A 244,681-nucleotide genomic window follows, 5' to 3' on the forward strand; every position below is an offset into this window, starting at 1 on the left:
GTTTATTTTGTGTACAGCAGACAGTTACTAGTGACGTGCAGCCCTCCACATTGCAACGACACAAACATTCGTCTTCTGTTTTTCCTCTATCCCTTTCATAAGGGATAACTATTTCACTGGCTCTCGCACCATTTGTTTACCATCTGTTTTTGTCCTGAGCATCATCCTTTTACATCCCACCAATGTCATCTATTCACATCTCTGAATTCTCTATGAGCGCAATTTGTGTGTGTGTGTGTGTACAGCTTTGTGTGTGTATCACGGCTGTAGGCTCCATATGGCGTGGGGATGTTAGAGCCTACTGTTACAGCCTGCTGGTCCAGTATGGTAGATTACCACTGCTGCCTGTGACCCAGGTTAACACACACACATACAAACACACACTAACAAAACATGCCCACACAACAGTGTTTGCAGCCAGAGGTAGTGCCAGCGGACAGGCAGTGCCAGCACACAGCCGCTGCCGAGGCCAGGGTGTAGGGGAGAGAGAGAGGGAGATAAAATGAGACATAAACAAGTAGATGGATGCTCACTCTTCAGTGCCCTGGCTTCAGCTGTCAGTCTGAATCTCTATCACACCCTCTGTGCCCCACACTGCCTTCAACACACACACACACACGCAAACACACTGCCCTGAAGAAATTGGTGACACGAGCAAGCCCTATTACAGAGACATGTATGTATGCACATATACTCGGTCACACTTTACTCAGTGAGTCAGGGAGATGAAGGAGACATCTGCTGAGAGCAGTGATGGCAACCGTATGAGTCATTATGCTCACTCGCACAACAGGAATGCACACACCAACACACAAACAAACAAACTAGGTTAGAAGATAATAAAAAAGCTCCAGGCTTCAAGACTTGACGTAACACCCAGGCACTCAAAATGGAAAAAATAAAACACTTTTAATTATCCCAGCCTTCTGTTTTTTCTTTTATTATTTGTTTTTTTTATTTCATCTCATAGTGATTATATTGTTTTGTACGAAGGGAATTGTCTGTGTCTGGAAGGCGAATTGGGGATATTAGGGAGAAGAGCTGCAGAGTGTATGAAGGACATTTCTGTCCTTATCTCAAATGCGCTGCCACAGGGCTCGCCTTTGTTTGGCAATTGTTTTTTGTTTTTGTTTATTGTTGTCGTTTTTGTTGCATATGTGTGCCTGTGCATGTTGTGTGTCCTTGTGCATGTTCGTTGTCACTATTTAGTTTGTGTGCATCCCCTTTTTAAACATCCTTCAGTGTGTTAACATTTGTGTCTATTGCAGGGAGTACATGGCGTCCTACATCATTCCTACAGGCCTGGTGTTGGTGGAGGAGATGCCGAGGAATCAGATGGGCAAAGTCAACAAGAAGGACCTCATGCGACACTTTTTTCCATGACTTGACAACTTTGGGGTGCTTAAAGTTAAAGAACTGCAGGTGTTCATCACCTCTTAGATGTTGCTTCTGGACTTTTCCGACAAAGATTACAGACTAAAAAATTTGTAATCCCCTAATCACAACTGCACAATGCTTACACTGAAAGAGAATTATCACTGCTGTTTTATTGATTATCATGTGCACATTATTGTGCACATGATGAGGTTCATAAAAAAGAATAGAAATGGAATACAATATTGATTATTATGTTTTCATCATTGAGGTACATAATCACCTGTACTTGTGGTATCTTTTTGGTAGCTTTAAATAAGGCTTTAATATCTGTGTGGACCTTTGAGTTTTAGAGAGCATGCACATACTGTGGCAGGCTAGTTGGCTAGTCTGCTGTCTGTGTCCAAAAATATAGTTTCTTAGCGAGAGGCGCTCATTTTGTGCATATTGAGACAAATACAGGTCAGGACACTAATAATTCAGCTGCAACTGAGTGAAAGTCTACTAAATATGTTAAAAACAGCTCAATTCAGTCATAATATTGCTAAACTGAGCTGAAACACAACGAAATATGTTGATGTGTATCTGCTGTCTGTGTCATAGACCCACCTGAAGCCAGTGAAGAGATTCAAATCATTGTAGCCAGACATATTGCAGTGAAGCTGTAAATAAGAGTTTGTTGTGTAACATTTTCAGCATTTTATCAAAGAGCCAGTTCAGCCTAGTTTTTGCTCGCTAAATTGTATTCACCATTATCAGATTCAGTACTGATCCAGAGTAAAAAATACACTTAATCACACTGTGGCTGTGTTGTAAAAAAAATGCCTTATTGCGTTATTTTGATATTTTATTAATGTAAATGGTGGGACAAGAGGATTCAAATACTATACAGAATATTGGGTGATGAAACTTGATCAGTAAGAAAACACTGCAGGTTATATTAACACACACACAGATGCAGTTGAAATGGCGCACAGTGTTAATCTGAAAAGTGCGTGTGTGAGTGTCTGTGCAGCTGTGGTTACACAGGTGTGATGAGAGCCTGAAGGCGCATTCTCTAGTAAGGCATAACACCACAGCTGGATGCCCCGCACTCCATCTGACTTACCCTCTCACTCCGCTCGCTCTTCTCAGCTCTCATCCTTTCTCATCTCCATTTCTCCAATACTTCGCCTCTTCTGTCTTCATCACAAGTCACAACAGATTGCAGTGGCATCGGGACCAACTTGACTTTTGAATGAGCCCTGGCATGCTGCCAGAAATGGCAAAGAGTGTGTGAAGAGATGAAAGAGAAAAGGCACAGAGAGGAGAGAAAATATAAAGTAGGACTGTCAGAGAGCCCTAACAAGAACTGGCTAGAGAAAGTTGATATGAAAGAAATGAAAAAAACAGCATAAGCTTTTCAATAGTGATATGGAAAGGATTTAGTAAGGAAGAAGGGCAGAGGGAGGAGTCACTAAAATAGGGTTGAGATAAACAGTCATGATGAACAGCCAAAGAACTGAAGATGGAAAGAAATACAAGTGCATCCCCCAGCCGATACAACCTCCTGTCCACACACACACACACACTCGTCCGCCCACAGTCACCAGAGACCTGATTAAGAGAGCAGAGCTATCGATCTGTGGGCTGGCAGGCTAGGATGGATGAGCAGGCAGGGCTGTAGGAGCACCAGAGGACAGCTTCAGTGCCCCCAAATCCCCCTGCTACCCCACCCAACCACCCACTCCAGAGCTGGTAGTCGGCCAGGGCCACGGGCAAGAAGTCTAGGGCTGCCACACCAAGGCTGCAGCCAGCAGCAGAGGGTCAGCATCAAAACTGAAGAGTGTGAAGGTGGTGCGCTGTAATAGGTGCACTCTACTGTACAGGACGGGTTTCAGTGCTCGCCTGGTGCACACAGGGGGGAGGGGAAGCTAGTGGTTATTCCCTGGACTCGAGCTCGATGTAGTACTCGTGCCCTTGAACTGTCTCCACCTCCTCTTTTTGTCTCTCTCTCTTCCAACACACACACTCAGACATAGTCCGTCTATGTTTGCTGGAGCATGGTGGAAGAGGTTGTCTGCAGATGGCTGCTTATTGGGCCCCAGGGTCCTGGAGGGCGGGTTATTGTGGACACCGGTGAGGTTGTTTATGTGTCTGAGACACAGAAAGTGAAAGTGGTAAAGGTTAAAAAAGCAGGTGATAAGTTTATGTTGTGTTTTTTTTTTCTTTTGTCACTGTTTCACTTTTTATGTAAACCTCTCTGCAGGGTGGTATTTATGTTTGTGGACAAATTTAGCTTCCTGTTCATAAGTTGTTACAGGAGGCAGGTGGCATCACAGGCTAACAGACAATTGGAACAGTATTGCATTTCAAAGAGTTTTCCTTCATTGCACCAGGCACGCTGATCACATGCCACTTCATTTAATCATTGATTCATTTTCTCTTCCTGCTTTTCAGAATCATATCCCAGCATTTGTCTGAAGGCTGAAGGCAGGCAGTTTGCAGGTTTGTCAAAGAGAGGACAGAGATATGTGAGCAGTCAGTTAAGTAAACAGAATAGAAGACACGACACAAGTGCAATATACTGTATATTTAATCTAGAGTACTATGTATTTTAAAGACTTTAAACTTTAAACAGAGAGTGAAATACTATTTCTCAGAATGGTATTACATAATCTGGTCTTCAGAATGTGTTAGACCAGCCTGCAGCAATGTAACTTAGCCTGACAACAACATAGCATAAAAGTGCGACAACTTTGCGACTTTAATAGTCATTTTTACATTTTGGATTGTAATGATTAACACTATACAGTATAGTCAGTGATGGAGACTATTCCAGCTATCTATGGAAGAGAGTACACCCTGGACAGTCCATCGCAGGGCAAACAGATTCTCTTCTGCGTGGACTGTGGTTTTTCAGTAGCTACTAAGGCATCGATTTCTCTAGTACAGATCTCATAGATTTGGACTTTTGCATGTTACTAATGTGAATCTATTGGTCTATGTGTGGTGTAATGTTTAGTTGTTGTAAGTTGTGTTGTTATATACATATTTTTGTGCAGTGTACCTGTGTGAGGGCACTGGGTACTGCACAAAAGCGTAAAACCTAATACAAAGTGTTTTCATTGCTACTTATATTTGTGATATAATTTTCTGATTTACCCATGGTCCCCCTGCATTCTCTTGTAATATTCTGCTCTCTAAGGGTTTGCATTTGGACTTTGTTACTTTGACATTCAATCTCTGTCAGTCTGACTCCACAGAAGTCTCAGCCTGTCATTCTGCTCTGAACATGAAAGACGGCCATCATGAATGATTCTGGAGGAAAAAAAAAGTTCCTCCCTCTTCTCTTTGAACTCTGACTGCATAATAAACAGCTCAGACTGAAGAAGTCAGTCACAATAGCTGCTGTATTCACGGCGGAGACGTCATAAGCTCCTGCTCTGTCGTATGTTGCATACACAGACAGAAAATCAGGGTATAGTTATACAGTCAAACGTTCACATGCACACTTTTGACAATCACAAAAGGCTTCGGGCCTGCGGCTACTTGATCAACATGACAGGCTTTATGGATGTAAGTGGGTAGAGACGAGTGATGGAAGGATGACAGGCAAGGCTCTTCAGCCTCAGGGACACCCAAGTATACAGTACACACACACACTCATACAAACACACATCAGTGAATTCAGAACCCCACCAGGCCTGTGTGGGTGTGTAACCGATGCTTGTAGTGGCAGGCTGTTGTTTACATGGAGCTCATGTTTATTCTAAAGCTGCTTACACCTCACTGGCTCGGCCTCGGGCTTCTTTCCTCTGAAACTCCTGCTGACTCGCTCTCAGTTTTTGCCTTTTTCTCTGTTGACATTTTCCCTGTTTCTTATTCTATTACCATCTCTTCCTTTCTGCCTTCCTTTACTATCTGTTAATTATGTGAGTGTCAGTGTGAGGTTGCACCATATGTCTGTCAGGTCGATGTGTCTCTTCAATTCAGGCTGAGTTATTTCAACAAATACAGGATGGACTGCCATGACATCTTCTACTGACTTTTGTGAAGATATATCTGACTGTTTTTTCCTTGCAGAGGGAGAAAAAGTTCACCGATTCACTGAGAGATATCTCCACACCTACCAGATGATCGCTATCAAATCATATCCATAAATTTACTAAACAACAAATCCCACTTATAATAAATATTATATATATATACAGTTTGTAGTTGTAGCTAAAATTTCCCAGCATTTCCCAATTGGCTGCATGATGTGCAAGTTGGTTGCTAGCTAGATACTGCCTCTCTGTTATGACATGTGGCCACCAACATAATGCAAGGAACAATTAGTAGTTTCTGGAATGTTCTAGGTATTGTTACTAGAGCACTAACTGGTTGAAAGTAGCCCATGATGGATGTTTTCGAGAATGATTTCTATGTAGGAAACCATCTTGCACATCGGATAATTTAATCACAAAATACCCTTAGATGGCTGAGCTTTTCTCTGTTTGTTCCTAAAAAGCCAAATACCAAATACGCCATCATATTAAACTGTGATAATACGGGTGATTATAAGCATTGCATTTGTGTATGTAGCATAGGTATTAATGTGGAAAATGGACGTGAGGAAAAGTCAGACTATTTGTAGTTTAAACCACTTCTGTGAATTTGCAGCTTAAACTTTTTGGAAAAAAAACAATCAATAGTGAATTATCATGTTCTAGCGCTCATAACTCGGCCCACTCAACAATGGAGAGAGACAAGGTCATGAGAGAATAAATAGCAGGCAGACTAGCTAATGATCTATCATTCTGGACAAGCGGCTGCACCCGAGAGCGGGCTGGCTGACAAGATCATTAATAAAAGCTGCTGGGAGAGTGATCGATCGGCTTGATGGATGATCAGAGCCACAAATACTATAAAACACCTGGATGTCAAGCCTCGTCTCTTTGAGGAGAAGGAGGGAGGGGGAGGGGGGGGCAGCATAAAAAAAAGATAAAATAAAAAATCCAGACCCCAACAGGGAGTCGTCAGAGAGGATCAAACCCTGACGCGCAACCTGGAAAATGAATTCAGTGTTGCAATCCCACGTGGGATTTTATGCATGTATCTGTGCATAGCCGTGTTGTGTAGCTGTCTGTGTTTGATGCAGCCAGTGTGTGCTGTTAGTCCACAGAAGCTCAGTGTGAGAGCATCAGTGTAATTTCAGGTAGATCAGGGAGTCAGCAGGTGTCGTGCTGTACAGGCTGCTGCAGCAGTCCACCATGGTGTAATGGGAGGTATTTATTATTGACGTGCTCCCCTCACACCATTACTGAGCTCTGTGGTTGTAATCTGTGTCTTTTCTACGTATCTCCACTCCATTCTTCTCTCCTCTCTCTCCTGGCTCTATCTGTGGTATCTGCCAGCATGTTACAGTGTCTCTTTTGTCATCTACACACACAAATACACTCACACACCTTACTCAGCAGTTCATCTCGATTTCTAATCTTTTTAGAGAGAGGGAGAATGAGTTCAGAAGCACTAGAGTCTCCTTGCATGGCTGCGTGTATCAATATCTGTACATTGATCTGGCCTTGCCTCTCCTCCTCCATTCATCCAGATATAGATTGGTTTTCCCAGCAGGTATCTGTGCCTAGAATCTGACTGATGGGCGGAGTGCGCAAGGGGAGGGTGTATTGAACCACGGTGTCCCACATGCCACTAGAGTGTGTTAGACTGCTGAGCAAAAAACACCGGGAGCAGATGCTCGTACTCTGTGCTGGATGCTGTGCAGAGAAGTTGGTGCTCTTATCAGTTTGTGATTCAATACAGTGGCAAACATTAACGTGTGTGGGGCTGCGACAATCATCAGTTAGTCCGTTGACTACCTTCAGATTTATTGATTAATTGTTTAGTCTTTAAAATGTCAGAAATTAGTTTAAAATGCCCATCACGATTCCCCTGGGTGGGGATGATGTATTCACATTGCTTGTTTTGTCCAAAAAAACAGTGCAAATAGAAGAAAGTCATGTGTTTAAACAAAGAAAGTATTAATGTATGCACTAACAATAATTAATAGATGGACTATACTCATAATACTGTGTTTAATATAATATATATATTAATATACAAAAAACATAAACCTAAAACGAAAAGTCTATACATTAAAGTGTGTGAGGCATTTTGTCTGTATGTGTCTGTGCGGTTGCCATCAGTGCCTGACCATAAATCAGAGGCCCTCTGGCCGTGGGATTGCCCAGCTCGTGGTTCCATGTGTAATTACAAAGCTGACATTTAAACAGCAGCAGCCATATTTCACTCTCGGCAGGGCTGGACGCTGAGTGGTCTATGGATGGAGTAAAAGTTTTCAACCAAAAAAAAAAAAAAAGACAGAAGAAAATCAATAAGAGATAGAATGCATTCTAATGTCGTGTTAATGGACCCACATATTAATTATTCAACAGTGGCCATTTTGTCTGCTCATTAAAGTGGCAGCTGAGAGGAGAAATGTGCAGCATTACTCTGCCCCGCTCTGCTCTGGCAGCACTAATACCACATTTTCTGCTTCTCATAAAAACACAACACATGTCTTTGTGTGTTTGTGCGGCGTGTGTTTTCATAACACTGGTGTTGTGTGTGTTGGTTTACGTATCAGTGACGTATCTATTTTACTCTTTATCAATGGGATGTTTACTTCTTGCATGTACACCAGTAACTATGGGAGATTGCTGTTGTCCTCACTGACTGTGACAATTTTTCTCCGTGTCACGTTTGCATTACAGTGCTTTGTTATCTTTTACTTGTCAGAAAAAGAGGCAATTTCACACATCTTGACCCTGTTTTGAGTTACTTGCATGTTTATATAAAAGTTGATTTGAATATACACGATACATATAGTTTGCATTTTCGGTCAGAAAGTGTGTAATTGCGAGGTAGTTGTAAATGGTTTTTAATGCAGGACGGGCTGCCAATAATGGAAAAGTTTGAATGCTACCATTGGCAGGGTGGGTGACTGTAGGAAATGTATCTGAGGTGGGAGTCTGAGTCAGGGGGTGAAATTAAAATTCCTCTTTGGCCTGCTGTCAACCTGCGTCTGCTGACTGCTCAGAGAAGCTGCTGCGTGACGGGACTCCTAATGACGCTGCAGCAGCCATTGCTACGAATTGCTCTGACTTGATTTATTTCTCCTTTTTACAACCCCACCCCACCTCCATCACTGCCCATCCCAACGCTACTCCTCCCTCCTCTTTTCAACATCATCGTTCAAGCAGTTTCTCTCTCTGTCTTCATAGACACATATATGCTGTGTGCATGGGAAACCATCTCCTCTTCAGCACCATGCCAGTGGCAGGGAACATCTGTCTCTCGGTCCCCCTGCCACACAGAGTTAGAATCAGTGGTAGGTCGCTCACTCGACTGGCCAGGCTAGAAAGGCCTGTGGGCAGAGGAGGGGAGGCCTGGCTGGGAGATGAGGGCGTCCAGGCGGAAACTTGTCCCCAGGTCCATCCTGCTTTGCCTGCCTCGTGCCATTTGTATCTGTTTTTGTGTGTCAGACTTTGCAAGAATGGACAGTGATTTTGTAGGTCAGAGGCCACCAAGGCATCAAAAACAACTAAAGGCTGTGCGTCTTTTTTGTGCTTTTGTCTTTCTCTTTGACTTTTGGAAATGTGTGTATCTGTGTGTGTGCGCCATATGTGTGTTTTTCATTCTTGCAGCAGTGCAGCAGCGACGCATCCCTGTGCTCAACCACTGTTTGACCTGTTTTAATCTCCTTACATTTAGACTGTTTAAATTGTCTCAGTTCAGTTAAGTTCCTATTTACCTAACCAAAGTGGAATGCTATCAGCGGCAGCAGGCAGCAGTCTGCCAGTCACACAGCAGATAGCTCCTTCATGCAGCGACAGCTCAGATAAGGGGGGAAAGTACTGTTTAATCAAACAGTGGAGGGAATGGAGAATGAGCACAGGGAGCCTGGAATGGGTTGCACCAGCTATTCATAAATCCATCACTCGGTTTGTGTGTAAAAGCTTTCTCATGTTCTTTAGTAACTACTACCTAAGCTTAAAACTAGTGATTTACTAAATTGGGTTCCACCTTTGACACTTAAGAAACCTGTGTAATTTAGTTGCTAGGAAACATTTGTTCTGTTGTCCAGTCAAACTTTCTGCAAAAGGTCACAATAACATAAGAGGAAAAAATAATAACAGTAGGCTATAGAGATGGGAGTGAAAGAAAAAATGATTGTTATACCAAACTGATCAAATTATTCAGCAGTTATTTTGCCTAAAATTGTAAAATTTGTGGTATATGTGTTCATTTTGAGATAACAGTTCACATGCCTGTTAGTCAAGCATTTTTATATGTGATTGATATGAAATTCTATATCAGGAACTTGAAAATCAAGAGTCCTCAGCACATCCATAGTAGAAAAAACACTTTACATGTTGCAGTTTGTGGCTTGAGTAATAGCAGTGGTTATGTTGGGATGACACACTGAGGTTGTTGCAGCTACCATCATTTTTGTTTCTTTCATCTTAAATTTCCTCTCATTTTATCTCTTCAACTTTTTCTCCCTCAATCACTCCATTTCGATATCTGATGCTTCTTGTCTCTCCCTTTCCATATCCATCCATCTTTTCCCTGTGCCCTTTTCAGGAGGTGGGGGGTATTTATCATCTTTATACCTGGAGGTTTGAGGGCTGTGCATTGGCCTGATAGATGGGCTAGCCATTGATGTGCAACCATCTCGGGAGACACAAACCAGACAGCTATTTAGTAGTTGAACAAGACACATTGCTTTTCTTTTATTGTTTTCAAACTGCAAGGGTGTGTGTGTGTGTGTGGGTGGGAGGAGTGGAGGATGCTGAAGAGGAGGAGGAGGAAGGAAAGGCACAACAACAGATGCTTCTTGGCTGTCCAGAAAAAAATGCAGCAACTGTGCACAAGATGGACCATTATCCATCTATAGTGTATCACTATGTTGTTGACAAATCAATGGCTCTGTCGGCGATGACTCCGTGTTACAGCAAACATAAAGCACTCAGACTGTCTCCCTGCCTGCTATGGAGACTGCAGCAAGGGAGCACTTGGGGCAAGGGTACTCATAGCCAGAAGGGGGTGTGTGAGTGTGTGTGCAGATGTGTGTTTTTGTGTCAGTGTTAAGATTTCACTGAGCACATTTGTGTTTTCTGTGTCTGCAGGTGTGGGTGTGAAATTTTAATGTATATATGCACAGGAGTCGCTCATGAAATCTTCATGTCATTGATCACATTTTATGAATCATACATACTATTGCTAAGGCAAAATAGTATCATTAATTAGGAATGTCACTCAGGCAGACATTTCTGTGAAGAACTGAATCGAGGGCTTTTTCTCAAATCCCTCTTTTCATACTGCCTGCAGAGGTTTTATGTGGGACCTGACCTGTTCCTAGTTAAAGCCGCTCTGCATTATTATCCTACTTCAGACATGGTGGTAACTCATCACAGTAAGGAATCACAATCGTAACCTGTAGTACAATAATCCATTCATGCAGACATACAGTTTCAATGGGATTTATGGTTAACATGCAACATGCATGCTGACACATGGAGGTGGTGTGCTCCAGTGGGCACATATAGAGATATCATTTTGCAGTAGCTGGGGGTCAGAGATGAGGTGGAGTATGGGATATAATAAGTTAGCCAAGACTTGAATCGTGATTCTGAAGAAAAGCAAAGGGGGGGCTCGGGTTTGATTGACAGGTAGTCTTAAAGCCCCCTGTGGCAGGTGCCAGGGGCAGGTCAGTGGGGCGTGAGCACAGTTACCCATATAGATATAAACGCCTGACTGATGTTTTTATATCAGTCTCTCGTTGTTCAGGACACATGAGCTCAATAGTCCTTCATCTGAAAGAAGATAAGAGAATTGACTCAGTAGTGCTGCTTTATTCCCTTATTGTAGGACACAGTCTGTGGCTGATAAAGGAAATGTTTTTCATCTGCTGTTTCTATTCAGTTGTTAAAATGTTCCATAGAACTAAATATATTACTTCAAAAGATCAATAAATGAATAAATCAGTAAATTAATGCATATGTAAATAAATGTACAAAGTACAGCAGATTTAAGAAAGAAAAATTAAAATATTAAATTCCTGTATCCCGTGAATACTGTAGGACAGTAATCATCCTAAAGGAGTTCAACCTAATTACAAACAATATACAGTGGCTAGTTGTGTTATGTAATTGGTTCGATTTAGTGGAGTTTTCTGTCTTTTCTTGCATTTGTGGTAAGTTACAGTGAAACTGTCCATTTTATTTAATCATAATAATAATAATGATAGTAATCATAATATATTAAGCCTAAATTCAATATAATAAACATGAGGGTTTGACCAAGTGTACTCTCACTATTGCCATGATCAGTGAAAAGGCTGCACACTATTTATTTGTGTGGTAAATGTGTGTCCTTGAGTGTAAAAGGAGATTGACTAGCCTCTGAAACCAGCCTTAAATGGTGATTTAAGAACTTTTGTTTGTTTGGTGTAAATTGTGATAATTGTTTTCAGAGAATTACAAAATACCTCTTAGAACATATGACTTTTGTTTTTGCCATATGAAAACACTATTTTATTGGCTCTTTTATAATGGAGGTGAATTTGTGGTGCTGAATAATACGAGAAAATCAAAGAGCTAAAAATCTAATTTTCTGTAACTACAGAACAGCCATCACTGTTAGGAAGGAAAGCGTTTTACTTGAACACACCACCCTGCTGCCAAAATTAAAGAGGCAAAAAGTGTTTTGTGTTGCTAAGTGAACCGAAAGCAGCAGGGAGACAAAATAATGCCAGAAGTCAAAGTCCTGCGAATGTAATTCTCCAGTTATCCATCCATGACACACACAGAGAGGACAGGGGGAGCTGAAGGGGTTAAAGGGAACAACATCAGTGGCACACAGGCAAGAAGACAAGTGTCAACAGCGACAGGAAAAAGACGGAGGCTGCCCATGTGCCTATTTCTCCTCCACCCATCCACCCCTCCTCCACTCCACTGCAGACAAGCATATGTGGGCTGACAACATGACATTGCCAGTGAAGAGAGGGAGGGACAGACAGAGAGCGAGAGAAAGAGAGAAAGAGGGAGGACCAGCAGCCTCGGGTAGGCCTGACATCCAGAACTCTGACAGCTGATGGAGGCAGACTAGGCTCATGCACGCACACAACTGTCACCCATCCACCCCTCTCCTTACTTCCGCCCCCCCCTTCTAAAAAGCTACACAGGAGCCTTCCGCTACTCTTCTCTATCTCTCAACTTCTTTCCTCTTTCCACCCCTCCTCTGCCTTCTCCCCATGGTTCATTCAGAGAGCAGCACCGGCTCCCAAACTCTCTTCCTTTTATTTCTTTCAGTATGCACACACACTGAAAATACACAAATAGAACCCCACACTCTCACACACATTTTTCTTCCAGAGAAAATGAGCAATACCCAGACAGCACGGTGGGGATGATGTTACACAGACAGGTTTGCATCACTCGGAGCTTTGTGTGAATTTGCACTGATGCAATGTTTGTGCTTTTGCTTAGCCAGCTATGACCCAGGCAGGCTGTACTGATAGCTGAGGTCTAACATCCAAATCAAGTGAGAAACAACACAATGTGGAGACGTGACTTATAAGCGCAAGTTCACACAAGCCATCTGCCTATTATATATCCATTACCGTAATGTCTTTAATCCCCTTGACTCAGGTGCCCTCATGCAGCTCAGATACCTCCTGTGGGGTTAGCTAGACATATGAACACACTTAGCTGATGCATTAGCTATATGTACGCTTGCATAAAGGTTTTCTGTCATAGAGTCTGATCTCTCTGTGGAGATTCTGTTCCATTTTTCTGGTCGGAAGTTTATTGTTTGAAAACAGGGGAAACGTGTATGTGTGTATGTTTGTGTGTATTTCTGTGCAAGAAATAGAAAGCTGACATTTTATTCTCTGACAGATAAGAGGTACAGAAAGTGTGTGTGTGTGCACGTGTGTTGCCTGTATGTGTGTGTAGCGAGTCAGACATCCACCCTGGGACAGTATGTCATCGATTCAGCTGCAGGAAGAGGCCTATTATCTCCAGCCATGGTTCAAGCGGGGGAGTCAAGTGTGTCATATGTGTTGGCTCTAATTGGCAACCCACCCTGGTTGGATGGGAGCTGACTGGGGTGAAGGGAGAGCAGTACAGTAACCCATCCACCTCCCGCTCTCACTCTCACACTCTCACCTCTGCTCGCTGCTGCCTGTGGAAATGTTTCATTGTGCAGTACACAATTTCTATTGTTGTCTACACTGGCAAAGAAACAACAGATTTGTAGGTGACATTAATGTACATTAGTTCAACGCACTGGTGCGCATTATAAGGCTTTTGTGTCTGTTTTTGTGTTATTTTTATTAGCAGACCTCACTGCTGTTACATTGTGATGTTGTCTTCACTTTATATTTGCTCTCTATCTTCAGGATCATTATTTTTTTTCTACTCTTCTGATAGATCTTAGGTCTTTCAAGTTTTCGACCTCTTCTCTCCAGCTTCATGTTAATGTGGTCTAACACTGCCCTCTGCTGGAGCACACAGAAAGAACTTGCTCCACAAAGAAAGAAGCTGCCAAAACTAACAAAATAAGTGGTTTGGCTAATCAAAGAAAAATCTTTGGGAGTATAAAAAGGGCCAAAAATGTCAGCAGGTAGACACTGAAAAACTATGCAAAATATAAACTGTCTAATTTGGCCCATTGGCTAACTTAGGAAAATGTTTTTACATTTTATGAATTTGTTTATTACTTTCACCTTTAAATGTCATATCGCTTTCTCTGTTTGTGAGCAATGGAAAAAAGTTATAGAATAATAATACATAGAGTTTTTTTTCAAACCAAAACTCACTGGCAGGTAATTTTACACTCACATTATGTATGCAGAATAATCATTTTAGTGCTTTGCAGTGCACTTCAAAAGGTGCCTAATTGGCCACTTACTGAGAAGCATGTTATACTTTGGTGGTTTTTAAATTGACTTCCAGTCAAGAAGGCAAGCAAGCTGAAATGATCATAATTATATCACAGTCCCCAATTTTGAGTAATTATAAGTCTGGTGTCATAGCATTATTGCAAAGATGGAGATCCAATTTTTGTTCTGATTGAACAAAATAAGAAGCATAAACTAATGGTTTATCAACAACAAAATTGTTGCATTACTCAGCTGTCTGACCTGAACAAAGATCAAGTCATGCAAACAGGCAACTTGTGCTGAAGAAAACAACAAACTATAGAAAAGGATGATTGAAGTTGATTGAAGGCGTAGAATCAATTTAGTCCAATTTTCTGAATCTTAAATTCACTTTAATTTTCCCCTTTTAACTCCAAATAAACTATGCTACCTTTTCATAGTTATTGTCTACATATGACATATGGCGCTTTATCTAAATATAATGCAGGAACCATCAAGAGTGGATTTCCAGATGTTCCACCCTGGTGTTTCTTTCAGCGAGAGACAGACAACTACTAAGTCAGGATCCTATTTCCTGATCAGCAGGGCTCCAAGCCACATGTGTATTCAGGAGAATATTGTATCATTACCTGGCTCCAGCTTCCAGAGCACCACAGGTCTTCTTTGCTATTATCGCCTCAGTGGGACCCCACAGGAACAAGCCTTTGAAACTTGTATTGTCATTTTATCAAGCTCTACTTGGTCTGATAGTCTGCAGTAATTCAAAGCTGCCATGTGGTGAACAAATGCTCCTTCTGCATGTTGTCTCTGCAAATTGGTCCCTTGATGTGATCACTTATTTCTGCCAGCAGAGGGCAGCAAAGGGCTATGTCTAATTCTGAAAATGTTTTAATTGGCTGTGTGTGTGTGGGTTGAAGGAAGTCAAACATCAGTGTGGCTCCTGCCAACTGCCTCTGCCTCAAATGACAGGGACAGGTGCTGTAAAATCACCCCTTTATGCCAGAACTAAAACACGCACACTCATGAACACACTGACACATGAAAGCACGCAGACACCCACTCAGCACGCACACTCACCCTGCCAAAACACTCAAATTATTTCCCTGCTCTACTTTCTAGCATGGGTTATGCAGTATGGTGTCAACCGTATCTCTGTCCCAACTGTAACCTCTACTGTTCATCTTTGTGTTGTGTTTAATGTCCATTTTCATTTTTGTTTCAGGCATCTGAAGTGCATATAGAAGAGTCTTTGTGATGAAGTCAATGTGGTGTGAAGGTGTTTACCTTTTAAAGATCCATGTCGACCTTTGACCGGTGAGCAGACTTGCTGAGAGGGTGTTGATGAGTGTTGGAAATAGCGTGAAGAGATCTGGACCCCAACTCACCATCCCATAATGTGCATAACCCCTCTCCCCTTCTGCTAACTCCCCAGAGATTTTTGAACCAGCAAAACAAACTCTCTCGCACTTTTTTCTCTAATGGAGGGCAACAGCATCTCACGCAGACATGGTTGCCTCACACACCTTGGACTAAAATCGATCATGGCAACCTTTCATTCAGATACTAAGCATCACAGCAATGGAAATCCATACTTTGACATCACCCATAGATCTTCATCTTCTGCTTTGACATACTGTTCAAAATAGCAGGAGATCAAAGGGTTGTGGCTGAATGTTCTGAATGTGCGAGGGCACAACACACTGGACAGAGAGGTTACGTATGCGCTCTCACAACATGGAGATAGAGCTGGACAAGGAGAAGAGGTTTAAAGAACAGAGCAATTAACTATTTTCAGATTTAAAGATGGGTCTGTTGCTGTCAGTGGAAATAATAAGCTTAGGGTTTTTTTTAGTTTTTACAATAACAAAAATTACAAAACGTTCTAGAAAGTTTCCTGCAGAACACAAACAGCAGTGAAAATCATGTTCTTCTGTGGCTGTTTATTATAAGGAGTCAGTAGCTTCGAAACAAATCGAATGTGCTAAGATTAAGAAACCTTTATTAGTCCCTTTATTAGTAATGGGGAAATTAATAAAAATATATATAATATATGTTGTATCTACCCTGCTAAGAAATCTGACATTGTCCTCTAAAGTCATTATAAATGTACTTTCTTTTTTCATTTTGAGTTGGATACTTTGTATAGGTGACAGGGAATCACCCCATCTGATACATCCATCCATCCATTTTCTGAACCTGCTTGTCCTGAACAGATTGGGGCTGGTGGCTATCCCAGGGTATCTACAGGCGAGAGGCGGGGTAAAACCTGGATGGGTCACCTGTCCATCATAGGGCTCCATCTAATACATGAACTTTTTTAATCTAATTTTTTGTGAGTAATCATCAAGTTTTTTAATTTATTTTTTGACTTTCTGATTCCTGTTATATTATTACCACAATAGGGTAATCAGTTTTATACCTAGGGACAGGCTGTCTGTTTCCTATTCTCACACATAGTTAAACTGCCGGGTGTAGCTTCACATTGAACAGATATTTGGCAGGTCTTAGCAAGAAATCCAACTGGCTGTTTCATTTTACATCTTGTGTGTTGTACAATAATAGAATATGATTCAGTGATTATTTTCTAAAAATGTAGATTCAGCTATTGAGCCAATAAAATGACTTTAGGAGTAGATTTAGGCAAGGGAGAGATTTCTAGAGATATCTGATTGCTCTCACAGCTCAGCCTTTATTAGTGTTTTGAACAAAAATAAAAAACATTTAAAACATGCTTTTATGTTGGCTCACATTCTGTCCCCTGTGTGTGTTTGTAAAGCACCACTGTTGTCATAAGTGTTTAAAAAGTTTATGTACTCACTGGTGAAAATGCTGTTTCTGTCTACACCACTAACAGCTGCCCTGTTTCTCTCTTCATCTCTCTCTCTCTCTCCCTCTTATTGGCCTTGTGAGTGACAGCACATGTGCAGGGGTACATGGGAGGCCCGCTGCTGAAATTCTAACCCCTTACCCCAGGACTGTGAGACATACCCCAGCAATGGTCAGGGTGGAGCTGTGAAAGACAGATGCTAGGAGTGGAGAAGAGGGAGAGGGACACGCAGAGACAGCGGGACTGCAGGAGCAGAGAGAGAGAGAGAGAGGGGCAAGTTTCAGAGGGGAAAGAGTGTTGGGCCCTTTTGCTCAGTAGAGCCACTCACTGGCCCAATTCATAGTGCGGATCCTCAGATCTTCCACGGATCTGTCCATACTGACTTTCTATCTGGACAGGTACTACTGAGGATGGCGGGACGGATGTTGATGGTGTGTGTGCTGGGTGCTCTGCTTTGTCAGGTAAGAAGAATCGATGCCTCTGTAGCTATTGTCAGATAAAAATAAGCTAAGACATGGATTTATTGGGGCTTTGAAACATGCATTGTTTGTAGTCTGTTAGATTCTCTGTATGTTGTCTGTCACAGACTGCCTTCATAGATGAGAAGACAATTATATTTACAAAAATATGAAACAGTCTACTTTTTGTACCATGTGATCTGTTGAACTGTTTTATGAATCTATACTTAGCCATATGCCTTTAGTTTCCTGCTTCTTCAGGGTGCAAACCTGTTTAGAGAATGACCTTTACCTGCCCTGCTCTTTCAAAATAAACTGAGTATGTTTCTACCTGAGTGATTTCCACATCTAAACATTGACTAATTATCATCCTCAGAGGTTCCACACCAGCTCTGCAATCAGAGGATGTGGATGATCTAAACATTTCATTCTATCTACAGAGAAGCTGATGGAGTATTTCACGGAGGACTAGACTCCAGATGTGTATAAAGGGCTCAGGGCATCATTAGTAGCCCCTGTCAGGAGACGCCATCATGGGATCTAAAATGGATGACAATGTAAACTGAATTATTATCAACATCACTTTCAACCACCATCAGTCTTTCTCTCTGTTTGGAATGGTAATGCACCCCAGGTTGTGCTGGTGAGTGAGTTGGCCTCAAGTGTTTCTTAAGGAAAGTCTGGCTATGATGTGCAGAATCTGTAGACACAGATCTTTATGTGGAACATCTCTGATCTGTTTATTGTTAAATGTTTTGGTGTGGTTGAATTTATGTTGCTTTTGTGGTTTGTTCCATATCCTAAAGTTAACTCGTGATAAAATGCATTCAAGCATGTGGGTGATAGATTACTGACGCAGCCGTGAGGAAAACCAGATCATTCACAGAGAGGGCTTGGCCCCTGTAATATTTCAGTCAAATCTTCAGGACCTCAGTAATAACCCTATTTATAACCTTTCATATAAACATAGATAAATAATCCCATAAACGTTTTGAAATTCCTTTGAACCCTGAAGCATGGCCTTTAAGGTGCAGGAACCCAGCCTTCTCAGGTCTGATGCAGATATCAGACAACTACTGAAGCCCCATGTGGTGAGGCTGATATGGGGTCGCATTGCTCCTTCAAATGCCAGAGGTGTTGCAAGTCCCAGGGGGGTGATAACCAAACCAAACAGCAAAAAAAAAGCAAAAAAGCATCTCTTTCAGTTTATTTGTTGTGTACTAATTTGAAACAAATGGAGACAATCTGATTTGACATGCAAATACTGACCTTTAAGTTCACATTCAGAAATGAGCTTAACTTGAATGTTTAGAATGTTAAATGTACACAACAATCATGAAGAAAACATTTATTTTGCTGCTCCTCCATAAAGCACACAGCATTGTACGGAAATTCTATTAATAATGTTCGCTCACTCTAAAAAATAGGCTTTTCTATTAAGTTTGGGTCTTTTGGTGATTTTGGCCAGATACGACACATGCTTATGTTTACACTAATGAAATATATGTCATCAAATACCACCAATACAGCTGCTAAAGTATCTGATAGGAGGCAACACAGCAAGCTTTCACTCAGTAGTCCAGGGTTCAAGTCCCCCACACACCACAAGCTGTTTTGTTTTCATGTGCTGTTTAGTTAAATTTTCGCCAATAGCCAAGTTTTGTTTTTAACCACAGTTAGATCTGGAAAAACATGGTTAAAGGTAGGGTAGGAGATTTTGAAAACTCAGTGAGAGTCAGCCAGATTTCAAAAGTAAACACGCGCCCCGTTCTCTCGGAGCTCACCCCGAAGCCACGCCTCCCAATAACATGGACAAGCATTTACCTGAAGACGAGCTGCGGTCTGTGACTTCGGCCATCATGCACGTACCTCTCTGGTGCGCGCAGAGCAGGAAGAGAGTGACAACCAGCCAATACTCCGTGCAGGGTCCACCCAGATGATTGGGTGATGTTTTTTTGTGTTTTATAGCTTCCACAGATGATTAATATTCTTCATTTTAATGCAAAACTACCGAACTAATTGGTTGCTATCGGATTGTAAAGCGAAGTTTACACTAATTTAACAAAAAGTGCATCAGAATGAAATCTCCCATTTTCGACTGTCATCGTTGTGAGTCCCTGCACCCATGAACACGTAGAGATGTAGCCGGAGAATTATGTACACGTTTATTTTCAACAACTGATACATCAACCTTACATTTTCCTGGTGAGGACAGGCTGGACATTACATATTTGGATATAAACTGGGTTAGAAGAGGACAAACTTAGACATGGCCTCTTTTCTGTTATGTGTAAACAAACGGAAAATTGTCTCTAGTTTAATTAAATAAATAATCAAAGAAAATTATTAGCAGCTGTCGATCCAATCCAAAGGCTTTTATCTGTGCCACCTGATAGCTTTCAGTTGTGCTCCCTTAATTTCCATTAAGCTGCTGTTTGAGCTGAAGTGGGCCCTGTGGGGTGTATGTTGTGGTGAGGAGTGGGCAGTGGCCACAGCTGTTCCCAGATGCATACGTGATGCCATTTGTCCCGCTCTGTAATCCCCACGACAGAAAGAGGAGTGGGTCGCTTCTGGACCATGAAATCGGGTACAATTTAAGAGTCTGTAGCAGCGTACAGCTGGCGCTGAAGTCTCACTCATCGGAAACAATCAGTCAGAGGATTTAGAGACGGAGTCAGGGGTCCTGCTGGGTGTGGATACCTGCAGGCAGTTTTTCACTACTGACTAGAGTTTCAGAAGGAGCAAAAAGGTAGAGATCACTTCCTGGTAATAAAATACAGCCAAGCGAACAGCGAAGCCAATTTCCTGTCCTGTGTGTTGCCTCGTTATTTTTTACAGACTGAGACATGGGAGACCAAGTGGTGACAGTTGTTGATGTAGTCATACACAAGAGAGAAGTCAGCAGCAGTGTTAGGATGAGTTCGTGCCTTGAGAGTATAGGGAATAAGAAAATGAAAAAAAAAAATGATGTCAACACAATTCAAGTATTTTTAAAGCCTCACATTTACCCCAACAGTTCAGCTTTTCCATTGTTATACTCTATTGATTTCTACTTTGGGCCCAGTGTTACAAACTTGCTCAGCATTCCTAAAGCTCAGACATCTGCTGAAAGGGAGAGACACACTTGCAGTGGTCCCATAAATAGGGTGTCCATGCCCATGCCAGGCAGTCAGTCATGACTTAGCAAAGAGCAGGAGGTGTGGATACAGTGCTGCTGCTGTCTGAGGGCCAGTGACTGAAGTGACCAGAGGGACACCTGTGCGACCTCTAGCCTGTGGCCAAAGAGGATGTCTGGCATGCTGTTAGTGTTACCACTTGGCTGCTCATTTTCTAGAGCTGTCTGCACAACTGTTGCACACACACACACACACACACACCTGTGAAAAGAAAACACTCCTCCAAGTAGAACTTTGAGTGGAGATACACAGAACTATTGTAGTTGTAATGTTCCTCATATCATTAAACAACCAAAATGTCAAACAATCTTCTGTAACATGAGCAGTAGGATAGTCACCAAGCATGCTGTGAAAGACATTTGTAAGGGCTTATGAATGCGTGTCCAACATAATTTGTGCCAGTTAAAAAATTTGGAAGGTGGACAGCTCAGAATGGATTTGCTGCAGTGGCAAGCTTGAAGTAAATTTACAGTTATCACATCAACTTTAACTCAGATGGTCATTTTCCTCAAGTGCGTTCAGCACATGTGTTTCAAAAAGAGCCAGAATGCTAATTCCAGCGTGTTTTTTGAAGCCAACATGTGGGAATATAGAATAATTTTTCTTTCGTTTGTTGAGGACTTCCCAAGCAGCAGAGTGCTTGTGGTTCTTAATGTGAGGGCATATCATCCCCAAACAAGCTGTCCATGCTTCAGTGAGGGTCTGAGGTGAAAGGGCAAAGCTGTAAAAGTATCTGGGAAAAGCCTCTAAAACAGTTAATCTGTGTGTGGTGTCATCGCTCAGCCTGTCAAAAAAGCTACTCATGGGTCTAATTGGTAACATGACACCTTGGATGTTACTGCAGCTAAACCTGGTAAAAACATTATAACAGAGCAGAAATACTTCCTGGAGACACTGTTCAAAGCACAGTGTCGTCTTCAACTTAGATAGGACGAGTGGGATATTGATCATCATCTGACTGTTTTTCTGTGATTTATATTCTGTTATACACAAAAATAGAACCTTTTGTTAACTGTCGAGCCAGTATAGTAACTTACACACACTGCCTTATGCTTTATTCATCAGTTCGCCAGGAGTCTTCCTCAAGCTTAGGTTTTGTTACCCTGCTCATTTATAGTTCAATGAAATTGTTTATATTCGCTTTCACATGTCCCATGCATACTTTAAACAATACATGTCTGTAGGTGTTGTGTGCACCATACAGCATGGATGTTAACAAGGAAGTAGACAGACATCTCTTTGGAATTTTGTTCAAACTCTGAATAATAGTACACTATTAGTGTACAACTGATTGTTGTTCTTAAGTCTAAAAAATGGTTTGGAAGGATTAAGATGAAGATTTAGCCAAACATTCAGAATCCCTGGGGAATCGTTGTACTCACAGAGGTGAGTCAGTGCAGTGTTACTTTTCCTGTTCTGTCTCTTGATGTTTATAGAAATGATAGATTTTAACAAAAATGTGGTATTCTGGGACACATTTGTGACCCACTGAATGAATTGCACTAATACGTTTTTTTGTCAAAATGGTCCCATCAATGATCATTAAGATTATGAAAGATTTTTGACCCACAATGGGGAAAATGCGTTATTGCAAAAGCACAGACACAGTGTCAGTAAAAACAGGATAAGATTAAAAAAAATAAACAGTATAAAATAAAACTACCAATAAAAGATACAATAGAGTAAAATATGATAACATATTAACATATACAGCACAGATGAGTGGAGGTCGGAGTGGTTTGTAGATTTAACTGTACAAATTCATTATTTTGGAATTAAAGTAGGCATGGGTGCCTCTGTTTAAAAAAGAAAAAACAAAACAAAGTACAACTCTTTCTGTTCAAATTAAATTATCCACACAACACAAGCATCTCTTCTTTCAAACTGCATTGTCTGCTAAAGTAAAGTTGTTTTAATTTTATTAAACTTAAATTACCACCGGATCTAACTTGCTGTGTGTGCATTCTCAAAGTTAGACAAATGTGGTCATGTTGACCTGAATGTGCACAATTAGAGGCAAACCTAGAAGGTGCTATATTTGGAAATACAACTGTGATGCAGCTGTTATTGATTTTGAGGTTAGGTAACAATGTAGAATATGTGCTGTGAGGTTCATGGGTGATATGTAGGTGTCTTCAGTTGTAGAAGATAGTAACTATCCACATGCATAACTGGAATGTGAGTGTAAACAGCTCAGTGAGTGTGTGGATGACGATGGCAACAAAAAGTTAAATAGGAAGAGGTCATCAATATAGCACAGTCTAAGATTAGCCTGCCCTCTGAGTCTGCCTGCAGATGCCAGCCATGGCTGCCATTCCTCCCTGCACTGTCCAGCAGTGTGCCAGAAGATCAGTATAACAGACCAGCAACTTTAGAGACAGCAGGGTTCACAGGTCATTCACAAAGTTTTCTTGATGCCTTAGATAAAACTCTAATGGATGAGTTCAAACACATATATTCATTTTTATGTTCGGGAAAACACAAAGAAAGTCAAATTCATCCACATTTATTTCTGGCTATGCCTTTGAGCTGCTAAACACATAAGAAGTATTGCTGAATCCGGTGAAATCCCAAAGAGAAGCAGGAAGCAAATCACGGAAATGCTATAAGCTCATGTGTGGGTGGGTGTTTTGGCGATGTACATGCATGTATGTCAGCCTGTGTGTGAGAAAGTCTGTGTACATGAGTCTGTCGCTGGAATTCCTTCAGCGGAGCAGATCCGTAAGGTGACCCCAAACTCCCAGTCAGGTGCAGAGCTGAGCATAAAGGGGAATTTGTGAGTGTGAGCGGGAATGCGGGTGGGAAAGCACAGGATCTAAATCCATAGTCGACAGCTGTTGTGTGAGTGTGTTTCTCACATGTGGTATGTGTGTGTTTGTGCGCATGTGTGTGCGTATCAGTGTGAAGAAGGAGGGCTTGTGAAATGAGTGTGAATGTTTGTGTTTCCTTGTCCTGCGATGAATTTTGTACCCAGATCAAACAGAGCTGACAAAGACGTGTATTAGTGAGTGTAACCTGAAGCTGTGGCACCGGACAAATCCATGGTCTCCACATTACTGCCCCAGCTCTACAGCAAACATACAGCCATTCCATCAGGCCACAGGGAGTGTTAGAGCACAGAGGGAGACTCTTGTTTTAAACAGCTGCAAATATATAAAATGATATTATGTGTTTCTTCCATGAAGGTGACCTAAAAAAGTAATCCATGTGCTCTGATACTGGCATACATTATGCCGTGTGTTAATATTCAGCTATATATATATATATATTTTTATATATATATATATATCATATTTAATTTCTCCCTCTATCAGGTGTGGTGCACTGCAGAACCTCACCACAAAGAAGAAGAAGAGGTGCCTCCACAGACTCTGTACCTGTGGAAAAATCATGGCAAGGGCCTGGTCAGAATAAGGAGGGACTGGATCATCCCTCCTATCAGGGTCTCAGAAAATAGCAAGCAGGTTCCTGAAGACCTTGTTCAGGTAAAAATGTCAAATCAAACAGCATCTGATCAAAGAATAATGCCCTAACTGAGTTTTATAATATTTCAGTGGTACTTAAAAAAACAACTAATTTTAGAAATGGGGATACAAAACAAGAAAATACCTCTATGTGGCTAAGGACCCCTCATGAGGGGCCATTTGAATTGCTTGTTCAGATGCACTGTTTTTGTCGTTTAATCAAAAGTGGACTGAAAAAATGAGGATATTGTTTTTCTCATATTTTACAGGTCTCTAGACACAGTAAGTGTACAAACCCTGTGACCTAAGGAGAATTATTGAGCTGCTTTTATAAAGTGATGTCATGTACATCCTATACAAGCAATTTGTCAAAGGAAGTGAACACAAAACACATGAAATATAGTCTCCCTGCTATTATTAGTCCAGGAGAGTTTAACTGTTCAAGTCTCAAGGTCCCTAACTGTCATCATACTCACATCTGGTATTACAACATGTGTTTTACAATCCTTTGACTTTCCACTCTATCTCTTTCCAGATCAAATCGGACAAAATCTTCACAGGTGAAGTGATCTACAAGTTAGAGGGACCGGGGGTAGACCAGGAACCCAAGAATCTGTTTGAGATTGATGATAAAACAGGAGTAATCAGGAGCAAGCGGCCTCTGGACCGAGAGAAATACAGCAGCTTCACGGTACGTAGGGGAGTCAAATTTTAAATTGCTTGAAATCGCAGCACAGTAGTAGCACTTAACACAAGTAGCTACAAAACACTCAGTAAGAACTTGCACGTGTTTGCAACCACGAGTTCACGTTTCTGTCTGAGAGCATATATTAACATGACAGCCAGAGGTCAGTTTCCAGGGCCCTTTATGGGCATCCTGGGAGAGACTTCTGAATGTTTCAGACCAGATGACTTGTGATGTAAGCTACAAGGCTGCACCAAACATCCTGCACATTTCTTTCTGCCAATACATGTCCAGTCCACACATACCTGGATTGGTCCATGTTTTCTATGTTGAAACCTTTTTCATAATGAGAACTATCAACTTCATTGATATTATTTTAAATGACCTGTTTTTGGTGTGTCTGTTTGTGTTTGCAGCTTAAAGCGTTTGCACTGTCCCCTAGTGGAGAGAGACTAGAAAATCCAACTACCATTGAGATAGTGGTTCTGGATCAGAATGACAACAGACCTGCCTTTACTAAGAGCCAGTTTGTTGGCAGTGTCCCTGAGTTCTCAATCCCAGGTACAGCCATGTGTGAGACATTTTACACTCCCATTCTTCTGTTACAAACCACAACAAAGCAGCCTAAAACCAAGTAAATGATTTAAAAGCACACGGTTCTGCCAATGTGTTTTTTCAATTATTCCTGACAGGCACATCAGTGATGTCAGTGTCAGCCACTGATGCTGATGACCCAATGACAGAAAACGCTGCTCTGAGCTACTCTATCGTTGGCCAGGAGAGTGTTCCTGCCAACGCTGTTACCAAGACTATGTTTGGTATCAACAACGAGACAGGGGCCATCTACACAAGAGACGTAGGCCTGGACCGAGAGGTAAAAAGGATGTGGATATTTGCACATCATTATGCATACTTTGTGTTACTATAATGCACTCTGCTGTCTTTTAGGTGGTAAAAAGTTTCAGGTTAAAACTTCAGGTTGCTGATATGGCTGGCATGGGACTAACAAGTGAAGGTGTAGCAATCATACATGTAGCGGACATCAACAACCATGCACCGCAGTTCAGTCCTGCCTCAGTGAGTCTCAGACAACAGCAAAGCAAAAACATTAGTCTTGTTCATAGTCTATAGAGTTTTAATACAGTGTGTTTTATGTGTGTGGTAAATGTAGTACAGCATGACAGTGGTGGAGAACAGAGGTGGCAATGAGATTGGTCGAGTGAACGTGACAGACAGAGATGACCGTGGAACAAGAAACTGGGAAGCCAAATACACCATTTCCAATGACCCTAAAGGCCACTTCACCATCAGTACGGATCCTGCTACCAACGAGGGGGTCCTGACTGTGGTGAAGGTACAGTAAGCAATGTGGAGTGTGAAAGAATTCCTTGCAGTGTTTTTTTTGTTTGTTTTTTTGTTTTTGCAAGATATAAAATGAAATTTTACAGAACAAGTAACAGAAATCAGATGAAACCATAAATTGGACGCATTTTTAAGCTTTGTGTGTCTTTACGTGTTTTAATCTTCAGTTACTGACATTTCTTTTCTGGAGCAGAGGGAAATATATATCTTTAAAAATGAAAGCCCTTTTTTTTAAAAAAAACAGTATAATAGAGTCAACACCACCATCTAGCAGTCCACTTGTAAACTACAGTTTATATGCTTTAACATGCTTATTTGCCTTTTTCTGTATTTAATGTCATATTGTAGATTTGGTTTGTTGTGACATGAAATAACTGAGTTCTGTGACCTTCCTTATTCATCTTACCAGTCACGTCTGTCTTGTATTGTAGCCCTTGGATTATGAAGCACAGAGTGTGCACACACTCCTTCTGACTGTGGAAAATCTCAATCCTCTGAGCAACAAGGCTCCTAACCTACCTCTGAGCACAGCAACAGTGGTGGTCACTGTAGTGAATGAGAATGAGGCTCCACATTTCAGAGAGGACCCCATACAGATTGTAGTTCCAGAGTCTGTGCTTCCTGGGACTCTGCTAAAAAGCAACATTGCCTTTGACCCTGATCATTCTGACCTGAGGTAGGACAATACAAAACATGAGATGAGTGTATTTTTTTTCTTTCTAAAATGGTTTACTCACTCTGTCTGTGTGGTAGGTATGAGATAATCAGAGATCCTGAGAGGTGGCTGGATATCAACAGAGAAACAGGAGACATTACTGCAAAGAGACCCTTCAACATGCGATCACCACATGTTAAAAACAATATTTACAGTGCTGTTGTCAAGGTTACAGGTCAGTTGAGGCATGTTTTATTTATAAGACAATATAATACCTTCAGTATCAACAGAATTAGCTGATTATATAACATAAATATAGACAAGGGTCCTATGAAACATCGTTTTATTTTAGTTGGATATTTAAATTGTTGTGTGTTTATGTTTACTTAGATGCTGGTGGTGTGTCAGTCACTGCCACAGTGGCCATCACACTGAAGGAGACCAATGACTTCCCCCCTCAGCTCATTCCTCTCAGTGGTTTTGTATGTAGGGGAAACAACCAGAAGAGGTCTGGTCTGGTTGTGACTGCTGTGGATGAAGACCTTCCTCCCCATGCTGCACCCTTCTTCTTTGAAATACCTGAAGATCTGTCAATCAACTGGACTATTGTTCAGGTCAATGGTAAGACAGCAAAACGAGATATATAGGTGGATATAAGTTTACGTATGGATGTTCTAGGCTCTTACTCCATGTCTTCTCTGTTATAGGTACTCATGCTGTGCTTCAGCCCCTTGTAGAGCTTGAGGTTGGAGAGTACGTCATCACAGTGCTGGTGACAGACTCTGGCAGCCCACCTCTGGGAGCTTACGCTCAGATCAACGTCACAGTGTGTCTCTGTGACTCCTTTGGTGACTGTAGGTCAGAGGCAGGTGCCATCTTAGGCTCCAGCGTGGGTATCAGCTTCATTGCCCTCATTATCATCATGGCCTGTATTGCACTTCTACTGTGTAAGTGTGACCAGACCTGAAAAAAAAGAAATAGCTTTGCTCTTATTTATCAATATTGTACATAATAAGATCACTTATTTCATGCAGTGCTTCTTCTCGTGGCTGTGACGGCAACCACCTGTGGGAGACGCCACCATATCAAGAAGGGAACAGGTCTGCTTGTCGGAGAGTCAGAAGATGATATACGTGACAATGTCTTCAACTATGATGAGCAAGGAGGTGGTGAGGAAGATGAAGTGAGTCTTGCATTTGTAAGGGTATCCTTTAATGTATTACTGTATATGTAAGTATACAGAATCACTTTTCCCTGTCCCTTTTGCAGAATGCCTTTAACATTGACTTGCTGTGGAATCCACATGATGCACCTTCCACCCCGGGGCCCTTCTATCCAGGTGTTCCTCGAGGCAAGCAGCCCCTCAGGAGAGATGCCCCACACAACCTGCCCTCCCCTACCTACCCACGGAGACCTCCTGCAGATCCTACTGACATCGAGGACTATATCAATGACGTGAGCGGCTCCTGCCATGATTCTTTTTTTTAATAAACACAAAATAATGCTTTCGGCTGCAATTTTTTAAAACATGAACATAGTCAATTGTGCTTGCACATAGCTATAAACACTCATTAACTACTTGAAACTGTTCCTCTGTTAGGGCCTGGAAGCTGCAGACAACGACCCTAACGTCCCTCCATACGACACAGCCCTGATTTATGACTATGAAGGAGATGGCTCGCTGGCAGGCAGCCTCAGCTCCATTGCTTCAGGAAGCTCTGATGGAGATCAGGATTACGACTACCTCAATGACTGGGGACCACGATTTCAGAAACTGGCCAATATGTATGACCCACGTTAAGGGTAACGGCACAGAAAAGAGAACTGCGGGATGCACCAGCAGCGGATAGGGACACAGTCAGATTATTTGGACACATTTGGTAAGAGTTGTAGTCCAGGACAAGATTTTAAGTGTACCAACAGGAAAAAGAAATGCTGCACAAAATTGTGAGCCTTAAATCTAATGTGCCTTAGGTTTTTATTGAGAATCATTTGGACACAGCTGACAAAATGGCTCAATGCAAAGTGTTGTGATTTGCTCAGGAAAAGTGAGATGGAAACGATAAGGAGCTGTTTGTGTGTTAAAATGTGTGTCTGTGTAGTTTATCCTCAGACCTGTATAGCTCAGTAAGGATGCATACACCAAGCCTGAGATAAAAAAATCTTTTAAATGTATTTTTTTTTATATAAGTGATAATTTTATAAGATGAATTTGCTTTGATAATGCTTTAGTTTTCATTCTTTTTTAATCAAAAATCCTCCATTCCATTATCTATTGGGAAAAACTGCCATATACAAAACATACAGTATTTACTATTTGGAGGTACATTCTTTTCTTTTTTTTTAATATGTTTATTGGATGTTACTGGTGTCCACAGAATAAAGAAAAATGTTTTATCTGTATGTTGACTGTATGTTGACCTTCTCCACATGTTGCTACAATGAACATCTGCAAAAACCTAGCAGCACAGTATTTAAATAAAACTTTATTCAGATTTTTCTCACGCTGTTAAGTTAGCAATATTACTCTATCATAATGCAGTTATTCACAAAAAACTGCATCTATTCTGGGGTCGTTTTTTTAAGCCCATACAGTAAATGGTGACTCTAAAACAACCATTCATATTTCAGGTTATCCTTTAGTTTAGCACGATAGACTAGCTAAATGAAATCAAGTGCATTCTGAATTCCTGATGACTATAGCAGCTTAGAGAGAGACATGTACTGTGAGTTCAGACTAACTGAGGATTTATGTCCTCATCTTGGTGTTTGCGTGGAGGTGGTTGAGGTTCATCATCCCCTGTGTCTTGTTTGTCCTTCTCAGCCTCTACCCAGCTCTGTGGGACAATCATCTTCTTGGGTCCGTGGGGTGGGGGACCCAGCAAGGCCTCGATGTCATCGTAGTTCACCACTTCACGCTCTAACAGCGCATTGGCCAACTGGAAGGACAAACCAAACAAGTTATGACAAATAATACCAATGTATTCAAGGAGCAAAAAGTTTAGTAAAATAACCGACCAGTATCAGCTTGTCTCTGTTATCCAAGAGCAGCTTCTCTGTGTGTCTGTATGCACGAGCAATCAGCATCTTAGCCTCCTGAAGGAACAGAAGAAGTATGCATATTTATACTTGAACAGTAGCGAAATATACAAATGAATGCTTCTAAAGTTCCTTAGGTTAGCATTCACAATGTCAGTTTAGGAACCCACATGGTCCATCTGCTGCTGCAGGCTCTGGCTGAAAGGACGGCGTCCAATGACACCTTGCTCCTCTGTGTCTGGGAAAGACACCTGTCCAACACTGTCACACATGCCATACTGCTTCACCATCGAGTAGGCCACACGCGTCACCTTGCGCAAGTCATCTTGAGCTCCTTGGGGAAAAAAAGAAGAGGTCAGTCTGTGTTTAAATGTATCCCTTGCTCTATGTTAAACCCAAGTTAACAGACAGTAGTTATATTTGGACTTTTAGTAGTAGAAGTAGGAAGGTACCTGTAGTAACCTTGTTGAAGGTGACTGCCTCAGCAACTCTGCCTCCCAGAGCCATACACATCCGCTCAAACAGCTGCTCTTTGGTTAACAGGTACTGGTCACGGGGTAAAATCTGAGCAAATCCAAGAGCTGCATTTGTCCGTGGAGCAATGGACACCTGATAAACAGTAAAAAGCATTTTAAGATGTGATTTAAGCAGAACTAAAGCTGAAAACTGGCTTCTACCTTAGGAACACTATTGTAAATTTCACAACTACAGGCCTAAATGAACATGGCAGGCATAAAATTTCACCTTACACAGAGCATGTCATTTTAAATACAAGCCTATGATATACAAGAGTATGGTTACCTTCATGACTGCTTCTGTGTGCTCAAGAAGCCATCCAACTAAAGCATGTCCAGACTCATGGAAGGCAACCACCCTCTGCTCTTCTTTAGAAAGGATCTTACTCTTCTTTACACTTCCTAAAAACACACACACACACATTGGTCATGAATTTTACCAAAGTGGAAACTGAGACCTGAGATGTTGTGTGTGCATGATTGTACCTGCTATCACTCTCTCCACTGCATACTCAAAGTTAAACGTATCAATGGACTTGTACCCCTCCCTGGCAGCGTGCAGGGCAGCTTCATTACAAATGTTTGCAATGTCTGCACCTGCAGATACACAGCAACAAAGATTCCATATTGTGACATTAGGTTCAGTCATGGATGTTAGATTTACATAGAATACATGAGGCATTGTGCATGTACCACTGAAGCCTGGTGTAAGTTCAGCAAGACGCAGAGAATAGAAATCAGCTGGCTGGGTCAGCTTCAAGATCTTCAGGTGCTGCTCAAAAATCTCCTTCCTCTCCTGACAGTGAAACAGTGAAAACGGAATTATACTTATTTGACAAACAAGGGTGTAGCTGTGATAAAGTGTTTGAGGATGTTTTTATAGCCCTGATGGTGATACCTCAAGCTTAAGTGCAGTAGATAACTGATAAATTGAACAGCACTGCTTAAAGCTACCTGGAGTGTGGGCAGATCTATAAAGATGTGTCTGTCCAGTCTTCCTGGTCTCATAAGAGCATTGTCTAAAATATCTGCTCTGTTGGTGGATGCAAGGACAATCACATGGTCTGTTGTTCCCATTCCTACCAAGAAAGAGGAGTTCAAAATTTAATTATTCTGTCTGTCAAGTGAGAAATCTACTCTGAATCTTGTGTTTTCCTCACCATCCATTTCTACCAGCAGCTGGTTGAGAGTCTGCTCCTCTTCGGTATTGGAGAAACCTGATACATTGGTGGAGCGCCTCTTTCCCACAGCATCAATCTCATCAATGTAGACAATGCAAGGTGCTCGAGCACGCGCCTCTTTGAAAAGACTTCGCACTCTAGCAGCACCCAAGCCTAAACAGAAACACAAGTTGCATCAAAACCTAAAGAAATGTGTGAGTATGTTTGCTTTTAGACATCTACGAAAGTCAAATTGCACAAAAGCTTCATAACTAATGATATTTGTATTATGTAAATGCAGTCTCAGGGACTATATGTAGTATTTGTGCATACCTCCAATGACCTCCACAAACTCACAGCCAGCCATAGCCAGGAAGGGCACCTGGGCCTCTGTAGCTACAGCCTTAGCCAGCAGGGTCTTTCCACATCCTGGAGGCCCCAGAAGCAATGAACCCTTAGGAACCTTAGCTCCCAGCTGCAGATATCGTTCTGGGTTCTGTCAATAAATAACACCAGCAAACACCCCAGTATTAAAGCCAAATTAAGTGCTATACAAAAAGAGGACATATTTATTTGTGTCTAGATTCTTACCTTGAGGTAGTCAACAAATTCCTTTACTTCCATCTTGGCCTCATGCAAGCCTGCTACATCTTTGAAACTCACGCCTTTACCTGATTTGCCATCTACAATGGTAAACTTGGCCATCTTCAGCTGATTCTGTTGAGTAGTTTTAATATATAATCAGTAGTTGCAGTTATAGTAACTAAAGTGAATAATGAGTGTCACTCACAAAAGCACTGAAGCCATCTCTGCCACCCATGCCTGCTAATCGAAAGACATACCAGAGAATACCCACACCGATGGCAGCCATCCCCAGAGCATAGACTGCACTGCAATACAAAAACATTTATTTCAGATAAGATAACACTTTTTTGTTAATTTGGAGGAAATTCTTAGGATTTTGATTTTATATGTAATGTAACAGTCTTTCAAATTAAAAGTTGTGGAAACCTCATAAATTGTGGTGCTTTTATAGTATTTTCAGAGAAAAGTCATGTTCTTACTTCCCAAAGAATCCGGTGCGTTTGTAGGACACTGGCACTCTGTCCTTAGTGTCGATATTCAGCTCTTCCTCTGCAGCTCTTAGCTTCTCTTCAAATTTATCAATGTTGGCAACCTGCATTCTGTACATGAGTGCCAACCTCTGCAAAACAAGACATGACAGCATACACATTTCACCCTTTAAAAATGTGGATCTACCTGCATGTCTGTTTAAAATCTTGCACAACATACAGGCCTCCCAAAGATAACTGCTCCAGGATGAAGGTAGATTTCAACAATGTCACTCTCAGGGACGACTTGCACACGCGACACCTCTCCCTTGGCTAACATCTCATTGACAAAGTCATTCCAGGAGATATTACCACCACTAGAAGTGATGGAGTTCAGCAAGGTAATGATGGCCGCGATGATAAAGAGGGTCCGCAGGCGCTCCCGGTAAACCTGATCCTCCTGCTCGCGACGTCTCTTCTCCTCTAAGAGGAGAAAGGAGAAAATAAATTAAAGCCACAATGAGTATATATATCAGCCATGTTTCCAAAAGCAATTTATTTATTACCTTCATCTTCCTCTGGAGTTTTTCCCTTTGGTCCATTACTTTTCTTTTTCTCTTTCCTAGATTGAGATTTACTGAAGAAGTTTGTTGCCCCTTAAATTTAAAGAGATTTTCAAGTTCATTCATTTAGATTTTCAATCCAATATATAAGTGAGCCAATTATAGGTGAAAAGACATGTTTTACCTAATAGATTTGCCAAACCAACCGGGTTCCTCAGCAGGTTACTCCTAATTAATTCTGTGCTAAGTCCCACTATGCCAGGACTCAATGGTCTGTGGAGAAGACTCTGAAATAGTAGAATTGGGACAAAAGTCAGAGAACCAAAACTGCTAATAACTTTAAATAAAAGTATGCACATTGAACATTAAAAGCATTATATTGAAATCAACCATTCAACGCCAACTGAATTCACACCCTTTCCTTATGAGTTCAGAGCTTGAAAAGGCTGTTCAGTCGTATGACGTTAGAATACATTGTTGCTGTTTACATTGGGTCACAATGAGGAAAAATAACATTACCTGGATGACTTTCTGCGTCTGATTCGTAAGTGTCCGCTCTGACTGAAGAGTCTGACTTGCGTTTGCGGTCCTTGACGGCACACTTTTTGCAACATCCCTGGATGCCAACTTGTTAGATAATACATGACAGTTTCGCCTTGACAATGTCCACAGTAAGGCTCTGCTGTACTTTCTATACCCGCCAGCACCATGCTGCAACCACAACGCTGACATCGTGTCTAATATCCGTCACACTAAACACTGCAAATCCATGTCCATCAGTCCTATACTGGGCTAAAACGGCGTGTTACCTATGGCTGTAAGTTGTTTGTTTACCTCTGCCTTGTTCCTAGCTAGCTTGATGTGTTACTCAACTGCGCAGCTGAGCGAAGGTGTCTGCTCGAACTACTTCCGGTGTTTACGAAAGAAAACCAAATCAATATGTATTTACTTTAAGTGTGATTTAGCTATTATTGCCAGGTAACTATATATATTGCAAATCTAGAAGATCAACTAAATATTAAATATTAGGAGTTTAACGCATTCTGCAGCTCGAACTTTGAACTATAACCTGTCCTTGATGTTCACGGACGTACGTGCTGCGCAAAAGTTTGCGCAGGATTTACGCAACTAAAGCAAACTAGTATTTATTTTTAGATAAATTAACTACATTTATTGTTTATGTCTGTCTTTATTCATCTTGGATTGTCACTCATTACCATTGAATTAGATCGTTTGATAGAGTTTTATTGGTATGTTGTTATTTTTAAGCAATATATAAACCACAACACCTGTGTTGTGGTTTTTGTAGTCCAGCAGAGTGCGCTATTGGTTAAGTTGCGTGTGTTTTCTTGATTCACAGTAAACCTTGGTCAATATAAAATAATTATATACATAAAACATATACTGTAAAGATACAACTTGTAAAACTGTAATAGAAGAGAGGCTCCATGTGTTTCCAAATAATCCTTCCAATAAATTATTTAATTATTACTCTTTTTTGCTTCTAAGGAGCGCCGGTCAGCTAAATCAGCTAGAGCTTTAGTTATTAGAAAGCATGCAGACTGATTGCCTTGCACTACCTCCTCGTCACTCCTGATAATGATCAAAACAGTACAGTACTGTCGTAAAAACCGACGTGAACAGGTCAATTTGAATGACATACTGAATTACCCAATTAGAGTTGGGTTTGTTTCTTTTAGCCAATGAGAGCCTTCGTATCATCCTTTTGCGTTCCAGTTTCACCACGGGTGCGTGAGGTTTGTTTTCAGTCACACTCCGTTTTCTTATCATCTCAGATTCCCCTGTCACACCGGACACATATTTAGCCTCTCACCAGTTGGTTAAAAACTAGTTTAAAATACCAAAATATTTGTTCAAAGATGACATCTTTGATTATACACATATGTGTAGAGTAATATTGACTAAGATATCAAAGATACCGTTTACTTGCTTGTCTTGAGTGAATGCGTTTCAAAATGCTTACAAATATTTGCCATATATCAGTACACAGTACATATAACGTCCACATTGTAAATAAAATATGAAACTGAGACTATAAACAATAAGTACGTGTAAACAAAGCGTCAAGTTTCTGGACACATCAAAAACGAGTGCACCCAGTGTCCGTACTCCATTTCCTTTTCTTGGTCTCCAACTATATAATGGAGTGTGGTCGCTCGCGGCTTGAAACTGAAAAACGTGGTCTTCCATGTTGGATCCTTGATCGCTTCTGTTTCGGAGCACTTAGGACCCTGGGTTGATCCAAAATGGCGTCAGTTTCATCAAGCCTGGAAAGAGTATCCGCCTACGGCGCCTGCGCCAATCAGAACATTCGTTTCATCACGGATGCGTTTCCGTCTCGACGGTCCACACACTGAAGTCAAAGGCCGCTCGATAACCGCTCGAATGGGTTGGCGGAGAGGATTAAACCGAAACAAAAATACGCTATTTTGATGGTTTACATTCACCCAAGCAAGTCTGCCGTTACACAAATGGACTGTTAAAGGTTCATAGTTTGTGGTGAAGATGAAATAGCTGCGCCGAAAACGCATTTTCGTGGATATTTTAGTCTTTTTTTTCTATGGACGGCTGTTTGTTGGTCTGCACGGTTTTAACAAGCTAGCGCTAGCCTCGATCCTAGTGAGCTGCTTTGGAGCTGCGATGGTCGTCGCGAGTTTATGCGGATGTCTCCGGACCAGTCGATACTAAACAGACGGTAACAAATGGGACCATCCAGCATCGGCCGAAAACATCGCGGCATAGACTAAACGTTAAAGATTTATATAACTATTTGACGTTGTGGGAATTCAGACAGAGGTGAGAGTCTTTTTTTACTGGCAACCATGGCTAACATGTTAACAACAACAAACTGACTTGCTGCCCCCGTGGTTAACTCGTGTTGTAGTGTACTGCGGCAAAGGTCGTCTTGCAATATCTTCAGGATATACAATTATTGGGAGTGTGATTTAAATATGTAAACATGTTGCTTCATGGTTACATAATCATGTAATGGTCTAGAAGTCACCAGAATCTGCTTCTTTAAACAAACTTCTCTGTGGTTAATCTTAGCTCAGTCTTTTAAAAATCAACCCAGAAGTGAATCATGTTTTGAAATACACATTTTGGTACACGGCCTTCAGTTGTTTTGCTGAATTTAACTGTGGTATATCATTCCCTATACATCATGTGACTATTACTGATAGTATGTTGATATTTTAGTATTAATTGGCTTTATTTTAATTAGAGAGAGCTTCATGTAGTAAGGCTACACCTATTTCCTTCATAACATATTTATAGAGGTGTGTGCATGAGTTGTGGAAGGCTTGCTTTTAAGAAATAAATTATCTGTCTGTTTTTAGGGAATAGGCTTATATTGTTGCCCACACTTCCATGACAATAATTGAGTAGTAATACATAAATAATGTCCACATGTTGACCTGTTTATAAAATGCACAATGGCAGAACATATTTGGCGGTTGATCCAAAGCAACACTGGTGTACCTGCTTTTCCAGTTAGGCGTGCAGAGCGTCATAATGCCTAGCATAAAGCACTTTGTCTTGTCCATTTGCTGGTGTGTTCCAGTACTAATCTAAACTGAAATGGATGTGCTATATGCTTGTTTATATATAATGCAATAAATCAGACTGTCAGAACTAAAACCTGTGAAGAAGTGTGTGTGTTTAGTAGGGCTATAAATAGAATGCCTTGAAATGCCCACAGGATGCATCAATAAGTGTCTGTAGTTAGCAGCCTAACAGTGGAGTGTATAGATGGATAACTGTCTCGGTTGCTCAAGTTAGTTCAGTGGAGTGTGTGTTTTCTGTGTTAAATTATATGTAAAGGAGGGGCACAACATGGTGGATTTTGAGATGAGCTGTAGAAATGATGGAATATGGAGGAGAAGCTTGGCACTTTGGTGCAGTACCAGTGCTGAGGAAAACACTGCAGTGCCGCTGGTGGTGTTTTCCACCAAGATACTGAGTGTGTTTCAGCTTGCTGGGGCGTTTATGTTGACTACACTGCAGAGGCACTGATGCATATCTCTGTCTCCCTTGAGCTTGTGTTCTGTTTGTCTGTGCTATAGTCAAAACCTCAATTCAGTTGATATCGTATGCCCTATCCTATCATACTTACAGACTTATGATGTGTAGGCTTTAAATATACACCACTTTTTGCAGAGGAAAACATTCTCTTGTTAATGTTGGGAGTATTCTGATACTTGTTTGCGTCATTGTGTCACTACATTCATTGTCAATAAATTTGAAATTTGATTTTATTTTTAGGTTTACAAAATAATCTGATTATTGCATTGCTATTCTTGACTCGAACTTGAACTGCATGTTCAAGTGGTACCAGAAAATGAAGGCATATCCTCTGCATGCAACAGGAAATGGAGTTCTGCAGGGGTTAGACAGGTCAGGAGGTTGCAAAAGAGCCATCATTTCTATGATTCTGTTGTTCTACTGCCTAACAATGTAGCTCTTGTATCTCACAAAACTTAAGACTCAATCAATAGCCTTTTTTAGGTGTGGGAACTTAGTAACCTGAATGTTGTCAACCTTTGCCACAAATATTGTTCAGTGGTCCCTGTTTCCTCCTCAGTCTTTTGAAGAATATGTCTGTTTGATCCTTTGGTGGGATACTGTATGCAATGAGAATAAGAATAGAGGACAATCTTTATTGATGTGTTTGGGTGACTCAATATTAAGATTAAGAAAACCTTTATTTGCCCCACAATGGGGAAATTGCATTGTTGCAACAGCACCTATAAGTAGCAGTAGCAGTAAAAATACGATAAGATAAAACATAATTTACAGTGTACAGTAAACTACCAATAAAAGATACAATGGAGTTAAGAAGTAGAGTAGTATTCAGTATAAAAGTAACTACCAATAATAATAAACCAATAACATGTTTGCATTGAACATCACAGATTATCATTACGACAATGTCCAATTATAACATGGTGGAATAACTGACCCACAGCCCATAAGTGCTTACATTATTACTGCTGAACCCAAATGAAAGTGAAATGCCATCAAAACATGAAACGCATGTGTGATGAGGGAGGATAGTGTTTTACAACAGGAAACACTGCAGTAGTTTCACAGTAGAACCCACCCACTCCCTTCACTGCTTATCCTAATAAATGTTTCATCCAACCTACAGTTAGATTACTTTTACAAGTTCTGCATATTGTTACCCTACGTGTTTACTAACTTAGCAAATATATTGAACAGGCAACAGTCATTTGTATTAAGTCTTTTTAGTAGAGATGCAGGTTTATATCAGGTATTGGCTTTAAAATGTCATATAGGCATCAGCCCAAAATGACTGCTAGATAGATTAACAAACACTTCAGTGAATGTTAAAAGGGGACCAGTGATCCTGCAGTGTGAAGTTTGCATGATTGAAGCGGTTTAGGTATGAATTTGATTATAGTGGTTTTGATACTTGGTCCTTCTGCTGAAACTTTTAGGTTATTTAGCAAATGAAATTAAAATGCCAATTGTCTGATGGTTTAAAATAATAAAATATGAGAATCCTATTAATATTCAAGTTGGTGCTTTGGCTATTAGACATAATGGATAATTTGTTGAATCATAGATCAATAAAAGGCTCCTTTCACACAGAATAGCTACTACGATCCACTTGGAAAGGGGTACAGTTAGCAGCCATTGTGAAATTTCCCAGTACTTCTATTCTATATCTGGATCTAATAGTTCTACACTCATCATGGATATTTACAGCACCAGGTAGTGAGATAATCATGATACCTGGATGGACCATTTCCCCCCTACTTTTACCACACAATGATGCAAAACAGCCACAAATTCAATATGTCTCTCTTAAGCAGCCCTTAAACATGGTTTCATCAGCACTTTAGCATTGTCACAGATCTCCTTGCTGCTTCTTGCTGTTTACAAAATGTATTTATAAATGTATGTAAAGGAGCATTGTATGGAGCATTCGTTATCTGATCTGTTGTGTCCATTACATTTCTCCATCCAACACTATACTGTAGGTAATGTGCAATAGTTTCTGGTTTAGTCATCTGTTGTATTATATAGTAGTAAAATACTTTTTGTCTTAGAGAGGCAAAGTATGGGTAGAACAGATGATGACTGTACTGATACGAAACTCTGTAGTTTTGTTTTTATATCAGTAGTTGTTAAGGGGAAAATTGTTGGCATTTTTTTCTGCTCTCATACTCGCTTATAGGATGTATTATATAATAATAAATTGCGTAGGTAGCAGGCACAGTACACTTTTCTATTTCTTCTTTGAATATTGCTGCTGTATACTGTGCTTGTGAGGTTCAAATTGAAAGATAAATCATGTAGTTGTGCTGTAAGGAGGAAAAGAAGCTTTAAGCTGGAACTCCATCATCCACTCTGCCTGCCTTCTGTCTATGCAGGCTTTCCCCTCCCCCTCTCCTACTGAGAGTGTGGTCCTTTTAGGTAAACAAGCATGGCTACTCCTATTTCTTGCCTCTCTCAGTCTGTCTCTGCCTTTCATTCTCTGTGTCTAGGTTTCTCTCTTCCTCCCTGTTCCAGTTGTGTAAATCTTTTATAGCTGCTGTTCTACCAGCACAATCTCAGTGGATACTCAAATGGCATCTAAAGTCCTTTGAAATTCAGCCTAGTCCTTTGCCCCCTCCTCTATCCTCGAAGCGAAATGGAACAAAATGGCGGGCCCCAATCCTGCTGTTTCCCTCAGGGACTGTAGAGACTCATTTCTAGATTTAGGAGGTCCTGATGTTTGATAGCGTCTTTAAACTTGTGTTAGGTTCTGCTTACTTTCTAGCCTTTTGCTGTGCCATACTTGATAATATTTTCTATTCCCTGAGTCTCTTTCACATCAAAGGGGAAGGTTCTCTATTCTGGGATGCTGGTGCCTCTCCAGAAATGTGCTTTTAACAGACTTGGCTTTTGATCTTTCTGATCGAAGCTTAGAAGAAGAATATTTTTGCGCTCTTATTTTTAATGGAAACTTATTGATGTGCTTAATAATAATTTCAAGCATGCAGAACAATTCAAATATTATATCCTCCCAAGGTTTGATTTATTGTCTATTTTGATATAAACACATTGTTACATGGGCTAAACTACTAGTGCACTTTTCATGTTGTAGACATTGGTGAAATTCCACAAGTCTGGATTTTATTCTCAAGAACAATGACAATGTGAATGTCTTGGCTATAAATATCCCCTTTTTTGTGCATCCACACTGAGAGAACCTGAAAAAGGTAATGTTGTTAGGCAAATGGCTGCATTGCTCAGCCTCAGCATGCATGAATTAGGGGTGGTGCAAATCTGGAGACAACAGTTGGTGTTTGATTAGATGTGCTACTGAGCACAGGCTGCACAGGATGATGTATTGTCCATACGTGGGATTGCAAATGTCCTGAGGTTAGTCGGCCAGGTCTCGAAGCTGATGGCAGAGACGGTCTGTGTGATGTGTCCCTTTGGGCACCACTGTCCTAGTCTGTTAAGCCCATAGCTGACACACTGGCAAAAAGACAAGGCAGACTTGCTTGCTTGTAGTCTCTCACTGTCGCTCTTATCCTCTGTGGTGTAAAACAGAAAATAGTCTATGCAATATTATTTTTCTGCTAATTTTAGCACAGATGGTGACACACCACAGAACACCACTGGCTTTAAAGTCATTTTATTGAAAAGCTAGACTGTGAAATTCTCATGACTGATTACCAACTCCTGTGCTGTCCACCTTCTTTTCTAATATGAGTTTTTAATTATTTCAAATTGATAGTAAACAATATATCAGTTATGTGTGTTTCTGTTTACTGTAAGGATGGGACTGGATTTCAGGTTTTTGTGCTTGGGATTGACACTTTTTAGTAATTGTGTAGTAATTGCTGAGTAAAGATATGTTCAGACTACTGTTATGCCCCGTCGTCCTGTGTTGACAATAAGCCATGGGCTGAGACGGGGTAAGGGTGTTAGGATAAAGTGTTATGTGGGGGAGGGTAGAGGTGGTGTGGCCTGGCTGAATCTCAATCACCAAGGCCCTTCAGCAGGGCTGGCCTTTTGATGGGCCAGCTGCAGCCATTCATCCACCCATTTACATTGAAATGCAACAACAGGAAGGGGGAGGGGACGGCTGTGGGGAGATGGGCCTCTGCGCCTGTGCGGGTGGGATGTGAATGAAAAGCAAAGGCATACCTAAATACCAAAGAGAGGAGGTCTGCCAGTCGGGGCCCATACCCTGGCTCACCAGTACGTGCAGCCATACTTTGTTTTTCCCCCAGCATGCTGTGGGGCAGTATACTTAACACAAAGGATCTAAGCACCCTTTTTGAACAGTACATGCATTTTAACCACTCAGCTATTTTCTGCTTTTGCAGCCAGGGTGGTGGTTAGAGGTAGTGATTCATTCCACTGTCTGTTTTAACAGTACTCTGCTATTACACCTATTGTTGATTAGTGCTTTGCCTTCTTCATATTATGTAGGCAGTCTGGCATCAAACAAAAGATGTACTTGTGTGACAAATTTTGTCAGGCATTCTTTATGCATCATGTTTGGGCTGAGGAATTTAAAGTTCTTGTTTGGGTTTACTTTAATGGAGGTCACACTGTGTTATTGGTGTTGTTTCCTAATAGTTCAGACAATGAGGCCAGTGTGTCATTTTTCTCTGATCATCCAGTACTCCAGGATAAGGCCCCGTCTGCACAGAGAAGAAAACGGCCGTATCCGCTAAAGTTTTGTATCAATTAGGCGTTTCGTCCACATGGAGCCGGCGTTTCAGAGGTGCGAAACTGATAACTTTCGAAAACGGGTCCCAGGGTGGATAAGTTTGAAAATGCTGTCTCCGTATGGATACCCAATACACTACTTTCTTTGAAACGATGATGACACAGCTCCACCTCCCCCTTACCCCGCATTCGCTCACTCCGACAACAACAAACTACTGAACTTGTTTTTGCTTTTACAGCAAAATCTTCTGCTTCTCTACTAACACAGTGACCAACATGTAGAGAATAACTAAGAAGTCTTTAGATCCATGTTATTCTGTTTACATCGCACGAGTTTTGTGTACGTGCCCCTTGTCTTCTTCTCTGTGTTTGGATTGTTTCAGTGATAGCATTACAGCGCCACCACAGGCCTGGCATATGTACTACAACATTTTCAGTGGTTTGTGCGGATTCATGTGTATTCACGCATTTCCTTTACGGAAAATGTTTTGGAAACTTTGTCTCCGTGTGGGCAGGGCCTAAGTTCGATGTCCTCAGAAGTGTGCATGTGACATTAAGGCATTTTGGGGAATGTGTTAAAGCCATTGTCAGACTGGTAGTAGCACTGCACCACCTTTCTCAATCATTTAGATGACTGCGTTCACATCCCAGCAGTGGACATTTGCCTTGCCACATTGCAACATCTGTCACAAGTTGTGAGTTGGGGCCATTCAGAGAGGGACCTGTGGCACAGGATCTAATTGCCTGCAAAGTACTACAATTTGTTGTTTTAGTGCCTGTTTGACATCAGCAATTTTATTTTGGTGTTGCCTGAAGTTTAATTTTATTCAAGTAGCCACAATAGAGGACTATTATAATATAGGACAACTAGGGCATATCAGAAAAAGGGAAAGAACAGAGGTAACGGGCATGCCAGACAGAATCATCCATTCTTTATATTGTTTATATAGAAACAATAATAGAGAAACCAGTTTTGTGGTAGTTGGGGAAATACAGTCTGTGCATCTTGGTCTTATTCTGGTAAGAAATGTGGGTGGGTGGATAGATAAAACAGCTATCATCTTTTGCACCATGTGGTCTAACAAAAAAACATATCTCCTTCATCCACATGGCTAATGACTGATACAAGTAGTGTACATAGGGTTTGTACATCACATATGACACAAACACATAAAAAGACGAAAGGAAGAATTCTCCTTTGAGAAGAATAAAGCTGCTGCTGTAGGCAACTTGTTTTATTTATGACTACAATGTAAAGTAAAACAAAATGACACCAGCTGTACTGTGAGATCAGCTGCACTGACATTTATATATCCTGTAAATCTATATTTATATTTATGGAACCATTGGCGTAGATGTAAGGAATTATCACGAAAAGCCCTCCCTTAATATTGATACTAATTTGTACCAGATATAACTGCAATAAGATACTAAACTTGCTGGCTGCCATGTTGGCTCCTGGATATTCAGTAGTGAACCAGGTACAAAGAGACATTTACAAGACATCAGTGTTGGGGTTTTTTGCAGGTTCTTGTTGCAAAAAATTAGTATAGTATTTATTATATGGAATATACTGAATGCACTCCATTTTGTCACAAAAAGTTAAGGTAAAATTAAGGCAGGTAAACCAGCATAGATGACCTTACTCTATAATTTAAAACAACTATCCACCAGAAACTGAATAATCTAACAAAGGGAAATTTGTTTACCATTCTACAGTTTGCCCCTTGCTCTTGTTTTTCATTGACTGTCTTTACGTGCTGTGTCTATTTTTGCCAGGCTTGCACTCCAGCTGATGTCTGAAATTTACTTGTGAATATGCCTGTGATTTCTCACTTGTGCATCCCATTTGTTACTAATACTTTGAAATGATGCAAAAATGAAAAAAAAACTGAAAGAGTCAAGATTAGTGTAATTTGAGGAGTTTGTGTTGGTAAGAACTTGATGTGAGATTTTAAATGTAAGTATCATGTGCTAACTAACATTTGCCCCAAAAGCAAAACATATTTTGCTATGATGCAGTGTTATCTTGTGTAATTCATCTATAGTAATATCAGACCCCTCAAATTACAAAATCTTCTGGACTGATTCTGATTCTGGATTCTAAATCTTTCCTTTTAGACACCAAACTTCTCCTGTGAATGTTAGGAGTGGTGGATAGAAAGCCAAACTGTTGTCTGAGCCCTGCTCTAGAGATCATGTAACTTATATAAGCATGAAAGCAGAAACCTTGCATACAGTCGTGTATTCTTTAATGACACTACAATGTTATGGCACCACATAAATGATGTGTTAGTAAGAATATTTAACTAAGTTGTAAAGAAGATTTAAACAAAACACTTTTTCTTGGGGGTGGGTACTGGGTACTGGGTATCTAGTAGCTAGTATGTTTAACCAGAGCAGCAGTCAGCAGGGAGTGGAAAATCACATCATCTTCAGTCAGCCTGCACAGGGACTTTCCCTCCTGAATATGTGGCAACACAGACTTGTTCTTAAAGCTACAGGCTTCTGTGCATTTGGGCTGTATTAAGGCCACATTGTATTCCAGTACACATTGTGTAAAAATACTTTACTGGGTTGTTTTGCCCAGAAAGGAAGCAGTCTAAATGAGAGGTGGTAAGTAGGAGAACAGGAAATAGAGGACATTTTAAGTTGGCCTGGAGCAACCAATAATCTTTCCAACATTCTCTGTGTTTCTTTTCCAATGCTTGAAATAGTTACAGATATGTGATTAGGTGACTACAGTTAACCAGACACTTATCTTTAAAAGTTCTTTTGATACTGGAACCTTCTTTCCTATAAATACACTGCCTTGTTTTTGTGCCTGTGTGTGTTTGTGAGGATGTGTGTGTGCCTGTGTCACTCATGTTCCCTGCAATGAATCTTTTTATAGAAACAGCAGCCAGCAGTGTAATCTCTGGTGTGGATGTAGGACAGCCTTTTATTCCTCTTCATTACTTATGCAAAGCCAGTTCTCACCCACAATCTTTGCAAAGCCTGTTTTGAATGTACAGTTTTCTTGGAAGAAGGTGAGCAGTTTAAGAATCATAATAGTGTGTTCAGTATTTAACTGTTACAAATTATTCATTATGTTGTTATTGCAGGTTTTGTGGTATGTTTATTCTTGGATGCATTTTGTCTGTCTTCAAGCTACCATTTCTTACTGTACAGCATAAAATTTCTTAGTAGAGTCCGTAGTTACATGGTAGCACACTGGGTAGTACACTTGTGGTATTGTCGAAAATTGCACAAGGAAGACACAAAGCAAACATTGCCACTTTAGATAGAACCATCCTGTGCAAAGTGATGCAAAAAAAACTCGAAGAGGTTGAAGCGAGGCAACTGGACTTGTAAAATTTTCTTGAAGATAAAGCTGCTTGGAGGAACAGTGAAATGTCTTCAAGAAAACTGTACAAGTCCAGTTGCCTTGCTTCAGCCTCTTGAATAAAAATGACCTGAATGACTGAGGATCTTCATTGACAATTTATTTAAAAACTGCAGCTGTACTAATATGAATATTTTTCCTATTTAGCAACCTTATTTACCTTTGTAATAGGTTGCTAAATTTTGGAGAGGTTTGTCGAGCCATTATTTTCCATCGTAATAATCATGTTTTCCCATACCCACATTATTTTCTTTTGTGTCTCTGTTGATTTACGGGAGTGTTGTGTAAGTGTATTGTAATACTTTTTCCCCCCAAAAATGCACTTGTGTGCAAAATATCAGTCAAATTCCATTTACACACCAGAGCGATTCTTAGATAATATTTTCTATTGAACTTTGCCCTGCAGTGCACTCATCACACTGCCCCCTCACACACTTGGTTCTCACCCATACCCCTGTCCATGTCCCAGCGCTGTGTTCTCTCATCTCTTCTGCCTTCACGTTTTCTCTTCCACCATTTTCTTCTAGTTTTGACATTTCAGAGAAGTCTGCTTGCATATTGCATCCCCACATGCTATCTCCCCTCAATCTCTCATAAGGACAGTCTCCACCCCCATCTCCACCTCTGTGCAGTAGCCCTGGTTCCTCAGGAAGCACTGTGTGCAGGAAGCTAAGGGCGTTGGACCAAACTGTTTGCCCTGTTTCCTCCTTTGACAAAAATCATAGTAAATTTTGAATACACACTGACAGTGATGTGTTTTTCTGCTGTAAGTCTGCAGCATGTTATGTATAATAATAATACTTCTCACTAGATCATACTTCTCATAGTCTCAAATACAAATATATAAGGATCTGCTGGCATATTTTTATATCTAAACTCTAGGTTTTTGTCACCATGCACTGCAAGCATACTGTAAGTAAAATTACATGTACACATACAACAGTATCGAATTTGGTACATATTAGTTGTCAGTCATCCTTGTGTCTTGTGATATGCTATCCTGTGTAATTACACTCAACAAAAATATAAACGCAACACTTTTGTTCTTGCTCCCATGTTTCATGAGATGGACTTGAAGATCTAAACTTCATTCCAGATACACAATATTACCATTCCTCTCAAACATTGTTCACAAATCTGTCTAAATGTGTGATATTGAGCACTTCTGCTTTGCTGAGATAATCCATCCCACCTCACAGGTGTGCCACATCAAGATGCTGATCTGACATCATGATTAGTGCACAGGTATACCTCAAACTGCCCACAATAAAAGGCCACCCTGAAATGTGCAGTTTTGTCTCACAGCAAAATGCCACAGATGCCACAAGCATTGAGGGAGCGTGCAATTGGCATGCTGACAGCAGGAATGTCAACCAGATCTGTTGCTCGTGCATTGAATGTTCATTTCTCCACCATAAGCCGTCTCCAAAGGCGTTTCAGAGAATATGGCAGTACATCCAACCGGCCTCACAACCGCAGACCACGAGTAACCACACCAGCCCAGGACCTCCACATCCAGCAGGTTCACCTCCGAGATCGCCTGAGACCAGCCACTCAGACAGCTGCTGAAACAATTGGTTTGCATAACCAAACAATTTCTGCACAAACTGTCAGAAACCGTCTCAGGGAAGCTCAACTGCATGCTCGTCGTCCTCATCGGGGTCTTAACCTGACTCCAGATCGTCGCCGTAACAGACTTGAGTGGGCAAATGCTCACATTCGATGGCGTCTAGCACGTTGGAGAGGTGTTCTCTTCACGGATGAATCTCGGTTTACATTGTTCAGGGCAGATGGCAGACAGCGTGTGTGGCGTCGTTTGGGTGAGCGCTTTGCTGATGTCAATGTTGTGGATCGAGTGGCCCATGGTGGTGGTGGGGTCATGGTATGGGCAGGCATCTGTTATGGACGAAGAACACAGGTGCATTTTATTGATGGCATTTTGAATGCACAGAGATACCGTGATGAGATCCTGAGGCCCATTGTTGTGCCATACATCCATGAACATCACCTCATGTTTCAGCAAGATAATGCACGGCCCCATGTTGCAAGGATCTGTACACAATTCTTGGAAGCTGAAAATGTCCCAGTTCTTGCATGGCCAGCATACTCACCGGACATGTCACCCATTGAACATGTTTGGGATGTGCTTGACCGGCGTATACGACAGCGTGCACCAGTTCCCGCTAATATCCAGCAACTTCGCACAGCCATTGAAGAGGAGTGGACCAACATTCCACAGGCCACAATAGACAATCTGATAAACTCTATGCGAAGAAGATGTGTTGCACTGCATGAGGCAAATGGTGGTCACACCAGATACTGACTGGTTCTGAGTCCCCAGACCGCCAATAAAGCAGAAACAAAATGCACATTTCAGGGTGGCCTTTTATTGTGGGCAGTTTAAGGTACACCTGTGCACTAATCATGATGTCAGATCAGCATCTTGATGTGGCACACCTGTGAGGTGGGATGGATTATCTCAGCAAAGCAGAAGTGCTCACTATCACACATTTAGACAGATTTGTGAACAATGTTTGAGAGGAATGGTAATATTGTGTATCTGGAATGAAGTTTAGATCTTCAAGTCCATCTCATGAAACATGGGAGCAAAAACAAAAGTGTTGCGTTTATATTTTTGTTGAGTGTATACTTCTACCATTGTTTTTGTGTCATTGTATAAACTACATTTTTGAGTGTCTACATAAAAGTATATATTGTGTATGTGTATCAAGTGGCCACTGTCCAGGCTCCTATATTTGTTTACACTTGCTGTCCTACCTCCAGACCTACCTCCTTACTACACACTAAACAATAATTAGCGTGTATATATTCATAGTACACATTGTTCATAATTTATCACATTGCAGTAGTGGTTCGCATACATATACTACTGGTGGTCATATTGCATGTTTAAGTGGCTACGTGTACATGCACACCAATAATCTGATTTTAACCATAAGGTCATATTCAGACTATGAGACTGCCATGTAAACACTGATCTGTAATTACCATAACCCGATTAATGTCATAATTGTGGTAAGCCTCAATCGTGACATGTATGAGTATGCCAATTTTAGTTGCATTACTATAGTAGCACGTAAAAATCCACATTAAGTTATTAAAAAAAATCCACATAACACTGGGTCGCAAATTTCTTAACCTTCATGTCGTTAATATGCCGACTACATCTGCTAAATACTAGAACTGCTTGTGCATCATGTTAATTTTACTTCTATGACTGTAAGGCTAAAGGTTTGCATTAATCCAGGTGATAATGGTGAAATATTTTCAGACGAAGCGCTGCAATAGCAGCAACGGAGTGTGTGCACAGCTCACATGCACATTTTTGTATGTGTGAATGTTATTGTCCTCAAGTAGAGTCTGGATGTAGATGCTAAAATAGCTGAGAGATAATTATCAATAGTGTGTAACTTTAATAGCAGATTAGCATCTCACAGTGCTTCCAGTATATGTCTGGTTTGAATATACTGATTAACATGAACAGGAATATTCCTTTAGCTTCTTAATACATTCATAGCATAGCCACAGACTGCTGTAGCCATTTTTCTACAGTCTTCATGTTTTCTAGTAGTATCACTGCATTATTTCGTCATGGCCTGCTGTGGTGATCAGATGCATTAATGAGGACAAAATGGAAATCTTTGTTAATTTGTGGCTAAAGCATACCAAGGAGATGTGGAACACTGACTCAGAATATGAGGGGAAGCTCTGAAATGGCTTCATGTCAAGGTGACAATGGCATAATGTTTGATACAGTCAAAAATACTTGTTGTACCAAAGAGTTAATCTTGCTTCTTATGTGATACATTTAAAGTCATGATGCTGTGGCACCCTTTATATCGCTGAAGTAAGACAAAATCACTAGCAGATTTTTTTATGATTTTGACAAACCACATGCTGCAAATATGAACTATATGAAATGCAAAGCAAATCCTCACAACACCATTAACAAGCCACAGCAAGTAACACAACAAACAGCAGTTTGAGTTTGTTGGATTATTTGAATTGGCAGGCTAATAAGCAGAAGATTAAGGAATAGTGCAACAAGGATAATGCTCTTCTACTGTTTGAATGTACATTTTTGTTGGTCAATCACTTTGGTCCCAACCTTGATTGGAGGGTCCGAGTTGTGCTTGAATGGAGACCGATGGATTTTATGGCTGAGATAGAAAAGGTATGCAGAAATGACCAATGTCAATGCAAAAGCATAGGGAAATATATTTGTGTCTGCATAGGTTTCATGTTTGGATTGGGGGTTACTGAATAAGTACCTGTCACTTCTGAAGTGTGCCAGTTTCCTTGAATTAATATTGATTGTAATCTTGTCGACTGAAGACCAAGGCAGCAGTGACTCAGTGGTAGAGCAGGGTTGTCCAATAACCGGAAGGTTGGTGGTTCGATCCCAACTCCTCCCTAGTCACTGGTGTGTGTCGTTGGGCAAGGCACTTTACCCGCATAGCCTCCAGTGTACTCACTGGTGTATGGCGCTCTTAAGCTCGTAAGCAATTTCCCCATTGTGGGACTAATAAAGGTTTCTTAATTTCTTAATTAAGGCAGATGTTAGTGGCTCTGATCATATTAGCTTAATTTTGATGCAGAGACACTCAGTATTTTAAAGAACACTGAATGTTTGATTCACAATCCTATGTGGGAGAGCTGAATTTTTTGCTGGATAGATGATGTAGTACAAGTGTGGAGACAATGTGTGTCAGCTGGAGATATTTATTAAATGCCTACTTTTTAAACTGGCTGAGAAATGTGTGGGTGAACGGATGGCTGTGTTCAGAACCAGCACAGTCGACTTGTTCTGTGGTGTTAGAGCATGTGCGGGTGTTTATGTACCATGTGCTGCTACTCCTCCATTTCCAATATTCATAGAGTTCTGTCTTTCACTGCAACCATGGCAACAGAAATGACAAATGGCAGAACTGTGGAAATACTCAGGTTGTGTGTGTGTGAGGCTGAATGGAAGAGCAAGCTTTCTTGAAAAAAAAAATCAAATAAAAAATCACTTCCAGTGAATACGATGGCTGACCTTCAATTACTTTATAATGCCATTGTTCAACACTCTGACTATTCAACTTTTACATGGTTGAAATCAAATTTAATATTTGATATTTATATATAATCTACAAAACTAGGCATGAGTTTGGCAGGCCAATAGTTTGGTCAGTGTGGGATTTCATGATGAGAGAGGAATATATGCAGTGGTCATGAAACAACATTTGCGATATAGTGTATTGATTTTCATTGTACAGGACCCTTCTTTTGTGGGTGGACTGTATGTTTGTTTATGTGTACCTAAAAATACCATAATTTATCCTGTAGTGTGTGGGGAAACAGGAATGCTCTTTAATATATGTGTGTTATTTTCTATATCACCTCACAATAAATAAACTAGAATATCTGTAGCTGAGATGTACTCATGGAGAAAATGAATCTGAAAAGCAATACTGTTCTGGAGCATTGACTAGGAATTATGCTGTAAACTTGACAGTGGCAGCACAGTACACACATGCCAACCCATGCCTAGTTGATAGCTATATGCAGCAAAGACCATTTTACCATATACCTTGTATGGAAGTATGTCTTGAAACTACCATTTAAAGCCAGAAGTGTGAAGTGGACATCGGTACTGCTAGCTATGAGCAACTGTTTGGTAGCATCTGATGTGGCTTTGTGAATACTAGCCAGATTTTGATTTAACATTATTCTGTTTATTCATGTTGATTACATAATACAGTCAGAGGGCTGCTTGGCACTGTCTCCTTTCTCATGTTTTGTCTATGCAGCAGCTCTGGCTTCCTCAGGTTCTGCCAGTTTATGCAGAATATGTATAAACATACGATATTTTAAAGCATTACCGTCCCGTCTTTTCACTTAGGCTAAATCAGAGCAAACACGCATTCTGAAAATGTTTATATTCTATGGAAAATAGAAAAACCTTCGCTTTTTGAAGACCAACCATCAAATGCACAGGCTGAATACTAAGAACACATGCAAGTTTCAGGTTGAGGCCAGCATTTGAAAAGACATCTTTTGAATGTGAGGATTTTTTTTCCCAGTCCAGAGAGCTTGTTACCTTGACAACAGCAGAAGATCCGTAGCATGGGGAGCTGAGAGAGTGAGCGTGTGAGCTGAGCTTGCCGCGGCATGGCTGTGCTGAACAAACAAGCGCTGTCGCTAACTGTGTCACGAGTGCTGCTGCTGCCTTCTCATTGCAGCCCTTATCCCCTCTGTCCTTCTCCTCCACACACTTGTCTTCTTTCATTTGATATCAGGCTTTTATTTGGTTGGCTTGTTGTTCCACCCATTCCAGCCATCCAACAGACACCTTTTTAATCCAAGCAGTCTTTTGGAAGTCCTCTTTTTAGCCATTTGTGCTTCACCTGGGTGTTTGCTATTACAGCCTTTCATTGTCATATTCTGTGGTAATACTTTATCTCACACTGGTGTATTGGGTGCTTAAGTAAACCTATTTAGATGGGGCTGCCTGGTTGCTAATGTTTGAGATGTGAAGGATTGGTGTGCCCTGGTCCCTCCCTGCAGAAACCAGGCTTTATCAATAATGTAGATGTTTTTGAAGAGGTGTGGTATGCATCTCTTTCTCTTCTGTCCCCCTCCCCCTAGCTGTCTCCCCACACCCTCCAGTGTCAGGTTTCTCCTCCAGTGTTTGCACATAGGAGAGCAGATGACTGAATCTAATTAGTGAAGATATTACAATAAGGTCTGATACCTGATGCTTTGACATACTGCAGGCTGAAACCAGGCTGTTATATTGTGCTGCTGCTGCTTCCTATTGTTTATTTGGTTTAGTGCTTTGACTTAATAAAAGAGTGGGTTCATCACTTGCATCTATGCATAGACCCTCACTGAACTCTCTAGTGACATCCATTCCTGGCAGATGTTATAGGCACTACGCCCCTTTTTTAGGCTTTTCTTTCAGTCTATTTTTCCTACTCTCTCAGTGGCTCTTTCTGTCATAGGTTATTTTGGTGTTTAATTTCAAAATACTGTTGAAATTAAAAAGCAATTAAAATTGATTATTTGTGTTAACTTTTGGAAAGTTGTTGTTTTACGTACAGGCAAAATGATAGAATATGACCAACTTGAGTAATAGATATGCTATCAGATGTCAACACTACAGAGATTTTTATTGTTAAACATATTATGTAAAGAGATTCCACTGCTCTCAAACTAATTGTCTGCTGACAAATCATAATCCGAAACTGATATTGGCTCTATATTGATAGATTTTTTTTTTCTACTGAAATTACACTGCAGTGGAAAAAATAAAATAAAATTCTGTCCATGACTCATTGTAGTCATTAGACAAGACTGTCCACTTACTACAGGAGGTTCATATCGCTCTTCTTGGTAATTCTGCAACATTGGATATTTTATTGCTATGACGACCACTGAACTGGAAGTGTCCTGTTAAGATTTCAGACTTCTGGTCTTACTTCAAAGACTTCAAATGCTAAACAAAAAATGCGTGTGCTGCCCTGCACCGGAGGGTGCCAGACCTTTCGCACACCTCAGGCACACTTGTAATTCCTATCTAGCCTGCTTTTTGATTGGTATTTCTCTAAACATTTGGAAGTTTGGTTGCTTGTACTGTAAGTAACAAGATAAAACATAAAAATCTGTCGGCTTCATTCATTATAGTCTTCATAAAGCACACTATATTGTTTTACTTCATTTAAAATGTTATTGGATGGATTTAATTTGTTTTAAAACTTAAAGAGATGCTACTGCATGCTTTGGAAGGTATAAATCTTTCACTGATATGGTCACTGTAGTGACTGTAAAGAGTATATTCTGGCTTCAGATGGGCCCCTAATCGGTGGTGATTGGTCATTGTCTGTTCTGCTTCCACAGATCAGTGATTCTCCCCAAAAAACCTGATCTGAGCACCTTCATCGTAGACATTCAAAGCAGTTGTTTTATCTCTGCAGGAATTGCAGGGTCTCTAGAATCTCAGGACCATTCTGGGTCCTGTATCTTTCCAACAACATTTGAGTTTTTTTGTGGGCATTCTGTGAGAACCCTTTAAAATTAAAAGAGGCTACACTGTGGGCAAGGTGCTGTAATGCTTACTGTACCGAAGACAATCAAACAAGGGTCTGTATTTTTGTTCTAGGTTGCCTTTTAGCTAGCTCTGATCTGTTCCTGAGAGGTTATCTGATTTATAGCTAAATACAGCCTCTGAATTTTCTTGAAGCTCACCATTAAAATTAGGATTGTAAGCTTGTAGGGCAGCTGCTTTGTGGTTGGAATGTATGGCAATACGGCATTGCTGTGGTAAACTGTAAAATGCACTGCTGGTATTTCAGCTGTTAGATAACTAGGACCGTGAAGACCTAGAAGAATCTAATATGCAGAGATGTTGTCATGGTGATGCTGAATGAGAAATCAGTTGTAATTATGCATGACAATGCTGGATGTTTGGCCTCAGCTCAATACCAATTTCACAAAAGCACTGCCTTTACATCTGAAATGGAGCTCAGTGTTAGGCAGGCGTTTACCTCTGACCTTTTTGTCAAGTTTACTGATTTAGCCTTGCAACAAATATATTTATGGTATTTAAAAATAACACTGAAAATGTGTACACAGATTTGTTGGATTTTTGTCTTTGTAGTAGCAAATCTGATTATTATATTAGGATATAATAGGATATTATTGATGTTTTCTTGAAATGTGTCTAGTCAGCGTACTTTGTGTGTACTGCACATCCTCCGTGATGTAGCCCAGTCAATGCTAATTAGCCAGGAAAAAACCATTAATAAGACTCCTGTCAGTGTCATCCAGTACACAACCACTCCACCCCCAACATACTGTTTTTGTGGTTGTTGTTGTTTCAGTTTTTTTAATAAAACAGTTTTGACTCATGGCAACAAAAGTAGAATATGGAAGTTCAGAGGAAAATGGAACCATATTGAATAATATTTATCAAAGCTTGACCGATATAGATATTTTGAGACAAATGCCGATATTTGTGATGTAGATATATTAGTGTTGGGTGGTACTAAGGTAATAAGGTATACCGCAGGGCATACATGTACCGATGGTATCATTTTCAATACCATCAATACAAAAAAATGCAATGCACTTTTATAGAAGATAAGGATCAAATATTAAACATAATTTATTTGATGCCTTGTGTGGTTGATTTTTCAGTTTTACTTCAGTAAAATAATATATTTTATAGAGACAAAATTTATGAACATACATGACAGTGCAGACAAGAGAAAGAGAGAGAAAGATGGCTACAGTCAGTGTGACCGGTCCCTTAGAAGAACACAACTTCTGCGGTTTAAAAGGCCAAGCCAGAGCTGAGATGGTATTTAGTTTCTGAACAGTGTAGGCACAAGCCAACAGTTTGGTGCCACCATCTGAGCCTTACTTTATAATTTTAATTAATTGTTTCTATTAGAAAAACTTGGCAGCGGTTTTTATTGGATATTTACAGGATATATAAGAATGATATCAAAGCATATCAATTAGAATCTTTTAATTGTAAAGTATAGGCTGTATTAAATAGAAGTGTCACCAATTGATTCCCCCATGCGTAACTTCTAATATAAATATTGCACAAGGCTGTGCTCTTTTAACATGATAAAATTGCAAAAACATTGGGACTGTCTCATGCCATTTTAATAACGCAGTGTGCTGCCAGCTTAATATAAAAAAAAAAATCAGTTCGCTATATGCGTTTTTAAATAGCCCGTGTGCAATAAAAATTATATTAACTGAAAAAGATCCCTTGACATGTTTCAGGCAGTTTCAAAATGCATTTTTCCTGCAGTGAATTGTAGGCAGCAGCTGAATTATAATCAAAAGTGTGCAGTGTCTCTTGCAACTTGCAATGGTATTATCCAACATGCGCTGTTTTGATGCGGTTCTGCAGAGACACACCTCTCTCTCTATCTGCAGTCATGCTAGAGATGGGATCATGCAAGCTATCTTGGCCAGTTTAGCCCACTCAGGGTAGATTTAGCTAAAATCTCTAATGAGGAATTTGTATGGTGTTAAGAAGTTCAAGCCTCTAGTCAGGGAGAAGCTAAGGCTTTAGACTAGATGTGGATGAAGATTGAAGATTTCTCGCTGCACACTTTGTTTATATTAATGTCCTTCAATCATGATGCCGGTGTTCTGGCTTGTTAGTTAGCTAACTTGTTAGCTACTGTCTGCCAACATAAGTCCATTGGAAAAATTGATTAAAATCGTAAATCGGGTAAAGCCATATCACCCAGCCCTAGTTAAAGGCAGAGTTTATAAGAAAGGGGAATGTAATATTGTTTAAAAGAACATGATCTTTAATGTTATCTATTATAACATAAATATATTGCGATCATATCATATACCATCCACAACATGTAAAACAAGATAAGGAGACTCATATTTTCACCTCCAGTCTACTTCTGATTCCTAAAACTTGTGCAACGTAATAAACACAACTTAACTAAAAGGCTCTTTGATTGACGAGTGAGTGTAAATGGTTCCTGATGGGTATGTCAGTGATGGCATAAAATCTCATTTCTTGCATACAGAGAAATGTGTCCTGTAAGTAACAGTCTACTTTAAATCCTGACAATTTTTAATACATTTTTGTCCTTGAGCTTTGACATTTTACTTTACACTACACTAAAAGGCATAATAATTTTTAAGGACATAACCTATGACCCTTAGTGATTAGCCTTAAGTTAGAGATTTGTGAAAATGATCCAGTCAGGTGATGATCTAGGTGGATTGTCATTATGTTTTATACAAAACTCTGTTGGTAGTGTTGCGTTGTGTTTCCTGGCAGGATTATGACAATCCGTCAATCCTGCACTTCCCGCTGGGAAAGCCCCACAGGTTCCACTCCAGAACAAATACAAATGCGCATCTAACCATCATCCTCCTTACCACTCAGGCCATCCTAGGCAGGTCTGGCCTTAATCCTGTCTCGCATTCCCACCTGCCACCCCACTTGTGTTAAAGCTGACAACTAGATGCTACTGACTTGGAGGCCTTCAGTTCCTTCACAATGCCTTAAAACCAGATTGAAACTATATTTAATATTTTAGATGAAACGAATATTGGTTCAGATCAGGGTGGAGAGGTGTGGCCCATAATCGCTGGAATGCCACCCCAACACGGGGCCTCTGTTAAATACCCCTATATGTCCCGTAGCCTAAATCCTGATAAACCCTTGTCCTCATTGTTAAGAGGAGACTGGGGGAAGGGCTATCATCAGTTTACTGACTTTGGGATTACTCTGTATGCTGTTATGCTTTTACAGTTAATTAAGTACAACGATACAAATAAAATACTATGGAGAACATATACCAGTGAACTTGTCACTGTACTTGTCTGAACTTGTCTCTTGCTTCCAACTCTGGTCTTTCTTTGCTGTGTCCATGAAATGGCATCAGACTGTTTTTCTGCTTGGTAGATTTTGTTTGTCTGGTTCAAATACCTTATACAAAATAGTTGTCCAGTGGTGGCAGCAAATATTACCAGATATTGTAAATATGAAAAATGTCAAGCTAATGTCATCAACTAAAAATGTACAGGTTATTCTACTTGTTGTGTGTTTTCATGCTTTGCCACAAAAATATGTGTCTACCGAGGATATTTTACCAGCATATATGGTGCAGGACAAGAAGTTTCTGATGCATATACAGATGCATAAGGACATAAACTAGGTGACAAGTGTGATTATTTTTGATTAAGACAAGCTTCCAAGTGCCCACTACTAGTACAGTGGACCTAATTCCTCCTGCATGTAGTTATACCATAGGCATTTTGCTGTTTGACAAAGAAATGTGGGAGAACTGATTTGCGAAGAGGAAACATGACCTACCTACATTCTACCCCAATAGCTGCCCATTGCAAGGAATGTGAAACTACTTCTGCTGTCCTCATCATTAATCCTTGGGTTTTTCTTTCATTTTGTTTTTCAGGATTTTGTGGACTGCTGCAGCAGGTGCTTTTCTAGTTGGATTTTAGCCCACTGACATTCTCACACAGCCATGGAATCGGTATGTTGACAAATCTGTCCTTAAAACCCACTTTTATTGTTTTTAAGGCTAGTTATGTCTTTCTTTTAGTTTGTTTTTGTAATGTTTTGCAGTACATTACACTGTGTCTTTGTCTGTCTGTCTGTGTCTATGTGTAAACTGTAACAAATCTACTCGAGTACATCAAAAAAACCTTTGTACCTTAAGTAGTGCTATGTAACATAAAAGTGTTAAGTGTGAGTTTTAGCAAATGTAAAATCGACACCAGACTACTCTTTATTGTTAGGTATGCAGGAGACTGTGTGTGCAGGAGATGCTTGTACCAACAGGCAGGCTGAAAGCAGCAGCATTCAGTTCTATCCACTGGAATGCATGTATTAAGAATGGGGCTTAGTGCATGCCTAACCTCTGCTTTCCTGTCCCTTTGTCAGATGGCTGTGTGTGTTGTCTGCGTTAGACTATAAAAAGTAGGTCACAGCTTCTGTAGTGCAGCTCTAGCATGTGTCCAACAAAGGCCCTCCATTACTCTCTTGTCTGTTTCACTCTTACATGCACAGCACGGGTGTGTGCATGTCAATTATTGTGACAGTAGTTTTACTGTATTTCGTACTTTTATTCTACGTCTTTTCATCAGATTTACTGCTTCACAAGTAAAAGTTCTATGCAGATCAAACTATATAAATGCCACTTCTTGATCGAGGACAAAGCTGTTCATATTTCTGTCAACACACTTTCTGGTATCATGGAATGGAATTTCTTTTGCAATTGCAGTTCACAGATAAAATATATAACATGCATTTGATTAAGTTTGGCTATATCTATATCTATATGGCCAAACATTGGTCAGAAATATGGCAAATTGATAGACTAAAAGGGTAAATGTGACAGGGGAGGCCTATATTCTTTACAGGAATTACACAACCATTGGAAATGTAAATAAAAATGGTCTGCAGAGTGATCAGTGTCTTGGCTACCATTGCCTCTGACAACAACAGCTGAAACTGCTGATGACTAGCTTAGCCCCCACTTCTCCTGCACAAATTCATCTCTCTTTCTCCGTCTCTAACTCCCCTACTCTCCTCCCATCCGCCTCTCTGATGTCTTTGTGCCTGTGGCGATGCAACAGCAAGAGCCGCTTCTGTTTACCTCTCTGAGCTGCCTATATCTGCTTACTGTCAGTGGAAACCAAGGAAACTGATCACAAAGCTTATTCTGGTGCCAGCACTGGAATACAGGCTGTGTGTGTATCTGCCTTTGGGTGCTGGACACACACACAAACCCTCAGCCACTCTCCTCCTTCCTCACCCATGTGACTGCTATCACATGGTTTCCAGGCAAGCGGCTCAGTAAATCAGAATCAGACTTTTATTTTTAACTGCTTTAAATCCTCCACCTGGTCTCTATGGTTAGCAGAACTAACTGAGGTTCCCTGTGATTTTTTTTAACTATTTCTTCGTTTGTGATCCTGTGTGACTATGTCTGTGTATTACTTCTTCCTCACCACAAAAACCTGCTGCCATATCTGTCTGTCTGCTCCCTTCCTTAAGATTAGATTAAGATTAAGAAATTTTTATTACTCCCACAATGGGGAAATTGCATTTTTGCTTTTTTCCTGAGTTTTTTGTCGGTTTGACATTGACTTACTTTCATATGAAGGTATGGATGTAGAGTCGCCACAGTGTACAAATGAAGTTGATTCCCATAAAGTCTGCTTTTCCTTTTTTTCCTGATGTCATGTTCCAACATCATGAACACACTGCTAGAAAACCTGCGGCTATACTCTGGGTTTACAGAATGTAACCAATGTTAGTACACCACAGAAAGCAGAATGGTGAGCACTGACAATGTTGTAGTCAATCTAGACAGATGGTGTTTGTGGCTGACATTGCTAAGAGTCACTGAATTTGCCAGTGGAGGTGCACCAGAGCAAAAATTGCTGGGTCCACCCAGGTGTCATGTTTACGTCACTGGCAATTGGAGCTAGAGCCAGTAAATAGCCATGGCTGCTGCTGAGTCATTTGCCTTGGGTCCCCATTAGACCTGTTTCTGCTGCAAGCAAAACCAGACGTTAATGTTTTTGTCCAGTGTGAAAGGGGGTACAGACGGGCTGTTTGTGTTTAAGTGGTGTCTCTGTTCTATGCTGTATCCAGCCATCAGCACTGCTAATATCATTCCAACTGTTATCTGCTAGCAGAGAGGCTGAGAGGGAAGGCGTCTCTGTGTTCGATTTGGTGCAGATGAAAGGCTAAAATTCTTGTAATCACACCTCCTCCACTAGTTCTCTTGCAGCTTTCCCTCTATCTCCTCCTATTTCTCCAAAGCAGGGCTTGTTCCTCAGAGGGGATTAGTGTGTGCAGCAGCTCTGAACAGGGAAGTGGGCCCTACCAGTCACATTACATAACTCGCCCCCGCTACTGCGGCTCGGCCTGGCCCGGCTGGAGAGACAACCATAGGGGCTTTGTTTTCCAAACCTTTCCTTTTCCTTCCCTGTGCTCCTCCTTCTCCTCCCCCTATGGCAGACTGCATACTGATGCCATATAGAAGAAGTCTGTTTGCAAGGAACAGGCGAGGTACTGTGGTTTGGAATGTGGAGAAATGTGCTAATAGCAAGTTAAATGGCAGGGAGCTCTTTTTTGCACTGGAATTTGAGGTCTGCTGTAGGTCATACAGTCTCAGGGAGATGGCAAGCATGGGAATGCAGTACTATGGTTCACTGCCTGCCCTAGGGTTCTGCATCAGCATGCTCAGTGAGTACACAGAAGTCTATTTTGTGTAGAAGTTTGACAGGCTGTTATAAGTTTTAGGTATTCCCCTCTTTGTGTTTTTTTGCTATTGCCATGTGCAGTTTGACCACACACGCGCACACACTTTCCCCACCTGGCATTGAGCCACTGTTTGTAGGGTGTGAGTGGGAGGCCACTGTGCTCTGTGTAATGGAGGTTCAGACCAGTTAGCACTATGAGTAGTGAGTAGAAAAAACTTGTAGGCGTGAGAGTGAAAAGGACACAAAACAGCTTCTAAGCTTGCTCTTTACTGTAGTTTCCCTTCGTGTGGTCATAGATTTAATTTTAAAATTATCTGCTTGTATTTAGTTATATTTATAGCATTTTAGAACAATTAGAGGCATATTTATGTTGTAGGAATGATTATAAGCATTTAATTTACATGTACAGTGATTCCCTGTTCATTGTTCAAACAAACACCAAAAGAGTCCAAATGACCATAAATAAAATGGATAGTACTGTCTCTGCACAGACATAAGCCCAGGATGTTGGTCTGCTTTCATCATTCATTTCCCCCTTTTTGCTGGGAGGTCATGTTGCTTTCCAGGCCTTGCTTTCCACAAGCTTAAGTACATGTTAATACACGCACACACAAACAGGATCTGTACCTGATGGTTAGACTGATTTAGGCTTGCTGCTTTATAATGTTGGTGGTCTCTGAGCTTTCCTGTACACTTCTATCTACTTGTTCTATCATCAGCTTGAACTGTGTTTTAGATAGTAGCCTGACACATTCTTCATGTTTACTCATATCCTGTGTTCTCTTCTTCTAATACTAGTTAATCTAATAATAAAGACTGTCAAGGACTGTGTCTCTGTTATGCATTGGTGCAATCTTGGCTTCACGTCTGCATTTGTAGATGGGCTTGAGTGTGATTTCAGTGCTTCAGCGATAAGCCAAGTTCCCATCAAGGAGTAGTTACACCAAAGACTGTGTTTAGATGTGCTAATTTTAGAACTGCTAGGTCCTTGTCCAAGGTGGGGGAGGATAAGATAACATTGAAGTAGCCCTCTCTCAGAACACAGTTTGGTTTGGTTCGTCCATCCACTAAACCTTATTTAGGCCCTGTGGATGTTGTGCACAAATAGAAATGTTTGGTGTTGTTGATTGTGTCCAAATCTTGTTCATATTTTCCAGCTCTCAGTGGGTCTCTATCTAAAGATTGCATAAGCAATGAAACATGATATGCCAGGCATGTCGATAGTTTGTTTAAACAAATATGAGTATATAAAGAGTAAATTCAGGTTACATTTTTGTTGCTGTTTAAATTGCACATTCTCTTGGCAGCTCAACATCTCGAGTTTTGTCTCCATATCTATGTGAATAGGCCAGTGTAACGTCCGTTTACAACGTCCGATAGCAACCAATTAGTTCGGCAGTTTTGCTTTAAAACGAAGAACCTGGTTGACTCTCACTGAGTTTTCAAAATCTCCTACACTACCTTTAATTGTGTCACATCTCACAAAATTCTGTTTCACGGTGAAATATTTCAATAGGTTTCCTACTGTTCTGACTAGGTCATAGGCAGACAAGATTAAGCAAAACACTAATAAATGTTCAATGAGTGAAGAAAGTGGCTAAGATTCCTACTCTACAATTTCTATCCATAGGGTGCCAGCGATAACGGACTCTATTCCGATTTGTTTATGTCAGAAAAGAATCTGGTTTCAGGAAATGTGGCCTTGAATGGGTGTGGATGTGTTATTTGTTCTCTTAGTTATTTATTTTCTGCCAGTGATTTGAATTCCATTTCCAATTGTAAGGCATGCATGTACACACAAACAAATCTACAAAATACCTGGTTACACACTCACTGAGCTTGCACAACACATGTGGCAAAGCTATCCCTGCCTGGCCCCACTGTCCTGTCCCTCTCACAGCTACAGAGCACTGACCTTGGTTTCAAGTAGCTATACTCTGTTAGAAAGCCAACACCTCTCCTGGGATGGGCTGACCTTGTTGTCTGACACACTGTAAGTCTGCACGCCCCTCTCTGTCTCCTCTCCGTCTCTCTCGCTCACACACACCTCAACATCAGCGGCCTACATATGTCCTGTATTAACAGCCAGCCCACACAAATGCACTAAAGTATATTGTATAGGAGGAGGCCTCTTTTTTGTGTGATACAAATATGAAGACAGGGAAACTGTGAGGGTTCAGCAGGTTTGGGCTTCTCCCCAACCAGGTGTTCCTCGTCGGACATCCTGTTCTCTCAGTGACAACATTTTCTTTTTATGAGGGTGTGTAAAGCAGTGCTACCTGGTGTCCCCTCGCTTTATACCCTTGCCTTTGATTTCCTGCAGCTGTCCGGCTGTGTACAAGGCTTAGATGGGTCCAGGCATGTATATCCATTTTATAGAAGGCCCACAACTGAAACAGTTTTCATACTTGTTCTTTTCTTTAAGACTGTGTATCTTATTACAGCCTTATTTTTTTGTTGTAAATATTTTAGTGTCATAGTGTAAAATTAGCATTCACACACGTCTGTTTAGCAGCTTTTTCCCTGACTACACTTTATTCTAATCTCCAACTCTGTGTAAACATCACCGCTCATCCCTGCTTTTGCTGGTTATTGTGGCAGCAAGATCCACTGAATGCAAAACCAATGTCCAAATTAAGTCTGAATGTTGTTGCTCCCAAAGTAGCATTGCTATGGTAAGGATAGCCCCTGAGCAAGGCCAAGCTGCTAGGGGAAATATTTTAGGGCAGATGCATTGTTCGGGAGTCAAGGATTTGCATTGTCAAGTGTGGAATTGTTCAGATGAGCAGCAACATGAAGAAATGCTGCTTTAAGGTTACATACTCCACAAGAACAGAGAAACTTGTTCTGGCTCTCAGGGCTCAGAGATGAAAATGATGTCATTTCCTCCTCAGAATGCTGGTTTGGGAGGTCGTGTAGGGTGGGAGATTTTTAAAAACTCGGTGAGAGTCAGCCAGATTTTGAAAGTAAACACACGCCCTTTCTCTTAGAGCTCACCCCGAAGCCACGCCTCCCAACCAGTCGGTGACTTCGGCCATCATCCACGTACCTCTCTGGTGCGCGCAGAGCAGGAAGAGAGTGACAACCAGACAATACTCCGCGCAGGTGCGCCTCGTAGGATTGGCTGATGTTTTTAGCGTTTTATAGCTTCCACAGATGATTAATATTCGTTTTAAAGTGAAACTGCCGAACTAATTGGTTGCTATTGGATTTTAAAGAGAAGTTTCACTAATTTAACAAAAAGTGCATTAGAATGAAATCTCCTACCCTACCTTTAACAGTGCATATGTGTTAAAATATTGATCTGCTGTTCTTAGCTGCTTAACATTTAGTCGCATTCAGGCATTCAGGAGCTTGATAAAAACAGGAACAAATTACAGATTCAGTCTGTGTTACATTTTGGAACTCTTAGTCTCTTTCCAGATGGCAGCAGTTTATACTCTCTAAAAAGACTGTTATCATCCCTCGTCCGGGTAAACAGATATTTTGGCAAACAAGCAAAACCGTACAATTGCAAATAGTAGCAACAAGTCTTCTTCCTTCTCCTCTTCAAACATCTTTGCATTTCTGCTGTCGTTTAGATGCGAAACGTCTTCAAAACCTGTGTGCGTATGTGACAAGCCCTCCAGTGGGAGTTCTGCACAACGTTTTTCGTGAGACGAAAAAATGTATCAGTTCTCATGGAGTATGTAACAATCATTAGCTTCACAGCTTCTGGAATGGACCACTGTAAATGTTTGTGGTAGTTCCTTGGCCCAGGCCATGAGTGTCTTGTTAATGTCCATCTGTAAAATCTTGCCTTTTTTTATATAACAAAATGTCTTGCAAAAATACTCAAACTTGTTAGCATTTTTTGATGTGTACAGTCCAGTTGTGTCTATTTGTTTGTGCTTTGCATCAGGCTGTAGGCTATGTAAAAGTTGGGCAGGGGCCAGCAGCCAGCTAGGAGGACAGACGAGGAAGCAGATGGATCTGTTTGGACTTAACCCTTCCCACGCCACTTCATTCTCCAGGCCTCTCCCAACCTGCACAAATCTCTGCAGTGTGTACAAGAAGGAAAGCAGCGTGGTTGTCTGTGTGTGTGGCTTGGGGGATGGTACATTGATGCTAGTACTACCATGCAGAGTACATGAACATAAAAAGCAAAGGGAGTGAGAGAGACCTGGCCTGAACTGAGTAGAATTTTGCTTACTGATCCTGTGTGTCCTGAACTCTTGCATGTTGGACACAGAGCACTCTGCTGTCTCAGCCAAACCAGCACTCTGCTTGTTTGTACCTAAAATGCTTTGCCTTTTCTGGGAGATGGAGTCATTACAGCTTAAAAGATCTACTGGCCGACTGGCTGTTGTCTCTTTGCTACCCAAACACATTCTGTTCTTTTTTGTGTTTTTGTAAATGTTTTAACAGACAATATTTTAAATAGCGATTTACCAGTCATTTTTAAATGACAGTAAAAGTTCTTGGTAGTACTAGTACAAATGGTAGAAATAGTTTGATTGTGACTGTGCCACTTTCGAGTCAAAATTTGTTAGGGGGTTTCAGGGCCCTGTTATAATCACAAATTATTGGTTGCTGAGTAAAGTCTCTGGAAGACACCTCCCTTCTTTCTCTCCTAACCAACAGACTGTAAATAGAAAACCACGAGGGAAGATCAATAACAAGTCTGCCTATTGGTGAGGAGGGGACCTTACTGGGTAAAAGAGATGGATTTTTTTATGAACTACATGTGTACTGTATTCAAAATAAATCTTTTTTCTAATGCCTTGGTGGTCACCTTTTGTCTCCATAGGTTTCTGTCACATTTTGAGGATGGTATCTATACTACATGTTCCTTCATTTGAAGTTAACACACTGACTTTTCCCAGAGAGCACATGTGGGCCAGGGAATTGACCTGTAGCTTTATGACAACAGCATAAGTTATCCTTTCCATTTTATTCTATCCATTTTTTTCCAGCCAAACTTCTATTACCACCACTGCCACCAATACATACTCCCTTTGTCATTTGCCAGCAGCAGTAAGAGCTGAATGTAGTATGGGGGTGGGTGCAGGATGGACATCTGTGGTCCTCTCCAGCCCTCTCTTGGCGTCACTGTTTTGGCCTTATTGTTCCCAGAGATGTAGATAACCATAACAGAAGGAGAGCAGGACAGCCAGAGTCAAGTAGAGAAAGGAGCAAAGGGGTGGAGCATGGAGGGGCAGCTTTTGTTTGGGGGGGAAAAGTATCAAGCCTGTGGTGTGGATGTTTTGTGGAGTGGGGGGGAGGAAGACAGGGTCATGAAGCTGACCTCTAATTTAAAAGACGTATTCAATATTTTAGTAAGTCACCCCCTGGTTTCAAACACATATTCCTTTATAAACATCAGCCTCTAGGAAAGGCAGTGGTCTGCCCTTTTTACTCAGCTGTGTTCTGCTCAAGTTTCTTTTTTGGCCCTTTTTTAACCAGAGTTAGTCCCTTATGTGACCTTTGGCTAAAACTTAATGGCAATGCATTGACAGCCCCACACCCTTACTAGCCTTTGAATTGAATCACAGTCTTGCATTAATAATTACCAAACAGGCAATCTTCTAGTTGCCACTCATTGACATGTTGTCATTTGAATACTAAATTGTTCAATCATGATAGCTAATATTTGTCTTTGAATAGTAAGCCCCTCTGTGAGTTTGTGAATGACACAACAGTGGCCTGTAGTTGTGGAGTTTAAAAATTATTTGTGTACTGATTTTGCATGTTTTGAAGATGGAGTAGTTTGCACTGTACTTTTTGCCAGACTCTTACAGTACTTACTAGTTCTGTCACCTGCTTTGCAAAAATTCCGTCTTTTTTATTACATAACTTAATATTACATGTTGTTTCCCAGTAGTTATACAGATCTAGAGAACCCATTTATATGACTCACAGACTTCACATTCAGCATTTTATCTCTGAGAATTGAGTTGACGTTACTTTTGTGATTTGCCACTGCTTCCTGTATTGTCATTTGATGTGTTTTCCATCTGTCTTCCTGCCAGCTAAGATTTAATAGCAAGACCTTAAAAGTGTAAGGAATTGGATAGTCTACATAAATTGTTGCAGGTATTTGTTGGTTTCAATTTCCTGTGCTGTCTTCCTCTTCCACTTTGTTATTCAAAATTTGCTCCAGTTGTAAGGGTTATATTTAGAAGTGTTGTTGGGGAAACCAAGGCTGAATGTGCACCAGTGTTTCCCCTAGGTTTATGGCTTTGGGGGGCGGGCAGGTGGACACCGACACAAACACTCAAAGAAAATCATGGTGTTCATGTGTCCTTTTTAATGACAGCAGTCAATATAAAAACTGAACATTTTTTAAACTAAGCATTGTACATTATTATATTTTTGTCTGCTTTTTTACATAGTTGAGGTGACATTTTGTGATGTGCGCATTCTGTCCTCTGGTGGGAGTGTGCTCACTAGTGTGTGCGTGCACATGTCTTTTTCACATATGACATCCAAAGCAACTACATTCCTCTTTGCTAGCACAGCAGTGGTAGCAAAGAGGCTATGTATAGGCTGTATAGGCTGTGTGTGGTGTATATCTATGTATGTGACTTATAGCTATTAAAAAAGTTGTACAATAAAACTGCATGTTGTGGACAAGTATTTCTGCAGTGTGGAGGTATTCTGTAAGTGTGAAACCGCTAGCATAGTTGCTGTCTGCGTGCAATAGCTTTGCAATAGCATTCTGTCAACACTGTAAGTTTAATTATCCAGTTATATTAATTCCACTGTAGTCATTTCTTGATACATTCTGCAATTAGAAATGAAAAGTGTAAATATACTGACATTGGCAGTTGGACAAATAGAGTTGAATATTGGCATATTGGATTTTATCAAGAATTCTATATCATACATCCTTGCAGGCCGTTATTATATTAAAGCCTGCAAAATGGTATTTCTTTCTGTCTTCTTTACAAAGTGAACCCAAAAAACAAGAGTGCCATAAGCTATAATGAGAAGATGGATATTGTATGATTGGCTTTGCAGGCATCGCATAGAACAGGCTGCAAGAGAAAGTGTTGTTGAAAGTGCTGCGTTTGTTCTGCACTTGATATATGCAAGGCTCTTGTGTTCATATTTACTTTTAAGCAAATGTGTCTTTTGTGTTGCACTGCCAAAATGCTAGTTGGTAAGGGGTTTTATTTGGTGCAATGTTGAGTTGATTTTAACTACTTGAGGCTTGAGGCCGCCTGATATGGGTTTTTCTAAGTCGACCTCAACTTGAGACACTGGCAACTAAACCTGGTAGGATCATATCTAAGTTGAAGCCAGTGAATATTGAACATTTACTTGACTGAATTTACGGCAGTGCAGAAGAGAGAGACTTCTGAGGCAATTGTGACCATTAAAGTGACGGTGGAAGGAGGTACTTGTCTGGCCACTGAGACACATTGACATGATATATTTGACAATTAATTATCTTTTATTAACTCCAATGTAATGCTAACAGAAAAAAACTAATCACATTGGTTGTGGTCTGCCTCACTGTGATTGTGTAGTTGCATGTCAGGCTATGGCATATGGTAAATGACTATGCTATACATGTGTGAAGTGTGAAGATTTGATGCAGAAGTATAAATCCAGATACACTGCATCCTGTTTTTTTCCATCACATTGCCTAGCATTTTGAGATCTTTTCAGTCCATAAGTTATCTTAAAGAAATGCAGAAAAGTGCAGTGATAGATATGAAAACTTTCTTAGTGCAAGGTTTGGTGTGTATATGGCCCTAGCTTGCAGGGTAGCCCTAGACACGATTACAGATATAAAGCTGGATGAAGATCTCTGGCTCGGTTCTTTTCATCTGCCATTGGTGAAATAGTGCTTTTGGGTCCACACCTAGCTGTATGACACATCTGTTAATTACTGACAAAACAATTGTGATGGCACATACTAATATATTAACTAATACTATTATGTATTTAAAGAAAATCTGTTAAGGTCTTGTTTCTCCCACAGATTGCTTTGCTTTTTGTTTTGTTTTTTCTTGGCCAGGAGGTATAGTGACTCACTCTCATCCGCCCTCACATTTAGGGAGTTTGTGTGCTTGTGAGGATCTAGTGGCTTGTTTGTGTGACAGTGATGTGTTGTGTGAAGAGGTGTGGTTACTGTCTATTTTCTATCCTGCATCTTTGTCTGCAATTCTTGACCACATCACAAAGCTTAAAACTACCATCTGAAATGTAATTAATATGATATAGTTTCAATTTTGTCAGTCAGTCTTGATCTACTTCACACTAAAACTAAAATATTGTGATTTCACAATATCCATTAATGTAAAATACTCTCCCATAGTAACATTCACAGCATGTCTATCTGAAACCCTAATCTTAAGTAAGAATAGAAATGCTAAAACAATGTAAGGAATTGGCATCTATCAGAGATGTCTTTAATGTAGTGCCTTTGTATTGTGTTGCACAATGCAAGGGCAGAACTGTCTTAATTCACAATTAACCAGGGCAAAGAGCTGTAACAATAAGTTTCCTTGGTTTGTGTTGTGTAATTCCAAAATACATAATCACTGCAATCATGCTTTACCTATGTAATAATGAATATGAATCATTTTAGTTTGAATTTATGTAGATCTGTTTTGCACTAGTGAGAACAGCTTTTCTGAGTTGTATTTGTGCCATCGTCAGAAATGGAAATATAAACCTGAGGGTCCAGATTTTACACTCGTACACCAGCGCAGTGAGTCTGTGTTGGTGTTGACAACAACAAAAATGGCAGTTTGCCCTAAGTGCCAGCTTTGTAAAGCTTATGACGTGCATTTTGTTTTGACTGTGTCTCAGAGGTGTAGATTTAAATCTGTAGTGATTTTTAAGCTGTACTTTGTGGTGCTGAATATATCCTTACTTCTGACAGAGCTGAACATCATTAAAATCTCAATGTAAGACCACAGAAAAAGCTGGTGAACAAATTAAGTACGACTCATTTTAAATGCTGCTTGCAAGTAACACACACTGGCAAAGCTGTTTGTCGCTGGTAGATTGCAAAGGAGTTAATTCAAAGCTTTGTAACCTTGTGGCATTTTTCAGTTTTTGTTCAAAATGACAAGGAAGAATCATTATTTAAAAAAAAAAACGAAGAATGAAAAATTAGGGAAGAAATTTGTATAAGCATAGGTTGCCTGTATTTGTGCCTATAGCTCTAAAAAGATGAATCTAATTGTCTAGTAGGTATAATACACAGAACAATAAGCTATTCAATACAGTTCCAATTCTTGGTGTGATGATTTGAAAGAGTGGATTTGTGAAGCTATTGTTGATGTATTCAATTCCGCACTTTCGTTTATCAAACAAGGAGTGGTTTGTCAAAGAACTGACCCCTGGATTCTGCCCAGTGACCTGCGAATGGACAGAACTGACCATTAAATGAACTGGTATTAGATTTTTATATTTACTTCAGGGTCTGAAGTAGTTCAAATCTGCTTGCCCCGTCTACATTTTTACTTGCCCTGCCTAAGATGTTTTTCTGGCAGTGTGGTGCAAACCTTCGCTCATGACTTATATCTTACAAAAATCAATTTCCTGTTGACTGTATACAACACTATAAAACACTTCTTTCTTCAGAAAGCAGTATTCAATAGTGGGCCAATGCAAAGACATGGTTTCCATTCAGTGAAAAAAAAAACAAATAACAATAACTGGCCCCTCCAAGTAACAGAAATAGGAGAAATGCACAATTTAAAAAAACACCTCGACTAGAATGGCAGCATTTAACAGCGGAGGTCACTACACGTACACTACGCATTTGTTTTGCGTCTGGTGTGACTCAGTGGTTAGTCAACAGTTTTCAGTTTCCTGAAACTTTAAGTTTTATATGAAATTTGGTTTTGAGGGATGGATTTTTCTTCTTTTTCAGTGTCACTATTCAGTACCTATAGAGTAGGCCCTCTCTGATGTGGCTGAATGCCATAATCAAAGCAGTACATTTTGTGCCCATGCTTGTCACACACAGTGAAAACCCAAGGAAGGGTCTTGCATAAATAAAGTGACATGATAGACAAATTGATGGATCTATTCTCCATTTCTAAGAAATGATAAAGGCAATATGATTTAGTTAAACACTACATTTACACCTTGTTCTAATAATGAAAAATAATGTCTCATATTGCCATTTGTTGGCACTGGTGTCTTGATGGACCCCTCATTGTCATATATATCATGCATTTTTCTTTCAATAGCAGAGTGATGTAGATAACTGTAAGCTGACTAATCTAAACTATCTTATCTGGCTTTTTATTTGTATAGTTATATGTTTTGCCCTGAGTGGATTTCTAAAGTTTGTCATCAGCAATACTGCTATGAATCAATATGGCAAAAAATGTTAGCCCATTTCTACTCTTTGCTTTTTGAGTGTTTTTGTTTTGTTTTGTTTTTTTATTTGTCCTCCCACACATATGAGTTCATTGAGTTCATTCAAGGTACAGGTATCACAGTTACACCAGCTCATTGTTTTTGTTTCAGACCAGTTAAGCTCAGTTTCATCGAGTTCCACATTTTTTCCTACAAAAATGTGACCTCATGCTTAGTTCACCTGTGCCCCAGTTGGCATTGTATTCTCCAACTTTCCAGTGCTGTGTCTCACGCAGCCAGCACTAAAGCTGCAGAGAAACTAGGTCCTGCAAAGCAGTGGGAAAAAAAAGCACAGCACCTGTCACAGGAGCCTGAGGGGGACAGAGAGGACAATGCTATAACCAGCAGCACTTTCTCTAGGATTCTCTCGCTACATCTGCATCATCTATTTACCCAGTGGAACTGCATAATGTGGGAAGTTTGCATTGTTATTGTTATGAGTGGGTGCTAATGTCCAACCCTGACTTGCAGTGTTTTCAGACTTATCAACCACTAAATTGTGGGAGTTTAGATGACCATATGCTACAGTACTAGGACGACAAGATCATGAGGCCGCCTGACTTAATGTGTTTGGCTGACGGGGGTGGGGGGGGGGGGGGAGCTTTCTCCTCCAGATGGATGTTCATGTGTTAAAAGCAGCGACTCAGTTTAAATGTAATTCTCCATCTGAGAGATGGGTAACACATCACATAAGTGCAAAGTATTTATTTATGTCTTAATAGCATTTGAATAGAAATGGTAGCATTGACCCCCCCAGTGGCTCTTCCATTTTGACACCACTTCCTCTGTTTTGTTTTTCATACCATTATGTGGTCTGTTATTGCTAAAGAATTACCAACCAGGGCTGGGCGATATGGCCAAAAAATGTATCACGATAATTTCTTTCCATATCAGTCGATATCGATAATTAACACAATATGTAAAATTAAATGTCAATTAAATGTCAATTCTTGACATTTTCTTGATATTTTCAACTTTGTCATTTATTACTGCAATATTTAAAAATTGAAGATTCGCTACATCAAAGGAGCGCTGTTTTCTTTGAGCGTCTGAAAGCGATATCTCCCCTGTTCACCCGGAACAGCTTCGATGTAACTTCCGACTTTGTAAAACATTTTTACAAAGGTCACGCAGTTTTGTGACCTTTCTTCTCCACAATGTCTGTGTCCTTCTCACTGCTCTGGGTCGCTGCCACAGCATTTTCTTCATTACTTCTCTGTCCGTTCATTTTTCTCTCACCACTCCTCCAAGTCTCAGCTCCTCACAGTGATTCTCCACATGTAGCACTCGAGAGCCCGGCATGCAATGCGCATGCGCAGCGTCACACAGTGTGTACACATTTATCAAAGCGTTATCGAACTTTTGTCATATTTTTATTGAAAAAAGTTATATCGCGATAATTATTGTTATCGTTGTTACTGTTTTTATCGCCCAGCCCTATTACCAACTACTGTGTTTATGTGTCTTTGTTGGTTGCACCCCTGGCCAAAGCCATGTTTGCTTGGTTACTTGGTTTGGCCTTCCAGCCAAAGACTCCTTGTGGTCCCAAATGTCTTACAAATTGGCTATTTTGGCCAGTCATGACACATTTCATAACACTCAAAGACTTAGAAATGGCTTTATACCCATGCCTCGATCTGTTACGGTCTTACAGAGAGTTGGCAAAACCTAGCAACATCAGAAGTTTTTGTCCTGACATGCAACATGAAAAATTGTGTCATGATTACACAACTAAAAATTATAAAGTCTGTATTTTTTTTCTAGGTTCTAAAAGCATGTTTGTCATTGCAGTTTTATCCATTAGTCTGTTGACAGTTTCTGTGACTATATAATTATGAAACTCAAGCTTTTTTTAGAAAATGTAGATAAGAGGTTGTCAGGTGTCGAAGCGAGAAAATTATGTTCCTATTATTTGAAACTGGAAGTTTAAAGACAAAACATTGCAGTCATGTGCTTTGTTGTTGCTGGGAAACAAAATGGATAGCAACTTATGTTGTGCCTATTTTAGTAGTTTGATAAGTGGAAAGAGGTGTGTATGTATATTTGGATGTGTGGGTGTGCGCATTTCTTTGCTTCTATGTTTTTTGGGACAGATTTTATATGTTGGGTTTGAGAACATTGCTGTTTCCTGTGCTGCATAAAGGTAGAGACTTGGTGTTAGGGTTAGGGTAAGGGGTTTGGGCTAGGCATGCAGTGCATGGATTCCTTATGGCAAAGAATGCGCATGTCCTAGACAGAAGTGCAGATGTGTGTATTAGCAATTGGGAGGATGGGGGAGCTTGGGGTGGTGTATCCTAATGGAGATGAATCTGTGTGTGGTCAGGAATGAAATGAGGCAGATCTGCTCCTTACCTGTCCTGTAAAGACACACTAACTTACACGCTCACATACATACACACAGTGTATCAGGACAAGTCTGCCCTGAGTGCTGGTGGAATAATCTGATGAATCTCCCTAGCAGCATGTGTGCCCACCTGTTAGTACAGCCCCTAGTTCCCACTTCAATCACTACCACATTAGTGAGGAGAGGAAATGTGTGTACGTGTGAGGATGAGTGTGGTTCTACAAATATTAGGCTAAAATGATGTCTATGAAAAAAGATTTTTTTCCCCACCAAGAACCTTCTAGGCCTGTTACAGTCCTGCAGATGACAGTAGCAATTGCAGTGTTGTTTTTGATGCATTGATGCTGTAAGGCTGTGCTCCACCAGCATCAAGGACTGAGGAGAAAATGATGTGGATAACAATAACTGGGAAGTGCTGAAGCTCTGGAAGGAGGTGGTGATTCCAGAAGAATAAATTAGATGAAGCGTTGTGTCCTTTTCATTGCTAAAGCTGTTTGCTAGGTGTCTCGCAGAAGAAACCAGCACACACTCATTGGTCTCCTGCACTTCCCCTCTACTGCTCAGTGGCTTTCACACTCTGCAGAAACGTGAGCCTGAATAAATTGTCACACGCTCACAGATTATCTTCCCAGGATGTTATTTTTTGCAGGGAGGATGTTTGAAATGCCAGTCACAGACACATTGCACCCTCCCCCATCCTCTCTCTCCTACACACACACACAGCTTTTTACAATGTACCGTTGAGCAGCAGTGGAAGAGTGCAGTCTAGTATTGCAGAGCTCTGCAGGGCTTATTTTTTTGTGCTTTTTTTGAAGTGTGTGAGCGTGCCGGCACACATTGTGACAGTGTGGCGTAACAAGGCAACACGTGAGCTGTTCTCACAGGGAGACTTTATGGAGAGGTTGACTTACAGCACAGCTATTCACACCATACTGCTCGTTCCTCCAAACCATCCCCTCTTTCTTTCTCAATGAGCATCCTTCTCTTTATTTCCTTTCAATCCCTTTCTAGTCCTTTCTCTCCACCTCTGTCCCTTTCGTCTTATACCTTTTTTTTAAAAAAAAAAAAGCATCCAATCTCCCCACCTCTTTGTAGCTAAACAGGGAAAGATGAGGGATAGAGGGAGGGAGATTGAGCTTGGCCAAGGCATTGACAGAGTAGTGAGGCACAGCAGGGGTGTGAGCAGCTAAATATAGAGCGGCTCTTTTGAGCGGTGATGATGTCACAGGCCGTGGAAGCGAGGAGAGGCAAACAGGGGGAAAAGAAGTGCAGAGCTTGAAGGCAGCAGTTGCTTGTACAGGTTGATAGTTAGCCTTTACTGGCCTATTTAGGTGTGTGGTCTGTTATGTTTTTGAACTGCAGTAGTTCTGAAGATGATTTATTAAGTTAGGGTTAGACTGTCAGGGATTTTTTTTCTTTTTTTCGTTAGTTGCGCTCATTTTTACTTGATACACTAATCGGAGGTTGGACAACCATTAATTCTTGACTTGCACAGTAGAAAGGAATTCGACCATGATTCCTCTTATGCTGACACTGTTGCTTTTTAATTTACGATTTAATCTTAGTTGTGCAGGCCTAATATGTAACACTCTCAGTTCTCTTCCCACAGGTAGCTGTGGTTGTTTGTAATGAGTTACAGAAAGTGGAACTGTAGATAAACCCTTGATGTACTGCAACAAGATTTATGTGCATGCCTGTAGTATAACATAGTACAGATAGTATTAATAGTAGTGAACATCTAATGACTGACATTCACAGTTGCCAGTTGGCAGATGTTCTTTAGTGTTAGCTTTTGCCAGGTCAGGCTGAAGGAGGGTTCTTAAAATGCAGCAGCAGCTGCACAGTGTCAGCTGTGACTATACCTATTGATTGCTAAGCTTGATCAATTCTTAAGTACAGAGTGTTGGCAAGGCTGGTTGGAGCAGTCTTACATTATCTGTATTTACTCAGCTTACTCATGTTGATAAGCTGTCTGTAGTGAAATCTAAGTGCAACAACAGCAACATTTAACAAAAAGAACCCACAGGGTTACAGTTGAGTTTGGAAGGTTCTCAAAAGAAATTACATCTAGTTGAGTTACACTGGATTGTGCTCTGGACCTTTTATGTTGTTAAACATGACAGCTATAAAACTGTAAAGCTTTCCCTCTTTATGACCCATCTCCAGTGTCTGCCTCACTGTGCCTTTCTTTCTGTTCTCACCATCTCTTTTTCTGTTGATTCTTCACCCCTAGCAACATGCTTTTGTGCAGGACTTGTAGAGGCCTAGTAATATAAGGGGCTTTCAAGAGTTTGGCCCTGAAAAATGTGAATGTCTCTTCATGTAGCAACAGTTAGGAGATTTTATTTGGTGGTTTTGACCTACATATAATGGGTAATCATTTTACTCTTACGAAAACTGAAGACATGTAGCTTCTGTTCCTTTTTTTTTTTTTTTTTTTTTTTAGCTTTTTTTTTTAGATCTGGCTGTGGGCCATAAACCTTATATTACTGTGTATGTTGGTGTGCATGAGCTTGCACATGTCCCTCATGTGATCTAATGTAGTGTGGCTTTCTTGTACAGGTTGCTAGGCAACATGCTGTAGAATTCTCAGTCATAATCTTTGATTTTAGCTCAGAGAGACAGAGGGAAGCAAGAATGAGCAAGTGTTTCAGTGTGCTAAACCCTTGGAAAAATGCATCCAGTTCAGTAACAAGCTGCAGTCTTGCCACTTAGTTTGTAGAGAATTTTTATTTTACTTTTATTGTCCTCATGATCTGTGCAGAAAGCCTTTTTTGTATCCAATTCTTACCATTATGTAAAGATTAGATACTAAATGCACAGAGGATCAGGTGTTGTTGCTTGAAAGCTGGTCGTTTATTTTTTGGGATCCAGAGTATGATTATTTTGTAAAGAAAATAATCATGCCTTCAGGTCTGTTCTTGTGACCTTCATAGCTCAGAACTGTGTAAGTGCAAAATGAGTAATAAAGTCTACACTTAATGGAATTTCATTAACTTTTATTTTTGCCTTTAGTAAGACATGATTTACACTATAGCACCCTGCTAATAATAAGCGGGTTCTCTGCCTACATGGCATTTCAGTTAAGTCCCAGTCACACATTTTGATTTGTTGAAAAATTCCCTGAGTAGCCTGCTCTCAGTCTTCATTATTGTGCTCTTATTCTGCTGTGTTTACACTGGTTTTATTTGCAGATTCACAGTCCAGATTCTAAAAGCATTATGGTCTGACCACGTCCAATACCTAGTGCTATTTTATAAAATATAGCTGTGTATATAGCTATATCTGTCTTGGTTATTGTGTATCTATTATACATTTGTTCATCACAGTCTGAGTCTACAATTAAATTGTGAACTCATATGAATAAATAATCAACAAACTAGAAAGAAGTGGCATGCCTATAGAGGACTGTTTTGAACCTTGGTAAACATAAATGTAGAGAGACAGAAGATTTGTTGGAGACAGGCCTGCAGCTGAACCTGACTATTTCTAAGTAGAGCCAAGTTGGAAAGAATAGGGTCTGAGGAAAGCAGCTGAGTGACGGCACAGAGGTAGTGTGTAGGCTGATGAGCTTGCTAGCACCCTAGCTGGAATGAAAAGCCTTTGTGTGCTTAATAAGAGTGCTGGCAGCAATCCAGCAGCTCTAGCTAGTGTAGGATTAGGCTTGGACAATCAGGACTGCAGGATCAAAACAAGGGGCAGGAACACCAGGGTCATTCTGCTTGCTAGGATACCATCTGCCCTGCTTGCCTGCCTGCCGCAGTCAGGGGGAGGGGAGAGAGAGAGAGAGAGAGAGAGAGAGAGAAAGAGGGAGGGAGAGCGAGAGCAAGAGGAATGGGGGAAGGGCAGACCAGAGCTCTACTGGCAACAACAACATTGAGGTAGACCTCGGCAGCTCAGTATGCAGCTCAGCTTTGCTCTGCTCACTTCAGCTTGCACTGCTCTACTTGCATACATACATATGAAACCCCCTGCTGATGCACTAGTATCATCTGCAAATACTTACAGTTAGTGAAGACCATCTGTATTTGCTGGACCATCACAAACGCCAAACATTTAAATTCCTGTTGCTGAGCCAAAATAAAAAATGAATCATGGTAATTGTGATACATGTCAATTACACTAAAAATATCAATTTCTTTGGGTATTGTACTGTTGTGCAGAAATGTTGTGCATTATCTGCAAATTGCCTCTGTAAAATAATGTTTTACATTTTATTGACTTTTTTAACCCCATTGGTTGGACACGTTTAATATGTGGTGCACATAACTGCAGTATTTGTGTACACAAAGATCATCACAGAGGAAGTACTTCCAACACATGCTCTTTTTTATTTATTTTCTATTTGCAAAGACAATTTAAAACAGAGAATTAACAACAATATAATTGTGATCAATACGTTCCAGACTGAGATGTTTTAGAACTATTTCAATATACCAACTTCCTTGTGCAATAAAAAAATATATTTTTATTGTATAACAAGTTTATAAACTAAATCTGACTAAGCAAAACATCAGTTGTCTTTTTCAGTTCTTTTTTCTCTGACCCTTCCTCAGTTCTCCTCAGCTCGTTGTATAGCTTCAGTCTTAAGCTTTTTACTCAGTCTTGAGTCTCAGACACAACACTTCCTGCAGGCCCCATGACACAGACACACACACTCTCTCTCTCACACTCTACTCTCAGTTCTCACACATACCAAGGCACACACAGACCTGAGAGTAGGGGTGGCAGTCAGCTTGGTTTAGTCCCCCCTTTGTGTTTGCAGGGAATGGATTTGTCCACCAGCATTGTGCAGTGCTTGGCCTGCACACCGAGTTGTTAGAGGGTGGACTCTGCATGGCTTCTAGCCTCTACATGAACTCAGATCTTCTGACTTGCATGTTCCAAAGTGTACTTCTTGGTTCTCTACACAATTGTATCTATTTGCTTACTAGAAGGACAGGAGACAGGCTAAGTTAATAAGACAAGAGGACAGACGAAATTGAGGCTGAGGTTGTGGGTGGCAGCTATAAGAGGAAGAAGTGATGGGAGGAGGCATAGCTGATGTAATGTGTAACAATATCCATTCTCTGTGTAAATGCTGGTGTGCACCTTTAACTGTGTGTGTATGTGCGCATGCACACATACGTGCATTAGTTATAAGGGCCAGCCTTCTGGCTCTCATCAATAATTCACCAGTCCTTTTAGTGCTTCTCCCCTCCTCCTTACATCCCCTCCCCCATCTGGCTCCTCTGTCTTCCTTCTTCAGTTTAACCTTATCTTCCCTTTGCCCATCTAAACACCTCTAAAAAACATATACAGAGACCACACTATACACTATCCAGTTCTCCAGCCTTGTATTAAACGTCGCTGGTGAGGCCATTCATGTCCCAGGTGGTCATTCATCTTCTATACTTGCTCATAGTACTGTTCTAATCCAGGATTTATAATACAGACATATCACAAGATAATCTTTTGTTTTTGTGTGAGGGAAGGGTAGTGGACGGAAATGGATTCAGAGAGATGACGTAGTTGGTTGTTTTGGTTGCAGCCGTCCTCTTGTGAATGGCAGTCTTGCAGCTCATTGGCAGAACTCCCATGGCCGCATTTAACGGTGATGCAGCACAAAAGAGAGAAAGAGGAGGAGGAGGGTAAAAAAAGAATTTCAGATATTGCTTTCCTAAACATTTTATTTGGTTTAATCATTAATATTATATCTAAAGATCCTCAAAGCTTTTGTTTTGTGAAACTGCATAGGTATCCAGGGATTATTGTAAACATCTTTGCAAATGCTAAGTTGTCAGGTGCTAGCCGGTGAGGTTGTTACTGTGACGATGTCTTTGAAAAATTAAGTTCTTAATATTAAAATAATAATGTTGCTTAGGTTTTAAAGGAAGGACCTTTAAGCTCCAATACCAGTAACACTCCACACACCCTTGATCTTAAAATTATTTCAGCTACAACCGATCGGTTTTAAAAAGAGGCTCTTGTATTATGACCCATTTCCATATCATCTCTGTTCTTGTCTGTGTTACCACTTTTCCTTGTTCACCTTTTGCTTCCTGTCAGTGCCTCCGAAGCGACTGCCCCTTTCTCTTTTCCCAAACAGGCTGACCAAACTCAGGCCCACATGCAGTGTGAAAACTGCTCCATTGTATTGGAAAATCTGTGGGAGGGACAATAGAGGAGGGAGGAACAGGGTGCAGTGGTGGAGGTGATTAGGAAACCAGATCCATGGCTCGGCTTCAAAGGGAACTGGATCTCTCTGCAGTGCTTATTGATCATCCAGGAATGTTGCTGGTCTCCTTGGTATTGTAGTGAATTCTAGCTGAGATATTACAGAGACACTGCACTTCCTCCACATACATTTAAATCACAGTGTTTATCAGTTTCTTGTAAGACAATACCTGCCCCTTAGCATGCACACGATATATGCTAGTTCAATGCCTTAGAGATTGGACTGTCTCAGAACATAACTTTCTGTGTCCCTGCTGATCCAGGTTGTTGTGACTTTTCCTTAAAGAGTAGCATTTTGGAAATTTGTTGTAGGTGCAGAAAGGCAGTAACAGTGACAGCCATTGTGTCATTTAACCTTCTCTTTCCTGTCCTCTCATTTTCTTTTCCATCCTAGCGTTATCTACCCCCTCTTGCCTTCCTTTTTTCTCTTCCCTCCCTCCCAGAGAGAAGGCGCATGCGGAGCCAAGTAAACACTTTGATATGCGGAAGGAATCTCTCCCACCCCTCCACCCCCCTCTCTTTCTCTCTCACTCTCTCCTCACAGCCTATGTAGGTCATCATGACTCACTCCTTTATGCTTCAAAAGCTGGATCCCTGCTCAGTTGCTCTATCTTGAGCCCTCTCACGTTCATCATTGTGTAAGAAAAGTGTGTTTGACAGAGTGCAGGGAAGGGGGCTACAGATGACAATTTTATATTTGAAATTGGTTTTCTGGCTGTTTGTTAATCTCTGTAATGTCATGTGTTCCTTGTTTATTTTGTACAAACCTTTGGTGTTGGACATAGCCTTGACCTGCTGTATTGTTGAAGGAAATTAATCCAAATATGTTTCCACTCGTAGTTGCACCTCTTCTTTGCTGTACAGTGCATTTACTCTGACCTAGATGCTGAATCTATCAGCTGCGGCAAGCAGATTTAGTATTGCGTCAGAAATAAAATGCTTAGGCCTATTTCAAGATTTGCAGCTAAGATTTAAGTTAGCTGTCAGAGTTACAGTTTAACATGATCTTTTCTCGACTTCCTTTGAAAGCTTTATGCTAAAGGCATTTTTCTTTGCCTAAATGTTTATTATTTAACCATATCCAAGACACATTTTATTTTATTAATATTGCAACATGTTTAATCCTACACCTGTTGCGTGACCACGTCAACAATACAGAAGTGTCAAATCCAGGCAAGTGCGCACTGCACATCTGTTGGTGATGCTTTTTTTTACTAGTCCCCCAGCATCTAAAAGTTGACTGGTTAGCTTGTTGTGTGATCTCTGTGTGATATTGTGTTTTTCTTCCTTAGTAATAACTTGGATCTAAGACCATTTCTGGTGCACAGGCAGGCCCTTTCTTCTGTGCCCCTGGCAAACATTGCATATTATCAACATATGAATAATTCCTTGTGACAATGAGGTCCCCTCCATGTTAAAATACAGGAGTCTCTTGACATGCAGTAATGTGGTTTCATGTGTATGCCTTCATTGTGAAGGAGGAAAGATTTCTACGTTGTTGACATTTTTTTTTATTTGACAAATGAGGCTAAGTTATGTTACTTATATCAACATCATCAGCTTGTGTATGTTTGGGGTTTAAAGAATATAGCAAAACTGGAGCTGCAGTCTGTCAGAGACGTTTACAAGTGAAAGCCAAGCTTTGAGGACCAGCTCACACTCCTGACCCAGATCCCAAAAGGCCTTAGCGTGTCACATTGTATGTCCCTTTGTCCTCCTATCTCCAGGGCTGCTTTCATATTGGCCAGACCTTGGTTGGGGCTTTTTTGATGAGTCACTCAACCGAACCAAACTAGAAGGAGGGGTGAAGAAAATAATACAATTCTCTGCAACCCTGTCCCCCCTGCAGTGCTCCATGACTACAATATTATATCACATACTGACGGTTAAGAGTGTATCTACTAGTTCTAATGGTGGTCAACTGTTAAAGGTTACATTACGCCATAATATAAAAGGACATTCTGAGAGCATATTTAAATTACAAGGGAAGCACAATAGGGCAAGAAACTGAGGAGGGATGTGCATCTGTTAGCAAGATGAGGAGGGGGTTGGGCATGCCATGGTAAAATGGAAGCTTTGTGGAGGAAACCTGAGTAGGCTGGGGTTAGGGGCTGTACATTTGCACGTCTGTATCATCTTATCCATTTTCCATAACCTCAATACACCCCTTGTCCTATGAATTGCCCCCGCCACAGAAGACCCCCTTGCAGCCACTCTCTTTGCTTGTAAGACCAAAAATCAGACCTTGATAAGTGACTCTTCTTCAACTACGTGTGACCACAGATCAGCCCAGGCACAGACTGGAACAGCTTCTAACATTTGGGTCTGTGTAATCCTGTTCTGTGCAAGGACTTGCAGCCCAGCTTTGCCTTCTTGTTCAATATTCTTTTATTACAGTCAGCTTTTTTTTTATAACCTAGTCACCATCTTTTATTCTCTTTAGTGTCTTTATTTGTGTATTTTCCACTTATTTTCATGCAATTCTAGGAGTAGTCTGTCTTTCTGGCATATCTAAATAGCTTTCCGGTTTTTGCCAGAAGGCACATGTATTTCTATCCTGTAGTTTTCTCTTTCTTCTGTCTCTCATGCTCTTCTACAAAGTAAGTTTTCCGTAAGAGAGTGGGTGTTTGCACTGGGCCATCAACAGGAAATTCCAGCCTCTGAGTGTGGGGGTAGGGGGTGACGAGACGAGAGTGAGGTGAGGAAGATCAGGAGTTTGTGTGCCAATTTTAGTAGAGCACCCAAAGGTCTCCCACCGGTCTGGCCTACAAGATAGCTCACTCTAGAGTGCTGATTGTAAAATGTAAAATATCTTAAGTTCTATTTTACGTTGGGGTGTGCTGTTTTCCTTGCAAGATTTATCTTTCCATCAACTATACAATGTTTGACCTCACATTACACACATAAATACCAAGAAACTTCCCATATGCAGTATTAGTTCACATACAGAGTAATTATAATGTATACTTGTTTAGGAGCAGAACAGAGGTTTTTACTAAGCAAATAGTAAACATTAAACATAAATGACATAAGAGCACTGCTATGGTACTTAAATATTGATCTTGGTCAAGTTATGTATCAAGTCATCATAGTTGTATAATAAATTGTGGCCTTGAGAAACTGAGTAACTGAAAAGGAAAATGACCTAAGAAAGTAAACTAATAATATGCGACTCACTCCTTTTTTTTTTCCCCACCATTGTCTTTTCTCTGCAAACATCAAAACGGTTTGTGTTACCTCTGCGGTAGGGCTCCAATGGGTTATGGGTTAAAGCTTTCATTGGCTAAATTGCACACATATGTTGATAGCTGATGTGAGTGTGTTTGTGCACATCTGTGTACAGGCTCAGATGAGAAGAAATGATACCTTGTGAACACCGGAAGAACTATTCCCTCGGGGCAGAGCCACTTTCAATTAATGCATTTTCCATTCTGGAAAAAAGATGGAGATCTAGAATGTACACACACAGTTAGACGTGCACGCTTAGGACACTTAGGCCGAGAGATGAACAGAGGATGATCAAAACTGTCTTAAAACTGGCTGTAGTGTGCTGCTTGGCTCAAGTGACTGTTGTTAATCGGAGTCTAGAAACATGGTAACAATATGCTTATAGCACAAATTAGTCACTATAGTTTTATGATGACAAAGAATTGTATGGGTTTTTTATAATATGGATTCATAATTGCATTGTAAATCTTTAACCATTCATAACTTGACTGACATATAACCTTATAGACTGAGAGATTACAGATTACATGTGGCTATTCTGTGGTCTCACAGATGACCATTTAAGGCATCCTGAATGGTACTTGCTTCAACCTCTAATTAGAATCTTTCTATCGAATCTGATGAGTTTATTAATGGTCCCACTGTGAACAAGTGTGGCCTGCCACAGACCATGCGTTGTTGGTTGTTTTGCTGTCTGCCTACCTGTTGCATGTTCAGTCCCACTGTTGCTGAGTTTGAGGGGTTTGTTTTCTACATTGTTGCGTTATTTAAGTTTTATGATTACTAACTGTAACAATTTAGAATTTTACATAATTTCTTCTTAGGTGAACTTCATAAAACCTACAGTAAGCGGTGAGCTGTTTTTAGGGAATTGTATTACTTTTTTATGCTCTTAATTGATGAAACCAAGATTTCACTGCTGTTAAAAACTGTCAGCAAGTTCGCGGAGTATCAGTCTCTGATGAATACAAATACAAATAACATTTTTTTAAATTTGAAGTCATATAAAGAATATGCACATGCCCTCACCGCTGCTTCAATATGGCATCAGTTCCCTGCCCCCTCTTTAAGCAGGCACCGCCCCACCCCTCAGCTGGCTTTGCTCTGCAGTAGCAGGCCTTTCATCCCTCCATCTTTCCATCCCTCCATCCGGCCCTGCCCAGTGATTTATAATTCATCTGGGATCCTGCCTCCCTCCACCCCTCTGCACCAGGACAGCATTAACATTCTGTTTGGTCCCCAGCTACACTGCACCCACATGTATGTTGTGTGTCTGAGACAGATTCTGATGCTAGAGAGGCTACAATTGAAATGGCTATGACTGTGCTTTTAATGTGGTTGTTTGGCTCTGGCCTTGTCTGCATTTCACTCTCTTTGTGGGTATCAGGTTGCTCGTCTGCCTGTCTGTCTGTATGTTGCTAGTCTTTACTATTATCATTAACAGTTATTAAATACTGCCTTTTTGTATGCAGTGTTTTCACCAGTTCTAAGTGGTATACTGGCTAAAATAAATTATTCAGATTATTTTTTTTCATGCAGGTATCTGTCAGGAAGGTCTTGCTGTAATTAGAACAAGTTGTTATTCTAACCACAGCTAGGTCCTGGAATAGTCTCATTTACTTGGCTATTTTTACTTTTTGATGTAGCCACTGGTTGTGCAGAGTAATCAACTGCCAAAATGGTAATGTCTAGAAATTAACTGCAACTCTTCAGGGAACCATGGTGACATCTTGGACAATTATTATTTACAGTATTTCTTGATCATAGATAGCCAGACAAACTAAGCAAATACAAGAACATGGCAAAAGTAGGGTGAGAGGCCTGATGAGAGCCAGGTGGTACCAAAGTTCTCATGCAAAGCAGAATGCTTGAGAACCTGATGATTACCTTACAACACATGTTCAGATCCAATAGTAAGCTATTCAAAACAATGTGTCATGTTTAAACAGGGCTCTAGACTAACTTTTTGTACTGGTGCGCCTAACTTTTTCTTAGCTGCACCAGCACAAAAGTTAGGTACACTGCATCACATGCAGTTTGTTTGTATTTTTTTTTAATCGCTGTCCATACTAGGGATGCACCGATCCACATTTTTTCACTTTCGATCCGATTCCGATACCTGAATTTGGATATCTGCCGATACCGATAGTATTCCGATACCATAGCTCTATTTGCTTTTATATCACTATGATTATTATCATTATTGTTGATTTTACGAGGCTGTAATAAACTTCTCTCCAAAAAGCAACTTGAGGTAAGTATGAGGTTAGAAAACGGCAGAAATCCCATCCTGAAAACAAATATGCAACTTTAAGGGTTTAAATGGATATTTATTTAAATTCTATGTGTATCTGAATCAACCCAATGCACTGTGAGACTTATCAGTGACATTGGGCAGACATCTGAAGTCCAAATATCTGTGGTAAAGCTCAGGGCTGGAACTCCTTTTAGCTTATCGGCTAACTTGGTTGACACTCTGTTGTACAGTTCAGGTAGCGCCGTCTCTGACAAATATCTCCTGGACGGTAAACTATACCTGGGCTGCAAGTGTTCAATCAGGCTGCGAAACCCCTCGTTTTCCACCACTGATAAGGGTTGGTCATCAAGTACGATGAAGTTGAGCAACTTCTCTGTAATCCCTTTGGCTTTTACGTTGTCTGCTGGAAGTTTATTTTGCCTTTTGAATGATTCAGAAGTGATTCTTGGCGGCTCTTCTCTTCTTTCTGCCCCCTGGTTAAAAAGTCCTCGTGCTCTCTCGAGTGGTGCTTTTTCAGGTGTTTAATTATATTTGTAGTGTTGAACGTCGCAACGGAGGTTCCACCTCTCGGAACGATGGCTTTGCAAACATTGCACGTTGCTGTCTTACTTTGTGGCGTTTCGACCGTAAAATATTTCCACACAGCGGACATGTTGTATGGCGCTCAATGCTTAAACTGCTACTTGCAAACTGCAGAGGATTTCCTTAAAGGAGGCGTGTCATCTCTGTCAGTGTCTCATTGGAGCACAGACACGTCACCTAGCCCGGGATCACGTGTGAGTCATTAACTCTGGATCGGAAATTTCTCCAGGTTGGATCGGAAATTTCCGATCCGTTAATTAAGCTGGTATCGGAACCCGATACCGATACTGGATCGGATCGGCCCCATCCCTAGTCCATACATTTCGGATGGATCAGGCCTTAACTTAACATCTATCTTAACAAAAAAGTTCTTTTTACCTTCTCTCATCATCTGCAGCTACATCCACTCTGTTTATCTGATAAGCCTAGCAGGGCCGTAGGCCAAAGTTTTAGAAATACTGACATCCAAACATTCTCCCTTACACAAAATATGAACAGGCTAAAATAATCACATATTATCCTAAAATGAATTTAGACCTTGTTTATGAATGTGAGTATGATGTGCTCGTACAAATTATGGGCAAACTAGACAACAAGTCTATGAGTCAGAAATCCATAACGAAGATTTGAAGTTGATACAGCATTTTTCATTTCCCTGTTTGCTTTCTCTCTCTGTATTTTCTGGCTTATCTCACTTATCTCATTAAAATTATATACTTATACTTATTTACTTCAACACATTTCTAATATAGCCTACAGTATTCTCTGATCTTCCTCACCTCTATTCCGCTTGGCCTCACTTGCCTCAGTTCCTTCCGTGTCTCCTCTCTTTCTAAAGCTGAGTTTCAGCTGATAGAACCTTACAGAAGGAAAGACATTTTTAGCTAGTATACTGTATGTAAATATCATACTGGCAGCCATGCTCCACTATAGCAGGATAATAACAATACTTTTTAAATGGGGGTTTGTCATTTAACCATGTATTTTAACCCTTAAAACTACCTGACTGCTTGCAGTCAGAGTTAATCAGACTTCATGGATGTTCTGCTGTTCAGTCTATTGTCATCCTACAAGCACATACACGCCCACCTCCCTGAACATTACTAGCTCACTATCATCTCTCATTCAGGTAAACAGATATTTGGGCAAACAAGCAAAATGGTGAAATTCCAGATACTAGCAACAAATCTTCCTCCTTTTTCTCCAATGCTTCAAACATGTTCACCTAAACTGCTGCTTCTGCCGTTGTTCATCAGCTCTGCGCAACACGTTCGTGTTCTAAGGTACACACACGGTGTCCCTCCCTTCACTATCTCTGATTGGTTTAGACCATGAAATGGGCCTAATGTGTGTCTGTTGTTCAACCACAGAGATAGTTTCAGTCGCTGAGAATTATTTTTCCCTCAAATGGCTGGTCTGAGGAAATCTGTGCAACCTCAGATTTATGTGGTTGCACCATTAAGAAATAAGGTTGCATTTGCGACCAAATTGGTTGCGCTCTAGAGCCCTGGGTAACGTAGTTTTTAATAAAGCAGCCTTGCATACAGTCTTCTACAGCTGCTTCTTAGAATATTCTTAGTTTTTACGCCTGTGTGTTTTTGAAACATAATGATGCTCATCCGTGAAAAGGTCATATCCACCCTCTGTGCCTCTACTTCCTTGCCTTTCTCTCACTCTGTTCATTATCTATCCAGGCTTGTTCCCTGTGCTCTGCATTTATTTTTACCTCCTAACGTAATTCTTAATTAATGTCAATCCAGTCACTGTGCCTCATTTCTACTATCATATACACTTGTATATGTACACTCACTCATTCATGTTATCTTGAGCAGGAACACAGAAATCAATCATTTGTCTACTGCCGTAGTAGCATAATGATTCAGATCACACACCAACATAGTAGGTGGATAGGGTGTCCTCATTACCCCCCTGACGGTGGCACATTTTCAGGAAATCTTGTACCTTTGGGGTTTATGATAAATTGAAAGGGGGTAACATGTGATTCTTTCTTAGAAGCCTTTCCAAGCTTACACAATGTAGACATTGTGGTGTATGAACAACTTTGTTGTTTCCAAAACATGCTCCTAACATGAAGCTACCACCACTAGCCAGGTATAAGATGGGATGCACTTCAGACTGTGATTGTAAAATGCTGATTTTCTGTGTAGTCTTGTTTTTCATAGTTTTATTGACATCATATATTGTCTGCCTTCTGTGTATATCCACGCACTTACTCAAACTCTGTTAGGCATACTGTGTTCCTGTGGTATAAGCATCTGTTGCACAGCAGTTTGACTTGTCTTGACCACTTATCTGATTTTTCATCAGAGTTGGGTATTGTTCTATGCTACATACACTGCTCTGCTTATCAGATTGAGTCTGGCTTCTTACTCCTCTAAACTTTATCATAAAGAAATGAGGTGGTGAGTGCTTTATTCAAATAGACATGGTAGTGTCACTTCGTTTTGAACTTTGTTGAGGTCTTAAATTATGTGTAAGGTATGTTACACCTGTGTAGCTATTTATATTTGTCAGCCTAAAGGCATTGCAAGCATGTTTAGAATCACTTCCTGAAAGATCAGAAGCATTACTGTTTATTATTACTGCTCATTAATATTTGTTAATATTTAGTTTGTACCAAAGGGTTTCCAGTGGGCACTGTTAACCATTTAAAATTAAATCTGGTGACTAGGCACTTTAAAGATGAGTTATTGTTATTTTGTGCTGGGCTCTGTAGATTAAGATGTTCATTATCTATTATGCTTGTGAAGACTGGTTTCCCATATGCACTGTTCATTACAGCCATCATGCTCAACAACTACTCAGTCGGGGGGGTTGTGCACGTGAAAATAAGGCCAAGCTATCCAGTGAATTGGAGCAGATAATGCAACTAGTGTTTGCAGTGCCATTCTTGTTATTGTGTCTGTCATAGTGTTTGTAGTTTTGCACACAACAAATTGATAGTTTGAAGATGGTATTTTCACAATTGTTTTGTTTCTGGTTTTTATTTTAAAGACATTTCTCTGAACAACGTTTTAAGCCTTCTTCTGGCTGTTCAATATACAAACGTTCATGGAAAGTGATGATATAATTGTATTCCCCTATGTAAGAGATGCTTGATTGAGAGAAACCGCTCTCTTTGGTCAGATTGTGATCCAAATGTCAGAAAGTGATTGAATCCTTATTGCTCTAGGTTAAAATGCAGAGGCATTCTTCTATCAATAGGCTCTCTCTCTTCGTCCACAGCTCTTTCACTAGCTTCTCTGATAGGCCTGCATCTGTCTCATCCTTTAGTTGCTAGGCAACAGGCTTTCTGTGAGTGTGCGTGTGCGCTCACACGTTGCTGTGGCAATGTCAGGCTTTTGCTTGTGTGAGAGGAGAGAGATGTTGAAAATAGAGAGAAAGGCAGATGAGAGAGAAGTACTCAGAGAGGCGAGAGGGAAGAAATGAGAATGAGTCAGAGCACTGATGAAGCTGAGGGATTGGAGAGGAGAGAGCCAAAAAGCACTAGATTGTCTCCTGCAGCCTAGCTGCATATATATATACAGACCTGCCACTATCTTAGTGAGGTCACTGGCAAAGACAGCATGATTTACCAGACTGGCAGGCAGGCAGGCAGCAAGCCTGAGCTGTTATTGGATAGAACAGAGAGGTGTAAGGGAGAGTGGACGTGCTCAGAATAGAAAATCAGACCAAGTGATTGGATTCCTCCCCACATCTCACTCCTCTCTTGCTCTCTGGCTCTCTCAACTCCAGGAGCCTCGTGGATAATAGGACCACTCCCACTCACTCACATTTCAAATATATTTTGCCATTTCCAGATGCCCTTGTGTAGCACCTGCTGCTCATATTAGCATTTAGGCATTTATTAAGTAGGAAAAGAAATTGAAATGTAAAATAATTTCATTCAACCAACAAACTTGAAAATAGTCATAGGCATGTAGACATGAAAGCATACTACTGTAAATCATTATACTTTTAAAAAAGTCATAGTAATGCTGCTCCCCTTGTAAGTACACATTCCTGTTCAAGCATCATACATCTCTCTCAGTGTTTCTCAGTGCATAAGCACATGATTGTGTGTGTGTTGATGTGTCAGTCTCCTCTTTTTTACACAGGTTTATAATGATGTGAATGGGCCCAGGTCAGGGACTGAGCAGCCAAGCTGGGCTTTGGTTGCCAGGATACAGCAACCGAGCCAGACTGGCTTTATTTGCACACCAAACAGGCTAGCTAGCTGCTGCTCTCTTTCTATAGACCATTTTCCTCCATAGCATGTCAATAGACTGCATGATAAACACATGCAAAACAGTGTATAACATTGTATGTATGAATTCCTCCCCAAACCTATTACAAGCAAACACAATAGCTAAAATAATTTACCCATCTTTTGAGCTGTAACTATATCCAAGATGTGAATGCTTTGGTTGCTTCTGTGTTAATATGCATTTTCTATTTTAAGAGCAGTAATGCAAAAACTTTATGGTACATATTATGTGTTACTGTAATCAAAAACTGCAGGCATCTGATCTTCATTATGTTTACACTTGGTCTGAAATCAGGTAATGGCACCTAAAGAGTACAGTGAATCCTTTAAAACCTGGGAGATGCTGTGAGGTCTCTGCATACTGCTTTCTCTAATCCTCCTAGTTATCATGATGTACATTGATCGTGGTTGGTTGGGAATCAAAACATCTTTGCTTGGCATTATATTCCTGTAGTCTTTGGTTTAAGTGACTTGAAAGACTGTGAACTAAATAGAAAGCTGTTCAGAATATAAAAAAATCAACACTTTGACTTATGAACATCTTTTCTAATATCACAGCATTTGACCTATATAACATTTTTGTCACAGTTTACAGAATGCATAAGCTGTCGCTTATCTGAACCACCACCAAGATATGAGTTGACTGACTGCCAGGGAGGGTGCTGCTGTTTTGTATCTGATTGTGCAACATGCTGTAGGGTTGGTGCTAACACCACACACAATCATAAGTACAGACAGACAGAGCCACAATCCCTATGCCTGTAGGCAGCTGCCATGTCATTCAGTTGTCAATGTGGAAAAGTTGAGGTGTGTTTTTGTGTGCACAAGGAAAGTCACAAGTTAGGAGTGGCACTAAGTTGTAAAAGTACAAGTATGGAGTATGAACAAGTATGAACAGTACTGCTCAGTCTCCTTACTTAGTATGTAGTATGTAGTTGCTAAAGAAAACGGTCCAAACTTCTGTCCATATTGTCGTTGTAGCAAACTGTTTGTCACTGGTTGGGGGTTTGTCACTTGTATGTCACTTGTGTTGGCCAGAACACAACTTAATGCCACAATTCCCAACATAAATAAAGAGCTCACAGAGATAAAAATTCTCTGTCTCTTTACTTATGTAGATGGGAGGGAGTGGTGTAGAACAACAGAACAGTCATTAGTTTAACTTAAATTCCTTGAAGTAATAATAATCATAACTACAGTCAAATGGCCACTAGGCTCTGTGTATTTAAAATAAGTAATCCTCCCTTTTGCACAAAGCATTTATAAAACAACAACAAACATATCAGTAACAAACTGTTTCCAGTCTATATTGGAAATGTAGAGTGCAACTTCACATTTACTTTAACATGCATACAGCAGAGCAGTCTTTCTTATTACTAAATTATCCACCTATCCTGTAATATTTGTCTCTATAGAATCAACATGAATTTACAATATAGCATAAACAGCATCACTAGCATTGCTAATTAATTGACTAGCACATTATCAAGAGATTATAAGAGCACACAGGACGAAGAAGAACAATGTAACTGAGGCATCTGTCTCATTGAATAACACACAACACAAACACTCCCGCTTACTCATGGGTCAGCAACACATTCTACTGAGAAACATCTACCTCCTCTCGGTCTGCGCCTCCCTCGCAGGCAGGTATGTACTCATTAAGCTTCAGTGATGCAAAGACTGTGCACGGTGTAGGATTTTCCAGTAGAAAACTGATGTGGGTGTGGGAAGTTTAAGGTACTGTGTTATGTGTTTGACTGTAATAGTTGTTCAAGACTGTTAGATGTATACATGAATGACGCAACTGAGGCGCATGCGCAGTTGTAGTGCAGCTATAGCAACTATTGTGTTTGTAGTGTAGCCATAGCAACGCTTGTTGCTTTGAAGTGCAGCTATAGCGACAGTTTATTTTTTCTGATTGCCCGGATTCAGCTGGAAGTTAGTCCAGCTCACAGTTTATATATATATAGTATGTGTGCGTGTGAAATAAAGAGTGTGGAAACTACGAGTTGTATCCACCGTGCTTGTTCCGACAACCCGTCCAGAGGGGAGACTAACGAAGAGTAATCTGGACACACGGCTTGGAAAGTCTGTGTGTCTGTGTCCCGAGTAATGATGCTCATAGAAAATGTATTGGAGTAAAAGTATTCATCTTATCCAGATTATGTAGTGAAGTAGAAGTAGAAGAAAAAATAATACACCAATAAAATACAGATCAGCTTTTGTGACTTTACATCTCTGCTTTTTGGACACATGTCCAGGTCATTAACTGGAAAATAGCTATTTCAAATGACCAGTCTTCATTTTGCATGACAGTTCCCAAAGATGTGAAAATTGTTGGGACTAGGCAAGAGGCACATTCTATTTTAGCTTGCAGGTTCTTAAATCACGTTTTGTCAGTGTTGGAAGTCAATTTTAATGCCTAAAAAAGTCTGCCTGTGGTGTATGCCAGTGCATCTGTGAGTGTGCACATTGTATGCTGCAATATGCTGAAGTGTTGGCCTCTATCTGACCGCAGAGGGAGTGGCTCAGAGGATGTAGAGGATGCTACAGTAGGATGAAGAGAGAAAGGAACAGGGGACATAGACAGAAAGGTGTGTGTGTGTGAGAGTTTATTTAAGGGAGAGAGACAGGATGGAAAGCAGCACTGGCAGGTCCTGTCCTTCATTTGGAAGAGATGGCTCTCTGGTTCACCTCTCAGCACTCCTTTCTGCAGTTATCATCTCCATGGCCACATCTAACTGGCTGATGTAATGAATAAAACATTAAAACTCAACAATGGTACTTGTTGTTTTTTGTTTTAGTTTTTATGATGTAAAGAAATGACTGATGAGATGCAATTGTCAGTAGATTCTTTATGTCCTACATGATATTGCCCTTTGTTTCAGTATTTACTGCAACTTTTAATGACCACCAGTTAGACCACCAGAGGAGATGGTGTGTTGCAATATGCACATTTATTATAATCTGTCCCCTGTACTGGTGTATATGTGTGTATACAAACCCCCAAAGCATGTTTGATGGCAGTAGTTCCTACACACTGGTTTTTTACATTTTACACAATTTATTTCCAATTGTTAAAACTCCATTTGCTTGAGGTGAATTTGTACATACATGACAAACACAAATGACATCTGTTTAATTAGCATGTTTTTCTCACAAGCACCATATCACTCCATTCAGTTAGAATGTAGCCACAATTACACTGTTATATAGTATAGTATAGTATAGTAGTGTTCTTTTCTGTCAGAGTTGTCACACTGTTTTCTAATTGTGTATTATTTTTATTTTTATATGTTTTATGTTCTTGTGTATGCAGAAATACACATATGGCACAAATCAACTTTTTAGTGACAGCTCTTCACAGAGGGAAACACATACATAAACATACACATACATAAACCCACACTGTTGGCAGATATGTGTCTTTTGCTTGAAATGGTTGGAATTATAAATGAAACCATGTCTGTGGTTTTTAACGGGGTTTCCTCTCTATATCTGCCTTTGTGTGACTGCTAGCTTGCAAACATCAATTTTCCCTGTGTTTCACATATCAGTGAAATGCTCTGTTGCTATAACCGTCCATCATAGTAGTCTGAAAATAGTGCAGAGATTATTGTTTTGGAAGCCCAGCTGACCCACTTTGAGTTGTGTGTCTGTGTGTTGCTGCAAGGTTTGTTTATTTCTGATAGTGGTCAACCTTCCCATCACTGGTGTAATGATGAGAGGTGGAAGTTTTGGGAGTCAGTAGTAATGACCTTCCAATAGCCAAGCACAAGTATCAATGAACCATAAGTAAGAGGCAGAAGTCTGTATTTTCTTGTGTCTCATGTTAAGGGAAGCAGTGTGTCCACTGTAGTTGTGTGCCTATCTGGTTGGCTGCCTGGCTGGCTGGCTGGCTGGCTGGCTTGACTTGACTGACTTGACTGGAGGGATATAAATAGATGTCTTTGAATAGGATAACTGCAATGGGAAAGGATGGAGGAGGGGAGATGAGCGGCGCCAGTGAAGAAAGGAGTGCCAGTGTCTCAGAATAGAGAAAAAAACTGCAGCCATGGTCTCATGGACTCACTTAGTCGTGGGGATAATCATACATGGATGCACACAGAAGAGAGTGCATTATGGAGGATAGAATTGAGAAATGGAATGGGATGGCCCTATGAAGCAGAAGACCGTGAAGGAAGGCATTGGATAGTAATACACATGTTGTTATACGTCCACAGAGAACAAAGTAGGAGCTAAAATGCAGAGCACATTAAACTTAACAGAACTCACTGGTTTTATCATGAACTTGTGGAACAATCTCATACAAGGTGGAGTAGTTGCAAGAAAGCTATGGACTATTTACTTCAAGGGCTGGTATGCCATAAATTAGTACAGTACAGGGATAAAGCCCACTATTTCAAGGGATAGCTTCCTATGGCAGCAAGTAGCTGTTTGGGTTTTTGTTGGAATGTGCCAGTCATGTATCTAAGGACATTCTTCAGCTTTTAAAGCTTGTTTTGTGTCTCACAACATGGCGGATATGCAATATCTTACATAACATACTCATTCTGAACTCCACCATTTTAATGCTTTTAGTTGTAGTACATTAAAAATCAATACTATGTCTCATTTTGTAGTAATCATACTTTAAAATGTGCAGATCTCCAAGAATGCTTTAAAAGGCTGGTGCAGATCTTGCTTGTTCTTTGGGTTCTGCCTAGAGAACAGACAAGCCTTTGCCTGCCACAGCTGCAGCTCTCTTCCCTCGAAAATGCTCTTCCTCCTGAGCAGGGCTGTAATGGTTGAAAATAGAGTGCTTGATGTACCGCTAATGGCTGCATTGTCTGGCAGTGTGTAAATGTGTTTTCAATGAAACCTAGTGGCCAGGTGCTAACCTCCCCCACCGTTTCTTTTTTGTCTTTCTTTGTTCCAGACGGTTGATGACGATGCAATGGCAGCGTGAATGAAGCTTGGCGTGGGGAGAGCTGAACGATGCCCAAAGGTGGGGGTTCTAAAACCCCCCAGCTGGACCACTTCCCACTCAACACCGACATGGTGGAAAAACAGGGTGGGAAAAAGGTAAGACAAAAATGCTTCAAATAAATAACACAGCATCTACTAACCACATGTTTGTATAAACTAAGTTTGCTGATTGCCCTTGAAAATGATCTGCTTTACAAAGATGAAGGGACCCTTGACCAAAAATGGGTTTGGTGGGCAGGACAGTCTTTAACTTAGGGCAGGACTACACGACTGCAGCAGAAAGTGCTTGCCACACCTTTTTTTTTAAAACACATTTAGTCATTTTCTGTAGTGCCTCTGTAAATTCAGCAATTCCCATCCACAAATTTCATTTATTTCCTATCATTCAGCATACTACAACACACTTTTATAGGTGTAGGTTTTCTGGCTGCTTGTTTGTGATGAGGTGACTTTTTAGCATGTTTACACTCTGAAAATTGGTTAATTTTAGTGTTAAAAAATAGATACTGAACTGACTTTGATTGCTTCATATTTTCCTCTTTAATGCACAGTTACACAATAGATTAGTTCAAAGTGGATAATTGGATGCTTGTGTTTGTGTTCTTAGAATTCAGGCAAATGAAAGCTACATTTGAGTCACATTTTAGAAGCAGCTTTTTAAAGAGTGATCCCAAATATATACAAGCAATGGACGTAGCATTCCTTCATTTTAAACACAGGTAAAGTATTGTTGTTTGCTGTGGAACAAGGTTTTGGACGCAGCTTGATGATGTCACGGTGTGCACCAACTGTTAAGCTACCAAGAGCAGTACTGTGAGGTGACGAGAGGAGCTGTACAGCTTATGCAGGCATGGATTTACAGCCCTCTGCAAAGGATTGCATCAGACTCTGGCATGGAGGGAGGGAGGGAATGAAGCGCATAAGGGTGGGTGGAAAAAGAGTGAGACGAAAAGAGCAGGCATTGCTAGGAGACCACCAAACAGGGCGTCTTATGAAGGCAGATATAAGGAGTTATTTGATTTGAACAATCTATCTTTTTTGTATGTTTTTGACCATGTCTACCAACACAGTTTACCTCTGCACTGGCTGTATCTTTCTGTCTGCCTCACCTGTTGATTTCCTAGTTTAAATACTACTAGTACAGTAGCTTTTGCGCATGCCCAGACATGTGCATTATACTTTTGTCTAAACTGTGTACACATACATGAGGCGGAGAGAGAGAGAGAGAGAAGGAGCTCACTGCTCTCACTGTAGCTGACACTGTTTGTTTCTACTGTACCATGACATCATAGTCTTATGACTGGGGCAGGGCAGGGCAGTGGGAGGAGTTCAAACAGTTGACACATAATAGAAAACCTGCCCTGAGGATAGAGATAGATGAGAAGGGGACCAAAGATAGAACAAAGAATTTAAATGAAATAGAGTGTAAATTACATTCAACCTATTCTTGCATCTCCAATGTCAGATCTTTGTACTTTACATTCAATTACATACAATTCCCTTTTCACTGAATTTTTTTTTTTAATTTTTACTACACATGGTGTGAAAAGAATATTTGAGATACAGTCATTACCTCTTCTGGTAGTTTGTGTAATAGGGATAAAGGACACAGCACTATGTACATGTTTGCAGTGAAGAAAGAATACATGACACACAAATGCTACATGTGTTGGTGATTTAGGAGTCTACTTAAAGAGGTCACTGGTGTTGTTAATTTGTGCTTGACAAGATATGATTACTAAATTAATATGTATTACCAAGTGGGTGCTTGCAATGTACTGTGATGCTACTCTTCTAGTTCTTTCTTTACCATCAAGATTAATTTGGAAAAAGAGACTCGTTCAGAGACTGCTTGTCTCTTTTATACACAGTTATGAATTTGGATATTTTATTTAAATGTATTTTTAAGTTTCTTTACTAAACAATAAAATGATTTTTAATTGCATCCCTGCAAGAAACCATAAATAAGCTCTAAGCTCCGATAAGCTCTAAACTGTACTCCAGGTTTTTGGTAATGCTACTACCCAGGATAAGCAAGTCACTATCACTGTCCAATCCCAAAGCAACAAAGAATCAAGTTGGGCAATCTCATAAGTATTTACATCTGTTGATAGCAGATACGCTCAGGCTTGTGATTGTTTCCAGCAGCTGTAGACCACAGAGCCGAGTCGGCGTCAGCATAGACTTCTCTGCCTGTGTCTGGCTCTTTTGCTGTGGCCAGGAAGCCAGGAATCTAGGAAGAAACTCCATGGAAAAATCTTACTTAAGAAAGCCCATAATGGCTATTAACATCAGGGCAGGGATTGGCACTGAAATAATCAGGAAACTACACAATCCACACTTTATATGTTTATTTTTGTTGGCCGGTGTCTCATGAACTTTTAGACTAGATTTAATTCACATTTAATTAAAAAACTTTTTATAACTCTAAACCATGCTGCTTGTCATGATTCTTATGTTATGTCTTGGTCTCATTTACAGGATAAAGTGTTGTCAAACAAGACTCCCAAATTGGATCGCAGTGATGGGGTCAAAGAGATGAAAGAAAAGGCCCCTAAAAGGAAGCTGCCCTTTACTGCTGGAGCAAATGGAGACCAGAAAGATTCTGACTCAGGTAAGAGACTATTGGAACATCTTTTTTTTTTATTTCTACACCACCATGTGACTTAGAAATGGGACTCAAAGGGGACTGGTAGCTGTTACATCACTTCCCCTAAGATTAACAGGAAGTTGTTTACTGTTCTTTGTAAAAGTGGGCAGGCATTCTGAAGTGAAAGTGCTCCCAGCTCTAGCTTCAAGTTAGCTCTTTGATTGTGGCAGAAACTAAGGAGTCTATACCTACCACTGCAGTCTAAATGGAAAGGAAGACCACACAAAATCATGATCCAATTAAATGTGGATTTATATAAAATACAGGCTTGATCAGGTCTGAATTTGGTAAGGCTTCATCTTTGTGTTTTCTTTAATTAGGGAGAGAAGTGCTACTGTTTGTGCTTATTTGACTTGGGGCTTAAAGGGTTCAGGATTTAGTTTGTTGATAATGGTCCAGCTCTGAGGCTTTGGTAACAGCCTTCATCATCTGCACTGGGTGAGTCACTAAATTGGTTTATGTTCAGTGATTACTCTTGCAAAAAGCTTTCCATTCTAGACATGAGATGAAAAGTACGTTGCAACAGATAACTGTTTGCTTAGTTTAGTAAGATTGGACATGTATTTGGAGACCTGTGGGATCGTGTGTAATTATTGTGTACCACAAGGGAATTATGAGTAAGTGGAATGTTTGATTGAGAAGCTACAACATGATTTTTACTCCTTTAATTGGCTCTCTAGAATCCTGAAGTGTTTGTGTACATTTTTGCATGCTTTTCCTGTGTTTGTATGTGTGTGCCGATTATTTAGCATACTGTTTCTGTGGCTGATGGTTTCTCAGAGAACGAGCTCCCCCTCCCAATAAGAGGAGGTGTGAACAAAAGCTTGACTATCTATTAGTATGCTAATAGCTTGATGTTTTTGGCCTTTGTTGTTTTTCAACTACGTAGCTGCAACGTTATAAGCTGTAGAACCATGGAACCTCACCTGGGTCATGACAGTGCAAAATTCCCAACTGAGTATAATGCTTCAAGTTTACCATAATATAATGCATTACATTGACTAGTTGATAACTGAATCTGGGCCACAGAGGTGTAATTGTGTCTGTAAACTAAATTAAGTTGGGTTTTTTTTCCTATATGTGTGTTATAGTCTGACAATGTTGCTTTGCCTTTCAAGTTCTGACCCTGCTGGGATAGTGTCTATTGCCTCTGCAAAGTTTTACACCTCTGACACAGCAGCAGCCCCCATCCTCCACACTGCCCCACCCCACTCCAAATGTTCCCTCTTTTCTGTGGCTAAGTTGTGCGAAGACGGCGTTTCCATGTTTCTGTGTGTGCGCCCAATGTGCAACTTTCTGAAACGATGACACCACAGCTCCACCTCTCCCTTAACCCGCATGCACACTTTGACAACAACAAACTACTGACCTTATTATTGCTTTTATGTGTGGATGAGGCCTAACTGACAGAAGTGTCTCTTATCTTGTACCAAGATATTATGTGGCCTTGCAGTAACATATAAATTATTCAATGCAATAGCTACTAAAAACAATTAAAATGGCTCTGCTATATTATTTGGTAGTGTTATAATGTTATCATGAAAACGCTTGCCTGAGCATGAACTTAAGATGTTTTTCATTGTTCAGTTCTACTGTGACAAATCCATCTTGCCCAACATTTAAATATACCACTTTTAATCAGCCAGAGCAATGCCTGGAATATATATCATGATGTGAGTGAGTTGTTCCGTTTGTGTTTGATTTTGCACCTTGATATTCTCAAGCACTGATTTTCTTCTTTTACAACTGCCTCTAGGATATATTGTTGTTTGCCACCATGTGTTTGACAGGTCATACCACACAGTTTTTTTCCCAGAGTTCCTAATGCTCTCTACTAAATGTACCAGTTAATAGACAGGATAGACAGAGCCTCATGTACCTCACTATGTTTATGAGTCTATCTTGCCTAGTACAAAGCATTGAGAAAACATCCTGTTGGCCACTTCCTGCCTCTTCTCCTTTGACTTCCTGTTTGTGCAACTTTTATGAGTCCCTACACGTTGAACATTGTTTCACCCTTGTAAGGCTGGTTAGAGTGGTTCTTCTTGTCATGGTGTCTGCTTGGCTAACTGAACCAGACAGTGTCTTTGTTTTGGCTACTCGGACTGTAGTATTGTCTGCCTGCCATATGATAATCTAGCTCTATTATAACCTAACATTTATGTTTGATGTGCTCCCCTCCCCCAGGCTCAGGTTGGCTGTCTATTCATGTGGTGACAATCACCAGCTAGCTTGCTTTCCTTTTTTATTCTCCTTTTCTCTTATCTTGTTAGTCAAGTTTCAAGCAGCAAGGAGAATAAGGTTTCAACCCCATCTTTAAGCTGAGTAATATCATTTTACCGACACACATAGAAGCCCGAGCTCTGTTCACTAAATAGACATGCAGTGATAGACACACTATAAGCATGTAGCTACACTGTGCTATGTCATTTTAAATTTGTCTATTCTTCATTATATGTATTTTTAATGTGTCTTCTGTAAACACGTGGAAGAGATTTTCCATGTAGCTGTCTCGTTTTCCATTTTAAAATTACGCACTTTTGTGCAGTCAGTCATTCCTGTGTTAGGAATTATTCTTTGTTGACAAGTTGCATAATCAAGTTATAAAACTGAGCCAGGTCCATTTAGTGCTCCAGGAGCACCAGGAGTCTGAACCTCATCAGAGGTCCTGCCACTTATGATGAATCTCGTTTTAGAGACTTTGGTCTTGTATCTTGTTAAACGGCAGTCCTATGTATGGGTGCATCAGGGTAATAGCTGCCTTCCTGCTTTCCAGTCTTGTAAACATAGCCTGGAAAAGCTAGCCTAGCACTTTCTCTGTTCTGCTGCTGAAAAAAACATGTTTGGATTGCTTCTGTGGTTCCTGCTGTTAAAGTCTTAGTAGAAGGAATGTGTCTAAATGGCGAATGCTGCGAGAACGTGAGAGTGTATCAAAGAGGGGTGGAGGGCACATTAGCTCTAAGTGTTCACAGATGTTAGTGAAAGTTCATCAGCCCTGTATTTGTGAGTGGAAAAATATTTTTCTGGAAAGCCTTTAGACACTGGAGGCCTGAGCTGCTATTCTTCCTTCTTGCCTTATTTACTTGTGTGTTTTTAGCCTCGAGCAATGCAGGCAGTTTTGGAATGAGAAAAGTCTCACATCCGCTGCTCTACTAATGCCTTTGTACAGGCACATTTGAATTTCTCCATTTCTCATTTGCTGTGGGAGTTGTTCCCCCTCAGTGATGAAGTGTTACAGTCAAGTGTAGCTTTACCCTCTGCGTGGGTCATCAGATGGTATGTTGCCACTGAAAATAATTGCTGGGTGTGTCTTTGTGGAGCAGCTGCTTTTGTCCAGTAGCACCGTGTCTCCAGTAATCCTGGCAGGCAGGCAGGCATGCGGTGACCTTGGCAAGGCCATGTTGAATTGAAATATACACCAGCTATTTCGTAATAACTATGGTTTTGCCAAGTCACACCCTCTTTCCTCTCTTCACGAATCTGGCTGATTGGCTTGGAGACAGACAGACATAAACACACTGCGTTTTGGCCCCTCCCTTCTTCAGTGGCAGCTGGGTTATACACAAAGGTTATCTGCTTCTACCAACAAACCTTTCACATGCTAGGCTGAATGTGCTGTATGTAGATTTAAGCAAGTGTAGAGACAATAGCCATGGAATGCAGAAAACATTTTATAAATAAAGTCTTAGTTTAGATGCCAGAATGAATAATAACACAGTACAATATTGTGGCAAAAAGTTAAAATTGTACATTTATATTTTAATTATATATTAATTATTATTTTTTTAAATGCGTTTTAAACATGTACGTGTATAAAACCCAAATACAATTTACCTCACTCATCCCTTTTCACTCTTCTTACAGAGAAACCAGGTCCAGAGCGGAAGCGTATTAAAAAGGAGCCCACCAACACCCGGAAGGCGGGTTTGCCGTTTGGAATGGGGATGCCAGGGATCCGGGCCGGGTACCCCCTCTCTGAACGGCAGCAGGTGGCCCTGCTCATGCAAATGACAGCTGAGGAGTCCGTCAACAGTCCAGGTGCGTATTTATCATTTAGGCCACGTCTTCTGCAGACTGATGGGAGGCATGAAAAAAAGGAACACACTGTGTGTGTTTGTGAGTAGGAGAGCAATATAGGTAGGCTGAAAGAGCTAAGTAGGGTGTGAGTCATTGGGTTGATTGTTTTGTTTTTTCCTGCATGTTGCATGTATCTGCACAGAAGCAGCTGCTGAATTACAACCTTGTAACAAGCTAATGTAGTACACTGTCTGGTATACATGTAGTTTGGTTCTAGCATCTGTAAGAGTTACATATGTATTCATCCACAAAAATTTCACCAAAACACAGCATGTGTTTTTCTAAAATACAGCATGTAAGGAAATGAAACTCTTGCTGGCCGTGTTTTAGTCTGGAAGTGATGGTGCAATCTCAGCATTTGAGTCAAATGACAACACATCCAAATGCAAAAAGCCTGCAAGCATTTAGTTGTTGCTGCTTGTTATCTGATATCCTTTCTCCTGTCGCATGGTCAGTCATGAAATTACTCTCTGCTCATGTCTGCTCAAATTATCAATTTATTTTGTAGACAAAGTAATTTGTCTGGAAATGTATTATTAGATACTTAAAATAGCATTTTTGTACATTTTCCTTTACGACTGACATTTGAGACAGAATTAGGTGACGACCATAGCCACTTTTATTTATATGTTAATTCCTTTGTTGCATGCCTGGAGGCATGGATATAGATTAAGTGAGTGTTTCAAATATCAGTGGGACAATAGCTGTACAAACTCAATAATGTAAATGTGATTAAGACTTGGGTTTAATCTTGTAAATGTGATGAAATGAGCTCAACTTAAGTACGTCCAACATCTCTGATTGTTAGAGTGTGATTGCCCCCTTCTGGCTGCAAGCAGTTCAGACATACTGTTACACGTAGTAAGTGGTAAACAAAACAGAAACAAGAGAAGCAAATTCTTATCATATAAAACTGATTAATTCACATATCTATCCCCTGCCAACAGACACAACACCAAAGCATCAGTCACAGTCCAGTCTGGGTCAGAAGGGAACGCCAAACTCTGCATCTAAAACCAAAGACAAAGTGAATAAACGGAATGAGAGAGGAGAGACTCGATTGCACAGAGCAGCAATCCGTGGAGAGGTACGCCGCATCAAGGAGCTCATCAGCGAGGGTGCTGATGTGAATGTAAAAGACTTTGCAGGTAAGGTACCATTTTGCTTATTTACTATTCTTTGTATGTATCAATATAAATATTCCATATAGTATACACTCCTCACTTTGTAATTTTTCATATGCAAAGGCTGGACTGCATTGCATGAGGCGTGCAACAGAGGGTATTATGATGTGGCCAAGCAGCTGCTGGCAGCGGGAGCAGAGGTCAACACCAAGGGTTTAGATGATGACACCCCTTTACATGATGCATCCAACAATGGACATTTCAAGGTAAAATGAAACTAATCTCCAAGCACGTTGTCCAAAAAGCAGAAAATAATACAATTACCTATTTAAAGCAATATAAAATAACCAGTTACTAAAAATGGTAAAGCCAACAGTGTTCATGGTCTGTCACAAAACAACAATCACAATCAAAAAAACTGGCATAACTATCTGAAAGTACCACTATGCTGGCGATCTGTAATATCAGCTTTTAATTGCAATTTATAATCATAAAATATCCTCTGTTCATTTCAGGTGGTTAAGCTACTTTTACGGTATGGAGGGGACCCACGTCAGAGCAACAGGAGAGGTGAAACACCACTGAAGGTTGCTAACTCTCCCACCATGCTGAATCTGTTACTGGGGAAAGGCACTTACACCTCAAGTGACGAAAGTTCATCAGGTATGTAATATTCAAAGTTTGTGCTCACTAATCCCACCATTATAAGCGTGTTTTAATTGTGCTTCATTTTATTTTCCACAGAATCTTCAGAGGAGGAAGATGCCCCCTCATTTGCCCCATCCAGCTCTGTCGATGGCAATAACACAGACTCAGAGTTTGAGAAGGGCCTGAAGTTAAAAGGGAAAACCGCCGACCCTCCTAAATCTGCAGTCACACCCGTCAAAGACGAATACGAATTTGATGAGGACGATGAGGAGGAGCGTGTTCCTCCTGTGGACGACAAACACCTCTTGAAAAAAGATTTCCGTAAGGACTCAATAAGCAAGACCAACAGTTTCATCTCAATACCCAAGATGGAGGTTAAAACCTATTCCAAAAGCAACTCGCTCACACCAAAGAAGACTGTCAGGCGGATCATCTCTGACAGTAATAGTTCAGACGAGGATGACAGGACGTTGTGTTTCACACCAGCGCCTACGCCACGGCAACAAGCCCAGCAAACAAATACCAAGACTAGAGACTCTGGCAGCATGAGCTCTAAACAACAAAAAGACAAAAATAAAGTCAAAAAGAAGCGAAAGAAGGAGAGTAAAAACAATGTAAGTAAAGAAGTTAGATTTGGCAAAGTCAATGACAAATTCTGTACGTCTGACTCTGATTGTGCAGACATGGAAAGTGAGGATGATAAGGGCTCAAATAGTATAAAGGACTCTTCTGCAGCAAACCTGAAAGAATCCCCTGGCTTTAACTCATCCTCCTCTTCTTCCCATGCAAACTTGAACTCTCAAAAACAAGCACCATCATTAGCAGAACAGCATCCAAAGCAGTGGAGGACAGATGGCTGGAAGACGGTGTCATCTCCTACATGGTCAGACCTCAGTTCTCTCTCAGATTCAGTCAGAACGAGACTGTCCAGTGAGTCAGATTATTCTTCTGCAGATTCCAGTGTAGAGTCAATAAAGCAGGTCAAGAGGAAAGCACAGGAGAACAAAAAGAAGAATAACAACATGCACAGTAACACTGTAGACAAGAAGAATTCTGACCTCTACAAAAACTCTAATGCAGAGAGTGCAGCCTCCAAAACCGATGTAGATGGCAAAGTTGTGAAGAAACATAAAGTAAAACACAAGCACAAAAATAAGGAAAAGGACAAAGCTCCTAGTCTAGTGCTTAATCAGGATATGAATGAGAAATTTGTCAAGAGCTATTCTTTTGATTTTGATGATTCAAGGCAGAAGTCTCTAATTGTCGAGTCTGAGTCTCCAGCTGAGAGCAAGGTCAAACTGTCAAAACACGAAAAAGACCATTCAAAAAAGGAGGATAGGCTTTCAAAAATCAAGTCTGAGGACAAGGAATGGTCGTCAGGAAAAGACTTGCATAGAACAGCAAAAGAAGAGAAAAACAAGGTAACAAAGGATTCCACTAAGGACAAGACAAATAAGGAGGAGCGCGACAAGCCTGTAAAATCTGACAAGGACAGAAATGTCAAAGAGAAGGAGAAACCCAAGGAGGATAAACAAAAGGCTCACAAAGAGGAGAAAAAGAAAAAGTCAAAGGAAAAGTCTTCCTCTAAGGCAGACAGGAAAAGTGAGCTGAAAGAGGAGAAACACCTTAAGGTGGACAAGGAGAAAAACACCAAGGATGAAAAGGAGAAATGTAAAAAAGACAAAGCTCCAAAGGAAGAACCAGAGTACGAAGGTTATGACGTCAACAGCCGCTTCCTCAACCTGGAGGACACAAAGCTCAGTACCTCAGATGACCACCATGATAGGTGGGGCTCCGAGATGTCCTCTGACTCCTCCATCTATGGAGAAGATAGCTGGGATGCTCCTGTCAAAGAGTACAAGGAATACAAGTCAAACAATTCTGTGAAACTAATTGTCGAGACTGTTAAGGAGGAGACAAGAAGGAAAGAAAACAAAGTCAAGGACAAGAAATCAGATCACAATGAGAAAAGATCAGAGAAAGAAGCCACTTCCAAGAAAAAAGACAAAGACTCCTCAGAAAAGACCAACGAAAAGAAAAAGGACTGGTCAGAAAAACAGAAACTAAACTCTAGCCACTCAGCTGGGAAAGAGAAAAAACGGAAGGAGTCCATAGAAACGATCAAAGACAAAAAAGATAAGGATTCTCTGGACAACAGTCGGGATCGTAAAGAGTCATATGAGTTCATGAAGGAAAGGAAGGACATAAAAATCAAGCAGGAATCTATAAGAGATGAATATGGCAATGATAATTTCTTCAAAGACCTCGATGCTGTCAGTAAGTCATGTGATATCAGAGAAAGAAACCACTCTGGAAAGGAGAAAGAAAAGAAAGGAGAAGGAATTGAGAAGCGAGAAAAGACAAAAGCTGACAAGCACAAAGACAAAACAAGAGGGGCAGATCAGGACAAGAGTGAGAAAAGCGCCACAGAAAAACCTGTCAAGGAAAAAGATGCAGACCGAGGCACCAAAGACAAGAAGGAGGGAGCCAAAGACAAACACAAAGACTCTCATGGCAAAGACAAAGATCGAAAGATGTCCTCAGAACAGATGAAGGACAAGAAAGAAAAGACCTCTCAAGACAAACACATTGACAGGGAGAAGGATTTCTTGGAGGTAAAGAAGGAGGACAGAAAATCAGAGAAAATCCGTGAGAAAACATGGTACAAGATTGCTGACATATTCACAGATGAAAGTGATGATGATGAGGACAGCTACAGCAACGGTGGTATTGCACTCATGTCTGACTCCATCCGCAAAGACTTAACACCTGATCAGGATGAGCTGGATCACTTTCCCTCGGAAAAAATAAGAAAATCTTCTGTGGAGGCTAAACATAATGCAGAAAAGGCAAAAGACAAAGAGCATAAGGAGAAGAAGAAAGATAAGACCACATTTGACACAGGTAAAGAGAGGAAAGGCTCTCTGGAGAAACATAACAAAGACAAGAAAGACGGGGGCGATGTGAAACACAAGGAGAGAAAAGACCGGATGTCAGTGGACTCAAACCAGGACAAGAAAAATAAGCAGAAGCTGTTGGAAAAAAGGGACACCAGTGAGGAAAAGACAAAGAGTAAATATAAAGATAAGCAAGACCATTGTAAGGAAAGGAAGCCCTCAAAGGGCAGTGGGGAGAATGAGAAATCCCTCTTAGAAAAACTGGAAGAGGAAGCCATGAACGACTACAAGGATGACTCCAATGACAAAAACAGTGAGATCTCTTCAGATAGCTTCACTGACAGAGGTCATGAGCCAGTCCTCACAAGTTACTATGACTCCATCAGCCTAACTGACATGTCAGAGGACAGAAGAGACTCCATGTCCATATCTACACCGCAAGACAAGTTCAGAGAGAAAGAGAGGCATCGGCACTCATCCTCATCTTCATCTAAGAAAAGCCATGACAAGGACAAAGAAAAGGTCAAGAAGGAGAAAGGAGACAAACGGGACAAAACAGAGGAGATCAGAGAGTCCTACAGCCGCAGAGAGAGCCTACCTTTTGAGAAAGAGCCAATGCCTCTAGAGGCAGACCCTTACACATTCCCATATGGAGGTAAGGGAGATGGTGAAGACGACTTTGATAAAACATTAGAATTTGAAAAAGAAATGTCCAAAAAGGACAAAGACAAATCAACTGGAGTCATCAGTGACAGAATGAAAGACAAAAAGAAAAAGGAGAAACATAAGGAAAAAATGAAGGAGGAGAAGAATAAATACGTTGATGGCTTTGGGTCATTTAAACACTCCAAAGAGGATGTGAAATCAGGGTTGAAAGATAGCCCACAGGTCACTGTTCTCAAGGACAGGTCAAAGGAGGACAGCCCTAAATTTGATATGAAAAAAGAAAGAAATCGTGATACATTGGACAAAGACAACAGAATGGACCACAGTAAATCCAAGGCTAAGGATGAAAATGAAAAGATCACTCAGTCTAAAGACACAGTACGGAAAGATAACCGCCCACGTGAGAAATTGCTAGTGGACGGTGATTTTCAAATGACAAGTTTTGGTCAGATGCTGAGTCTGAAAGATCAGGAGATTGAAGAGCGACTCAAAAGACATAAGGAAAGAATGAAGCAGATGGAGAAGCTGCGACCCAAGTCAGGTGACCCTAAGCTCAAAGACAAAACCAAGTCTACAGAGGAAGTAAGGAAAAGCCGTAGTGAGCTCTCATCAAAGAAATCCAACAGCCTGGAGTCTGGTCTTAAAGAGAAGAAACTAAAGGATGTAGGTCTCCCGGCACAGATGATGTCTCCTGGCAGGAAGTTCCAGCCTACTGACAGTCAGAACTCAAAGGACTGGCTGGCTGGTCACCAGATGAAGGAGAACCTCCCTGCTTCTCCCAGGCCAGATCAAAATAGACCCACTGGTGTCCCCACACCCACATCTGTCATCTCCTGCCCCAGTTTTGAAGAAGTGATGCAGACTCCACGTACCCCATCTTGTAGTGCAGAGGATTACCCTGACATTATGCTGGATGGGTTGGACTGCCAGAACTCATCAGCTATGACCATGTCTATGAATGCCTGTTCCCCATCCTTTTTTGAAAGGTAATTAAACTTGCAAACACACTGCAGCATTACTGTTATGATTATTTTATGCCTGTTTTCTAATATCTTTCTGTTGTCCACCCAGCAGGTACTCTAACTCCCAAAGTTTCCAGGAGGGCACCTGTCCTACACCTGCAAAGAACCTTCAACTGCCACTTGTTAGTCGCTCTGCATCCTCTGATGTCCGCAGGCCTCTTGAGGATGAGTTCAAAGCTGAGGCTGATAAGTTCCTTCGACAGCAGAGTGATCCAGAAGCTGATTTTGATCCAGCATCTTCCTCTCAACCACTAGAGGATAAATCAGCCACTGTGGATAGGCTGGACTGTCTGTCTTCTCCTTATTTCTCCCCAATAAGAATGATGTCTCCTCGGCGGGAGCCAGCACATCCAACACCAGATGTGGCAGCACCAATTCTCTCTGGTACTGAGGGTAATGAGCACCTGCCAGAAAGTGTCTACAGTTTCTTGCACAAACCCTCTACACCCGTTCACAGGCCAGACCCCCAGGAACCCTGCTTTGACATCGCTGCACCACCAACTCCAGCTCCAGCTGCTTTGCCACCTCTAGATATTGATGATATCTCTGAGCCTCACCACAGTGAGCCTAATCTGGTCCTGTCAGATCTTCCCTCTGTCACAGAAGGACAGGATCAGGAGGAGGATGAAGATGAGGAGGATGAGGAAGAAGGCGATATAGATGAAAGAGCTGATGGAGGTCATTGTGAAGTGCAGGAAATAGAACAAACGAGAGAGCCATGTTCCTTCTCCCCTCAAATTGAAGACCCTCTGAGAAAAAGCTGGCCTGTGGACTCTCCACAAAGGCAGGAGGCAGATGTCCACCAGCTGTCCCCCACACACTCTGCACCGATTCACAGAGAGAACTGTTTTGACCACAGCATGGGTTGGAATTCTGAATTGGATCTTAAATCTCCCCACAGGACATATGGGGAGATAGAGGCTGCTGTCTCCAAAATAACAAGCCCTTACTCCCATTCTGACAACGACCTGCAGCCCTTGTCTGGACACCCTTCCGTCACTTCCCCTTATGCTACCTGGAATAGGTGGCACAAAGAGGACCCAGAGGATTTTGATGAGCAGAAGGAAGCTGTGGCTGACATCCCCTCTCCTGAAAGGCCTGACACTGCTATGGATGATGAACCCAACTATTTGAACACCTCGTCGTCCTCCAATCGTCTGGAGTCATTCTTCCAGGACTGCAACAAGTCTAGCATAGAGGATAGTCACCAGATAGATACGGAGTCAACATGTGTAGAACCAGACAGCAGACAGAGAACGCACAGCTTCAGTGATGCAACTGAAGGCCACATGGCCCCTCCTGTGGGCCCTGAGCCTGTGGTGCCATGGGCAGACCCGTTCTCAGCTGAAGCAGATGAGCTGGATGACCTGGGACCATTCTCCTTGCCTGACCTACCACTACCAGACAAGTCAGAAGAAGCAGAGTCTCAAGACCCTGAACTATCTGATCACAACAAGACTGTGCCAACGCACATAAGACACACCAATACAGACAGAGATGGCCAGGATATTATGGAAGTAGACTTACCAAGCTTGGCAAAGACATCTTGCCCTACTGGAGAAATAGGCTTAGTGGATTCTGGTGTACAAGACTTGGTTGTACCGTCACCACATTCCACCTTCCAGCAAGAGCTTGACCCTGAGCCTCAAAGTGTGCCTGTCAATAGCTCTCTGTCTCTTAGCCAACAACAGGGCAGCATTTTGGAAAGGAAATTGTCCTATGAAGAGTCAGATCCTAGTATGTTGTATTCCCCTGTGAAATCAGATGCTGGTCAGCCGCATCACATACAGATCCACTCCCTCACAGAGACGCTGCAGTTACCGCTGGATTCAGTGTCTGCAGCTAAGTTAGATGTGAGGCAGGAAGAGATGTCCGAGGCTGTAGCAGAATCTGTGTCATGCAGTCCTCTTCCTCAACTCCCTGTGGCAGCCACCCTTTCCAGCTCAGTAGAACAAACAGAAACTCAGGAGCCCACATCCAAGCTAACACAGGTAACCCTGACCACTGTGTCTACCACTGTAGATGTCCCTAAGAAGGTGGATGAAATTCCTCAAAGGATGACCCGCAATCGCGCCAAGAACAATTCCTCTGCTGCTGCTGTTCCTCCTACCTCCAGTACAATAACCTTGTCTGCCACTGCCACACCTGTGACAACCAGTCCTGCAGTGAGTATTACCCCCATTCCTACAAGGACCCCAACACCAACCACAGCCTCCTCCTTCTCAGCTCTAAAGAAAGACAAGGATTCTGGGCTCAGTGTCTCATCAAACCCAGCGGTGTCTGTACCGCTTCCTGTGACAACTTCTGCATCTGTGGTTCTCAGCAAGACAACAAAAGGTCGTCCTCTCCCTGTGGATGAAGAGGAATCTCAGACCCAGCACCCACGGAAGAGGAAATTTCAGCGTTCTACCGGGCAACAAGTCCAGGTCCATCTGGCGAACACAGCCATGCAGCAGACCAGGGAGATGATTCAACAGACTTTGGCTGTAGTAGTCAACGCTATTAAGCTGGATGATATTGAGCCCTATCACAGTGACCGATCCAACCCTTACTTTGAGTACCTGCAGATCAGAAAGAAGATTGAGGAAAAGAGGAAGATTCTGTGCTACATCACCCCTCAGGCCCCACAGTGTTACGCTGAATACGTGACCTACACTGGCTCCTACCTGTTGGATGGCAAACCCCTCAGCAAGCTTCACATCCCTGTTGTAAGGATTTTTGGCCACAAAACAGTTCAAATATTTATATTTGTGCAAGGAAGGTATATAAATAAGAAGGTATATAATACTGTGCTGTGTTTTCTTTTGTTAGATTGCTCCACCTCCGTCACTGTCAGAACCTCTGAAGGAACTCTTCAGGCAACAGGAAGCAGTAAGGGGGAAGCTCAGGTTGCAGCACAGCATAGAACGGGTAAAGAATATATTTTTTAGACATGTGCATGTCTTTTTGTGCTCCTCATTTAGTCTCCAGGTTTATTCTCTGTCCTCGTTTTCATACATGCACACTGCTGCATGTGCACTGAACAATATGAGCACTTCTTTGATGGGAGATCAAAGCTTTTTTTTAATAGAAATGCAAGAGAAATCTGCCTAGCTCCACTTATACACCAAGCCTCAGTGAATTGCAGACTCAAATCTATTTCATCTCTCCCTCTAATTAAGTAGCGGCCACTTCTGTGAAACATGCATAGCAGCTTTGTTGACCTCAAAATGCAGCCAGTCTTTCTGGTGTATATCTAATATTCATTTTCTGTCTGTGTTGTGCTACAGGAGAAGCTGATTGTTTCATGCGAACAGGAGGTTTTAAGGGTCCACTGCAGAGCAGCCAGGACAATAGCTAATCAAGCGGTGCCATTCAGCGCTTGCACCATGCTGTTGGACTCTGAAGTGTACAATATGCCATCGGAGAGCCAGGTACAGAATATATAAATACACACTCAAGGGTCAAGTCAGCAGCCAATAATTACTTAACCCATTACTTAGTTAACACTTCATCTTCTGTGTTTTCAGGGTGATGAGAACAAATCTGTCAGAGATCGCTTCAATGCACGTCAGTTCATTTCCTGGATCCAGGATGTGGATGATAAATACGACCGCATGAAGGTATATGCTCTGCACTGATCTATTTCTGTTATTAAAAATAACATAATCTATCATATACAAAGTGGATTTATGTTTGGCGTTTCCTTTCTGCAGACATGTTTGTTGATGCGACAGCAGCACGAGGCAGCCGCCCTCAATGCAGTGCAGAGGATGGAGTGGCAGTTGAAGGTCCAGGAGCTGGACCCTGCAGGGCACAAGTCCCTCTGCGTCAACGAAGTGCCGTCCTTTTACGTGCCAATGGTCGATGTCAACGACGACTTTGTCCTGCTGCCTGCGTGACACACCAGTGATCACAGAGAAACTTGGTCTAAATCACTTCTTCTTTAAAGAGACTTCGTTGAACAGAACGAAATGGAAAGGGCTAGCAAGTTTGAAAGAGGACTTTAGACAGAAAAAAAGTTATATTCTGTAGAAAGAGTAAAGACTAAACTTGCCCTGGATTCCCTTCCGTGAAGAAGGAAACATGTTTTTACTAGGGGAAAAAGAAAATACACAACTTGCACTTTCATCCTCCAAGTTTTTACGCTTTTCTTTGATCAGAGTGTGAGAAGCAGAAACAGTTTTTGCTTTGAGGCTCTGACATTCGGACACAACTCCTCAGTGCTCAGTTAAAGTGAGACGGGGGACAGAAATATATTTTCTGCATTTGTTTTTGGTCCCTGCTTCAGTACCCACCACCACCACTGGGAGGAGAAGAGCTGTCCCAGCTGTGTGGTGCCTGTCCTGAGGGAGGACTGAGGAGAAGCCTCCCCTGTTGACACAGGGCTCTTCGTGGGCCAGGAGATCAAATCAGAGTCCGGCACTGACCCAGAGGAAGTCAATGGAGCCGTGGATCTTCAGTGGATCCAAGAAGCTAGAACCAGCCCCTCATGGTTTTTGGGCAGTGAGACCTAGAGGACGCCCTCTCTGTTCATACTGCACCAGGCTGAGCTAAACGGTAGAGTCACAAAGCCTGCAGCAGGCTGGAATACAGCAGGAGGGGTTACGATGTGTGTTCACGTCAGGGCATGGTGTCTGAGAGGAAGAGACTGACCCTGCAGCCTCTCAGCCTGGCTAAACTGAAGAAAGAGGACAGGCACGGATCTCTGAGGACAGACCGGAGTGTTCCTCAGTGACCCTGCTTGCTTCGACACAAACACATCAGACCGCCGTGGACTGCAAAAAAAATAAAAATAAAAAAACAAACCCCACACAAGAAATAAACATAACGAATGTTGAGATTCAAAGAGACTTTTGAGAAATTGGTGGTTTGGCAGAGAAATATTGTTTTTGTCTATTTCTTTACTTGGGCATTTCATTGTTTCTGAGGAAGTGACTTGAAACACTACAGAGCCAATATTAGTTTAATGGAAAAAAAAAACAAAAGAAAACTGAAAAAAAGTTGTATTCCGTAAATTCTGTACAGTTTTTATATTCGTTAACCAATGTATTCTTGCTGCCTTCTAGATAATTTATTTTGCCACACATTACTGCACAGTTGTAAATAACCTATGTACTGTAATATCACTCAGTTACGTGTAAAGAAAAAACATAAAAGAAATAAAAATTATCTTTTTATGTACAGTTCACTTTTGGGCAGCACTTTCCCCCCACCCCTTCTCATATCCATGGGCCAAAATGTGTACACTGATGATTCTGTCAGTATTTAAAAGACTGCACAGTCATAATGATCCCACATCACAAATAGCTGGCAGAGAACACTTCTGGATTAAAGAGGCCTCTCACAGGCCGACCACCGTACAGTCCCTCAGATGTAGCAGAATAGTTGTAGTTGGAGGATTTATTTAAAGAATAGACAGAGGATTATTATTCATTGCTTTACTACACAATTATATCTGAAAAATTTCGAACCAAGAAAATGCCTTTTTCAGTGAAAAAAAAAATGTACTCATTGTTGGGCAAAGTCACATAAATATATATGGGTGGGATGAAAGTTAGAGATGTCATTCACAAGCAACCATTGTATTAGTGTTTTTTTTTTTGCTTGTTTTTAATTTTACAAAAATTGGAAAAATAATTTCTGCTCATGAGTCTGTGCTGTTCTCCCAGCTTGTCTGATTTTTACAATAGTTCCCCTAAAGGTTTCATTCTGTACTGACTTTTAATTTTTCTGCCCCTTGTTTAATTTTGGAAGCTTTTATCATGGTGCTGTTCCAACTTCACTCACTGGGTGGCACCAGTGCATCAGGAAAAAAAACTCTTTATTTGGCTGAAGAATGAGACCTGAGGCTTTTGACTTGAATGGGTGTTTTGAAGCATATCTAAATTTTATTACAGGCCATGGGGGGTTAAGTTCAGGATGACAGTACAACACCTAAAACAGTTAATGAAATCATAACATTTCCTTCTAGTGTTTTTCCATGTTTAGTCTACAAGGGTGTTTGGCTAGTTGTTGTCAGGGATTTTAAATGTTTAGGTTGCTTCCTTATGTGTGTGGTGGCTTCTTTGCCATCATCATGTTCTTCTATTCAGGCCCAAGCAGACAGTTAATGAGACTTAAATCTTCTCAGAATTAACCAAAAAGTGAACAAACATTAACACAAGAACACATCGAGGGAAAAGGAATCGCTTAATGACTGATTTTCCTTTTTTTTTTTAATTGTTAATTGAGATCCCATTGAAATGTTTGATTTGTGATGCCTTGTATTGGTTCTCTGTTTTTAGTGGGTTTTTGAAAAGCTTTTCTGACCTGCCACATCGGCCGCTTACGTATCCTGATGGCAATATTCTCTAAAACTCTTAAGTTATTTTACACACCGTCAGTCAGTATAGCTGTGTATGGTATGTCTAGTCGAGTGCAATGGTTTTTTTTGCTATTACACCGTGCAAACAAGGTGGCTCGATGTATAATCCTGGATAGTTTTTGAGCGATACACCCTGGTTGGTATTTGCATAAACATTTGGATACAGATGGCCAGAAACTTGGTTTTTAAACCCCTGTTTGTTTAATTTTATTGTTTCTGTCTTATAGTTATGGGAAAGGGGTGTAAGGGTGTTGTTTGTTCACAGAATCCTCGTGTGTTTTTTAGCTAAGTGTATGTAGTTTTGAATGTGGTTTATCTTAGGGGTTTTTGTTTCCTTTTGTTCCTGTACAAAGCATAAACACCAGTGGCATGTCAATCACATTGCTTATTGAGCAGAATGTATACCATTACTATGCCCCAACCGACACCCTCTCACTATTGTTTACAAGACATCCAGAGCGTCACCTTTTCTTAACGGTTTCAGCCCCACCTTTGTTTGTACTTTGGTAATCAGTCATATGTTTGAACCACGAAGGCTTGAAATGGTGATGGTTGGCACAACTGACAATTATTACTGTTATCATTATTATTCTCCTCCCTCAAGCTTGCAGCACAGTGCTGCACCCAGCAATAGACTAAACACTTCCATGCATGCTGATTCTGCAGTGTGAAGGTTTCAGCTGATAAATTGATCACACATCAGTCCTCAGACACACACACACAGTAGAGCACTTGGCCCGTGGTGACGCTAGCCTGACACCACCTCAGTCAGCAACATATTACCTCTACTCTCCTCACATTCACTCATAATGTTTATTTTAGATTTGTTACTTGTTATTTTTTTTAGTACTGGACATAAATATACATAATTGCTATTTTTTTCATTATATAGAATCACGATTTCAAGCCTTTTTTTCTAGTTTTCTTTTGTTTTGTTTTTTTTTTAATTAAAACCCAGACTGTAGCTGTGTCTTCGTTCCTTTTTTTTAGAATGGATAATGACTAATAAAAAGCATGGAGAACTACTCTTTAAATGGTGAGAAATAACCTATTTATTATCTTTTTTTTGTTTTTGTTTTGTTTTTCTGACACCTGTGGTATGTTTTGAGTTGAAGTTGGTCTCCGCTGTGTAAATTTTCCTCCTTGTAATGCGTGAAAGAGACATACTGTACATAGCTCTGTAAATAAAACCTCCCAGGACGTTTTGCACCCTCCTCTTTGTACTAGTCTGAAAAATTGCGTAGAATGTGGGGTTCTAACAGCAACGAGCTGTGTGCGCTCGCTGCAGGTGATTCTGATGTAACAATGTAACATTATTTTTATTTGTACAATGTAGTTTATTTGTGTACATATTGTTGGAGCAGCTAAAGGGGGAGGGGGCGGGGGGGTTGGTAAATGGAGTCTGGGGATTGGAGGGGGTGGGAGGGGGGGGGGGGTTTGTTGATGCTATTGTCAGTGCTGTAACAGAAATCCAGTACTTTCACCTCTAGCTGTTGTTGATTTCCTGCAAAAAAAAATAAAATTTAAGACAAAAAAAAAGACAAAAAAATAAAAATGAGAGAAACTGAAAATGAGTATGGACGGGGGAAAAAAGACTAAAACTGAAAAGTAAAATTCTAAATTGTTATTTTCTACAGTTGCATGTACAGAGAGCGCGAGAACTGCTGTTGTTCCTCAGAGATTATGTTCGTTAATAAAATTTTGAAATATTACCAGCTCTTCTTTGCTTCTTATTTTGGAGACATTTCAAATAAGACGTGTTTGATTGCAGGATGAGGTGACAAAATATATTTTACAATCTGAATATTTCAAATGCTTTCTCTAAACGTGGTTCCTGTAGTAAACTTAGAGCCCTGAAGAGCTCAAACTAGAGGATTCAGATTTCTAAATCCTGTGGCAGAGGGGTTCTGTCATCCAGCAGCTGACATAACTTACTGACTAAATCAACTGTTATTAACACTGTGAGCTCCGCTGTGACTAGGTAGAAAAACCTGTTTGGGATTTTAGCTGTCAGGTTTCTGTGTAATTTCTTCAAACAACAGTTTCTTTTGTGAATGTGACTTTCAGGGTCATGTGGGGCGTCAGATGAGTGACAATGTACCTTTAAATGTCAAAAAACATTAAAATAAGAAAATAGGAATGATACTTAGATGCCACTTCAAATCAAAAATAATAGATGATCTTAACCTTCAGGTGATGTCACAGATGTATAAATCTGGTGTTTATGTGTGTGTCCAATATGGAGTCTACTGATGTTGAAGTGCTTTATGGGTAAATTAGGGATCCGGGCGTCATTGAGGGCAGGTGTGTGTGTGTGTGTGTGTGTGTGTGTGTGTGTGTGTGTGTGTGTGTCATAGGTCGATCCCAAAAACCCCGTGCCGTCTGGCCCCGCCCCTCCCTGCCTACCTGCTGCCGCGTCGCGCGGCTGCTGAGTGTGCGCACTCGCTGCGTGATGTCCAGAGGAGCGTCTGTTACAGCGAGCTCTCGCCTTCAAATGGATTTCGAGACGAAAGTTTTTCCCCACATCGGAGGTTATGGGCGCTACAACCGAATCGTGGTCGTGTTCAGCTGGTTCCCAAACTTCGCGGTCATGTTGAATCTGTTCAGCGATGTGTTTTACACTCTCATCCCGGAATCGTACCACTGTAAACCAGACCCGCAGCTCCTGCCCTCCACGTTTCTTCTCAGCAACTTTTCCAGGCAGGGGTACCTCAACCTCACCATCCCCTGGGTGAACGGCTCCGGTCTCAGCCACTGTGAACTCTTTAAGTACCCTCCAAACACGTCGGACTTCTCTGAAAACGTGCCCAGGATGAGGGTGTCCTGCACCAAAGGGTGGGAATACTCGCACGCAGCGGGGCTCCACAGTAACTTTGTCACAGAGGTAAGAGGAGTTCTTACCAATCTTCCAACTTCTGACATTTGTAGACAGAAATAACAGCGATACACTGATTAAACAAAAATATTTCTGGGTTGTATTTTAATTGTGTCACATGAGTGAGCATCAACACACTCCTTAGTTGTGTAACTCTATCAGCTAATTGAGTTTGTTGGCTTTGCTCCAAGATGGTGGATTTGTTCCAGTTTCCGCTCACTTTTCTCTCCTCTGTGAAGAAGACTGTCCGCAGCTTCAGTCAATATTGATTCAGGTTGAACAGTTTAACGTTGCTGTAGCTCTGGGCCTGATCCTGCTGTCAGGCCTTGTGTTTCCCAGGATCACACATATGTAAGTTCAGTCAGTGCGTATAAACAGCTGCAGCAGCGTTCACACTGACCAATGCCTGCTCACATTTTGTGAAATGTGTAAATAAGCAGCAGACATGTCGTCTTTATCTCCGTTCCAGCTGCTTTCATCGCTCCTTAAGGATCCATCCCAGTCTGCAAATATTGATAACAGGATCTGAAAACATTTCTCATTGAGTGTTTAGAACAGGCAGGAGCCAGACTTCAGTGTTGAGTGTTGTCAGATGTGGTGGAGATTAGGGGGAATAAGGTAATTATGGGTAACTGCGCAGATTATCATCTGTGTATGGTGGCTTCAAGGAAACAGGACAGAGAGAACATGTTTTTTTCCTCCTGCTGCACTGGACAGTTTGAAGGCTCCATGTTCCTTCCTGAGACCCTGAACACCTCCTCTACCAGCAGCAGCGGCAGCTTCCTCCGCCCTTTGACGTCATTCGCTGGGACAAAGGGAAACTTGGACAACGGAAAAACTGAATCGAGGACAATATTGTTAATACAGGCAGCAGGCAAACAACAGCACACTGCTGAACATCATGTTGTGTAGCATAACTGCTTGGCCTCGTTCATTCCTGTGGCTTCATATTTCCATACTGCCACAAAGTTCACATAGAACTTATCTGACATCTTCAACAGTTCCCGTCCACCTCTGCCTACATTTGGATAAATCATTTTAAATTATTACATAGTAAACTTATTCTAGTGTGACACATTGCTTGGCCTTTAACTCCAGCTGTGTTACAGTTCACAAAGCTGCGTTTAATGTGTAGGCAGTCAGCACAGAGGGCAGGACTCCCCCACTCCAGGGAAATCAGTGGAATGAATGTCTTTGACTGAAGAGTGGAATGGGTTGATGATTCTCTGATTCTACTTTGTGGAGATGTTTTGTTCTCCTTTCTTGACAAGTTTTATTCCCAGCATTTCTGACGTAGTAGGTAACACATTGGTTTGTATTGGTGCCCGATTTTCATGTTTTCCAGGTGGATTCAAGACAAATGCAGGAAGTCCGTTGGAGCAGAGAAGTGACTCTTGAAACCTGACAAAGCAAACGACATCATTAGATGTAGTAGTGTACATCTTATCAATAGTCTGGTCGGCAATGCAGGACAGAGGTAGCTACACAAATCCCAGTGGATGATGTCAGCAGAAAAAACTGTAAGGTGGAGGACCGTCGGTCGACAAACCTCCTGTCACGCTGCTCAGAGGTTTCTGAAGCGCCTCGCTCTGCCTGACTCTGACTGGCTGCTTAACCATCAGTACAGTTGTTGTGAAAATGAAAATTAGAACAAAAGAGTAGATTTTATATTGTTTCGTTATAAAGATTGAGGTTTTGGGCCACAGTGGAAATTGACTTCCAGAGCTGCCAATCAGGTGGAGTTTTTGGTCCAGATGTGTCTGAGTTGTCTCTCTCTGTCTGTTTCTGCCTACCACTCTCCTCTGTAGACTATAGACTCACTCCTAACAAACTCTCTTCTTCGTTGGTGTCAGTTTTGAGCTGTATTTTAACTCTGCCGTACAGTAGTGTAGAGGAGGCAGAGGAAGATGTAACGGAGCAGCAGAAGAGCTTCCTTCCAGGCAGTGACTGGTACTAACCAGGCACGGAGCTCGCAGCTTTACTTTGTTCTAATGTAATAACACTGTCAGCAGGCATCTTAACTCAATTTGAGCCAACATGATCTACATTCCTGCCTCCTCACAGGAGTCTCTCTGTGTTTAGGAGCTGACTGGTAGCCCCTGCATGTTACGTAGTCTGATTATGATGAAGTGTTATAATCCAAATTGCATCTTAAAGAGGAGGTTAGTTATCCATGTCTTTATGAATTACATTTACTGAAGGATAATAATGCTGTTTGATTTCCTTCATTCAGCCTTGATGTTTGCTCACCAGTTATGCATTAATGCATAGCTGAAAATTTGTCCTTTTCGTGTGTTTTTTATAAGAAGAATATCATGTCACTTGGTACAATCTGTCAAAGTGCTAATGCCTGTTAGCCACATGTGATTTCTTTTTTGGAACGTAATGAAATTTGTCTATGAAAGGGCTCTCTTTGTTCTTAATTCTTTTGCAGTGGAACCTAGTTTGCAGTGACTACTGGAAAATCCCTGTGCAGCACATCTGCTTCATGACAGGATGGATTCTGGGATATGTATTTCTTGGTACATTGTGTGATTGGTATGTATTAAACTCCTCTATATATAGACGCAGCAGTGTTTGCGAGGTATATATTTCAGTTGTATGCCTTCACTCACTCCTGTGAATTATGATGGTGTGACCAGGCCTACTGTGCCTCTGGCTTGTACCTAATATTGAGAAATTCTATAGAACTTCAGCTCTCTGAACCTCGGTCTCTCATGAGACAGTATAGAATAAATAGTAGCACACTAGACACTAAGACATCTTGTCATTTTCTCACCACACTTTTATGTTAGTATTTCATGTTTGACTGTCCCTGTGTGTCTTTCAGGATTGGTCGTCGACGAGGGTTCCTTCTCTCTATCAGTCTGTCCAGTCTGTCCGGTGTGGCTGTGTGTCTGTCCAGCAGTCCGGTGGTGTTTCTGCTGCTGCGTCTGTCTCAGGGTGCCATGCTCGCCGGAGTGTTTGTGTCCTCGTACATCGCCAGTAAGTACTCTGCTGCTTTTACAGTCTGTCAGTGTGTGTCACTCGTTTGTTTAGTGTATGTTTGGATTCCTGCACTGGGCCATGAGTCATTGACTTTCTCCATGCTTATACAAGGGTTACAGGGTTCTTCTCCTCTGACTGACTCATGAACTAAATTAATATGCTATTAAACGCACCAGCATTTAAAAAAACAAAAAACAAAAAAAAAAAAAAATCTGAAATGGATTTAATTTTTTTTACTGTACATATTTATGATTTGCCACATTTACCTACGTGTATATTAATATCATTGTGGTGCATTTAATCCCATAATGTTTACAGTTCTGTTTCTCCATATTTACTCATACTTTAATAATCTAATAATGAAATGTGAGGCTGGTGGGTAAATAATCAGTGACACATGATCATGACTGAGCATCAGTCCAGAAACATGTTGCTGTGTCATTAAGGAAAAGCCCCTGAGCTTCACATGGTGCTATATAAATGTCATACTATGTAAATGTAATTGGTCACTGCCTTGTGATTCCCAGTTCTTCATTAAGAAGAAAGCAAACAGAACAAAACACACACACGTCGTGTCCTCCTCCTAACAGGAGAACCATCTTATCAGGGGGAGATAAGAAAATCCCATTGAGCTCTTACAGGAGCAAATTGGAAATTCAGCCTATCTGAGTGTTACCATCTTATCTTTACTTTAGGAAACACAAACTTCTGAAATCAAACTCGATAACTGCAGAAGTCTTAAAGTCACTGAGTCTGAAAGTTGTTTAAATCATGTCTTTACTTCCTGTTATCTGGTTTACCACTAATGACATTCACCTCTTATTTTTGTTGAGCTATGAGCGTTCTCTGCATTTGTGTCAGTCGACATCTTTTTAAACTAAAACAGACAAATAGGATCACATGATCTGTAATGATGACCTCCTGATGAGTTATTCATGTTGTCATGGACCTGTATTAGTCATTGATAACAGAAGAAAACATGAATTAACCTTCAGCTATCATCAATCAGTCAAATTGACAGTTTATGTTTCTGCAAGTAAAGCCACTTTCAAACCTATTTATGAAGCCAGAAATGCATAGCTGTCCACATGACAGACTTTTGGGGAGCCATTTTAGCAAAGAGTGAACCCAGTCTACTGTCAGGCTTTGATTACTTTTAACACAGAGGAACCTTCACTGTGAAGGTTGAAACACGCTCGCCTGGAGTGACACATGTTCTTTTTTGTGCATTCACACTGGCAGCATGTGGTGGTCAGCATTATATTCCTTTCTTGTAAACATGATATCTGAGTAAAACCTCTTTAGATGTTCTTTGAACATTTAGCTGGACCCTAACGTGACCTGCTGAGGATGTGGAGGTCACATTTTTGTGAACACGATCACTATCTCAGCAACTTTGCTGTTTTCTTAAGTTGAAAGACAACTTAAGAAGGGGCCTTCAGGGTTTTTGTTTGTTTGTTTTTAAATTTGACTTGGATGTCCTCTTGAACTCAAAGATGAACCGATTAGATTTCATGGTGGTCCAGAGTCCTTGTGACCTCATATCCAGAGACGTCAACAGGAACAAATTGACTTGTAGACGTATGAAAAGATCGTTTCAGCATTTAAAAAGTAAAAGGTGAAACTTCATGGTGACAGCAACCTAATTCCTTCACCTTATATAACTGTATTCAACAGTGACTAAAGAAGTGAGCTGTGACTGACAGCAGACAGCTGGTTGAGTGTTTTCTTTCCTCTGTCATGGGGGCAGCTGAGATATATGCATGATAAATCCTCAGCTCCCGTCTCCAACATGACTCGGCTCTGTGCGTGACTTCATGTCTCAGCCTGCTAGAGTTACACAGTGTGTCAAACGCTGCCCGTCTAAAGTGAGAGCATAATCATGTTGGAGACTGTACGCATTCCTGTGTAAGAGAAGGAGGTGTTCTAGCAGTTCCATTTGGCACACCCACGCACTCTTTTTCTGTTTTTGACAGACTCCCACATTCCTGTAAGGTTAGAACCAGATTGAGTCCAGATTTTGTTCTGGGGTGGGATGAGAGCCTGAGGGGAAGGTTTTATCAGTGATGTCCTGCCGGCGCTGCTCAAAAAAACAATAGCAGGAGAGGGCTGAAGGCAAGGAAGTGAGCAGGAAGTGAGTCCCCCATTACCCTGCTACACCCACGACCACCACAACCACACATCAACCCTGACAGGGAGGAGGCACGACAAGAATCTGTGCCATGGGGGGAAAAGAGGTTAAAGTTCAGCAAAAAACATGTGCTCCCAAATTAGTTTATGTAAGTACCTGAGGTTACTTCATCTCCTAGCAGCTCTGTCCACCATGAACTTTGTGCTTTTTTCAAATGTTATGCAGAGGCTGGTGTTTCCTTAAAACAAGCCTATCATTACTAGAGGTGTGATGCACAAAAACAGCTTGGAGTTCTGAGGGGAAAAGGTTGCAGATGGTCATAGATATAATGTTCTCAGACCTTGAAAGGTTCAAGTTTTTTCTGTGAAAAAGAGTTATCACACAAATAACTTCCTAAACAGCATGTGGTTGCAGTTGCTACATTATGGGAAGCATAAAAAAATAAAGCATAAACTTGAGGGTGGTGACATCCATAGTTATATCCTTGTGTCTCCTAGCTCCACCCAGGTCTGGTTTTAAAACAGTAATCCACACAGCAATGGGTTAAGTGGCAGTGGATGTATCTATTTTTTACAGTGCAAACAGTGTAACTCATGTGTGACCTCGACATACTTGAGTCGTTTTATGTGAAGAAGTGAGTCTCCTGTAAGAAAATTAGTTCTGCTCAAATCATATTTGTTGTGCTTCAGCTGATGTCATCTGTGTTCCCCTTGCTCTCTCAGGGTTGGAGCTGTGTGACCCTCCCCACCGCCTCATGGTTGCCATGGTCAGCGGCTTCTTTGCCATTTTTGCAGAACTGCTGTTGCCAGGCATGGCTGTGCTGTGCCGTGATTGGCCCGTTCTCCAAGCTGTGTCCACTTTGCCTTTGCTTCTGCTCCTTTCATACTGGTGGTGAGTCAGAGAACATGATTTCATATGAGAGGTGGAATATGCCACGTGTCTATACTGCCATTGAGCTCTGAGCTAAATGTCTAATTGTCTCAGGACACTGATAGTGATCACAGAATGACTAACTGTAAACAGGTCTGTTGATGCTTCAAGTCGTTGATAAACACCTCATATTCACATATTTCACACTCTCTCTTCATGTTAAAAACGTTTTCGCTCTTTTATGTCTCAGATATGATAACGGTGTTGTTTTCCTCAGCTGTGCATCAGTTTTTCCTGAGTCTCCTCGCTGGCTGCTCGCTACGCTTCACATTCCTCAGGTGAAGAAGAGCCTCCAGGAATTCTCCACCAGAAATGGTGTTTGTCTGCAAGATGAGATCTACCCTGGTGAATCCCTGCTGACAGGTACACACACACATATAAAGAGACAAACGTTTTATTTCATAAGAGAAATCAGAAACAATTAGACCATCATCAGAAAGAAGCACTAGGTTAAAAAAAGTGTCTCTACATGTGACCCCAGTTTGATCATCGGTCTAATCCATTCCACAAAATTTAGAAGGGCTGGTCAGTTTCCATTGTCTTTGATTATCATCCAGTATTTAATGAGTCTGACCTATAACCTCATCATTTGCCCTAATGTATATCATCTGCAGCAGAAACGCCTCATTCAGGAGGAGAGTAATGATATCGTCCCACTGGTGTTTTTTTTCTTAGCTGCACATAAGTACCAGGTTCTTCGTCATAATTCCAGCAGGTGTCACTGTTTCATAAAATATGTTTGGCTGGTTTAGTATATCCTGGACTCAGGATAGACGTAAGCATCATTTTCTTAGGAGTAGGACATTTTTTGTTCATTCATGTGCTCTTAAAGTTTGTAAGCACAGTGATTGTTAATACTTTGCTTCTATCTCTTGTAATTGGTATAGAGAGAATCGCACATCAAAGCTGAACATGTAATAACCCCTAAACTTCAGTTGTGTCATGTGGTGATATGTAAAAGTTATGTGAGCATCGTGAAATGACATCAGGTCATGCTGTCTGCTGGCTAAGTTGGACATGAGGAGGGTTGATTTTGGTGGATACTGAGATATCCTCAGAGATTCAAGGCAGAGGATCATTACTGTGTCAGACAATATATGTATGTATGTAATGCATTAGCAGGGATAGTAAACGGCTTTCCATGAGTATAATTGTGGGGTTTTGTGTCAGATTCATAGATGGATGTTCTGTGATTGTGCATTTTAAAAGCAGCTGTTGGTAAAACCTGTCTGTAGACATCGATTCTGTGTACGGAGAGGACAGTAAACCGAGGTACTATTCAGTTCTGGAGCTGCGTCGGACTCGTGTCATCTGGAAGAACTGCCTCATACTCAGCTTCACGCTGTGAGTTTTTATTCTCCATGTTCTTATTTGTTGAGCTTCCGTAATTGTACATTTCTCCCAGGTTGAGACAGAGTGACATTTTTATTGCCTTCCTCCAGCTTCATTGGAACAGGCATCCAGTACTGCTTCACCAGAAACCTGCATCGTTACTCCACCAACTTCTACTTCAGCTACTTCCTCCGAGTGATAACTGGAGCACTGGCCTGCATCTTCATCTGTCTGTCAGTAAATCACTTCGGGCGGCGTGGTATGCTGCTGCTCTCTGCCATCATCACTGGACTGTCATCACTGCTGCTGCTGGCGCTCACACAGTGTAAGAGTTTAACTTCTTTGATACGCAGCAGTTAATCTAACTTCAGTTGATACATGTGCATTTAATAGAGTAGCTGCTCTCATTGTATTACCTCTTCACAGACTTGACACTACAATGTTAAGAATGTCCCATTTGACCTGAACATCGAGTCCCTTGATTTGGCTAGAATTCATTTCCCTCCAAGCCAGTGAACAGAAATGATTAATGTTGATATTCACATATCCGCTCTGTCCTCTGTGGAGAACTCTGCAGTCACTTTTGTCACAGTGACGCAGCTTAATTTGGTCCTTTTTTTTCCACTTTCAGACCTTAAAGGGGGCCTTGTGTTGGTGCTCTCGGTCGTGGGCTTGCTGTTCTCTCAGGCCCTCGCTTTGCTCAGTGTGTTCTTCGCCTGTGAGGTGATGCCAACGGTAGTCCGGTAAGCTGACAGACATGTTGAGGCAGTGACACAAACGTACAAATGTCTGAAGTCAACTGAGAAGTACCATGTGAATAAACCTCATCATCCTGCTTCTCTCCTCTCCTTCAGCGGTGGCTGCCTCGGCCTGGTGTTGGCATCAGGTTGTGTTGGCATGGCTGCCTCTTCCCTGATGGAGCTCCAGAACAACGGCGGCTACTTCCTTCACCAGGTCATCTTCGCCTCCTTCGCTGTTCTCTCCGTCCTCTGCATAATGCTGCTACCTGAAAGCAAGCGCAAGCCGCTCCCAGACTCCCTGAAGGAGGGCGAGAGCCAGCGGCGACCTCCTCTCTTCCTGTCCCGACCCGACAGGGACAACCTACCTCTTCTTCGTACGCGGACCCCTCTGCAGGAGTACAACCCTGACAACTATTCCCGCCTGGTTTCTGCCACCCGGAAGATGTTGACAAAAGACACTGTGCCTTACAGGATTGCTGTGCCGACTCAAGCACCTCTGCTGTCCGACAGTGAAGCACAGGAACAAGAGAATGAGACACGGAAAGAGTGTGTATCCTAACTTCCTGTGCAGAGACTTGGATTATCCTCTTTTATTCTAGACATACCTCTAACATCACGGAAGAAGATGTTCATAATGAAGATCTGACCTCAGCTTTGATGCAGTGCACTTTAGAGCGATAGCTCCAACTTTGTTTTCAGGCCTTCTTTAACTTTTTATTTTATTATTCAAATCATTGTGACATTAGTCTTTCCACAGACAAACTCCTTGCTGCTCTTGATCGTGTGAGCAGCAGCCTTTTGTCTTTGTATTAGTAATGTATGCACTTTTCATCAAACCTGTCTGTCTGATCTCAGTGCTGAGAGGAGCCCAACAGGATCACTAGGACACATGATTCTGTTTACAAAAGGGTGCTAAAATGATGCACTGATAATGAATATGATGATGGAGTCAAAGGTTAATTGGTGTGCCACTATCAGTGTTAATGTTAATATTGAGCTGAACGTTGGGGTCTGTGTGGGAGAAAAAAAAGACCGGATACCAAATAGAAGACTAGAATGAATTTTGTCTGTGGTTGAAATTTGAAACGGCACTAATGTTTTAGTGCCTCAGCAGACCAACCTTTTAGAACTGGTGTCATTTTCAAGGTGTGTGTGTTTGTAAAATTGTAAAACTCACTGCTAATTATTTGGGAAATGTTTACTGTCAAATTATCATTCAGTGAGAAAACAAAGGTGCTTTTGTAAATAACCAAAGATCAGAACACATGTCTATGTCTAAACTAAATCCTGTAAAAAAAATTGTGGTCGCCTGCCCAGATGTGTTACCCTCTCAGGACACTAGATGGAGCTCTTCTCTGACAAATATCAATTACTACATGTGAGAACGTCTACACTGAAGTTCAGGATTGTCTTTGTACATTTGTGACTTTTGTTGAAATCTGCCTGATCATCACACCCCACTGTAGACGTGTGATAGTTTAATATTAGAATTTAAAAAAGCCAAGTTTCAGGTTTAAATAAACCTAACTTTGACATGATCATTATTGATAAGCTTTGATAACAATGCTCTCATTTTCCTGAAGGTACCTTATTTTTTTAGCACAATTTAACTGCAGCTATTTCTAAAAAAAAGAATCTAGCACATTTTCAGACTTTAGATTACTCTCTTATCGTCTGCACACACAGTTACATTGATAAACAGTGTATTAAACTGTTAATCTGATACCAGCCTGGACAGCCAGTGTGAGCAGGAACAGCAGTGTGCTGTGTGAATGGATGGTTCCAGCATTAACACTGTAGCCATAGCTTGTCCTGCACGGGTTCACCACCTCCTCATATGGAATGGGAACGTCATCTGGACTTGAGTTTTTCTTATCATCACGGACCTGACACACAGAGGACAAAAAAAAAACATCAGGCTCCGTTTGTGCTACATGGCTGTGACTACTGTGTAAAAGATGCCATAAACTAGAATTTCCCGGTAATTTTCCATGCTCACATTTATCTAAGAACCCTGTTGGGAACATTGAATAAATGTTCGCAACATGGGACCTTATAAATGATGATGAACTTGTTAGTTCTACAACTGAAGCTGCAGTGCCTGTTATCAAAGAACACTGGAAACCTGAATTCATTCCTGATAAAGCATGTTATAAACAAGTTTCATTAAAGTTAAACTCGGCTCACCTGTACCACACTAACCATCAAAAGAATAAGTTGTAATTTCATCTTGGAGTTATGGGTTAAGGCCAACAACTTCCAGATTCTCCACTGTTTACAAGGCAATTACTCTCGGATTAAAAAGGTTTTTTACCCTTTGTCTTCTTACAGTATGTATAGCATTCAGTTTTTTGTAACTTTTGGACAGTGACACTGTCCAGGCTACAACATTTAGCATTTAAAAACAACAGGGAGAATCATGGATGAGCCCAGTCAGCTAAATTCTGTGATCTACAGTAATAAAAGCCTGTTATAATTGGTCTTTTTACCCTTCACAGAACAATCTGCAATGACGTAAATGCACGCAGCTCATAATCCACATTCCTTCTCTTCTCTACCACCGTTCTCATATGATATATGAGTGGCCTCAGACCCTTCCTGCCTTGTAAACTCCCACACATTTCAGACTTTACACCCTGTGTCTTATAAATTTAGACCAATTCTGCTTTTCCACACATGATAAAGCCTCCTTCACACAGTGTTTTGCTGCCAGAAATCTGCTTATAATTTGTTTATGTGTTTATTCCTCACCTTCTCAGCCTCTCTCAGGACCCGCAGCAGGTTGTTTCCGAGAGCATCTTTGACTTCCTCATCAGTCCAGTTTCTCCTCAGGAGTTCAGCCACCAGCCTGGGCACCTTGGACACATCCTCCAAGCCCTCTGGTAGTCTTAAATAAAGCATATAATGACAGGATTTATGTTTGGCTATCATTCTTCTACCCAGCTCTTTTATTATGTGATAATTTGGCTTCAATTTGAGACTAAATTTGCTACACATTTCTACATGACTACATATTGGACATTTCAGGTTTTTGAGGGATCAATTATTCTCACCTAGTAACCCCATCATAATCACCACCAAAACCAACGATACCTGCTCCGCCCACTCTTTTTATGTGGTCAAAGTGATCTGTAATGAGAGCAGTAACCCTGGCAATTAACCGGCTGGATGGAAGTTAATATTTAACCAACTTTACAGCACTTTGTGGTCTTCTTGGCAGTAATTTACCTGCCACGTCTGACAGCTTAGCCGTCTTGCTGCAGGTCACATAGTCGTTGTAGAAGTTCACCATCACGATTCCTCTTGTCTCTTTCTGGAAGGACAGACAGCTGTTACATGACAGTGAAACACTAAGTGACACTCTAACCTATAGGCTAGGAGGAGACATGTCCCTTCTGCTTTGCTGGTCAGGACACTCTGTACTCTGCCAGGAGTGCAGAGGGAACAAGGAGAGATGTGATCCAGGCCAGAAGGTGCTTTTAGAAATATCCACACAAGGTTATCGGCCTCAGCTTTCTTATCAATGGAGTTCTTGTCTTCTGTTCATATTTTATTGGCTCTAAACTGGGAATTGCCAATCATGCATCACTTGATCCGGACTGATTTTACAGCCGCTTGAAACCTGCCAGTGCAATAAAAAGCATTTATCAGTGTGTTACCTGAGGTCAGGATTCATACTTCCTGCTCCTACATATCCAAGTCACTTCAATAGCAGCACTCTAAAGTACAGTACATACAGTACAATGTGCTGCTCCTTTGCTCAGTTTCCTCCATCAACACACGTATATGGGGCAGCTTTTCACCTTCCACTCCGATAACAGTTGCTGCTTCTCTCCCTGCCTTTTCCTTTCTAATGTTGTCTGTATAAAATGCATGTTATATCATATAAAATTATGTTTCTCTCTTTCTATTTTGAAAAGCTACATGTCTGTACTCCACATTTTCGTATGATAATCCCATTGAAGTCACAGCTAAATGATTATTATCAGCTGTTAAAGTTACCCTCCCCTGATTAAAAAAATGATTTTTTGACACTGGTGCATTTCTTGGTATTGGCCCTTGTTAAGGACATATTTCAATAATGTATAGTATTATGTTTATGATCATTTTAAAGGTGACATTCTGAGATTTCATTCAAGCTCTTCCATGAATACTTTTGACAAGTACAGAGGACACTGGAGCTCTTCAAACTTTTAATCACAAACATTTTCCTGGTATTTCTGCCTAAATCATCTTTTGTCTTTTAGTCCTGTGGCATCAGGAAGCACGAGAGATACAAAATACGAACACTTCAATACTGGCAGGATTCTAAGGATTCAGGAAATGCAAAGTTTACCCACATTATCTCATTCTGAGGGGGCGCCTAGGTCAGTTATTCTAAGAAAGCAGACCATCACACTCATTTTATGCATTTGTTCTAATCAATGGCAACATGGGATCATTATTTATCACACAACGTGAAGAACTATACATTGGGTAGTCTGTTTACTCTATATTAGGGTTAGAGATAGGAAGGTCGCAGAACCTAAAGTTTGAACCACAACTCTGTGACCTTCCTAACTCTAACCCTGACCCTAACCCTAGCTGTAACCCTAACCCTAATGCAGAGTTAGGTTCTTGGCCGTCGTGAGGCTTAGAGCCTCAAGTAAGACATTTCCGTAATGGTCTCAGTGAGCTGAATGTAATAAACTGAACCACAACATCTCTCTCATTCTAAAAATCGCTATATGAACTTAAATGAACTTGAATTGAACAGAATTAATATAAAAGGTGTCAAAGCACTGGGGGAATCTTAGTGTATAAGGAAGCCAGCAGGAGGATCACACTGCCTGAGAAGAGGGTGAGTCATCAGAGGAAGTGTGATGCTCTGGGTTGTATACTACTGGGGAAACTGTTGTCCTGAGCTTCATGCAGTTGTTTCTTTACTACCCATCTAAACATTGTTTCAGATCACATTCAGCCCTTCATGTAAAGGGGTCGGCTTTGCTTTTGATCGACAGCAGCAGTTTCCACTGTTACTTAAATCATCTAGTATTGTGATTACCATGCCCAGTGTTTGAACACCTCTGATACTGTGTGTACCTTTACTTAAAACACATCTTAATTCCCCCCCCCCCCAGGTGTAGACTCACCACTTTCATGAGAACGTCGTCTGGGACGTTCCTTTTGTTTTGACAGACGCTGTAAGCGGAGGAGTGGCTGAAGATAACCGGAGCTTCGGACAGGTCCAACACCTGGTTCATCACTTCCACTGACACATGAGCCAGGTCGATCAGCATCCCCAGACGGTTCATCTCCACAATGAGTTGCTGTTAAAGGAAAGCAGAAAATAAAACAATCTATAAATAATAATTAGTTAAGGTCTTTTTCAATCCAATGATGAAGCTCTGCTTGAATTAGTTATTATTCTTTGCGATGCTGCTGTTTTAATGCTAATCGCCTTACAACTCACTGTGTCATTGAAGTCTCATGTTATCTTTCATTCTCAGTGAGAATTTAGTTTCACACACCATGAACATTATGACAGAATGTTTGATCAAATAAGTGACCAAGTGATGCCAAAATAAATCACAGTATCTCACACCGACCTTGCCAAACTCAGAGAGGCCATTGTGTTGAGAGGGTTCTGATCCGGTGTCGACAAGCCAGTTATCTGACCTGACAAGAAAGAAAAGTTACCAATAGGAAGGACGTTTTTGGATTTATTTATCAGCTAATATGTTAGGCCATAGCCTGAGAATTACCGTATATTTAGGTAATAAGAACACACACTGCCTTCACACAGTCCAGCCCATACAGTAAACAACAACCAGGTGAAAAAAAGTACAGACAAATTATAAAACAAAGCAGCTTCCCGACATAACCCAGCTGTCGGATACATCAGTCTCCGTTTCATAGGAAACATGATTCAGTGATAAAAACATTATTATATAACTGTGAACGGAACCAGCTGTTGCTGGCAAAGCGTTTTAGCAACAACCCAACTCGGCAGACGTGCAGGAATCCCCCGTACTATCCAACACAACCCAGCCGGCAGCAATCCAAACACACCACACAGGTGTTACTGACAGTAACTGAAAGATTGATTTACAATTCTACAACGGTTTTCACTGCGCCAGAGGAAGTGACTCCAACTTTATAACCACTTTTATTTGTGTTGAATACTATTCAGTGAAACACAGGACATGCTCATTATGTTGAAGTGTTTTGGTTGATTAATAGTTTCATAGCATGTGTGTGCTGGATACCTTACATCTGCTGGTTCTTACCAGGGTGTGTTGCAGGAGTGCGTTAGGGTCAGGTAGCGCACTCCCAGATTGTACATGGTGCGCAGGGTTCCCAGACTGCTGTCGATTGAGTGACCCCCCTCCACCCCGATCAGGCTGGCTGTCTTGTTCATTTCGAATGCCTCCATGATTTCTGTGCAGACACAACATAATGTGTGAAGCAGCACAGGCAGGTAAGAACAGGGCAGTCTAAAATGACTGCTATAGCTCACAGTCTCACCCTGACTATTAGTGGCAAACATGAAGGTTTCTGGGTATTTTTGACACATCCTGTGAACCACGTCTATCTGCTCCAGTGTTTGTCTGACAGCGTCTTTGTACTGAGCGTCACATGGCACATAGGCTGACCAGAACTGAGAGAGGGAACAAAGAGGCGATATGAATTATAGACACTGCTGTTCAAAGTTATGGGCTGAATTTATGTATGCTTTCCTTTTATCGTTAGCATGACAGTCTGACACCATCTGCAAGTAATCAGCTGTCACAGTTTATGTGTGTGTGTGTGTTGGGGTGGGGGGGCTTGACCTAATGACCAGTGCATTCCGTTGTGTGTGTACCTGTGCTCCGAGCCGACCCTCCTTGATTTTAGGAATGTTGGTGTGTGTAGAGTCCAGTGTGTTAAGATCCACTTTACTTAGCTGATTGTTGAACTGTTTCCGAAGCTGCCAGGGTAGATCATTATGTCTGGAACAAAAAAAAGGGCCTAAATTACATAATCTACTGCAATTCAGCATAAAGGAAAACTCGTCTTTTTGATGCCTCAGTCGCAGTAAATGCCTCCATGATCAGATTTCAGTGCAGTAACTTACTACTAGTATACTTACCCATCGATGAGCGGCGTCTCAGACATCAGCTTCAGAGCTCTGGTCATGTAAGGGTCCTCAGCAGAGGCGACGGCACAACAACTAATCAATAGAACCAAACATGAACATAACACAGTCTTACTCATCATGACTTTTTGTTAATGCCTAACTTTCTTCTTTGCTGTGTTTCTAAACTTTTTTCCCCTCACTCGACCCTTCTTTCTCCTCAGAATAACCTGATTCTAACACCTGCAGCTACTACAGATCTCCGTCTCAGTAGTTTAATGCCAATCATCTGCGTTTTTGATTTTTGTCCTTGCAGATTCTCGCTTCAGTTTTCTGTCTCTTTCCATTCGTTTGTGCTTGGATAGCAGGTCGACTCCTCCTCTGTCAGGAGTCTGTTTCTCATTACTGTGTAAGCTGTCATAAATGCACCACAGTAACTTAAAGAGGTACGGCACACTTAAAACATGTAAGCAATTCTATAATTTTGTAACGGAACTGTAATGAAACCCCAAACACATCTAACAATAACATTTTTTTGAAAATTGTTGTTTGAAATCCTTGTGAAATCACCATCGCAATGCCAACTGCATCAACCATTTAAGATGATTTACACTCAAACTCATATCAACACTGTGCTTGTCAGATGACGTCAGGTACAAAACCAGGATGTCAGCAGAGCAGGGAATGGATCATACATCTCACAGTCTGTTGTATTACTAGTGAAAGAACTACCACCTCATGGTATGTTCTGTATAGAGTATAGTTAGCCACCAAAAGCCCAGAAGTCCCAAACACAAAATGCCTCTGTGGATTGTGGGGAACTTGGACAGTGAAGAGACACATTTACCAGATACCAAAGAATATTTGTGGATCAAAAAAAATCTTGCATCTATCCTCAGTAAGCTGAGAACCAGGAGAGAGGTCACACTTCAAACATCATCTCTGGTTCCTCAGTATGTGAGCGCTAATGTATGTGTGTATATATCCCTATAGCATACTTGTACTTTGTTCAGGCCATACTGACATTTTAATTGTTTTTTTTAGACTCTGTGCCAAAAATGTAAAAATGTAGACTTAATTTGAGTATTTAAACTTTTCTTATTGTATTATATTATGAGAGAAGATGAGAAAATATTCACATTTAAGAAAAAATGTGGGTGTTCTGGCTCAAAAAGAGAAAACAACAACAAATCATCAAAATGTCTCCCTCCTTGGAACACAATAATGCTCAAAGCTAAAATTATCGTAACCATACTGAAACACAGATGGTGTAGTGAGGTTGCCTCTTTAATATAATATTTTTACACCTTTATCTTCAAAGCTATGCTTTTCCAGTTCTTTAGCAGATGACACCTTGACACACAGACATTAACACTCATGTTAACCAGTTACAAGTAACAACTAAGTATCTGGTTTGGACAGCTTAGGCTTTGATAGTGTGTGTCATATTTGCCAAGCAAAGTATATCTAGAAACACCCACACCGTTTTAACATTTCAATTTGCATTTCCTCTTTCTGGCCTATGAAACGCCCCGGCTGTGAACTTTCTTAAGGACAGAGTAGAGACAGCAGGCATCTGCAGGCAGGGATACAAAAAGACACTGGACGCTCTAGAACTAGCTTATTATCAAACACTACAGCAACATATTTCAAGACTGGATATGGCCAGGCTGGATGTCACAGAGGTGTTTCATGGGATTTCGTTTCCTGGGCATCTGCACACACAGGAATCCTTGGAACATGCTCTTAAATTTCAGTTTCAGGACACAGATATTCTCATTGTGTCTTACCCAAAGTCAGGTAAGAAGAGACGACAAACTCAACAGGATACATGAACAAACTGGCACAGACACGGTGAAGTCTGGCTAAAGACGCATGTCTCTAGTAGGTAGATGAACACTACAAAGTGAGACATCTGTCATGAATTGAACATAGCTCTGCTTTTCTTTCCTCTTTACAGGCACCACATGGATTCAGGAAATTGTGACTCTCATATCCAACAGAGGGGACTCACACTTGTCCCAGACTGTCCCAAACTGGACCAGAGCTCCCTGGCTGGAGCAATACTACTTTACTGCGGTGCTGGAGGCCTCATCCACCACACCCAGACTCATCACTACCCATCTGCCTCATCACCTGCTGGGCCCCGCCCTCCAAGGCACCAAAGCCAAGGTTGGATTTTACACCCCATCAGTGTGAAACTTTGAACCGCAAATGGTCATTTTAAGTGATGTGATAGCTGCATCTGCACATCCAGTTCTGTTCTTAGGAAGCTATAATTTATATTTACTTAATGAAGCTAGCTGAATTTTACTGTTGTTTTTTGTAGTTCACTGTTTGTCCAGCCGGGTGATGCTGGTGAACACTTATATATTCTAAATATATAATTATGAATTCTTGTCTTCTTTTCTTTTTTAAAAAGCAGATATTTACATTTGTGCTGTACAATATATCAAAGGATTGTTAAAGAAATGCTTAAAATCTAGAGCCAAAACTCAAATCACAGGAACCACGGTCTGTCTATTCAGTAACAAAATGCACATGGCTGTACCATTTTACCACTTCAAGTCAAGTGTGATAATACAGCCAGTTTTTTACTGCCACCAGCAGGTGGGGCTGGACAACTTATAATGAAGACAAGCCTGTACTTTTTGGACATATGCTTGATTGTGGTTTTAAAATGAAAAGTAACAATGTCAGCAGCCAGCTGGAAAGTCATTGTGTTACAAATGATAAAGGTTAGCAGTTCAAAGTTGCTGATAGCACTTCCGTTTTTTTCACAGGTCATCTATGTGAGTAGGAACCCTAAAGATGTTGTGGTTTCCTATTACCACTTCCACAAAATGGCCAACTTCCTCCCAAAGGTTGACACATTTGCAGAGTTTTTAAAAGGCTTCCTTGAGGGGACTTGTGAGTTTACAAGACAACTTTTTTTTTTTTTTAAAAAATGACCTTTTAACCTGAACAAATGTACAGTATTTTGTCACTCTTGCTCGTTTCAGTGCACTTTGGTTCCTGGTTTGACCACATTAAAGGCTGGACCAGTCCCACTGCAGCTATTGACAATCTGCTTCACATCACCTACGAGGAGATGTCATTGGTAAAGAATAATTTATTCATCATTTTTGACACACTAATGTTTTAAACACACAACTAAGCCAACAGCTACCAGCACAGTGAGTGTTTAGTTAGCTTGCTCCTAATCTAAAGTAGTCCTTTTGGTGAAGCTCTGCTGCCTGATCTGTGCATTTTGTCTAGGTAATTTTCAGTGCTGTCCTCTTTCTGCTGTCAGGACCTGCCTGGCTCCATAAAGAGGATGAGCTCTTTCCTGCAGTGCCCCCTGGTGGAGGACGAGGTCATCAACTGTGTGAAACACTGCAGCTTCAGCAGCATGAGAGACAACAAAATGATTAACTACACCCTGGTTTCAGAGGACATAATGGATCACAGTAAGGGCTCCTTCATGAGAAAAGGTTGGTTCTACTCCCAGTGATAACAAAAATATTACAGAGGTTCACAACTGTGAAAATCAGACTAATGATAAATCATGGAAATAAAAATATTAATTTATCATCATCATTTAGTATTATTTGGGTTAAAAATACTTATATTTCCTGTTAACTTATTTAGACCCCTGCCTCACTTCTTTACAGGTGAGGTTGGAGACTGGAAACACACGTTCACTGAGGAGCAGAATCAATACTTCGAAAGCATCTTCACCTCCAAGATGCAGGGCTGCACTTTGGAGTTTGTGTGGGAGAAGCAGGAGGAAGAGGAGACTAAAGAAGAAATCCCCCAGCAGAAAACAAAAGTGTGAAAGTAAACAAACATGGGCCTCATGCAATAACATTAGTCTTCTTACATGTCCCTTATATGTTCTAGAAATAATGGAAAATATAAGAATCAGCTCCGGATGCATCAAACCTTCTTACCGTCCAAAGCTGCAGCTCTTATCCAGGTGTGTTGACGTGAATGGGCCGCACCTGGCCAATTGTTTGTAATTAGCATAACGTGACGTCCACTAAGCACCGTGAAGGGGAGCAGGTGTCGTGCCGTGTGCAAACAGCTAACTTTAGGTCAGGAACATAGCCACAGCAGCCGTGTCAGCAGAGGACGGAGCACCGGAAGGGACATGACAAAAACAAAAACAATCCCGAGAAACTTTTGCGAGATTTTGCGAAAGAAAATATAATTTTACTTCCGGGTCAGTCCCTTCAGAAGCAAACAAGCATATTCCTCAAAAGTCTAAATATATATATATATATATATGGCTGGTGTGAAATATTTGATACTTTTCAACCACAAATTCAATAATCAATAAAGAACTTCCTCTAAAACATCAACTAATCTGGATTAGATTGTATTATGTGTTTCTGTGTTCTTATCATTTAAAACATGTCTTTCCTGCACTCAGAATGCACTGGACCACCTGGAGTAAGAGCAAAAATAAGAAAACCTTGAAAACTAAGAGAATATGTAGGATATGAGCAACAAAGAGAGAACATGTGTTCAGGTTTCAGTCAAAGCTTTAATACCCTTTAATGTGTTAACATTATTGTCTTGGCTCATTAAAGCTTTTGATCATGAAACACTTACAATGATGCTTCCATTGTTTTAGTATAATAAATATCAGCTCAATCCTTTTATGTTTGACCATGTGTGCCCCTTAATCAGGCCATATTCAATAGAAGGGAGGAAATTGATAGTTATGTAAGCTTGGGGACAATGAGCAGAAGGAGACGGCTGGTCAAAGGTTTTACTATAAAGCTCTTCATCCAGAGGCCTCAGCTGTCCTTGTCTGTCCTGTCACTCTCTATGGAGGGGATGGAGGGGTGTTGGATCCCAGCAGCCTTCACGCTTCAGAGTGTTTTGACATAAACCTTTCAGATGTGTGTGTTTTTAGTCAACACACAGTAGTGTACAGAGCAATGTGGTTTTGACTGCATGAACCCTGACCCCTGGTGGGAGTCAGGGACATGAGCTGATGCTTAAACTACCATAGAAGTTTATTCAATTTCAGCTCGTCCTTGGCAGGAACACGTAACATGAGGTTGGTGTTTCAGTCCTTGAAAATGGATGTTCTCCATTCGCATCTATGTGTGTTCAAATGTAACCATATGTGAAAACAAAAGAGCTTGCAGTGTCTGGGGTACTTGAACCTCAGACTCCTGAGTTAAAGTCTGCTGCATTGCATGTTCTGTTAGCATACATGTAACCATGTGTTGTATCTGATGGTTGTATTATTGATCAAATATGGGTTTTTTTGGCGAGGATGTGATTAATATTGACTTGATGTAGCATCCAGTCTGGCCTCAGTCCAACATGTGAAGAAGTGTTCGTCTATAAATCAAACAGATGAACAGTTTGTTGGTTAGAAAGTCGATTTTAACCCATACTTTACACTGTGACTTCATGACGGTGCTGTCTAGATTATGTAACATTATAGGGAAATGGATTCTTGTCTATTTGAAATACTGTATTTACGTAAAGCAAGAACTCATTATCTCTTTTTATGATCACAGTTATAAAACCTACCATAACATTTTGTCCCTGGGAGCTCATTTAACTGCAGCTCTGCTCTGAGTATTTACTTTCTCAGTAAGTGTGTTTGTCATACAAACACATCACACACACACACAGAGAGAGAGAGAGTACCTCATGTATGGCCACTGAGCTTATCTTAGATTTTATGGTTGTGTTTCTGTGTGTGTTTCTGTACCAGCTTGTACGTGTGTGTGCATTTGATAGTGATGTCATTCAGCCTAATTGAATAGAAGCACCATTCAGACTCGAGCTCATGCTGTCCTGAAGATGCTTGTCTCTTGCTTTTTGAATGTATGAAAGGCTGCCTCATGAAACAATCGTCATTCCTGGCTGTAGACTTAGCTGGAAGACTTTGCCTCTTTCTTTTCTTTCACCTTCAGTCACCTTCTGCTTTCTTTGTTTAAGGTTTTTTTTTTAAATGTGTCCTGAGCAATCAAGTTGACAAGGGCCTCAATGTGCTGCTAATAATGTCCATGCATGGCGACACACACGCACGCACTTATGATTGTAGCTTTTGAGTTTTTGTGCACTCATGCTCACACATTTCAATCATGTGAGAAGCCTCTTCACACTTCTCCGGCCTCTCAGACTGCTGATGGGAAGGAGGTTGAAGGGTAAAGCTGGTGCTGCTGTTAATTGCTTCACATCACTACGATTCAAATCAAACCACAGACTTTAATAGTGCATTATTTGTGCTGTACGATAAAAATAGGCCTTCAATATCCCACACAGCTGTTATTTAATGACATTGAATATTGATATCGAATAGATTAACATGATACAATCTAAATATAGTAAACTTTATACCGGTTTGCTGCTCCTCCGAGCAGCTTCATTAGTTCAGCGGAAACTTCACAAGTCCAGGTGGCTCACTTCAACCCTTTGAATGAAAATGACCTGGATGACTGAGAATCTTCATCTACATATGAGGGTCAGTTCAGAGATGCAGGAGAATAAAAGAGAAACTGCTGAAAACACAGTTCACTATTTAAAACTTTAAATCTGCCACTAACTTTGATTTGATTATTAATCACTGGAATACTACTTTAAGATAACTACAACATATGCTGAAAAATGTCTTAAGATACACAGAGATATAAAAAAGAGAGACACTCTTGGGTTTCACAGCTGATATAGAGAGCAGCAGGAATCTGTTCAAGAGATGTTTACTTTCTATTCAGACAAAGTGCATCCCTAAAACCTCTTGCAGTGCTTTTTTAAGCTATTATGTGCCTTAAAAAAGGTGATTGCATAGTGGCTAAATGAGACCGAGACTGTTGGAGTCATTAAACATCTTCACATAAGCTTGATGCTGAAATCGTTAAAATTGAGGTGTCATTTATTTATCTTACATCATGTGGTGTACATTTGTAAGGATTATGTTGTTGACAGAATGATAAAATCCCAAGATGCATCAGTCTATTTATTGTATGGTTGAAAGAGGAGGTGGAGGAAGAGGAGGTGGAGGAAAAGGAGGTGGAGGAGGAGGAGGAAGAGGAGGAGGAGGAGGAAGAGGAGGAGGACGAGGAGTGTGTCTTCACAAAGCTCCTGCTGAAAGCACGTTGACCTTTTCTGACTTGCTGTTAACATGACCGGTAATATAACCACCCATAAGCAGACACTACAGAAGAAGACTCTGTGCACTGTAGACGTCACATTATTACAGTCATTTACACCACTACAAAGACCACAATAGCACAGACATATCTACTGACTTCTTCGCAGTGGGTGTGTTTTGTATTATTAGGACTGGGGGAAGTTACAAGCTGAGTCGTGACTCAGCTCTACTGAGTATTAGCAAGTGTTTGTCCTCCTTAATAAGAGACTGGTAATGAGAACAGGATATCTGAGAGGAGTCGTGGCAGGCGGTGGTGTCTGAACAGGAAAAGGTGTGACAGTCGTGGCATTTGCATGGCATTTAGTGTATGTCAGATCCATCATCCTTCCCTATTGTGTCTGAACCTGAGCAGGCGCCCAACAGCTGTATAAAGTATTTTACTTTCTCTCCACTTTAAACATTTAGAGTCACAAATATGAAAGGAAATCTTCTCCACATTTGGAAAGGGACTGCAGAAAAACACAGATGACTGACAGACGCACAAAGAGGACCTTGAGCTTCAATCATTTGTGAAAATAAATGTCTTTGTGACATCTGAGACATTTTTGTTGTATTTTTCAGGGGGCACATAACCTTGAATCCATTAAATGTCTCCTTTATTCCTTCACCTTATTCTAACTGTAACATTCTGTGTGTCAAAAATAAAAATTTGCTATGAATCAACGTATAAATTATGTCCACTGAGAAATCTTTTTATGAGAACCTGTGGATAGAGCAGGAATGTTGCAGGAAGCTGAGGTGGAGGGCACATGAGTAGGAGTGTCAAAAGCACTGCAGTGTTCTACAATCAAGTATTGATGTACATATTTTGTGTAAACAAGACAGCCCCTTATTAAATTATTTCTGTACTTACGCTCGCTCATTGCCTATGACAATGATTCAGAAGATGCAGTCACTCACTTGTTACTCAAACAGAATGTGGCTACAAAGCAAAATAGTGCTGATGAAGATGACAACTGAGCGAGAAACTCTCTACACACACCTCCCAAAGGGGGCAACACCTCATCATCCTGCAGACTGTCCACAATATTTATTATATTTAATACATATTACTATCATGTTATCACTATTTATTACATTATTGCATGTTTGCCCACCCCATTGGTGCAATAAGTCACTCACTCACACACTTAATTCTTATTCTGAAGACCTTGACAGCTTATTTCTTTGTATTTCCTATTTCACCATTGAATAAGGGCTGAATCACCAAGTGCTAATAAAATGTCCATTCAGTCTATCAGGCTAATTCACAGGTTAAACAGATATATGATAGCTGATGCTAAGCAACAACTCATTCAGAAAGGGTTTTCTTTTTCTTGGCTATTTGTTCAAGCCAGCCTTCAAAGGCTTTCCACTGACACACACACACACACAAGAACTTCATGTAAACTCATCTCCACAACCAATATGACCTGAAGAATGTGACACTTTGCTCCTGTGAGGAAAATAAAGGAACAAATATAAGTGCTGTATCTCTTCAACAACCTTAAAGAATTTTGATTAAAAAAAAGACACGGAGGGCCCGACACACACACACACACACAGAATATTTAAAGCCTATGACTGTTTTGTCATTTGATTCTTTTATTTCCTGCTGATATCTGTTTAATATTTGAAGGGAAGTATTCATGACCAAGCAAGCACACATTATCTATTATGGATGCAGGCCTATCTATGACTAATAATAATAATAAAAGGAGTCAGTGGAAAATGGTTCTTTGGGGGACACAGTTCACCATATCTGTTGTATTGTTATTATCGTGCGTGTATGTGTGTGTGTGTGTTAGTACAGTACAGTACAGTAAATACAAGGGTGGGAGATGAAGCTCAAAAAGCTCCAGTTTCCCAGTTACACATGAGGACTGAGCAGCTGAGTACACAACCTGCTTCTAACAGCAATCTGAAAAATCATTGATTTGTATCATTTCTGCCTCAGAGGTCCATTTTTATGTCCCATGATTGAATCTATAGGTGGCCTGTACATTTACTTGAGACACTGTGAGACACAATCAACTTTACATAATCATCACATCGTATTCTATATAGAAAGAAAAACTAATGCCACACAATGCTTCTTCACATTCGATTTAAAAAACACCACTACCTGTTACAGCTCAGACAGGCCAACCTTCATTTGGTGCCATCTTCTATGACACCACAGATGTGATGCTGAAAAGCTCCGAGCTTGTCTCATGTTCAGCAGCAGGACATTTTTACTAAATAATTTGGATAATGAATATTCGATAAAGTGCCAGATGGACAGGTTGCTGACTGTGCTTCCAAATAAAGTGTGGTCAAATGCTTCCGTAGATTTAGTGCAATAAAAAAATCACCACAGTTTATGACTGATAAACATAGCTAAACACACACACACACATCACTGTTCACATGTGATGTGTCATGGTAATTCTTCTTTAAACTGCAATAAGAGACTGTTGTGACCTCAGACAGTGTTCTGAGGAGTGATGGAGCCAGAGAGTGAGAGTACACTCTGAGACTGGTAGAGAGTAATGGTCTTTGACAGGGATATTAATATTTTAGAGGCCATAGAGGAGAACCTCCTGCACCCTGCTGCAGATCTACTAAAAAAAGTACTTCTTACTCCCGTCAACAGCTCAATTTTTATTTAAGCTAAAAAAAGGTCAAAACATAAAAATGACTCTGGATACAGTTAACCAAGCACCTGCAGAGAAGCTTCGCCTCAAAACTGTCCCTGTCACACAGCGGCAGCATGTGAGACTGCTGCAAAGGCGGTAAAAACATCCCCCGTGAGCCTTCAGCTGAAACAAAGTGAACGTGATGACTAAAGCATGTAATAGCCATCTGTCTGCACCCTGGAAAGTCTTTTCCCCCCACTAGTTTAATGTGCACCTCACATTCCTTTACCCTTATACAACAGATGATTTCTCACCAGGAATGATCATTTTTTAATCCTTATAATATAATCTACTTGACAGTTTAAAAAGGTAAAGAGAGGTCGAACAATCCATATGTAAACATTAATCTATTATGACAAACAAACAATAGATTAGGAGATTAAGCACCTTTTTTCTAAAAGTGGTTGTTTATTAAGTAACACAGCAGTATGCTAAGAAAAGAAGTCCAGACAGAAGTCTAACAAAGTCATTAAAGCAGGTCAGCGTTTATGTCAATGGGGGTTCATAATCATAATGCATGATGCACATAAGACATCACTTTGTAAATGATCTTCATGGTGCCTGAGGGAACGTGTTTTAAGGGCTGTAGGGTCGACATGTTTAGGAAGAACATACAGCATTATGCATGTTGTGAAGAGAAAGCTCAGGGGGGGGGGGCATTACAATTTCAGCCCGTTCCCATCGGAGAAAAAAGTGACAGCAGGCCGTTTAATTTTTAAAAAGAATGAAAAGGCAAGTGTTTACATACTGTATCTATGCTTCTGGGAGGAGACTGATCGCCACCATAGCCAGAACAAAATGCAGGTAGGAAAGATTGTTAAAAGGGCTGCACAATAATTTACCTATAAGTACACTGTTACTAAAAAAAAGTGACATTACACAAACCCCACTCTCCTTTAGTGACTAAACACAGCCAAAAGTCTGATTCTGAGAGACAAAAGGAAGTGCAAAAAAAAGCTACAGCACCTTCATGACAAACTGAGAAAGAAGTCATTCTTTAAATATCAGACAGTTGGCCGTAATTAGGGGAAAATACAGAAAGATTATCATGGTATTCCACAGACTCAGCTGACACTCAGGAGAAGCTGGATGATGCAGGAGGACAATGATAAGCCTAAACATGCAGGTAACTATGCCGCAGACTGACGCTGAACGTAGAAAATAAATGTTTAGGAGCTCAGCTTAATGTGCTCTGAGCCCGAGGGAACCATTTCTATCAAACATCCAAGAAACATGGTGATCTGAAGTAGTTCTCTGATAAACAATGGGCCAAATTTCTTCCTGAAATATTAAGTATATAAAACACACCAAACTGTGTGCAGGTGTGTGAAAGACAAAATGCAACAGACTGTAATCTAATGTCCTTAAGGGGAATTAATGAACCTAATCATCAGGTTCATTCATTTTAAGGTATTTCATTTGTATAAGCTGGCTTCTGAATCTATAAACCCCAATTAACAGATTAACTCCCTCACTGAGATGACAGATATCAGCCTCTGTGTCATTAACCTGGGCCTGTTTGTCCTGACATCACTATGAAAAAACAACAAAACCCCCAGAGGAATAAATCCCGTCAACCCTTGCACTTTGATTTTTTTTTCTTTCTTCTTATCTTGCCTATCACGTTGTATTGACTGGACAGGCAGCTGTCATCATCCCACTTTTGTGGGCATTTTGTTGTTGAGGCAGTTCATGATTTGTGGCAGAGTGAACACACCTGCCAGACAAAAAATATCTTTGAAGTCCTGCTGCTATTGTTGGAAGAAAAAAAATGTCTGCAGGCAACAGTTGAAATCCACAAATCCTGAGTTGTGTCATTCACTTTTAATCTGCCGTTAACTTTTGGCTTTCACACGCTGGTGACTGCGCATGATGAAATGTTGTCTCAACCTCTGAAGCTCTTAAGTTCTCTTTTCAAAGTTTAATATGTAAAACACGCGTGGGCACAGTTTACTTATAAAGGTCCTCCGGAAAGACTGCGTTTCTTTTCATGTGACATCTATCAGCACCATGTCAGTGTCTTTATAATAATGTTTTCTAAATTGATAACATCAAGGCTAAAGTTTGGTTATGTTTAGGCAAATGAAAAAGAAAATATAGCTGAAATATCTGGCAGTAGAACAGAACACTGCATTAAAGATCCAGGACACCATTCATTAATTATTATTGAGTCACATAATATGACTCAAGACATTACAGTGATGTCACTATCAAAAGAACAGAGTCTTTTGCTTCACTGCTGCCATGATAACATCTTAGACATTGCCTGAGAGCGCACGGCAGCTGATTGAGCAGTATCTCCTCTGATGACGCTATGGATCCAAGGCAGATAAGCAGAAATTTTCATGTAGACTGCGAACCTGTGGTTTCTGCAGGGTTTGTCATAGGAAAGGATCCCCGCAGCGTAAACGTCCCCAGTTGCAGGATCTGTGACAGCAAAAGCGCCCCCTGCATCCCCAAAGCAGACATTCTCTGTGTACCTGGTGCCCTCTGTGCAGAACATGTTGTCGTCCACGGCTGGTGTGAGCACATCATCACGATATTCTGCCTTACAGCTTTGCTGCCTGGCCAGGGGGAGCACAAGGTGTTTGAGTGATGTAGCAAAGGTGAGGAGCTGCCCCCAGCCCCAGCCTGCGAGAGCTCCAGTGTTTGGCACCCCCTGGCCGCTCTCTGGCAGGAGGATGGGGGTCACTTTGTCGCTTATAACCACCGGATCCCTCAGCTTGATCAGGGCCAGATCATTGTCCCAGTCAGACTGGTTCTGGAAGCCTGGATGAAGAACAACCTGCAAGAAGGGAATTTGTCTTGAATCTGTTTTTAATTTTTACTAACAAAAATATTACTAATAACATTAAAACACTTTTGTCCCCCTAACAAAGCTTTGCCTAAATGCAGCATCTTGTCATCAAGCATGGACAACTTGAAATCTGTCACAAATGATGTGAATCATTTTTGTCCTTTGCTCACCTTTTCTACAGCGACCTGGTTGGAGGCGACAGCTTCAGCCTTCTCTGTGATTCCCAGGTACACTTTAGGGGTGACGGGATCTTTTCCACGAGTGTCCAGACGGGTCTTTCTCACAAAAAGGTTTCTTCCAGCTGTCAGCACCCAGCGGTCGGAGATGAGGGCACCACCTGCGTAGCCTCCTTCGATGATGTTGTCAGACAAGTAGACCATAGCCTGCCAAGGGACATGAGGAGCCAGGGTCCCCCCAACCATTCTCCTGGAACGTAGTGATGCTAACTTGGAGGCTGGAAAATAAACAGACGTATGTATTAATTTACCTCTTGATTTGTATTTAAAAGTATGTTTGTGTGCGGTTCTTTTGAGTTTCTGTGCTACATGATGGTTAAAGTTTGGCTGACGAACTGGACACCTTGTTGTCAAACAGCATATGCACAGCAGTCATTAAAACACATTGTCACCACCTCCAGTGATGTGAAGAGAGCTCTGCCATCTGAATGAGACACTTGCGTGCTCTAAAAGTGTCCTCCAGAAACACAGGCCTCTAATTTATTCATCATAAGGCAATGAGGAGAATCCATCCACTTGCTGTGCTTTTGATCCACTCGCCTTTGTGTGGCTTAACACTGCTTCGACTGATCTTCTCTTCAAAGTCACAGCAGAACATTTTAAATTTAGGAGTCTTAAAAAACTGCTCATGATCATTTATGCTGTTGTAGTTGAGCACACTTTGTTGTTTACCAAGAATAATTTACACAATCTTGTTCAGTCGGTGCATTCAACATAATGGCTGACAAGCCATTATGTTGAATGAATGGATTAATTATTTTTGAGAGAGCATGAAAGAAGAAAAGGGATTCGGTTTTCCCTTATTTCATTATGTTGATTTTATTTTTACTGAAAATACCAAATATTAACAGATTATTTATCAACATCCCTGCAGCAGCTGTCGAGGAGGTATTAAGAGCACAGGAGAACCGGAGCCTGTGGTGCTTCAAGTAAAAAGGTGGCTGACTGGATTTCACAATAAGCCTTTGTGTAAATTGTGTAAATTACCCCCTGTTCCATCCCATAGGATGTTCATTTGTAAATGTCACAACAACCTGTTTAACCTCTAAGTGTACTATAAACGTTACAGTAAAAATAGCCATGTCACTAAGGGTCCTGTCACTAAGGATACACAAGTCCAGTTTTCAACTTGTCTGTTTTATAGCAGTCAAATTTCAATTAAGATGTATTTTTCAACTCTTTGATAATTTTGACTAATTTTACTGTAACTCTTTAATTTTTTTAATTTTCTTTTTAGTTTTTAGGACACTGCACATCAACAAACCCGCCATCCTTTCTCTGTTAAATAAATGTGGAATTAAGAAGCTGTGTTTGTGAGCACATGTGTGTTGTTACCTGATATGGAGCCTTTCATTCTTTCTTCAGCACAAGCCACATCTGACAGACAGGCCGACACAGCCAGGAGGACCACAGTCAGAGACAACCTTCAAACAGCAGCACAGTCAAACCATGAGGATACAGTAAAACTGCACCTATATAACACTCCTTCACAAAGAGGTCCTTTAATTATTTGGAATATAATTGTGAAAAATATTATTATTATATTATTATATTGTAAAACTAACTAAAAATTAGACCTTTCGTACTAAAATTAGTCTGCGATTTACAGATTCACAGAGAAAGACAGATTGAACTTACTGCATTTTGCTGATAATGTTCTTTTCCTGCAGCAATGGTTATCGTCTCTCTTCAGTGTGTTGTACATTTCACTGCTGGGAGTATTTATATCTGCTGACAGACAGAGCCTCTGCTCTGGAAGTTTTTGCTCTTCATAAATAAACGTAGATTCCCGGATTCTGAAACGAGTGGTTGTGAAATCTCTTTCCATCTGTTGGAAGACTTTTCGCAGTCTGGATTCAGAATCATTTATTTACTCTATGTTTGGACTGTGTGTGGCACTGTGTGCTAACAGTACTGATAACAGGCCTGTAATGTGACACGATGATGTGGAAATACCACAGAACATGTGACTGTGACTGTTATCATGCAGGGTAAATACAAGTTTACATTTCATTCATTGATCTCTGCTTGTTTTGGATATTTTTTAACTGTTAAACTCAGGATATGCAGAATAATTCCACAATTTTGCTCAGCAAGGTAATTTGTACTGTTTGAATCAGAGCTTTCAACATGTAATGCAATGATGGCTGATTATCTCTCTTGGATGAAGACAAAGGTCTGAAGCACCCTGAACACACTGTTCTGCTCTGTTTAATTTGTTGTTTCAGAAAATAAGGTACACATGTTGCCTCACTATTTTTTTATTTAAAAAACACAATATTTCATCAGATCCCTGGCAGTAAACAGGTAACAGTGACACCAGTGCATGCTGTAGAGGAAAGTCCAGCATTACCGCTTTGGCTGTTTATTGACAAAAGCTCAGAGAAGTTTCATAAAGATATCTGATGTCAGAGTTTGCTTCCTTACTTTATTTATTTTTTTAATAGCTTAGACGCTAGTTTTTCTACATTTTTGTATCTGCAGTTGCTAATTTTGCTTTTCAAAATTGTATTTACAAATTCTAGCCACATGCTGATGTGGAAGGAAACTGCAGTTCCTCTTGTGGACACTCGAGGCTGGTTTCTAAAGTTGGTTAGCCCAGACTTCCATCTAAAAAAGACAAAATACAAATGATTACATACTGGTATGGTCCTACAATGACATTGAAAACTCCTCCTCAGAAAACCGTCAGAGGGAAGGTCCATCTATATGCAGAACACAACACATGGTAATTGGCTGTGGACGGTAGTGTCTTTAGTGTACCATAAGTGATTTTTTTCCTCGCTGCTAATTGTTTACTGTCAATTTAGAGTGTCTGGATTGTAATTAATCCCATTCACACAGTGACTCATGTCATCCTAATGACTCTTAACAGGATTTAATCCCTTAACGTTGCGTTGAATGGCATCATGAAGAGGTGCACTTTGTGACAAACCAAAATACGGTTCGGATTAAGAAGAAAAATGACACTCACACACAGTGGCCATAAGCCTCCCTTTCTCTTTCATGCGTGAAGCTTCCCACATGTAAGCACTCTGACTAGATAAGACTTTATATTCATGCTGTGGCCTCAAAGTTAATTGTGCTTAAGGATTAAACTTGGCCTCTTGAGAGATTACTTCCCGAGGGTAATCAGTTTAAGCTTATAAATGGATATCCTCAAAATCAAACATGGATCTGAAATGAAGTCATTTTATGGTGGCAGTGTCGCTAAGGAAGTGCAGCCCTCAGTGACCTGAGGCAACAGCACTCCTAACTGGATCGGACACAGAAACTCTTCATTTAAAGAGGCGCCTCTCTTCTCTGAATGTCAGCACTTCAACCTCGTTACTGTTTCAGTGGGTGCAGACTACGCATACCATATATCAACACATCAGTTTTTGTGCAGCTGATGTCGACCCTTAATTCCGTAGGACGCGATTTGTGTCATGTTTTGGATTATACCTTTATCTTTAACTGCTGATTGGTAGGAATATAGCAAACACTGTGCTGTACATACTGCATGTTTATTTCTGCTGTAAAGCTGGATGTTTGATGTTTGGGGATCCAGTCCCCAGAGGCTGTGGGGAATCAGCAGTTTTTGACACTTGAAACATGCATTGGCTTTATTGTTCAGCCACGGCAGTTATTTGATGTAAACCAGTATTTACATTAGACTGCTGCTGTTTTTTTAATTTTTTTTTTTTTTAGAGTGAGTTAGGGGGCTGAAATTATGGAAGCTTTTTAATCCAGCAGTTTGTAAGCTGTGCCAGCGACTGAACAACTGTTCAAATAATGAAACAGCTGATTTAATCACCCATGGTAAATATGGGTAATAAACATAGTAAATATTTTCCCTACTAAAGATCATGTCTTAATCTAATTTTAATCTATTCGGCAGATGTGATTAATCAGTCTGATCTTGATAACTATACTATATGATCTTTGCAGCGTCGTAATACAAACAGCCAGGCAGCAGACGTGTTTAGTTCTTCTGTAAAGTGGCATTTTAACTTTCGTGTCTATATGGATCATTGTTTTGGGGCAGCTATCTTTCTCACACCCAGAAATTCAAACCTGATTGTTGTTGTTCACACTACTGTTCCCTGCATGTAATCAACCAGGAGCCAGGAAAGCCAGGATCAGACATATAGCATGACCCTCACTATAACATGAGATATGTCCTATTTGGCAGGTTAACAAATACCCTGAGGATGAAGTTACATAATGCTGGTTAGCACTGCTGTTTATTCATAAGGACATTTTCCTATGCATTTATATTTATGTCAGAATATGAGCTCCAATCCACCTTTCATTTTCATCGTCTTGTCCTTTGGAGATTCTTTGGTAGATTTTTGCTCAGAGATAATGTCAAAGCAAGGGCAAATCATCGATGTGTCCTCTAATGTGTGAGTCAGTGTTTCTGATCATATCAAAGGGCAGGGGCGTCACTGGAACGCTTCCTGAGGAGCAACAACAAAGAGGATGTGTCTCCTATCAAACAAAACTGTTTTCACAGAGCCAAGGCATCAGGGCCCAAAGCTGGAATAATGCTCAAGAGAGGTGGAAGGAGTGGATAGATTTTATCGTGCGCATTGTGCATAGTTACCTCTCCCTTGTACAGTGTGGTTGTTCTCTCTAGCTCTTACTCAGCTAAACACTGAACTAGAAAACATTTGCACCTGTCTGGGTGTGTAAAAAAAAATTCGCACAGCAAAAGAAACAAAACATCTGCTAAAACGTGCGTGAAGACACACCGAATATTGGTGTAGTAGGAGTTAAATGAATATAATGAAGTGCAGACTTTATGTAAAAAGTCAACAGAGATGGAAGCTTTAAGATACAACCCATGACAGATGTTTGGAGTGGTGAGGACCAAAGGGGAGAAGATAAGAGGGGGTTGGTGGAGGGGGAGGCACATCAGAAGGCGAACGTGGGAGGAAAGAAAGAGGAGAGAGTAAAATGCTGCTGTGGACTTTACCTTGAAGCTCTAGGGGAAGAGCGTGTGTGCGTGTGATGAGGACTGCAAGCAGCGGCGCAGAGGGCGAGGAGAGGGGGAAGCGGTGAAGTGGAGGGGGGGACTGGAGGTCGCTCAACAGAACAAGAGAGAGGCGGAGGAGGGAGAGGGGGAGAGGCTGAATCACACAGGGACAGAGAGCTGGAGAGTGTGAGAGCCTGTGTGCTTAGTGTGTGTTTCTCAGTAGAGTGAATGATAAGGACTACAGCTCCACTTTCTTCTGCACTGGAGGCTTTTTAACTGGATTTTACCTCCACTAAGTCAGCGTTTGATGCTGGATTGTGCTCCTGCTGTCAGCCTCAGTGTCCAACATAGCAGTGCAGATGCAGGTAAGACTATTTATTATATCTGGTATAATGAGGCAGCTGATAAATACACCTCACATACATGAAAGAGTTTCCCTTTTTTAAATTGAAAATGGATGGATATGAGGCTCCACTAACTGCTGTGTGTGTTTTCTCCTGGATAATATGATGAGACATTTTAAAAGTATTTTACGTCTGTGGATTTTTAAGCTCCTGTATTATTGATAGAGCATTCCAGGTGAGTTAAATGCACGCAGTTGTTACTTATTACAGCAAAAATATTTAAAATAAGTTAATAATTTTGATCAGTAACACACATTTATATAACTACTTAATCCACTCAAAGGATGTTCACACACCTAATGCTTTTCAGGTTGATACACAAAATATAAATAGGAACAATATTATTAAGGCCATTTGAGAACTTAGTTCTTATATCAGGCTTTTTCCTAAACAACGGCAGCAAAAAGCCCTCATAAATTAAAGAAAAGTGCAGTTAAGGGGAATCCTTAAACCTGAGACAATCACTTCCATCAAATTACTTATTTACACCCCAGTGATGCATTCAAAGCATTCCTAAATGTTGCGAATCAAACTGTCAGCTGGATTCCTGCTTGGTGTCTGATCGTTCAGGCGTGTAGCAGCTGTTGACGGAGTAAAGTAAGGTGGGTGTGATGTCCATTAACAGTGTGTAATTTAGACTTAGACTCATTGACAGGATGTGCGCACACAAACAGAGAACCACACTGCCTACGCGTGTCAATGCATTTAGGAGTGCTTTAGTTGATTATAGTGTATAATTATTTAATCCATATACAGGCTGTCAGTGACATATTAATCTCAGGTAAATACTGCTAGTTGGACTAAATTGTATTAGTATGTATTTAGAAAGTGATTATGCTGGTTAGAGGGGTTTCCCTTTTGAAAATGTCAATATAATTTTATTGAATGTTCCAATAATTCAGCACACTGTTTCTTTAACAGAGACTTTACAGTGTGTTTTATATCTGTCCTGCAGTATTTCAGGTGTAACTATTTTTTATGAACATTTAAATGTTAAATAAATATTGTCACAATACCTTTCAGAATTTTATGTATGTTCATTATTTAAATCATTTAAAACTATTTAACATATTAAATAAGAGATATATATGAGAGAAAACTAGAGTGCCAGGAAGCAGAGAATGGTTGTGATCTTCATGGGAGAAGAACACAACATATATAATCCCACAGATACGTGACAACATCAATTCCATAGTAGTGTGTATACATGAACGTGCTGGTTGTGCGCATGTCTAGAAAACACAGGGGAAACAAACGCAGAATGACAGCCTAAGATGCGAAGAGAACGTCGTCTTTCTGCTCATGTGCTGTGGCAGCCGGCCCCCGGCGGCTGTGAGCCTGCCTGTCCATTATTACTGCACATGACCCCATCAGTGCGTAGGGGCGCCCTGGCCTGAGAGCCTCGATCAGGCCCCCGCGGTCTTCCTACATATGCCAGAATGTGTCACTGCAGGGACACAGATGTGTCAAAGGAAATTCACTGCAAACATGGACGACAACCTGAACCCAGTGATTGTAGCACAATGGTCTTCAGACAATATGAGACTCTGAGCGTCAGTAAAGGGCCTTCTTCAACACCAGTTTTACACACATAATCAAATGTGGAAAACAAACATCTGAGAAGTTATAAACCTACAGCTGCAAGGCTTTACTTTCAGTATTTGCTGTTTCTTTTTGTTGGTCCACCACTTGAGACTGAAATGTCCTGACAACTGGTGGATGGTTTGCCAGCAAATTTGAGGTCCCAAGTGGATGAATTCTACTGACATTTGTGACATTTGTGATCCCCTGGCCTTTTTCAGTAACACCACCAAAGTCCATATTTACAGACTGGGATGGTGGACGAGCCTCACACACACACGCATAGAGATATTTCACCCAGAAGACCCCGAATAAACATGTATTGTTATTGTTTTTTTTTTTTAATTTTCAGACACTACTTGGTTCGATTTAGTAAAAGTTCCACCCCAACAATAGCCCCCAGACATGTTAGTCTTTATTGTAAAACTGTTTTGTTTACCACTGTGAACCAAGTCAGCTATGAGAGACACACAATTTTCTGCAAGTCTAATGACAAATGTATTCATACATTAGTTTTGCACTCTGCATAAATCCATTCCTGCAATCATTTCAGCAGCGCCATCATGTTGATCAAGAACGAAAGGAGACCCAGGGGCAGACTCTGAATTTTGCTGGTGGCCTTAAAAATCTCATCTGGCCTTGGAATGCCTCAGGACACCCCCAGAGAACCTGTAAAATGCTGCTTTGGCTGCAGGGAATGTCTTGTAATTAAGTGTTTTTGGGGACATTTTCATAGTTCCCAGAAATGGCTTTAGTGATTCAAAGCCAGTCAGACTATTTGCACTATCCACAGCCTCAGCTGTAGACTCACCCTCGCTTTGTCGAATAGTTCCAGACTGTTTCATACTTTAATGATTAGATTGTTTTCTATCATGTGTCATTACATCTATAACCGGAAAGGCCTAGGAACGTTTTCAGTATACAAAAAACAAAAAAAAAACATTGAACATCAGAAGGATTTTTACAGGCTGAAAGAGAAAGTGAGAGGTTTTTATTACTACAGTGTGTTTTTATCATATAATTTATTATCTGCATCAGAAACATCACATCCTTTTTTCTAGGCTGAAATTGAACGCATAAAGTGCCTCAAGGCAGCTCTGCAGTTTAACACACTCTGCTTTCACTCAATCTGAAGAGGATGTGACTTACACTTTCCGGAGATATCATTATGTGTCCATTGTGCTTAAACAGGGTCTTCTTGGAGACTTTCTGTCTCTCTTTATATCTCTGTGTGTGCATGTGTGTGTTCTCAGGCCACAGGTAAATCTGTCCATTTGTACTGATTGTGATGCAGGGATTGTATCTCTAACGGTTGTGTGTGTGTGTTATCTTTGCTGTCAGCTGCTTGTCTCACTTCGCCTGAGGTCTTGCCACAGGAAAGACTTCCGCCTGTCATCTTCACTCAAGGTAACAGCAAAAAACCTCTTAATGAGGTTCACCGTCTCTCTATCCAAAAATACAATTTCCTTTTGTTTTACCAGCAGTATACCATGGGGCAAGTTTAAGGTAAAAGAGCGGCTTTGTTACCACTTGAAAACAAATGCCTGAAGCCGCTTAAAAATACCTTGCAATCAGGTAGTGTCATATATGTACAATTTTTGTGATTTATTATCATACATCCTTGTTGACACAGCATGAGTCATAGCTAGTATAATAGATGCTAGATGAAGATAGATGAAGGTAAGGCTTTGTTTGACGTCTTGCTTTCTGGAGTCTCTCCTTTCAGACCATTCTCATATAAAACATAATTACAAAGTATGAATCCCATAAACATGTCCAGGTCTCACCACAAAAGTGTGATGTGTGTGTATTGCTGCATACTACCCTGCTTATTTTATGGTAAGTGACTAAACAAATCAATTATCGTACACAAAATATCATTTACCAAAGCAGATTGGATGTGGTCAGTGATCAGAACTATGACCATAGCAACAGTCTATTATATGTCTATACATAGAGTTACATATATAGTTGCAAATCCCCATGTCAGTGGTTCTGTTCTGGTAGTTTGTCAGAGCCTGTACAAGATAAATTGATGAAATATAAAATGATATTGATTACTCATTCTGTCCTTGGGGTATATAATTACTATGTGGCCTCCCCCTTGTCTTCGGCTTCAACATTGGGTCTCTCAGTTTTAAAAATTTGTAGAGAAAAAACATTTAATTTTTCTGTACACTTGCTGTTGAGCTGTTTGAGAAAGAAACTCATTCATTGGGGAGCCCCAGCTGTGTATTTAGTTGAGCATGCTTGAACAGTATTATGGATGATACTACACATACATGGGCGTTATTGCCCAGGAAAGAGACATGAGGTGCTGTCCTTAATAGAGAATAGAAGCTACACTGTTACACTGTGGGTGGACTCTCTCTGCATTCTCACCTGAAGCGATAACAAAGCCAACTGGGATTCATGCTATATGAACATTTCAGGACTGCGGATGATGAAAGTGGGCACGCTGGATACAGAAACATGAGACCAGACACTTCCTCTGGGAAGGAATAAGACACACATTAAGCCCGCTACAACAAATACTGTATGTTTTCAAGGAAACATCCAGCAACATTCGAATTCAGCTGTAATAAATAATAGATGTAGACTTAAGCACAAGTCATACAGTGGTCAAATTATTATATCTATGGAAAAAGGGGTTGCAGTACAAAATGTATATAAACCTTTTACTGAAGTCATCCCTAGAGGAACAAATAACTAAAAAAATAAAAACAATAAAAGTGTTTTTATTAAATAACACTAAGACACTGAATCCATTGTCTTTATAGTTTTTATTGTTTACTGACGATCCACAATAAGAACACAGTGAGAAGCATTTTAATGTAAATAAACCAGCCAGAAGAAAACAGCTGCATTTCTGTTAGTATAAAACATGTTAATGGGAGTCCTCCAGAAGAGATTTAATTTACTGTATACCATCAGAGATCAGGAGGAACTTTATTTTCTGATGGGTCAGCTTTATAACAATCTTACAAACTGCTGTGCACACACCTTAGTGTGATTTTTCTTAATCTGAGATCTTGTCTCAGAAGGAGATAAAAAAAATGTTGAACAACTAATAAACAGCCTGGAGATTTAAAAAAAAAAGCCTGTGCTGCATTTTTGTGAAATAACAAGATAAATATCAGATATCATCTAAAAAGGCTATTTTTTCTAAAATCACAAGATAATTATTTAACTTCAATTAAAAAGTATGTATTGCTGACCCCAATGCTTCTGTATGTAGATGTATTACTTCCTATCTGCCCCCTTGTGGATAATTTTAAGCATCCAGATGAGCATTAAACATGTACAGCGATCACAAACTTTCAGACTATGCGAAGAAAACAAAGGAGGAAGAGTTTGCTGAACTGTAGCAATAGTTTGTTCTATATAAAACTGAGATGTCAGACCATTTCATGTCATTGTTTGTTTTTTTACTTTATTTCCAGACAACAGGGGATGCTACTGAAGGTGTGTCTGCAATTCTTTTGCAGTGAGATATTTGTTGTCAATTATAGTCAAAACAGCAGATTTAAAGCTGACAATTAAATTTCGTTTTACTTTTTAATACAATATGATAATGCTTACTTAAAATACAAAGAGAGGTCCTGTTTCTTGGGTTATATTTGATCAGACCTCAGCTGCTGTTTGTATCTCATCTTTACATTTAAATGAATCAGCCACATGTAAACACACAGGGAACACAGGCTTTGAGGTCATCCCTCTGAGTCTTCATTAAATGCTGAACAGTTGGCTGGTCACAGACCGGACATACATAAGTGATTTAGTTCCTTCTTCTTAAAAGCCCTTTATTAATCTGAGCCTCTACCTCACAGCTGTGATGTTTCACTGACTGTGTCTCTGCACTCGAAGCCACACTGCAAACACAGGCTTTAGTTTGGCTTCGCTCTGGTCTGAATATGTCCATTCCTGTTACCCTTTGTTTTCTTGGATGTGCGTACCTTCCTGCTCTCCAGCCCAGTGAACAGCATAAATGATTGAAGGTCCTGTGTATTTAGTTGTCAGCTGGGAGAGACATTTGGTACTGAACTTGGAGTTTCGGCATGGGTGCTGACAGCATCGAGGTGCTTCCAACAGTGTTAGGGCACAAGAACAGCATGTAAGCAGAACACATGAAGAACATGGTCACAGCTGAAAAGACTTCATACAAAAAGACCATACATTCTGTATATGTCCATTAATCTGAAGGCTGTGGCATGCACTGCAGTGTCTTACTTTTAATTAGAATACTGTCTATTACACTCAAACACATAATGAGAAATTTTTGTGGGCAGAGTTCGATGTGTAGCCATGGCAACAATTTAAACCGCAAAAGACAGAATATTTTATCACAGTCTGATATGAATGGCCTTTTTTCAAAAAAAAGTTACAATACTAATTTTCCAAAGCTATTAAGAAGTTCATTCCAAATACATGATTGGCTTAGGTTAATTCAAAGAGAGGGCCAGAGACAGATATGAATGAATATGCTTGTACAGAAACCTTGAAACATGCTGCTGAGGACGAGCTGAAGAGAGCACCGTGGTGAAAAAAAAGGATGACACTGAAACACATTGTCAGACTCAGGGTTAACTCTGCTTCAGTAAGCATTCAATTCAGGTCAATCATTATTCATTCTAAGAGCGCCTTTATACTTCTGTCAAAATCTGCACTGAAGACATGCTGTGTACTACAGGTCACAGCCATAACAGTGGTCTGCCTGGTAGCATTATTTTTGTAATTGTCACCTGAACATCATAGACAGTTCAGATTAATTTAAAATTGCATTTAAAATGCAGCATGTTGAAAACCCATGTGTGCATGCATGGCATACAGACAACATACTGCTTCTGATTGGACAGATGATTTTAACTACCTCATATGTTATTTCTTATCAGGACAGTTTCCTAATCCAGGACATGGTTTCCTAAAGGATACGACCACCAACGCATCACAAGGCTTAAAACCAGTCTAACCTGGGCCATGACTGCTCTACTTCCTAACGTCAGTGTTCCTGGGAGTACGGCAGCTCTACTGGTGACCACTGACTGCCCGTTTAACCTGACTGCTGCTGAGGCAGGACCGGGCCAGTCGCTGGCCCCTCTCTGCACCCTCTGCTGCTGTGGCTTTCTCAATCGCACCTTGGCAGTGGTGTTCATGGTCAGCCTGGCGTTTGCCATCGTGGTTGGAAACGTGGTCACACTTACAGTCTTTGTGCAAACGAGGCAGTCAAGAACACCACAGGGATACCTGAAAGGTAGATGTTGTCAACGAGTGTTTGTCATTGTCACATTTTCATTACTGTATTATCACAATCCCGCTCCATCTATTCTCACAGTGTCTCTGGCTATAGCAGACATGATGGTTGGAGTCCTCGTCGTTCCTTTCTCTGTCTACACTGAAATCTCTCTGATGGTGACCAGTGCTCCTCCTGTTTGGTACCAGGGCAGCAGTACTTCCCCAGCCACCTCCTCCTCCCGTGGTGGACTGGTGAGCCCTTGGCAGCCATGCATGCTAATTGGTCCCGTGTTTGCTGGATGCACTTTCGTCTCCATCAGCACCATCTTCCTGATGACCTTGGAGCGTAGTGTGGCCATCCTTCGGCCGCTTCACAAGGACGCCTTGGTGACCCGAAGGCGAACTCTGCTCCTCATCCTGCTCTCCTGGGCTGCCAGCTTCATGTTGGCTCTCGCACCCCTCATCTTCAGTGGAAACTTCACACTGGAGTACAATGAGTGCAGCCGTATGTGCAACTACACTCCACTGATGTTTGGGAGCCAACTGCCCTCTGACGCCAACATTTTGCTGTTATTCCCTGCATTCGACTTTACTCTGCTGGGTGGCACATTAGCAGTCAACATAGTGTCTTTCACCAGCATCAGACGGTATTCCAGGAAACGCAAACTTCTATCAGAGGGAAGTCTGAGTGATGCAGGGGTAGGAGGAGGAGGAGGAGGAGGAGGTGGAGGATGCCCTCACAGGCCGTCCTTTTCTGACATCAAAGCTGCTAAGACTATCGGCATATTAACATTTGCCTTCACAGCTTCCTTCTCGCCCATCGCAGTGTTCGTTCTGGGGAACGTTGTGGGATACACCTGGTGTAACTTTTCCTTTTTTGCCTTCTGGATTCTGACAGGAAACAGTTGCTGTAATGTCATTATCTACAGTGTCAGGGACCACCGCTTCAGGAAAGGTGTCACCCTGCTCTTTCAGAGAGACCAGTCCCCCCCACATGGTGAGAAGACCTGAGGGATACGTGTGCGCAGTACAGTTTTTTGTTTTTTACACCGAATGGTTTGAAATGTGGAGAAATATGCTTATTCACTTTATTCCTGAGAAGATCAAATTTATAAATCAGATCAACTTAGAAATAGAGCGTGTCACATCCTGAATGCACACTTGGAACAGTGGAGTAAATGCAGATTGTAAACTTTTTTGCTCTGCATTAAAGTGCATTAAGTCCGCTTTAAGCTGCTGGTAGGCAGTCTAGACAATTTGTATCATAACATGAGTACTATGTCGGGTTTTGTTAGACATTTTACACCACACGGTCTGAACGAAAGCTAATAAATGCAATCAAAGCATGAACAAAAAGCTTCAAACGAGTGCATATAGTGGCGATCTTTTATACACAACTTCATGCAAGACACGAGGCATGTGAAACTTAAAAATAATATTAAAAAAACACGACGGAATTGTAACCGTTTCAGTGAATTGTCAAAAAAAGAAGCCAAATTTGAAAGTTTTCACCAAGTTCACATTTGTCTCCGGACAAACAAACCTACTATGCATTGCATGATTGAAACAGCTTTCAGGTTTGGACCAAACACACATACTGTAGATGAAGAGGGAGAGGGCCATTGTCTGAATAAACTGCAGGCCCTTGAAGCTACTTTACTGCCACAAGAAGCCACATCCTTTCCTCTGGTCGCATTGTTTCGCATTCCTCTATTTCCAAACCCCCATTTCTAAGGCTTTTCATCAGAGAGCTTTTTTTTTTTACCTTTCAATAACTTCAGGAAACAAATCAGGAACTGTACGGACAACCATATCCACACAGGTTTATATCTTGGGTAATGGTAGTGGTTAAATGATCTATATAAGGGTTTTTGTTTGTGTGTAGAAATCCTGCTTTTGCTTCCTGTTTTCAGTATAACATGCATTACAAGTACCGTATTTAAGTTCAGGGAGCAAATGATATCATAGATTTGATTTCTAAGCATTTAATTTCAATCTATCTATCTATCATGATAATAATCTGCCTCAAGTATCAGAAATGCACTTTATCAGTTACTCTGTGAGCCATTTGCATTGTGCCATGTGTCAGATGATTTTATCATGTACAGGTTATTTTTTAGCATTTTATAATATTGATTATTTTTGTCAGGTAATGAAAAGATGATATATATAAACGAATGGGACACCAACCTCAGAGATGTAGTGTAAAGAGCATCATAATTAGAGCAGACCCTCAGACTGTGCCAGCCTATCTTTTCAGGGCTTATTTTTCTTTGTAACATAAAAGTTATGTGTACTGCTTGAGATCTGTATTGTACAATTTGACAATATCATAATATATAAGGCATTGTGGGATATAAACAGCTATATTTTTGACCAACAACTAAATCAATACATGCTACAAAGGTTTTATTCTCACCATTAATAACAGCATAAATTGTTAATCTCCTGAATCAACAAAACCCTGCAAAAGACAATTGACATTAAAGAAAAACTATAATACCATGTACTGTTTACCTGAAGTGCCCAATAAAGGAATAGTTCAATATTTTGGAAAATGTATTATTTGCTCTCTTGCTGAGAGTTTGATGGAGGAATCATTACAATTGAAGCTTCAGACATAAGATTGATTAGTTTATGATAAAGCCTGGAAACAAGGCTCAGTCCAAGTCAAACCAATAACACCTATATGAAAAATATAATCCAAATTAAATCCAAGTAAATCACCAAAGACCTACATTTACATTACATTTACATACACAAAAAGATGCTGGTTATATCTCCTGACAGTAATTCCAAACAAACGTCTTCTTATCTAACTGTCAGCAAGAGAATGAATCATCATACTTCACAAAATGTCACACTATTCCTTTTATTTCACCTGACTGACAATCCAGTACATGTTCACGCTTTTGTTAATATGCAGGGTGCTGTAGATGAATTTGACCCAATAACAAATATCAGGGAATTTAAAGGGCATAAAAATGAATTCTGATGTGTCAACTTGGAAACGAATGAATGAAAAGCCACCATGTAAAATGAGTTGCAGCATCTATTATCATTCTTTTTCTGGTTTAAAAAAAAACATGTCAAAGTTCTGGAGAGAGACTTACAGCATCCAAATCATCGTTGGTTCTGTGTAAGAAATGAAGTGATAATTGTGCTGACTTTGAATCACTGTAGAGTTGTATCAGTAGTGCATAATTCATTAATGGTGATTGCATCAGATCTGGTAATAATAAATGTATTTGGGAACATTTCATCTCTGACTTTAATGCGGTTCAGCATGACAGCGATGTACTCAGCTAACTGCTGTAATATTCACTGCCTCAGCAGTTATACAAGCTGCTGGAGAACCACTTCAGTGTTTTATTAATGATTTTGTTAAGATCAAATTTATCTTGTTATGTAATGTGGAGGAGTAACAGCGCAGGATACCTGAATGCTCAGCAGGGAGTCATCTTCAAAAAAAGTGCAGGTAAGAAAGCAGAGTGGGACTAAAGACACAGAAGACAGGATCCTGAGGTCTAGTAACCTAAATTTTAATTTGATAAGTGTTAGTGTGTGTGTGTGTGTGTGTCTGTGTGTTTTTCAAAGATGAGGACAGTGATTGCATTTTACACTTACACTGTCAGAGAGTGATCTCGCAATTTAAGAAGACATTAAAAGGGAGAGATGGAGGGAGCGTGAGGCTGACAGCTAACGTCAGCAGCGCTGCGGTAAAAGCTTTCGTCACATCTACCATGAAATATATTAACAAACATTTGCCTGACTGAATTCTGGAGTGTGAAACATGAGATGGAGCAGGCAACTGAGATCATGGCATGAATTTAAGCGAACAATTCCCTCAAATGTTACCTAAACCATACCAGCCTGATTTGTGATGAAGCCTTGCCTTTTATATTTATATTTATAGTCATATGAAGCCGTATACTACACTAGCAGTATTCTTCTCTGACTGACTCCTGCTGGATGCTGTAGAAATTTGCTGCAGGCGGTAGGCAGCTTTCCAAAATACACCCTGTTGCTAATTGACCCCATGCATGTCTGGAAATTTGTGTTAAAACTTCAAAGTAAGAATTAAGTTATTGTTGTTTTTTTCCTATATTCCTAGTACTAACAACTTGAAGAGCTTCAAGGTGATGAAGTGCCTGTTGTTGTTTGCATAGCTGCTTCACTTTTAGCGATAACTCCTGCGCCTCCCTCCCACTTCTGAATATAAATAACATAATAATAGCAAAGAGTTTGAAATTTTGTTGTTTAGTTGCCCTTCATCTGATTCCATGTTAAACACCATCCACCCAAAGTTTTTGCTTAATTCACTTCTCAGGCACTGACTGATTGCATCATATTTGAAGAAAATACATTTCTATAATACTAATATTCAACTGCATATATGTATTTTTTCATGCATAATGCCACCATGGCCTTTAAAACTAAGGCAGTGAGTGACCATGTGCATCATCTCTGATAGTAGTGATTTGCCATCATCCAAAACCACCAACAGCTCACTCAAAGCATGTTCACACAAGAGCTGTCCGTCTCCCTGAAGCCACAAAACTGTCACCCTCTTGTTCTCTGCTAAAAAAAAATTAACATTGATTTTCAAAAATGGGAAGAAACACTCAAGCCCAACATGAATAATAAGATGGTGTACTCCAACCACATTATCCTCTCACACAGTCACCTGAGAGGCACTAGAGCACCACTTCTATATGCTGAGGGAACAAAGAGCTGTTCCGCTGCGACAACATGTGAAACAGCAAGTGTTTTGTGTTGTAGAAAAGATTCTACAAAGAAAATACAAATTCAGTTCCTTATAAAGGAGGGACAGTAAAGACTAGTTTGCAAGTAACCAAAATACATGGGTGACGCTTATTTGTTTATGTAAATGTGGTCAAATGTCAGCCTGAGACTTTATGTCTCTGGATGAGGTTCTTTTAAGAAGCTGGCTCGGGGAGCAGAGAAATTAAAATAGAAGCAGAGTTTCACGGCTTTTAACTACAAATAAACGTCCCTGTATTGTGTGATTTTTCAGGGCAACAGCAGGGCGGCTTGTTTTCTATATTAGACAGGCTGCGTGTGTGTATCTCTAGTTACACCACAGCACAACAACATAAAACACACTCACAATAATGCCGGCAGCAAGAGTCACTGCAGACGATAGGTCAGAGCACTTTGGAGCCTCAGCAAGGTTATGTATTGTTGTTTGTCCTATTTATTTTTTATCCTCTCCCGTTTCATTGTCCTAATGAATTTTTAATTGTATCTCTAAGCTCTTAAGGCAAGAGATGTGTGTCAGAACCAATAAAGCACAGAGACCACCTGTGGCTGGTGTCTGTTTTTGGCTCGACAGAGGAAAGGGCAAAGGCAGAGATGGCTGAGAGGGGTGACAGGGAGGGGTTGGGTTTTGGGAATGATGCTGCGTTTCCTCCACGGGGGCAACAGCAAGCCACGTCCACACTAGGTTCACAGGAGTCAAACTAATCTGGGAGATGATACTGAACAACAGGGAATACCTTCGTCCCTCCAATCCTCAGTACAAGCCTGGTTTATTTTTACTTTCTCCTCTCACATGAACAACAGTAGCTCAATTGGAAATGATTTCTACAATGTCAGTGTACTGTACAGCTGTCAACATGGAGATCTATGGGGACCACTTACTTTTGCAGCCTGTTTTTCGACAGGTCTTCAGTTTTTAGCCCCAGAGGATGATATTTGATTGCATGTTGCATGTCCACTATGTGAACCCACAATTCCTCTTGGGATACAATTATTTTTCTGGTCAATTATGGTAACACACATTTGTTTCCATAAATTGATAAGATTTATAAATTAAATCTTATTCCATCATTGGGAGTGCTAAAGTGAGGTTGGAGCTCTGTCCTCTCACCCACTGACAGACAATCAGTCCCTGAAAGGATCTGCTCGTCTACCACGTCCTGTGCTTTGCAGAATGAAGTAATTTTCTGTTTGGTGGCATTCCCATTTAATGATTCCTCCCTCATACATATTTAACAATCATAAATCATTCTAGTGCTGGAGTATTCTGCAGGGGGATGGGTTGGCACGATTAAAATTTGTAAATGACCAAAGCACAATCTCCACTCAAAGACAGGAAACAGCTCCACCTCCCACCAACATGACAGCAGCTAGATGTTTCATTCTTAATCACAGCGTGGCCCAGCTGATGCCACCTGCCCAGCAGATCAGGGCCTGGGCCTCGTGTGCAGAGTGTTGGTCTGGCGTCAAGTCTAGCCTGGACTCTCTGCTGATGCTGTCCTCTATAAATACACACACCTGCACAGTTCATCCAAAGTTTCCTCAATAAACCCAAAATTGCACTTAACGTGAGTGTTCCTGTCACTGCAGCCTGTCCCCGTGCTGAAAGGGTGCTCTGTAATATTTATCACAGGGGTTACACTATTTCAAGAAGGATGACGTAATAACACAACAGCTGCTGATCAGTTTTTCAGCCGCATGTGCATTAACTTCTTTAAATTAATCACCAGTGCAATCTAATTTTGTATTTTATGAATCTATCACTATGAGTTTCTTTTATATGCATACAGTGTAGTTATATAGGGGCTGGGAGGACAACACACACATATATATATATATAGCAGTCACTGGATTGACTGACTCATGATCTCTGATGCCTTTTAGCCTGCTTGCTTTACGCCGTCTTGGGCTAATGAGAGCTGAAGTCCCATATGGCTTCACTGCATGGCTGAGAGTAAGGGGGTGTTTGCTTACTTTATCAGAAGTGCTAGTTATGTAAAACCTTAAACAACTGTAGGACAATGCTAAAAATAGAAGCAGTGAAACATTTTGGGAACCATTTGAAGAAGATTTGCCTTGATGCCAACTTTTTTGTGCACAAAACCAGACAGTAAAGTGACAATTAGATTTTAAGGTCGCAGCAGAACATTCAGCGAGGTTGTGTCGGCAGCCTCCACACAGTCCAGACAAAACAGATTAAATGAGTGTTTAAATTTCAAAGTCTTATTAAATTGTAAATAATAAATAAAGATGTGTTTCCCATATCTTGCTTTTGATCACTCATTATCAAGACTTTTAGATGTTTTAGGGGAGGAAATTATTATTATATATTGACTTTGTGCATCAATCTTAACACCTGTGTAAAACATAAGCTCCGCACTGCTGTATCTGTCTCGTGCCTCTTTGTGTATCAGATGTATACACACCCTCCCATCAGCGGTAATTGATCTGGGCAGGGTGGTATGTGGTTTATGGCTCTGCCTGCCTCCATCGCACCTGTGACTTCCTATAGCCAGAGGCTTTACCAGCTTTCATAACAGCCATCTGCAGGAGGACACTGGTCTGTATGCTTCTGTCACGCTGCACTGCAGATGTGCAGAACGCAGCTGAGCTCAGGTCTCACTGTGCAAAGACGCTTCTTTTTCTTTTTATGTTTTTATGTATTTATGGGTGTTTTGAATCACAAGTACGCGACAAGGAGTTTGTGTGCAGCAAAGAAAAAAACCTTGGTGCACACAGCTCTTGTTTGCATGAGGTCCATTTATGTATCAAAGATGAGGAGGGTGTGGTAATGCTGGTGCCCTCTTCTTAGGCAGCAAGTAGCAGTGTTTTAATAATAATCTTAGACACACAGATCAAACACATTATGACCACTAAGAGTTAAAGTGAACAGCACTGATTAATCATTTAGTTATCAAGGCAGAATCTATTAGGCAAAGAGAGATTATTTTGTAGCAGAAAATATGGGCAAGAAAAAGGATTTGAGCCACTTTGTGCTAGCTGGACAACTAGGTCAGGTTGGTTTTATTTTTATTTGTATGATGTATAAGCTATGAATTCTGCTTTCCTAAAATATCCAGCATATTTCATCCACTCTAATTCATCAAGATAACGTCTGAATAAAAATAAGTCAATACAAACATCCCGATAATGTTCCATCACTGTCAAGATCCAGGAAGAACATTTATGCCTCTTTGGTTGACCTGAGCTGACAGGCTCCCAGCTGTCATTCTTCCTCCTCTTCCTCCTCGTGGCAAACAAACACCTCAGACAGCACCTGCAGCACCCGGAGTTATATAATCACAACTGCTTTACATCCGCCTTACTGTCCATTCATATGTTTTTGTGGAGACCTGCCCTCATCCAGGTCTGTGACAACTCAAAGTCATATAGTATATGCACCAAAACTAAACAATTCAAAATGTTTATATTCTATATAAATGATTTGGAAAGTATCGCTAATGACGAGGAATCATGATGCAAAAGTGCTTTCAGCTGTTGCATCTGCACCTCTTATTCTGAAGACGATAGGCTGTTTTTCCTCCATATGCAGCGTTACACTCAAGATTTTTAAATTCCGAATGGTTTTAATGTACTTATGTAAAGTGGCTTTGAACATGGGCATCTGCTAAATGAATGTAATATAATTTATGTAAGCCTTTTTTACATTCAAGAAGCCAGCGCTCCAATCCCACTTAGCAGAGTATGTGGAAAGGCTTATTTTCATGTGCCATCAAGGAATTGGTTATGAATAGCAGGCGCAAGTCTTTTGTCTCATGCCCTTCTATAGGGCACCTCATTTTAGGCTTTTCCCATGTCCTTTTACATTAAATGATGAAACAACACACCATACAGTTTGCATGTTGCCAGACACTGTTGGGTATCCTGTGTTTTCCTACAAACTTTTGGAGTCTTGCCATGAAGTTAATCCAGAGCTAATATCTCCTCAGTGCTTGGGATCACAGTCCTCTTTAGCAATTTCAAGTCTAACAGTTTTCCTCTCGAGAATTTCTGTATATTTACATTAATTTACTGTTGCTTCTCGCAAGAATTGCACGTAGGCAGCCATAAAAACAACCTTTCTGTCTCCTATTTGAGTCGCCTGTTCACAGACTCCATGCTGTTAAATATTTTTTGTGTAGGAGTTCCGACACTCTACCATATAAACATTTTAGTGTTTTTTTATGATAAGAGCAGTGAATTTTCCCAATAGAAGGAGGTAGTTTTTCTTTCTTTTCTTGAAGGTAAGATAAGCTAGCAATGACCTGGAAGCTCTTTGTTTACCCAGAAAGCAGTCAGGATTGATTATTTTTCTGACCGATGACCCAGACTGGATCTTTTAGTCCTCATGTGTCTCTCCCTCCTGGAGCAAACATGACCAACACAGCCCCTCTGACTAAACCGATGCTCTCAAAACACAAACATCACACCAGAAACCTCACACAAATCACGTGCTGGTAAATGTCACCTGAAGTACAAGAACATCAGGCTAAATGTCAAAATACACTCAACAAAAATATAAACGCAACACTTTTGTTTTTGCTCCCATTTTTCATGAGATGGACTTGAAGATCTAAACTTCATTCCAGATACACAATATTACCATTCCTCTCAAACATTGTTCACAAATCTGTCTAAATGTGTGATAGTGAGCACTTCTGCTTTGCTGAGATAATCCATCCCACCTCACAGGTGTGCCACATCAAGATGCTGATCTGACATCATGATTAGTGCACAGGTGTACCTCAAACTGCCCACAATAAAAGGCCACCCTGAAATGTGCAGTTTTGTCTCACAGCAAAATGCCACAGATGCCACAAGTATGCCGCCGTGTGGGTGAGCGCTTTGCTGATGTCAATGTTGTGGATCGAGTGGCCCATGGTGGTGGTGGGGTCATGGTATGGGCAGGTATCTGTTATGGACGAAGAACACAGGTGCATTTTATTGATGGCATTTTGAATGCACAGAGATACCGTGATGAGATCCTGAGGCCCATTGTTGTGCCATACATCCACGAACATCACCTCATGTTTCAGCAAGATAATGCACGGCCCCATGTTGCAAGGATCTGTACACAATTCTTGGAAGCTGAAAATGTCCCAGTTCTTGCATGGTCAGCATACTCACCGGACATGTCACCCATTGAACATGTTTGGGATGTGCTTGACCGGCGTATACGACAGCGTGCACCAGTTCCCACTAATATCCAGCAACTTCGCACAGCCATTGAAGAGGAGTGGACCAACATTCCACAGGCCACAATAGACAATCTGATAAACTCTATGCGAAGAAGATGTGTTGCACTGCATGAGGCAAATGGTGGTCACACCAGATACTGACTGGTTCTGAGTCCCCAGACCGCCAATAAAGCAGAAACAAAATGCACATTTCAGGGTGGCCTTTTATTGTGGGCAGTTTGAGGTACACCTGTGCACTAATCATGATGTCAGATCAGCATCTTGATGTGGCACACCTGTGAGGTGGGATGGATTATCTCAGCAAAGCAGAAGTGCTCACTATCACACATTTAGACAGATTTGTGAACAATGTTTGAGAGGAATGGTAATATTGTGTATCTGGAATGAAGTTTAGATCTTCAAGTCCATCTCATGAAACATGGGAGCAAAAACAAAAGTGTTGCATTTATATTTTTGTTGAGTGTATATATTTGGGTCCATCAAACAAGAAGAGAGTGAGGTGTTCAGATGGCAGACCAGGTTTGATGCTACGCGACATTAGTGTCCGACCACAAGTCACATATGGTCACGACCGCCCCATCTGTTTCTGAATTACAATGATGAAGAGTGTACAGAAAAGTGACTTTGCACTTTATAATGTCACAGTAAATTCTGTCTATAAAATTTTATTACATCCTAATTCTGTCCTATTATATATGGTCTGCAGACAGGTTTCTGCTTTCTGTCTACATTTCTGTGTGTCAGCTTGCACCTCAAAGACATTTCACAGGGCACCTTATTGTATACATTAAAAAACTATGCTAACTGTAAGGTCTTCCTCACTACGGAAGCGCTGAACTGCCGCAGATTTTTTTTTAATAACTATCATGAACGAAAAACATTGGAAAAAATATACTTGAATGTTTATCTTAGATGATAAACCAGAGCTTCTAGACATAAAACACCAACAACATCTCGGGGACACATAAGTGCAGCCTTCTTCGATCAAAGCCATCCATGCATCTAAGTGGCCATCAGTTTTAAAAGTTTTGCTTGTCTGGAAGCAAGGCCTCGCCTGCTCTTCCTCTTCCCCTGTGACACCACATATGGGATACAAGCCAGTCTGGACTTAGCCTCGGGAAAGAGAAAGGGAGGCGCTTGGCAGTTCACAGCTGATCCTCACAGAGCTGCTGCCTTCACTGGCTCTGTCTAATGACCGCTGTCTATTCTGGGATTAGCAGGCGGTGTTGTGATAGGCTAGTGAGGCTAGTGAAGACATCTCGAAGTGTCAATGTGTAAGAAAAACCCAAGAATAACAATAATATCGGCAGCCTGCACCAACACAAGGGCACAAAGTCACATGGCTCTGAAGAACAGAGGGCGTCAGTGGGAGTCCAGCGGAGGGGAAGATGACTTGAAGGCCTTCTTCCATTGCTTTTGGAAAAACAGCAGGATCATCTTAGTCCTTTTTAAGTTTAAAAGCCTTAAATTATCTGATCTCCACCGAGTTTACTGCTACTACTAATGATTAGAAGGGATCAGACCAAGTTTTTCTTCAAAGGACTGCAGTTTAAAAAGAAAACAGCTCCATATGTCTGTTGCTCCAAAAGCCAGTTCCAGTGAATTATTCTCCTTACCATGCACTTCTTTCTACAAATTCTACACAGAAAACCAAAGCCTTTGCTGACATTTTGGGAAAATATTACACTATACACATATAAAGAAGTTATCAACAAGCATCAGTGTATTAAAATGAACAGTTATTATTACAGGAATGATCATCCGAGGTTCACAATTAACCACTGATGTTTAATTGTCAAGACACATTTGATTTCCAAAACAAATGTTGCAGTTTTTGCACATTAAGTTAGAGGACTGCTGTGACTCTTCCCTTTGTTTACAGTATTGTGTGCTGAATCGGTGGCTACATAAGGCATCTTTCTGCTATGGGTGTTTTTCCACTGCAGAATCCCTGAGTGGTGCATTTATTTACAAAAAGGTCTTTGCAGTTTTAGTGTTTCCACTGTTGTGTAGGATCTGCTGGATCCATAAGGCCACATACCAAACCAGCCAGCGGTGAAATAAACCAGCAAAACCTGGTCTGTTGATCCCCCCCTTCTTTTGCACTGTTATTTCTTGCCATGCCTCTGCAAGGTTGTTGGTAATTATAGTAACACATTTTTCTGAACAAGGTTACATGTTAGCAGAATATACTCAAAGACGCAAGCTGTCCTTATCTGACCTGCTAATTGCTGCAGTGGAATAAAAGGCACCTAAGATGGCAATAAAACTTAAAACATTGCATCACATGCAATTGCCGCTTGGTGCATACTAAGTAGCCTGATAGTCACGACCTCCGTGTTTTCTGATCACTGAAATCTGTGACTCTTATATTGTGGAAAAATATAAAACCAGGACGTTCTCAGTGATTAAGAAAGACATCAACAACACATTTATTTAGTGTGCCTCAGACGTTGGGTAGAACATTGTTTTTGAGCAATCTTCTCTCTTAATGGAATTTAAGTCTAAGACCTTAAAACGTGCTCACAAAGACTCACAGCATTTAATAAATAACTTCATTGTAAACTCAAAAAATCTGACTCTGACCTGAATTTCTTAAGTGGAGGATACGAGTCAAATTTCATTTAGTTATTCCATTGTCAAGATTATTATCTAGAGGGTAGCATTAATACTAGAGTATTTCTTTTCATACACAGAAAATAGTGCAGCAAAACTGAAATCAAGTTGCAGACCTCAGTTTCTTAATACTACAGATGGAACACCCAAAAAAAAATCATTGTTCTATTTCTGTGTGATTTTATGTCTGCCAGTTCAGACCATATTTTATCTCCCACCTTGGAAATTATGATGGACAGATGGACAAACACAAATGACGGCAGCTACAGGTGCTGCTACGCCGTGAGTGTCTGTGTTAACATTTACCATCTCTCACAGTGAGCTCTGCTTGTGAGTGGACCCAGCCGATTCCCTGTGATCTGCTCCGACTGCCTCAGACACACTGCTGAAGCCTTGATCTCTGTGCAAGCAGAAGAGAACTATAAATATTTGTGCTGAGAATCAATGAGGATGATATATAAACAGATTTGAGACAAAGCAATTCATTTACGAGTAAAGTAATGGAAAGATTTGCATGCAAATGTGACACATCTGGTGGAGTTGTACCACCAATGCTTCCAAATACTGATGCTCGAGCGTAAGTGGAGCCAATCTTTCTAAAGAAATGAGAGCCATGGATGTTATAAAGAAACACACTTACTTGAGGAGTTGTTCCAGCTCTCGTTTTATCTTTGTCACCACAGGTGGGCCCTGATAGGTCAAAGCAGTGTAGAGCTGAACCAATGAAGCACCAGCACGGATCTTATCCATCGCATCCTGTCCACAGGCCACACCTCCAATTCCAACAATGGGTATTTTTCCTGCAACGACACTGACAAACAGTCAGTTTGCGTAAACACAGAGAGGTTGACAGGGCTGCTACTACACAGGATATTTAAACAACTTCAATTCTGGAAATTTCTTATTACCTGATTTAACATTATATGGCATTAAACCTATGACTAAGAGGCAACCTAGATAATATGGTGTTAAAATCAATAGAGGTTTATGTCTGGAAAAATTTAAATATATGTTAAATGCTAAAGGGGGACAGTACCATAAAATTGTTTTGTATGCTATGTCTATCTGACTCACCTTCTATTTGTAGACAAGCCTCACAACATGAAAGTCGTGGGTTTGATCCTGCCTGCCTGAGTTTCCTCCAGGTGCTCTGACTTCCTCCCACACTCCATACACATGTATGTTAGGGTAATTGGTGAGTCTAATTAGGTTGTCCGTGTTAATGTGAGCATGACTGGCTGTCTGTCTCACTGCCTTAGCCCTGTGATGGACTGAAAAGTCTGTGATGTGCCCCCACCTCTCACCCAATACCAGCTTAGACAGGCTCAGGTCTTGATGTTAAACACAGTATAGATAAGACGGTACAGCTAAAGCATGAGTGGATAGATATGACCTATAACGGCCTGTTAAATAAATCCATGTGTGGAGTACAGTTGCACCTGGATGAGCCCTGCTTTGTAACACAACCCTCAGAAATATAAGGTAGGTAAACAAGTACCTTTGGTGAGGCTGTACATTTCTCTGACGGTGCTAGTAGACAGGTCTTTGAGAGGTTGCCCACTGAGCCCGCCGACCTCAGACTTGTGTGGGTCCTGAAGTGTGTCAGGCCTGGACACGGTGGTATTAGACACCATTAAACCATCTACTCCCAGCTGCAAACACACAGAAGCAAGGACAGAACGTAAGTGCCTTGTGTAGCTGCATCCACAGCAGCACCACTGATGTACTGTATGTGGGTGACTGTGAGCAAAGACCATTGCAGACGCTCTAATGTCAAGTGTGCTGTGATAAAAAAAGAGACAGAGGTCTCTTTTTTATAGTTGCTTTTTCACCCCCACCCCCCTTTCTTGCTCTAGTGAGCAGAGAAACATACTAAAGCAGTGATAAGGTGAGTACAGCACTGTAGAGAACAGTAGTAGTAGAGCACATCCAGGTCATGATAAGTCGAATTTAAATCGATTTCTTTTTTTTTCGTGAAGATGTTTCGCCATCTTTGGCTTCCGGTTGTACTAAAATGAGTTTTCTATTCTATTCTATGGATTTTTATTTTATTTTTTAGTCTCAGTGCCTTTCCTTGCCAGTATTTTCTTCTGGTGCCATATTATTTACATTTTTTACATTTATTGGTTTACACAGACTTTACTTACACAGCCGTCACAAGTGATTCACAATTAAATAAATAAAACAAAACAACAGATAAAACATAAATAGCTGCATAAAAGCATTTTTACCTTTGCTTTAAAAGCTGGCAGAAATTTTGTGCATGTCGGTTAAACATCGACCTGGGATTTACTCTGGGGGGACCATTAAATAAAAAAATGTTCATAAAACTGAGTTTAAGGAATGATTGGAGACTCTTGAACATGACAAGACTTTTAAATTAAAATTGAGAAGAAGAATAGTAAATCAATTCCAACCTCAGTGACAACATCAGCAATGTCTTGTTTGTCCTGTGCAGTGAGATCAGGAGCAATCTTCACCAAGACCGGAGGTTTGCGTTCTTCCTGCAGGGCATCACGCTCCTTTAACACCTGAGCAGATGAAGATGAGGATCAGGTGAGGATGCAGAGGGAACTACAAACTACAGAGAAGGTGCTCTACTGTGCTGGAAGACATCGAACTCGAGGAAGAGAAAGGGTTACATGAACTGATGGATGACTTGCTCAACAAAGAAAATACAGAAAATCATCTTTGTTTCACAAACGTATCTCCTTAAAAGCGCTTTCAAGTTTAAATATGATGTTAAAAAAAGGAGGTTTGAGAGCACTTTATTCAATCAAAATCCATTCTCAATATATTCACCACTGAGGTTCCACTGTGCTTAAAGGGTGCACGCTTTTATCACATATGTTGTCACTTCTCCATGACATTCATTAACCCTGTCCTTGCAGTTTTTTTTTTTTTGCTGCAAGGGAAAAACAGCATTTGCTCCTTACCAGGGGCTGTGCAACAGCTGCACTGCAGAAGCAGAAAATAATTTCAAGTCCACACATAGAAATCATCAAAATATGCACAACACAATTAACATTTTAATGAGGAACATTTCACTGCTGCTACTGGAAGATGCTACAAGAGTAGCACCTGCAGAAGTGGAATATTGGGTAAATGTTTATTTAGTGGATGTGACGTTCTTCAATGCAATGATGGTGGCTCAGATGTACACCTGTTTTACTGCCAGCTTAGCAAGGTTTAAGATAGGATTCTAGGTTAGCGGTGCAGATGCTTGCCACCTTTCTGCTGCCGCTATAAGCCTACATGAATTTTTCATGTAGTTCAAGGGTGTATTATACAAGATCACATAAGAAAAAATACAAGATTTTGTGTGAGAAAAGAGTAAACAAGCATATTTGACTGTAAACATTAGACTTTCCATCCCCTCTAATTTAAATGTAAGTTCAGACAGTCTTACTGTTTGCAGGAGCTGGCGGAGCTCAGCCTTTCCTTGCAGATCCCGGAGACCTGGCGTATTAGGACTGCTGACGTTGACCACCAGGTAGTCAGCCAGAGGGCCCAGCACTCTCACCCCCTCCAAGTAATCTGCCCCTGCGTCCCGGGACAGCTTGTTCTTCCCCAGGTTGATGCCCAGGGGAAGGCCAGCTATAAACACACACACACACACACACACACACACACATTATAAACACACAAACAAGAAGATTCAGATAAACATAAACAGATTGTGCATCATCAGACACATGACTCAACTGGGTCAGAGGCTGCTGATGTGTTAAATGGGCTGTAAGCAGGTACAGAGACACAATAAACGTGAGACAAGGACAGGTCAAGGTCATTAAAATAGAACCAAATAGAATTAGAGAGGAAGAACTGTGTTAACCTCCATTTAAAACATGGAGTAATGCTAACCTTTACTCTGCTCCTGCTGTGTTTCTTCTCTGGCCTTCAGCCTCATATGTACCTCTGCCAAGCCACAGCTGTTGAATCCATACCTGCAAACACAGAGCACAACCAAAATAACAATCATTGTACATCAAATGAGCTTAACATTTTTTTTTACATGCCAGACATACCTGTTAATAATTGCATAATCTGAGGTGAGTCGAAACACTCTTGGTTTGGGATTCCCATCCTGTGGTTTAGGAGTGATTGTTCCCACCTCGACGAAGCCAAAACCCATCTTGTACAAGCCATCCACAGCCTCCGCGTGTTTGTCAAAGCCTGCCGCAATCCCAACAGGGTTTTTAAACTTCAATCCAAGCACGCTAACTTCCTGTGAAAACATAACCACATGCAGGACATAGTCTAAAAGCGTCTATGCAGAGTGCTGAGTCCACTGAGGACATTGTGGTGCCCTGCTTACCAATGATGCAGGGTCCTGGTAGTGGTTCAAAGGAACTAGGCCCAGACTGATCATTTTCACTGCAAGCACATGCGCCGTCTCTGCCCCCACAATCCTCTGCAGCAGGGGCATCAGGTGGTTGGAATAGAAGCGCTCATCTCCAACCAAAGTTAGGTAGGAAGCAAACAGAATGCTACCCGAGCTGATGACCTTCACGGCCTCTTTCAACTGTTTCTGTTTACAAGAATATAAACAATGACTTTAGAAAGTTCCTTTGAAGCATCCATAATGTTTTCAGTGACCCGATTCCCATGATGACACATGTTTGCAGAGTGCAGCCTTGAATAAAAATGTTAATAACTAGATATGTGCGTGCACAGAAGTGAAGAAAAAAAACAGAAATAAATGTCAGGACCATCATACATCATATTATGCACCACTGAACAAGAGAAAGCTAATGGAACATCATCAACAAAATTAATTATATCTCTGTGTTTATAATGATGACAAATCATCACCAATTAAGATGACACAGTGTCCTTGTTTGTCAAAAGGCGCTCTGGTTGTTCGAGATATTCAAACTCCCAAACTAGGGATACACAATAATAATGTCAGGACATCGTTATCTGCAGGTAGTGGCTATAAAATGAAATAGCAGCTTCAGCTCAAAATAAAATGACTACTCAGTGTATGGACAGAAACAGAGATGCTATGTGCTCCTGATAGCACTGACCATGTGAGGATAAGCCAAACTTCCTCCATCAACAATACAAAAATAATAACCCTTGTAATCTTGATATGATAAATCCACTGGAGGATCGACTCCAAAATGATAAAATATGTGCATAAATCAGTATCTGCAACTAGCTGAGAGGTTTGACAATATCAGCATAAAATGTAATGTCCTGCATCCCCTTTTTCTCTTATATATTCCTGCACGTATATGCTATAAATGCTCTTATCAGCACATTCAATGCTGATATAGCACAGATATGTCAATACCTGCCAATACATCTGTAGTGATAGATCAGTCAGGTTTACAATATCTTTGGGATTTCTAATATTTCAAGATTATGGCATGTAAGAGTTGTCCAGATTACAGTTGGGGGTGGTCAGTATTGTGTGTGAGATGTGAACATTCAAATAAGAAGCAATTTTTGCTGTTTGTCATTTGAAAACAGCTCAGTGAGAAATCATGATGTGCATGTTAACAGATATCAACCAACACATCAGGCTGTTAGTAAAAGAGAACAATAAGAAAAGTGAATAAGGAGAGTTTCTCCTCATTTGCTTGCACAGAAAGATGAAGGTCCATGTTTCCTCTCAAAAACCCCTATATGCATAAACATAAACATCCGTCCCTGTGCATGTTTCCTACAATGACCCACGCATTTAAAAAGCTAAGTAAGACACCCTCTCTGCCATGCAAAGGTACGACACTTCCTGGTTTACGGTACTTCTATGCACAGCAACCGGGCAACCAAACAAAATCCTACATATTGTAGCGACACTTTAAAACGCTTCAAAAAACTCAGTGTCTCAGACATTACCTTCAATACTCCCGCCATGGACGCCGGCTTGTCATTGCGTTAAAGGACATTGGATTCATGCATTTCCTAACAAGTTACACAAAACACACGCGGTGCTTCCAGCTTCCGCCACATCTTCTCGCGATATTTCAGTCTCGCCTTTGGCTGCTGGCCAATCATCTCGCAGACTCAAAAAACAGAAGGCAGATGATGTTTAGAGGGGGATAACAATTAAAACATCTCATCATTTTATGATATATTATTATGTTGTCACTCGTTGTAACTTGCTCAACAATAATGTGTTGTTTTATGTTTACAGCTAATATAATAAGGTCAGTCTGATAGACTTTTATGGATACAAAGCTATTCCCTTGACTTTGCATCTTGTTTGAGTGCCTGCACTGATTTTCCTAAAGTATTAAGAACATATGCAGAGGCATTTTCTTGAGGAGCCTCTCTGATTTACATGTGACAGATCGAAACCATTTTGCTCAGTTGCTCTCCCAGCCAAGGTCCCTGCAGCACCTGTGTGCTTACATCTTAATAAAAATGGCTCAGTCACTCCGAACCTGCATCTTTTTGTGGATCTCAGTTGGATTTCTATCTGTTTTTGAAAAATCTGAGGCCAGTCAGAGCGATGACTTCTCGTTGCTGTGTGAATTTGTTTTCAGAGATGTCTGTTATGACTTTGTTGGGGGATCAAAAACTTGGTCACAAGCCAGAAGCGCCTGTGAAAAGCAAAGCGGGGAGCTCCTGAAGGTGATGAACAACTCGGTCAAACTCATCCTGAACAAAATCACCCAAGAGAAAAACACCAGCAGCTTCACATGGTGGCTGGGAGAGGGAGTCGGTGAGGAAAACCAACCCATCATGAGTGAGTGACATACACATCTGTTCTGTTGATGTATTGTGTGAAGTGGGTGTCAAATTTGCTGGTTTTATGCAGAGTAGGTAGACAGTTTAGGCTAAAAGGGAAACAAAATAATCATTTGATTACATTTTCTACCAATTGTTTCAATTCCACAAAATTTTCTGATGAAGCTCTGAGGTTTGTTGTTGACTTTCTCGTGCCCAGTGTGAGCCTATAGGTTTCATTTGAATTTCTGACATGCCAAGACATTTAAATTTGAATATATTTGAATATGTTCCTTTGAAAAGAATAAATAACAAAATAAGACCAACAGATAAAAATGTTAATACAGTAAATTAGGCAAACTCCTTCCATCTTAATTTATGTACTTACACATTTCTTTTCAGAAAATGGTGACAATGTGAAGGACCTCTGCACATACATGAAGCTGAAACCACTTCAGCTTGTAAAATCTGACTGCAACCAGAGACGAGGCTACCTCTGCACCTACAGTACGTGAAGCTTCCAAATCACTCCTCCTTTCATAAACCACTACAGTCTCCCAAAAACAAGCATTCAGTTAATTGTTTGTGTGTGTGTTTAGTTTTGCGGCCACCATCACACACAAAGGTAGGATGATTATTTCATACATATAGACGCCACATAAACCTTCAGCGTTAATTTTAATTTTTGTATTGTTCTTGTTTTCTTCACAGAAAACAACTGTCTCCCATCGTGTCTCCAGATCTCGTAAGTTAAATCAAAGCGTTTCTCATTAAACAGTCATTGGTTACTGCAGCTTCCTCTCTCTGTTTGTTCCCCCCCACTCCTCAAACATACACACATATTTTGATTTTAGGCCTTAAAAGAGCTGTAGAAACCAATTGGATGAATGCCGCTGACATTTTGGACCTTGTCCAGGTGAGCAAAGTCTCATTTATTTAAATTTCTGGCTGTTTAGATTTTGAAAAAACTTTTTTTAATTTTACTGCTTCTGAAACAGGGAGCCAAAAATGCACTACGGCAAATGGAGCTTACAGCAGGGGAGCCTACAAACGAGAACAGAGTGGGTACCTTTCCATAGTCATTGCGTTATTTATATCTAATTGTAGCCTCAATGCATCTTATCAAGTCTTCTTTTCCATCTCACAGGACAAATTTATTGAGAGTATGTTGAACGGCACACTGAAACTGACTACAACAACTGATTTGAGAAACCAAAGCATCGCCGGTGACATCATCAAATGCTGTAGTGCCATCCTTCTTCTCTCATTGAAAAAATGTGACATTGAAACCAACCCTAACCCTACAGTATGTTGTCATCATATCATCTTTGATATCATACTAAATGTTTTTGTTATGTCTCTATAAGTCAAATGATGCTTCATTTTCCCCCCTTTTTCAGAACTTGTTTGAGAAAGTCCAAGAGATTATCAGAAAAGTTTCTCTGCTGCTCAGTTTATACGGCCAAACTGATCATGTCATCCAGCATCCAACCGGCACCATTTACCAGACCAGGTTTGTAATTCAGAATACTATTTGTTTTTATTTTTTAAGCTATGTATTCACAAATTAATTTCACACCCACCAGCCGTGCGCCTGATCAACTCAACTATGCAGTTCTGGGTTCAGAGAAGAATGGTGAATACATTAAGCTGCCCTCATTTTCAGCACTGAAATCACAGCTTGGAGAATATAAGACCATCATCACTCAGGTCTGTGCATGCCATCATCATGTATATCACCTTGCTGTTACATGCAACAATTTGTTCAACAGGGTTTTTCTTTTTGATAGATGTCAACATTCGCAGAGAATCCACATCCGTCTACTGAAAACATTACAGGGACGGTGTGCAGTCTGCAGCTTAGCAACGGAATCTCAGACATTAAGTTGAAGAACCTGTCAGAGATGATTGAGGTAAAGCCAGTCCTTGTTATTGATGATTAGAATAGAATAAAGAAAAGAAGTGAGAGAAAATGCACACATTAGAAAACATGTTTCATAATTCACCCCAAAAGTTTGGGTTGTAGGGACACTGGTAGAAAATAAAAATATGAATTAGAAAACACTCTTTGAGAGGATTAAATGTTGTATTTCCAGTTACAGTGTCCAAGTAAACAAACACATTCTTGGCTTCCTGTATCTGGGATATGAGATTTTGCATTAATCTTCAGTTGACTGCTTATATAAAACTAGCTCCACCTCCAGCAGCTACATCAGTGACATGCTGCTCACACGCATAATCAAATGATGTCAGTCAAACTTCAAAACAACTGAGCTATGCTAATATTTTATGCTACACATATATATTCCCTGCTCATTCCTTGAATATTGTGCTTTGCATACTAATTCTAAAGCTTGCTGTTGTATCCATAACCATGATTTTGGTATTACTTGTTATCATCTTAGATCGTTTTGCCTCGCCCAAGACCTTCAGAAATGATTAACAGCACTACAGAGTTGAAAAATAACACCTCGCTGCTGACTACCTTCAACATCTCAGACCCTCTTGCCACCATCTTCTTCAGCGCGGAGCCCAATGCCAGTGTGTCACTGATTCTTTCCCTCAATTACGGCTCACGTCCAAATCCAGTGCAGTCCAAAAACCCCAGCAACGCAACTATCTTGAGTCCAAAAAGTATGTTAATGTCATCACCACTACATACACTACATTAATCACACTGGAATGTAAATTTGTATGTTTATTTTTGCTTCAGGAGGCTACCGCTGGATGATAACCCCAGAGCTGTTTCGCCACACTGTTGGCACCTGGTACCTTGACACCAGACTCTACAATTCCACATGGGAACCAGGCCTGACAGTGAAGATCACTTTTTTTACAAGCAAGTGCCTCTTTTGGCACACAGAGGAAAAGACATGGAGCACTGATGGCTGCAGGGTAGGTTTGGAAAAAGTCTACGTATGTATGTATGTATGTATATATGTATATATATATGTATATGTATGCACCCATATACAAAAATGATGTACACTACACAGAGGTGTGCTGTCTTTGTCACAGGTGGGAGAGAACAGTACTTCAGAGCAAACTCAGTGTCTGTGTAACCACCTCACTCTCTTTGGGAGCTCCTTCTTTGTGATGCCAAACTACATCGATGTGACTCGCACAGCGGAGCTGTTTACCACCGTGTCTAGCAACTATGTGGTTCTAGCCCTGCTGTGTGCTTTCTTCGGCCTCTACCTGATCACTCTTCTGTGGGCCTGCTACGCCGACCGGCGGGCACGAACAAAGGTCAGTTGCTCCTGACTACTCTGGTCTTTTCTATATGATTTTTTTTTTTTTTTAAAAACATTATTCATATTCACCACCATTATTTTATACTGAACTAACAGAGGAAGATGACTCTGCTAGAGGACAATCATCCAGGGGCTCCCTATAACTACCTGATCAGTGTCCAGACTGGACATCGCAAGAATGCTGGAACTTCTGCTAATGTAAGGCCTTCTTCTAAAGGAAGAATTCTAAATTCACATTTTCATTTTTTCATATATATATATTTAATATATATGCTGTCTGGGTCTCTGGTGTGTAAAACCCCGGCTGCTTCATCACTTCTCACTGCCCTCCTGCAGGTCACACTGAAGCTGATTGGTTCAGAGGGAGAGAGCTACACACATACCCTCACAGATCCTGACAAGCCCGTGCTGGAGAGAGGAGCTGTCGATGTATTCCTGCTGGCCACACCCTTCCCACTAGGCGAAGTGCGAAATCTCAGACTGCAGCATGACAACTCTGGAGGTCACCCATCATGGTACTACAGGCTGAGCATATTTGAGTAGTGCATTATATATTCAGGATACAGTGCTGCTCACTTATTCCCCACAGGTGTGCATGGCATACTTGTAGATCGGTGTCATGTCAGAGTTTTACTGTGGAGTTGTTCTGACAGAGTTGTGTGTTTAGTTATGGTGGGATCGATTCATATATAGTCTAACAAGCTTGTTAGACTTATAGTATGTCAGGCATCAGTTAGCACACTGCTTCTAATCACTGCACACATGCAGCTCTGCAATGCACTTGTAATACAGAATCCTAATGTTACCCTGCCTAGTTGGAATTGCCAGTAGTTATTTACATATGAACTGACATCCTTTAAAATGTCTTTTAATAAGGTATATAAACAAGGTGACCATCCAAGACCTTCAAAATCGTCATGTATGGCACTTTTTTTGTGGCTGCTGGCTGAGTGCTGACAGAGGAGACGGCGTGACGAAGAAAACCTTCAATGCTGCAAAGAACAACGAAATTTCCAGTTTCAGGTCGGAGTCTGTTCACTGACTTACAGTGCTGACAGTAATCTCCCTAGCTCTTTTGTGTTGAAATGCATTTCCTTCTACAGGAATATTTTCCAGACCAGAACATCCACTGGATTTAGAGATGAACACATCTGGGTGTCTATCGTGGATCCTCCCTCACGCAGCCCATTCACACGTGCTCAGAGGGTGTCATGCTGCATGAGCCTGCTCCTCTGCACCATGGCCATCAACATCGCCTTTTGGAACCTTCCTGTAGATGAAACTTCACCAGTGATCTTCTCTTTTGGTGATTACAGAGCTTAGATTAGTATTGCTGTTAGCTGGTAATAATCACATCTGTAGCAATCAAAACATCATCATTACACTATCAGGAACATATATATATAACATATTAATATATATACATATTAATATAATATATATATATATATATATATATATATATATATATATATATATATATATATATATATATATATATATATATATATATATAATATATAATCAAAGGATAGAGGTCAAGCTGAAGATCGCAAGGTTAACAGGCTGCATTGCAACACCTCTGCTTTCACAGACAACTTTAACATTTGAACTATGGAGGCGCCAGCACAGTGAAGCAGTAGTAAATTAATACCACTGAACATGACATGTAGGTTAAAGAAAGTAATAATAGTAATAAAGCTGAACACCACCTACAGGCATTGTTTCACCTGCTGGTTCTCTTCATGTAGGATGTGCTTACACTACATTATAGTGAAGATAAATATTACATATAACTGAACAGCTGCCTGATGTTGTTCATTTGTACTGAATTAATTAAGTAATTAATTATTCATGTCATTAACATGAATATATCTGGCCTCGCTGTCACATCTTGTCACTTTGTTCCAAAGTGGAATCCACAAGGACAGACAGACAGTACTATTAAACTACACTTCACATTACTGTCATTGGGTCTTTGTTTATGTCCAGGTTCACTCCGCATCACTTGGCAGGACATAATGGTGGGCGTGGAGAGTGGGCTTCTGATGTTTCCGATCAACATTCTTATCATCACCATCTTCCGAAGCATCCGGCCTCGCATCGTCAAGTCTAAGAAAGACGATTCAGAGAAGAGAGAGATCACCCCTGCAGTGACCGTACCAGGTCTTCTCAAGGTGTTTGTTCACGTCGTACATACATACCTGTTTGTCTCATATCTGCACCTTGTAAGCCCAGAAAGGAAGCACTCTGTATGGGCTTTACTTCTGCTTTCTTCTTACTGTATGTCAATCTACCCTCACTCTTCTATAACACTGTTCAATGGGTGTTGGTCTTTCTCCCTGCAGGATACAGAGGAGGTCATTTCTTTGGTGAGTAAAAGTGCAAGAAACAAGATGTCAACACCACACAAGCTGGAGTCCACTGCCGATCTCTTGCCCGCCTTGGACAGTATTCACGTCCTCATTCAGCTTATGCAAGGTAGATTCACATTACTTTAAAAAAAACACCTCAATATATGACTCAGCAGCATGACAAAGCAGTGATATCAAGTTTATGTTTGCATTTATGTATAAAAGAAAAATAAACAGAACTGCATTAGACAGAATCAAATCATACAACAGGCTGAAAGAGGCTACCACTACTGCTTTATTTAAACAAATGTCCAGATTAGAGCCAAAATCAAACTTAAAGGAGTCTTATTATAGGGTACTGATGTATCCTGATCAATGTTTGTCACCACATCCTAAGAAACAGCCAAATAAATAGAGTACATCTCTTTCAACACACCACCCTCTCTGCAGTTATTAATCAGACAAAAACGGCTTTTCGACACAGCACAGTTGTTTTCTGCTTTTATGCACTGATTATAGAAACAAATGTAGTCACATCTTGATCGGTGAATAATCCTGTCGCAGGTGAGACAGAGAGTGACTACCACTGGGTGTACTGCAGCAAGTTCCTCCTTGCTGGCCTCTGTCACCTCCTGAAGTGCCTGGAGAAAGTGGATGAGAAAAACTTCCAAAGTCCACAGGAGTACCATCAGGTCCTCAGCCTCACCAACCTGCTGGTCCGCAAAGCTGAGATGGTCTTCAGCAGCCACTTGGCCTCCTGGTCAGCACTCTAGCCAACACACAAAGACAGTATCTGTAGCTGCTGCTGGTTTAGTAATGGAACTGGAACATTTTGTGTGTCATCATCTGTCCTTCTGTCTTCTTGGCACAGCCTGCCTCCTGTGCAGAAGAAGAAGAAGAGGGTGTCAAGTGGCTGCTGGCTGCCTTGGTGGTGTGTGTTCCTGGGATGGTTTTTGCTGCTGTCCATCAGCGGAATATCCACTTTCTTCACCCTGTTGTATGGTCTTGATTATGGCAAAGAGAAGTCTATCAAGTGGGTAATTTCTCTGGGCCTCTCCCTCTTCCAGAGCATCTTCATACTGCAACCTCTCAAGGTGGGTAAAGTTAGGAAACATAATCACTTCAAAAGTCACTCAGTATTGTTTCCAGGATGTTTGGGTCAATAGACTGCTCCTGTTTTATCTTTATGTGTATAGTATTGATCAGCAGATGTTTCCTTGGCTTGTTTTTTTTCCAGGTGATAGGCGTTGCTGTGTTTTTTGCGCTGCTGCTGAAACCCGTGGCTGTAGAGGAGACTGAAGAAGTTGAGCAGGTGCTGTTAGGTAAGAAAAGAGTGTGCTGCTGCCAGCCTGGCTTGAAGTGCACAGTCCATTCTGCTAGGTGTTATTATAGTATGTGTGCTCTTAATGAAGACTGCTTTCATGGAATGTGCTGCAGCTCTTTTTTGTTGCCTTAATGTTTGTGTGTCTGTATTTATGTCAGACTCAAAAACAACACTGAAGGTTTTTAATTTGCATGATAGAATGCATTTGTTCACTTCAGATTCTTACAGCTTTTGATTGCAAAGTAAAACCTTTATTAATAAATATACCTAAAAATGAAAACATATGAAAACACATGATGAGAATAGCAGTTTTTGAATCAACCAAAAGTAACCTCCAAATTTCATTTACCATGCAAACTAGTCCAAACGTCCTATTCATATTTAATGAAGACGACAGAGGTATCCGTTCTATTTTCTTTCAGGCTGAGTGCAGAGCTCCTACATAATCATACATTTCACACCAAGAATATTTGTTGACAACTATGAAACTATAGCGATCCTTTTAGTTCTACTTCCTCAACAGACTGCTCTTCTTTAAGTGTATCAGTGCATGGCTCCTCCAGTTTAAGCACAGTGAACCTTACTGCAGTGTCTTCTCCATTTACCAGAGCAACAAGACAAGTGTAGACGCTACTCTGGCAGAGACACGCTGTGAGGACGCTGCATTTAGCAGTACAAGCTTCCTCCTGCAGTCCACGGCACCCTCGCTTCCACAACACTCTTTTGCACTTATTGGAACTTTGACTTTCTGAATATGACATTGCATAACACATTCTGGTGTGTTTTGTGACTTTCTAATGCCAGTGAAGGATTTCTGTGTAATTAAATAATTGTATGCTGAAGTGTCTTACTATGATTTGAATATCTTTGTTTGCTTATTTGAATCACATCGATGGACAGACACATTTATTTATGTTCAATCAGTAGAATTTATTTGCATATTCAACAAGCATTGTTGATTTCATAGCTATTGTGAACTCTTTAATCCAAAAATCAGTCATGTAATGTATTGCATATAATAAAATATTTTAGACAAACTCTTTGAATCTTCAAAGAAAACTGTTTTTTTATTAATTTGCCGCACCAAATGAGAGACATGCTGAACACTGGATTCCTTTTGTTTTCACATAAAAAGGTTCAGTGATACAATATTTATTGTTGGTACAAGGTTATTAATGACTTCATCAATATTAATAAGTTTAGCATTTCTACTGCTGTTAGCTTGCATGATCACCGCTCATTGATTGTATATGAAAGCAGGCTTGTGAAGACGAGCAGGATGGTGCTTTTATATAATTGGACATGTACGCGAGCTAATGGTTTTTTAATGGTAATTGATCTTTTTTTCCCCGTTTCACTTCCATCACTGTGATACACGATGAAAGAGCGCGTCATGACTCTTCATCCTTCGTTCCTGCTTTCATGAGACTCAGTGTGTCCTTCCTCTGAATGATTCATGTCTAGCAGACCCAACTACATTTAAATTTGTGCCTTAGGTTTGGGAATACAGCCAGTTCTGCAGCCATATTAATGTCCTCTTTTAGTTCTTCTGTGTTTTTATTTAATCACAAATGTTTGTTTATTGATTGGTTTATTTATTGATATTATAAATGCTTCATGTGTGAATTTGAATAAACAAATTTCCATAAATGTCTCTGTCTTTTCAACTTACAAGCAAGTGTTTAAACCTGACTTACCCAATGTTAAAAATGATTATACATACATATTATTAATCTGGCAACTTTACATGGACAAATTCTGAAGTGAGAATAATAAACACAGGGCTCTCTACACCAAAATTACAAATCAATATTCTGGCTTTACAGTCAAGAACAGAAGTTTGCCCATTAGTAGACTGCTCAGAGTTTGGAGTATGGGGAGATTTTAGTGCTTTCCAAAAGACAGAAAGTGATCTTTGTTTGGTCTCAACTCAAATAGTGTGCCTATGTACTCAAACAACATAATCCTAATCCCAGGGATCCAGGAAGTGAACAAAACCAAGCAAGTAAGCTAAAATGAGTGGGAGAGGGGTCATCTTTTTCCAAGCTTTGTCTAAAAAGAGGCCCACAGTCTCAAAATATCTTGTCTAGAAGACAGAAATGCTCTCAGAACTTTGTGAGTAGGAGGCCCCGACAGGTAGCTATGTATACTTAAAGTTCAAATCAATACAGGTCACCGTTTATAGACACACAAAAGAGTAGATGTATTACTAATTATCAGATTCCTATCCTTCTTTGGGGTGATCTATAACCATCAGTCCCAGCAGTGTTTTAAGTCTCAGCACAACACCGGTGTTATGATCCAACAGCAGAGCCCTCCTGTGATTCACTTTCTTTACAAAATGTAACAGTTCTTTGGGAAACTGACAACATTTGCTGCAATGTTTCTATAGTGAAATTTTTTTAATTTACTTTTTTTGTCGTTTGGCCTTGGTGGAGTGAGGAGACTCAAACATGAATGCATTCCAGAGAAATGTGACAAAAAAAACCAATAAGCACATATTCATTGCATCTTTCTGTCGTTCCTGTTAAAGCTGAATCCATGTGCTGCAGGACACTTTGCAATTGCAAAATACATCTTCCTCAGTACCACAGAAAAACACACCTTAAAGCAAAGACAGCCTTGAATATTCAAACCAACACACTCATTCTTCTGAGTTGTAATAACAACATACAAATTCAACAGACAAAAAAGTATGCAACTCCAAAAACGACTTTTGGCCAGAAACAATTTTTCTGGCCAGCTAATATTTTTTTTAAATTTCAAATGCACACATACCAATACAAACTCAGCCTTCCCTTGCTGCTTGATGTGTCATTTGTTGAATCTGTATTAATCTGATATTAAATGTGAACTATCTGGACCCATTATACAAGAAGAAACAGAAACACCCCCAACAAGTCATTTTTTTCATTCTATAAATAAGAGATCAATTGCAGATCAATGTGACTGAATCGTATTTCTCCCTTGACACTGAGGACCCCTGCTGGTTGTCATAAATATTACACTCCTCATAAAGCAAAACATGCTACAAAATGGCATGGACACATTGCCAGCTACAGTTTCAAGGAGTCTTTTATTAAATTGTTACTTTTCTATACATAGGGGAGAAAAACTTTTTTTTTTTTTTGCAACAAGACACCATTCTGTGTCTGTGTTAAGCATGGAAAAACCGTCCAACATAGAAAAGACAGTGAGCAGATCACAGTTCTTTAGTGTTGAGCATCTCAAATTAATCACCCAGCCATAAAACTTTTCATGATCCCTCCATAATTGCTAAGTCATTTTATACAAGGCCACCATCCGTTTGCTATGCAAGTGGAGCTGGGTGTGGTTAGGTTACAGCAACGCAGCATGTCCATGTGACAAAAAACACCTCTCACTTGATTTTTTTTCCCCAACAGGAATTAGAAAACTCTGCTTTCATTACCAGTAAAGACCTTTTTATATTCACCTAACATGCCAATGTAATCTGTTTCCAATACAACTTATTTATGATGTGGTAATCAACTGAAACTCAACAAAGCTAACAATTTCTCCAGTCTGGATGGAAAACAAATATGAAATACTAATACAGACTGGCAAAGGCCTCTGATGATGAAAAACAGCTAAGGCAAATGCAGTGGTGCATGTACTGTACAGTGTAAAACCCATACACAACATAAAACCTCTTGGGTCAGCATTTACATGTAATCAAATGTGTGTTCCTGCTTCTGTCCATCAGGATTTTGTTTGTAAATTAAGTTCTTCAATCATATGAAAGTGCAGGATTTTGGTAAAACTGACATTCAAAAGGGCAAAAAAACTTTATTTGGAGATATTTTATATAAAACAGATCTGTCAAATATTGAACAACCCCCTGTTACCATTCGCTGTACAGTTAAATCATTCCTGTAAATAAGTTTATCTATATTAATGTAAATGTGTCTATATTACAGATATCCGTACACTTTACATCTGTGTCCCACCACTGCTGCAACAGATGACCAGAATCAGATCAGGCATGTGTTACCATGAGCTTTCTCTAAATGACTCACATATACACATTTCTTCTAATTTACAGTAAGTACACCTTGAAATGTGAGAAGAATGAGTGTTTAAAAATGTCCACAGTGAGGAAACTGCATAACTCCACTGACAGTATTGCTGTCCCGATATGTTTCATGTAAAACAATGTTGGGTGTTGGAGCCTCGCCTCCTAAAACCGATATGGTGACTTCATTAAGTTTCCACAGAGTCGAGCAGCCTGTCTAGCTTGTTTGACTGGTCTGAGACATGACTGAGAGACACAATGGCAACTATCACAGCAACATTATCATGTGCAAAGCAGAACCAAGGCTTGCACTGTGAACACTAGTCAGACCCAAAATCCCAAAAGAAAACATTAAAAATACATGACGAATAATATAGACAAATAGGGAAATGTTAAAAAGCTGGTGTGACCTTAAATAAGACGGAGTGAACAGAGGTCAACACCCAATGATTGCATTTACAAACTTATAGTGTTGTATAGAAAGAAATGAAAACGTTACACTCACTGCCAAGCATCCACACCCTCAGTAATCTGGTCATATATGTATACATGAGGTAAGACTATGTGAGTTGACATATGTAAAAGGGGGAGAACGACCCAAATCTGACTCAGTGCCTTCAACATTTGCTCTTTCCTGTTCTGAGCTGTGTAGATGCCAACACAAACCCATTTGACTGTGTTTTTAAATATAATGAATGAGTGTGTGTGTAAGTGTGTGTGTGTGTGTAGACCCAGCAGATAGCAATTAGGTCTTCTTCTTCAGCTCCTCAAATCGCCGTGTTAAATCATCAAAGTCGATGTCATCTGAGGTGGTGGTGTTTCCGCCAAATGAGGAAGTAGGGAGTGTGTCAGGAACAGAGGGCAGCTCTGGGAGGGCATTGTTGTCAAATGGCGAAGGGACATGACCTGGAATGTTTTATACATATTAATTAGTTAAACAGTAACAAAGCAACAGAGCTGTGCTAACACGATAGAACAAGTAAATAAATTCAATGAAATGTAAAGGGCAAATCTACTTAGAGGAACTGAACTGTATTTCTATAACAAATCAGGACAACCTATAATATTCCAGTCTTATCATTTAACAGTTTATAACTGTTATCAGAACTCACCTACGGCCTGGGAAGGAACAGAAGGTTTGTCAGAGAGGTCATCAATCTGAAATACAAAGTAAATGTGTTAGTGATCCTGTCATTTTCACAACAAAATAAATGTTTGTTAGTACTGAGAAAGAATTGAGAGCTGCAGGGGAACTGTAAGAAACCATCACCTTTTTTCGCATGTGACAAAAACAAAATAAGGTATTTAGTAGCCTAAGTTTTTTCTGAAATGGGCTCAGCACTCATTTCTGTCCTGCTCATTCATAGTTAGAAGGTTATAGCACAGCAGCTCATGCTACCTACACCCATGCAGATGAAGCAGTAACTGGGCCTATTCTAAGAAACAGGGAAAAAGCGTGGAGGACAGGGAAAACTGTAAGCAAGCTGAATAAACTGCTCTTCCCTTAGTGGTGCCCTGCCCTGTCCGTCTGTCCATCTGGGGGAACAGGAAGGAGGCATGGATGGGAAGGGTTCAGTCACTTACGGACTCGTATGTGGGGGGAGAAGTGGGCAGCTGAGGGGGCTGCCCTCTACCCATGGGTTGCTGAAAGTTGTCGTAGGTTCCAACAGGAGGATTAAACGGTTCCTGGGGAGGACAAGATTGCTTCGATTTATTTAAAGATAATTTTTAGGAATTTTAAACAACAAAATCTGTATATAGATATAAAGAGTTCTGCATATAAAAAATCATTAGGAAAGATTGTCTTACAGCTCCTTTGGGAGGTGGATAGTTGAAAGCTGTTGGCATAGGCATGGGCATAGGCATGGGCATGGGCATGGGCATGGGCATGGGCATAGCAGCAGCTGGAGCTGTGAAACCTCCACCACCCCCACCTCCTCCAGACTTCTTGTCATTGTCCACATCAATCAGGTCTGCCTCCTCTCCAGGACACACCTCAGGCTGTGACAACACAGAGGAAGGAGGGTAAGCAGGTAAATAATGAGAGTGCATAACGTCATCCCTTATACCGATAAGCAAAAAATTCTTTAATGCTTACTCTGACCATGGCGTCAGGTTCATATGGTACATTGTAGTTCTTGGCGATCTCTATAAGGTAGCGTTCCACCAAGATTTTGGGAGGAGCTTCCACGCTCAGTTTGTGCATCAGCTGTAAATATATCAAATGTTTAATCAGAGGACAAACAGGGTTTCTGCATTCCTAACCAGACGTGTGTGCAGCTACTGGAAAAAAAGAGCTTACCCTGTCGTTGACTGTGCCAATCTGGTTTGTCCTGCATAGCTTGCCGTACTCCTTGCTATATTTTGCACATAGCTGTTCAGATACCTGGAAGAAGATTTTAGAGACAAGGCTGTCAAGACTGAACAGGAATTCACAGACAGATTGGTTCAATATTGCTGCCAATGAGACCAGCGACTGTGCGGTCTGTTTGACTAAAACTTACAATTTTAAGCTCAGACACCTCTGACTGGAGACGGGGTGCTGCCCAGATGAGAGTGGATACTGCTTCCTGTAAGCCTGGATCTAGTTCCCTAATTAATGACACAGAAACAGGATCAGTAAAACCTTCCAAAGAGTTGGTTATTTATGAACTCTATGCATCAATGTATCGAGCATGTCACTGCTCACTTCATAGACTGAATAAGGCCAAAGCGAGCCAACAGCAGGTCACAGTAAAGCTCCAGGATCTCCATGGCCTCAACCAGATAGTCCTCTCGTATGATATGCTCCACACGGATCCGCGCTCGCTCATCCTTTCCTGATGAGAGGTAATCCGCAATCTCCTTTCTTGCCTTCTGAGCCAGTTCGGCTTTATTTTAAATATGACAATGGGAAAAGTAGACTGTCATTACTATGAACAACAGACATATCAAACACTTCAACTGAAGAAAAGCATACGTGCATCAGTATAGCCAAGGACTCACTTTTCTTTTTCTCAAGAAGTTTTAGACGGTTGATGACCAGCCGGAGGTTGACTCTTAGTCTCTCCGCTTTGAATCCTCCTCCCAGCATGATGACAAACTCTCTGTGAACAGGAGAGCATGAGAGAGAAGAATACACACGGAAACGTACAACACACGCCAACCTATACAGTCCATTTGCTCTCACCCCCACCTCTGATCCAGTGAGTCACTTAATCATGTGAGCATGACCAACCCATCGCAACAGTATGACTCCGCATATTTACTCCAAACAAAAACAACACAAAGAAGGAACGATGCCGCAGATTTGATATTGAATTAGCTCGCTAACAAAAACTACGTAGCATTACACCACTTCTAACCAAAACGGTTAGCTTTAGCCTGACGCCACTGGCAGCTAACTACGGGCAGCGACAGTACTTGAATCGTTACCGCGTTCTCAATCTTATTTATAGTTTTTTTTATTTACTTCACCGTATTAGAGTTATCGCCGGTTAAAGTCAGTGTCTGTATGAGGACATACCTGTTATCTATCTTTTGTTAGCAGTCTTCTGTTCTGTCATGGCTTGCGCTAGCTACCTTGCTACCGCTCAGTGTTAGCAAAATAAAAACAACCTGATCAAACACGCTCAAGTACTAAGAAGGAAATAGTTGTTTCCTATTAATAGCTCAATGTCAATAAAGTGGCAGAATCCTACCTGTAAATATTAGTCGAGGGTACACACCAACTTATTTGGGTTTCTGCTTGTGTTTCGTCGCCTGGTTCACTTCCGCAATGACTTCAAGTGACGTCACGGGGACTTTACCGAAGGGGGCGGGCTTTTGTGTCAAGATTCTATTATTAAATCCACGAGGTAACTAGAAAAGCATTTCCTAAAGAAAATGCAAGTTTGATTGCTGCAGCTGAAGGATTGCCCTGGAGAATGTCAGCTGGAGAATCTGCAATCTGAATTAAATTTGCTGAAACAGTTAAGAATTTACAAAGATGAAGCTTTTATTTTGAAAAGTAGAAAATGTTTTAATATTATGAAGATATGAAAAAGAAACAGCTGAAAACAAGTACAGTATGAAGTCACTGACCTTAAAGAATAGCCTGTGAATATACCATATGAAAGGTCAGAGGCTGGAATAATACCATAAGATTATAAGAAGCACAGGCTGTGTGATTTTAATGTGGAAAAAATAGTATACAGCTGAAGGATGATCAATATGTCAGATATAATGCTTAAAATCTGATAAAGACTACAAATATGGCTGCTTTGTATGCTTCTTGTGTGACAGCCTGTCTCCAGATAGCCCTGCCTGCCTGCCTGTATCCATGGCAACCTGTTGATGAAGATTCTCAGTCATCCAGGTCATCATACGTAGAGAAAATTGAAGCAAGCTTGCTTCAATTTTCTCTACATGGCAACCTGAACATTTATCAACTGCCCCTAACTGCCCCTAACTGCAGCTCTCTCTCTGTCCCCCTCCTAAAGCGTTTCCATTGTAAAAACACGCTTCGAACAACTGCTGTTTTTGTCCAAACCGAAGCTTTCAGACAAAAATATGGACACTGTCAAATTGCAAAACGTTACTCTACAACACAGTACAATTTTTATGTCTATGATGTCAAAGATGTGGAATTGGTGGCGAGTTATTTCTAACTCGCCACCAATTCCACATCCACAAGCTCTGCTTCTGTTTTTGGTTTTACATTATGTCTTAATGGAAGAATGACCGGCACTCTCAGCAAAATGGTTTGGTGTTGAGTTTTAAGAGTGACACCGTCAGAACCCAGACCATTTTAACCTCGAACTGGTGGCAAAATTATCCCTGTCAGATAAAAGGTGCAGACATGACAGCAAGATAGAAACGCAGACACTGGTTTAATTTTTTTCCCTACCACTCTCCCTGCCTTTGAAGAATCCGCACAATACACACTAATGTGTGACTCTGAAGGGCTTTCTCATAGACTTCAATGTTAAATTAATTTTATAAAATGCTTAATATATAATGTGCATGTTACTTGACCTACTAATAACCGTTTCCTTTTTTACCATACTACTTTACTACTACTACTACTACTTTATATTATTTCACATATATTATGTAATAGTAGTTTATAGTTCATAAAGGAATGTAAAGATTCTACAGCATAAACCAGAATACATAAATCCAGCTTAACACAAGTTACCGAAAAAAGTTAATGTTTACAGTTTTAAATTATCTGCCAGTACAGACTACTTAGCAAAGCAGAGGTGGTAGTGTATAGATCCATTCAAGTTCAAATATGAAAACCAAATATTTATGACTTCATCATGTCTGAGGTAGTTGTTAAAATCAATACCCTTTTTTTAACCACAGTAGCTGTGTGTGTGTGTGTGTAAACACAGCCTTTAACCTGGTTACAGCACATTTCCTACAAAGGTAACTGCCTTTATATTTTATTGTGAATTTATTTCTCAGAGTAAAAAAGACACCAGCGAGCTGGGGGGGATTTGATTGAGTTTAATAAAAATGAACACACTTTACAAGGATTTTCAGATTTGATATATTGCAGTTTTCTCATAAAAAGAATCTGTACAGTGAAGAACTGATCATTAACAACAAACCATCACAGTTACTATAACTTGAGCTTGCTGACAGAAACCTCTTTGTTTTTCTTTTTCTTTGAAGACTGGTCCTTTGCACTTTTGATCTGACTTTTGACCTGGTCCTGCAGCTGCGAGAAGAAAGCTTGAGAGGATCGGAGAGCCTTGTCCTTACCTTCATCCTGAGACAGAAATGCTATGTTAGTGGAATTACCAGAGCATGAGCAGCATACACTATTATCTAATAACAATAATGTCCTATTTATTTTGGCATTAACAGGGTGTTGCATTGCTAGCATTGTAGAGGTAGGGACCAAGTTAACCATCAGAATGCCTAAAAATAGATGACCCAGTTTGTGATGGCAACACATTAGGTGATCCAAGATGCAGCAGTACTTCAAGCAGGCAGTTTGAGCTAGCTTTGATTTATCTGAGCATTTTGTTGATACAGGTTTATTCTGACTCTGTACTGAGAGATTCAGGCCCTGAATGCATCTCGGTGCAAAGCAAAGTGAAGTCAGATAAAGCACTTACCTTGAGTATGGTGGCTTTGCCTCCTTTTGTGAGTTTCTTGAGGTTTTCTGCCACTTCAGCCTTTGATTGCTTTTTATTCTCCCCAGTTTGACTGGCTTCTTTAAGTTTCTGCCTCTTTTCCTTCTCCTTGATCTTTACGCGCTTCACCTTCTTTTTGTGGCGCCTCTCACGCTTCTTGTCTGTGGATGTCTTCTCCATATCACCCAATATATCTCCCGCTTTGTTCTTCTCCTATGGTTGGAGGGAGAGTATAATTAGACACAATGTATACTGTTAACATACAAACATCAAAATAAATGTATGTGCACAGACTGATAGCAAACCTTGATTTCTTCAGGTGCAAGCAGAGTACCATCACTGACAGTGACTGGAGCCACCTCCTCCATAGTAATGGAGGGTAAGTTAGACACCACTTTGACCTCAGGGACAGGCTGTAAAACAGACAGCATAAATGAGATTTTCAGCAACTGCACCAGCCTGCTAACCATACAATATGTTCAAAGTAAGAGTTTACATTAATAAGGTTCCACACTTTCACTTTCATGCAGCTGTTCTAATTATAAACAACATCATGCAAGGTTTATGTGACTTACTGGTTTAGGTGTGAAGTGGAAGTTGGACAGAGCATCCAACTTGAGGAACAGAGTGTCCATAAGTTTCTGAATTTCTACATGGGCTGAGTTCTCCTCTTCTTCAGTTTTTTGCTGAGATAATAATAATAGTACAAATATTATTTATATGTTTTAATTTGTCTGCACAAAAAAAGAATAAGAGGATAAAAGTCAAACCTGAGTCTGCTTGATGTATTCTTGTTCGTAGATCTCTGCAAGACTCTGTTTGCTCTTCTCATGGTCCAAAGTTAACCTCTTTTTGTACTCAAACACCTCCTCTTTAGGTTTCTCCTTGCGGACCACATCGTCAAAGGCCTTGCAGAGACACTGGGTTATAATCTGACTACAAAAAAACTCAAGGCAAAGTAAAACAAGCCATTGAAACCAACCTGGTCTTTAATTCTTTGTTTGATTATATCTTCAAGCTGAAGGGTGGTTTCCTCTGTGATAGCAGGAGCTTAAAACAAAGACACAGTCATTTTATTAATGGTAACCTCGACAATAATTGTACAAATTTACAAGTTAACAAGCCGTCATCGGACAACATGCACGCTGCTTACAAAACAGAGAAGCCACTTACCCATCCTGGATGTCTGCTCAAAATCCAAATCTTCCTCTAGCATGCTGTTCTCTGGACGAGTCTGCGCTGTCGCCTCCCCAGACAACTGCCAGGGCTTCTCTGTTAGAGCAGCTTTCTCAAGCTCCTCGATCTTCTTTGACATCTTTAGGTCAAAACAATCACAGAAAACAAGATTCAATGTCAAGGTACAGCTGAGAAAATAGGTTACATGTCTAATAAGGCTTGAATGACGAAGAGTCATCTCATCAGTTGACAGAACACAGAAAATGTTCTGCGCTCCATGTCAAAAAGGGCCTCCTGGCTCACGGTATGAAATTTAGAAACTGCAAATTTGTGTATTTGACTGGTCAGTTAGATGACATGTTTATCAGGACATATCTTATTTTAAGTGAATGAAATGGATTAGTAGCATTTGTCTAAACACAAACAGTCATAGACTGATGGCTCTGGCCGCATATGAAATGGTTCTAAGTGTATCAAAAAAAAGTCCATTACCAAAACTTAACTTAAAACACCTGGTCAGATTATTTTTTTCATTAACAACATAACTGTCAAATTAAGTGTTTGCTTTTTAATATGTTTGAAGTCTAACTTCACTTTGAGATAAAATAAATATTGCTGTCAGATATAAGGGACATTTGGAGCATTAGTTTAAGTTACCTTTTCTTGCCGTTTCTCAAATGATGACTTTGTTTCAGAGTTTGAAGCTTTTCCTCCAAAAATGTCCTCCAGGTCCTCTCCCTCGCTGTCTTCATCTCCAGAGAGGTTAAAAGTCACTTTCTTATGAGATGCCTTTGACGGATTTTGCTCCTTGTCCCTGGCAGAACACACACAACACAAACATGCTGGAATCAAAACGTGCTTCTCCCACACATGATTATTACAAAATTCTCTGATCACACTTACTCATCATCACCCTCCTCTTCACCATCATAATCATCTTCTTCATCATCCAGTTCTTCTTCACCTTCCTCCTGGATTTCATCCATGCTGTCATCCTCTCCATCTGACTGGTCATCTGTTTTGGCCGCTTCACTATCCACAGCATCAAAGAAGTCTTTGTACTTGAGATTCCTGGAGCTCTTCACCTGTCAATACAAACACCAACCTATTTATTTACTGTATTCTGTATTATCAAGATCCAGTAAAGTAAAAAAAAAGATACCCACAGTGCTTTTCTTTTTCTTTTTGGAGGAAAGGATCTGTTCTAGGTCCACATCATCATCCTCATCGGAAGGCAAGTCCTGAAAATAGTCTACGTTGTCTTCATCATTTCTCTCCTTCCCTTCTCGTTTGTCCATATCATCAAGAAATGACTCCATCTCTGACAGTTTGAAAAACTTATCATCAACCTCTGAGGGGACCACTTTTGTTTTGGAACCTTTTCTTCCAACCTCCTTTTTCTGTTTCTCTCGTTTTTCCAAAGCATCCACATCAAAATCCACATCCGAGTCCTCTTCTGAGTAATCCTCTGCCCCGTCCTCAGCCATTTTATTTGACTGCCTAGATGTGTTTTCCTCTTGTTCCTCATCAAAGCTTTCATAATCTGTTTCTTCTTCTTCATCTTGGTCATTATCATCATCCTCCTCCTCCTCCTCTTCTAACACAGTTAATGTCTCATCTGATAAAGCCTCATCAATGGAATTTTTAAAGTATTTTAGCACAGCATTGTTCTGCAGCTCCAGCTCCTGCCAAATCTGCTCTTCGTCAAAGTTTTCCACAACTAACTGAGTCAGTGGGCTGGCTTTATAATCTGAGGGCTCTTGACCTTTGTGGAGGTCATACAGGGTCTTTGTGAGAGAAGTAAAGTCTGCTGCCACCCCATCTTGAAGGCTGCAAAGATGAAAATACACATCAGTGTGGCAGGTTTAGTTTATTAATAAAAGCATGGAGTTCAATTTATTTGTAGAAAAATACCTTCATAAAAATGAGATGCTAATATTGCAAATAATAACAAATGCATTATGTTAGTAAACTGTAAAATTAACACAGGTGATATTTACTCATAGCATGAGTCAAAATCGGAGTAGCTTGCTTGTCTATATTGAACCAATAAAATGTCACTAAATATGCATACACTTCTAAAACTACTGTACTCTCTGAGACCTGTTTTTGTACTTAATATAATATAATATAATATATAATATATAATAAAATATAACGTAAGTTATTGGAATCTGACAATTACGTATGTATAGTCTGGGATCTAGACAGAAATAAGCTGTTGTTCTTTACAGGTTACATTAAGTGCACCAGATTCTCACAATCAATCGGTAATTCTACCACACTTTTTCTTGGTCTACATTGATAAATTTGATAGAACCGTACTTGCTGTAAGTTGTGCCTTCTGGTTAAATGTGTTGTTTAATATTTGTCATCTGGAGTTTATTATCTTTAAGACATATTTCAGATTGTACCTCACTAACTGTTAAGAGGCAGAAGATGAAAAACAACAATTACGGGAATTCTATAAATAACAAATCCTCTCTCGAACCATTAAATGTTGACTGTGTAGGTTTAGGTGTAGGTATATTACTTTTGCTAACACCAGCAGTGTTAGCTTTAGCTACCTAGCTAACCGGACTTTACGAGCATGCGATGCTACAACATTTAACAACGTCTCACCACAAACGTACATAAAACAAACACTTGCCTCAGAAAGTTCTCTGGTTGTGCTGTGTTGGCATTTATTGTCTTTACACACTCTTCCAGCACACGCCACACATCCCCACTAGCCATGTTTCGCCCCACATGTATGGCCAATTGTCTGTGCCCCACGTAAACAGGCTCACCAAGAAACTCTTCCGCTGCTGCTACTTGGTTCCGGAGTACAAACATGGCGTCCGCCGTGCTGAAGGTTGCAGGTTGGTCTATGTAAACAATTATATAACTAACAAAATACACGCCTTTCCGTGATGAATTATATAGTGATAAACGTAACAATCGTTGTCCTCTGTTAAATTATATAACTCTAAACATGACTTCAGCGATGAAAAACACTACGTCCACGTTACTCCACGAGTTGTTTATGTAGCGTTTGTGTAGCTACCTTTGTGTTTTCTGTGTTCTGGGATCCAAATACAACAATTTTCACAAGACTCGTATATCGAATTTGACACATTTGAAGTGAAACTTAAAATGCCACAGATGTACTTTTGCCAGATTGTAATTTACTGATATGGTATTTGATCGCAGAAATTATACTTTTTGTATGTGCTATTGTGATTCCTTGTGTATTATGCACTCAATTGACAGAATATACTGCACAACCTCGAACAATTTGAACTCAAATTGTTGTGAGACTAATGTTCCCTCAGCTTATCACCATATTTTAATGTATTTATTCAGCGGGAGGTATTTCCAGATGTTCTCGTGTTGCCCTCTTGAGGGCACACTCAACAACAGCACCTCTCCATCAAGGTGTTCCTTCATCCCTGTGGAAGCTGGGGAGGCTGAACCACATTGCCATTGCTGTGCCTGACATGGAGAAGGCCACAGCTCTGTATCGGGATGTTCTGGGAGCCACAGTGAGTGACAAAGTGCCTCTGCCTGAGCATGGTGTCTATACAGTGTTTGTAGAACTGGGGAACACCAAGCTGGAGCTGCTACATCCTCTGGGGGAGAAGAGCCCCATTGCCGGCTTCCTACAGAAGAACAAATCTGGAGGGATGCACCATATCTGTATAGAGGTGAGACATCAAAGTTGGCATGTCATGGGCATTGCACTCTGTTGACCCCTAATTGGTATTGTATTGGACGCACATTTAATCGACAATAATAATACAGAACATTGCCATGTGCCAAAATAGATGAGTCATGTAACTAATTCTATTAAGGATGACTGCTGCCTCTGCATGTGCGTGTAAGCATGCATGCACCTTTTGATTGCAGACATTTTGCCTTGTCATGGTTGTGGTGAAAAGTTGAGCTGTGTCATGAGGCCCTGATGGCGCTGACTCACATGAATGGAATGTGCCCTTTCCATTATGCTTACCTGTGTTTGCTGACTCACAACGTCTGTCTAGTAAAAGGTCTAACCAGGCAATTCTGAAATCTGTCATAAAAAAACATAAACACACTGTTTTGTGTCGTAAACCTTTTATGATATACTGAATAATGTGAAATACAAGGAACTGAGTTCCTGAGTTCTTTTTTTCATTGCAGGTAGACAACATTAATGCAGCAATAGCCGACCTGAAAGCAAAGAACATCAGAACTCTGTCAGCAGAGCCACGGATAGGTGCTCACGGGAAACCAGTGATGTTTCTCCATCCTAAAGACTGTGATGGTGTGCTGGTGGAGCTTGAGGAAGCATGAACGTTTCAGTCCAAGAGCTGTTAATTCACCTGTATATATTCCAGTCAGTTTGATGGTCACATAAATTGTTCATTGTTCCTTTAAGTACTTCTTAATTCTGTTATCAACATCCCTTTTTTATTAGGAACTAAAATTTTGTGATGTGATTTTGGACCATGTCCACAAAGCTAATAAATGCTCAGTAAATGCCAGTTTGTATTGAGTGTGTCACACACACACATACCTGTATGTGGCATCAGTGTTCTAAGTGGTTGTATATCTAATTATTTCACCACTAAAGGAAGGTACCACAATAAGCTCACTTTAAATATATGTAAGACGATGTTACATAAAGATGACAGCTGTACTGCTGAAAGAATGCCTGATTACCAAACAGTGAAATTCAACATTTTACTTCTTGTGAATAGTTCCCCCTAAAAAAACTGTAGACACTGTAATTTTAAAAACACATCTTTGGAATTAATAATGGTCTTTGAAACCGTAAGACCTGAACACACAATGCTTTTTAGCCTCATGTCAAGCTGCTCATTTAGGATGTTTGGTGTATATTTTCTAGAGACCACAGCCTGTGTGGGAAACAATAATTATGTTCTTTACACTCAGATAAATATAGTGATTATTTTCTTACTTGGTCTGGGGTCCACTTCAAATAACATGACAGCCTTATTTGTAAACATGAGTTGCACTCTTTTTGCCATCCACCTGTTTTAGTGCTGTGCACTGAACATTTACTGCAGGTGTCTGCCAGTCTAGTTTTGTTTTCTCCGACAGTGGAAGTGACACATCTGGCTCATTCAAATGTACTATATTTAAAAAGTGGACAAGATGTTTAAAAAAATTAACAAAAAACACATATCAGAATCCAGAGGGTTCAGTTTATTTGGTCTGGCATAAAACAGCAAAAAATGTCGCAATGGCAGGAGTATAGCTGATAGAAGAATGGCTTTGTGTGTAACTAATTGGTTTATAGAAGAGTCATATGAAGTAAATGGACACACGATCTTTAATACAAGAGGCCTAAATGACTAGCCGCTAACATGCAAATGGCTTAATATGTTGGAAAGATTTTGAAGCAAGTTACAAATATACATATAGAAGCATCCGTAAATGGGAAATGAAGCAATTTAGCTGCTTTCTTTGCCGAGAGTATGTTTGTCAAACAGGTACTCGGCCATGCCATTCTGAGGAGCTCCCATGCGGCGCAGGTTGGTCACCCAGTCTGCCAGCTCCTTGATGGATTTCACCTGCTCGTCAAGGTAGTGCGTCTCAACAAAGTCACAAAGCTGGAAAGAAAACAGTTTTGTCATTGCCTGTCTTTATTCGAGGCTGAAATGCTAAAATATTTTGAATTTAACAACAAAAAAAACTTTTCTAATTTTTATATTTCTTTTACGATTCTACTCTTACATAGGGATGGCTTTCAATCGTCAAACTGAATTAAAAAATAGTATCAAAACAACAAAAACTGAAGCACTATAAATGCCACATCAAAGACAAACAGTTTCACTTCTCGAAAAATGAACAGAAAAATCTGCAGAATTTGCTGGTAACCACACTGAGCCATCTTTGTCCACAGCACAGGTGTTCATTCTGTTTCTCGGAAATATTTTCAGGTGCTTTTCGGAGCAGCCATAAAACCACAGTTTAATACTCACATGTGGATCATTGTGATCAGAGCAGAGCTTGTGCAAATCCAGTAGGGACTGGTTCACACTCTTTTCAAGCTGCAAGGCACATTCAAGTGCCTCAACGCCACTGCCCCACTCATCCCTGTCGGGCTTCTGCAACAGAAAACAAAATATTAATGACAGGTAAGAGGTCAACCCAGGCAGCAAGCCCTCACTGTGGGTTTGCAGTTTAACGTTTTCAAAGCTCTGGCCCTGAAAGATAAGCAGCACAGGTCACACACACCCTCTTATCTTTTGGGCCTTTACACTACCCTCCCCATACCGGCCTAATGATAGCACTCACACCCACTGAAAGGGTAAAACACTGAGGTTAAAGCTCATACCTTGATGTCTTGCAGGAAGATCCTTCCCCCCCTCTGGTTCTGCAGTTTCATTAGCTTCTCAGCATGCTCGCGCTCCTCCTGTGACTGATTACGGAAGAACTTGGCAAAGTTGTGCAATGCTTGGTCATCCCGGTCAAAGAAGTATGCCTGTGAGAAGGACAGCGGGGGAATGCCAGTGTTTGTAAAACCAATTATGCATTTCAGAGGAAGCAAATACTACTTACGTCTAGAACTGAAATGTGTCAAGATAACACAAATAAACGAAAACAGAAACCACCAATAGCTTCAAAGGAAATATATTCCTATATAGAGCAGTGTGTGAAATAAAAGCAATCTTAATGACGCACATGTTTTAAAGGTGAGGCCATGTACTCTCTGCCCTTTGTCTGAACATAATGTCTTTAACTTTAAGAACTTTAACCTTTGCTTAATTACACACAATCACACTCACTTCCCCTCACAACAATCATGTGATGACTTACACCTACAAAGTAACTTATGTTTAATGAGTTAAAATGGCTGCTCTGAGGACAGCTTCTATTTGAAGCACTTGGAAACACTCATCCAAACCTTCCGCATTCTTTTTTTTTTCTTGGCAAACCAGCCAATACCTCAGTACAGCAGTTATATAAACCACAAAACAATGCAGCCCCATTTAATACAAATTACTTCTCCATAATAAAAGTTCCTCTTCTCATCTCACTACCCCCATCCACCTGCATTGTCTAATGTAGCAAATTGCTAAATCCTCATTTTTAATACTATTAATGGTCTCTAACCATCTATTGGACTCTTACCATGGACATGTAGACATAGGAGGCATACAGCTCCAGGTTGATCTGCCTGTTGATTGCAGCCTCACAGTCCTGGTGGAAGTTCTGTCTTACCTGGGAAGTCATTGTACTGAAACAGAGCAAAGGGTAGAATTACAAGTGAATCCAGAAGCAGACATTAATTAGACTTTGACAAGATACAGGAAAACAAGCAAAACAACTGAACTCTCTATGCTTTATCACAATAGTAACAGAAAATTTAGCTTTAACATTTTGTTGTTATATTTTGTTTTAGTTAATATCTATAGTGCAGCACAATAAAAAAACTGAGGTAAAAATAGATTTTTAAAAGAGAGAAATCGATGGGCTATGGTTACTTCAGAGGTCGTCAGTGCTATTGTATTTCACAGTGTGCTGGATCAATTCTTGAAACTGACTGTATTTGGAAGGAAACCGTTGATTACACAAGGTAAAAAAGAAAAGAACTCCCCTCTCTAGTTAAAAGCTAAACATTCCCCCCAAAAATCTTGCAAACTTTACAGCTGTCCAATTTTACCTGTTTAACAAAACGTCAGAAAATTGCCTTAAAATAGCGTATTAAGGTGGGCTAACCACCAGGACTGTTGCGACATACAGTACGCATAATATCGTTGTGTTTTGTTTGTCAGTCCATGTTGTTTTGTACCATGTCTGCCAGGCGCTGAAAATGGTGCGCAGAAGCCAACAGTGCCAAGGCCACACGGTCAGCAGCAGCGCGGCACGGTCATAAACCGTACCAGCACTAATAAGGATTTTCTATCCTAAACACAGACCAGGCGGTCGACGTAGGTCTGTCGGTAACAAGCAAACGCGTAGATATAAGTACACAAAACGTAGACATGTTTTCTTACCAAACTGTAGTGGTGGTGTCTTCTCGTGAGGTGGTCGGAGTGGCTTGTTAGCAAAACAAACTGTTAGCTTCTAAGCTAAGCTGTTTTGGGATAACTGAGCTAGCTGATGTCTTAATGTAGTCAAACGTTGACACTCGATGTAGTTCTGAGTGATCGAAACGACGGTTCCCGTCCCTTGGTGTCTGAAGACAGTAAAAAGGTTGCCGTTCAAGCACTGTTGAAGCAGGTAACCTTCACCGTCCGCTGAATGAGAGAATCTACTGCGTGAATTTCGGCCTGAACGTCCACATATAACCAGTTGGTACGGCCGTGACGTCATTACGTAAGAGGGAGGAGCGTGGAGACTGCAACCAGGCAACAAAACACGTTACGCACGTACGTTACATACACATTACATTACATGAAATACATTTTGTATAAAATACAAAAAATACGAAATGCATATAATTCAAAATAATATTATACGTTTTTTAATTTAAACAAAATGTACATTACAGTGTGGCATTTTGTCTTCACAACGGACATTTAAACAGAACAGGAGCATATAATATTATTCGTGTATTGACCCGTGGAAGTGGATATAGTCAAAGTCGATCTGTGAGCTCTAGAATACCTAAAATGTTATAATATAGTCATGTTAACAATGAAAGATGCCTTACAGCTCCATTTAAGTACATTTTTTCAGGTAAAACCTTGAAAGCAAGACTTGTGACATAATATATTTTCTTATTGTATGGATCCCCTTTACATGTTCATAAAAAGAAATAACACAGATTTGTCACTTAAATCTCATTTAACTCCATTAAAAACAACCTCAATTACAATTACATGCTGAAAGAAAACTGTTTCCCTTGTCCTTGTGAGATGCTAATTTCCAGCATGATCTAAAACCACGCCTTCATTTAGTGGAGTTAAGAAATAATAATCTCTGCAGCACACACAAAACTGTTGACTCAGCTTTGAAGCAAGAGATGACTCCACTGTCTTCATTTTTTCCCCAACGCATGAGCAAATGTAAAAAGTCTGGGATTTAGTAATAGTCATATGTCACACACCACTCCATGACTAATAGGATTACAGTATGTCGCTAGATGCCTGATGTAGAGATACACAGTGCACACTTGTTATACTCCAGGTCACCAAAAGACACATTATACTGCATGTTATGTAATATTGTTTGGTAGAAACGTTTGCACTGAATTGTTGCAACACTTCCTAAAAGGCTTGATAACCCCTAAAATCTACACACAGTATATCTTGGGTTTGCATGTCATTGTTAACTGTTAGCACAACATGTGCAAGAGCATAATATAATTAGGTTAACCTTACGTTTCTGCCTTAGAACAATTTCTGAGCAGAAAGTATAGTAATTCAGCACAGAAATGGTTGTTTATGAGTGTGACACACTGTAATGTAAAGCTGTAATCATCTTCAGCTGAAGTGGAGAGGCACTCATCAGAAAAAATGAGGCTCTGACATCATGTGCACATGAAGGCTGGTGTTCAGAAACAAAGTGGTGACAGCGGAGGAGTTTGAAGTGCTTCTACTGTCGCTGTTGTCTGTGTAAGTTCTTAGCTATAGTGTTGCAGTAAATAATTGAAATGCAGGATGTTGAAAGGTTAACCCTGTGAACTCAATGTACTGAATGACCTGAAACATACAAGTAAAGCTGTATGGCTACCTGTAAGTAACAATAAGCTGACACACACTACTCATGAGCTGTTCATACTTTGTCATATTTATATGGTAAATTATAAAAATTATGTTCAAATTCTGAATATTTGTATACAATCTGTGGTCCATGTTTTGTTTCAAGATACTGTTGTCTTAAAAGTAACATTTCTATATTAAAAGCCAAGTCTTGCAAGTAAATACCACTAGCCTGGCACAAATAATTGTGTGCTATTAGAACAGGTTTCCATAGCAACCAGAATCTAAAGATCCTCTCTACAATTATCCATTTGTACAGAAAACCATCACAGATCCTTCTCTTGTCTTAATTGGTTTAATAGTGATGCTTTAACTTTTTAATTTCCCCCCAGGGATCAACACAGTATTTCTTTTAATCTTCAAAGCCACCAAATATGGTGCATTTTATCTGACTTCATATAGTAACTGCAGCTGGTGCAGACACAACAATGTACATCTGCAGGTCAGCTGCACATGACAGCCATGTTCATCTGCAGCAGTAAATAATGCAAATGTTGACATTAACAGTGTCTGGTGCACAGATCTGTGAGTCTTCATTGATTATTCAACATGCTGAAGAAAAGTGTGCAAAATGAAGGATCTGGTGTCTTGAACATAATGAACCTGGCTGGTCTGAGCCTCAATAGCACCATCTATAGTACACAAGGCTCCATTACACCGCCCCTCTAAAATCATTTAAATAAAAAAAAAAATAACATTTTCCTAATATGAAGAAATCTTAGATTATTAAGAGAGAATTTTGAATAAAACAATATCACTTTTGAGGTTTTTTATAAACTTTATTCATTAGGTGAAAAAGTTTAGTCGAACAGGCCGAATCCCATGTCGTCATCGGACTCCTCAGACTCTTCCTTCTTCTCCTCCTTCTTCTTCTCCTCAGCCGCTAAAAAAAAAAAAAAAAAGCACTTAGATCAGTTTCTGCTTTTGGCACATTTCTCAAACGGATATGCGTAGGAGCTCCATGTGGTAATCCATGGGTTACATATTTTTCCTTTTGACGTCTACAGGGCATTGTCAGATAAAGTTCATGTTCATGCAAAAAATAAAATTGTTCCAAAATGTTCAATTCAAGATTAAATAGATAAATCACAGTATCTACATGACTTGTAGGAACCAGTCCATTCGCTTTAAATTATTATTATTCATTCCATAAACTAACCTTGCTGTATATGATCACAACATACAAGGTGAGGGCAAAGGCACTGGGTGCCAAGTGTCATTGATGCGGACAAACAAGGTGCTAAGCTGCAACACTCACCTGCAGCAGGAGCTGCAGCTCCACCTGAGCTAGCAGCTGCGGAGCTGGCAACAGCCACGGCACCACCTGCTGGCATGCTGGCCAGCTTACCGTAACCTGAGGAGACACGAGTTGGCAGACATAAAGCACAAGTGATAACATTGACACTTAGCAGTCTGGAACAAGATAGAGGTCAGAAACAGTTTGTTACAAGAAGCTATGACCTGGCACTTTAGTTGTATAATAATGTGATTCAATAAAATGTTTTAATCCATGTTTAAATACATTCTGACATGTTTAATTATTTCAGCTAACAACCTCCTCTTTTGCCTGTAAAGTAATTTTACCACAATAAAAAAATAACCATTTCTGTTTTTAAAGAAAGAACAACTTAATAGAATAATCACAGCACTTATATTATATGCAATACAAGGTTCATTTTGGATTCCGTTTATCTTATCCAGGTATAACCAATACAATATAATAATAAAATAAAAAGTATTAATGACAGCATTTTAATTCTTATGAATCAAGCATTTTGCATTTGTGAAATTCCCCAACTATAAATTTAACACAATTAAAGGAAACTAGTCAAAGTATCATGCAAAAACCAATTTAGGCCAAATATCACTTTTTATTTTTATAAGGTGAGTTGAGTTGTGGATTCTAGTCAGGCAATAAACAGTGAGGGTTTATGTAAGCATTAAGATGTCAGTGAAGCTGTTTACACAAGGAACAAACAGGCTCAATCATCCCAGCAAATGAAACAGTAGCAAACTCACCTGAAGCAATCACCTCATCGACATTCTTGCCCTTGAGCTCACTGACGACCTGTTAAAGACATCCGATTATACATGTATTTAATGGCAAAAACTGCAACCACAACACCAAAACCTGACTAGCCAACTCTTTACCTTGCCCAGGCGTGTGTCATCAGCCTCAATGCCAACACTCTCAAGGATCTTCTTGATGTCCTTAGCCTCAGGGTTTTCATTGCCACCCAGGGCAGCGAGCAGGTAAGCAGCAACGTAACGCATCCTTAAAAAAAAACAGGCAGATTAAGAACTACCCGAGTTATACAGACAAAACTATTAACACCCCTGTTGGTTAAACCTTTGACAATCTCACAAAAATGTTTTAATTCAACATGAAAACTGTTCATTTCTTTGGACAATAACAGATGGAACCAATGATATAATTAACAGACAACAACTTTAGCTACTAGCTAGGACCTCAAAGCAGCTCATTACAACACTACGTTTTTACAACACATGAAAAAACGAAGACTTCGACCATGTCTTTCATGCTCAAGTATTTATAAAAAGAATTTAAAAAAGTGTTTCCCCCCTTTATGTGTTATAATTAGTCATAACTTTGCAAGACGTTAGATTAGAATACTTGAATTTGCCGTGGCATTTGTATCAGCGCTTCGTGCTGATTTTATAGCAGTCTAGATGAGACAGACTATAATGCAGGAAGAACAAATAAATTTATATTACGACGATACTACGTGTACTGAAATCCTTAATTTACACCGAAAAATATTTATATAAATGAACCAACAGGCTTATACAACTAATTTTACATCCCCATGCGGCAGCGTGTTCTTTGCTCCCGCTACCATCAGTTAGCTCAGCCGCTGCTAAGTTGGCTAGTAAAAGGGAATTAAAATGTTCAAATGAAGCGTTTGCGCTTCCGAAGAAGTCAGAGTTGGAATTGTACTTATTCCTCTGTCTACTGGTATTGTTCTATCAGTGATTACCGCATTATTTATATGATAAATAAGGAACTCACTTGAGCTAGAAAGGCGAGCGCGTGTTCACTCGGAGGTTAGCACGGACAGAAAGGAAGTGACGTTCCAGAGGAAAGCGGAAGAAGCTTCTCTTCTTCTTCGTGGACATGAAAAGCAAAACAAAAGTCAAGGCGTCACCTGCTGTTCCGGAGTGTGTTTATAGGATTTTAACGAACCTTCTTGTTTCAATACAAGTAAATAATAAGTAATACAAGGAACAGTTCATTCACTTATTCTATATATTACACAAAACCGTTTTAATAGGGGATCTTTTATAAAGCATTCACACAGTGCAAGCAGTGATACATTAAGTGTAAAGCATCAAACTAATGCCTGAAAGATTAGATATCATCCACATATATGAACCACATATAACTATGCTTTTAAACCAGTATTTATCATATTGTATAGATTACCAGTGATAAATGAATATGATGGTCCTGTTTAACAGACCTATATTTTATTTAAGTAGCTTCACTCAGCCTAAGTCTTGGCCCATCATTGGGGTCATTTTTATGAATAATTTCATTTTCTGTAGTGTTTGCAGTGCTTGGTACAATAGGGACACTTTGCTCATGTTGCAGTAATGCCAGGGCTTTTCATCCTTCCAGGAAGGATCAGCTTTTTCAGACCATTGCAATGTGTATGTGTGTTATGATGTATATTAACATGAATCAATTCCATCTTCCTGATCTGCTGCTACTGCTGATTTGGCTCCTGGTCCAGTTTGGCCTCCTGTTTCTTCCTCAGCCCCTGCTGCTGCTGCTGTGATTACTCCTAGGCGTGATTGATTCTGGTTGCCAGAAAAGACGAAGTGAACCATCCACACTCGAGAGTCTGCAATAGATGGCGTCAATGCCATGAGAAACCAGCAGCTGTGCTGCGGTCTCAAGCTGTAGTGTGAATAACCAGCTCTAATGAATCGTTGTCACGTGCACCGCTTGGCTCTAGGCAAACAGACCTGACCTACTGTTGTGCTCCTGCTACAGAGCTTCTCTTCCTCTGCATCTGAGTAAACCAGCTTTTCAACAAAACCATATACACAGAGAATACGTTTTAGCATCAATAAATACCAGACTCTTTTTAGTTATAGGAAAAGCAACAAAAAAAACAATGAACACTTCAGATTTATCCTACAATCAGTCAAAGCATATGCACAGTGCGAGAACTGGAAAACCTTTCTCCTTTTACCTCAGGCCATGAACTTATCTATCACCCTTCATCTAAAGTAAGGTTAGAAGGAGTCAAGATTACTCGTTATTTCCCTCCCTCAAGTATGCGCCTGCTTTTTATACAATAAAGACAAATAGCAGCAGGAAAGTGGTGTTTTTGTAGCTGCTGCACAGCAATAATAAGAGGTTGTCAAGATTCATCAGAACAGAAATTAAAGCATGTGAGAGTTCTGAGGTGTATTCATCTGGCAGTGTTTGACAGCAGGGATTATTGTTGTTCTGTGTGTGCTTCTAATATCATTTTTTCCCCATAAAACCAGTTTTTCTGTAGACGAGAGCCTCTATTATGCAGCACACTCTTACCGTACTTTAAATAGCAAAGATGGACCACACATCTACTCGCAACTCTTTCATTGCCTTTGGTGTTTCTAATTAAGCCTAAAAACGATCTAACAAGCATAACAAGTCATAAATGTAAGCATGGTTTATTGAGCTTCCAGTCCAACTATTATTATGTTCTACGCCACAACATTTTACATTCCACATTAAAGTAGCACAGTAAATTAGGTAACAAACCAGAGAACTCAAAAAACACAACACAGACTACAGGCATTAATTTTAAATAAGCATCGACTAAAACATTTCAAAACATCATTAAAATTTTCACAAATGTTGCAAGGTCTTGGTCCTAAAAAGAAAAGAAACAAAAAGCAGTTCAGACCCTCCAGAGGAGCAGCGCTGACGTCAGGACGGGATGATCCGCCCTGCTGTACGTCAGCGCTGCTCCTCTGAGAAGGCCGTGCTGGTACGCAGTGAAAATGGAAGTACCAACTGTTCCAAGTATTTGTTGTTGTTTTTTTTTTAGGAAAATCACTTATAAAATTGAGAAAAATATCAAAAGAAAACCATTATAAAAAATACTCTATTGACCATTCCAATACATAGACGAGAAAAAACAGGTAGAAAGTTGGAAGGTACTTCACAAAAAGATCCAAACTATTCGACAGTGACATTAGTGGAGAGTGTGACTGTGCAGTATTGATATTAAAGTCTCATTACATTTTTTCCTGAATTTACTATACATGTATGTGAGAGGTGAGCTGCTAGCTAATGTTAGATAAAACACAAGTAAGGGACAAACTATACATTATATTAAAACTTTTATGTACAACCCCAAACTCTTCTGCTAAAGTTTTTGTCTCAAAACAAAAATATACTTCACGTAACCTATGGATTAGTCTAATACTAACCACAGTGTTACACTAGCACATTCTGTTTACCTCCCTTTCAAAGTGTACAGCAGTATATAAGGGTTTATATAACACTCTGCAATGTAGTTGTAAGGAGATATGAGGGCATGTTATTACCACTATTTCATTTCATGTATTGACAATCATTATGTGATTACAACTACATTGCAGTTTGTTATATACTGCTTATAAATGGTGAATAGGGACCCAAAGAACTGGCATCCTGACAATCATTATTCAGAAAGCGAGCTTATTTAATTTCAATGCATTTCCTCCAAACACTGTGTCTTACTGTTCTTTAACGTGTCGTACGACATTAGATATCTGTTCGCAGATTGTTTTTCAAATAACATTCTGTAGTAAAATTATTTCCAAAGTTTTTAAATGACTTGCATAGATAATTAATTTGCATTCACTTTTTTGCAGCACGGTGTGTTTTCTGTATTTTTGTTCCACATTGCAGCGTAATGAATCACAGGCAGCACCGCCACGTAATATAATCAGGCTAGTGCTCATTATGTGTATGAACTTTTCTTGCAATATTTAAAGCATTATTTTGGTAAGATACAATTCATTAATGACACTACCCGCTGGCCAGAGAGGGAAGTAATCCTGCAGGTTAACCTGACATTCAAAGCAACAGCAGACTCTGAGTTGACATGGAGACTGAAACAAGAGTGGATTTCAGTTAAGCACACTGCAATTGTGGCCAATCATTAAGAAAATATTATGACATCATCACTAAAGACTGATATCTGCACTGAAAATAGCTAGTTTTTAGCACTTGGTGATGCATTTCAGTGCATTTAGTGGCCTTGTTTAAGGACAAAAAGGTCTAAAAAAGTATATGTCCACTGAAAGCACACAAGTGCATTTAAAAGTTTTGATACCAAAATATTCAGATGGACGTTTACATGTATGTGTTAGTCACAATTAGCAAGGGTACCTGATGTCAGAGATTGAACCTCTCTTTAAAAGGGCATAAAATGACAAAAACGCTCCAGGAAAAAAACATTATTCTACTTTTTCAACTACCACTCAATTAAAAGGGAGTTCATGTTTAGAGAACAGAGGACAAACACTTGACATCCCCAATTAAAGAAGAAACCACGGTAAGAGTGACTGTTTCCATCACTGTACTAATTTCTACATTTCTTCATTGTCACCATCTCAATAATGCAACACGTTGATCCTGAGACTGGACAACGGTATGGCTTATTTGGCTAGTTTACATTATGCTATACAAGTAATACTACATGTACTCTGAAAAAAATAAACCCTTGTGAATGTATCTTTACAACTACATTAGTTCTGGAGAATGTTTGCTGCCCCACATGCTGAAGCACAGGATGATGGGGGCCATCAGGCAGACATTCAATTATGACATTGACTGTCCTTCGCTGGATAAGAAAGGGAAGTTTATGTTGTTTAATTAATACATTATTAAAGGTCGGACTTGGATCTTTCAATCAGCAAAGGTAAAAGATTTCTTTATGAATATAACAGCTAAACATGCGTTTAGCCTGCATGTACAGTATATATTAGATTTTTAAGACTGTTTTGACATAAGCCTGCATAAACTCACATATCAGAACAAACTTGATAGTTTGGCAGTATCCAGTAGCAAAATGTTGCCATTCCTATGTAACACGGTGTGCCGTTTGTATAGTACATCAGAGTACATGTGTGCTAAACATCTGTTATATAAGCAAAAGGTCTAAATAAGGGAAAATATCTTCAGTGACAAACGTTAAATTATTGCTGTAAATGACTGAAACACACTGAAGTTGTCAGTGTAGCATCATAAAGGTGACTTATATTTCAGCATAATACATGTTATACCAGCACCTGTGTTGTCTTCTTGATTTTAATTATTAGAACCCCCCCCCCCAAAAAAATGATATGAAGTAATGTTTTCACTTAAGACACATGTTTGTTCTGCAAGATGGAAAATACATATAAATGCGAACTGACAGCATAATGCACTAAACACTAAAGTCTTGATGAATGCATTGAAGCCATTTACAGCAAGAGCAATATCTGCCATTTATTTATTAAAAGAGTGAAGCCAAGTTTAGTGTTACTAAATTTTAACCATCACTCAGTGATGCAGACAAATGTAGCCGAATTCTCATTAAGTACTGCACCTGGCTATAGTTTAGTCCTGATTTATGTTGAGAAGGGGAACAGGTTTTATCTTCCCTCTTGCTGACTGCAAAGTTTATGCTTTAAAAAAGTTTATTATTTAGATGAAAGTAAAAATGTGAGTCTCTGTGGTGGCAACAAATTACTGCACGAGTGTGCTAAGACCCCAATACATCACATCACAGTAGCGGCTGAGCTTTTTATAGTGCAGGTGTGACGTTAGAAAACTTTAGAGGGTAAGCCCAGAGAAAAAATATCAGATAATCCATCACTTTCATTTTGAAGTGGCCTTCTGCGTTTTTTGTTTTTCACTAAACATACGTCATTTGTTTTTTTTAAATAACACAAACTGACATCAACTCCTCCAAAGCTTCTGCGCAAAATAAAACTGCATCTATTTAGAGTTATCAATCAAAAGGGTCTTTGAAAGTACACATGAAAAAGCTTCCTGCCATAAGCATTTAATTATTATATTACTTGGGTTTAAACCGTTAAAAAGGAAACAAAAAATGGAAAAGATGGAGAACACAGTACAAAAGATAAATATGTTTGCCCTGAGGCACTTGGTAGTGGATGTGATAAAACAATTAAAAACACTACCTTTCCAGTCAAAAGAGTTGTATACGGTAGTTTGTCTCTATCAAAGTTGCATTCAAATAGTCAATTGAAAAATAATGCACACAGTGTGACATTCATGATCATTCTAGTGGTCATCTAGAGTTGTAGTGTCTAGTACAGTAACAATGGTGAATATTAAAAAATGCTACAGTAACGTGTAGAAACACAATGTACAGTATGTGTGACTAAGAGCTAAAACTAAACTCGGCATGTTTGTGATGTTTTTTTTTTTTTTTTTCCGGCAGGGAGATATTAAAGACACCGGAACAGATGGCCAGAAGGCTAGAGGAGGAGAGACATGGGAGCTGGGCATCAACACGGAAAATCCTACTGGGGATAGTTGTTCTGTTGCCGGCGCTTCGCCGACCTCATTTTCTCAAAGCGTGACTCCATTTCCTCTAGGACTTTGGGGGTGTACCTTACTACCAGCTTCACTGTGCCCTGAGCTGCTTTGAGGAGTTCCACAGCTTTTTCATGGTGCTCGCCTTCCACACTCTGAAAAACAAAACATAAGAGATGTAAGATTTTATCATGGTGAGACGACTGTGTTTCAGTTCGTTTTATGCTGCATGGTAAACACAAAACAAGAAGGTATGAGGAATTAACAGTGACCTCAGTATTTTATAGGCACTAAAGCTTTGGCTGTCTGGTTCAAATTATCACATAATTACCCGTTACTTGGAAACTTTAATAAGGGAACAAACTAATCACTAAACAAAGTCAATTGGATGATTGCTTTTGGCTGGTCTAAACTACCAGAACAAAGAAAGCAGCAATCACAACATGTAGGCACATTTACATGAATTTAAGACCCACTCTGCTTATCCTTCAGGTCTAATAAAAGCGTATTCAGAGACATTTTTCCAAATGTATATAGTTTATATCTTATCCACAGTAAGATTTATTAGTGAGTGATAAATCTATATAATTGTAAAATGTGCATCAGTAAAAAAAAATCTCCACTGGGCGCTTTTAACAAAAACTTTTGCATCAAAATCAGCTTTATATAAATGTACTTATACTAGCTAATAAAGGCAGATGACTCTTTTTCCCATTTCCAGTAGACAGGTTTGTGTGACCACTGAAAAACAGTGTTAGCAAACATCAACAATGAGTGCACAGTCCCTGCAATACCTATGTGTTTTCAGACACAGGACAGCTACAAATTCACGTACCACCCCATTGACAGAGAGAAGCTGGTCGCCTCTTTTCAGGCCTCCATGTCGATCCGCAATGCCTCCTGGGATGATCCGTGAGATGTAGATTGGTGAGTTTTGCTCCTTTCCACCCATTATATTAAAACCAAGGCCTTCTTCTGTCTTAGGCAGTTCCACAACACGTGGATGGGAGTGCCCCTCACTCGCTGCAAAAGCTGCCACTGTAGCCTGCAAAACAAAAATGGGATGATAGAAAGAAATCTCATCAGTAATTTAAATAGAGAGTATATAGGAAATGAAATAAATTCAGATTTAGGTTTAATTCTTGTGAATTTGATTGATGAGATGAGCCCACCTTAGCTGTTGCATTGGCCCTGACCTCAGGACTGCTGTTGATGTCCACTGTTTCATACACATGTTCATAAACCTGAAGGGACGGTAAGAACACAACGCAATCAAACCACACAAAGATTAACAACAGCAGAAATGAATGTATAAAAAGCAGTGAGAAGGTGTCTCACTTCTCTGACGGCATTGCAGAATTCACTCTGCAGGACCCTCTGCAGCGCCTGCAGCTTCTGGGGTGGCACTTCCCCTGTCCTCTGCAGCTTATCCAGCAGCTCGATAGCACGATTAATATCTGTCAACGAGAACACATAACACCATCAACAATGATTTTTAATCGGCATATGGAGATGATCATATGAGCAAAGACAGCTGACCCTTGCTGTGTAACTAATGCTTAATGTTTACACTAAGACGGTTAGCACAAGGGCTCGGGTAGAAAAAGGTTTACATTCAATCCCATGTATTAATACTAATAATAATATCAATAATGTAAAAATAACCGAGCTGGCTCATGTTTATTGTAGCATACGTTAAATAAACCAGCTGGGTTAGTTGTTCACTGTCATTTGCATTAGCGAGTCAGCTGGTGCGCAAAGTGACACAATGTTACTGTAAAAGCTATGTTTAATTTAGCTTGGTGGCTAGAATGGGCACGATTAAACATTAAGTACACACAACACACCGCTAATGACACCTTATGAGAGTATACAATGAAGTATAAAGGCAGAATCAATCACTACCTCTGCTTAGCTAATGCTAGCTAAGCTAGGTTAACGTTTACCCCTGTTCACAACAAATATTTTCAAGCTAACACTAGCGAGCTAATTAACTTTACCTCTTTCCAGTCGCACAGGCTCCCCGAGTGATGCCATTTTTTCAAACGAGAGGCTCTTTGATGTTCGGTAGGTGCGGTGTTAAAAGGAAGATATGTAAAACTAAATTTGGTAATCCCGGCTAACGTTACGGGGCGCTTAACTGAGACGATAAATCAGATTAGCCAAGTTAGCCGGCTAGGCTAGCTGCCAGTGTCATGATGCGTTCAAGTAATCCTCGTGAAGTGGAAGATTCCAGCGAACTCGAGATGCCAGTAATTTGAACAAGTTTTCTTTTATAACAATCATGTAACAAATGTTTATATTTTATATCAGCCCCGGCTCCGTGTTGTGGACAATTCTTTTACCACTCCATCATATCTTTAAATGCCTTTTCTGGGTTGTTGTATCCCATTTCTGCAGGTGCCGCTATAGCTCTAAATAAGATCTGCTCTAATCATGCTTAACTTAAATGGATGTTTAGTTCTGTTAACTACTGGTACGGAAATTGGTGAGGGATGAACGTTTAACCCATTGTAGCCCTTGTTTGCTGGAATCCACAAATTGTGCCCATTGTGACCCTCTATCATAACATTCAAGAATGACTGCAATCCCCTGCAGCAGAGCATTTTTACAGCTCTGTTCAACCTCCAGTTAAACTGACATGATGTCCCGGCCCACCCAGAATTTATTTATTTGGCTTTTTGTTAACACCTGGAAGGGTGTGCGCTCTCTACTGCTCTCTACTGTTCGGTTGCAGCATATGTTCAGACTGCAGAAAACTGCTGCTGCTGCTGCACCGCCCTCTGTGGCCTGAAACTTCTGAGCATGATTCACTCCTGACCACACCCCAGTCGGTGATGAAACTGTTTGACAGCTGAAAAAAATGCTGTGACATCACTGGTTGTGTCGTGGTGAGAGGCACGACACACTGTGACGCTGCTGGCACATGTTTTCATCAAAACAGGCCTCATGTTTTTCCCTCCTTATTTTTCCCCCTTCAAATGCAACCGTAAGAAACACTACATTGTATTGTAAGATCAATATGCATGCATGATTTATGATCATGTATTAAGACAATATTAGCTAAGCTGTTTTGCATGGGCTTCACCCTGGCTCCCAGACAAGTCCTTTAAGCTTAGTGTGTGTGTGTTGGTGGTTTTATATCTAATCTTGACTAAACAAAGATAGCCCAAGGCTGCTACTTGTGATGAGTTGAGCAGTTGATTCATTGTATTCTGAAGATGTGTTCCAGCTTGAGATTTATTAAGTCATTCCAGTTCTATCTTAACGTGGATTGTAGCCGACTTAAGAGTATTGTTAGTCTGTATATGGTTAGTGTGGCCATAAAAGTTGTTTCTCTTGTTGGAAACTCATGGATGTTTCAGAAGCCATCACTTCTTCTTCTCTTTTTTTTTTAAATAAAACAAAAACACAGTAACTTACAGCTTCTTCATCAGGCCTCTCTGGAGGATCCGTGTGCAACATTGTGGAAAGTGGAGCATCTTTTCTGTGTCCAGTGATTTCTTAAAATGGCAGCTCTGCTGCTGTTCAGAGGTCACACTTACCTTCAGGTTGAAGAGGTAAAATGTGGTCTTTGGGATCAAACTCGCTGAAGCGTTTGTATTGTCTTCCCTTTCTTAAATAGTACTGTGATCAAAAGCTGAACAGATTCCATTGTTGTTCTGCTGCGACCTTAAACTGTGATGTCTAGACTTGGCAAGCCAGCGATCTGCTGGAGGGAATATTGATACAAAGCTGCAGCAGCCTTCCAACCCAGAAGAGTGGCTTTTTCTTTCTAAACGCAGCTGCATTAAGATCTGTGTTGACTCTCTTTAAAGGGAGGATTTAAAGATGGGACTATCACACACTACTAACAAATTATTGGGTGTATGTACACAGTGTATGTGTGGCTGAATCCATCATCACTGTCAAACTCAGGCATGCTTCACCTGAGTCTACTTGTGCTAGTCTGCACTTGTGTTGGCGGTGATCTTGTGATGTTAAGATCTTGTTATTGTGAAATATCACATGTGTGCAGCTGGAGTAGTAATTAAGTAAATCTCTGGACACCTGTGTGTAAACACAAAAGTATCAAAGAGCATAAATTTGCTTTTCAGTGGGCAGCAGGAAGTGGCTCCATCTCAGGTAGCTGCGTCCTCCCCACCCACCATGTTTGCCGTCACTACGCATCACCCAGCGCAGCCTATCGATAGGTTCCTCATTGTTGTTTAATTGTTGCACTTTTATGTTGCGAACACATGGCATGTGTGCGTATGTGCCTGCCTGCCTCACTGTCTGTCTGCCTCGTAGAATAAAGTTTACCCTGCCTAAGAATGGACTGTTGAAACTTTATCGACATTGATTTTGTTTTTCAGTTGCCTATAGTCATTTTTATTTCTTCAAATATTTCAGTTTAATATTGCAAACAACTTCACAACATACAAAATGAATATTATTAACCCAGAAACATGTCAATGAATAGATTTTATATATATATATATATATATATAATTTTTATATATATCTTGTCCTCTGGTGGGGATAAAAAAATAAACAGCAAAGCTTTGACAACAGCACCTTGACATAGTATGTAATTCCAACATTACCTTGAGAAGTTTAGAACAGTAAACAGATAAATTACTTGAGAGGAAATTGTTTTTCTGCTGAATATGTAAACGGAATGTTTTTTTTTTCTTTTTTGGTCAGCATCATATCCTTTTTTTTGTTAAGTGGAGAATTTCTTGATTCACAATTGAAGCAGCATGCAAGCTTTTGAAGATGAAACTGTCCTGTCTCTCTCTCTCATTCCTTGCCTGTTTCTTCTTTTTTTTTCTTCCTTCATTTTCTAATTCTTGGCAACGTAAACAAATCACAATGTCTTGAGGAATGTGATAATAGTAATTTAAACTGGGCGCAAATGACTGATCAGATTTTTTTTAATTGTTTACAAGGTCATGAATATGTTCAATAAATAGACTGTAGTATCACTTTTACTGTATAAACTTCATCTTTTTTTACATGCAGTCCATAAAATTTTCATTTGACGGAATAATTTACCCTGTTATGTATATATACAAATAGATATTTTCTCTTTATTCTCTTTTTTAAACTCTTCAATAAAATCTATACATTTTATACACTATCTCCCTCTTTTAATGGTCAATGTGCATACACATGAAGTGTCTATCCTTATAAACCGCCAGCCAATCTTCTTTTTGCTATCCATGGTAAGCGCTCGCACGTAGGACTGGGTTGTCCTGCATTGGGAATTATAATGCCGCTTGTCTATTCCTCTGCAGCCCTCCTTTGTGTACCCCATGGGGTTGCATTTGGTCTCATAAAAGTATTGCTTCAGTTGGCCATTGGGGACAGGGACCTTTTCCATGACGGTAACTGTCTGCCCAGACATGTCTATTGCCGTCTTTTTATCCACAGCTGTCACCCACTGGCTAATACTGTCACACACACTGAGCTCTCCGCGCCGTGAGGGATCGGAGTGTCGCCGCACCCTCATGGACATGTTAGCGGCATCCAGATAGTTTTTGTATTCCTCCAGAAGAAAGAGCAACGGCGGCTCCAAAGGCACTTGGTTGCTGATCATCACCCGCGAGTCGTACAGGTCGACATCCTTGGTGTCTGTGGTGACCACAGATGACGGGCCCCCACCTCCCTGGCTCTTATCAGCCCCCTGTCCCAGCTGTGCCGCCTCTCCCTCCACCTCCAGCAGCTCCTCTATCACCTGCTCAAATGTGTCTGTGAGTGAGGGCAGTTCCCCACGCTGACCTGGCCCACCACTGCTCTGTGGAGTCCCATGGCCTCGTGCGGCCGTCGCAGCGGCGCCCAGGTAGCCTTCCGTCCGATGGCCCCGCATGCCCGGGGCATCTCTCAGGGGCGCAGCTCTCATGCAACTGAAGTATGAAATAACCATAGTAAGGAACAGGATGGTCATCACTCTTCTAACCTGGTGGAACTGGTGGGGGGGAGAGAGAGAAGACACAAAACAAAGAGGGGGAGGAGGGAGAAGAGAAAACATGACTGTTAGTCCAAGAGTATTTCCTACAAAAGTTAGCTTATTTTTGATCCATAATGCACCATGTGAGCCTCCCCCGTCATCTACACCCTCCGCTTTTTGTCTGCAAGCCAAAATGAGAGCCAGTAGCTTTGGAATAATCACATGTTTTTATTAAACTGATATTGGCACTGTGTCATCAGTGTTTTCAAATTGTTTGCAAACTGTAATCGTTCTGTTCCTATGTGAGGTCTGGCTTAGATTTCTATTTGGTTGGCAGCGCTGCACAAAAGCTGTGCTGAGCATCAGAGAGAGCCTGCTTATTACAAAAGATAAAATTACACCAGTAGATGTCAAAACATCCGCACAGACGTGGTATTATCAACGTGGGAGTGCATTAAACTGAACAGTGTGTTAGTAAGGTGTGGGCAAATGTGTCCCCCTTTTTTAAAACTTCAAAAAATAAACACATTTATCAAGTTCACCTGAATTATTGGGCTCCCAGTGTGTGAGAGAGGATTCTGAATTTACAAATTTCTGATGATTAATGTGTGTATTATCCTACATAACAACACTTCCTGAGAGACAAATGCCGGTGCTGCAGTAGTGGTCTGTGCTGTGAGACAGGTCTAAATGCTAAACCTCATCAACGGGGAACCAGGGGTTTGTTAAGGGACACGGTTTACTTTTTTTACTTTTTTTTGGCAGGTGTACAGCAAGAGCACTGCAGGATGAATTAACAGGAAACTGTATGACAGAAAGATGTGTCATCCTCCTCTGCAACAGCACAGGATAAGCAAAGAAACAGCCACAAGGAGCCGGGTGGAGCTGAACTACTGCACGTACATCCTTAATCATCCAACTGCCCGAGCACATATGCAGCTCTTACCTCTGAGAAGCTCTAAGATTCACGGCAAATCATTGAACTGGCGGACATCCAACAGCCAGAGATATAAAAGCAAGCATAATGAAAAAAAAATCTAGATCTTGTTTTCCACAGGGGCTCATTTAAAAATAGCCTTGTCGAGGCTTTGACTGCACTCCGCATGTCCCAGCCTGACACAGGAAAACATGCCGAGCAAACACACTCCAGCCTCCACGCTGAATGGACATGAGGACCTTTACAGTAGGGAGGAGCAAAACCCCACCTTAAAAGCATTTGTTTCATTCTTAATTGGTATCTGGGGCTGTGGCTGCAATTAACCGACACCATGGTGACTGCCATAGAGATATCTTGGCTAAAAATAGACCTGCTGGGAGTCTCACAGTCTCTATTCAGAATATCACATCCTTCTTCTTAATGAGCCACTCATTCCCCGAGCTCAGTGACGTACTCCTCCAGAGTGTGTGAGTGTGTGTGTTAGAGGGAGGGCATGGGGAGGGGCTGACTTGCTTGTGTGTGTGTGTGTGTGTGTTTGCAGGGAGATGGGGGTATTTTTCCTCTCACCAACTCAAACAACAATGAGGACAAAGCCGAGAATAAAAGGATAATGATGACATTGTTAATAAAAGCTGATCTATCTTTGTCAAAGGTTTCGATGAAGAGAATCTTCTGTGAGGCTTCCCAGCATAGAAAATCACGTAGGTTTACGGGATTGAAGCCAGTCACGAGCTTTATTGTGTAGGATGCATTTAGGCTGATATTATTATCAGCATCGCGCGCAAATGGTTCCACTTCCACATGAAGGAAATGAAGGCAGGCAGAGGGCTGATTACTGTTAGGCGTCAAACTTCATGCTGGAAATGATGCAGACGAAGAGTGCTGCATCTTCCGTAACAGACCACAGGGGTAATATTGCAGTAGCAGGGGGTGGAGAGAGTGCCAGCGTCATTTCGCAGCATAACAACCACAGATGACGTCTCTTCCAGGTCTCCATAGGGGAGAGAATGAGAGGGGAGGAGGTTGCTGGGGGTAATGCCACTCAACGGTGTGCAATTGCATGCTGTTCCCCCGGGTATCCTCACACCGGGAACAACAGATGATTTTATTTCTATCTCTGTGATTTCCTGTTTCCATCAGGACAATCAATATGGCTTATGCTCTCAATCAACATCCTGTTAAAACGCGATAAAGCCAATGAATCATTTAATTGCTGTGGGACCGGCGGAGATTCTCTGGCCTATATCTGCTAGACGCTAAATGTGACAACTGATTTGGTTTGCTTCTGTACAGCCAACATTTACGTGGATGTTACTGTTAATAAAAAAATAAAATGTTAATATAGTGAACATGAATAATACACCAAGCAAGGGGCTATGGAGGAATAAAATTCTCTTTGGAGCCTCTAGATCAGCCATAATTCATTTAGGTGTCTTAACAAGGAATGGGCCATGTAAAATACACATTTTAAATCTACATCATGATCTGTAGTTTCTGATGCATGACCACGAGTCCTGAACAAAGCCTGCAATAACTGCTGCTCAAACATGCCTCTGTTGACGACAACACACCTACAGCATGAAAGAATAAGAGCAGGTGAGTGTGTGGACTCTGTCTACTGTTTGGCTTTGACGTCTCTGGATGACCACCTGTTCATCTGCTTTGAGAGTGAGGCTGTATGGCTGGGATGTGTAACTTACCCTCGCCAGGTGGGGATTAAAGTGATAAATGCCTCCTTTGACAGACGCTGAAAAGTTCCTCTAAAGCATGAAAGGACTAGCATGGCTAGTATTATTATTACACATTCAGTAATGTTCCCTGGCCTCCGTGCACATGACGGCACACTTTATGGCTTCATTTTTTTAATGCTAACAGCATCCATGATATCTGATAAGAGGCATAAAGTGCGCCCTCTAAATGTGCTTACACGTGTAATTCCCTTGTAGGCATCCTTTTTTAACTTTAATTCCCTCATACTTATTAACCTAGCAGCATGTTTTGTCACGTTCAGCATGAACACCGCACCATGCCAAATGTTTAATTTGGAGGAAAACTCAAAGCAAATAATATCAAAGTGTCTACCAGAGGACCCCTTGTGTGACACTATGCACTTAAAAAAAAGGAATTTAGACTTAATTGAGTTGTCTGCAGTAATGGCTGACACATGTGCAACCTTGCTTCCCTGAGATCTGTTTTCAATCTGACACAGCTTCAGTACACGTTTAGTAATAGATGAGCATCGCTGCTGAGGATTATAGCTGGCCTCCAGGCCAACCCCAGCCGCTGCCACAGAAAGCCCGCCATTCAAATACCTGCTGAGTGATTTATGCTGCCCAAATGAGGCTGTGAGCTCCCTCCCACACGGTGCGACACAAGAACCGACTTTAAATGTGCAGAATTCGAGTGTTAACATGCTCTAAATGTTTAGATTCCTGGCATAAGAATCTATAGTGGGTTTTAACCCATGAATCACCACCACTTAAATAAAACACCAACACACCTACAGCTCCAAAATAACATTACTGCAGTTCCTAGATTTGCACACTAGATGGCGTGTGAGACCGTGAAATAATATGAGCTCCTACTCTTTCTCCCCTGAAACGATAGATAGATAGATAGATAGATAGATAGATAGAACGATAGATAGATAGATAGATAGATAGATAGATAGATAGATAGATAGATAGATAGATAGATAGATAGATAGATAGATTTTCTATGGCGCATGTTACATTTTGTTTTGCGTCACATGGTATAAAGTGCACTTGTATGGTGTTTAATCAGGGCAAAAAGCTACTTTTTATATTAACACATCAATAAACCATCATCCAGGCAAACTTTGTGTCCTGTGCAGCTGTCACAAATGAGCCATGTTTCCACCACTGTATCTGTCTCACTTCGCTTCAGCCCGTTCTGAGGAGCTATTCAGCTTGAGCACACAACACCAAGAAGTAGACCCAACAGTGTGTGCTGGCCCACGTAGCTGGGCGTTTAGGTTTCAGGTTTCCTATAAAGTCTTAATGAGTTCAAAGTTTTTTTTCCCACTAAAAAAACACAATACACAAACACTGTCTGGATTTTTCTGTGTTCTGTGCTGAAGAGGGTCAGATGTTAGATGTACAAATATGCTCTGAAGAAAGAATGTATTGAGCTATTGATGCGCACTAAGTCGCTCCGAATGGTTAAAACGCGCATTGTTTCTCCGTGGTGGTTCTCACTTGACTACTTATATGAAATATCTAATAACCACATAGCTGCTCCAATAATGAAACAACAGTCTCTCTCTCTCTCTCTCTCTCTCTTTTTTCTCCTCGAGATTACATCTGCTGAGCTCGTGCTCTGCACTGGAAACCCAATCAACATAATAACTCCGTTTTTTATTAATGAACGTGAGGATAAGGTTACACATATCCCCTCTCGGGCTGCGGCGCTGTCTGTTCGCAGGATAACCGGACTTGATCGAGCTACTTTTAGCCCCCCCCCCCTCCCTCCTCCTCCCCCCTCCCCTTCCAACAACACACAGGCGCGCGCACACACACACACACACACACACACACAAACATCAACTATCTTTCTCTTAAGATGCATCAAACAAAGCGAAAGTGCTTTAAACAAGTTATCTTCAAATAAACAGACACATACCTTTTACTGCCCAGTCGTAAAACAGACCATTCAACAGGACAGCAGTGTCATCTGGGATGTTTTGGACAACTCCCTGAGTAATTTACTTAAGCGGTATTTTCCTCTCTGTACTCTCCCGACAAGCTTCAGGATATCTCTTCAGCTTTGGAGCAAATAGATTAAATTATTGATGGTGGAAATTGCATGGCTGAGGTAATGCACTCCCATGGCTGCACGGCTCCTTTGGAGATCGTCTGAAGTTGTCGCATGCTGAAAACGCCGCCGCAAGCAGCACCACGACGGGATGAGAGACCTCTGGAGCTGAAATGAGGATCCTCTTTGCAACTACAGTAACTTTACTACACAATGACGCGGCAACATGTGACCTGCCTCTGGCTGACTGGTCGCAACCAAACTCCTGTTTAAACAGCCCCGAGGCGGAACTGTTAATGTGCCTGCAGTGTGCATTATGTGCTTTTTGTTTGTCCGCATACCACGCTGCGTGCAGCCACACCATAATGCCTGGTAATAGGCAACATAAAGCACAAGTGAAGCCTCTCCTCTTCCGTATTTTTTTTTTTTTACCTCAGCCTAAAGAGTGGCACATCTTTTTTTTAACTTGGAGGTTTTGCGTAACAGTGCGTCTCCGCCAAGTCGTGATCCACTGCGTGCCATTTAGAGATGGCCTATTTGTGTAAAATTAGACATTCAGAGAAATAAAAATAAGCATTTGTCGTATAGGGGAGAGGAATAAGTGGAAACACATCCTTTCTGAGGCTAAAGTGTGTCTTTGTGAACATTTTTTTTTCATCTTTGAGCTAGCCAAGGAAGATTCTGACTGTCTTAACCACATAAAATGAGTATAATTTGTTAATTTTGAGTCATTCTACAAACTTCAGACATTGACTATCATCTTAGTATTCTACTGGAGGCTGAAAAAGATGTGAACTTTTTCTTGCTTTTCAAGTGAGCCATCTCCACAACAGATGGATGACTCCTCTGCAAGTGCTCTGCGGTGTAGTAACCAGCTTTCACAGGTTATTATTACTAAATGTCAGCTAAACAAACCTGTTTAAATTACATACACACTAAGCCTCCTCGGACAATGAAGCACTTTTGTTTCCCCCTCATCTGGAACAAACTGGGAACAATTAATCCCTCCTTTTTTTCATGTCCAATCCAAATAAAGATGTCAGAGGAGCTACAACCTTTGAATGGGTGATGAACGTTTGGAAGTTCCACCTCTGATGAATACAGGAGTGAGCCTAATGGAGAAACAGCAGCTCATTATCCTTGTGACTTGGCCCTGGTCCAGTGCAAGGATTTATTGTGATGTGTTTGCTATATTGCCATCATGATTCTTCCCTGCACGAGCTTATGAGCTGGAGAGCTCTTGTTTGGCATGTAGCAGTATTGGATGCTCACACCTGCTTAATGAGTCACTCCCACCTCCAACACACCCGGGGACATGCCAAGATAGATATAGCCCTCCCCAAAGGCTCACAGGAGGTGAGGGCAAACTCTGGATGACAAAGAGTTGCATCAGCAATCACTGAGCGACATGACTCCAAAGAGGATAAAAAAATGCACACTGCACAAGGGGGCTGTTCCAAACAAGTAATTCATAAATAAATCACTTGGCATCTCATTAGAAGAGCAAAAACAACAACATGGTCTCTCTCATTTCTGCAAATACAGCACAACTGAAGGTGGTGTATCAAGAGAGAGCTTTGGCTTGCATGAGTCTGAGGCTGTAAAGGCTGGATTTGTGAATGGAATTAACATGTCTAATAACTAAGAGGAGAAAAGGAGTTCTGTTTGACTCATCTGCACTACGGGCCTGTTATAAGGCAACCAGAGTGTCATTCTGAAAACTGCTAAACCACTTCATTTCATCGGAACTGAGGTGTAAGATTTCCTTGGGTTTAAGATTTCTCAGCATGGCGCCAGTAACAATGACTTCAAACTATTTGCCTTTGCATGATCTGTGGCAGATTTCCACAGGCTTTAACAATAAACACGTGTAATTTGAGGTAACAGTTGGGGTCTCCTCACATCTTTCCCCCTCCCATTGATAACCTGTGTATTCTCTGCTGTTTCGTGCAGCAGAAAGAAGAAACAACCATAGGGGCTGACAACACGACACACTTGTATAACCTTTCAAGGCGTCTCTTGCCAAATGCAGCACGACGCTGACAGGTCCGCACTGCCGAAAGCTTCACTTAACAAGTAGAATTATGCCTCCTTGTGTGAGAAGAGAGGAGCCGTGTAACACGGACGAAATGACATTTTGAGAAATGTCATTTTCACTGGGGATAAAGGGAGGCGACAAGGGTATTTTGATCAAAGTGAAATTGCATTCCTCCTCAAGGATCAAACACGTCAACTGAGAAAACATTTTGTATGAGCTTGGATGACGTCAAGGAAGCAGGCAGTGAGCTGGAGAACAGTTGAGTAAACTCCAAATTGAGTAAACTCTAGCCCCTTTTTCATAATCAGATGCTGGAGTGAGGACTTAATGTCATCCCTCCTGTGATGACAATAACCTTTAATGTAATCATCAGGCAGACACAGCAGACTAAGCCTCCATCCACACCCTCATACAGCTGATACATTATTTCTATAGTGGCAGAGACTGCAAGCCACATCCGACTGCCCTGAAAAACATCTGCATGAATGAAAACCTGTGCAAAAAACGCTCAAAGATATGACTGAACATGTCAGCTGAAGCACTGGCTTCAATAGATTGCTAGAGTGGTTTGATATAACACATCCTGCCATCATCATTTTTCAAAATAAAGCTCAGAAATGACATGTTCACTCTGAATCTGACTCATTTCAGTCTATCTGACAATCAGGAAATGTGTTTTATTGTTTCTGGAAGTTGCTTGAATCCACTGATTCAGAGCTGCACGTTCACATGCTGAGACACACACACACACACACTCTTGAATGGATGAATCGAACATTTCCTCACATACACGCGGCGCGTGCACAGACGCACAGCATCCTCCCTGTCCCGCAGTGGTTCGACATATAAAATGTCTTTACAGTAACTAGCCTCTGTGTATTAATAACTGATCGTGGGCTTCGTCGATGTAAAAAACAACAAACAAACAAATAAACAAACAAACAAAAAACACTGAATGACGAATAACTGATAATTAAAGGTTCGGAATGAGGTTCAAGGCTTCGCCTCCCTGCCAGAACTTGTTTAAACAAGCCTGTTAATTGGATGAAGGTGTCGGTGATGAAGATAATGGTGTGGTGACTAAAGCAGTAAGCATCAGCACCAGCGACGGCGGCGGTGGCGGCGGCGGCGGCGGGCGATGTAGCCTACATTTCCATAATGATTAAGATGATTAATTTTCGCCCTAAATATATCGTGACGTCCGCCCAGCCGTGAGCCGACACTTCCGCCAACTATAGCCTCAAAATAATCAATATCCTATTTATAATATCACATTAGACACCAGCTTGGATAATAGACCGGTTACTGCATTTCATGAATGAAAACAAAGTGGGCAAGCACAAACCGAAATCGAGTTTTGACTGTGTTCAACACAAAAAAGAGAGAGAAAAGCCTACCTCCTATTTAAATGAACGTCATTAATTTAAAACCAGATTTCGTCAAATCCTTTTAGCCCTCAATTGATTGCAACGGAAAAAAAACGACACACAAAGGCCAGCATTTAAATGATGAAAAACATCACTAGCTGCACGAAACAACATATTATTAATGTTACCTTTATTTCTGCGCAATGCATTTATTTTTTCGTTTAATTAACAGGCCTGTAGCGAAAGAATTTCATCTGATTTTTGCAATGAAACCTACCATCAGGTTTGTTATTGACGCCCACCCCAACTCTGCAGAGCTGAGAGTGCAGAGAGAGAGAGAGGGAGGGAGAGGGAGAGAGAGAGAGAGAGGGGAGATTCTCGGTAAAGATAACACACGCGGAGACGCACGCACACAGGCGCGGGCGCACGCAGGAGCACGCCCGCACACAAACACACGCAACCCCATTTATGGACTGATCCGCTGACGTACATTGCAGAAAAGTGCTATAAAAAAACCTTCATACATACAAAGTGTGTCGTGCCACCCCACAGACCCCTCCTAACCCGCCTCCGCTCATCCCTCCTCCTCCACCCAACACGCCCACGCCCACACCATAATCCCACGTCTCGGTAGAAAAAAAAAAAATAAAAATATAAAAATAAAATAAAAATACTGCTACATGGCCAGAAAATAGGAATAGGAATGCGAAGAAAAGAATATATTTATAAAGCAATAAAAAACACCTCAAGCACCCAAAGCCTTTGAGAATAAAAGGCCAAAGATGTATCACAATTTTCTTTATGTAATAAGAAGTAAAAACCTTTATCGTTTCGTTAGATAAATTATTGATTGCTTATTATTTGTGCAGTCTTGTGGCTCTGAAGCCTAAAACGTGGCGTTTACAGCCAGTTGCGACGCAGCCTTTTATTAAAGGAGCATTTTTATGAATGTCGGGCAGCCTAATGTGTAATATGATCTATTTGGGTTTCAGTGTCTCATAAAATGAGGAGTAATAGGCTATAATATGCAGAAAGCGATCTGCGCACATTACACTGCTGGGTAAAAATTACCGAAAACGCCAGCGGAAAAGTCCCATAATTCAAATGCAATTAGAAATTTACTGGATACATTGATATTGGGAGTATTTATTTGAAAACGCAGCCTGCATGAGGAGTCTTGATTAAAACAGGACTGCCAGTGGGCGTTGGGGCTTTTCTCTCCTCTTGCTGTTGTTTTGCAATTGCTTTGCCTTGGATCAGAAATCTTAAATCTTTGACCAAAGAGGGGGGGGACGAGTGAGAGAGAGAGAGAGAGAGGGAGGCAGCGAGAGGGAGATGGGAAATAGACAATATCCACCGTTTCTGCATCGGTGCGAGACGATTTTAAAGCTACAAATCCTCCAGGAGAGCAGAGAAATAAAATCCCAGTGTGCGTAATCATCTAAATCTAATAGCCGTGATGAGGGATTTTACGCGTGCCTTCATATGAAATTAAAAAGAAAGAAAACGAAAGCGATGCTTCCCAACAATTGCAAATCTAGCCATCTTATCTCTCTCTCCATCACATTCAGCCATAACATCTGTCAGTGGACTTTGACCACGCCCATCTTTATTGTAATTTTTTATTTTTTTTACACGGCAATAATATAACAATTAGTATACTGTAAAGGAGACATGCTCCGGCAAATTACACAGAGTCAAAGCGCTTAAGAATAATAAATCTTTCCCCTTTTTTTATTCTTATTATTCTCGTTGCCTCTCAGGGCTTCGTTTGACAGGACGACACGGAGCCGTGCACGGACAAAAGAGGGGGTAGGGTAGCAGGTGAAGTGAAAAGCACCTTATGAATGAAACCGTGGAGCGGTCGTAGTAAAAACACAAGTGATTTGATGGCGATGACGGGAGGGGGGGCGATGGAGGAAGAGGAGGGGGGGCGATGGAGGGAGGGGGGGGGGGTAAAGTGTAGAGCTATTTTTGGTCGATAACAAAATCCAGAGGGTTTGACATGAAGACAAAACATGAATGCAGCAGACCAAACAAGAAAAATAAGAGACAAGACACACAGACAGATCGACAGATAGATAGACAGATAGAATTTGATAATATGCACCAACATCAGTACTCCAGTTCGTGCTGGAAGGATCACTGCAGCGTCTTAAGTCCCATATTGGGAGCATGATTAGGCACAACGCAACGATTACGCAAATTATGTTGCAGCAGGCAGTGTTCGGAAACTCCAGAAACGCTTCAGAAAGCTCTCTTTAAAGAAAAAAAAACCCACAAGCACGAAAACGACCCCACAGTCTCACCGTTCCTCCTGACTTTAAGCCAATGTAAATGTGTACGCACCATTTCTTTACAAATTTAACTTCAATCATTTAGAAAAATAAAATGATGGTCTACCGAGGCATCTTGGGTTTCGTTTCGGAGTTATTTCGGTCACTGGTGTTCACATTGAACACCCTGCCAGCCAAGGCGAAGGGCTGCATGCTGTAGTTTTAAAGCCGAAGTTCATTTGAGATAAAAAAAGCCAGAGGAAGCCCCGTAAAGACGACAGGAATAAAAGATTGACATGAAAACAATGGATTGTGCTCTTACCTTTACTAGGGCTGACAACCACTATGTGCGTGGTTAGATCTCCGCGACCAAGACTTGCATGTCCCAAAGTTTAACGCAGTGTGGGGGGGCTTATAGGTACCGAGTATGTGCTGTGCAAAAGACCAGACGCCCTAACAGTGCAACTTTAACAGTGCTCTGAAAAATGCATTATAAAGCACATGCTCTCTTTAAATAGCAGGCGCTTTTCTTTTCCCCTTTTTTAATAGATTGGTTTTTTTTGCCTTAAAATCCCGCTTATTTTCCGTCTACAGACCAGAGGCTCCTTCAGAATAAGCTTACCAAAAGTTGAAAAAACAATCCCAGGTTTGGCAAAGGGGGGCTGGGAAAAGAGAGAAAGAGAGTTGGCGTCCACTCGGCGTTTTAGTCCATGCACGACTCCGGTGCCTCTGTCCAACGTGCTGAAAGCATAACACAGCCAGGGTAACTATGAGGGGCCAAGAAAATATCTATATACTTTTGTTTGAGTGCCCACTTTCAACTGCTTTTTTTTTTACTCTGCTGCTTCCCCGCGTCTTGTCACGTGTATTTTCCCACCCCTTGCCAAACCAGTCCTGTTAATATTTGATCACATATTGGTCGGACATTTCCTTTTTCCCCCAGATATCAGCACCTATATCACAAAAGCCGGTTCACTTCCATGTATATGGTCGCCTCTCCAAAAAGGCTGCACACACTCTCACGCCAAATTACAACCGGCAGCCAGCGCTGCTTCTGAGCCCTATTGTTCTTCATGTCATGCTTATGACAAGTGTCACAGGTAAGTGGCACATGTTGCTGTATTATTTTTCCTCCAACATGAGCACCGCACTCAAAAAGAACATACATACATGCATAAAATATAAAGCCCTCACTGGCAAACACACAGCCCCTCCAAGGCGGTCTAATAGCCCCACATCACATCCACACAGTGCGCGCAGACACAATGTAATATTTCCTTACACCTCTCACTGCTGTACCGGCATATCCTGAGCAGAGAAATGCCACACAATCCTTTGTCAACATCAGCCTCATCAGACATGGGTCTCGATACTGAGTTTCTCAAGTAGCCACAGAGTCCAACCCTTCCAGCAATGCGTTGCCAGACTAAATAGCAAGCACGACTATTTACTGGTAATCATCCCTTTATATGTGTGTTTCCATTGCTACTTACCATTTTCCCCTACGCTGTCCTGGAGATAGAAGTGTCTTAATATCCACTCACTCCAACAGATGCTGGTAGGTAATGTGTCTTGTTTGAAGTCATCATATGAGAACTTCTGCTGTGCTCAGTAGATCGCCCACCACTTCGCTGACTTATGAATCTAATAACCCTTTGCAATATCGGCGTGCTTAAACTCTCTCAGGCAACACCTTGGTGGCTCTACAGTAAAAGACAAATATCAACAAGCCCGGCTTGTCAGAAAAGCTTGAACAGATATACGTAACACCCTCGCCCGGACAACGCCATTAGGGGTCTTACGTGATTGAAATAAGCGACGGCAGCACAAGTTTATGGGGGATACAGTTCCTGACTGAGCGCTCGTTCACTGCCTCAAATCTTTAAATCCGCATCGAGGAACAATGATAAAACTTCTGAGACACATCCATATTCACGTGTTTGTGTTATAGACTGTTAACTCCCTCTTTGGCGAAGGGCCATAGGCCCATTACGCACACGCACAACTGGTCATTTAGATTGTTCTAACGCGGACGATGCGCCGCAGTTTTTTTTTCTTTTACCAAACAAATACACATTTATAGCGCCCCTGTGTCTGCCCGTCAAGTTCTCGGGGAACTTGTTGCTGCTCGAAAAGAAACCCCCCTCCGCTGTTTTGTTGTTTTTTTTTAAAACTGGACCAGACACTCTCATATATACTTACATTGCCAGACCCTGATATGAAGTGCTGCGTTTTTTTATTTTATAAGAAAAAAAAAGTTAATCCGCGTCCTCCAGGAGAGAAATGACACCGACAGAATCGACCAGAGCGTGTAAAGTCAGGTATGATACTTTTCGATCAGGAATATCTGAAAGTTCAAAGGCGAAATCTGTTTTCAGTAAAATTCCATCAGTTGCACTGCCAACACTCAGCCATCTAATTGTTATGCAGTGACGAAGCGTTGTGCTTGCAAGTGAAGCCCCAAATGTACTAAGTAACATGAGTAATAGGTGATATTTGCCTGACTCTTTGCCAGCATCTCAAACTTTCTGGAGAGTGCGTGTGTAAGAAAAAGTGTCATTCTCGTGGTATAAATTACTTTTTTGTCATAGTTTATGGAAATCACGCAGCATGGGTGGCGCGTTATTGGAACCTGTGGGCGTGTGTCTGCAAAGAGACAATAGCGCCAATCTGACAAATACCTCTCTCACACACACAACAACAGCAGAGATGCTCATCAAAGCGTTTTATTAGGGGGTAACTGGACGCCTCTCTGTTTCAATTCTCCTTCTCATCATACACATAAGGTGCACTGATCTGTGCTAAAAAGATGCAAATTTCTGTGTTGTCAGTGTCAATATTGTACCAAAACTTCTGACACATTCAAAAGTCTTTCTCTTGGCAAACTTAGCTGATTCTAATCTGGTGTGACTACGCATGTACTGTGTCAGCTTGATCAAAAAAAAAAAAAAAAACACTTTGCAGTTTGTGTCAATACATTTCTGCCTCAGAGACACAAGATGGCATAATCAGATAAAATTAGTTATTTTTTTTTTGAGAAATGAGAAAGATGTAACTTTTCATGTGCCATACAGACACAAGCGCTGGACCTGAGAGTCACACATAGCTTATTATCCTTTAACTCACTCCTTGTAAAATTTTCACACATTACAGGGTTCTAAAAAAAGGCACCGACATAAAGAAAGAAAAGGACAGAGGGACCGTGTATCAGTTCTGCGTGGACATGAACATTTTCCCTTTCAAAGTCACATAAGTGAATGATTAGGATGTATGTGTCCCATCACCTCTTAGGCTCCTACCATCATCCTACTCCCAGGCCTTTTTGCTTCCTGACGTGGTAACTTGACTTGCTCCTACTTGTGATGTTGTTAACACTTCCTCTGCTCCCACAGCTTTTTCGCAGACTCCGTTACTGACTCATGCTCGTCCCTTTTTCCACTATCCATGCCCTCCCCCGCACTCTTCACCACAATATCTTATGGCTGAGTCCGAGGTCACAGATCAATCACTTCATCCCCCTGGGCTGTATATGACTGTATGGCATTTTGCACTATGGTCTGCCAAGATACTTCACCTCTTTTGAGCTCACATCTGAAACTTCAAAATGTTTTAGTGGACTCTTGTTTTGGCAGAGTGTTACATTCAAATTTGGAGACGACAGGCGGCACCATGGGAAAAATATGGAGATGATGTGCACCATTACTGTAAAAAAAAGACTCTGTAATTAATTAAAGAGTAAAGAAGTAGGATGAAGAGCAGAAGAGTGGCAGTGTTGAGCTCATTACCACTTGTTGGTATCACTTTTTCACTTCCTAAGTTGCAACCTGCCTTGAAAGATTGAATGTGATTTAATCTGAGCTTTGCTCTGGAGAAGCTGCCAACATTAAAAAAAAAACTTCACCTACTCAAATGACAGCTGTACAAAATTAATCACCAAAACAAAAAAAAGTATTGTTAAAGCCACTTTAACACTGCCGTCATCATATCTCCCCATTTACATCTGCTAATCACGTTAGGGCCCAGGCTGGTCTCTGGAATCATTACTAAAATGCAGAGTGCCAGCCTAAAATTTTCAGCCTATATAAGCACTTTCCTCCCCCTCACCGTAATGACAACTATTAAGCTAGGATGGATCCAGTCAGTGCTCTGTGTATCATTACGCTGTCTTAATCTTTGTTCCATAAATATTGATAACAAGAGCTCCACGTCATGTGTTACTAGTACCTGCTGTTAAAAATAGAAGGCCTGCTGATGGCAGGTTATCTTTTACTGTCAGATCCCCCCCTCTACCTCTTGTATCTACAGGAAGTTGAGCTCTGGGACAAACAAAGAGCAGACAGAAAAACAACAAATAGTATGATTACACACGCCGATAAATCAAACTACCATGCCTCTTCTCTGTTTTATTTAACGGCCAAACAAACTCCAGCTTGTAGAAAACAAACTGCCAATATCAAAAGTATAAATTCTTTAAAAATAAATAAACCACAATGTTATAATGGAGCAGTGAAAATTTGCTTAATACAGCCACCCTGTTGACAATGTGCTCTGTACATCTGTCATTCTGCAGTGCGGCTTCACAATATTTCTGTGGAGTGTAGAATTAATTATCAGCCTCGGTTGGTGACTCAGAGCTCAGGTCTTCAGAAAGTAATGCAGCACGTAAATAATCGCCCTACTGCCACCATACTTCACACGCTGATGGCGAGTGCTGCATTTGTGCTAATTTCGCCGTTCTATGTATAGAGTGACGGACAGTGTCAGGATGAGGGATATTTGGGTTGCCCCAGTGGCTTAGCAAGCTGAAAATTAAGTGAATGTGTTTCATCCTGTCCAGCTTATATCAGTTAAACACGAGGTGTGTGGGTGGGCGGTTGGAGGGGGGCGTCTGGAGCTCTGGGTGTGACATATTAATGCATTGATCTCTGACTGTCCTATCAGGCATTATCTTTATGGCTTTTTGACTGGGTAAGACAGGCAATCCTGGCCTGCTGCTGGACTGCAAGGCTGCCAACAAGACAGGTAAGCACAAAAATCTGGAATACATTTCCTCTTATGGTCAACAAGAAAAATGAGCAGAGAATTGTAGAGACAAACTTTTCTCAGATTAAATATCGCAAATATAGGACTGTGACTTATTCACGACTGAGATGAACGGGTGTGTTTTAATTCTGCAGCTCGGTTCTGCGACTGAGACGAGATTGTGGGTGAGTGTTTGCGTAAGCTTGGATGTGTATGGAGTGGTGCGAATTTGAATAGATATATTTGCATCTTGTTGCTTAGCCAAAGGCATTATTGGTTCCCTGTGGTGGTGACCTGAAATTTTGCATGCACGGCAACCCTGCAAATGGTAGCCCCTTTATGATCAGGCCAAGTGTTGCACAGTAGAAGGATGAGCCACTGACCTTCAATGCAGCACATATATGTAAGACACGCCGATACAGATGGTCAAATTTCATCTCCTTCTCGGTTTCTTTTCTTCTGATCCCTACAAGGAAAAAAGAAACGATAAAATAAGTGTGTTTGCATTCAGGTTGTGAAGGTTGCATGCAGACCCACAATAAAGTAACCATGAAGTAAAAAAAAAGGACTGCCATGAAAAAGTGCAAGCTTGCAGATGTATAGAAGTCATTCCACAGCAATAGTGTCTGCATACTCAGGAGTTAGGTGGTAGATTGAGAGCACAGATGTTTACTTTGTGTCTTTCAGTCAGACGCTGCTGAGGTGGACTGAAGCACTTCAGGCTGTTGAACTGGACAATGACCTCCCAACATCCTCTTTTACTTACAAGAAGACACAGAATATTCAGCCTGTGTTGAGGTTTTCACTACGACCACCAACCATTGCGGATACCTTGCTGAAAACTTCACAGTAGGCCAACTTAAAATAAACTGTGAGTCAAGGTCAGAAACCCTGCAAAAGACAGATCAGCATTACTCAGGCTTTAAAACAAAAACATTTTTTTCAATGTTTTTATGTAAAAGCCCTATTTTGACCCCCCTACTGAAATGCCTATGTGATGGATATAATCTTTATCTGCTTAAGCACTTGTGGGTGCCCAGGAATAGAGGGGTCAAGAGTTTTAGCTCTTGCACTGGTTGTCTGATATAAAAGACAACAGCAGCAGCAGCAGCCTGCAGAGGAGGTGCAGGCTCGTGACTTGGACGTCGGCAGTTCAAATCCCCTGGCTAACTGACGAAAGCTGCGTAGGGAAGCAACACTATGCTCTGCCTCAACAGCAACTGTCAAAGTGCTGTTGCACAGAGTCACTGGAGTCCCAGCTGTTCAGAAACAAACAGTGTAAGACTATGGCAGTGTACTGGGCAGCTCCCATGTGTAAGTGTGTGAGCTTCCACTTTGCCTTGTCTGGACAAATTTACAGATTTTAACCGGGTTTGGATTTACAATCAAATTGAAGCTGATAGTTTGCTGATCAAACAATATGTGACCTACTCAAGCAGGTTGTTATTCTAAACATGAAACTCAAGATAACCAGAGGATCATGGTTCAGTTTTTTCTCCACACAAATTCCTTTCAAAAGTGCTCTGGAGTTTTCTTAGTGCTTGATGATGAGACCATGTGACCATTAAATGAAAACTGAAACATTAATACATGACTGTATACTGAGATAGTTACCTTAGAAGTTGCTTCTTAAACAAATACATATAAAAGCTGGACAATTGCTTCTCGCTGACTTTTCCAAAGGCCTTCATCACACATGCAGTACTCCCTGACAGCATGACTTTATTTACATATAGTATAAATACAGGACATAAGGATGAGATGGCAAAGTGCCACAGAAGAGACAGAGAAGGAAACATGTCCTGTCTTTGTGCTGGTAAGCAGTGTATAAATTATAACATGTTACACGTTTGAAAGCTTGGTTCTTTTTTAGTAGATTTTATATTTCGTTAACCAGTTCTTGGTCAAGAGCAAGATTGGCCATTCAACCTGTTTTACTAAGCTTTCAGTGTTGGCACATGCCAACAGGGTTTTTTAACTGCAGGCTATGGAGTAACATCACAATTACTTATTTTGCTATCAGTATGGATGAAATAAGGCTTTAGTTACCTTGTGTCCAGTTGTTGTGCTACGCTAAGCTAAAGAACCTTCTTATTTAACCCCTACCCACTCCTCCATCCACCAAAGTCAGACAAGATTCCCCATTACAGTTGACAGACAGACAGTAGGCACAGAGTTTAAAATAAAGGTCTTTAAAAGGGAATAAAAGCTTTGGAGTGAATGGTGAGGGAATTGTTAAGGATAATACAAAGGAGTGGGATTTCTTGTGTATTTGTCTGCGAGGGATATCCCAGCCAAAGTTTCTCTATACATCAAAGGGCCGCCGCAAATAAAAGCACACTTGTCAGGGGCGAACAAACTGCCTCCTTTGTGCCTCCTACCAACCAAATTCAGGCGCACAAAGCCTTTGGATGTACAACACCGCAGAGAAGACATACTATTCAGATGACATGCTTTGCTCTCTGGTGGTTTGCTGTGTGCTTTTGTCTGCCCTGACCAGGACAGGTATATAATATCACTGGATCAAAATCCTTTCAGTCCCTTTTACTCCCTGTTAAAGACTCAGTTACACTCCCTCCCCCATACACTCCACTATTCTTTCTTTTCTTAAACAAAGTAAACTTGATGCAGCCAGATAACACTTGCAGCCCTCAGGCCTAATGCCCAAAAATGAGTCTCAGGTTCATTCAGGCTCTTTTTTTTTAAACTGTGGTCAGACAGACTGGACATGTTTCACTGTTGAAAAGTTTGTCCCTTTTTTTAAATGTTTATCACTGATAGTCCTAAGAAATAAATCATTATCGCTTAGAACGTTTTTTCACTCACAGCAACGTACAACGAACCTATCCTGTCTGTGAAACATGGTGGTGCAAGTATCATGGTTTGGGCCTGTTTTTCCACATGTGGGCCATGACAGCCTGTCGTCATTGATGGAACAATTCTTAATAATACCAGTTAATTCGTAAGGAAAATGTCCGAAAATCTATCTGTGAGTCTCAACTGGGTCATTCAGCAAGACAACAACCCCAACCACAAATCATTCTACTCTATGATGGTTAATGTACAAAATGAATGTCTTGAAATGGCCAAGTCAAAATTCTGACCTTATTCAAATAGAAATCTTGTGGACCTGAAGCAATCAGTTCATGTAAGGACACCCACTAACATCACAGACTTGAAGCTATCCTGTATTGACAAACGGGTTAAAATTCCTCCAAGCTGTTTTTGTTGAGTTGTAGTTAAAGACTTGTAAAGGGTTCACAAAACTTAACCTTCAGACTAGGACACTTTTGCAGGCCACATTTTCAGATCTGTGTATTTTCTGGTCAAAAGTGAACTACCGTTTTAAGTCTTTGCAAAAGAAAAATGACACTATTCTACTATGAATGCTAAAAATGTATTTAGGCATCTAAAGGGGACAGGGGTGCTTTAACATAGCTCCAAACTCATTTTTTCAGGTGCTTCATGGCCCTTTACAAACATCACTTCACCATCCCTTTACATACAGTTAGAAGGGTTAGGAAAAGATCTCTTTTAAAACCTCAAACTAATTCGACTGCTTTTTGCAGCAAATGCAATAAGCTTCTCCACTGTTTTCATGGTTACCATGGTTACAAGTCTCACCCCAAATAACACATTTATGAAGCACTACATTCACCACAGAAGGGCAACATAAAAACCCTGGTCACCAGAAGGTTGCACCCTGGATATAAGTGCAACCTTCTGGTCAGGGCAAGACTCGTCACCATGGTAACCGAAAAAAAAGAAGAAATTAATCTTTCTGTTGTGTTTGATGCACCATGATCTCTTCCTAAACTTAACCAAGTAGTTTTGATATCTAAATATAACCAAACAACAATTTGAAGACACACTTGCCCAAGAAACTTAATTTCTGTTAAACACCTAATTATTGATTTGCTGTAAATATTCCATTAATCCGAATGTGATCATAGGAGCCGATTTTAATGTTTTTATGTGCATGAAGCTGGAACATTGCTGTTGGATTTCACTGAATTTCAATTACATTACGTGCTAATTTTAGTCCAATATTTTTTTTAATACATATATTGAGAAAAACGTCATGGCACACCTGAGCTCACACAAAGACACAATGGTGAGAACCAGTGCTTCACTGTTAAGAAATTTCAGTGCGTAGTATACAAACAAAAATCTCAGAGTGAATGCAATGACTCATCACCAGGGTCATTTGCCTTTCACTGCAAATGAGTGTGGGTGTCTGCCTAACTTGCCGTTATAAGCTGGATATTGTTTTTTAATCATTGAAGAGAGAGAAAAATGGGTGAGAAAGCGAGACCTAGTGTTTATGTGTACAGTAAGCATGAGAGAGTGAATAGAAGCATGCGTGCATGTGGCAGTGTACAGTATGTGTGTCAGAGACACAAAGACTGAAGGCCACAGTTTGAGTCTTTGAGATGCATTGTGTGCCCGGAGACACGCATGTTATTTATCAAACAGGCACTTTTGGCCTGGAAGTGCAGCTTCCTGTCATCTGACAGAGGGGTGCTCTGTGTGCCGGCAGTGAAGTATACGCCTCTACGCTCACACATGCATCTGAGGAAGGAACGGGCAGAAAGTAGGAGGAGATATGATAAGTGCGGTTACATGTGCATCAAGCCTGATTTTTTTAAAGTTCACACACTTTTTTTGAAATATGATTTTTTTTCAGCTCTATACAGCAGATGTAATTTTTTTTTGCAAGTTTTTAAAATTAAAGGCGAAGGTAGGCAGGAGAAAATTAATTAACCTCTATCTGCAGAAATCCAGCCCACATACAGCTAGAATTATATCCATGGTAACGCTTCATTTGAAAAGAGTGTGCATGAGGCTGGCACTGCACTGAAAACTTTCATGAAAATGATCATGAGTTAAACTTAATGATTGTGTCTTTTTCATTTTTTAACTTTTAGCAGCATTATTACACTGGCTGTGATAAATCACTGTTTTATATCTTGATAAAAGTTTTTTTGTAACCATACCAGAAAATTACTCACAAAACACACTTATGTGCTCCAAAGAAACAGCATGGAAGAATATGATTTAAAGCACAGTGTCGTCAGGGAGACGACAATTTGTTATCTCTAATAATTCCATTCTAATTCATTCACATATGCCTAATGATGATAGCTAAAAAGGGTTTTACATTGTACTACAGGTGCAACAATGCAAACAGAAGAGTGATGCAGATGTGAATCAAGCACAGTCTGTACACGCCCACACAGTCCTGAGAGGAGGTCTAATCAGACCAAGCAAGTGAAAACACCTGTGTGGGTGTAACATGGCTCTGGCTCTAACTTTATTTGAAACAAAACCAATTAGGCCTAAATCAAAAGTTGTTCAGTCATAGAATAAAAAGAATGTCAGAATGGATAAAGGGTTTTTCCCCGGCAGAAGGACTTCCCAGCAGGCAGGCGTCTAAAGCTGAACAAACCTGTGACACAGTTTTTCCTCAGTTTAATGGGCAGTGTAGTTGTTTGGGCTTCAGCACTGTCGCCCCTCAGAAAGAAGGTTCTGAGTTATAATGAAAACAGCAGCACTGTGTGTACATGGGATGGACCATTTACAAGAAAATCTGAGGGGTCTCACATTGAAAACAAACCTCTTTTTTGCATGTACCCTTACACATAACGTCTTTATCAATTACTCAAAAAGACATCATTTCATAAAACTGTGTGAAATTTGAAGCCTTTTCATTGAATGGGAATCCAAACAAAAAACGGCGGTGACGTGAATCAATACTGCATCAGCTGGACTCAACCAAGCAAGGTGGATAAGTCTTGAAACGGCTGCTCTTTGATGGGCTAGCTCTAGAGTGTAGGTGAATTGTTCCGGGCTATAACAAATCGTTTCCAAATCCAAACAAAAAATGCAACATGACAACAGAACACATTGATTGCTAATGATTCATTAAGGGACACATTATGGTCAGCAATAAACAAGGCAGACAAGAGCTTTAATGCTACTAAACTAAGGTGCCGAGGATCCATGTCCTGTGTAAGACCATTACCTGGGACCTGTCACATTTATTATTATTACTTACACTTTCAGTTTCTGTTTAGTGAACCACTTGGCCATGCTTGGTACATGGTTTGAGTTTAAACCAAGCAGCAACCTATGAGACTGAACAACGATGCCTATACAGAGGTGCCATAAACCACAGTTCCTTCAGTGACCACTTGATGCCGTAAAGCATGTGAAAGCAATAATAGATAGATGGATGGTATGATTGATGGGGGCGACTGTAAACTTGCTTATGATTACTCAGTGTAATTATTGTATGTAGTTATTTGGAATCAATATCAAAATAGCCACAGCCTTTCACAGCCATTCACACTAAGCCTGAAGGCAGGTGACAACAATGGGTAAAGCAACCATGACAACACATGCTATGAGAGAAACACATTTTCATGTACTTCTCATGGCCACGGGGAGGTGCGTACTGTGGTGCAGTGAACACCTGTTGTTTTGATCACCTAGAAAAATGAACATTCTTCTACTGAAAACATAGAAACAGCTAAAGATGTTGATTGTAAAGTCAAAATGACATTTTCCACTTTAGGTCAGCTGCAGAAATTCAACAAGCATCACCAGATGGAATCATAACTAAATGACACAAACCTAATGTCACTTCAGACACAGTATGTCGCCATCAAGTGATGAATACAACCCCATTAGTGACAAACTTGTATGAACTCAACCAAAGACGACAGAACCTGCAACGTGAATGAGGAGCAGGGGGAAGATTTTACACAGCGTTTGAAGAGAACAGGTGCTGCCAGGAACGATTTGAATGTCGGCATATTCCCCAAACCTAAAGAGGTGGAGTCATCCATCCACTCAGTGCGCAAGCTTTCCTGGAAGTTGCGGTAAACAGTAATGAGCATACACTCATGCACTGTGTAATACCAGCAGGTTTGGGACTTAACCCTGTCTCCATGGCAATTGCTGCAATGATGACAAATTTGCCGTTTCAATAAACAAAATGACAGACAACAAAAAAATCTGGTGCCTTAACTAATGTTTCAGTGTTGTATGTTTTTAGTGATTTAGTCATCACATGTGTAACACAGAGGGGACACATTAACACGGGAAGACATCTCACACGGTGTGCCTGACACACGGAATAAAAACAGAGAGGGTTTGTCAGAGTTTGTATTTGCAGTCTGTGGGATCAGACTTTAAGTCAGCAAAGTACCTCAGTAGACTCTGTAAATCGTGAAATGTTTATTTGCAAGGCTACCTGCACCATACAGCTCATTCTCCTGAGGATGAGTCATCCACAGGCTACATACAGTACGTTTGAGGTGGGCTTTGGATAAGCTCCTGGAGGAGAATGTAGAGGGGCAAAGAACACTGCTGAGCCATCACAGATGTACTGATTTTCTGTCACATTGTTTCACACCAGGAGACATTACCTGGTAAAGGAAACTGTAAATCTCACCCATCCCCCACAATTACCACCGCACAAGGTCCTGTCAACAGTCAGCTGTGTATTGATAAAGGGAGCCAGGTATTTGCTGCCACATCTGTTTCCTCTCTAAATTTGTTTGCAGAAGGAGATTATAATAAGAAAGCTTTCAGAAACTGCAGGGGGAAAAAAAACGAGGATGACAAACACACAAACCAAACATACACTTCATATATAAAATGAAGGAAGGCTCTGTTGCACTTTTCATGCACTATATCCAACTGTATTTGAATAAAAACAAACACTCCATGCTTTTCAAAGATTTCTCAGGAAAATCATCATCAGCCTCAGACATCTTACATCCACTACAATGTCCTTAAGGATGAATATATGTTCAGATCAACAGGGCCACATCTTTACACAACACAACCCAACAACCAGCCTCGTGGTTGTCCACACAACCACGAGGTCACACATCACACACATCACATAATCAGGGCATATACAGAAGGAGCTGGTTTGGTTGAAATGTTCATATCCTTCTGTTTCATTATCAATCTGTTGATTTAATGTTCTTCATTGTGAGATTATAATGTCAATGTTAAGCACAAATGACACACTTAACAGCCCAATTTTGTCCAAATAAAAGCACTGCACTAAATTAAGATTAGGATTAAATTTAAATCCAAAATTTGATCAAATCAAAATCACAATATTGATGATGACCATAACTATTTCAACACTGGTTTAAATCACTTTAAGGTGTAGGATACAAGGCTTACCTTATCCAGAATTACTGTGTCCAACTGCCTTTTTAGCTACAGTACCTCCAAAATGGACCAAGATTGAGTAAACAAAACAAGTTACTTTATTTCCTTTTCGTTCTACAGTGGGATTTACTGGACACAAATGTACATGGAGTAAACAACAAATCTTCACGGCCCCTGTTTTACATGCCAATTTCCATAAACCCCATTTAAATATTTGCATTAAGCATTACAGGACAACAAGCGAGACCAACTCTTTTGTGCTTTTCTTCTTCTACTTAGAAATTAGAAATGCTCTAATTTTTTCCTTTATCATACTAAGAGGTGCAGAGGTATACATTTACCAAAAACTATCAAAACCTCTCCTAACACATATTTAAATTGTGTGTCAACTTAACAGAAAAATGTGTTCATGTATCAATCTTCAGGTCTCCAAGTCCAGGCTATAAGGTTTTAAAAAACACACACACAACAAGAAGTAACAGTATTAGTGGTAAAAAGCAGAGGCAGCACTGGTGGTCAGCACTCTAGCAGTTGTTCCTCTCTGACATACTGCTGTAAGATATCATGTCATCTAATTAGACAGGGGACAAAAAGTTCACAGCTGTGACGTGTGGCCTCGTGGGTGTCAGAGAACATTGTAGGAGAGATCATACAGTAAGCTTTTTTTTTTTTTTATATATGTGTCGCTCATCCTGGCAATGTACACACAAAGGTTCTTTTCAAAAATAGTCTTTTCAGCCATTAAGGATTCTTTAATCAGAATTATAATAAAAAATAAACTAATTTATTATGTCAGTGCTTTGTGTGCTGTGTATTGTGATGGTATCTGGGAGTGTGGCGAGTTAAATGTTGCTTCAGAAGATGATGTTCATAAAGATCATTCATGATCTTCATGCAGCATCTTTGCATGAGCAGCCATGTCAGTTGTCTATGTTTAAAATTGCTCATCTTTTGACTCTGCATGAGGTTGTTCCTTCTATTAGGTGCGATAAATAAAAATTCCCTTCTATGAGCTCCAGTGACGTGGTGATTTAAAAAAAAATAATAAAAAAAAAAAAAAAATCACCTCACAAGTAGTAACATAATGGCAGTCAATCAAAAAAGTGCTCTGCCTTGAGGCGAAATGCCATTAAAGTCACTGTGATCCTTGTTTAACAATACAAAAATAGAGGTAACAACTTTGTGACGCATTTGCACAGGGGTGTTTTTTTTTTTTTTTTTAACTAACAAATGACAACACATAGCATGTAGTGTCTCTCAGGGAGGCAGGATAAAACAATGGGTCCGACATGATCTGAGATTCTACCTGCAGTTGCTAAGCAACACCCACCTCCAACCTCTCGATCTGTCCCATTGGTCAGCAGGAAAAACGCACAAGGAGCCCCATTGGCTAAGAGAAAGTTAATAAACTTTAGCCAAGACCTGCCTCCCTGTGTGCGCACACACTCTCTCTCTCTCACTCTCTCTCACACACACGCAATGAAGAGATTCTTGTGAATGAGAGCATGAGAGGGTGTCAGTGCTTGCGCAGTACAGTGCTGATATATGCATTGAGCTCCTGAGCTAAAAATAAAGATCACACTGAATGCTGTGCCACTGAAAGTTGCAAGACTGAATTCAAAGTGACAAGTCTAGTTCTCTCCAGACAGAGCAATGAGGTCCCACCCTCATAATAGATCCAGGAGGTATTTTTTGACTTTGGTTTTAGTATAGAATGCTAAGAAAAGCTTGTTTGTGGTGATTCTCCACATTTCATCATGTTGAAGATGCACTACAGGAAAGCCCAAAATATTTTTGAAACACTGTTTGAAGGTTATACTTGGCAGCATCTCCTACATGTTTTGTTTTCAGGCCTGTCCACAGACTTACACCACTGTTTCCTTCTTGCTAAACATTAAATTAACATTATTTATATTAACTAGTCTCTAGTTACTCCAGTACATCAATGCCCATAGACATATGGGTGTCTACTGGGATCAACTCCCTTTTAAGTGGCCATTCAAGGAATTGTCTTTTTTGGGACCAGAAAGAGGTAAAAAATGTTTGACAGGTTGCTACTCTTTGCTGCACATAGAAGAATGATCTGATGACAACTTATCTCAAAGATGTCTAAGTACCCAATGGAACATCTGGATAAATCCTTATGGAGACCAGTGCTGTGGAGAGATTAAATTAAAGTTAAGCCTAACTGTTTACAGTAATAATTGTGTAAAAGTTACCTTTCAGTGTTAGATATGGGTGTAAGAACACTGTTTTGGGGTTGTTTTAGCAGCACAGAAAAGTTTGCACTTAGTATCATTAGGTCCAAACTGGATGGATAGAAAAAAAAATCTGCAAGACATTAGAGTTGGATGAATTTGTTTTCCCTCTTACCTGATGATGACCACTGTATCCCCTTAATCTTCTCAGCGTCCTGCATTGTCATGTTTAACAAACACT

The 244,681-nt window shown here is 40.6% G+C and overlaps 18 protein-coding genes across 24 annotated transcripts in view; 8 read left to right on the top strand and 10 right to left on the bottom strand.

The window, feature by feature from the left end:
* Nucleotides 1-1,939, top strand: part of acsf3 (acyl-CoA synthetase family member 3) — a 23,303-nt gene extending 21,364 nt beyond the window's left edge. For all 3 annotated transcript variants that reach the window (XM_028402518.1, XM_028402517.1, XM_028402519.1), the window contains exon 10: nt 1,269-1,939. In XM_028402518.1, coding sequence (XP_028258319.1) covers nt 1,269-1,383 — 115 coding nt within the window. In that variant the 3' untranslated portion in view covers nt 1,384-1,939. The remainder of the gene's footprint in view (nt 1-1,268) is intronic.
* A 15,322-nt stretch (nt 1,940-17,261) lies between these two features.
* Nucleotides 17,262-29,278, top strand: cdh15 (cadherin 15, type 1, M-cadherin (myotubule)). Its single transcript, XM_028402024.1, has 14 exons — nt 17,262-17,572; nt 24,060-24,230; nt 24,745-24,900; nt 25,311-25,455; nt 25,587-25,768; nt 25,843-25,971; nt 26,066-26,248; nt 26,688-26,932; nt 27,010-27,146; nt 27,302-27,532; nt 27,619-27,858; nt 27,946-28,094; nt 28,181-28,366; nt 28,512-29,278. Exons 1-14 carry the CDS (start codon nt 17,522-17,524, stop codon nt 28,710-28,712), a joined length of 2,406 nt encoding a protein of 801 aa, XP_028257825.1. The 5' UTR covers nt 17,262-17,521; the 3' UTR covers nt 28,713-29,278.
* Nucleotides 29,279-29,379: 101 nt separating this feature from the next.
* On the bottom strand, nt 29,380-33,972 carry spg7 (SPG7 matrix AAA peptidase subunit, paraplegin). Its single transcript, XM_028402022.1, has 17 exons — nt 33,760-33,972; nt 33,425-33,527; nt 33,244-33,333; nt 32,919-33,160; nt 32,690-32,829; nt 32,416-32,515; nt 32,217-32,342; nt 31,959-32,121; nt 31,626-31,799; nt 31,420-31,544; nt 31,159-31,261; nt 30,952-31,062; nt 30,752-30,867; nt 30,403-30,559; nt 30,121-30,284; nt 29,930-30,007; nt 29,380-29,850 (listed from the first exon to the last, which is right to left on the bottom strand). The coding sequence occupies exons 1-17, from the start codon at nt 33,970-33,972 to the stop codon at nt 29,644-29,646; spliced, it is 2,412 nt and encodes an 803-aa protein (XP_028257823.1). The 3' UTR covers nt 29,380-29,643.
* A 1,646-nt stretch (nt 33,973-35,618) lies between these two features.
* ankrd11 (ankyrin repeat domain 11) lies at nt 35,619-115,340 on the top strand. 3 transcript variants are annotated; one of them, XM_028402575.1, is made up of 14 exons: nt 35,619-36,057; nt 57,316-57,393; nt 94,323-94,468; nt 96,854-96,986; nt 100,887-101,060; nt 102,047-102,247; nt 102,347-102,489; nt 102,739-102,886; nt 102,968-107,420; nt 107,506-110,164; nt 110,268-110,366; nt 110,726-110,869; nt 110,966-111,058; nt 111,152-115,340. In XM_028402575.1, exons 3-14 carry the CDS (start codon nt 94,382-94,384, stop codon nt 111,335-111,337), a joined length of 8,520 nt encoding a protein of 2,839 aa, XP_028258376.1. In that variant the 5' UTR covers nt 35,619-36,057; nt 57,316-57,393; nt 94,323-94,381; the 3' UTR covers nt 111,338-115,340. The 3 variants fall into 3 exon arrangements, with proteins under 3 accessions (XP_028258376.1, XP_028258378.1, XP_028258377.1); XM_028402577.1 differs by having other exon boundaries at nt 107,509-110,164; XM_028402576.1 differs by lacking the exon at nt 57,316-57,393.
* A 906-nt stretch (nt 115,341-116,246) lies between these two features.
* slc22a31 (solute carrier family 22 member 31) lies at nt 116,247-126,742 on the top strand. The gene is made up of 9 exons (XM_028402140.1): nt 116,247-116,686; nt 119,112-119,215; nt 119,508-119,662; nt 122,519-122,687; nt 122,944-123,089; nt 123,962-124,070; nt 124,169-124,383; nt 124,690-124,801; nt 124,913-126,742. Exons 1-9 carry the CDS (start codon nt 116,255-116,257, stop codon nt 125,355-125,357), a joined length of 1,887 nt encoding a protein of 628 aa, XP_028257941.1. The 5' UTR covers nt 116,247-116,254; the 3' UTR covers nt 125,358-126,742.
* dpep1 (dipeptidase 1) lies at nt 126,443-132,274 on the bottom strand. The gene is made up of 10 exons (XM_028402141.1): nt 131,910-132,274; nt 131,643-131,769; nt 131,306-131,438; nt 131,068-131,218; nt 130,387-130,456; nt 129,931-130,107; nt 128,027-128,111; nt 127,852-127,927; nt 127,550-127,685; nt 126,443-126,684 (listed from the first exon to the last, which is right to left on the bottom strand). Exons 1-10 carry the CDS (start codon nt 132,035-132,037, stop codon nt 126,505-126,507), a joined length of 1,263 nt encoding a protein of 420 aa, XP_028257942.1. The 5' UTR covers nt 132,038-132,274; the 3' UTR covers nt 126,443-126,504.
* Nucleotides 132,275-133,473: 1,199 nt separating this feature from the next.
* On the top strand, nt 133,474-136,314 carry sult5a1 (sulfotransferase family 5A, member 1). Its single transcript, XM_028402198.1, has 6 exons — nt 133,474-133,694; nt 133,855-134,066; nt 134,678-134,804; nt 134,897-134,994; nt 135,187-135,367; nt 135,548-136,314. Exons 1-6 carry the CDS (start codon nt 133,556-133,558, stop codon nt 135,709-135,711), a joined length of 921 nt encoding a protein of 306 aa, XP_028257999.1. The 5' UTR covers nt 133,474-133,555; the 3' UTR covers nt 135,712-136,314.
* A 5,351-nt stretch (nt 136,315-141,665) lies between these two features.
* Nucleotides 141,666-146,537, bottom strand: hp (haptoglobin). The gene is made up of 4 exons (XM_028401981.1): nt 146,385-146,537; nt 146,082-146,170; nt 144,681-144,964; nt 141,666-144,498 (listed from the first exon to the last, which is right to left on the bottom strand). The coding sequence occupies exons 1-4, from the start codon at nt 146,387-146,389 to the stop codon at nt 143,947-143,949; spliced, it is 930 nt and encodes a 309-aa protein (XP_028257782.1). The 5' UTR covers nt 146,390-146,537; the 3' UTR covers nt 141,666-143,946.
* Nucleotides 146,538-146,702: 165 nt separating this feature from the next.
* LOC114433974 (beta-2 adrenergic receptor) lies at nt 146,703-160,173 on the top strand. Of its 2 annotated transcripts, XM_028402814.1 has the most exons (4): nt 149,899-150,071; nt 153,033-153,098; nt 156,584-156,942; nt 157,024-160,173. In XM_028402814.1, the coding sequence occupies exons 3-4, from the start codon at nt 156,669-156,671 to the stop codon at nt 157,932-157,934; spliced, it is 1,185 nt and encodes a 394-aa protein (XP_028258615.1). In that variant the 5' UTR covers nt 149,899-150,071; nt 153,033-153,098; nt 156,584-156,668; the 3' UTR covers nt 157,935-160,173. The 2 variants fall into 2 exon arrangements, with proteins under 2 accessions (XP_028258616.1, XP_028258615.1); XM_028402815.1 differs by lacking the exons at nt 149,899-150,071; nt 153,033-153,098 and adding an exon at nt 146,703-146,737.
* Nucleotides 160,174-169,006: 8,833 nt separating this feature from the next.
* dhodh (dihydroorotate dehydrogenase) lies at nt 169,007-175,476 on the bottom strand. The gene is made up of 9 exons (XM_028401914.1): nt 175,367-175,476; nt 173,838-174,050; nt 173,548-173,747; nt 173,384-173,466; nt 172,929-173,116; nt 171,937-172,050; nt 171,018-171,171; nt 170,160-170,319; nt 169,007-169,919 (listed from the first exon to the last, which is right to left on the bottom strand). Exons 1-9 carry the CDS (start codon nt 175,382-175,384, stop codon nt 169,832-169,834), a joined length of 1,218 nt encoding a protein of 405 aa, XP_028257715.1. The 5' UTR covers nt 175,385-175,476; the 3' UTR covers nt 169,007-169,831.
* A 3,820-nt stretch (nt 175,477-179,296) lies between these two features.
* pkd1l3 (polycystic kidney disease 1-like 3) lies at nt 179,297-183,787 on the top strand. The gene is made up of 11 exons (XM_028402254.1): nt 179,297-179,449; nt 179,551-179,652; nt 179,791-179,969; nt 180,331-180,477; nt 180,558-180,760; nt 181,447-181,631; nt 181,803-181,935; nt 182,373-182,568; nt 182,680-182,902; nt 183,046-183,130; nt 183,741-183,787. Exons 1-11 carry the CDS (start codon nt 179,297-179,299, stop codon nt 183,785-183,787), a joined length of 1,653 nt encoding a protein of 550 aa, XP_028258055.1.
* Nucleotides 183,788-186,189: 2,402 nt separating this feature from the next.
* ist1 (IST1 factor associated with ESCRT-III) lies at nt 186,190-190,954 on the bottom strand. Of its 2 annotated transcripts, none has more exons than XM_028402032.1 (10): nt 190,846-190,954; nt 190,151-190,251; nt 189,855-190,035; nt 189,670-189,757; nt 189,468-189,551; nt 189,264-189,374; nt 188,975-189,166; nt 188,750-188,851; nt 188,278-188,284; nt 186,190-188,071 (listed from the first exon to the last, which is right to left on the bottom strand). In XM_028402032.1, the coding sequence occupies exons 2-10, from the start codon at nt 190,236-190,238 to the stop codon at nt 187,911-187,913; spliced, it is 1,014 nt and encodes a 337-aa protein (XP_028257833.1). In that variant the 5' UTR covers nt 190,239-190,251; nt 190,846-190,954; the 3' UTR covers nt 186,190-187,910. The 2 variants fall into 2 exon arrangements, with proteins under 2 accessions (XP_028257833.1, XP_028257832.1); XM_028402031.1 differs by having other exon boundaries at nt 188,278-188,323.
* A 1,668-nt stretch (nt 190,955-192,622) lies between these two features.
* On the bottom strand, nt 192,623-197,250 carry mphosph10 (M-phase phosphoprotein 10 (U3 small nucleolar ribonucleoprotein)). The gene is made up of 11 exons (XM_028402620.1): nt 197,099-197,250; nt 195,615-196,278; nt 195,352-195,533; nt 195,106-195,262; nt 194,446-194,587; nt 194,255-194,322; nt 194,043-194,180; nt 193,848-193,958; nt 193,578-193,685; nt 193,255-193,485; nt 192,623-192,902 (listed from the first exon to the last, which is right to left on the bottom strand). Exons 1-11 carry the CDS (start codon nt 197,182-197,184, stop codon nt 192,753-192,755), a joined length of 2,037 nt encoding a protein of 678 aa, XP_028258421.1. The 5' UTR covers nt 197,185-197,250; the 3' UTR covers nt 192,623-192,752.
* Nucleotides 197,251-197,267: 17 nt separating this feature from the next.
* On the top strand, nt 197,268-198,953 carry mcee (methylmalonyl CoA epimerase). Its single transcript, XM_028402622.1, has 3 exons — nt 197,268-197,309; nt 197,794-198,134; nt 198,610-198,953. The coding sequence occupies exons 1-3, from the start codon at nt 197,282-197,284 to the stop codon at nt 198,760-198,762; spliced, it is 522 nt and encodes a 173-aa protein (XP_028258423.1). The 5' UTR covers nt 197,268-197,281; the 3' UTR covers nt 198,763-198,953.
* Nucleotides 198,954-199,617: 664 nt separating this feature from the next.
* Nucleotides 199,618-202,733, bottom strand: LOC114433182 (ferritin, heavy subunit). The gene is made up of 5 exons (XM_028401592.1): nt 202,437-202,733; nt 201,571-201,676; nt 200,774-200,920; nt 200,418-200,543; nt 199,618-200,045 (listed from the first exon to the last, which is right to left on the bottom strand). The coding sequence occupies exons 2-5, from the start codon at nt 201,670-201,672 to the stop codon at nt 199,887-199,889; spliced, it is 534 nt and encodes a 177-aa protein (XP_028257393.1). The 5' UTR covers nt 201,673-201,676; nt 202,437-202,733; the 3' UTR covers nt 199,618-199,886.
* A 2,171-nt stretch (nt 202,734-204,904) lies between these two features.
* rplp2b (ribosomal protein, large P2 b) lies at nt 204,905-207,240 on the bottom strand. Its single transcript, XM_028401769.1, has 5 exons — nt 207,178-207,240; nt 206,298-206,421; nt 206,166-206,214; nt 205,405-205,500; nt 204,905-205,029 (listed from the first exon to the last, which is right to left on the bottom strand). Exons 2-5 carry the CDS (start codon nt 206,418-206,420, stop codon nt 204,947-204,949), a joined length of 351 nt encoding a protein of 116 aa, XP_028257570.1. The 5' UTR covers nt 206,421; nt 207,178-207,240; the 3' UTR covers nt 204,905-204,946.
* Nucleotides 207,241-208,816: 1,576 nt separating this feature from the next.
* On the bottom strand, nt 208,817-214,894 carry lin7c (lin-7 homolog C (C. elegans)). Its single transcript, XM_028402228.1, has 5 exons — nt 214,701-214,894; nt 214,039-214,157; nt 213,873-213,944; nt 213,536-213,745; nt 208,817-212,855 (listed from the first exon to the last, which is right to left on the bottom strand). Exons 1-5 carry the CDS (start codon nt 214,735-214,737, stop codon nt 212,688-212,690), a joined length of 606 nt encoding a protein of 201 aa, XP_028258029.1. The 5' UTR covers nt 214,738-214,894; the 3' UTR covers nt 208,817-212,687.
* Nucleotides 214,895-217,221: 2,327 nt separating this feature from the next.
* Nucleotides 217,222-223,620, bottom strand: bdnf (brain-derived neurotrophic factor). The gene is made up of 2 exons (XM_028401977.1): nt 223,212-223,620; nt 217,222-218,650 (listed from the first exon to the last, which is right to left on the bottom strand). The coding sequence occupies exon 2, from the start codon at nt 218,627-218,629 to the stop codon at nt 217,820-217,822; it is 810 nt and encodes a 269-aa protein (XP_028257778.1). The 5' UTR covers nt 218,630-218,650; nt 223,212-223,620; the 3' UTR covers nt 217,222-217,819.
* Nucleotides 223,621-244,681: the final 21,061 nt, after the last annotated feature.

This window comes from Parambassis ranga, chromosome 3, assembly GCF_900634625.1.
Source record: "Parambassis ranga chromosome 3, fParRan2.1, whole genome shotgun sequence".
Lineage (NCBI taxonomy): Eukaryota > Metazoa > Chordata > Actinopteri > Ambassidae > Parambassis > Parambassis ranga.

Coding starts and splice junctions, on each gene's coding strand:
- cdh15 (XM_028402024.1), top strand. CDS start 17,522: ATGGCGGGACGGATGTTGATGGTGTGTGTGCTGGGTGCTCTGCTTTGT. Junction 24,901..25,310: donor AGAAATACAGCAGCTTCACG/GTACGTAGGGGA, acceptor TTGTGTTTGCAG/CTTAAAGCGTTTGCACTGTC. Junction 26,249..26,687: donor GGGTCCTGACTGTGGTGAAG/GTACAGTAAGCA, acceptor CTTGTATTGTAG/CCCTTGGATTATGAAGCACA.
- spg7 (XM_028402022.1), bottom strand. CDS start 33,972: ATGTCAGCGTTGTGGTTGCAGCATGGTGCTGGCGGGTATAGAAAGTAC. Junction 32,830..32,918: donor CAGTTATCTTTGGGAGGCCT/GTATGTTGTGCA, acceptor CTTGTTTTGCAG/AGGTTGGCACTCATGTACAG. Junction 31,262..31,419: donor TAGATCTGCCCACACTCCAG/GTAGCTTTAAGC, acceptor TTTCACTGTCAG/GAGAGGAAGGAGATTTTTGA.
- ankrd11 (XM_028402575.1), top strand. CDS start 94,382: ATGCCCAAAGGTGGGGGTTCTAAAACCCCCCAGCTGGACCACTTCCCA. Junction 94,469..96,853: donor AAAAACAGGGTGGGAAAAAG/GTAAGACAAAAA, acceptor TCTCATTTACAG/GATAAAGTGTTGTCAAACAA. Junction 102,490..102,738: donor CCAACAATGGACATTTCAAG/GTAAAATGAAAC, acceptor TGTTCATTTCAG/GTGGTTAAGCTACTTTTACG.
- slc22a31 (XM_028402140.1), top strand. CDS start 116,255: ATGTCCAGAGGAGCGTCTGTTACAGCGAGCTCTCGCCTTCAAATGGAT. Junction 122,688..122,943: donor CTGCTCCTTTCATACTGGTG/GTGAGTCAGAGA, acceptor TGTTTTCCTCAG/CTGTGCATCAGTTTTTCCTG. Junction 123,090..123,961: donor TGGTGAATCCCTGCTGACAG/GTACACACACAC, acceptor ACCTGTCTGTAG/ACATCGATTCTGTGTACGGA.
- dpep1 (XM_028402141.1), bottom strand. CDS start 132,037: ATGATGAGTAAGACTGTGTTATGTTCATGTTTGGTTCTATTGATTAGT. Junction 130,457..131,067: donor CACTCCTGCAACACACCCTG/GTAAGAACCAGC, acceptor CTTTCTTGTCAG/GTCAGATAACTGGCTTGTCG. Junction 130,108..130,386: donor GCCTCTCTGAGTTTGGCAAG/GTCGGTGTGAGA, acceptor TTCCTTTAACAG/CAACTCATTGTGGAGATGAA.
- sult5a1 (XM_028402198.1), top strand. CDS start 133,556: ATGGCCAGGCTGGATGTCACAGAGGTGTTTCATGGGATTTCGTTTCCT. Junction 133,695..133,854: donor TGTGTCTTACCCAAAGTCAG/GTAAGAAGAGAC, acceptor TCCTCTTTACAG/GCACCACATGGATTCAGGAA. Junction 135,368..135,547: donor GGGCTCCTTCATGAGAAAAG/GTTGGTTCTACT, acceptor ACTTCTTTACAG/GTGAGGTTGGAGACTGGAAA.
- hp (XM_028401981.1), bottom strand. Junction 144,965..146,081: donor AATGAAAGGCTCCATATCAG/GTAACAACACAC, acceptor TTTATTTTCCAG/CCTCCAAGTTAGCATCACTA. Junction 144,499..144,680: donor ACCAGGTCGCTGTAGAAAAG/GTGAGCAAAGGA, acceptor CCCTTCTTGCAG/GTTGTTCTTCATCCAGGCTT.
- LOC114433974 (XM_028402815.1), top strand. CDS start 156,669: ATGACTGCTCTACTTCCTAACGTCAGTGTTCCTGGGAGTACGGCAGCT. Junction 156,943..157,023: donor ACCACAGGGATACCTGAAAG/GTAGATGTTGTC, acceptor CTATTCTCACAG/TGTCTCTGGCTATAGCAGAC.
- dhodh (XM_028401914.1), bottom strand. Junction 171,172..171,936: donor TTGCTGATGTTGTCACTGAG/GTTGGAATTGAT, acceptor GTGTGTTTGCAG/CTGGGAGTAGATGGTTTAAT. Junction 170,320..171,017: donor AATGTACAGCCTCACCAAAG/GTACTTGTTTAC, acceptor GTGTCGTTGCAG/GAAAAATACCCATTGTTGGA.
- pkd1l3 (XM_028402254.1), top strand. CDS start 179,297: ATGCCAAACTACATCGATGTGACTCGCACAGCGGAGCTGTTTACCACC. Junction 179,653..179,790: donor ATGCTGGAACTTCTGCTAAT/GTAAGGCCTTCT, acceptor GCCCTCCTGCAG/GTCACACTGAAGCTGATTGG. Junction 180,478..180,557: donor AACGAAATTTCCAGTTTCAG/GTCGGAGTCTGT, acceptor TTCCTTCTACAG/GAATATTTTCCAGACCAGAA.
- ist1 (XM_028402031.1), bottom strand. CDS start 190,238: ATGCTGGGAGGAGGATTCAAAGCGGAGAGACTAAGAGTCAACCTCCGG. Junction 189,552..189,669: donor AGGTGTCTGAGCTTAAAATT/GTAAGTTTTAGT, acceptor ATCTTCTTCCAG/GTATCTGAACAGCTATGTGC. Junction 188,852..188,974: donor ATCCACCTCCCAAAGGAGCT/GTAAGACAATCT, acceptor TGTCCTCCCCAG/GAACCGTTTAATCCTCCTGT.
- mphosph10 (XM_028402620.1), bottom strand. CDS start 197,184: ATGGCTAGTGGGGATGTGTGGCGTGTGCTGGAAGAGTGTGTAAAGACA. Junction 196,279..197,098: donor CAACCAGAGAACTTTCTGAG/GCAAGTGTTTGT, acceptor TCATCTTTGCAG/CCTTCAAGATGGGGTGGCAG. Junction 193,486..193,577: donor TTGCACCTGAAGAAATCAAG/GTTTGCTATCAG, acceptor CTCCAACCATAG/GAGAAGAACAAAGCGGGAGA.
- mcee (XM_028402622.1), top strand. CDS start 197,282: ATGGCGTCCGCCGTGCTGAAGGTTGCAG. Junction 197,310..197,793: donor CGCCGTGCTGAAGGTTGCAG/GTTGGTCTATGT, acceptor GTATTTATTCAG/CGGGAGGTATTTCCAGATGT. Junction 198,135..198,609: donor TGCACCATATCTGTATAGAG/GTGAGACATCAA, acceptor TTTTCATTGCAG/GTAGACAACATTAATGCAGC.
- LOC114433182 (XM_028401592.1), bottom strand. CDS start 201,672: ATGACTTCCCAGGTAAGACAGAACTTCCACCAGGACTGTGAGGCTGCA. Junction 200,921..201,570: donor CCTATGTCTACATGTCCATG/GTAAGAGTCCAA, acceptor TCCTTCTCACAG/GCATACTTCTTTGACCGGGA. Junction 200,046..200,417: donor CTGATCACAATGATCCACAT/GTGAGTATTAAA, acceptor TTTTCTTTCCAG/CTTTGTGACTTTGTTGAGAC.
- rplp2b (XM_028401769.1), bottom strand. CDS start 206,420: ATGCGTTACGTTGCTGCTTACCTGCTCGCTGCCCTGGGTGGCAATGAA. Junction 205,501..206,165: donor CGATGAGGTGATTGCTTCAG/GTGAGTTTGCTA, acceptor GTGTCTCCTCAG/GTTACGGTAAGCTGGCCAGC. Junction 205,030..205,404: donor AGCTGCAGCTCCTGCTGCAG/GTGAGTGTTGCA, acceptor TTTTTTTTTTAG/CGGCTGAGGAGAAGAAGAAG.
- lin7c (XM_028402228.1), bottom strand. CDS start 214,737: ATGGCATCACTCGGGGAGCCTGTGCGACTGGAAAGAG. Junction 213,945..214,038: donor TCTGCAATGCCGTCAGAGAA/GTGAGACACCTT, acceptor CCGTCCCTTCAG/GTTTATGAACATGTGTATGA. Junction 212,856..213,535: donor TTCTCTCTGTCAATGGGGTG/GTACGTGAATTT, acceptor TTTGTTTTTCAG/AGTGTGGAAGGCGAGCACCA.
- bdnf (XM_028401977.1), bottom strand. CDS start 218,629: ATGACCATCCTGTTCCTTACTATGGTTATTTCATACTTCAGTTGCATG.